Source organism: Pteropus medius, unplaced genomic scaffold (assembly GCF_902729225.1).
Source record: "Pteropus medius unplaced genomic scaffold, Ma_sr-lr_union100, whole genome shotgun sequence".
In the NCBI taxonomy this organism is placed as follows: domain Eukaryota; kingdom Metazoa; phylum Chordata; class Mammalia; order Chiroptera; family Pteropodidae; genus Pteropus; species Pteropus medius.
In genome coordinates, this window is record NW_024344371.1 from 7,407,542 (window position 1) to 7,695,899 (window position 288,358).

Consider the following 288,358-nt stretch of genomic DNA (forward strand, 5'->3'; position numbering starts at 1 on the left):
GAAACTAAACAATGTGTAGCAGCCATTAACTGTGTCACTCAGACCTGCTGCTGCTGGGAGTGTAATTGACTTATGGCCCTAGGAGCGGCCCCTCGGAATTGACCACCACCGTGTCTGTGCCCAGGCTGACTTGCCACACTCTGACAATGAAAAGGAGCAAAATTAGGGTGCTATGGCAAGCTCATTCCAGCAAGCTGGGTGGCTCCCATTACAAGAAACTCCCCCAGAGGTCTGGCCAATCCTTCTGGGAATTGTCCTACAGTCTGAAACTCCTCCTGTTCAATCCTTTTTCCTTCTTTCCTTCTCTCTCTTTTGCAGATATCAGACCTGCACATCTAGTCTATTTTGGTGTCTGCTTCTTAATGGACTGTAGTTAACTTTTGAGGGGTGGGAGATGTAGGAGGTTTGGAGCCAGAATTCTTATTTCGAGCCATGTAAACTTATTATATATTCAAAATTAAATTAAAAATACTCTCTAGCAATGTTTATCAAAGTGTTATTTTAGTATCCCTGCAATAGTCATCTGTCCTGGGCCCTACCCCTGGTCCACTGGAAAAGTATTTCCATAGGGGATCTAGGAATCTGCATTTAAAGGTCTCCAGGTTGACTGAAAACACGCTGAAAGGACTAGAGGGTTAAACTATAAGATGAGCATTAAGTGGACCAAAATTTAAACATGTAAGGTGAACTGAAAGAACAGGAATGGCCATCATACTTACACATCCATTAAATGGTGCAACTCATCGAAACAAAGAACATTTGGATTGGGAAATTTAAAAACTAGAAAGCAGGATTAAGCAGCCAAACGCAGCTTTTCCAAGCTTTTTTCAGGGCAGAGGGAACAGTACTCAAAAGACACTAGGTATTCTGGTCCCAATGATAAATCCAACTCTTCCATAAGAATGGCTCAGGATGTCTTCTTGCTGCCATTAAACATTAAATAACCTCATTCCATTTATTTGATATTCAGCCCACCAAACAACTTTGTAATAATAATTTGGGTTCCCACGTGGTTCACTTTATAGGAAGAGACTGATAATTTCTAAAGAAAAACTATTATATTCTGTAAGAGTATAGAAAACACTATTTAACACATAATTTAATTCATTCAATTTGCCATTCTTTTTACTTACTATCCATTTCTAGAAATGTTTATATTTACTTTATTTTCATTCTCCTTTAATTACCTGACCTGTGATGTTTCAATCAAAAATCAACTCTAGAAAGTCCTTGCTTATAGCTTTATTATCAACCTTATTTTACCAAAATAGTCAATTGAAATCCAGGTCTTTTTTAATTAGAAATGCCAAGGACTTCTATTTCTATTAAAGAATGTAAGCCCACATAGTTAACTGGGGTATTAGAACTATTGTTTCAAAGAGTACATTATTTTCAATTATCTGGTATCATTGCCAGGAGGTCACAAAAAGAATGGTAGGCACTATTTTAAAGAGTCTCTTCTCATGGGATATTTTAAATCAAATGGCTAGTGACATTTTATTATATGGTCTTCATTCAGTGGGCTGCCCTTAGTTAGCTATTGCATCTGCTCACAAATATCCAATTAATGGTCATTTTTCTAGTTGGCTTTCTGGAATAACTAGTACAGTTCAGGTGTCTAGACACCCAGCTTTAACTTGCAATTTCAACTTTTCTCTATAATTTAAAACATTGGTGCTGCAATATATTGCTCTTTGGTGTAACAAAAATAATTATATTAATGATTTCTTGAGCTATTATATCAAATCTTCAGAGGCTTTATATGACCTTGTTTCCTCTAGAAATAAGTTAAAATAAAAATGATAGAGCTTTATTATATAATCAAATTGGGAAAAAGGAAAGGTGAGAGAAGAGAGGGGAAAAGATCTCAATATACTTTAAGTATGCGTTTCATTCTGAATATGTGAAACGAAACTCCTGTGTAGAATAGAATTCCTATGAAAGTACTGTTCTCATTATGTCTTCAGTTTGTATGCAAGCCTCAGCTGTGTTATTTTATTGCCATTTTCAGCAGGAATTCGAGAGAGAATGAAAGGATAGAAACTCAAACAGAATGACTAAACTGCAATACAAAGATAATGAACTCCAATGCAACAGGACAGCAAATTAGAAGGCTGGGAAGTTGTTAGCCAGCAAAAAGAAAAAGAGCTTTATTTCCACACTTTTGAAGCATTCTTTGGAAACCAGAAAAATCTAGCAATGCAGTTAACCCAGTTACTGTCCGTGCAATTCTACTTTCAAAAGAAAGCCAGGCTAACATTTTTAAACAGCAATTACATTTTATGAAAAGAGAAAAAGGGGGAGTGAGGGGAACATCAAAATTCCCAAAAGCATGAAGGGATGACAAACCAACCAATCAGAAAACAGTTTAAGATGTCCATTCACTTCACCTCATCTTTTTGAAATAAGCATTTCCAGGCTTTAGCACCCTCCACTTTATCAGCCTGACAAGGACCTGGGGGGATATCAGCAGTTGCTGCCAAGGGGATTCATATGCTAAAATGAAGTAAACCATGGACCACCCCTGCAGTCAGGAAACAAACGTAGTTTAACTTTCTTTTATGCCTTCTTAGGTGACTCATCAGGACTCAGAGAGGATGGGTCACCTTGAGTTTATCCTAGAAGAGTTTCTCTACAATAAGTTTTAAGATTCCAAGGCATTAAATTAAGACCAAGATTCTTCTGAGTTATGGCTGTCATGACGCACTGGTGATTGATTGTAAGCGGAGCATCCCAAAACAACAACAAATAAACCAAACTCTGGGGTGGCCTTTCAAAGCTGTAAAATCCAAATCAGAGAAGACTGAATATTTCAAATGATTTTTTTGAGTTCCCAAATAATTTTCTTGAAGAAAAAATCTTCAAAATTCACAAGATGATCTTACTATATACTCCAACTAAGATTTTAAATCTGATCAAATACAGTTAATGAAGAAAATTACTTTTTATATTTATTTTCTTATTACCATAAAGGCGTTTTGAGGAAAGTATTTATGAAACCTCTTTTTTTGTTGTCTTTCTAAACCGGCAAGCTAAACATGTTCCATTTATTTTTAAATGAAGTGAAAATTAGCCAGGTGTGTTAGATAAGCTTTCTATACACAGGTCTAAATATTGACAAAGGAAGATGTGTCACTGGAAAAATCATCAGTCTGGCAATTATCACGTTAGCATGTTAAGTGGAAAAAGATGTGAAACTTCCAAATGTGTCAATACAGATTATTTCATTTCCACCAGCAGCTATACTGTGAACATTAGTTCTTTAATGTACATTGAGCGAGCAATTCAGCTAAAGAAATTCTCCTCTGTGCCTGAAAAAAATCACAAGGTCTAGTGCGAAATCACATATGTTCCTGTGGCTTCAGATGACCCAAAGAAGGGAAGAAGGTGTAGATGATGAAAAAGTTCTTCCTCGTATTGTTTGTTTTTAAAAGAACTGTTTCTGCACTCCTCTTTCATTGGATTATGTGAGTGATCCCTGCCATTCTCCCTGATCCCAAACCCACGGCCCTTTCAGAAAGCAACAGCAGCCCTTGCAAAGTCAGATCATATTACCATACTTATAATACTGAGAAAATAGAATCTCTCAGTAATAATCATCTTGTTGCACACTTTAGACTCCTATGAACTGCACTCAAAGATAAGAGAAAGTGCTATTAATGTCTGTATTATTAAGAATCAGGTGTGTATAAGAGTAAATTCTGGCAGTATGAAAATTCCTTCTTTTTATCACGAGGTGATAAAGTAACCAGATAGGACAATAATGTCCCTGCTAGAACATTTCTAAATATATCCCTTTTCCTATTTTTTTTAACCCACATCTTTCTCTTTCCTGTGCACTCAGTGGGATTTCTATTTACTAACCACTGCTCCATTTCTTGCTTTCTATTCATTGGTCTTCACCTTGCTGCTAATCACAGCTCTTCTTTATCTTCACCAAACTCTCAGACATTAGCTTTTCGAACTCCCTTAAAATGTGGAGTTAGTTCTCTCTGTCCAGGAGTAGCATGTTTGAACTCCCATTTAGTTTTCAGCATTGCTTTGGGTTTTTCATAATATTTTTTAATTCTCATTCATTTCAACTCTATATTTGGTTATGAAAACCTAATGGTTTTCACTGTGTAACTATTTACTTACTCTTTAAACTTTTGTAAGTTTGCCTCTGCCCTCCCACTTTGCTGAAATTTCTCTCTTAAAGGTCACCAATTACCTCATCATCACAGAATCAAATGACACTGGAAGTTACTCATCTATTCTACAGGATTGGGTGCTGTTGGCTCTTTGTTGACCTTTTCTCTTCCTTTTCACACTGTAACAAACACTGCATGTTCCTGGCTGCTTGTTTTCTGTTTCTCACACTTCTGGAAGGTAAGAATCTCCACAATTCTGTTCTTGGCTTGGCCCTTCGAGTCTCACTGCAGCCTCCACCACTCCCACAGCTTTAGGCTCACTTCTATGATGATAGTTTCAGAATTTACATTTCTGACCCCAACTTCTCACAGATAAGAAGCCACATTTGCAAATGATGGCTAAGAATCTCTACCCAAGTATCTTTCTAGCATCTCAAAATCAGTATGTACAAAATGAAGTTGTCATCAGCCTACCTGTCCAAATCACCTTCTACAACTACCTCTATTCATAGAACCACCAAACATCCAGGTCTGGATTCTGGCATTTTGGACCACCAACTTTACCCTCCATATCTTATAAATTATGGGGGCATGTGGATCCTGGCACTCTGATATTTTTCCATCCTACTGCCACCATTCTAGTTCAAGCACTTATTTCCTTTGTCGAGACTTGAGAACAATCTGGCCTGGATTATTGCAGATGACTTTTAATTGGCATTCCTATCTCCAGTCTTTCTCATGCCTTCCCTCACATTATTGTTCTAAGAATTGCCTTTCTAAAGAATAATTCTGATCATACCACTTCCTGGATGAAAATATTTGACTCTGCAGTGTCATCAAATAAAAGTCACACTCCTCATCATGATATCTAAAGACTTCCAAGGTCTTAATCAATCCAGGAGATATAATCAAACAGAAATGAATTAAACATACCAAGCACCCATCCTAAGTATATTCTAAAGTCAACTGATGTTTCTCTACTTTTTTTCACATTAGCCATTGTTAGAATGCTCCTACCACCTGCAATTTCTTAATTGTTAAAAAGAACAACAGAGTAAAATAAGTAGGTTGAAGGGACCAAAAACCCACCAAAATTGTATTAAAGTGAAATCATCTGAGCTACAGCAGATGCAAAAGGAAATCTATCCCAATCTCCCTTATCTGACCCCCCCCCAAAAAAAAATGCTTTGTAGAGCTTTACAAGAGTCAGCTACCACACACTGCCTCCCCACCTCCAGAGGGGGGTGTCCTGTCAGGGAGGCAGCTGACCTTGGGCACCAGGCCATCCCCTCATAAATGTGTGTAAACAAGCATCATCAGAACCTCCCATAAGCCCCCCCGCCCCACCCCCCCCATATTAAGCTAGTGTATAAACTTTTAACCCTAACTATTCAAGGAACTACTCAATATAGAGCACTCTTGTATGTGTAATAAACTGTTTCAGTTAATCTGTTGTCAATTAATTTGCAGTCTCCAAGCACTAAGACCTAAATTGGTAGAGGAAGTTTTCCTCCCAACAGAATATTCATCTCATCCACCAATTTTGGTCATGGAGGAGGATTCTTATGAACTCTCAGGCTTGCTAATCTGAGAGCCAAAATCTTCAAAGTGATTTTTTTTAATCCTTGTGAAAAAATTTTAATGCTCATGAGAAGGGTTTTATATCTACTTTGTTACCAGAACTATGTTCACAGAATAAGTTTTAAAAACTGGAGCAAACTTAAAAAAAAAAAAAACTAGGGTGAGACATGCAAACCCTAGTATCCAAGGCAATAGAGACTTCAGAAGTTGCTCTGAATATGCAATAACACAAGTCAGAGAATCAGAGGCACATGCCTCATTGACTCCTCATTCCACTTTCATCTACAAATATTCATCATTGTTCAAAACATGCCAAACCTATCAAAAACACGTAATGGAACTTACAGCTACAGAGGAGTGAAGAAGTCAATAAATCCTCTCCCCCAGAGCAGCTATTAAACTAGACAACATTGTCAGAAACAATCATTTCAGTGTTCTGGAAATTGACCAAAGACAAACAAAAGGGAAGTATATATTCAGGAAAAAAAAAAATGCTGAACTTTGTAAGAACCATGTGAGACAGGAGTGTTCATGCCTGAGGCTTCTTGAATTTCCTCCACCGTCCTTAGCATTGCCAATGAGGTAGCTACACTGGGGAAGGGCTGGTAGAGAAAAAGCCGCTTCACTCTGCCATGGGGAAGGTGGGGGAGGGGGTTGTGAAGGCTGATTTAATTTGAAACAGAGAGGAAAAGCCATTTCCAGTAGCAGATGACAAAAGCCTTCAGCTCTCTTGGCCCTCCGGCTGTTGTCTGGAAGGCTGCATGCATAGGCAGTAGAAATCTGAGAGGGCCCATTGGAAAGTAAAATCTGGGGCAGACTTGATAATAATTCCTTGGACTGTCAATACACTACCCAAACCAAACACAGATCTACAAGCAGAGTGTGGAAGCAGTAATGTTTGAGGACAACCTCTGACCAAATATTAGCTGACAACTAAGTTATGTAGGCATAGAGGCAAACTTAGGAAGCCAAGCTAAAAAATAAAAAGAATTTCTTTTGAAAACAGTAAATATCAGCAGGCATACACCACAAAGATGACAGATTCCACAGATAAAGTCCAGGCAAGTTACTTTTAAAATCAAAACAAAACAGAATGAGATCAACAATAACAAAACTCTCAGAGGACAAATTAAAAAATAAAAAATTCAGAGTTGCTACAATACATATTTCAAGAGTCCAGTTTTAAAAAAATAATATAAAAATGTCAAAAGAAAAAAAAAACAGAAAATGTGACCTATGGGAAAGGAAAGTGGAAAGCAGCTAATGGAAACTCTTTGATTGGACTCAGATGTTAAATTTATCAAAGATTTCAATGAAGCTATTTTAAATATGTTCAAAGAACTGAAGCATACTTTGTTCAAAGATCTCAAGGAAAATATGATGGTAATTACTCAACGAAGAGGGATTATTAATAAAGAAATAAACTGATTAACAAGAACCAAACAAATTCTAAAGTTGAAAAGTACAATAAACAAAATGAAAAATTCCTAGATAGACTCAATAGCAATTATAACAGAAGTAATAATTGGTGAACTTAAAAATAAATCAATATAATATATCCAGTCTGAAAAATAGAGAAAAAATATTAAAGATAGTCAAAGCCTTAGAGGCCTGTGGACAACATCAAGCATACTAAAGCCAAACAATGACATAAAAAAGGAAAACTACAGACTAATATTCCTCGTGAACGCTGATGCAGAAGTCCTTACCAAGATATTAAAATCAAATCCAGCAACATGTAAAAAGGATTATACACCATAACCAAGGGAGATTTATCCCAGGAATGCAAGTTTGGTTCAATATCCAAAAATCAATTAGTGGATGCATAATATTAATGAAGTAAAGAACAAAAAACACACGATTATCTTCAATAAATGCTGGAAGAATATTTGACAACCCAACACCCATTTACAACAAAAACTCTCAACATGTTAAGAATAAAAAGGAATGTTCTCATTTCGACAAAGAGCGTCTATGAGAAACTTACAGCTAACATCCTACTTAATGGTAAAAAACTGAATGGGTTTCCCCCAAGATCAAGAACTAGGCAGGATATTCACTCTCACTACTCCTATTCACATCATACAGTAAGTTATATCCAGTGCAATCAGTCAAGAAAAAGCAATTAGAAAATACAGATTGAAAAGTAAAGAAAGAAGTAAAATTTTCTTTATTCACAGACAACATGATCCCAAGGAATTTTTTTTTTAAAGAAACTATTAAATGAATAAATTTTAAAAGGCTACAGAATATAAGACCAATGTACAAAAATCAATTGTCTTGCTTTTGATTTTCTTCACCAAAAAAAAAAAAAATCCAAAAAGGAAGTTAAGATATCATTTTATTCTCAATAAAATCAATAAAAATAAAATACTTAGGAATAAATTTAACAAAAGAATTGGAAGACTTGTACTCTGAAAACTATTAAACGTTATTGAAAGAAATTAAAGATCTAAATAAATGGAGTCATATTCATGTAAATGGACTGGAAGCCTCTGTCAAAATTGTTAAAATAACGATTTTCCCCCAAATTGATCTTTAGACTTAATAGAATTCCAATCAAGATTCCAGGAGTCATTTTTTTGTAGAAATAATCTGATCCTAAAATTTATATGGAAATGCGAAGGACCTAGAATAGCCAAAACAATTTTTTTAAAGAACAAATTTGGAGAAATTATACTACCCAATTTTACAACTTATCATAAAATTACAATAATGAAGATGTGTGGTAAGTGTAAAGCTACACATATATAAATCAATGGAAAAGAATTCAGAGTATAAAAATAAACCCTTACATTTATATCAATTGATGCAGTGGTTTTTTCAACACGTTGCTGGGACAGTTGGATACACATTTGCAACAAAGTAAATTTAGACCTTACTTTACAATATACATAACAGTTAAAATAGATAGACATAATTGTAAGATCTAAAGTTATAAAACTTTCAGAAGGAACCATAGGAGAAAACTTAGAATTAGGGAAAGATTTCTTAGAGATAATATCAAAAGCATGATACATAAAAGAAAAATAAATGATAATCGGACTTCATCAAAATTTAAAACTTTGGCTTTCAAAAGTCACCAATGTCACCATAAAAAAAAAAAGTCACCAATAAGAAAATGAAAAAACAAATTAGGGACTGGAAGAAAGGTATATTCAAATCATAGGTCTGAAAAAGGGCTTGTTTTCTTGATATACAAAGAACTTTTACAACTCAATAATAAGAAGTAAAATAACCCAATTACAAATAGTCAAAAGATTTGAATCAATATTATACCAAAGAAAATATACAAATGGCAAACAAGAAAATCAAAACACTCTCAGTATTATTAGTCACTAGGGAAATATAAATTATTCCACAGTAAAATACCATACTCACATGTTAAAGTGACTCTAATTGAAAAGAGTGATAGTACTAAAGGTTGACAAGGGTATTGAGAAGTTGGAATCCTCAATAATTGCTGGTAAGATTGTGAAATGGTATAGCCGTTTGGAAAACAGTTTGGCAGTTTCTTAAAATGTTAAGCCTGGAGTTACCATATGACCTAGCAATGCCACTCCTAAGCATGTATCCCCCATATGTCCACACAAAAACTTGTACACAAATATTCATGGCGGCGTTATTCATAATAATCAAGAACTGGAAACAATATAGATGTCCATTAACTGGTAAATAGTAAAATCGAATTTGGCAGATATATTCATACAATGAAATACAATTGAGCAATGAAAAGGAATAAACTTCTGCTAAGTACTACAACTTGGATGAAGCCCCAAAACAGTATGCTAAGTGAAAGAAGCCAAACACAAAGAGTACGTATTACATGGTTCCATTCACATGAAATTTTTAGAAGAGACAATTGTACAGAGAGCAAATAAATGGCTGCCTGAGGCTGGGACAGAGAGCAGGAATTGACTGCAGTGACGCTGAGGAAGCTTTTGGGAGATAAGGAAAATGTTCTAGAACTGAGGCATAGTAATATTTACACCAAATTCTATAAATTTGCTAAGAATTATCGAATTATATAGTTAATCATGGATGAATTTTATGGCATGTAAATTATATCTCACTGAAGCTACTTTTAAAAGAATTATTTTAATAACCCTAAAAAGCACACATGCATGAAATCAGCTGCATAAATTAGGTGCCGTCGGTTCTGTTTGTTCTGTGACAACTTCAAAATCACTGATTTCATCAAGATTGAAAATAATGTGGAGAAAATTAAGAACATTTGTTTATAAATCCACCAATGATGGCGCTTTATTTAATGCCATTGTTATCCAATTACTTTTCTGTTTAATGGCTTATACAAGCTAGTCTATACACATCTATACTTAAGCATCTTTTCATTACTTGGTAGAAAATTTTCTGGCTTTAAATATTTTAGCGATGGTCAATTAAGCTTTCTTTCTTACTAATTATAATTATTTGGAAAGAATATCTAAAAGAAAGTCTTTTTTCTCTTTGATAAACTCCCTAGAGTATTGTCCCATAGCTTCTGTACTATTGTGCATTGCTCTTTGTTCTTTCCTCTGTCCTACTACCTCCTCTCTTACACCCTTCAGAATTTCCGAGACGTATAGGAAGAATCAATAATGTCCCCAAGTTAGGGAAAACAACTGTGCTTTGAGGTTTTTTTCCAGTGTAACATAGCACCAATATGAAGACTAGAGAGTTTTTACCAGATCTAGCAATCAAAAGAGGATTTTGAATTCAGTATAGAAAAGTTACAGGTTTTCTAATTTAAAGGTAGACAAAAAGCACGCTTCTGTGGTGGTCGTGGTTGACTTAGCAAGATAATGTGTTTAAATCAATTATGGTAGCCTATTTCTCATTTTAGTTATTGACTTGGATAGAATAGACATGTGATTTAATCCAGCTGTTAAAATATGACAAAAGTGGGGTGGGGAGCTTCTGGAAAAGCATTTCTCATATCTAAAAAAAAAGTCTCAAGAAAGAAACAGTTCTTCACTTTCCCCTGTCTGGAGAGGAAGCTTGGAATTGTTGAAGCCATCTTGTGAATATAAAGTTGAACTAGTAACAAAGATTCTTTCCTTGACCAAATCTTAATCAGGCTCTTCTGAGCTCTCTGTTGGACTAGGCCCAAACTTGGCCTTCCATCTCCATCCATGTAAAGACCAGTTTCAGCAAGAATTCTGCTTAGTTTATCATGAATCCCCCACCCTACATATCTCATAAGCCTCGATATCTGACCAAATCCTTCATTAGCCTGCCTTAAGCAAAAATCCTATTAGATCAGTTTAGCAAAGAATTACTCTATCCTTTTAGTAATTTTCTACCAACTCCTCCCTCAAACTCTGCCCAATGGCTGCAAATTCCTGTTTTTCTTTATTATATTCCAAATTGATCACAGTTCTATACCGAGGTCTCTTTTCTCCTATTACAATAGTTCCTTATGAAAATCTGCTTTTATTGCGGGATTTCTTTCATACTAGCCTCCTCAAGAAGCCAGTGGTAAGGACAGCAGAGCAGGGAAATAAAAGGGGTGTGAGTCATCAATGACCTTTGTGAGCTGCTGATCATATAATAACCTGTTTGAGTCAGGTGTTGTTGTTTTTTGGGGTTTTGTTGTTGTTGTTTTTGGTTTGGTTTTGGTTTGGTTTTTGTAACTTCCTGCCAGAGTATCTGAACACAATGCTTTTCTGTGATTATTAAAACTGAGTATTCCATCCCAGACTATGATCATTTTCATAAGTTCGATAGAGAAATTATTTTTAAAGAGGGTGGTAAAAGGGAAGTGGAATAGAAAGAGGTAGTTCAGGATGAAGGATGACTTTCTACTTAATCATATGGCATTCTTTCTTCGCCACTTATTTTAAGAATAAGAAATATATCAGCAGATGCTCCGAAATCAAGAGAAATCAAAACGAAGAAATAATAAACTTGCCTATAGCTTTAGGGATCCCAGGCCCCAGTCAAGCCACGTGCAATTTCACATTACCTGGCTAGCATACCCAGTGATCTCTGTTGGAAATTGCCACTGATCTTGGCCCAGCAAGGTGCCCAAGAAGCAACGTGCCCTCCCACCCATTAGTATAGCACAGAGCCCTTGAAGAATATGTTAAATGCCTAGCCTTTGTAGAACATTTTTAACTCGCTACGGTACTTTCAAATCCATTAGCTAATTGCAATCTTCAAAACAGTGCACTAAGGTAGACATTACCCCCATTTGACAAATGACAAGTGCAGAGTGCATGGAAAAGGTGAAAACACGTGCTTAAAATAACCCAACTAACAACAGTATGAATAGTCCATACCCTGAGAGTACTTGCTCAGAAAACCAAATATTCTCTGACCCTATTGTACATAAGCTCTGCTCAGGATTCTTCAAGGGCCAGAAGGGCCACAGTGTCTCTGAGCATACTGAGTATACACTCAATATACACTTAACCTGCCTTTAGCCTCTGCTGCAGCTAGTTTGTATTTCAACCTTATCACTTTCTATTTTTCTATCCTCTATGGCAACCCTAATTTATAGCTGGTCAGTCAGAAGTACATCACTTTCTATTTTTCTATCCTCTATTGATTTTCAGCCACTCACCATGTCCAAACGATGTAGAAATTCTATGTGGGAAACGTTTAACAGACAAGCCAAAAAGTGACTTTCTGGGAAAGGTGAGGAGAAACAGTGGACCACAGAGAACAGCTACAATTGGAGAAAGTGCATCTTTTGCATTGACCAAAACAAAGAGAGTGGTAACTTGACTTGGTTTTTAAATAGAGTTTAAAATAAGAGCAAACATTAAAAACAAGGCAACTGGCCCAAAATGGAGTTGTTTATGCTAAGCCCTATATTATAAAACTGAGACTTAACTTACAGTTTTCGCTCTCCCAAAAGTGGAATATCAAATCAGTCAATCAGGAATCACCTGATTAGCACTAGTTAGGTCATCTGCCTGCTTGATCCCACCATCTCCTGAAGAAAGTAAACTTGTAATAGTGAACTCACTTTTTTGCCTAATAATACTTCCTTGTTCCTGTTCCCTTCTGCCTATAAAAGTCTTTCACTTTGTACAGCAACTTAGAGCTCCTTTCTGTCTGCTAGACTGGATGCTGTCCAATTCATGGATCATTAAATAAAGCCAATAAGATCTTTAAAATTTACTCAGTTGAATTTTTGTTTTTAAGAAAACTCTTATAAAAGGAAAATGCACTGCTTTCTCTTCTACTCTAATCACTTATTCAGTCATAAGTTTGGTTTTCCACACCAAGAGATTCTCCAATTCTCTGTAGACACCAACTAGGTGTCTTACACAGTTCTGACACTATCAACCTGGAGAAATGCAGTTCTGACACTATCAACCTGGAGTCAGCATCAGATCCCACAAGTTAAGGGCTCAGTTTCACAAGACTGCCCCCACTTCAGATGCCAGTCACAAGTCCCAGGTTGTCACCTGTACTTCTGACTGACCAGCTATAAATTAGGGTTGCCATGACATCCTCCATGGGTTTAATAATTCCTAGAATGGCTCACAGAACTCAAGAAAACAGTTTATTTACTAGATTAGCAGTTTATTATAAAAGGATACAACTCCGGAAGAGCCAGATGAAAGAAATACATAAGACAAGGTATGGGAAAAAGAGCATGGAACTTCCATGGCCTTTCCGGGCACACTACCCTTCCAGCACCTCCATGTGTTCACCAGCCAAAAAGTTCCCAAACCTCCATTCTTTAGGGTCTTTTATGAAAGTTTCCTCACGTAGGCACAATCAGTTATAAACTCAGTCTCTAGCTCCTTTTTCCTACCCGGAGAATGGGACATGGAACTGAACATTCCAAGCTTCTAATCAAAGCTTGGTCTTTCTGGTCCTCATCTAGGAGCTATCCAGGAGCCCACCAATGTTAAAACAAAAAACATTCCTATCGTCCTCAAAATTCCACGAGATTTAGGAGCTCTGTGTCAGGAACCAGGGTCAAAGATCAAATATTAGAACAAGAGATGCTCCTGGCACCTTTATTGCACCTTTATTGCTTAGGAAATTACAAAGGCTTTAGGAGCTCTGGCCAGCACCCGGGGATGAAGACCAAAATGTGTATTTTTTATTATAGCACAATATCATACCTTAACATCACACATTTGCAAAGGAACCTATTGTGGCCCTACCAAAATCACCAATGAAAGAAAAAGGAAATTGATCTATACTTTCTAGAAAGTTTTAAAATGAAGACCAAAGGACTAAATAGCCAGTTTCAAAATGTTTGTTGTTAATTTAATCCTTTTAAAGGTAGGATTCAAACTGTTAAGTTCAAATGCTAAAAAAAAAATTGTGATTGCCACTACTCTAAATCCATTCTTTCTTTGATTACCATTATTGCACATACTATTTTATAATACTCTTTTCCCAGAATTTCACTGAGCCAAAAAGAATAAAATTTGCAGATTTTCAGTATAGATTAGAGTGTATTTTCCTCCTTTTTTGTGTAATATAAGCCACAATTAATCTGTTCACTCCTCAGACTTACTTGGAGGCAAGTATTATTATATTTAAAAGTACCTTAACAACGTTTTATTATAATGACTCTTATAAGAAATATTTCTTTTCATATTCAATTATATGAAGACTTATAAATGGTTTGCCCTGACCTTTTCATTAAATATTATATAACATGTTAGAAAGAGAGGTTGGCCAGGGAATTACCTTTGAAAATAAGAAGATAGGGGAAGAATCAGTTAAAATTCTCAGCACACACTTTGAACAGGAAGCTTTAGAAATAGATTTAGGAAATGAAGATTAAAGAAAAAAACTAGATAGTGGGAAGAGAGTGCCAGTTGCAAGTTACAGAAAAGCTTACTAAGCAATTCCTAATGCAGTAGTTTTTCTACTTATATGACTCCTGCCAATGTCCAGATCCTATAAGAATGTATTGTAGAACATAAAAAAGTAAAATGCATAATCACTGCTATTTAGTAAACTTTCTTTATAAAGTTTCTTGAACATATTTCAGTAAAGTATTTTACTGAAGGGAAGGAAATTCTCAAAGATGTAATACAAAAACCTTTTTCAGAACTGAAGAGCATAGATCTCTAGAGAAAAAAAGCCCACATGATAAATGAAGAAACATTCACCAGGGTTCATCAAAGTGAAATTTCAAAACACCAAGATAAAGAAAATGTTCAATAGCAGTAAAATACTAGACCATAGTGTAGCTGTGCCTTCAAAATTCTGAGAGAAAATATTTTCAACTAAAAATTGTATACCTAATCTATCAATCGAATGTGAGATTAAATTAAAGCCAATCAAAAGGAATTTAAACATTTTTGCCTCCTAGTCACTGTTTTCTGGGAAGCTACTAGAGGATATCTTTTAGCAAAATGAGAGAAAAAGAGAAAGTCATTGGTTTAGGAAGGTTAAGAACTCCAACATGAGAGCAATGAAGGAAAATCCAGGTTGACAACTATGCAGCAACCTAGAAAGCAACTGGTCCAGATGTAAGCAAGAGGAACAATGGCTTCAAGAGGGATATCTGAGGGCAGGAGCTTGAACTGTTCTTGCGTTTAGAATTGTGTTTCAACATATATCTTTTAATTGATAAATATATGACCTAAAACAGTGTATGATGAATATATAGAAAATTTAAAAATTATAAAAGAGACAATTGTTAACTCCAGGGAAAATGAAAAGTTGCACAAGAAAGGAGTCTACTTGTTTCTGTGGTCAACAATTCTATAATATCGTGATTTTATAAATTTGATCACAAGTCATAAAAATGAATTAATTAAACAGTATCATAATTATTTGGAGAGTATGAAGAAGAAGAAAGGGGGGCAGAGGCAAGTAAAAAGAGTTAAATATAATTTCTATTACTGTTGTCTGAAATCAATAGATAATACCAAAATTTGAAAAATTAAAATGGGCATGAGATGGGGAAGGTTCAGAAACTGATAATTTTATAATAAAACTTTGAGTTGATTTAGGTGGTACTGATGAGTGGGTTAATGTATTACCTTAATAAAAACATAGTTTTCTAAAAAGTGACTCAACTGTGGAAATACTCTAGTGTGATGGTAGGCAAGAAACAGATCCACCCCAGCCCCACTGACTCCAAAAGACTGTGGCCAAGCTTCTTTACATCATTTCCTTATTTGAGGTTAGGGCTCTAAAAATTTCTCTCAGCTTCACACTTACATACTCAAAGCTTCCCATCTTCAATGAGGCTATTTCTTGTGTCTCCTTACCGTGATTCATTGGCTAATCAGAAAAAAATCCCAAATGAACAGCTTCTTCTCCAGGATCTTAAATAGCCGAAAATAAACATTCTTCTCTGACCTAGAGACTTAACATGCTATAGAACTACAAGAAATAAAGCATTACCAGGTAGTAAAAGGAATGCAGTGCTCTGACAAGATCTTAATTGACTCACTAAGTTATGGAGATTTTAGGCAACAATTTACCCTGTTCCTAAATTTTAAAAGTAGTTACCATAGCAACTCCCAGACACAGCATATGGTATGTCTGGTACCTCCAAGATAACAGTGCAGATTCTTGATGAATTTTCTTTACAATATGTTATGAACTTTTGTACTTTTTAATGTTTCAGGGGGCAGTGTTATAAGGTGATATTATTAACTGATATTATCTATATATTTTAAAGCCTATTTTGAAGCATTATTCATTTGCAAAGAACAAACTTATAATGTTTTCCACATTCCTTAATATTTTTTCTTTGTAAAATAAGAACTGCAAACTAGTAGAAAAATAAGGAAATAAAGATAATCTGAAAAGAATAGTGTAAATAAAGAATAAAAATATGGAAAATGCCCTGTTCATTTGTAGGGAAAGGAAGGAAAATTAAAACTAGATACTGTTTTCCCACTTATCGCATTTGAGGAGTGGGATAAGTTTGAATAAGTACTGCCATTCTGGTAGGTACTTCGGGATTATAAATTCAAAGCCTTTAAGATGTTCCCGCCATTTGACCTGAGAATTTCATTGTTGCAGTTCTATCCTAAGGACTTTTTTTTTTTTTAAATACACAAAGATATATGCAAAAATTTTGGTAGAAGAATTGTTTATAGTACTTAAAAATCAGAAATAATTTTAATACACAATAAGAGGAAATTTAAAATTAAAAGTTCTATAAACATTTTCTTCTTATTGGGCATTTAGGTTTGATGCAATGTTTTTCTATTATAAATTTTACTACTATAGTTATATTTTTATTGTTATAAATTATGGCACTATTATATAGTACATATGTGTATATATGTACTATACATAAAATAAAAAACAGGTTTTGAAAGAATATTGACAAAATGAAAATATCAATTTATATTGTATTTGTAATATACTATATATATATGGAATCATAGAAAAAAACACAGAAGGCTATAACCCCCCAAAATAAAGTGGCTGTGGTGGATACCCTACACTGATCCCCAATAAGTCATGCCCTTGTATAATCCCCTATTCTTGAGTGATGATTTGCTTCTAACCAATAGAATATGGCAAAGGTAATAGATGTGATCTGTCCTATGATTATGTTACACTATAAGGCTCTATTTTAGAAGACTGGAGAGAGAGAGAGATTATCCTACTGGCTTTGTAAATTCAAGCTGCCATGTGGCAAGGAACTATGGTCAACTTTAGGAACTACTGGCAACTATTGGAGCTTTAGGACCTAAAAGGGAATCCTCTAGCCAACAGTCAGAAGCCAGAGCCCTCAGTGAAACAGCTGCACAGAACTGAATTCTGCCAACAACCTGACTGAGCTTGGAAGCAGATTTTTCCCTAGACAAACCTCCAGATGAGAACACAACCCAGCCAACATTTTGATTACAGCCTGGGGAGAGCGTGAGGCAGAGAACCCAGCTATACTCTGCCAGGACTTTTGACCTCAAAAACTGTGAGATAATAAATGTGTGCTGTTTTTTAAGCTGCTAAGTTTGTGGTAATTTATTATTTGACATAGAAAACTAAATCGGTGGCTGTCTCTAGAAAGTAGCATTTTTGGTTTTTACAAATTTTTCCTTACAAATTTCCTGTACAAATTTCCTTTCTTATTTGTACTTTTCTAAATTTTCGAAAATGTTATAATAAGAATTTTACTGCTTTTAAAATCAAAAGATGTTATTTTCAACAAATCATCTGGAGGCAAAAAATAAGTATGCTCTGCAATTTTTTAACTGATTTTGAATTTGGCAAAAGAACATTTTTTAAAGTGTACAATGAAAATATAGCACCAAGATTACCCCAGAATTCTATTTTTTAAATGATCTTAACAGAAGATTTTATTTAAATCATGTTAACATAGACAGTATTTGAAATTTAAGCTTTCTATATTTAATAATCCCTGCTGGGAGGAAAAAAAAGAAATTATACTTTTAAATGTTCTTTTCTAATTTGACCATGATTTAAAATGGAAAAAGTTATGTTGATTGTGGCTAAATGTTCTCATTTTAGAGGCCATTATGCACTTTAAATTCTCTGTTGGCATTTTAATTTCATTTTACAAAATAAATCCCAACTGACAACAGAATAAAGCAAATTCTAAGTCAACTAAGTGAAAAAGTGTCACCGCAAACAGAAAGAACTTTGCAAACTGATGCAACATTTCATATGGCTCCTGAACCTAAATTTCCAAAGTTTCAACAGAAAAAAAAATGTGTGCATGTGTTGAGGGGTAAGTATTGACAAATGAAACCATCTCCACAACTTACTGTCTACAACATGATGTTACTATTCAACTGTGTGCATTAACATAAATTTACTGTTGTAGGAAGTTCTTGCCCAAGATGAAAATTGCAATAACTATAGCTTGCCAAAATTTCTTTTATCCGACCACTTGACTACTCAGTTACTGTTATTAGAATAATACACACTTCTCAAGACAATGGATTGCTTAATTAAGCTCCTCAAATGACTCTTCAAAATTCACGTTGAAACCTCTGCCTTGCTGCATCCGCTAATTTGACACCATGTCATGAATTTTGCCCAATCTTAATAGAAACATTAAAAGATCTATTAAATAAAGCCCATAAAACTTCATAAATATGTCACTGTTACTCTCTCCTCTCAGAGATGTTACTAAGACTCTATCAAAATAGTGATCTTCTATTCTGCAGTAAACAATAAACTTGGTTTTGTTTTATCAACAGACTATTTCATTCGTATTTCAAGGAGCCAGTATTCAACCATCGTGGAGGTTCCATCAAGATAACAATAGAGATCTGCTTGTCGCAGTGACCGGAAGACCTTTCACAAGAAAACTGAGTGCCCCTCACTAGCCCCTAGAGCCTCTTCTTCAGATGTGTCCATGACAATAGTGTTGAGGTAAGCCCATATTGGGTATAAACTTTAATTTCTTGTTTTTTAAATTTCCCCAAATGATGAATTTATTTTGACTCCTTGAAATATGAAGACAGTTCCAGCCTTATAATTTTTCGACTTTATGATGGTGCGACAGCAATGCACATAATAAATTACATGAGATATTCAACACTTCATCACAAAATAAGCTTTATGTTAGATGATTTTTTTCCAACTGTAGGCTAATGTAAGTGTTCTGAGCACATTTGAGGTAGGCTAAGCTAAGCTAAGATGTTCAGTAGGTTAGGTGTATTAAATGCATTTTAACTTATGATATTTTCAAACATGATACATTTATCAAGACAGAACCCCAGTGTAAGTTGAGGAGCATCTGTACTCTGTTGAAGGAGAAAAATCAGGGGTTTAAAACACTAGGAAAAGGAGAAGGAGGACAGATTATGTTTGTTAAACTAATTAAAGATTGTAGAGTCCTTGAATCTGCATATGATTTGTTTTAAAAAAAAAAACTCTTGTTTATTAGTCAGGTGTAGTCATGGGGGAGGGAAGAAGCACTCAATGTTCATGGTACTTTATCAGCTTTAACTGGTTAGAACTAGTTATGATGAAAAATGATAGTCAGCAATGATATTTCTTAGACGACTGTTACATAAAGAGCAGTTTCCTTTACAAAACTTTTTGAGTTCTACTTCTGCCTCTCTTTACCTTACTTGAGAGATTCCTTGCCTCCCTCATCAATGTAGAAATTGAGAACAACAGCTCAGTCTGCCAATGTCAGCAGAAAATATTGGGACAGTGTAAAAACACTTCTGGGAAGATGTTAATGAAAATAGACATGGGATTAAACATTAATTCCTATACCCCATTCCCTCCAGACCCCAATGCTGGGGGAGTCTGGCTTCTTCCTAAGAACATAAGATGCATCCCTAACTAAAAGGAGTTGTCAGATGGTGAAACAGCATCAGAAATGGTCAGTAAGGGTACTATAGTGCTGAGAGATTTCTACCATCAGGTTCAATCACCTTTCTCCTCAAACTCTCCTGAAGGATCGCAGACTGACCCTTCCATAGACAAAGTGGCCCATTCTCCCACAAAGGTACATGAACTCTGTATGAGAGGGAAAATAATTTTCCCTCTACCCTTGGCTCTTGGCTGAGTTCCAACTGTAATAAAAAGACAGATTAACAGGAGAAAAATTATTTTAATGACACATGTCCTTTTGGGAACCCCACAAAGATATGAGACTCAAAGGTAGCCAGGCAATTGAGCCTTATAAACCATCCTGAGCTAAGGAAAGGGATAAGGGTTTGGGGATTCAAAGGGGAGGAAGTTGATTCACAGGAAGGTGAAAAGAGGAAAGGTATGGTAAACAAAAGTTTTCCTGCAGTGCAGATGAGTCTCTCAAATGAAAAGGTGATCTCTGATAATAGCTTTCCTCCTGGTACAGGCCACCTTTCTCTTGTAAATTTTCCTTACATATGAGTAACTTCTACTCTGTTTTCAGAGCTTCTCCAATATATGCAGTTTCTCAAAATAATTACCTCAAAATGATTCATATGTGAAAAAGGCATATTTTGGAGTACTGTATTCAGTTCCCGTTCAGTTCAAAGGCCAGAATACCTAGACATCTAAGGAGGTCAACCACTATAATAAAGTCAACAAAGCAAAAATGTTGGAACATACGTAAGAATATAAAATAAATATACTTAAAGAGAAAAGGTGAAAATAATATAAAACAGAACAAGAAATTATTTTTTAAAAGAGCTGTGCCAGTACCTTAAAAGTTAACATGAGAGATTTACCGAAAATATGACCAACATTAGTTCCTTAGAGATCAATTCCATGTTAGAAGGAATAATAGAAGTAAGCATGTTATTTTACTTCTCATCCAGTTACATTGTGGTGTTATGGATAATCTAGTTGTGAGTTAAAATTTCAAAACTAGAATAATAGGCAACAGAGAGCATTGAAAGATTCTGTTTAAATTTTCCCACCTCCAGTATATCTTAAAAAAAGAAAAGAAAGAAAGAAAAGTCTCAACCAAAAAGCTTTGCTGGCATCTATCCAAAAAAAAATTCTAGAATCAAAACTTTTGTTTTCGATATTTTCTACATTAAAAGCATATTGCTTTAATAAGAAAACAAATTTAATTTTAGAAAAGAATCAGGATTTCTTCTCTTCTCTTGTAAAATGAAAGAGACTACTTAGTTGTAATAGTCCACTGATCACAGATTTTACCTAAACCTGCTGCCAAGACGAATCGATGCTAAGTAAGCAATAGGTGCTGTTTCCCCATGCCCATACTTGATTTCTACAGTTACATTCATCCAAACCAGTATTCACACATTGCAATGCACCAAAGTAATAAATTTGCTTTTTTGTTTTATTTTTTGAACCGAACTCTCAGAATGTACTCCAGTCTGCATAAATGATCCAAAGCAAAATAACACAACACCTTTAAATATAACTTCTTTTAAAATGTGATTTGAAATGACTGTAAGTGTTATCAATGGAAAATTTCAATAAGATTGCCTAAAGAAAATCTAAAGAGATATGTAACAAATCAAGAGTGTTATATGGAAAAAATTGTAAGTCTAATGACTCTGAAATATGATATACATAAAACCCAATTCTATTTAGGATTCTTTCTTTAAAAAGCTTCTGATTCTCACACATAATTTGGATGATGATTGAAGACTTATAAGAACTTTAATATCATAACTTGTGGCCCAAAATTTGGATTTTTGAGCTCTGAAGCTGCTTGCAGAGCATAACTTTAACCCTGCAAGAGCCAGCAGCCTGCCTTGTGCTGATTGTACTATTCGATAATTGTATTCCTTGCATCATTGTTAAGTAGTATTAGCTGTACTCTGATTGTGTGATGGAAGACACCCTTTTTGTTCTACAGGCCTGGGTTGAAACTAGGACTTGATAAATATTTAATCATTTATTATCCATTGTTCTCACCTTGCAACCCCACCTTGCTTGATCACTGAGTCAGCCAAACGTTGAAAGTCCAGTTGCCCCCACCAATAAGAAAACAAATGATGTAAGTTTATGGTCTTGTTTCCCCTAGCAACCCATCTCTTTGATCAACAGCTCCTTACAACTTTTGCCTTTATAAACCCTACCCTGTCCCCACCATTTTGGAATGTAGTCTTGGTTCGTACCAAGGAGTACACTTTCTGGTTTACAAATTGTTACCTGAATAAATTCTCTTTAAATTTTTTAAAAAGTATCTCCAGATTTTTTTGTTTATATGGAAGAAAAAATAGCACTGAACTCCTACTCTTCTCTTTCCACCCTCCAATCCAGGCCCCTTTCAGGGTTTCCTGCCTTAGAGACTGACATCACCATCCCTTCAAGGCTAGAAGTCATCCGTGACTCCACCCCTATATCCAGTCCATTCCCACATCCTGTGGATTTCCATTCTAGATATCTCTCAAATCTGTTTATTACTGTCTATCTCCACTGCCACAATTCCAGATCAAACTGTTACTTTCTCTGGTCTGAACTACTGCAATAATCTAACTTGTCCTCTGAAATCCACTAATTCGTTCTTCAACTCATTCTCCTAATTGCAACTGAGAGGGTTTTTTTCTGATTTGGATCTGATATGACCCATCCATCTCCCCAGATCTTGCTGTCAAAAAATAGGAAACCATTTCAGTTAAAAAATGTAAAGTTAAATATTTCCTAAACATCTGCAAGTAAAGAAATTCACTGGGGGAGGGAGTGGGAATCAGAAGTATTAGAAAGGAAGAATTGATGGTGTTCATACTAAGTAAGCATTGAAAACTAGCATTCAGGATTGGATAAAATGATGCTATAGGTCTTCACATAGTTGGTTAAAACAAGTGAGTCCCATTCATTATTCATTAATCAGAAAAGAGTCTGCAGTTAGATACAGCAAAAGTCCGATATCTTGAGAGGGAGGGATTTTCATTGTCCTTTATCAGCTTCACCTGATTAGAAATGCTGTGGTGAAACACAGCCATCAGTTTTAATATCTCCCAAGCAATTACTGCTATTTGAGGAAAATTTTTCTTTTACATTACTCCTTCAGTCCCACTCCCAATATTTCAGGCTTCCCATAATTCTATGATCTAATCCTTTTCACTTCTCCACCCAATCATGGCCCTCTTTAAGTCCTACCCACATTGGCCTTATCTTGTCCCTTTTCCTTATATACCTTGTACTCCTCTTACTTCACTGGTAAATACTGCTCTCATCATCCCACTACCCCTTTAGCTTAGTTAAATTGGCATTTTTAAGATCTCAGCTCAACTGTCATTCCCATCCAGAAATTTTCCGTGGCCCTCCAGTGCAGTTAAGACTCCTTCATTATACATCTGCCAACAAAATTCTTTTTCCTTCAGGACAATGATCATTTATTCGATTAGTAGGTTTAGTTCATTAATATCTGTTTCTTCTCCTTGACTAAAAGCTACCTGATGACATGGACTGTATTTCCTTTTGCTCACCATTCTATCCACAAGTACCTTCTAATATGCCAAACAGAACAGGAGCTCAAAAATATTTCTCGAATGAATAAATGAGTGAATGAGTTGATAGAGGGATAAATGAATCCATCTTTATTCATCAGAGTTTGTGATTATAAACTAACAGAGGTAAGGCATTTTTTTATAAAATCTTAGCTTGTTCTGTTTTCATAAAGTTTAATTGTAAAGATATGAAGAAATTTGATCTGAGTTCAAATAAAGCATTTGGTAAGATGGGAGAGGAACTAGGGAGGGAAAAAAAAAAGGCAGAATCTTCAATTATTTCCTTAAAGCTACCATCAACTTGGGATTTTGAGAAGTCATTTTTGTACTATCCTGCCACCAACATTACCTTGTGCCACCATTCCAAGTTCCATCCTCAGGCATAAGGTGGTTATAGTTAACTCTAAATTCCCAATTTTATTATTTTTGTAAGTTGATTTCATAACTTTAATGTTAAATGTAGCTGTTTTTGTCCTTGTGCTTTTGTTTCTAGTAGCTTTACCCTTTTTTTTAACCAAAGTAAGCCTATTCCCTAAAAATAGTTTTATGTAAATATGCATTCATTAACTTAGTGATTATCTGATGCAAATGGGCTTAAGAGAGAAAAAGCATCTCTGAAGGCATGTAAGGCATTATGAGCACTAAAACAACTGTAAAATAATTGAAGCTCAAAATACTGTCTGAGTTTATGGAATATTTCTTTACAATAAGAATTATGCTATTATGGGAAAAAATAAGAGTATATACTTCATTAAGCTCTCGTCTTCCCGTACTTAACTGTTGTTCTAGTTAGGCACATTTTAGAAATTGTGTTAGTGTTACATATGACAGATTAAATTCAAGTTTATTCCAACTCCCTCCTCAATGACAGTGTCTTAGTCCATTTGGTCTGCCACAACAAAGTACCACACTGGCTAGCTTCCAAATAATAGAAATTTATTTTTCATAGTTCTGGAGGATGGAAGTTTGAGATCAGCATGCCAAAGTGGTCAATCAAGGATCCTTTTCTGGGTTGCAGACTTTTTGTGTTCTTGCATGGCTGAAGGGGAGCTCTGTGAGGTCTCTTTTATAAGAGCAATAATTTCATGGTCTAAGTACCTCCCAAAGGCCTCATCTCCTAATACCATCACATTGGGCATGAAGGTTTCAACATATGAATTTTAGAGGAACACAAACATTCAGATCATAGCAGACAGTGAGCGAAGACAGCATGTGAAGACAAACAGAGGAACTAGAAAAACATTTGGAAGCAGGAAAGAAAATGGATGATGGTACTGATTTAGCAGGCCAGAAAAAGCATAAAATTTAAGCATGGAGAAGGAAGCTCAAAAGCAGTAAGTTTGTTCTCACTTTCCCCTCAGAACATCTGAAAAGGCTTGGAAATTAGAAGCACCTGGAACTTTGGAAGTGGTTCAGTATAAGGCTAAGCACTGGAGGATTGTTAAGAGATAAATAACAGTAAGATTTCCAGATCCCCTCTCAATGAGCAAGGTGAGTTCCTGTCTCCCACCCTAGCAGAAATTACTCTCTGGAGAAGAGAACACTGGCAGCCACATTTATAACTCCAAGGCAGCCCAAAGAAAACATCTAGAGAAACTGTCACTTGAGGGCCCCTCAAAGAAAGAGTCAGTGCACCCCTACCATCCTACCCACTCAGTAAACACCAGCCTCAAAATTTAGAACATCCTATTGCATTAGAGTGCATCATTCTCTTAAAATGTGGACAACCAAGGATCAAAATTCTCTCTATTTTAAGGCCCTCTCAAATGTCATTTTCTCCATGACGTTTTTTTCCTTAGTTGTCAATTTAATGTTGCATTAACTATAATTTACCTTGTCACATAGTTATTCTCTGTTTTAACACCTGTTAGATGACAGCAGGTACATGTCCATATATCCAGTTACTTCTTAAACAGTCCTTAGTTATCTCTGTTTCCCTCAAACTTAACATGTCCAAAACTGAACTCATCATCCTGCCTTCTAAACCTGTGCTCCCTGTCTCACCAAGTGGCACTTCCATCTACCCATTTAGCCTTACCAGAAATCTAACTTCTCTACTTCTTCATTTGCTATATTTCAACAAATGCTGTTTATTCTACTTTCTATATGTATCTAAAATACATTTCTATCTCTACTAGCCAAAAACACTGCGCTAGCATTCCATATCACTTAGAATGAAATCTGAACTCTTTAAAAAGGCTGATGATACCCTGCAGTCTGACTTCTGCCGTCCTTTCCACCTTTAAAGATCCCACACTCTCTCTAGAGATGGAAGACTTCCCTCTACTTAGAATTCTTTTTCTCCCACTCTTCCTTCTAGCTAACACCTACTCATTTCGTAAACCTCAGAGAGGACCAACGTATATCCAGTGCCCTTAGTTTATCCTTTTGCATGGCACTTTCTATTCCCCTTCACAGCACATGTATTTTGTAGGTAATGTGTATACTACTAGATTATTCGTTTAATATCTGCCTCATCTATCACTCTGTAAACTCCATGAAAGCAGGACCACGGATGTTTTGCTTGCTTTTGTATCCCTAGTACAAAGCATAGTCTAGAATAGGCACTCAAATATTTGTTGAATAAATACGTACAAATTAATGGACTGACTGAGTCATTTTACTGTGTTCACTACTTTACCAACAGCTTTTTTAAGCAAATATATACTCAGTGCATCCTGGGCTTAACTTTTGTAAACATTTGTAATAACTTGTTCAATACTGGTCTTCCCCAACTCAACTGTAAGTTCCATGAAGATAGTATTGCTCTCTCCTTAGGAAAGAAGCCACTAGACTCCTTACAGTGTGGGGACTCTGTGAACAGAGTAGTCAGGAAAGCCAAATGTCAGGTTGCTGAATGGAGAAATGTCCCTTTTCTCCAATGATATTGACGGCAACCACACTAGAGAAATTTCCATTGCACAAGTAGCCAAGCATCATTCCACCAATGCAATGAATAAATGATTTCAAATCACTTAGTTGGCTAGTAGCACATTTGTACTTAAATTTTATGGTTCTCAATCCAATAATTTCTCTCTCTGATGCACAGCTGCAACATGTACTTCTAAACATCTATCTCAATCTGCTCTAATGTGAAACAGACTATCCCACTATTTCAGGTATATTATAAATGTAAATTTGCCAATTTTGAAAATACTTTAAAGATTTTGAGATATCTTTTGATATTTAGAAGCCTAGAGAGGCTTAGACTCTGAAAAATCCATTCAAATAGGGGTCTACTGACATCTTCGTCTTTCTGCACAAAGATTTATATCTTGTCAAGGTCATTAAAACTGGTTCTAAAGTTCAAGTTGTGGATTATTTGATTGCACTATATAGATAATAGCTCAAAGAACTTTCCCAGAAATTCTAAACAACAGACAACAACTTTATGGTTAATATATCTGCTATTTACAGATACTATGACAATACTGTGAGCTTATTTTTAAATAATTTAATTTGGTAGAAACATATCAACATTATCTCCCTTTACCAGTGATTTTGCTCCTTGATTTCATTTAAATTCACCAAAACATGTACCTGAAGCATACAGGCACTTAAATATTTCCTAAAATGAACTAAAACGTACTGTTACGTAATTCTCCATTAAGGGGAGATAAAGGAATATAGATCCCAGCTTTAAACAAAAATCAGAGATTTTTACCATTAATGTTAATATAGTGCTGATCTTCTCATTCTGTTTTACTTTTTGTGAACTATCCTATATTGTGACACCTAAAAATCAATGTTGAAAAAGCTAAATTATATGCTTACATTTATATAAGTTATGTAATTGTTCATATGGTGGATTATTACAGAATATTACTAATTCATTAGTTACAATAAACTTTTCCAAAGAGTTATATAAAACACACAAGGAATTACTTCATTTTTAGTTTTTCCTCCCACAGTATAAATCATTTTTCTCTTCTTAAGATGTCACTATCTCTCCAGCAGGTAATCCCGGGAGGTTTAGCAGCTGCAATTACTACATTTAAATATTCCACATCTCTGTCAAGGCTTAAAAGAATTCTGTGGTGTCAGTTTAAATATAAATATATATAATTTTAGTTAATCATCACTTAAGGCAGTTTTGAAAACCACATTACTTATTGCCTCAAATTTTAATGTTATATTGTCTGTGTTGTGTAGTTTGCTATATTACAACTCTCTCTATTGATTTATTAGTTAAGAAAATGTCCATTCTGATTCTGTGAAGCATAAGTGTTCCCTTTATATAGAAAATACATAGTTTCTCACTGAGGTAAACTTGTCAAGATCATTTCTTCTAATCGTTGAAGAGAAAAGAACACCAGAAAAATCACTTGGTGCTTTACATAGAGCTCAAAGTGGGGTTGGAAATCTCATATAAATATAGTATTTCAAGAAAATCCTAGCAAAACATATTACAAGCTTTTTATTTGTTTCCTCTGGTTCTAAAGGAAACCTTTATATTTACCAGTGACCATACTCATGGTCAATAGCTTTCATTCTTCTTTGCCTTTTAATGTAAGTGCATTTTGTAATTTCACCTTATAAACAGCTTCAATAACGCTGCAATGAAAATCAAACATTTTGGTATAGTAACTACAGCTACATAATTTTACACCGGAATGAGTCATAGGGTTGCTATGTTTACCTTTAAGTTAGATTTGTTCATGTGTCTGTATTTATTTATCCTACTTGAATAGCCCTTACAGTGAAGATAAAAGTGTAATTATTTTTACAACAATGAAAGATTCAGGGTGCCAGAACCTAATATCCTAGTGCCCGGCAACCATAACTAGCACCAATGAATAGCACTTCAAGGCTTTTAATCTCCATGACAACCTACCTTGCGTTCTTCAATAAAATACCACTTTGCATGCGTACAAACATATTCTTTATGCACACAGTCTACTTATTAATAAATATCACCTGCACCGAACACCAAAAAAAACTTCCTTTTAAACAACTCTGAGTTCTCCCTATAAAACTAATTAATTGAACTGAGAAAGAACTTAATTTATATCTTTACATCTGTAGCACACCTACACAATAAGCCACCAAAAGACTCTCTGAAATAGATGTTGAAACTGATACCTTTTTCAATATGAAATGATATAAAGACACTACCCCCCCAAACCCTCTTGGGTGTTGTATCAATAATACTTTCTTGTGGTGAGTAGGTAATTTCACTTTAGGCCTAGTTTTTGCTGATGTTCTACAGGTGCAGGTGAGGGGTGGTTTGAATATGCTGATACAGGCTTAGGATTTTCTGTTTATTTTCTCAATTGTTAAAGACAGTTCTCTAATTTTTAGGGTAAGACTTAGAGGTCTATTGATTATTCTAGTTCTTGTCACCTTTTTTAGGACATAGCTTTTGTTCATTTTGCTCTTTATTAGTTTTTTACAATCAAGAATAGATCAGAAAGAACTGGAATAGAAACCCTGAAACATTCAAGGGGTGGCTTTTCCTGCCCACTTTAATTAAAGGTGCTGGGGTAGAAGATAAAAGCAATATCTAAAGTGAGATTTGAGAGACTCTGTTGATTTGGTTTTCTGTATCTCATTTTTTTGAGAGGAACAGAACTGGTTTATTGCATAGAACTTTACTTTCTTTTTTAATTTTCAGTCTAAGATGGCTTCTGTATAGATTAGAGGGAAAGGTCTTAGAAATCAGAGAACCTGATACAATGTGTAGACCATTGAAAGTTTTGACCAAGGTAGATCACAATTTACTTTTCAGATCATCCTTTGCTTTCTTATGAAAATTATTTCTCTTTTCATATATCCAGTTCCTTTTTAAATAGTTTTTTTACTCTCTTGCCTACTTACTAGACTAAGATGATATTAATTACTGTATGGATTACATAAAAGCTTTAGTAGAATTAGTTGAAAAAATATTTTGACTATATTAACCCCTATCTTAAAAAAACAATTTAAAAAAAAATGACACTATAGTCACATGTTCCCTAAACGAAAATAATGTGGAAGCAAAGCAGAGCCATGACTTCTCCTCTCCAGGTAATTTCGAACAGGTTGTGCTTATCACATCTACAAGCCATTCATTTTGCCTTTACCTGCATAGGATGGCATATCTATTTTGCTGTCTTCTCTACCAGAATAGCAGTATTTTCATGATCCTAAGGTTCACCTTACTCATTTTGTCAAATAGCCAATACAACATCAGAAAAGCAATTTACAAACAATCTAACAAACTCTAACAAATATTTTATTAAAATAAATCAACTCTTTTTTTCTTTGTAATTGTTTTTTATTTTTCAATTACAGTTGACATACAAATTGTGTTAGTTTCAGATGTACACATAATGATTAGACATTTATATAGCTTACAAAGTGATCACCCAATAAGTCTAGTACCCATCTAACACCATATATAGTTATAACGATATTATTGACTATATTCCTTATGCTGTACCTTGGGTTTTTTTTTTTAATTTCAAAACAATGAATTTAAGTAACATTTTTTATCGTATAGTAAAACTGGTATTTTCCCTGAATTGACCGGTTATTATGGCATATAAAAGTATTTAAGTGTAGTAATTATAACATGATAATGTCAGGCAACCAGACAACCTGTTTTTTCAGGGTTCTGAGAGCTTAGGCAAAATAGGCATATTTTATAAAATATCATAAATCTAGTGTTGTTGGGATTTGGTAGGTCTCTAACAATGTTGGCTTTATTATCTACATGACAGCCCTTCCAACTGGTCTTTGATCTCATTGAGAGAAGATGCTATTGTCTTTCTCTAATTTCCCAAACAATGGCCACCACATAAAAAATACCTCACCAATGTCTGTTTAATCTAACCAAATTATATTCCAAGTAAAATAATTTCCAAGCACAACATTCTAACCATTGAGTTCTAGCATTTCTTGCTTGGTATTGAGTTAGAAGTCTTTGTGTTTAGATTTAAAATTGTTCCTCTTAAGCAATTTCTAAACGCTTTGGTTAGTGCATTAAAGCTAAGTATCAACATTTCTATTTTTGTGTCTTTAAATATTGCCATGAACAGTAATAATGCATCCTCAGCAGTAGCCTTTTTTTTCTGACACTGCCATGGTGAGAAAAGCACAATAGTAAGGCCCAATAACTCTCATTGAGAAGAAAATAGCATTTCTTCCATTATTTTTAAGTGAAGATAATTCCTACAAAAATGTGTCCACCAAAATAAGTTTTTTATAGGCACAAATGTCTGAAGGAAATCATGAAAATACTATGTAATTTCCCTTCTGCCTTCAAGAAAAATAAAACCAAAACTCTCCACAACAGCATTTACTGTCTGAAAAGTCACCAAAGAAGACTTTAGTTGACTAATTTTGTCACATGTTCTAGTGATTCACTACACTTATATATAATTCGAATTGCAAACACAACTAAAACATAAACTTACCTTTTCTGATTTAATCCTCAATAAAGCTAGTAGGATTTATTATATAAGGAATAAAATAATTCTCAGGCCTTTTGTTTATGGTGAGCCAAAGAATTGAGAGCTGCAATTCTTCTTTCCATACCAGAATTTGCTATCCAAATAGCCAGTAGTTAAATGTTTTCATTTCCAGTGAGCCACTCACCAAGGTCGCTTGTGGTTGGGTTTTGCCAAAATGAGTAATGTATAAAGGCAGCCCTACCCCAACTCTTGTGTTTCTGTGGACTTTCTAATTGTTTATATAGTTAACTGACTACTCTTTCAGCTCATGTAGAGATACCGGTTGCCTATGGTGTACGGTAAGCAGATTCTAAAACTAAAGCCCTGATTTGTAAAATTGCCAGTTTTCATGGTGTAAATGCTCCCTCACTGTGATTGATTTCAAGCTACCAATGTGAGATCACTGAACAAGAAATTAGGAAGAGCCGCATATAACTGACTCCCTTGAGTAATAAGAGCCAGTTCCAGCATACTGCAACTGGTTGCTGACAATGTTTTCGGGATTTTTTTCTGATAATAAAGATAATTGACATACAAAATTGGAAATGATTAATACTAAAAGGAAATGGAGATATAGCCTAGATTCTAAAAGCCAGAGATAGGCATTGTTAATATGGTGTATGGTACTAGTGCCTACCACAAGTAACCCTTGTGTGGAATTCTAGAATATCTGGGTTTGTTCCAGTGTACTTTTCTGGATATTATAGAAATTTTAATATGTGTTCAATCTAGAGTCAGTCCTAATGGGAATATCAGAAAAAGAAGGATTTGGAACTCAAAAGGAAAATGAAGAAATTGGCTAAGAATTAATTAGTAGAGATTTCAGCAATGAATCTTAGATAGCTAAAGCTGGAAGAAAATAAACTAAGAAATTAAAACCGTATTCCTACATCTGTTAGCTCAAGGGAACTGAGGATGAAGGAGGAGCTGAACGCATGTGTTTAGCAAGATATCATTAAGCCAAATGTAAGGTAACCCTGTATATTGAGGAGGAGGTGTGAAAGATATGAGCCCAGCTAGGCTGAGTTAATTAAATAATGATTGCCCAAAGATTTTTCCATCTCAAACATCCAAATAACTATGTGTCTCTGACACCAAAAACATAACCCTAGAAGTGGGAGTTGACAGTTCTGAGTCATATCACAAAGGCATTAAGTACAGAAAACTGTAATGCTTCTTATTATGCATATTATCTGCAACAGAGCAAAACAAATATACAAGTATTTTGTAAAACGATGTAGAAGAAAGGAGATTATGAAGAGCAAGGATGGTAATAAAAGCATTATTACAAATTCAAGATATACAAAATGGCATTGATACTCTCGCAATTTATGTCCCCTTTTTTAAAAATGAATTTCAAAATTATTTACAAAGGATTCTATAGCATCACCTATAATTAAATTTCACTATCCATAGCTCCAAACTATGGAGTTTTTCAAAAACTTAATTTTTATCATTGAACATTGCCTTTACATTTTTCCCTTAAAATGTACTTTCTTTGCACTGATATGTTTTTATTAAAGAGGTGATTCATTAATTGTGTTCCATCTTTTTAGATTTATATAGCCTGATCCTAGCCCATTTTTGTAAATAAACATTTTTATTGAAGTATAACATACATAGAGAAGAGTACACAAACCATATTTGTCCAGTTCCATTAAACACCACAAAGTAAAAATATTCACATAAGCAGCACCCAGATCAAGAAATAAGAATGTCATTCAGCATTTCAAAGATTTCCTTGTGCCCTCATCCAGCCTCTACTCCAAACCTCCTCCCCAAAGATAATAACCATGCTGACAACAAACACCAGAGATTAGTCTCGCGTTTTTGAACTCCATATGAATAAAACCATTCTTCAATATGTATTTTTTGTATGGCTGGCTTTTCACTCAACATTTTTACCCATATTGTTGCACACACAGTAATTTTTCATTTTCATTTCTGTATAGTATTCCATCAAACTATTTCTATTACTATTTTTAATCCAACATACATTTTATGCTTATTGTTTGCCTGGAACATATTTTTTCCACCCTTTCCTTGCAATTAATTTCTGTATTTTTTTACTTTAAAAAGTGTATCTCTTGTAGACAGCATGTAATTTGGTCTTGCTTCTTTTTAACAAGTTTGACAATCTCTGCTTTTTAACTAGAGTATTTAGCCCAATAATGATGTTTAATGGTAGACCTAAGTCCAACAATATACAGTGTAATTATTCATATGTTTGGATTTAGATTACCATTTTGCTGTTTTACAGCTGTAACTCTTTATGTCTAATGGCTGATCTAGGGATACACATCTTTAACTTAGCACACTCAGAGTCAGTATTGGACTGCTATTTTGTATAAAATATGAGAATCTTGTAAGAATATAGTTCCATTTACCACCTCATCCTTTGTGCTATTGTTGTTATCAAAGGCACAAGTACAAAAAGTAATATTATAATTTTTGCTTTTAACAATATCTTTGTTAAAAAATACCTAGAGCCTTTTATACTTACTCAGATATATATCATTTCTAATGCTCTTCATTTTTTTCCTGTATGTACGAATTACAATTATGTCATTTCCCTTCAACCTAAAGAACTTCCTTTAGCATTTCTCATGGTAGCACATCCTCTCAGTTTTTATTTATCTTCAAGTGTCTTTGTTTTGCCTTCATTTTTGATGGATAGTTTCTCTAGTTTTAGAATTCTTGGCTGAGTTTTTTTTCCTCTCTCTTTTTTAAGTGCTTTTAAGATGTTGTTCCAACTGACCCCAGTTGTTACGGATCTTAAGGTAGTGGAATAATAACACTTGTTGTTGTTTCCTTCAATATAATATATTGTTTTTCTCTGGCTACTCTCAATATTTTTTCTTTACCTTTGGGTTTTATCAGTGTGACTATAATGTGGCTTGGTATGGTTTTCTTTGTGAAAATTTGGCAGGGAGTTTCCTGATCGAGTTTATGTTTTTCTCAATTTTGTAAGTTTTTAAACATTCTGTCTTCAAAGTGTTTTTTTTTCTGCCCCATTTTCTCTCCTCACCTCTGAAACTTTAATTATATATATATTAGTCCTCCTGATATTGTCCCACTTGTCTCTGATACTCTAGAGTGTTTCCTTCCATCTTTATTCCGCTGCCCTTCAAATTAATAATTTCTATTGCTCTATCCTCAAGTTTACCAACTCTTTTTTTCTGCTATTTCTAATCTGCTTTTAATCTTATTTGGTGAATTTTTTCATTTTAATTCATGTTTTTCAGTTCTATAATTTTTTAATTCATGTTTTTTTATTCATGTTTTTCAGTTCTATAATTTTTATGTACATTTTTTAGCTTCTAGTTTACTGCTGACATTTTCTATTTGTTAATTCATTATATTTTCCTTTAAATGTGGACATATTTATAAAAGCAGCTTTAAAATCTTTATTTTTAATTGCAGCATCTGAATCATTATGGAACTAGATTTTAATAACTGCTTTTTCTCATGACTATGGATAACATTTCCCAATATCTCTGTTTTTGTTTTTTTTTATCATATACTGGACATTATAAAAACAATATTGCAGAAACTTTGGATTCAGCTGTATTCCTCTGAAATGTATTAATTTTTGTTTTAGAAAGTAGTTAAATTGGCTAGTCTTAAAATCCAAACCCTATCTCCAATATAGTGGGCAGCAGTTAGAATCTCTGCCCAATTCTTTCATCTTTCAGCTGCTGCTTTTTTACCAGACCCACTGGTGTCTCTCTGGGGCATATACAGTTTAGTGGTCATCAAGAGTCTGAGTAGAATTTACACACAGATTTTGAGCTTCACTCCCTCTGCAGCTTCCTTTCTTCCAGGATTTTCCCCCTGAATTTTCTAGCTTCTCTCCCAGCCTAGAACTCAGTCTTCTTTTACCTCAAATAGTAAAATTATAACTTTTCGTTACCCAGAGCCCACTACAGATTGAGATATACCCTCAGGCAAAAGGGTGCATACTCATAAATCTCATTGGTTATAGTTCTGTCTTTCAAGTGTTAACTCTCTTCGGTATCTGAGTACTTTGTTGTTCTCCAATATTTTCAAATAGTTTTGGGGTTGGGGAAAGGAGTTTAAATATATTTTGCTTATATATTATAATTATAATTATTATCTGCAAGAACGTTATCGTGGCTAAATTACTTTTCTACTTCTAAAAGCCTGAATCTTATATATATTTTCATATTTTTTTTTTCAGTTAATGTTATATTGTATGGTTTTTTCACATGGACACTTACTGTGTGATGTGTTTTATGTGCTCTGATTGATGTATTCACTACATCTGTTGGTTATCTGAATACAGAGCCTTTAATTTGACCCTCATACTTTTTATGTGAAGGTCTCATATCTAGCCTCTCAAGTCCTAACATTGTTCTATGCAGTCAGCTCAGTCTGTAAAACCTGATAAAGCATTATTAAAAGATTTAAAAAATCAGTTATTTTTCTTACGAAGCCAAATTGAGTCTTCTAACAAATTCGACTTCTAATGATATAATTTAATTTAAATGATAGTATGTTTATAGTCACAATCCATACCAAAATTTTTTTATTTAAAATATTTTTTATTCCTCTGATTAAAAAAATAATTTTTGTTCTACTACAAAATTTATGGAGAAGTTGTGTTTTTACTCTACAGTCCTCAGTAAATTTCAGCATAAGAGCATTCAATAGTGTTTTACAGTTTTTGTGGCAAAAAAAGTTCACTTTTCCATAGATTACACTAAAGTTTATTCAAGGATGATTCACCTAACAGTTTCTTTATTCATTTATTCAGCAAATGGCTCATTAGTGTTTATTACATATAAGACACTGTGTGAGACAGAAGGGATACTAGAATAAGTAAGACACCATCCAGATCCTTCAAAGGCTCATAATCTATTAGGAAAGACAGAGAGGTAATTAAAAATGACAAGAAATCAAAATAAGTGCTACTGATGACAGGCACAAGAAGAAATGATAAATTCATAGGAAGGATTTAATTCTGCTTGGAGAGATCTAGAAATTCTACTTAAGGATCAACAGTTATGCATTATCTTGAAAGATGATTGTTTTTGCCAGAGCAAGAACTTGAGGAAAAACATCGCAAATCCAGAGCACCGCAAGTATTTATGTATTATAACAGAATACAGCTATTTTGGAAAAATAGAGAAGATGAGGCTAGAAAAGTAGATAGAGACCCCAAAAATAATGATCTTATGAATTATACTTGGTATATAAGTATCTGGATTTTATTCTGTGAATTATGGGAAGTTGGTGCAAGATTTTAAGGAGTAATGATCAGGCTTAAGTTTTTGAAATATCACTCTGGCTTCAAAGTGGCTAATGGATTTATACCAGAGGTTGGCAAACTTCGTTTATGAAGGGCCAGAGAGTAAATATTTTGAGTTTTTAGGCCATGCAGGCTGTCACAAATACTCAACACAGCCATTGTGGCACAAAAACAACCATAGACAATAGGTAGATGAACGAGCATGTTCTAATAAAATTTTATTTTCAAAAAAATAGGCATCGGGTTGGATTTAGTGACAGGAGAGGAAGCCATGTCATCTCATGATCTATATAGTTTACCAACCCCTGGATTAGGTCATTTGTCCCAAAGCAACAAGATAGTTTAGGAAGCGATTGCTATAGTCCGCATGAGTGATAATAAGAGCTTGAATTGAACCAGTGGACATGAAGTTGCAGAGGAGACAGTTCCAGAAACATTAAGGATATAGAAATGGCAGGACTTAGTGACCAATTGGATCTTATGGCTGAGGGGTAGGAAATTTGAGGACTCCAATGTTTATAGTTTAAGTGACTGGGGAGATCATGTTACCACCTACAAGAACAGGGGATGGGGGAGAGAGTAGGGTGGGAATTGAGTATCAGGAGGCCTGTGATGCAAAGATTTCACCAGGTCATGAATTATAGTTTTTTTCAAGCATCATAATACAGTAAGTACTTTTAATCATAGAGAATACAATGTACATTTTTAGTAGAAAAATTGTATTTTTTCACTTAATCTGTAGAATATGTTTGTTATGAGAAATTAAATCTGCTCACATAAACTGTAAATGAACTAACTCAATTGTATTACTTAGGTTCCCTTGATAAGTAGAAAACTTTAGAGTCTCTTGCTCTGTTAGCCTTTTCCTTGCAGACTGCTCGCAACAAAGAATACTTCTAGCAGTTCCAGATCTACTAAACACAGTGTAAAAACACTCTCTCCCGCACCTTGGATACCTTATTTAAACAAGAGGCAGAATTGATGGGCCATAAATCTCACCCAATGTGGTAATTCCTAAGTTCCTAAATAACACACTTGATCTCTAACACTTTAGCATGAATGCGTATAAGGTCATATGAGAGGGGACCGCATATGGTATAAAAACACGGAGGATGAAACTCAGAAATAAAGCCCCAGAAAATTAATCGTTACGGTATGTCTCCTACCTACGGTGATTATAATTTATGGAAGTCCGTTTTCAGTTAACTATTTGTAAAGCCAGTTGATATTTTATCCACGCTCTTCTCTTGCCTTTCGCTTTTTTTCTGTTCTCTGCTAATTTCTCTCTTTTCTGATTTCTCTTCTGCCTTATCTTTCCTCTCCTTTTCAAATTTCACTATCTCTCTTTTCATTTTTCACTTATTTTCCTTATTTCTAGTCCTATTTTTAGCTTCTCTTCTTAAGCCAATAAAACACATATCTTTTTGAAGGATTATCATTTTTTTTTTTTTTAGGCAGGGCAACCCTTGGTTGACCTCATAGATTGCAGGGAACTTGTCAGCTTACAATCCTCGATTTTTTTTTTTTTAACTTTTATTTTTTATGCCTATGGCACCTGATCTTCCTAGATGGTCTCCCATCCAAGTACTAACCAGGCCCGACCAGCTTAGCCTCCGAGATCAGATGAGATGGGGCTTCTTCAGGGTAGCATAGCCTCACATCTTTTGGCTTCATATGTTTATTTTTTCTTCATATGGCAGTGATTTCACAATATTCTCAGTAGAAAAAATAATGATACTGCTACAAATTTGTGCCCTATAAACAGAAACATGGAATAAGTTCTATCATGCAAATTCTATTTATAAAGAAAAAATGAGTGCTACATTTGTAATTGTCTCTGCTCTATTATCAAATATATTTCTGAGAGGAGAAAAAAAATTTATTTTGATTAGAGTCAGTAGGAACCAAATCCTACAATTTTCCACATACGATGATTGGAAGAATTTTCCACAGATCAGTTCTAGTTCATACATTTCCAGTATATTTCTCTACTGCCCACATATTACTGGTGGTAGCCTGCCATGACAATCCCAAACAGAGGAGGAACACTGCCCACTTAAAGAGAGAAGGCAAGGAAGGACTCTGAATAGTGCTTACTCATCTAATTAACATTTCAGAGAAAATTGATAGCAAGAACTTGTACTGTCCAAATTATTTACTGAGAATAGTTTACCAGGAGTAAAACCATTTTCATTCTGAGGAAGGTTTTGTGTTTTTTTAATGGTCTTTTGATATCATCAAAATTGTAGAAAAACAATCTTTAGTAATTCCAGGTAAATTTTACCAGTTATCCTTTTTTTTTTTTTAATTGTACTATCAGGCAAAAATTAGTGCACATCAAACTCTAAATGACTGAGAAGAGCATTTCTCAGTCTGTTTCTTGGAACACTAATTTCCAGCAATGTTAATACTGCATACTCTCTCTTCTTTAAGAGTCAAGACACATTTGTATGTTAAAGGCTCTGTGAATGTTGCATAAATAAACCTATTTAACATTATTTAACCAAATGTTCCCTAAATTTATATGACTGTGGAATCACACACACACCTTTGTGTGTGTGTGTGTGTGGTGTTGGGTGGGTAGTAGAGCAGCTATAGAACTAGTAGTGTTCTATAGACCATGGGCTTGAAAAAATAACCTCTCCCTCAAAAAAAAACAAAACCAAAGCTAAAAGAATGACACTTGAGGCTTATCAAGACAGTAGGCATTCTCATAGCTGCTAAAATCATATCAATAGACAGTCATTTGTCTGAGTATAAAGACCCTGATCAAGCCTATTGCTGTGTCATTAATTCTAAAATGATATGGTCCAGTAATTGAATCCACCTGATTTCCCAGGTCTTGAGAATATTTGTTTCAGTGTGGCACACAGAAAAGTTATAAGAAATTAAGTCTACTCAGACTGATAGCAGATTGGGCATATTTTGAGCCACAGGCAAAATATTCTAAGTTCAAGTACTTACTGAATTGCACTTGCCAGTTTTCATGGCATATGTGATATTTTTAACTAACTAGTGATAGTCATTAAATCCAACAATAGCATGCATTTTATATGAGAAATGCACCAGTATGTTAACAAAGACTCTTACCAAACCTTGGTCAGGCTCCTCTGAACTCTCTTCTCAAGTAGGCTTCAACCTTTGGGCTTTCCTATTTCTCTTTTTATCACCCAAATTTAGCAAAAACCCTGTTAAATGAGTTTAGCAAGACTCTCTACCTTCAATATCTGATCAAATTCCTTATCCCCCACTCCCCTAGGTGATATGTGATAACCCTAGCCTGCCTTCAGCAAGAATCCAGACGGTTTAGCCAGAATCCCCCATTAGCTCTGATATTTCTTCTTGACAATTTTTCATCCACTGACCCCCATTCTGCTCCTTGGCTATAATACACTTGCTCATGCTGTATTTAGAATTGAGCCCAGTTCTATACTGAGGTCTGTTTTCCTGTATCACAATAGTTCCTGAGTAAAATCTGTTCTTACTCCTTTAAATGCTATCCAGCTCTGGTTTTTCTCTAACAATGTGCAAGCTAACAATAATTAGTTTGTAGCAGTAAATAATAAACACATCAACTTGGGAAGGCCTAATGAAAAGTACTTGAGTATCTTAAGTCTCTTTCTATCCATAAAACATATATGATTGCCACCAGCAATTCTAAGCTCGCTTTATGAGTGAACCTCTATCTGTCCCTCTAGAGAATGAGAAGAGGATTCAGATTGTAGGCCCATTCAATTCTTGGCTCCTCTTCTGAAACCGCCAATTAGAGCATTTTGTGATATGGACATCTGTCCACTGGACTGAGACCAGCTCATTTCACAAAGCAGTTGTCAAATGGTATCAACTTTCTTTGACAACCTCTGTTAGCTTCAAACCCATGCCCTTGGAGGTGACATGGCTTCCTTTCCAATCACTAAATCCTTTAAATGCCCAGAACTTAGGCACACTAATTTTCGAAGCAAACTAATAATAGAATCAGAAGGTCATCCTCATTTCCCCTGATTAATGGAAATTTTACTGATGCTTGCTTTTATTGTAGAAAAATGATCCCCTTAGCACATTTTTATTCTTGGATATCTTGACATTTTTCAAGTCTTTGTGAAAGAAATTTATATATTCAATACTGTTTCAATGAATGCTTTCTTAGTACCTGCTCCCTGTTAGGCAGTGTGAAAATGCTACCAGTTTCCTTTTTCTTATTTTTTTTTTTCTGAACTTGTTTGCTGAATAACTGAGAAATTTTATTTTATCTCTTCACCATAACTAGTTCTCTTTTTTTTTTTTTTTTTTTTTTGACTCAACATAATGCAAGGTAAGAGGAGCAAAAAAGTTTTATAAGGGGAAAGGTAATGTTTGAAGTTACATTAGTTCGAACGCAGTTTAGTTTCTCAACTATATATAATTACTTTGAAGGAAAAAAAATTGTAAGAATAGCTTTATTGTTATATTTTGCCAGTGGGTGTGTGAAGTGATTTAACTTACAGGTAATGATTATGTAATTGTATTGATACAGGGCATACAGCCTACCAAGCTTAGTGAATCATCCAGACTGACAAGAGAAGGTGTAAAAATTCTGCCTGCTGCTTTTCTGTTTCATATCCCTGCCTTTACAAAGAAGACAAATCTTTCCCACAAGTCGGGGAGAGCAGTGGTAAGTGAGGCATCAAAACTCTAAGATCACAGGTATAAATGCAACAAGACAATGTGTCAATTCCTAGTGGTATAATTTAAAAATTAATTGGGTGGTGGTGAAACTACCCTGTCCAAATAATGACTGTGCCATAAGAGATACAATGCAAATGGCAGTCAGAGCTACCTACCATTCAGAAAGGAAGTTCTAAGCTTTACAAAGCTGAACTAAAAAATTAATCTCACTGAACTGTTCCATGTTGTTTGTCCCTGTTTAACCTCTTTAGGATACATTTGTTACATAAACCCAACCATTTACTGCACATATCTTGTATCCCAAGAATATGAAATTTTCTATTTTTGTAACCAATGGCCCCTACAACCACAGCTGAATAAAAGTACAAAAATTTAGATCTGAAGAATGATTGTGCTAAGGACAATGCTTGACCAAATGTAATTAGCTGAATTTAGATAAATTCTCAATCTGCTTTCTTTAACTTGAATAGAAAAATCACACACTTCATTGAACATGAATGGATTTTAAAATGAACATTTGAATTATATGTGAGGATATTTTCCCAAAATAATAGGCCCAAGATATTTCGATGTGCTAAGTAGAAGCTCTTTGTTGACCCAAAGACTATATCAGCCTTCTGTTTTTACGCTCTAATTCTATTTGCTGATTTTTGTTAATATTTATAATAACAGAAATAGTAGGTGAGGGGAAGCAAGAGAATAACAGATCCATTTAAATCTTTACTCTTTGTTTTTTTTTAGTGCTTCTTGTTCTTTTTCTTAGGGATAATTAGAGATAAATGGTATGGTATTATATTCGTTCAGATAGCAATACAAAAATGTCTATTTCCATCATTTTCACTAATAGACTTTCAAGCTATATTTTCCTCAAACTTGGTTCTCATTATTCTAGTAATATTTAAGCTATTAATTTCTCCAGAGAGTGCTTTTTGAAATGGTAAATTATAAGACAAATCCCAAAATTACATTTTCTTTAATTTACAGTATTGTTCAAGCTCTACTGTTAGCATAAATGAATAGTCTGAGCTGCAATCTGAAATAAAGCCTTGAGCATTAAACAGTTGGCTTGGAAACAGAAACATTAAGAATATGATTGAAATTTTTACAGAAGATGAAATAACAGCATGTGCAAAAGCTTATTTATGATAATTCTAACATTTCTGCTAGAGTTATAGAAAAGTAACAACATTTACAAAAAGAAAAGGAAGAAAGAAAGAAAGGTGAAGGGTTTCACTTTCTAACCAATTGCAATAATATCTGCAATGAAAGTGATTTTCACAGTTATATAGATTGCATTTTTTTCTAAGTTGCAAGTTTACCCTTTTGAAGGAACACAAAGGGCTTTTCAAAACAAAAGTCAATTGAAGCAAAAGTTGTCATGTTTGATACTTAAAATGCAGTCATGTTATAAACACACAATAGCAATATAGTCAAATAGCATGGTACCCTGAAACACGTTGAACTCTATACTAGTCTGTAAACGTCAGCACATTTATCTTATCTTATTATAAAAAGACATTAATTATGCTAATGTGCAATGAAATCACATATAATTTCTTCCTGAGTCTAGAGGTAAATTTTAAATCACTTAGCCAGTTTCATTTCACATCAGTCATTTCCGTTTGCATTGTTTTTGTTTTGCCTTTGTTAGGGGTGGGGTTTTAAGAAAGGAAGATAGAAAGTATTTTTCATAAAATTACAAAGAAGACTAGACTTCTGAAAGATACTGATAATCTAATAAATTGTCAATGATAACCGTCTGAGGCCTAAGCAAGCATTTTTAATTCTTCAAACGAAAAGCTTCAAATTCATTCAGAGACTAAGAAAATCACTTCCTCCATCTAGTGGCAATTAATTGTAATTCTTTCAAAATCTAAAATAATATTGAAATTTTTTTCCAACTTTTTAAAAATATCATTTTGTTTTTATATTCATGCTTAGGACAGATAATTGTATTTACATAGGAAATTAAGCTAAATTTTGTTCGTTTTCTGATTTTACTAGTCTAATGAAACATGGCATTATTGTCTAAAATATTTCACCCTTGAGCCAAAATGAATAAAATTAGTCCTTGTTTACAATCTAGTCAGAGATACTTGATATATTTGTATAAAAGGTGAATAGGTTTCTGCAGAGGTATCTGCCTGGGGCAAGTGCGTTTTCTCCTGGATTTCTTCTCTGCGGGTTGGTACTGGAGAGCGAGTGAAGTCACAGACACTTGAGAAACTTGGGAAACTTGGCAGAGTGAGAGACATCCCCAGATCTCTCCCTTTGAAACAACAATGAGCTGAACATCTAAAACTCAACAAAAAACACCAAACTGCACACCAGCATGTCTGAGCTTGGGATCTGTGCATAAGAACTACCACAGGTCAGAACCCTTGGTGTCTGGAGGTGGACTGGGAGAAATAAAGAAGCTCCCTGTCACAGCCGCCGGAGCTCCATGTAGGAGGAAGAGGAGGGGAGAAGGTGCAGTGAGTTCCCTGAAGAGCCCTGCCTGGGAGAGTTGTGAGTTCCACCCAGCCCGGCGGCAAGGCCCAGTCATAAGGACAGATAGCAGAGAAGTGGATAGCAGAGAAACAACAGTTGATTTTTATGACCGCAGTTGCAAAACTGAGGCTGAGTCACAGCCACCAAATCCCAACCCAGAGAGCCCCTCCCCACTTTCCCTCCGAGACCGATCACCACAGAGCCACAGGGGAATCTGAGCGAACACTACCAAAACTGTCTCTAACACTGACAGGGACTGAGACTGAGGGTAGCGAGCATGATTAAATATCTACAAGAAAAAAAGGCCTTATTAAGGCTTTATATAAAGCAGAGATCCAAGAAGCTAAGACGCCACCTACTGGAAACCAAAAAGAAAGCGCATTATTTGCAGCAGGGTAAAGAGAGACCTTTATATAATAAATCTTCTTTCTGGAAAACCAGTAGAATACACTTCCATTAATGCCCAGGACTAATAGTCCATTAAACACCATGAACAACCAAGGTGACAAGCCATCTCAGAAAGGAAGAGAAAAATCTCCAGAAAATAAGCTTACAGACATAGAAATATGCAACTTAAATAACAGAATTCAGGATGGTACTTCTGAAAAATTCAGTGAGTTTCAAAATGAGTCCTAGCAACAATTGTAGGAATTGAAAAAACAACTAGATGAGCAGAATGAGTTCTTTAGCAAGGAGATTGAAACCTTCAAAAAGAACAGATAGATCTTCTGGAGGTAAACACACACACACACACACACACACACACACACTGCAAGAGTTGAAAATGAACAGCAAGCTGGGAAATAGAGTCGACCAAATTGAGGAAAGGATCAGTGATATTGAAGACAGAAATTCATGAAATAAATAAGAAAGAAGAAGAGAAAACCAAAGAATGAAAAATAATGAAAGAGAAATACAAGAACTAGCTGATACCATCAGGGGAGAGGGAAACGCAAGAATAATGGCATTATCGGCAAGGAAAAGGAACAGGGACTAGGAAAGCATTTTCACAATAAATAGTGGGATGAGAATTTCCCAAATCTAAGGAATGAGCTGAGCTTGGAATTCAAGAAGTCAACAGAGCACCCAATTACCTCAACCCAAAAAGGCCTTCACCAAGACACATTATAATAAAGTAATCAAAAATCAACAACGAAGACAGAATTCTCTGGGCAGTCGGGGAGAAGAAAACAGTAACTTATAAAGGAAAACCCATTAGATTATCATTGGACTTCTCAACACAAACTTTACAAGCCAGAAAAGAATGGAATCAAATATTCAAAATATAAATGAAAGGAACTACCAGCCTAGAATAATATATCCAGCTAAGCTCTCCTTTAGATATGAAAGAGAAATAAAGACCTTTCCAGACATACAAAAATTGAGGGAATTCTCCACTACGAGGCCTGCACTACAGGAAATACTGAAAGGGGTCAGCTCACCTAAAACAAAATGACAAAAAAAAAATACATAATTAGAAGTAAGGTGACTATCAGACAAATAGAAGCAGAAGAGTGCAACCCTTACGAAGAACAGGGCATTATAAGCTAAAATAATAATAAGAGAATTGCTACAGCAAGATAATAATGAACATTTAGCACACATAGGGACAACAATGAAATGGGGAAGATTCAAAGATCCCAATTCATGAAGGGGAATGGAGATAAGGCACGTGCAGAAGAAAATGGACGACCGTATATACATGGCTATCCTTTACACGTTCATAATGGTAACCACACACCAAATATTCAGAACTGAAGTGTACAACACAAAAGAAGAAGAACCTGAGGGGAAAACCTACAAAAGCCAACCAAAATAAAGAAAACAGAACACAAAGACAAGGAAGCAATGGAAACACTGAGCTACCAGAAAGCAAAAGATAAAATGACCATAAGAAGACCTCATATTTCAATAATCACCCTAAATGTAAATGGACTGAACTTGCCAATAAAAAGGCACAGAGTTGCAAAACCCAACCACATACTGCCTCCAGGAGACCCAGCTCAGCTTCAAAGACAAGTATAGACTCAAAGTAAAAGGACGGAAAATGATAATTCAAGCAAATGGCATTCAGAGAAAAGCAGAAGTAGCGATACTAATATCAGACGAAATAGGCTCCAGAATAAAAAAGGTAAAGAAAGATACTGAGGCACACTTCATAATGATAATGGAAATCATGCACCAAGAAGACATAACACTTACTAATATCTATGCTTCCAATCAGGGAGCCCCTAAATATGTAAAGCATTTACTAACAGAAATAAAGGGAGATACAGACCAAAACACTATCATAGTAGGGGATCTAAATACCTCACTGTCGGATATGGACAGATCATCCAAACAGAAAATCAATAAGGAAATAACATCCTTAAATGATACATTAGACCAACTGGATATAATTGACATTTACAGAGCCTTCCATCCCAAAACAGCTACTTATATATTCTTCTTTAGTGCACATGGAACATTCTCAACAATTGACCACATACTGGGACACAGAGATAGCCTCAACAAATGTAAGAGGGTTGAAATCATACCAACCATATTCTCTGATCATAATGCTTTCCAAATAGAGATCAACTTCAAAAAGAAAGAAGGAAGAACCACAAATACATGGAGATTAAACAACATGCTACTGAAGAATAACTGGGTCAGAGACTAAATAAAAAGAGAGATCAAGAGATACATAGAAATGAATGATAATGATAGTAAAACACATCAAAACTTTTGGGACACAGCAAAAACAGTCATAAGAGGAAAGTTCATATCATTAAAGGCTATCTCCAAAAACAAGAACGAGCCCAAATTAACAACCACCACCACTGTTATTCAATATAACATCGGAGGTCCTAGCAAGTGCTGTCAGACAAGAGAAAGATATAAAAGGCATCCAAATAGGAAACGAAGAATTCGAACTGTCACTATTTGCAGATGACATGATGATTCTCTATATAGAAAACCCTAAAGTCTCCACAAGAACACTACTAGAAACAATAAGCAAATACAGTAAAGTTTCTGGATACAAAATCAACATTCAAAAATCTATAGTGTTCCTATACTCTAATAATGAAGTGCCAGAAAAAAAAAAAGTGGAAAAAATAATTCCTTTTGCAATTGCAACAAAAAGAATAAAATATCTAGGAATAAATTTAATGAAACATGTGAAGGACCTATATAATGAAAACTACAAGACCTTATTAAAAGAAATCGAAGAAGATACAAAGAAATGAAAGATATTCTGTGTTCTTGGATTGGAAGAATCAACATAGTTAAAATGACCATATTACCTAAAGCATTATACAGATTTAATGCAATCCCCATCAAAATCTCATTGGCATTTTTTAAAGAAATAGAACAAAAAATCATCAGATTTGTATGGAAGCACAAAAGACCCTGAATTGCCAAAGACATCCTGAGAAAAAAGAAAGAGGCTGGAGGCATCACTCTGCCCGACTTCAAATTATACTACAGAGCCACACTAATCAAAACGGCATGATATTGGCAGCAGAACAGACACATGGACCAGTGGAACAGAATCGAGAGTCCAGAAGTAAACCTATATTTATATGGTCAAATAATTTTCAACAAAAAAGCCAAAAACATACAGTGGAGAAAGGAAAGCCTCTTCAATAAATGGTGCTGGGAAAACTGGAAAGCCACCTGCAAAAGAATGAAACTAGACTGTTATCTATCACTACACACCAAAATCAACTCAAAATGGATTAAGGACCGGAATATAAGACCTGAAACAATAAAATGCAAAGAAGAAAACATAGGAACTAAACTCAAAGACTTTGGACTTAAAGAGGATTTTATGAATTTGACTTCAAAAGCAAGGGAAGTCAAAGCTAAAATCAATGAATGAGACCACATCAAACTAAAAAGCTTCTGCTCAGCAAAAGGAATTGTCAACAAGGTAAAGGGACAACCATCCAAATGGGAAACTATATTTGTAAGCAGTGCCTCCAGTAAGGTCCTAATATCCAAAATATGCAAAGAACTCATACAACTCAATAACAACAATAACAACAAACAATCCAATCAGAAAATGGGCAGAGGACCTAAACAGACACTTCTCCCTAATACAAATGGCCAACAAATATATGAAAAGATGCTCAACATCACTAGTTATTAGGGAAATGGAAATCAAAACCGCAATGAGATACCATCAGAGGAAAAGGAACCTTCATATACTGTTGGTGGGGCTACAAATTGGTACAGCCACTATGGAAAACAGTATGGAGGGTCCTCAAAAAACTAAGAATTGATCTACCATATGACCCAGAAATCTCTCTACTGGATTTTTACCCCAAAGGCTTGAAAACCCATATCCGAAAAAATATTTGCACACCGATGTTCATAGCAGCATTATTCACAGTGGCCAGGACATGGAAGCAACTGAAATGTCCTAAGATAGATGATTGGCTAAAGAAGCTGTGGTACATATATACAATGGAAGATTACTCGGCCATAAGAAGAGATGAAATACTGCCATTTGCAACAACATAGATGGACCTCAAGATAATCATGCAAAGCGAAATAAGCCAGACAGAAAAAGTTGAAAATCACATGATATGACCTATATGTGGGATATAAACCCCGAAACAACAAATGAACAGGACAGAGACTCATGTACATGGATTATAGACCAGTGGTTACCAGACAGTAGGAGATGGGGGAGAAGCAGGGAGGTAGACAGGTTAAAGGGGGTCAAATATGTGGTGACAGAAAGAAATCTAACTATGGGAGGTGAACACACAGTGTAAATATATATATGCCTTACTGTTAAAGTGTCCAGCTGAAACTTGGATTTTGTTAACCAATGTCACCATAAAAAATAAATTAATTAAATAAATTTTTTAAAAAGGCGAATAAAGGAAAACATGCATAATTATGAAATGAGTGATAAAGGCAGATACTACAAGAACTCTGAGGAAGGTGTGGTTTTTGATGGTCATCATTGTTTGAAAACGGCTTCAAGGAATATGTGGAATTGAAATGGTCTTTAAAGAGATGGTAGGAATTACATAACCAGAGAAGTATGAGAAAGGTATTCCAGGAGAGAAGAAGAGTTACAAACCAGATTGGGAGACAAGAATCCATCTGGTTCTGGCATTTTTGGAAGACATTGGGTAAAACCTTTCCCCGCAAAAATGAGTCTGTCTGTACGGTCAAGAGGGGTGTGAGTAGGGTAAAAGTAGTGTTATAGATTTGTTGTAGAGGGGCTTGATGTTAAGCTTAAAATGCTGGACTACATCCTATTAGGTTCAATCTCAGGAATTAAGATGGTGACATTCATGGACACGTGGTTTATAATGGGCTTTGGCGTGTCCAAGAATTTTTGAAATAGGGAAGTTCTTCTGTGCATGAACATATATGCCTTTCTTTAGGGAAAATATCTACCATTATCACCAGATTCTCAGTGGGTTTCACTGCTCTGCTAACAGGTAAATATTAAAGATTTGAACAGCAAACTGAGCTGTGGGAAGATTCCGCTAGCCTTTACGTGTTTGCAATAGTTTGATATGGACAGATAACTTATTCATATTTAGGCTGATATATTCCACCAGCGCAAGCAATACTGAGACATTTGCTGTCCTGGTTACATGGTACTTTGTTCCTCCCCTCTCTGGGCACTTAATACTTCCTTATGAGATGTTATAAGTCTGGAGCTCACTCTATGATAATCTATAGACCCATATAAGTGATCCTTTCAAAAAATATCCATAAGCATGCCTAAAATTTAGGTTTAGTGAGTGTGTCTTTCTCAACACTGATGCCTATTCTGACTGCATTTATATTTGGGATTCAGACCTCATAATGATAGTAGTAATCATAAAAATTTCCATTTTTTAATCTGAAAAAAAAACACAAATGAACAAACAAAAAACAAAAACAGACTCATAGAAACAGAGAAAAACTAATATTTGCCAGAGGAGAGTGGGGAGAGGGAATGGGTGAAAAAGGTAAAGGGGAATATGGTCAATAATATTGTGATAATTTTGCACAGTGACATGATTATTAGACTTAATGTGGTGATCACATTGTAAATATGTAAATGTTGAATCATTATATTGTACACTTGAAACTAGTATAATATTTTATACCAACTATACTTAAATTTATAAATTTTTCCATTAGTCGAAGGCTGTGTGCTAGGTACTAAACTAGGTACATTTGTTCAATGAATTGAGTGCTTATTATTTGCCAGATAGGTTATTAGTAATTCTTACAATAACCCGATGAGTTAATTATAGTCCCCCAATTTTATAAATTGAGAAATTGAAGTTTAAAGAGGTTAGGTAACATTCTCATAGTCACCTTGTTAATGTCTATTAGAACTTTGATTTCAACTCAGACCTCTCTGATTTAATAAGATATGTCAAAAGTGGAACTGAAAAAGGATTTGGCCAGGATATAAGATGTCTGAATGCCTGTATCTTGCCCTGCTATAGCCATATCTTTCCTTTTCTTTCTCTTCCCTCCATTCAAACTATCTTTACCCTCCATATCCTCTTTGCAAGATGCCCAAGGGATAGGCACAGAGCCCAAAGCCAGGTAAATGTGCTTTCTTTCTTATTGTGAAGCTTTTGCCCAAAACCCCAGAGTATGGACTAAGTAGGACCCAGTACTCAGGTTCCTTTTCATAGCTTGATATTTCTCAAACTCTTTTCCTAAGAAACTGTTTAAAAGATGTCATTTGGTATGCCATATTAAAGTTTTCCATGACCAAAAATATCAGAGAAATATTGGATTATATATTTCCCCCTTGGCATTTAAAAAGGCACATGAACAGATTAAAAACTGAGAAGTCCTACAGGAAGAGAAAGATTGGGTAAGCCTGCTCAAGACAGTTTTTCTCAAACTTGTTTGACCAAGAACCCTCTTACATAAAACTCCTCCTAATGTACCACAGAAGAGCGTCTCATGTTTGGGAAACACTAGCTATCACCATGGCAAACCTAAAGCAAGCTACACTGCTTAAAAAGGGACTCCCTCCAGTCTTTCACTGGAATAATGTAGCTCCTTCAGCATCTACAAAATTGAGTTTCCCTGATCCCAAGCATTTTATGTGTTTACTTTTTCTAAATGCAGCATGGTACGTAAAGAACATGATTGCAAGCCTCACATTCACAAAAAAATTACAAAGCACAATTAAATTCCAGAATAAATGTGACCACCACTTCAACAATTTACAGTGTAAGCATCAATTATTTGTCAAATATTATATGCCAAACAAAATCAATGCAGTCAAATCAGGAAATAATAAAATCTAGGCCCACATAATTCTCCCCAGCCATAAACTATAGCAAAGAGTCAGAAGAGTGGAAAAGGAAAAAAGCTTCCTGGTTTCACTATCACTGGGGTGCTAGTCAATCCATGAGAGTTATCATGAGTTCCTGTCAGTGAACTTAAATTTCACTTGGGAGAAAGAGCGCATGAGAAGGTTAACTGAGACTCTAGAATTTCATATTCTAAAAGGAAGGAGAGAGCAGTTGGGAAATCTATCTTTCTGCACACTGCCTTATATTTTGAGGGGACTTGAAAGACTCCTGTTTTCTTTCAAATTTTAGAAATTGCGTTTGGGGTGCCTCTACTCACAAAATCTTTTCTGAAGCCCCATTCCCCACCTACCATCTATTCCATATATTTAAAACCTCAAATTTCCTCTTTCCACCTTTCTTTGGCCCCTGCTTTTCTGACACCCAAGTCTGAATTGACAGTGATCACCCTCTGACAAGCAGCTTCTATGCTTTCTTATGAGCAAAGAATGCCTATATTTATGTCAGGCAGCTCACCAAGTCCTAATCTGCACTTCTCTCTGTGTTTCTTCATCCCCAACAGGATGCCAGAATGTCTCTGGCCCGTCCTTCTATCTTCCTAGCAGAAGAAACCCCTTGTTCCTACATTCAGCCCAGATGAAAAGAATGACTCAATGGTTTTCTGAACTGGACCTGCTAGTGGTGATGTGGCTTAAGGGGCGTAATGTTACATAACACCCATGTGCTCATAATACAATCTAAACATGCTGTTTAGCATTGCTGTTTTCAGCTGAAGTCCATAACAGAAGTGTGGACATATCTGGAGAAAGCAGATAACATCCAAAAAAGCAGAAGAGAGAAACAAGAAAAGCTTTATGTTTTCAAGCTTATTTGTCAAATAGCCTGCAGAAACAAACATCTTTGTAATGGGGAAGCAAAAAGGAATTTATAATGAAGAGTATTTTTATCTACCATTATTTGGTAACTTAATGGACAATGCTTTGATTCTTGTTCTGTAGAAAATACAAAAAGAGCTAATGATATTCTTAGCTTTAAAAGACATAGTCTCCCACCTTCCATAATTTATTTTGATACTTATATGTGTCCCTCAGTATTTGCTGCTAACACTACATAATAAGTGGCAAGCTCAAAGTTACAATAAATTATGCATAATTTAGTCTCTTGAAAGGTCTATAAATACAGTGCGAAGTGTTTGGCTTGTTATTTGATACAACATCTGAAATCAGATTGCTTTGGTGTAAATGTTTATTTCAATGTTATAATTGTGACATGAATTCTTCTGAATTTATTTTGTTTTCAAAGAGCATTTTATTAATTAGTTTCACCAGTCTCAAAGATATTAGATTTTTTTAAAGACATAAGCAATAAAACTTGTGCAAATAGAAAATAATTTATTTTTAAAGAAGTTTTTTTTAATTTTATTAGATTTATTGGGGTGACATTGGTTTGATGACAAGTTTTATTTCAAAAATACCATTTGGAGAGCATAAATACTTCTAGAGGGTATATTTTCCAAACATTTCTAAGTGTTGAAGAATTTGCTCATTTTATTATTTATTGCTTCTTATTATCATCCCATGTTCTTTCTTTTGGCAAAATCAGAGTTCAGGGGTCTCATCTTTACGTTCAGTTGTTATAGGCTAAAATATCTAAGAGATTTTACCTTATTTATGATAAAATTGTCCATAATTCTTGCTTTTCTTCCATTCAGATGTATTGTCAAACTATGGATTGTGATGAGTCTTTGTATAGGACTGTGTTGCCTCTATTTGTTTCCACTCAGGGATATGACTTTCATTCTTGAAAGGCATATGGTTCGTGTACTTTGTGAATTTTTTATCGAGAACTCATGCTTATTAGAACTTTACATATAAAATGTATTTGAGGACTGAATTTAAGCTAAGTTTTTTTGGAAAGATTTGGATTTGTATCTAAAAAGTGCTTATGAGAACTACCAACCTAGAACCACTTTTTGAAAAAATTTCTCACCTCAGATTTTGGAGAATTGGGAACATAGTAGATATTACTGCTCCAAACCTACATAAGGACTAATTTGTGGTTAGTAATACCTAGAGTGAGATTTTTCTTAAATATCTTCACTTACAGCCAAAACTGAAGCAAGTTAATGTTCTCATTGTCTCATTATATTGCTGGGGGGGTTTACCTAATTTACACTTTTTTTTAAATGTAGCATCGTTAAGGATCCCAGCTTTATGCAGAAATCCATATTCAACATCTTACCTTGCTCAGGCCCTAGGCTTTGTCTTCCATTCTCCACAAATCTTGCCCAATAAAACAAACCCTTTAGGCCACCAAGGATTGGCATATAGCCCCAGAGGTTTAACAGCTAGGGTGAATTTTTTTATTTATATTTCATTTTTGGCCTTGGAGGGATGCCGCCACTTCTATATAAAGTCATTCATGCATCTAAAGATATGTAATTTATATTTTATCTAATGATTTTGTGTTCTCTACTGTGAACATTCCTCATGTGCCACATTACCAAAACCAAAAGTCAATGGTTTATTTTCTAAAACCCTAGTGCTGGCCAAATATCTACCCACATTTTCAACTTTTCAATGTTCTTTGCCTCAGTTCAATTGTTTTCTATTTGTTCCTTTGATCTGAACTCTACCTCAAGTTATACTAAGTTTCTATATTATGTCTCTCCTTTCCTTTGCTGCCAAACTTCTTAACTTTTTATTTCTTTTTAATACATAGGATTCAGCTCTACCATACTACTGATACTTCTAAAAGAAAAATTGCCTATAATTGTAAAATCTCTAGTTTTTTTTCTGCAGTAACAAATAACCCCAATAATTTTAGTGGCTCAGAACAATGCTCATTTCTTGTTCAAGGTGTGCATTTATCCAGGTAGGCTTCATTTTATCCTTACTAAAAGACTCAGGCTGATGGATTCTCCACTATCTGCAATAACAGGGGTACAGATATGTAGAATCATCCACCATCTCTTAAAGGCTTCTACCAGAAGCAGCATACATCACTTCCTCTCACACATTTCATTGGCCAAAACAATTCATATGTCTACGCCTAACTTCAAGAGGGTAGGCAAGTACATATCATCATACGCCCGGGAGGAGAACAGACATATTGGGAAAAAAACACTAATGACAACCACAAGTTCTTCTCAGTAGTTATTTTTCTTGTCTTCTTGTGGCTTTGTACTTGAAATCTTCATATCCTAACAGATGAAATTTGTAACCCCGCCCTCCCTCATAGATTGACTTCTACCTCTTTGGGCCCTTCTTACTCAGTTTCTTTCTTAGTTTCAGAATAATCCATCTGCTAAACCTTTATATGCATATGTCCCACAGAGTTCCGTCATTGGCCTTGTTTTCATTCTAAGCTTTTTCTTAAAATACTCTCATACCTATTAATAGCTTTGACTTCTCTATCTATAACTAATCTAATTTGGTCTCTCCTGAACACGAGAGTCATATATCTAGCTACTTCCTGAATAGATCCACTTGGATATGGTTATTAACTAAATTTTAACAAAGCCGAATTGTATTTTCTACTCATCAAACCTGCTTCTCCTCCTAAAATGGCACTATTGGCTTCCTAGTTACCAATACAAAAACAAACAAAATCTGGAAAGCATCTCAAATTTTGAGACTTCCTTCATATAACTTCGCTGTCAATTTTTTGAAAAAGTAGACTAGACTCGGCGTTTCTACTTCTCTACTCAAGCTATTGCAGTTCAGCTTCTATTCTCATCACTATACTGATAGCATAGCAGTTAAGACTACCCAGGTTGGAATCACGGAGCAGCTCACTTGTGCCTGTCATGCCTTGAACAATGTTTTTAACCTCCATGTACTCAGTCTCCTTATCTGTAAAGTGGGGATCATAATTTTGCATGCTTGCTGGGATTATTGTGTGGATTTAGTGAGTCAGTATTTGTAAAATACTTGGTACTTACTTGGTAAATAATAAATGTCCAAAAAAAGTTAGAGAATATTATTTCTAAGACATTTAGTGACTGATTTTCAGTTCTTACATTATTTAATCTTGAGATATTTGTCTTCCTTTTACACTTGGATTATATTATCAGCAGAGCTCAAGATGTACAGAATTTATTCTCCTCTTTCATTTCTGTGATACCTCTTGTACCTGATCTTCCTTTCCACTTATCTTATCACTCCTTCTAAGTCTTCTTAGTTGTTTCCTTGATTTCTAATGTCAGTGTTTCCATGGGTACTTTCTTCAGATGTCTTCTCTTTTTATAATATACTTTTTCTCTGGATGATAAGCTTCTATTTTCATGGCTACTACCTATATACTAATGACTTTTAAACTTATTCTTTTAACGCTAGATTCTCTTGAGCACTGGATTCATGTATCAATAGTTCTAATATCTAAGCAATTTTGGGTCTAAATGGGGAAATTCCACAAAAGGGTACCTCCCATTTAAATAGAATTTTTAATTATGAGGTTGAGGAGGAGGCCCAAACTGTCTACAAAAGACCTAAGCTGTTGTGGAGGAAAATTTTCCTCTATAGTCTTATATTCAATACTTTGGGTCTTGCAGATTAAACTGACAAAAGATAAATTAGCAAGAGAAAAGAGATTTTTATTCACATATGTACAGGGAGGGGAATTCACAGAAATGTGACTCAAGTAGGAAGTTAGAATTTGGGGCTTGTGTACCAAATTAATAGGAGATGGGAAAGGCAAAGAGGCACTTCTGAGACAACAAATGAATTCTTAAAAGTGGGGGATAAAGGACAGTTATGAAAAAGAATGATTTTTTTGGAAAGATAAATGAGCCCTTCAGAGAGTAGATGGGAAACATGATAGTTTTGTGACAATATCTGTTTGGGTAAGGTGCCAACTTCTCATCTCAGAGAAGAGAATATGGGAGCTGCTCCACATCCTCTGTGAAGCCTTCTATGACATCCTTATGGTATAGCTCTCCCTCCTTTATGCTCTCTTCATATCTGTATATAATTTTGTGTAACACTTATCACAATAAAATATTCAATTTAGTCAGCATTTATTAAGTGTCTATTATGTTGCATGAACAGTACTAGACTCTGAGGGTACACGAGTGAGACATGGGCCCTTCTTTTGAAGACCTCAGGATTTGTTGGGGGGTTTTTTCATTACACTACGAGCTCCTCAAAGACTTGTATTTTTAGTTTCCTATAACATGATAAGCATTCAGCTGTTCGTTGGGAAAACAATTATCAGGTTTGTTTCTGATACCTTGTTTTAAACCTTATATTTCACATGCTTTTCTTCCAAAACTCTGTGTGCTCTTGAAGCCAAGCAAAGAAATTTTGTCTTTTCAAGGCTTAAAGATGTTACTAAGGCCATCCAGCCTGCCTAGTCAATTTGCTTCAGAGTGGGATTTGACATTCTTTCTGTCAAAAGGTGGCAACTGATTCTCCCCTTCTTAAATATGAGCAGGCCTTACAAACTTACTTCTAATGAATAGAAGGCAGCAGAAAGGATGTTGCCTGTCTTCTGAGGCTAGATCAGAAAAGGCAATATTGCTTCTACGTGGCTAACTCTTGGAACCCAGTCACCATTGGGATGCTGGCTCTTAGAACTAAGCCACATGCTGGCAGGAAACTATGGAGTGACAGGAAAGGTCAGGTGTAAGTGTTCTGACCACAGCCACAGCCAAGGACTCAGCTGACAGACAGCATCAACTGGCAGATGTAAGTAACCCAGGCTTCAGATGATTCCAGCTCTCTAAGCTGATGCCAAGTAGAGCAGAGGAAAACTGAATTGATGAGCCCTGCCAAAGTGACAGATTTTAAGCTGTTAAATTTTGGGGATATTTATTAGGTAGCAATAGATAACCGGAACAACACTGAAATGAATTGCAATCCAAATGCTACAAACAAATCCTCAAAGAAGCTGCCAAATAGACACAAAGGCTGTTTTGTAGAGCTGCTAACCCAGAAAGTTTTAAAGTAGCTTTGGTTCAGTTGCTCCTTAAATTTACACTTAGATTATGTTATCAGCAGAGCTCAAGATGTATAGAGTTGATCTAAAGCTTTTCTGTGTCATGTTATTTATCTTTGTAACAGGTCTCCCTGTTTCTTCTCTTGATTACCATGCATTCTATTCTTGACACAGCAGCCAAAGTTATATGTTTAAATCATTAGTCAGATAATGTCCCTTTCCTGCCCCAAACTCTTCAGTAGATTTCCATCTCACACAGAATAAAATTCAAATTGTTATTATGGCCTAAAGGTCTACCTAGTCTGACCCCCAGCTACCTCATCTCTTCCAGCTCTGTCTCATTCACTCTTTCAGCCAATTGACACCCTTCCTATTCCCAGAACATGCCTAGCACGTTTCTGTCTCAGGGTCTCATTTCTACACCTTATTCATATCTCTGTCTAAATGTCAGATTAGAGAAGACCTCAATGATCTCTCAATTTAAAATGAAACCTCCTTTCTATTATTTTGCTCTGTTGTATTTTTCTTCACAACACTTACTATCATTGGACATATTACATATGTATTTGTTTACTTGTTTATTTTGTGTCTTCTTCCTCTAGAATGTGGGTTCCATGAGAATAAGGACTTTGTTTACTGCTCTGTCCTCAGGGCTTAGTATAGTACCTGGCACTCAATAATTATTGTTGATGAGTGAATGGATATTTCTAAAGAGGAGAGCCAAGACATAAACATTTTAAACCATGCATTATTGGATTTTGTTCAGTCAAGATTCCACTTACGCTAATTCTGACTGTCACCAGGATATTAGTAAATGATATTAGCCATATTACATGTTTCTGTTTACAGAAATGCAAGTACTTGTAAAGTGATTTTAATAGGAAACATTAACAATGAATTATATATATATAAGTGAAAAACATATACTTAAAAGATACAGCTTGAAAAAGCTGAGATGTAGAAAAATTAATTAGCACTATTTTAGAAGATACAATAGGAAATGTTTTTCCATTTACTTTATCTATCATAAATTTGTTCAGAGATATTTAAAACTTTATATTATAGTTAAAGGCTAAGGAGGTGCAAGTAATTGATAATTCCTGGAAATAACATATAATGTGATCATTCTTGACATTGTTTTATCCATTTCTTCATCTCTTTGCATAGATTCAAATTTCAATTTGCTATCACAATCATGATCTTTCTCTCTGAGGCACTTCCTTTAACATTTCTTATAGTGCAGATCTATTGGCAATAAAAGTCTGAAAAATTTTGGAAATATCTTTATTTCACTTTCATTTTTGAAAAATATTTTTATGGAATATATAACTGGTCTAACAGTTGTTGCTTTTTTTCAATTCTTTAAAGATGTTGTTCCATTGACTGCTGATTTGTATAGTTTCTGTAGAGAAGCAAAATGATGGAAATAGCTGTGTCATTCTTACAATAAACAAACAAACAGAAAAGCTATAGTGGCTACGTTAATGAAACATATAGAGTAGACTTAAGAAGGATTATCAGAGATATAGAAGGCCATTTCATAAAGATAAAGGGGCCAATCATAAAGATAACATATATGCACCTAATAATAGAGTTTCAAAATAAATGAAGGAAAAACTGCTAGAACAGCAAAGAGAAATAAAGTCACAATAACAGTAAGAGATTTTATATCCCAGTCTCCATAATTGATAGAAAATGTAGACAGAAAATTAGTAAAGATATGGAAGACTTGAACAATATAATCAACTGACTTCACCTAATTGAATTTATGAAAACATTACCAAAGAACTATAGATACATACTCTTTATAAGTACACATGGAACATTTACCAGATAGACCACATTCTGGGCCATGATACAAGTCTTAATAAATTTTAAATGATTCCAGTAACAATGACATTTAATTAGAAATTAATAATAGAGTTCTAGAAAATCTCCAAATATTTGGAAATTAGATGGCATAATTCTAAATAACCCATGGACCTTAACTAGCATAATTCTAAATAACCAATTCTAAGACAAGAAATTAGAAAATATTTTCAATTGAATGAAAATGGTAATGCAACATATCAAATTTTGTGGGAAGTCATCAAAGCAGTACTCAGGGAGAAGTTTATAAAACTAAATAACTATATTATAAAAGAAGTTATTAATGGCCTCAGTTTCTACCTTAAGAATCTAAAAAAGGAGATTAAAAAAAAAAACACAAAGTAAGCCCAAGGAAGGAAATAATAAAATAATTTAATGAAATAATAAACAGAAAAACAAAAAAAAAAAATCAATAAAACAAAAAAATGGTTCTTTAAGAAGATCGATAAAATTGACAGACTTCTAGCAAAACTGACAAGGAGAAAAAGAAAGAAGACATATTACCAATATCAGGATTATCTTTAGGTAACATCACTGAAGATAATACAGATATGCAAAGAAATAAATGACACTATGAAATAAATTTGACAATTTAGACAAAATGGTCAAATTTCTTGAAAAATATGAACTACCAAAACTCATTCAAGAAGAGATAGATAGCCCCAAATAGCCCTATAGTTATCAAAGAAATTTAATTTGAGGTTGAAAATCTTCTCAGAAACAAAACTCAAAGCCCAATTAGCATCTCTGGTGAATTTTATCAAACATTTATAGAAGAATTAATACCAATTCTTCAAAAACTTTTCCATAAAATTGAAAAGAAGGGACTATTCCAAAATCATCTATAAGAAGCCAACATAACAGACACCAAAATCTAACAGACATTACAAGAAGAAAAAAAACTATAGACCAATAACACTCATTAACATAGATGTAAACATTCAAAATAAAATTTTAGCAAATCAAATTAATATAGAAAAAGAATTCAACATAATTACCAAGTAAAGGTTTTCACAGAAATTCAAGGTTTAACATTCAAAAATTAATCTAATTCAATATATTAATAAATTAAAAAGAAAACCATTCCATCATTTTAAGAGGTCAGGAAAAGGTGTTTGACAAAAATCAAACACCCATTCCTAATCAAAACTCTCAGTAAATTAGAAACAAAGGAGAATTTCTATAACCCGATAAAAAGAATTTACTAAAAGAAATTTCATCTAACATTATATTTAATGGTGAAAGACTAAGTGCTTTCCGCATATATTCAGAAATAGGACACTCACCACTTCTGTTCAATGTGGTACTGGAAGTTTGAGTCAGTGCATTAGGCAATAATAAAGAAATAAAAGGCATCCTCGCTGGAAAGGAGGAATAAAAACTGTCCTTATTCCCAAATAACATAATCATCTATACAGGAGACCTAATAGAATGTATACAAAAAGTTGCTAGAACTAATAAGTGAGTTTAGTAAAGTTGCAAGATGCAAAATTGATAAACAAAAAAAATTATATCTCTGTACACTAGAAATAAACAATTGGAAATTAAAGTGAAAACAAACATTTATAATAACACCAAAAATAGGAAATACTTAGGTGAAAATCTGACAAAAGATGTGCAAAATTTATACACTGAAAACTATAAAACATTTTAAGATATGGTAACAAAAACCTAAATAGATGGAGACATATACTATATTATGTGTTCACAATCAGAAGACCCAGTATTGTTAATATATCTCCTCTCCACATTTTGATCTATATGTTCAATGCAATTTCAACCAAAATTCCAATATTTTTTTGTAGATATTAGCAAGCTTAATATAAAATTCATGTGGAAATGAAAAGATCGAGACTAGTCAAAACAACTTTGTGAAAGAAAAACAAAGTTGGAGGACCAGTTCTACCTGATCTCAAGAGTTGTTATAAAGCTACAGTAATCAAGAGACTGTGATTGACATCAAAATAAACAAACAGATCAGTGGAAGACAATAGAGAGTCCAGAATTAGACTCATCTATGTATTGAAAACTGATTTTGACAAAGGTGCAAAGGCAATTGTAGAGAAAGTCTTTTCAGTAAATAGTACTGGAACAATTGGATATCCACATGCAAAAAGAAAATGAACCTTAGTCCATATTTTTAAGTATATGTAAAAACTAAGTATGGATTTTGGGGAAAAATGTAAAACCTAAAAGTATAAAATTTCTAGAAGAAAATGTTAGTGATCTTGGGTTAGACAAAGATTACTTTTCTACAACACGAAAAGCACAATCTGTTTTAAAAATAAATGAAGTGGACATCATCAAAATTTTAAATTCTGCTTTTCAAAAGAACTGCTAAAATAATTAAAGGACAAACTATAGACTGGGAGAAAATCGTACATCTGATAAATATCTTAAGTTCAGAATATATAAAGAACTCTCAAAACAATGACAAGAAAATAAACGACTCAATAAAAATGAGTGAAAGATTTGAGATTACACTTCATCAGCGAAAGTACATACATAGAAAGATGCTCAACATCATTAGTTATTAGAGAAACGTAATTTAAAACCAAAATGAGATACCACTACGCATCTATTAGAATGACTAAAATTTTTAAAGACCAAAGTAACTAGAACTTTTATTACTATACACCTATTATAGTAGCTACTATTAAAAAGACTGATCATACCAAGTGTTGGCAAGGATATGGGAGAACTAGAACCCTCTTATATTGCTGAAGCAATGTAAAAGGGTACAACCATTTTGGAAAACCTAATACATCTACAATATCCTAGGTATTTATCTTAGAGAAATGAAATCTTATGTCCATAGTTGTGATTTGCACATAAATGTTATAACAGCTATATTTGTGATAGCCCAAAATTGCAAACCATGCAAATGCCTATCAGTAGGGTAAACAAATTATATATCCATATAGTGGAATATGCAAACAAACAAACAAAAAAATAAGAAACTATGAATGCATCTCCAAATGTGCTGAGTGAAAGAAATCATACCTAAAAAGAGTACATGCTCTGATTCCATTCTTATAAAATTCTTGAAGATGTAAACAAATCTATAGTGACAGGAAGTGCATCAGTGGTTGCTTTGTGATAGGGTCGGGTAGTGGAACAGGGAGGAACAGAAGAGAGGAATTACAAAAGAGTATAAGAGACAACTTTTGGGGATGTGGGGATCTTTGTGCTATATGTTAATATCTTGATTGTAGTGAGAGATTTATCAGTATATTTAATATGTGCAGTTTATTATATGTCAATTATATCTCAATAACACTGTTAAATAATAGCTTAGATAATTTAAAAAACTTTTTCCAAGCTTTATTGAACTATAATTGACATGTACTTTTTGAAATTAAAGTAATAAAATGCATTTTATAAAATAAAAAGATATAAATAATGTGTCTTATATTTTATTTATTATAGAATTTGTGACTCATGTACCTTTATTACATTGCCAGCCCATCAACAGAACCCAGTCATGAACATTAATAATTAAATTTTTATCTTTGATAATTTTCTTTCAGTCATATATCAAAGTCATAGTTTACACATTAAAAAAATTTTATTATGACAAAGGTATATTTTTCAAGATAGGAAGTTATAATGTATTTTAACTGTTATCCACAGTTATTAAACCTTTTAGGTGACAATATGCCAGAAATACTTGCTCTGTACGAGGTCAAAGGCCATGACCTATTTCAGTAACATCTTTAAGGTAGAATGAGATGGAGAGATGGCAAGAGTCCAGGCCTTCAAACAGCCCACTCCCATTATGCCACAGTACACTCCCTTGCCAGACTCCCCAGGGATGTATATGCAGAGAGGACAATGCCAGGCAAATGTACACTCTTCGTTACCATGAGGCTTTTTTTCCAAACTCGAAAATCCTCAGTTGAGATAAGCATGACCCACTAAGGTCTTCTTTGCCTACACTAGAAGCAGACTATGTGATATTATGATTTATAATAAGAAATTTATATGTGATATTCATCCCACTTCTGACACATAGCTCCTAAAACCCTTGGAATTTCCTAAGTGAGAGTTATAAATGTGTCCTTTATTATGTTAAGTAGGTGACTTTTAGACTCCGCTTAAGAATGAGGGCTGGTTTCCAGAAGAACCAAGCTTGCAATTGGGGGCTGGAACTTTAAGTCCCATCTCCTGACCTCTCTGGAGGGGAGAGAAGCTAGTGGTTGAATTGCTTGATCAAGCCTACATAATGAAGCCTCCATAGAAACCCAAAAGAATGGGATTCAGAGAGCTTCCAGGTTGATTAACACCTGGAGATTCAGGAAAAATGGTGCACCTGGAAAGGGCATGGAAGCTCCATGACCTTTTTTCATACCTTGCCCTATGCCTCTTTCATTTGGCTGTTCCTGAGTTATATCTTTTTATAATGAACTGGTATCTAGGAAGTAAAAAGGTTTTCTGAGTTCTGTGAGATCCTCTAGCAAATTAATCGAACCAAAGGAGGAGATTATGAGAGCCTCTGATTTATAACCTGTCAGTCATAATTATATACAGTTAACAACCTGGACTTTCAACTGGCATCTAAAGTCGGGGAAAAGGAGGCAGTCTTGTGGAACTGAGCCCTTAATCTGTGGAATCTGATGTTTACCGTGAGTAGATAGTGTCAAATTGAGTTGAATTGTAGGACACCTAGCTGATGTCAGAAAGTTGCTTGGTGGTGTGGGAAACCACACTCCCCCACTCTAACACACACACACTTTAGAATTGGGTCCAGAACCTTTAGGCCATGCTGGATATCCTTTAAGTTTCCTCTTACATCCTCTTGGCTCACTTTTTTGTTCCAGAGCTGTTGTCACAATAGAGTATAGGAAAGTATAGCCTTTAGCACCTTGTCTGAGCTGCAGCAAAGCGCTCTCTCGCTCTCTCGCTCTCTCGCTCTCTCGCTCTCTCGCTCTCTCGCTCTCTCGCTCTCTCGCTCTCTCTCTGCCAGACTTCTTTTTTTGTCACTATGTGGGATGCCTTTAGGAACCCTCTTAGCCATTCTGGCACACCTAAAAGAACCCTTGATAAATGAGAGGACAGGAGTTTGAGAATAAATAACTTCCTCTTCTGTCTCTCCAGCAGGTAATTCTAAGGCACATTCTATACAGTTATTATCTCAACTACCCCATGATGGAGAGAGAGAAAAATCTCCGAAGTTAAAGCTCAAGAAAAACCTAAGTGGAGTAAGGAATGAAGATGAGGGAAAGAAGAGAAGTCTGGCATTCTCTCTAGGCTATGCCACCATTTTATACATCTTCATATCCCTCTAATATTTAACTAAGAATAGCTATTTAATAAATATGTGTTGGGAAAAAGTGAAAATATGGAATAAGTGGGATAAATATAAATATTTTTCTGGCATATATTTGGCTATAAATTTTATAGATGATCTAATGTATTAGCTGTCTAGAAAAAATTGCTTTAAAAAATTTATTTAAAATTATGAGCCTGGAAAACACCATGTGTAGTATTTGGCTTCTAATCAGAACTTTTATTTAAATAAGCCTATTATTTCTTCTACAATGAAAATTTTTATTTATATCCTCTCTCTGAAAACAAAATGTTAGCAAGAGCTAGCAAGGATTGATTGGAGAAGGAGGATCGCAGGAGGGGATTTGAATAATAGCTGGCAAGGACTCCCCTCTTACTGACTTTACTATTTTCAAAAGGCAAATGAGGAAGTATGGAATTTATTTAGTGGAATGTTTTATAGTTTTTAAAGAGCTTAGTTTTTGTGTAAAACCATTGACAAGGGCTATTGACATTAATTCACTTAAATAGATGGAAACATAGTGAAACTTTTATTCCAGAATGTTATAAACAATAAATTTCATGAATGTTTATTGCAAAATCTACCAAATTATAATTCTTTACAGTGTATTTTTCACCTAAAATTTCACTGTCATAAAGTCATAACACAGTCAGAGTCTGGAATGTCTGGTATAAATATTTACGAAATGAATTAGAATCAGAAGAGGTTCCCCCCACTATTCTGACTCCTGATACGACCAGGGCTTTCCCTTCTATTCTGCCACATCCAGAGATATTCTAGGAGATGAAGGACCTCATCCCCCAATAGAGGAAGGAGCTTACTAGTATTCTTTTAAGAGAATAAAGTGTTCATCTTTAATACAATGTATTAAATTGAATTCTCAACAAAGTCTCAGAAGTGTCCTGAGAAGGTGGCAAGGGGCCTTGGGAGGGATCAAGTATGTATCTGCAACTATTTTCACCTCTTATCTTTGTTTTGGCTCTAATTATATGCTTTCTATCCTTTCAGGATCCTAATTTTATTCTTCAGAGACTCAGCTGAAGTCCTAAATATTGTAAAATTTGCATTGATTTCTGCTATAACAATTTTAATTTTCCCCAAGATAATGAAGATAGTGCTCTCAACTAGAGAACAAGTTAGGATGTTCAGGAAAGAAAGAAAAACATAAAGAAAGAATGGGTAAGTCAGAGAATCATAAAATCTTAGTGTTGAAAGATGCTGTAAAGTAGCGTTTCCCAACTACTGGCTGTGGGCCAATGCAAAAGAGTGGAAAAGTTCACTAGGGGAGTATAAAGGGGATTCATTATTTACAAGGTTTCTTTTTGAGGTAATCAAAATATCCTAAAATTGAGTTGTGACTTTTAAGCAAATCTCTCAATACATTAACTACCATTACATTGTACACCTAAGATGGGTGAATTTCATGATATGTGAATTACAGTTATTTTTTAAGTTAAAATCAATAAAAAGAAAGACTAATAAATTCAAGAGTTTGTTCAGCACTGACAAAGTAGGGAAATACATTCTTCTGATGTCTGAAAATAGAGATGGGTGGATATTGAAGAGTTAATTTAGGATCTTAAGAGAAATACTAACAAAGATAGTGCCACCACAAACTTGCACTAGCTACTTCTTATGCTGGAATGCTCTTCTCATTCCTCCACTCATCCTCACCTTCATACTCACAAGGCTGGCTCCTCTTTATCATTCATATCTCTGAATTAATATCATCTTTTCATAAAAGTCTTTGCTGAATGCTTAATCTAGAAGAGCCAGCCATTCACTATCACATACTGTATTTTTAATTTTTGCATTGCAGTTTTAACTATCTGATATGTTAGAAAGATATCTGTTGGTTTTAAAAATTGGAACCATATACGCCATAAGATAGTCTACATAAGTATAACTTTATTATTCTGCTGTTTTCACTAACAACACTTTATTATCCCTCCATCTTCATTGACGTGATCTTTTTTTCAAGAAACTCTTATCCAAAAAGAAAAAAGTCACAATTTTTTAGAAGTAGCTTTATTGAGATATAATTTACATACAATAAAATTCACCCGTTCTAGATGTACAATGTAACGGCAGGCATTCTATTTATAGACTGTACAATGCAAGAGCAGTTATTATATTTATAGACTTCAACAAAAATCACCACAACCTACTTTTAGGATATTTTGATCACTCTGGAAAAGAAACCCTGTGCCAATTAGCAGTCAATCCTCGTCTCCTGTTAGTCCCAGGCAACCACTAATCACTTTCTGTTTTTATAGATTGGACTGTTCCAGACATTACATATAAATGGAATCATGCAATATGTGATCTTATTGTAGCTTATTTCTTTCACTGAATATAATGTTTCTGAGGCTCATCCGTGTTGCAGCATGTGTCAGAACTTTATTCCTTTTAATTACTAAATAGTATTCTTTGTGTGGATATACTAAATTTTGTTTAACCTCCTACCAGTTGATAGACATTTGATCGTACTTTTTGGCTATTATGAACATTTGCTGTGAACATTTATGTACAAGTCTCTATGCAAGCATATAATCTCATTTCTCTTATGGAGATTCCTAGAAGTAGAATTGTCTGGTCATATGTTAAGTCTCTGTTTAACACTGTAAGAAAGTGACAAACTGTTTTCCAAGAGGCTGTGCCATTTTTATATCCCACCAGCAACACATGAAGGTTCTGATTTTTGCTATATCTTTGCCAACGCTTGTTATTTTTCTTTCTTCCTTCCTTCCTTCCTTCCTTCCTTCCTTCCTTCTCTCTCTCTCTCTCTCTCTTTCTCTCTCTCTTTCTTTCTTTCTTTCTTTCTTTCTTTCTTTTTTCTTTATCACTATTCTAATGGTTATATTTCTTCTGGTCTCTTGTGATTTTGATTGGCACTTCCCTAATGCCTAAAGACATAGAGCATTCTTTCATGTGTTTATTGGCTATTTGTGTATTTTCTTTGGAGAACTGTCCATTCATATCTTTTGTCCATTTCTAATTGGGTTATTTGCCTTCTTATTATTGATATATAAGTTCTTAATATAGTCTGGATACAAGTCCTTATCAAATTATATAATTTACAAATGTTTTCTTTCAGCCTATGAGTTTGCTTTTACATTTCTTAATGGTGTTCTTTGAAATGCAATTTTTTAAAATAACGATAAAGTTCAATTTATCAAATTTTTCTTTTATCACTGATTTGGTATTGAATCTAAGAAATCATTACCAAACCCAGGTAATTTTTTTAAATTGCATTTTCAAATAGTTCATTGTTAGTATATAAAAATGAAATTCATTTTTATATATTGATCTTATATCCAAAAATTTTGTTAAATGTATATATTACCTCTAGCTGCTTGTTTGTGGTTGCCTGGGACTCCTTTAGATTTTTACATAGACAGTCATGTCATGTGCAAATAAATTTTTATTTGTTCCTTTCCTATCTAAATGCTTTTTATTTATTTTTCTTTAAAGCCACATTCTTAATATCAGTTTTTGTGCTTTTAGTTACTTGTTCTGAATCCAACACCTGACTGCAATTTCCTCATGAGTTGACTGAAACATACAATCTTACTCACTTTTGAGTTTGTATACGTTTTCCTTTGGGAGACACTAAACTTTCCTTGGCACGAGTTTCTTGTAATGAATCAGCTGGTCTCCTAGGTAACTGGACTCAATCATTAGGTGAATATTTAGATGGTAAATAACATAATAGCCAGATGGCCATAAATCTAAAATTCTCTATCATATCGTCCTATGATAGAAATGGAGTTTTCTATCTTTGCTGAAATAATAATTGAGGTGCTTTTTTAAGAGCTAGCTTTCATAAACAATTGTTTACAGAAATAGAACTTCAAAGAGCTCTAGAGAGCAGATAGTATATATTTGGAGGCTGTCTCACTGCCATGGATTTTACAAATAAGCCACATTAACTCTCTTTTGCTTTAGATCTTGGCATCTCAATACTTCAAACAGCAATGCCTAGAGCCAGCCCATGAGTGATGCCAAAATTTTGCCACACCATTTGACAACTCCTGTGGGTATTTTAAGCAGAAATCAGATCATTAAGTGGCCTTCAATGAGTGTTACTGGATTCGTAGTACAAAAACCTACTGGCTACTACCTAAAATTTGGGCAGGGATAATACTTGGTAAAATGAAGCCAGACTTTTATCGGGTTTTGTTTTAGACAACAATGTCCCTCTTGTAAAAAGAAATTTTTAGATAACTTAATTAAATGATCAAAAAACTGGAGCTTGATTTGAGATCCAATCCCTATCTATTCAAGAAGATTCTGGTCTTCTTGCTTTTCTCCTCAGTCCTCTTGAATGTTTTATAAAAGGCCCAGAAAGTTAGGAGGATTTTACTTACCTTGGGGTAGAGAATAACAGAAGAGTTAGACAATGCCATCTGGTCTATTCAAGTCCTTGCCTAGGAGGTTCATAAAATTGAACAGGCAGGGCTTCAGAATAGAGCCACAAAGATATGATATTGGCCTTTCAAGGTAATACACATGCTGTTTTAAGGGAAGAATATTGTGCTTACGTACCTGCGGATATCTCTGGAATCTTTAGTATTGCTAAAATGATCAAGGAAGCAAGCAAAGAAATCTATGGTATCTTCACATTAGTAATGAGATCTATTCTCTTGGATTAATTTTTACACTCTTGATTTCTTATGAGAAGTGGATTTCAAACTCTGATCATGATCTTTCTCTTAGTATTTAGCTATGGTGTAATGTGCATATGTGTTGTCTCCAGTATGTGTGTTAAATGATGCTGTATAGCCAGTGTGCCATCAAATAATTCAATAAACAATAGAACTAAAACAAAAAAAGAACATCAACAATAACAAGGAACCTGGATATTTACAGAGATTGAACAACCAAAACCACATCTGGAAACCTGATTCCTAACCATGACACCTCAAATAGAGTGGAAGGTGTGGATTGATATGTCCCCAGATGTGAAAGGCCTATCCTTCAGCCAAGACAGTAAATGACCTCAAGGGGGAAATACTGAGAACGGGAAATACCTACGTGCACCAGCTTACTGTCTGCATTAACATGAGCTTATTATTCTGCCATCTTCACTAATATAACTCAACTTTTCCCCTGTCTTCTTCAACTTGGTTTTACAATTTCTGGAATCTGTAATCCAAGAAGATAAATATTGCAAATGACTTTATTTTTGTTTCAGGAACTTACCAGAAAAACCCATTTAAACGAAATCACACTCTTCAAATTTTCAATAGATGGTGTCAAATAACTGCAATCTCTTTGGAACTCCTGCTTCAAAATCTTTGCCTTGCTTTGTCCACTAATCTTAAACTGTTATATTATGACCCTTACCCAATCCTGACCAAGTCTCCCCATCTCTACTGAAAGAGCTTCCTTAACCCAAACTCTAAAAACACTTGATCTCTCTCTTTGAAGATGGAATCAAAACCCAATCAAGGTTTTGCTCTTCCTCACCATAGTAAGAATAAATGCAATTTTGTCTTAACAAGTGGTTTGGCAATATTTGAGGGAAGCCTTTCAACAATTTGACAATACTCTTACTCTTCCTTACTATCTATGCTCCATGAGAGCAGAGGCCTTGCCTTGTCTATTCATTACTGAATCTCTGAATAGGCTCAGGAATGAGGGATGTTCACTACTGCGTACATTATTCATTTATACACTTATATTTCTGTACGAGGGAATTTTTTAGGATAATGTTTACTATGCTCAATCTTAACCTTCTATGCTAAATTTAGAACTTAATTCCATTGCAAAATGTGATTTCACCATATTGAATTTTTCCTAAAAGATAAGCATATTAAAGTACACTCTTCTTAATTAGTTTCTTTCTTTTTTGGTGGTAAAACATCTCTCCTTTTATGAAAGGATACTTCTCATAATGATGGAAGAAGTTTTTTTGGTTTTTTGTTTTTATCTTCTTACTTAAATGGTGTGCCTTCCAAAAAGATATGTTGGAGTCCTAACTCCCCATACCTCAGAATGCGACCATATTTGGAACAAGGATTTTTACAGAGGCAATAAATTAAAATGAGGTCATTTGGGTGGGCTCAAATCCAACATAAAATTTGTTCTTATAAAAGGGGAAAATTTGGGCACAGGCACGCACACAGGGGAAATATCATTTGAAGATGAAGGAACCAAGGCATGCCAAAGATTGCCACAAATCACCAGAAGCTGGGGAGAGTCAGAACAAATTCTTCTTCACAGCCCTCAGAAGAAACCAACATTGCTGACACCTTGATCTCAGACTTCATGCCATTAGAACTGTGAGATGATATATTTCTGTTTCTAAGCCACTCAGTTTTATGAGTTATTTGTGAACTACAGCCCTAGGAAACTGATATATTTGGCAAAATAAAGAGATGTTGGTCTTTAATTTGGGGGGAGGGCTTTCTTCTTCTTCTCCTCCTCCTCCTTCTCCTCCTCCTCCTCCTCCTCCTCCTCCTCTCTTCCTCCTCCTCCTCTCTCCTCCTCTTCTTCTTGCGTTTACTGGCCCTTAAAAATCAAAAACCTAGAAATCATTCTTTAGCTATTACCTAATTCTTCAGTTCTCAAACTTTTTAGATTTCTTTATGCTTTTAAAAACTGAAGGCCCCAAAAGTTTTTGTTTATATGGTTTACATCTATTGACATTTACCTTATTAGAAATTAAAACTAAGAAAAATTTTTAAAAGATATTTAATTCATTTAAAAATAACAATAATGAACCCATACCTGTTAATATAAATATTTTTATTTTCCAAAATAAAAATAATTTACCGAGAAGCATGGCATTGTTTTACATTTATGCAAATCTCTTTAATGTATGTTTAAAAAAAACAACTAGGTTCTCACATCACCTCTGCATTCAGTCTGTTGCAATATCACTCACACCTCCTGTAGCCTCCAGAAAATTTCATTGTACATTTGTGAGAGAATGCAAGTGAAATAACGCAAACAATCAATATTGTTTGTAAATGATTTGACCTCATGGACTACATTTGAAGAACCGCTGAGCTAATTCAACCTCCAACTTAGTACTAAAATCTTCTCTATACTAATATTAATAAAACTTATACCTAAAACTACATGATATCTAAGGTCTTTTGTCAAATTAACATCCTACAGTTCTACAGATGAGTAAACAGATTTCCTATAAAAACCAAACTAAACTATTAGATGATTGTTTTAGGTTAATGTTTGGTTTCCTATAGCTGCTCACCTTTCTCATGGGGTGTGTGAATTAAGATGTGATAGAAAAAGGAAAGGCTTTGTATGCAAGTGAGCTGGAGTTAATGCCATCTAGATCTGTCTACTGTGGCCCTGGGTAAATTACTTAATCTCATTAAATCCTACTTTCATCACCTATTTTATTAGTCAGGATTAAGCAAATAAACTTTTGGATAGTTTTTTAGCATAATATTAGGACTGTAGAAAGTATTGAATAAATGATCGTTCCCATTCTTTTTTCCAATTGTATGCCTTCCATTAGTTAATGTCATTTATAAGAAATCTGGTTTCCCATTACTTCACTGTCCACATACTGACGTTTAATATCTATTACTGTACAAATACCAAAGAAGACGTGAGCCACTTCTGAGATAACAGACTTGCAAACTCAAATTATTGAAGAAAGGAGGAGTGAGAGTTCGATAGCAAATATAACATCTGACCACCCCCAAATTCTCACTATCCATTTTAGTTTGTTAAAGCTAATCCATTAACTCTTTATATTAACATGGATACATTTCTCAGATTAACTGCCAAGGTTGAAAGTAGAGAGCTAGTCCCTGAGGAATTTAACATAGGCTCTGAAGAGAAAAAGAACAAGATGCTATGATTCACCTGAGAAGAGAGTTCTAGGTGACTCTAAGTGGACCACCAGCCCTTGGAACTGGACAATGAGGGGATGTTTACTGTACATTTTGCCCATTTTGCCTAATCATAATTACCATTATAAATGTTCTCTCATTTAAAGTTCATAACGAACCTGTGAGGTAGTTATGATTTATGTTTTATAAATAGTGATGTTCAGAGGGTTGTAAGTAATGGTATTAGTATTTAAATTTCAACCTGCCTGGATCTGAGGTCCAGGCTCTTTATTTTTAATAAGTCACTTACATAAATGAACCAGATGATAGACCTGTTCCTTTTTTTTTCCCCCATCTCCTCACCTTTCTCCCCTTTGGCAACCATCAGCTTGCCCTCTATATCTATGGGTCTGTTTCTGTTTTATTTTGTTTATTCATTTGTTTTTTGGTTTTTTTAGGCTCCACATATAAGTGAAATCATATGGTAGTTGTCTTTATCTGTTCTATCTAGGTCCATCCATGTAAATGGATTTCGTATTTTTTTTATTGCTGAGTAATATTCCATTGTATATAAATATATACCACATCTTCATCCATTTATCTATTGATGAACATCTAGGTTGCTTCCATATGATGGCTATTACTAGTAATGCTTCAATGAACATAGGGGTGCATATATCTTTTCAAATTAGTGTTTTTGTTTTCTTTGGATAAATACCCAGAAGCAGAATTGCTGGGTTGTATGGCAGCTCTATTTTTAATTTTTAAAAGAATCTTCATACATACCATTTTCTATAGTGGCTGCACCAATTTACAATCCCATCAACAATGTATGAGGGTTCTCTTTTCTCCACATCCTTGCCAACACTTGTTATTTGTTGATTTTTTTGATGATACTTGTTCTGACAGGTGAGAGATGATATCTCATTGTGATTTTGATTTGCATTTTCCTGATGATTAATGATGTTGTGCATCTTTTCTTATGTCTGTTGACCATCTCTATATTTTCTTTGGACAAATGTCTATTCAGGTCCTCTCTCCATTTTTTAATTAGATTGTGTTTTAGGTGCAAAGTTATATGAGTTCCTTACGTATTTTTGGATATTGACCTTTTATCAGATGTATCATTGGTGAATATTTTCTCCCATTCAGTAGGGTGTCTTTTTCTTTTGTTGAAGGTTTCCTTCCCTATACAGAAACTTTGTAGTTTGATGTGGTCTCGTTTGTTTATTTTTCCTTTTTTTGCTCTTGCCTGAATAGACATCCAAAAAGATATTGCTAAGACTAGCGTTTTAGAGTTTCATGGTTTCAGGTTTTACATTTAAGTCTGTAATACATTTTGACTTTATTTTTGTATATGATGTAAGAAAGTGGTCCAATTTCTTTCTTCTTTTCTTTTCTTTTTGTTTTTTTTACATACATCTGTCTAGTTTTCCCAACATCTCTTGCCGAAGAGACTATCTTTATCCCATTGTATATCCTTGTCTCCTTTGTCATAAATTGGCCAGATTAGTAGTGAAAATTTATTTCTGGACTCTGTATTTCATTCCATTGATCTATATATCTGTTTTTATGCCAGTACTATGCTGTTTTTAAAGTCCAGACCTTTAACATTGTACTATTTGGTGTCCTTGAAGAATTTACCCTTAAGAACAGCCATAAAGTTCTAAGCTAAGCTTTAAGCAAGTGCTCGCTTTCTAAGTGGTAATTCTGTGACCCAGACATTTGTGAGAATTTAAAGTTTTCTTCCACCCCAACCATCAAAACATGCAGCTGAGAATTGGTTTATTATAAGTGAATTGCTTTATTTATCAACTCACTTAAGAAGTCATTTTCCTCAAGTATTCTGGGAGGGATTTTAAAAAATCAAAGTACACAAAATAAACTGAAAACGGTTTTGATTGCCAGCAATTGTATCAAGAATTTTTAAGATTCAGTTCAAGCATGTTGTTCATTACCTGGTTTATTTTGGATGGCATTACCAATGTGTGTTCCTGCATTTGGAGTTACTCTTAACTGGAAAGAGGCTCTGATTTCTATGTAAACACTTCAGGCCAAGAGATAGCAATTAAGAAGAGCAAACAAGACAACTATTTTTTTTGAAACACCCACCTGGAGAGGAGGAATGTAAACATGTCATACCCCTGACCTATATTAGAACATCATGTCTCACATTGGCTAAAAGCAAACTTTGAGCCCTTCTTGCTAAAATCACACAGTTACCCAGCAGGAACAGTATCATTCCAAATCACTTCTGTTAATAAACCTACTTATTTTCCAAACAACCCTGAAACAAGAGACCTGAAATTACCGTTTTGGGTGGTGCTTCCTGCTGCCAGGAGGTGGTGTGTTTGACTTAAAAATCACTAAACCACAGTTAGATTAAAATTTTAGATCAAAACATTCATGTAACTGAGACTTTGAGAAAAAGAATTCTATTTGGTAGCAAACAACTACTTTTCCTAAAATGTATTTTGATTCTAGTTCAAAAATTAATGTAAAAGGACTGGTCAGGCAAACTAATATAGGGAGCATTTTAGTGTACACAGTGAAAACTCCATTCAGAAATTTATTAGCACTGCTGATAGCATAGCAGATGCTTAACAAATACTTATTGATCAAGGGGGTCTTACACTAATAATGGTCATATATATATATTGAGTGCAGTGTTCTCATTAGACTTGTACACAAGAGGTAACCAATTAAATGGACAATTTGTTTGGAAACATGGAATGAAAACTCCATGTTTCCAAACAAGTTAGTAAAATAGAATTTGGGGAATAGAGTCCTATGGTAGCCTGTATTCTAACTGTGACATATTTTAAACTATGTTGACCAATATGATAGCCACTGGCCACATGTGGCTAAAGAACACTTAAAATGTAACTAGTACAAATTGAGATGTGCTGTTAAGTGTAAAATATATACAAATTTCAAAGACTTAGTACCAAAAAAGTAAGACTTCTCATTAATAATTTATTGATTACATGTTAAAATAATATTTTAGATAGATTAAATAAAATATATTATTTTAATTCATTTCTCCTTTTTCTTTTGATTTTTTTTTTTAATGTGGATACTAGAAAATTTAAAACTATATACATGACTAACATTTGTATTGGCAGTGCTGGTCTAAAGAATTGCTGAAGAGAGATTAAAAGGGACCTATTCAATTCTAGAGTTCCTGAAAGGAGAAGCAGACACCATTCCTATATGTTGTTCTCCTCCACCCCTACCCTTCCACCCCCTGTCTTTTAGTTGTTTTAGCACCATTGTGAGTGGAAAAGAGGAAAAATAGCATACAAGTGATAGTAGTAGTGGGGAGTAGGGGAGTCATTTGTTGCTCCTCTAGCACAATCTCCAAAAGAAGTACCTTTTTTTGTAAGGGAGTAGTTTGATATTATATTAAGCCTATAATGATATAATAAAAGATGTTGAAGAAATTAGTGTGAAAGTAAGACCAGGAAACATAAAAGTGACACTTCCCCATCTACCTAACCCCTCCCTACCCGCCCCCCACACCCATTCTGTTTCTTGGCTAGGTATCCTTTTATAAGAATCTGAGTTGACCTCTGATCAGACTTTTTAATTGTCCCTTCTAGAAGTACATTTCTCATTGTATGACTCTAGGTTTCTAGGTAGCAGGAAAATTAATGTAATAAAAAGTTTTATTCCCAAATCTCAGGGATGGTGACTTGTCAGGGGAGTAGTTAGGTGAGGCGACTGTGGGTACCAGGCAGAATATTGATAAGGATTGATAAGGAGTGCTTTAAGGGCAAAAAGCTAGAAATTTATCTATTGGGGTGTAAGAATGGGAGACCAGAATCTACCAAAAGTATGGGTCAAGTATTTCATTCAAGTTGGATAAGAGATGAGGATCAAGTAATTCTGACTCATATGAAAGGCAGAAAAGGTTACCAAAGATTTAATATGGCTAACCCAGGGGAGGAATGAGCTACTGTAAAGGACAATTTACTCCAACAGTGTACTGATTCTAGGCAAGTGTGAATGTAAGAATGAGTGCCATGTTGCAAGGCCAGGTTTATCAGCATTACTGTATAGCGGAATGTTGTTACTTTTCTAATTAAATAATATCATTCTTCATTGTAATTTGTATGTTCTTGGAGTTTCAATAGCCCTAATTTCAGAGGCAGCAGTTTAAGGGGCAAAGCAACACAGCTTTGTGAAGTCTCCTAATAGTACAGATGTACCCCAATTATCTCTGACTCCCAGAGATAACATTTTACAGTTTATCTACCCGTCCAGAAAAATTGCATGCCATACACGTACATATTCTTTAAAAGGATACTGTATATAGTCCTTCTAAAGCTGATATTTTTTCATTATTTGACTACTTGCTAATTTACTTCATTATTTTTAGTGCCTGCACAGTATCAGTATATCAGATCCTAAAGTCAAAACTTATTTCCTTATTGATAGACGCTCAGGTTATTTTCTATTTTCCACTGTTAAAAACAATACATCAGTTAATAGCTTTGTACCTCTTTGTGTTAGAATATCTGTAAAATAAATTCCCAGAATCTACTGTCTTTCAAATTGCAGTTTTGACAGAGGCTTAAAATGTTCTATCACGGCTTGGTTTGAACTGATTAGTTTAGGTAAATCAATGCTATTAGATATCAGGGTGAACTGGTGACAACATCAAGAGCAGTCGTTTAGTTTTTCTTTTCTTTTTTTTTTTTTAAGCTTAAGAACATATTCAGTCCTTCCTTTCCTTTCTTAAAGTTCCCAAATGTATCCTTTCAGAAGTTTGAGGCGTTTTCGATCAAGAATGTATTGCGTGATAGTTGATAAAGAATCTCACAGAACTACGTTACAATCTTGTAAATGGTCTCTTATCAGAGAGAAAAAAAATTGTCGCTTTCTAACACTTATCCTCAAAACTTTTATTTGGGATCAAGACTGGTCCTACCACGTATTTTCAGTTTGTGGCTGGAATAAGGGTGATTAGTGCACTTGGCTTTTTGTCTTCCTCAAACGCAGGAGGGAAAGAGGTTAAAAGTCCTGTCTCTGCAGGTATAGAACTAAGGAGGCCTAGGGAAACCCTGTACTAAGTATGGGGAGGTTTTCTTTTTGTTCGTTTTCACTTCTTGCTGTTGCTGTTGTTTATGCTATGATAATGAAGAGTAAAACCGTCCGGGCTCTGTTAGTGCTTTTATTCTCTCCACTCCTTGAAGGAAGTCTCTATTTCAGAAACGAGGATCCTTTCAAGAGCCACAGACAGAAACACTGATCCCGCGCCCGGACTGCTCGGGGGACCTAACTAGGAAGCGAGACAAAAGGAACTGAAGTGAGGCGGGCACAGCCGGGACAGCACCACACGGGAGCACAGCCGCGGCGCTCCAGGTCTTTCCCACCTCTGGCATTGCCGCGGGTTCCGCCTCCTAAGGGGCGGGGATGAGCACTTCTTCCGGGTTGCGGACGGAAGTGGTCGAATTTGAATCGTGCAGGCCGTTGGCTGAGGATGCTCGCGGTTGACGCTGCGCGAGAACTGAAGTGACATGGCAGTTCTGGAACTTCTGCTCCGCGCTCCTTGGTGAGTGGATGGGAACGGGAAGAAACGGAGTATTCTAGCGAGAGGAGCGGGACCGTCGCATGGGATAGGGCGTTGGGAGACGGGACAGTATAGCCGGGGCCTCGGACTGCTTTCGGGGGTTTCGGGGGTGGGGGGTGGGGACTCGGAGAAGTCGGGGCGCTGGGGAGCGTTTTCCGGACCAGCGCTCCCGACGGTTGGCGTACCTAAACCAACTCTGAGTATTGAGGAATCCGAGGCCCCACAGCCCCGAGGTTGAGCTTTGTTTAATCTCTGACTTTCTGGTAATCGCAATTTAATATTTCCGCCAGTTCGGCTCGGATGCTGAAGCTTCAGCGGTAGTTAAATCTAACTGCGAAAGTGTTACCACAGGTAAAAGAATCTTCCTTTATTAAAGATGGAAGGTTGAGGACAGGTTTAGAAAGAAGAGATGCACTTCGTGGTTCCGAATTCCTCCTAAGAGGGATACGGGTAGTATTTTACTCGAGACCGCAGGGAAATGACAGTCTTTGAAATTCCTGGTGGGGATTTAAACTGAAATCTGAGTATCCTTTGTATTTAAAACCCGGGTAATTTTCTTTCATGGTTGACATTTTTCATGGACCGCAAAAATCCAAGTTTCTTGCTCACTTAAACTGGCTACTGTAATAGCGGTGATTCACAAAGGTCTTAGTTTGCTAACAATAGGGAAGGATAAGGTTTAGTTCCACACATCTGCCTTTTCACCCCTTCATTCATTGGCCAACTGGGTTATCATGGAGTCATTTTGGAAGTACTGTGCTAATATTTCCGGCATGAGGTTTTCTTTGTTTTGGTTTTTCGGTGTTTTTTTTTTTTCTGTTTTATTTTTAATAATGAGCTACCTAAAATATCAAATTTTAACTCCGTAGCAAAGGCATGCCTTCGGGAATATTTTAAATGTGTACCCTAAATGTAAACTATAAATAAGTACTTTAAAATGTATAGAAATTTTATATCTTGCCCTATCGAAAACTGTACGACTAATTTTGTGTTGCTTTATAGGAACAAATATTTTTATGTCCCTTTTTAAGATTTTAACACCAGGGTACCATACCATACAAATGTATACCTATCTTTTTTAAAGTAAGACTTCGTAATATTCAAAATAGACAAGCTACTCCCACTCTCCCATCCCTGGTAATGAACTTTTGTTTAATTATTAGCCAGGAAAAATAGATTCATTCAGTATTTCTGATTGTTGAAATTTAAACATTTTGTATAAGACTGCATCAGACATTAGCTGTACTTTCCTAAGGATTGCAGACAGCTGTTCTCATTTTATATAAGCTACCAGCAAAGATAATTTAAAAAGAAATTAGTCTATACGTTTTCACCTGTTTTTTTTTTCCTTACTTCAACTCTTTTCATTGAGTTTTTGCTCTATCAACCTAAATCAGTGAGTTTCAACCTTCATTTGCTATGCATTACCTTGGAAGATTTGTTAAGGATTGATTCCTGCACTTTAAATCCAGAGTAGGTCTGGAGGATGGATTGAGGAATCTAAATTTAACTGGGAAGTTAGATTTGGCCAGTTTCAAAAACACCTACTTAATCTTTCCTAGGGAGGCTTTATAATACATAGGTTAAAGACATGGAACTGGAGCCAAACTGCCTGGATTTTGAATTTCACTTCTACCACTTGGTAGCTGTGTGACCTTAAGAATGCCGTTTAATCTTTCCGTGCTTTAGTTCCCTCAGATGTATAATGGGGATAATAACAATAACTACCTTGTAGGATCTTTGTGAGAATCAAATGAGTCAATACATACAAAAATCTTGGAATAGTGTGTGGCACATACTAAATGATACATATATCTCCTGTTATATTGAATTACTAAGCATTGTACGAACCACATTACATATATTATTTCATTAATCTTCACAAATAACAAGCTAAGAGGGATTCAGTAATTTGTTCTCACACAACTAATAAAATATTTTAACTGGGGTCAGAAACTAGATTTAATTAGAAAGTTCATGCTTTATCTTTTTTTAGTGTTTCCTGCCTCTTTCTGCAGTCTCCTTCCAAATGTTGCTCCCTAAAAATCTCTGATTGCTTCCCATTGTCTACCATATATAATTCAAATTTCTTAGTTTTTTTTCCAAAGCCTTCTCAATCAAATTTCAACCTGTTCTCAAGCATCATCATAATATTCCACCACTCTTTTCTATCCTATGATGTTTTATCCATACTATTGCAGTCCTTCAAATCTATTCTTTATTATTTTTTTGCCTACTTAGCCATCGACCTTTTTTATTTCCCTTTAAAATTTTACAGTGGGTTTCAAGTACCTTCCTCTACTTCTCAGGCAGAGTGCTTCTTCCACAGCAGCAATTTAGTTGTAAACATTATAGCACTAGATTGAGAGCTCTTGTCTTTATCTTTATATCTGCAATTCTTGGTACAGAACGGTGAGTGTCCTTATATGTGAAATTGTATGTTCGATTGTTATTTTAACAACAGATCGTGTCTTGTTAATACTAAAAAAATTTTGTTTTAAAAAGCTTTGCTTTTTTAGGAGCTGATAGAATAGAATTCTGTAGTTTAGTAGAGATTTTAATTATATGGTTTGTAAACTTTACAAGTATGCAAAAATAAGTTTTGAAATCACTGGCTCTAAACATTTCAAGTAAAAAAAAAATAAGAGTAATATTTGCTAACATTCACAAAACTCCCATACATTTTCTCACTAACCCTTACAGTCATTTTATTATTATCTTCATATTAAGATGGAGAAACTGAGGAACCAAAAGATTTAGTAACTTTTAAAAGTTGTTTTGCATTTAATTTCCTCCTGGTGCAGTTTCCTTCCTTCCTTCCTTCCGTCCGTCCATCTGTCCGTCTTTCATTAGTTTCAAGTATACAGTACATTGGTTAGACATTTATGTAGTTTATAAAACGATCCTTCTAATTGCTCCTTCTCTCCTCTGGTTTTCCACCTGGCCAATATATTAATGCTAACTGCATTCCCTATGTCATGCTCCCCATCCACTTGACCATATCTATCAACTACTAGTTTGTACTTCTTTAACCCTTCACCCCATTCTCCTAGCCCCCTAACCCCCATCCCCTCTGTCCATCACCAAATTGTCCTCTATATTTGCAGTTTTCTTTTAATTATAAGAATAATATATGTTAAGTGTAATTTAAAAATTAACTTTATAATAGAGAATTAGCTTCCTTTGCACATGAATGCTTATTTCTACATCAATTCTAAATTAAAGTTTTGAGGAATTAAAAAGCATTTTTGCCTTTCCTTTTTAGTTTGAACAGTTAATACTGTTATCTGACCTTATCTTCAAACCTTTTCTTTAAAAACCTGCCCAACAATGTAGGGACATCATTCTAAGGACCAGTGGGTAGGGGTTGGTCTAAGGAGCATATGAGCCTAATATGCTTCCATTCTTCCACACACTTTTCCAGCCAAAGTAGTACCAGGTAGTTGAATCAGAACTGAATATCTCATGCAGGCTAGACCATTCACATTATTTCTTCTTGAATTTGGAGTTGGAATACCAAAAGGCTATTGGGAGCCAAGGTATAGAAAGTTTTATATGTGCTCAGATAACAATGGAATCATGAAGAAACAAAGACAATAGACATAGGGAGCCAATATGCAGAGGAAGAGGGCAGGTAACTTGTTTCCTGAGGACCAGTTATAAAGTAAGTCAATATAAATTTATAATTTATTACTTTTCCTTTTTTTGTTGTTGTTAAGACTTTTCTTTTTTAGAAAAAATAGTGAACTCATCTGGCCCTTGTGCTTTCTCTTTTGGAAGGTTATTAATATCTTTGCTATAGGCCTATTCAGATTGTTTATTCTTGTATGAGTTTTGGCAAATCATGTTTTTCAAGGAATTGGTCCATTTCGTATAGATTATCAAATTTGTGGGCATAGAGTGATTCATAGTATTCCTTTTTATACTTTTAATTTCCATAGGATCTGTAGTAATAGCCCTTCTTTCATTTCCAGTAGTACTAATTTCTGCCCTTTCTCATTTTTTCTTAGCCTGGCTAGAGTCCTACTGATTTTGTTGAGCTTTTCAAAGAACCAACTTCTGGTTTCAGTGATTTTTCTCTATTGATTTTTTTGTTTGTTTTCAATTTTATTGATTTCTACTCTAATTCTTATTAGTTCTTCTGCTTAATTGGATTTAATTTGCTCTTCTTTTTTTAGTTTCCTAAGATAAAAACTTAGGTAATTAATTTTAGATCTTTTCTAATACATGCATTCAATGCTATGAATTTCCCTCTGAGCACTGCTTTCATAGCATTCTCCAAATTTTGATAAGTTGTGTTTTCATTTTCATTTAGTTCAAAACATTTTGTATCTTCTCTTGGGATTTCTTCTTTGACCCTTGTGTTATTTAAAAGTGTGTTGTTTAATCTTCATGTGTTTTAAGATTTTCAGTTATCTTCCTGTTATTGATTTCTAGTTTAATTTCATCGTAGCCTGAGAGTAGACATTGTATGATTTCTGTTCTTTTAAATTTGTTAAGGTCTGTTTTATTGTCCAAAATGTGGTCTTATCTTGGTGAATGTTCCATGTAAGCTTGAGAAGTATGTGTATTCTGCTGTTGTTGGGTGAAGTAGTCCATTATATCCAGTTGATTGATGATGTTGAGTTCATCTATGTCCTTACTGATATTACCTGCTGGATCTATCCATTTCAGATGGAAGGGGTGTCGAAGTCTCCAACTTTGGTAGTGGAATCATCTGTTTCTCTTTGCAATTCTATTAGTTTTTGCCTCACATAGCTCAATGCTCTGTTATTAGGCATATACATGTTAAGTATTGTTATACCCTCTTGGAGAATTGACCCCTCTATCATAATGCCCTTATTTATTTCTGATAAATTTCCTTACTTTGAAGTCTGCTCTGTCTGAAGTTAATATAGCTACTCTTGTTTTCTTTTGATTAGTATTAGCATGGTATATTTTTCTCTACCCATTTACTTTCAATTTATATTTAAAATGGGTTTCTTGTAGACAACATATAGTTAGTTGGGTTTTATTTTTCGATCCACTCTGACAAATCAGTCTTTTAATTGGTACATTTAGACAATTGAAATCCAAGTGATTATTGCTATAATTGGATTAATATCCACCATATTTGTTACTGTTTTCTATTTATTGCCCTTGTTCTTTGTGGGGGTTTTTGGTCTGCACTCTTTTTCTGCCTTTTGTGATTTTAATTGAGCAATTTATGTGATTTTATTTTGTCTCCTTAAGATATAAGTTATAGTTGTTGTTTTTTTAATTTTTTTAGTGGTTGCTGTAGAGTGCAATATATATTTACAACTAATACATAATCAAATACATTGTAACTGTTGTTATTTTGAATGAATAGTTATTTGTTAGAGCAATTAAGAATAAGGAAAATAAAAATTGTTTATTTTTTCACTTATTCCTTATTCGATGGTCTTCTTTTCTTTATGTAGATTCAAATTTCTGATCTATATTATTTTCCTTCTCTCTCAAGAACTACTTTTAACATTTCTTGCAAGGCAGTTCTACTGGCAACAATTTTTCTCAATTTTTGTCTGAGAAAGTTATTTCTCCTTCACTTTTGAAGGATAATTTCACAAGATACAGAAAAATAAGTTGGTGTTTTTTTCTCTTATTACTGTAAATATTTCGCTTCACTCTTTTTGCTTGCATGGTTTCTGAGAAGTTGGATTTAATTCCTACCATTGTTCCTCTATAGGTAAGGTGTTTTTTACCTCTGGCTTTTAGGATTTTTAAATTTATCTTAGATTTTCTGTAGTTTGAAATGATATGCCTAGGTGTTGTTTTGGGGCATTTGTCCTGCTTGTTGGTCTCTGAACTTCCTGGATCTGTGGTTTGGTGTCTGACATTGTCATTGTTTCAAATATTTCTTCTATTCTTTTCTCTTTTTCTTCTTGTATTCCTAAAATATGTATATTATAACTCCTGTAGTTGTCCCAGAGTGCTTGGATATGCTGTTCTGTTTTTGTTGTTGTTGTTTCAGTCTTTGTTCTCTTTGCTTCTTGGTTTTCAAAGTTTCTATTAAGATATCTTCAAACTCTGAGGTTCTCTGTCCCATCAAATGCATTCTTTGTTTGTATTATGGCATTTGATCTCTCTAGCATTTACTTTTAGTGCTTTCTTAGAATTTCTGTGTACTTACATTGCACATCTGTTCTTGTACACTGTCTATCCATTAGAGCTCTTAGCATATTAATCATATTTGTTTCAAATTCCTGGTTTGGTAATTCCAACATCCCTGCCATGTCTGGTTCTGATGCTTGCTCTGTCTTTTCAAATTGTGCTTTTTGTCATTTGGTATACCTTGTAAGTTTTCCTTTATAGCCAGACATGATATACTAGATAAAAGGAATTACTGTAAATTAGTAATGTGGTGAAGTATGAGGGGAGGGGAAATGTGCATTCTATAGCTCTGTGATTAGGTCTCAGTCTTTTCACCACCCTATGCCCCTGGACAGTGAACTTCACAAGTATTTCTCTGTTTTTTATCTCCCATTATGTGGGTCAGGATGGCTAGAGTGTGCTGGAGTATTTCTCTTATCTCTGATAATAACCTCGTAGGCTCTGATTAACTAGTTTTCCTGAGAGTAGGCCGTATTAAGAAGTGCTTTGGCATATTTCTAAATGGTACCTTTTTTCCTCCCCTTGCCAGAATCACAAGGAGATTTTTCTCTGATATTGTAGGATCCTGGTCAAGTTCCTGGTGGTAAATCTCACAATATTGTGAGAAACCCCCATGACTGGGTCCCCCTGGAGTTTTTAACTCTCAAAGTTGTCCATTATGGATTTTTTGCTATTATATAGAAGTAAAAACTGGTTTTTGTGTGTTGATCTTGTATCCTGTAACTTCGCTGAATTTGTTTTTTTACCTCTTAACAGTTTTTTAAATTAAATTTATTGAGGTGACATTGGTTAATAACATTTTCTGAGTTTCAAGTTGTACAATTCTATAATATATCATCTGTATATTACATTGTGTGCTCACCACCCAAAGTTTAGTCTGTCTGTCTGTCTGTCACCATGTATTTGACCCCCTTTGCTCTCTTCATCCTTCCACCACATCCTTTCCCTTCTGGTAACCACTCTTCTGTTGTCTGTGTCTATGAGTTTGTTTTGTTTGTTCCTTTGTTGCTTTCTGTTTTATATCCCACCTATGAGTGAAATGATATGGTTCCTGTTTTTTCTATCTGACTTATTTTGCTTAGCATGATTTTCTCAAGATCCACCTATGTTGTTCCAAATGCCAGTATTTCATCCTTATGGCTGAGTAGTATTCCATTGTAAAAATGTACCACATCGTCTTAATCCAGTCATCCCTTGAGGGACATTTAGATTGTTTCTATGTCTCGGCTACTGTGTATAATGCTGCAATGAACATAGGAGTACATAAATCTTTACGAATAGCTGTTTTTAGATTTTTCATGTAGGTACCCAGAAGATGGATTGCTGGATCATATAGTAGCTCTGTTCTTCATTTTTTGAAAAACCTCCATACTATTTTTCATACTGGCTGTACCAAATTACATTCCTATTGTGTTTGTATGAGCGTTTCTTTTTCTCCACATCCTCTCCAGTGCTTGCTATTTCTTGTCTTATTGATAATAGCCATTCTGACAGATGTGAGAGGTAGTGTATTATTTTGGTTTTGATCTGCATTTCCCTTAAAGCTATTGAAGTTGAGCATCTTTTCATATAATTGTTGGCTATTAGTATGTCTTCCTGGGAAAAATGTCTGTCAGGTCCTCTGCCCATTTTGAATAGGGTTGTCTTTTTGGTGTTAAGTTGTATGAGTTCCTTATGTATTTTGGATATTAACCCCTTATCAGTGTATCATTCAGTAGGTTGTCTTTTTCTTTTATTGATGTTTCCATTGCTGTGCAAAAACTTTTTAGTTTGATGTAGTCCCATTTGTTGATTGTTTTGTTTTGTTTTGTTTCCCTTGCCTTTGGGATCAAGTTCATGAAATTGTTTTACCATCACCATTTATTGAAGAGGCTTTCTTTTCTCCATTGTATGTTTTTCGTCCCTTTGTTGAAAATTCGTTGCCCAAAATCATGTTTATTTTGGAGTTCTCAGCTCTGTTCCATTGATCTGTGAGTCTGTTCTTCTGTCACTACCATACTGTTTTAATTATTATAGTTTTGTAGTATAATTTAAAGTCAGAGAGTATGATACCTCTAGCTTTGTTCTTTTTTTTCTCAGGATTGCTTTGACTATTCAAGGTCTTTTGTGATTTTTGTACAAATTTGATGTCTTTTTTTTATATTTCTTTGAAAAATGACATTGGGATTTTAATGGGGATTGCATTAAATCTATGTGTTGCTTTAGGTAATATGGCCATTTTAACTATGTTGATTCTTCCAATCCATGAACACAGAATATCTTTCCATTTTTTTGTGTGTCTTCTTCAATTTCTTTTAATAGTGTCTTATAGTTTGCAGTATATAGGTTCTTCACTTCCTTTGTTTATTCCTAGGTATTTCATTCTTTTTGTTGCAATTAAATATGGAGTTGTTTTCATTTCCTTTTCTGATATTTCATTGTTAGTATTTAGGAACACAATGGATTTTTGTACATTGATTTTGTATCCTGCAGCTTTGCTATATTTATTGTTTCTAATAGTTTTCTGGTGGATTCTTTTGGATTTTCTATACATAGACTTATATCTGCAAAAAGTGACAATTTTACTTCTTCATTCCCAATTTATTTCTTTGACTGATTGCTCTGGCTAGAACTTCCAGTACTGTTGAATAACAGTGATGAGAATGGGCATCCTTGTCTTATTCCTGATCTTAGAGGAAAAGCTTTCAGTTTTTCACCATTGAATATGCTATTAGCTGAGGGTTTGTTATATATGGCTTTTATATGTTGATGTTCTTGTCTTCAGTACTCACTCTATTGAGTGTTTTGATCATAAATGGATGTTGTATCTTGTCAAATGTTTTTTCTCTATCTATGATATGATCATATGATTTTTATCCTTTATTCTGTTAATGTGGTATAGCACATTGATCTATTTATGTATGTTGACCCATCTTTGTACCCCTGGAATGAACCCCACTTGATTGTGATGTATGATCTTTTTAATGTATTGTTGTATTCAATTTGCTAGAATTTTGTTCAGGATTTTTCATCAATATATTCATCAGTGATATTGGTCTGTAATTTTGTGTGTGTGTGTGTGTGTTGTCCTTGCCAGGTTTTGTTATTAGGGTAATGTTGACCTCAGAAAATGAGTTAGAAAGTAATACCTCTTGTCCAATTTTTGGAAGAGTTTGAGAAGGATAGGTATTAAATCTTTGAATCGTAGGTAGAATTTGCTAGTGAAGTCATCTGGTCCTGGACTTTGACTTTTTTGGGAGGTTTTGATGATCATTTCAATTTTCTTACTGTTGATCAGTCTATTTAGATTTTCCAGTTCTTTGTGATTCAGTCTAGGAAGGTTGCATATTTCTAAGAACTTGTCCATTTCTTCTAGGTTATCAAATTTGGTGGTGTATAGCCTTTCATAGAACTCTTGTATAGTCCTTCGTATTTCTGTGGTATCCGTTGTAACTTCTCTTTTATTTCCGATTTTGTTTATTTGAGTTTTTTATCTTTTTTCCTTAGTCTAGCTAGAGGTTTGTCAATTCTACTAATCTTTTCACCGAACCAACTCTCTTGCATCAATTTTTTTCTATTGTCTTTTTCTGTTTCATTTAATTCTCCTCTAACTTTTATTATTTCCTTTCTCCTACTGACTTTGGGCTTTTGTTCTTTTTCTAGTTCTTTAAGGTGAAATGTTAAATTATTTAGTTGAGATATTTCTTGTTTCTTCAGGTAGGCCTGTAATGATATAAACTTCCCTCTTACTACTTTTGCTGTAACCCCAAAATTTTGATATATTGTATTATAATTCTCATTTGTCTCTATGTATCTTTTGACCTCTTATTTTATTTCTTCTTTAACCCAGTTACTGTTTAGTAGCACATATTTATCTCCACATAATCTCCACATATTTATGTTTTTTCCTGTTTTTTTTTTGTAGTTGATTTCCAATTTCAAAGCGTTGTAGTTGAATATCCTTGGTGTGATTTTAGTATCCTTAAACTTGTTAAGGCTAGTTTTGTGCCCTAGCATATGGTTTATCCTTGAGAATGTTCCCTGTGCAGTAGAGAAGAATATATATTCTGGTGTTGTGGGATGAAAAACTTTGAAAATATCGATTATGTCCATTTGATCTAATGTTTCATTTAAGGCCATTGTTTTCTCATTGATTTTGTTTGGGTAATCTGTAACTGTCAATGAGGTATTTAAGCTCCCTACTATAATTGTGTTTTTGTCAGTTTCTCTCTTTAGTTTTATTAGCAGTTGCTTTATATATTTTGGTGCTCCCAAGCTGGGTGCATATATATTGATAAATCTTATGTCTTCCTAATGTATTATCTCTTTTATCATTATAAAATGTCTGTCTTTGTCTCTTTTACTTTTTTATCTTGAAATCTATTTTGTCAGATATAAGTACAGCTACACCCAACTTTTCTCTGGATGTAATTTCCTTCGGGTGCCATTTTCCACCTCTTCACTTTGAGTCTCTGTTTGTCTTTGCAGCTGAAGTATATCTCCTGAAGGCAGGATATAATTGGTTTTTGTTTTTTAATTCATTCTGCTACTCCGTGCCTTTTCATTGGTGAGTTCAGTCTACTCACACTTAGAGTGATGTTGAGATATGAGAATTTCTTATAGCCATTTTATCTTGTTTTCTTGTAGCTCTGTGTCTTTATTGTTTCCTCTTCCTTGTGTTTCTGTTATTTTAGTTTGGTGGTATTCTATGATTTTTGTCTCTCTGTTTTCTCTTTTTATGTTACATATTTCAGTTCTAGATTTTTGTTTTGTGGTTACTGTTTATGAAAAAAGTTTCATATATGTAATAGTCCTTTTTCTTCTGATTACACCTTATCTCTATTCACCTGTGCAAAATTAGTCCTTTCTCCCCTCCCCTTTTCTGTTTGTGTTGTCACAAATATCCATTTTTATGCTGTGCATTCATTTCCAAACTGCAGTAGCTATTGTCTTCTATTTTCTTTTTAAAGGTTTTTATGTCATTTAACCTTTTTTAAGACCCTATTCTAAACAAGAGTTTCATTTCCCTGCTTCTGCTTGTCTGTTAGTCATCTTATAGTTTTGTATACTTTTGTTGTTTTGTTTCAGGTAGAAGAGTAGCTTGTAGCATTTCTGTTAATGAAAGTCTTGTGGTAAATTCCTTCAGTTTCTGTATGTCTCGAAAAGCCTTTATTTCTCCTACATATCTAAAGGATAAGTGTGCTGGATGTATTATTCTTGGCTGGCGATTTCTCTCTCAATAATTTGAATATTTGATTTCACTCTCTCCTAGTTTATGGGGTTTCTGCTGAAAATCTGCTGATAATTTAATGGGGCTTCCTTTATAAATTACCTCTTCTTTTCCCTGGCTACTTTGAGTCTTTTTTTTTTTTCCCATTAATTTTTGACAATTTTAATATATGTGTCTTGGAGAAAGTCTTTTTGGATTCAGATAATTAAGTGCTATATTAGCTTCTTGGATTCAAGGATCCATTTTTTTCCATAAGTTTGGGAAGTTCTCACCAATTATTTGTTTAAATAGATTCTCTGTTCCCTTATCCTGCTGATCTCTTTCATGTATACGCATTATTCTTAGTATTGCTCTTTCTAATGGAGTCAGGTAGTTCTTGTAGAGCTTTTTCTTTCTTTTCTTTCTTTCACTCTCAATTCTCTCTTCTTCCACCTGAATCATTTCTAGATTTCTATCTTCTCTGTCACTAATTCTTTTCTCTATCAGATCTGCTCTATTTCCTAAGCTCAGTAGTTCATTCTTCATCTCATTTATTTAGAGTTTTTCAGCTCCAGGATTTCTGTATGGTTCTTTTTTATAATATCAATTTCTTTAGTGAAGTAGTGCAAAGAGGTTGAAACTATAAATTTTATTTCTGAGCTCGTTGAATTGGTTCTCTGAGTTTTCTTGTACCTTATTGTGTTTTTTCAGAACTGCAATCTTGAATTCTCTGTCATTTAAATCAGGGGTCTGCAACTCCTGGGCTGTGGACTGGTACCAGCCTTGGCCTGTTAGGAACCAGGCCATACAGCAGGAGGTGAGTGACGGACAAACGAGTGAAGCTTCATCTGTATTTGTAGCCACTTCCCAGCGCCAGCATCACTGCCTCAGCTCCACCTTAGATCATCAGGCATTAGATTCTCATAGGAGCACCAGTCCCTGGTACCAAAGGTTGGGGATCATTGATTTAAATTATAATTTTACATGTCTTAGGTTTGTTTTCTGGAGAATTTTCATTTTCTTTCTGAGCTCTCTTGTTATCATGGTTATTCATTGCATGTTGATTGACTATTTCTCTGCCTGGCCATTCATGGGAATGAAATCTCTTTTTTTTTTTTTTTTTTTCCCAAATATTTGCTTTTCCACTGTTTGGCACATTGATAAATAGAAGTCTTTTGTTTTCCAGCGAGTGGTATTTGAGCGCAAGTTTTTATTTTCTCTTACTTGCGCTACTGGGGCTTTCAGGGACTCTGTGGGTTGGTGCCTCTTGGCCATGAAAAACACCTTCGTATTCCCCGAGGAGGTGGATATCCCCTTTCTAACCTTCAGTTTTGGGGTACCACTTCAGTGGGGGGAAGTGGCAGGCTATGAGTCTCTTGTCCTCTGTTCCCAGCACCATCTTTCTGTAGCCAGAAGCTGTCATCAGAGCCACGCTGAGTTGATTCAGCTGCTTTCTACCAAGCTCTCCTTGATGGGTAGGTAGGGGGAACCAGGTTTATGGGTTTGCAGCTTTCTTCTTTCTAGTGGATGTAGCCACAATGAATACAGACCAGTTAGGCTGGAAATTTTTTTTCTGACTTTTCGCCCTCTGCTAAGTGAGAATTTTACTGCCAGGCAAGCCACAGGAGGATGGGGTTTAGGGTTCCTGTGACTGCAGATTTCTTTGTTCTGGTGATGGCAGGTTGTGGAACGCTGCTACCCTGGCCTCAGCCTCGATATGTGCTAGCCACCCAGGCCCAATTGCTTTCTCTTCCCCTCTGAATTGCCCAGTGCAGGTTGCATCCCAAACCTTCACTGCTGTTGCATTCGCTGGGACAGCGGCAAGTGCTGGACTGCTTAGCTCCCTTCTCTCTCCTTCTCTTGTCCTGTCTCCTGTTTGCTCCATCACACCTAACTTCTGATATCTCAATGCATGGATCTCTCAGATGTGTTTGTCTGTTGATCAGGGAATCTTGTGTTGAATTATAGCTGTCCAACTTGTAACTTCAATGGGAGAGATTTGGAGGTCCTCTCATGCTCCTAACGTCTCAGAAGCGCTAACAATTTTTTGGAAATTTATTAGGATATTTTACATATAAGATCATGTGTTCTGCAAAAAGCTATTCTTGCTTTCAATTTGAATGCCTTTTATTTCATTTCTTGCCCAATTTTTCTGGCTAGAAAAATTAGAACAATGCTGAGTAGAATGGTGAGAGTAGACATCGTTGTTGCTCTAGATCTTGTATGGAAAGCTTTCAGTCTTTCACCACTGAGTATATTAGCTGTGGGTTTTTCATAGATGCCCTTTGTCATACCGCGGAAGTTCCTTTCTTTTTCTAGATTGAGTGTTTTTATCGCGAAAGAGTTAGATTTTGTCAAATGACTTTTTCTGCATTAAGATGAGCATGTGACTTTTTTCTTTTATTTCGTTAATGTGATATATTACATTGATTGATTTTTTTCATATATTGTACTACTCTAGCATTACTTTGATAAATCCCACTTTGTCCTAGAATATAGTTCTCTTAACTGAGATCCACTTTGCTGGTATTTTGTTGAGAATTCGTGCATCTGCGTTCATAATGGGTACCGTTCTGTAGGTTTTCTGTGATGTCTTTAGCTTTGGTATCACGGTAATGCTGGCTTCATAGATTGTATTAGAAAGTGTTTCCTCTTCTATTTTTTGGACAGGTTTGAGAAATATTGGTGTCAGTTCTTTAAATACTTAATAGATTTCTCCAGTGAAGCTTCCTAGGCCTGAACTCCTCTTTAATGAGAGATTCTTGATTACTGATTCAAAGTCTTGATATAGATGTGTGAAATTTTCTATTTTTGCTTGAGTCTGTTTTGTAAGATTAACTTCTTTAACTAGTTAATTATCTAACGTTAGTATGCAGTTGTTCATGTAACCCTTTTTATTTTTGTAGGTTCTGTAGCAATGTCCCCTGTTGTTTCTGATGTTAGCAATTTGAGATTTTTCCCCCCCAGTCATTCTAGCTAAAGGCTTGTCAATTTTGTTGATCTTTTTAAAGAATCAACTCTCGATTTATTCTCTCTATTGTATTTCTATCCTTTATATGAATCTCTAATTTTTATAAATTCCTTCTATCTAGTAGCTTAGGCTCCTTTTGCTCTTTTTCTAGTTCCTTTAGGATCTTTTTAAAAAAATATCTGCATTTATACTACAGATTTCCCTCTGATCACTTTTTGCTGTATGTCATAGGTTTTAGTATTTTATGTTTTCATTTGTTTCTAATTATTTTCTAATTTCCCTTGTGATTTCTTCTTTGACCTTTTGCTTATTTAAGATTGTGTTATTTAATCTCCACATTTTGTGAATTTTTCAGCTTTCCTTCTTTCATTTGCTTGTTGGCCATATTGTATTTCTTTTGAAAAGTATGCTTCAACTCCCAGGTGCATTACATGAGGCCAGCATTACCCCGATACCAAAACCAGATATGGGCACTACTCAATAAAATACTAGCAAACCAAATTCAGCAGCACATTAGAAAGATCATATACCTCGGTCAGGTGGGATTCATCCCTTGATGCAAGGATGATTCAACATATGCAGATCAATAAACGTGACACATCACATTAATAGAATGAGAAATAAAAATCATTCATCTCAATAGATGCAGAAAAAAGGATTTAACAAAAACCAACATCCTTTCATGATAAAAATTCTTAACAAATTGAGTATGGAAGGAACGTAGCTCAACATAATAAAAGCCATACATGACAAGCCCACAGCTAACATCATACTCAGTGGTGAAAGGCTGAAAGCTTTTCCTGTAAGATCAGGAAGAAGACAGGGATGCCCACTTTAACCACTCCTATTCAACATAGTACTGGAAGTCCTAGCCAGAGCATTCGGACAAAAAAAAAGAAACAAGAAAGCATCCAAATCAGAAGGGAAGAAATAAAATTGTTTGTAGATGACATGATCTTACATATTGAAAATCCTAAAGTTCTTACCAAAAAACTGTTAGAAAAGCCACCCAGCTACAATGAGAAGGAATATGGGTTACTGTGTTCTATTAGTTATCTATTACTGTGTAGCAAATCACCCCAAAACTTGGTGACTTAAAACAACATTTATAATCTGACAATTTCTATGGGTCAGAAATTTGGGGGCCGCTTAGCTATGTGGTTCTGGCTTAGGGTCTCCCAGGAGGTTGCTCTCAGACTGTCAGCCAGGCTGTAGTTATATGAGGCTGAAGGATTCACTTCTAAAATGGCTCACTCAGAAGGCAGTAGTTAAATACCTCAGTACTTTGCCAAGTGAGCCTCTTTAAGAAGCATCTTGAAAGTTCTTACGACATGGCAGCTGGCTTCCTCCAGAGCAGGTGACTCATGATAAAGGGCAAAAATGAAGTCACAGTGCCTTTTATGACATAGTCACCCATTGTCATTTCTACAGGGCTTTTTGATGGAAGCAAGTTACTAAGCACAGTCACAATCAAGAAGAGGGAAATCAAGCTCCACCTTTTTAAGAGGGAGGAGAAACCCACTATATCACTAACTGATGAAGTGAAGGTAAGCAGTGGAAAAGACTCAGAATACCTCTTGACAATGGCTTTCTGGACACATCATTAAATTGTTAGTGATTTCTCAGGGAAGCTGGGAAGAGTGATATTTCTAAGACCAAGTCTGTTAAGACTTGTACTGTTACTGAGATTTATTCTTACATAACATTGTTTTCCTCCTCTTATTTAGGACATTTTAAAATTCATGTACTGGAAGGGGAAAAAATGATAAAACCAACTAAGAATATGTGAGTAGTCTTTATTTTTTTTTTTGCTTAAGTTTGTTTTGGAAATGGCTTTTTAAAATAAATCATCAATCAAGATTTAGAAACAAAAGTTTTATTTCAAGTGCTAGGGATTAGGAAGAAGGATAATGTGAATTGGTTAAAAGTATGAATTAAATAATGTCTTTAGAACATCCAATTTGGGAGTAACTTTTAATTTTGATATAATTTTATTTTATTATTATTTTTTTAACTACCGTTGTGGGATGATTTCTTGGATTTCTCCCTGGTTGTATGGCTTGTTCATCTAGATCTCAGACGATTTTTCCTTGCTGCTTGCTTCTTGTTTCTGTCACAACTTTGATTTGGTCACCAGAGGGATGAACAGAGCTTCTATCATCTATGCCATTTTTTTTCCTCTCGATATAATTTTAAACAGAAAAGTTAAAGAGACGAGTATAAGGAACTCCTATATGCCCTTTATCCACATTCACCGATTATTTGTGTTTTGTGACATTTGTCTCATCATTCTCCTATCCTAAAAATACCAAGAATAACTGTAGTGTGATAATTAGGTTTTTTGACTTATTGCAATGAGAGAAATTGCAGACCAGAGGAACCAAACGGTTTCTTACCAAACAAAGGGTAAAATAGATTATTTTAGGATTTTAGAGAAGGGTGATACTTAGGTGGAATTTAAATGAAGTTATGTTTTCATAGCAAAGCCAGGGCTGTGTGTAAAGGAGTCAACATCAGGTCTGGACTATGAAGTGGACCCAGGGTGTTGTTTCCTTGAAAACTATAAAATTAAGAGAGAGGGGGAATGTTGTGTTCCAAAAGCCCTTATCTATAGCTCTGGTATCTCTGTTGGAAATCAGAATTTCTTCTCTGTATTGAAATTGCTTACTTATATTCTCCTAGCAAAAGTAGGATATTTCAGAATGTTTCTTCATGTCCCTTTCCAGTCATTTCCCCACCTGAGAGGTAAGCACTGTTCTGATATTTTTCTTGATGCATTGATTTTGCCTGTCCTAGAACTTCATGTGAATGGAATAATGTGGATGCGAATAGTAGCGTGTAGTTTCTTTCACTCAGCATAACATATTAGAGAAGTCATCTGTTTTGTTGTATCTTGAAGCACTTCTTACTTTTCATTGCTAAGTAATATTGTATTTTATCACTATACTACAATTTGTTTATCCATTTTCTTGCTGATGAATGAACTTGTGGGTTTCCAGTTTTGGAGTATCATGAAGAAGGCTGCTAATGAACATTCTTGTATAAAGTTTCTTGTCTGTATGTTTTTGCATGGGTATATGTTTAACTTTTAAGAAACTGCCAAAACTTTTCGAAATTATTGTTCCATTTTACATTCATAAGAGTTCCCGGTTGCTTCATATCCTTTCCGATGTTTGGTGTTGGTAGTCTTTTTAATCTTAGCCATTATTGTGAGTTGAAGTGGTCTATCAAAATAGTATTAATTTTTCATCCTAATTAACAATGATGTTGGATATCTTTTCATGTGTTTATTGGCCATTCATGTATCTTCCTTTGTGAAGTGTCAGTTTATGACTTTTGCTCATTTTTTAGTCTATTGTTTGCTTTACATTGTTGAGTTGTATGACTTGTTTATGTATTCTGAGTACAAGTCTTTGTCAGAACACATCTTTTACAAATATTTTCTCCAACACTGGCATGCATATTCACTTTATTAATGGCATCTTTTGATAAATGGAAGCTTTTAATTTTGATGAAGTGTAATGTATGACTTTTTCTTTTAAAACTTGTGACCCAGTTGAAATTAACTTTTATTTATGGTGTGAAGTATGAATCTAGGTTTATTTGTTTTCCATATGGATATTCAGTTTTTCCAGCACCATTCGTTGAAAAGACTTCCCCTTCCTCATTGAATTGCTTTAGTACTTTTGTTGAAAATCAAATAACTAGAAAAGTGTTGATCTGTTTCTGGGCTTATTCTGTTGGTCTATGTGGAATAGTATTAATACACTTTGAAAAACTATATAAAGTGCTTGTTAGATATTGGCATACATAGGAAAAACCTTTCCCATTCATGTTTTAATAGCATTGGAGGTCTTTCTTATAAGCTTGTGGCCGATGATATTTGGAGGCTTTTCAGCATGGTCCTCTACATACACCTGTGTTATTCTTTTTGTGTCTTAGGAGATTGATGTTCACTTTTATTCTTTTATATTTGTAAATATGAGAAAGCACTTGTTCAGTATAGTTTTAAGGCTGGTAATTAATAAGAAGCTTCAGATTTTTTTAAAGTAACATAGTTGTCTATACATTTCTTATCAAAATCTAGACAGACTTCATCACACTGTCTACCGAGAGATACCTGGGGTCCTTGCAGTGGGAAGGGGAGGTATAGCAGGTGTTATGATTTCTTTACAGACAAAATTTCGTCTAGAATTTTGTCCCTTCATATTAATATCTGTAGCATAATTACCAGTCACATTCAGCAAATATTTATGAGCACTGTGCTGAATGATATGGGGATTTTGCCCTCAGGGCAACTGAAGAATTAACAAATTTAAACATAATAGAAAGTATTATGTAATTAATGTTTGCATTAATGCCACTGAGAGAGTTTTAAATGTCTTTATTAAAGTTGCCTATACCTCAGTCATTATTCTGAGTTACAATAAATATAAAAGTAAACAATAGATAGTTGCATTTCACCCACAGAGGGGAGAGAGTAAGGAATTGTAAGATGTAGAAGTTTGGATCCATATCTAAATCTGTGTTGTTGGAAATTGATTAAACATCATTTTTGAGTTAAAATTTTTATATTTACTCTAGGTGAAGTACTGTTGTCGTGTGATTTTTCGAACTTTCTGCAATAAATTCTTAGGTATGAGTGGATTTATGATATGCTGAATATTATGAGAGTTCAGTTATAAAGAAGTTCTAATAAAAAAGCCATTTTACCTTCCTATTTATTAAATTCATCAGTTTGATATGGACAGCCCCCTCACTCCCATATACCTCTTAGCATGTTAAAATCGGGCTGTGATCTTTAATCAGTTTTGGCCAAGTAGTGCAGTCTGCAGTCATTGTAGGAATATGTGTAAACATCAAAAGTGTTGTCATATGCCTGTAGAGTATAATCAGTGATTCTAAAAAAGAAAAAAAATCCAAGAAACACTAAAGGAATATTTCTTTAACCCTACCCTATATTCATGGTTATGAGGAGGGAATGGGGAAGGTAGACTTGACCTACTTAATTGCAAAGCCTGCTTAAAGTGAAACTCTTTAGTCGTTTTATGGATTCTTTGAGGAAATACCAATCTTGATGACACAGGTGGTTTTGTAAGGAAGAACCAGAAGATATTGAAAACTTGGAGTCAAAGTGATTCAAAAGACTTGGACTGTGACTTTTTATGAAAGCACAAAAGTGATATATATATATAAAAATCAGTGTTTAAACAAAATAGTTATTACAATCAACATGAAATATAAATTCTAAGTTGTAAGAAAACACTGATGAAATTTAATAGTAAATTTGCACGGGTTTTGTCCTTTGATATTAATATTCTGTATTTTTTATCGTGCTCTTTATTTTCATGTAAAGTGTCAGTCACTCAGTTATAGGCTAGTCTGTTAGAGTTTTGTGACCTTGGACAAGTGTTTAACCTCTCTGAGCATTGGTTTTGCAAATTATAAAATGAGATTACGTGTACCTACTAGCATCATTGTTTTTTCTTTTCCATTTAAATTCCAAGAGCTAATACATACATTATCATACTTGAATCTCATAACAGTTCGAGGGGACAGAATTACAAGACATCCTGCAATTCACAGTTCAAGTAGGCTGTTCATATATCCTTGGTAAAGTGAAACTTTGATATTAAGACGTTTTTCTTCTTCCATTTGATCTTTTGACACTGGAGAACAGTTAGAAAAAATTATATTTCAGTAATGAATATAAGTAATTATATTTATTAACTAGTGGGGAGTGAGGAGACAGAAGCAGATCAGTGTCTTTTCAGTATATAAACGGTTGAGCACTGTACTAGACTGTGATGTGGCAGTCAGATGCTTGCTGCTCTGTATAGAACCCCTGTAAGTGTAATAGACACAAATAAAGCCTGATTGTTCTGCAGGCTACTCAGATATGAATGGCATTGCTATTGATGATGTGATTTTTTCCCCCCTAAACAATGAACAAATCTTGGTATAATTATGAATAAAAATAAAATACAAATTTTCTTGACTTTACATAGGAGTTGTAGTTTGGAAATATTCATTTTGTTCTAAAATAGGAAGAAAAAAATATGCATGATGGAAATAATCATTTTGTCCTAAATTAAAAAATGGAAATAATCATTTTGTCCTAAATAAAAAAAGATTATATGCATAAAATAGGCTTAGGTTCTAGGTTAATGTAATTTTAAATAGGTTTGTTGGGTTTTTTTTTAACCTCCTTGAATATTTAGAAGAAAATTAGAAAGTCTAGACTAGGTTATATAGATTTGTTTGTTGCACTGCAGGATGTTTTGCAATTCTGTTCCCTTTCCAAGGCAAGTAGTCATCTTAATCTTTTGACAACTAGAAACATTCCCTCCCATTTTAACAATGTCTCCAGACTTTACCACCCTATTGGTCTTAGATGTGTAAAAGGTGAGGAAATTATATATTAGAGTAAGAAATGATATGCAGCTTATTTGTAATCAGTACATGGACTAAATTAAAATAGATAATTTGAGACTTTTAAAATTAAGATGGTTATATTATATCTTCTTATTTTTTCTAGTAAAATGAATGAAAATAAACCTGATGGTTCACAGACTCTCGGTAAGAAACTGTATTTAAAATGTTTTCAAATATAATTTAAAATATTAAGATATTTTACTCTTACCTTTTTGTTATAACATCTCTTTAGAATGCTACTCAAACAATAGGAATGAATTCCCTAATCCATGCTACTTTGTATATCCGTATACTGAAGTACAATATTATGTGTATTCATTTCAATAAAATTCTACTATAAGAGGATAATTCGCCAAATTTTATTTGTATTCTCTATATGTATTTATCAGATATAGTTTGTATCTGAATAAAACTATTTATTTAATAAATGTTTTCCGTTTCCTTACAAAAGGAAAAATACAGGTGAGAACAATTTAAACAATACACAAAAGTTTAACATGAAAAAGGAAAGGTAGCTTTAAGTGCTCATTACTGTCTCCTTGCATAGATGCAGACCTTTGCTTTTAGTTGTTTCCTTCATTTATTAGTTATAAAAGTATATATTGACTTGCTACCAAGGAAAGTGAGAAATTTAAATTGTTACTTTATACTCTTCTCCCACTACCTCTCCCTCAGTCTACCCTTTTTAAGATTTACTTTTCGATTCCCTCCCAAATTAAACTATTACACTTAAAACTCTATACATTCCCTATGACTTATAAATTATCTGTTGACTACACATGATTAGATAAGGAAATTTGCATTCTTAAACCTCCCTCCACTTTCCTGATTTTACCTACAGACTTCTATCAACTATACTAATAGTTCTGAAACTTAGTAATTCATGGACTACCTTCATGTATTTGCCAAATGCAAATACTACCTATACTGTTATTTACTTAATATTTTTGCCAAGATGGACTATTTTTTATATATATGAATGTTTATTTCAATATTGTAATACAACCAGTATCATTTGTTATAGTAGAAGGTGATCTTAGGAATAATGAAGTCAGAACAATTTTACTATGTTTTAAACGTTAATGTTAAAAAACAAAGGTAATCTACTTATAAAAACGTATTCCTGGAACCTAGTCTGTTCTGCATTCAGGGTCTTCATACAGGGCAAAGAGGAGGAGGGGGAACAAATGGAAAGCCACAGGCTCACAGTATATAGCAGATGCAGCTCCATCCAAACATGTATCATGAGGACTCCTGTAGTCAGAATTCTTTCTATTCCTCTTTCTCTTGATAGTTGTACATGCACTTATAACTGAAAGTTATAGGCACTGGGGATGGAGGAGTTAAAGTGGGAACTGCTGGTCTAAGATGTCCAATATACAAATGATAATTTGCTGGAATTAATGTGGTCAGTTACTTTGTATGAGGAAGGCAGGTGAGCTTAAATCTTTTAAAAGATGGGGCAAGGGGCTTTCTGTTATGCCTTATTTCATTAAACTAGAGTGAGGAGGGCAAATGTCGAAGGGATGTTTCACAATATTAAGTATTAGCCCATGCTCTTTGTTTCCAGTCCTGGAACCTATTTTGTGAAAAGCCTGTTAATAAACATAAGGTACCTTTTTAATGCCTAATATCCATTCTTTATTACATGTATTAGTTAATAGTTAAGTTAAATAAGACTAGCTGCTATAATAGGTAAACCCTGAAGTCTTAGTGGTTTAACACTTACTCATGTTACAGACCAGCATGGATTGGTTAGGGAGATGGGGCCGATATTTAGAGATTCAAGCTCTCATCTTATATTGATCTGCTGACTTTGTCTTTAGCTAGTGATTTTTTTCATTGTTAGTATGTTATTTGAAAATTTTTCAGTGCTAGTAGATATCATTAGATAGAAAAGATCGACAATTATAATACTAACACTTATTCAGTTCTATGTGCCACACCCCTTTTATTATATTACTATATATTATCTCATTTAATTCTCATTCTAGCATAGTTTGAAGTAAGTTCTATTGTCCTCATATTTAAGATGACAAAACAGAGCCATAAAGTATTTATGTGACTATCTAAGGTTATGCAGTGAGAGTGTAGAACTGAGTCTTAACTCGCATCTCCCTGACTCTACAATTTGCCTTTTTAAGTTGTTGTTGTTGTTGTTATTATTATTATTATTATTATTATTATGGTAAAATGCACATAACATTTATCGTTTTAACTATTTTGAAGTGTACAATTTGATGGTAAGTAGTACATTCACAGTGTTGTGCAACCATCACCACTATCTAGATTCAAAACATTTTCATCACTCCCCAAGGAAATTCTGTACCCATTAGGTAGTCACTTCCCATTTCCCCTGTCCTCAGCCCCTTAAAACCACCAGTCTGCTTTTTGTCTATATTTGTGGATTTACCTATTCTGGATAATGTAATCTGTTATATAAACAGAATCATGTGTATGACTTTTTGTGCTTGGCTTCTTTCACTTAGCATAATGTTTCTAGAGTCATCCATGTTGTTGCATGTATCAGTACTTCGTTTTTTCAATAGCTGAATAATATTTCATTGTATGGATGTACAACATTTTGTTTATCCATCTATTGATGGACATTTAGTTTGTTATGCCTTTTTTTTTTTTTGGCTAATGTGAACAGTGCTGCTATGAACATTAGTATACTAAGTATTTGTTTGAATATCTGTTTTTATTTCTTTGGCGTATATATCCAGGAGTAGAATTGTTGTGTCACATGTTAACTGTTTAACTTTTTGAGGAACTGCCAGACTACGTTCCAAAATAACTGTATCATTTTACATTTCCACTAACTGTGTATAAGGGTTCCTATTTCTCCACAGCCTTGCAAACATTCGTTATCTGTTATTTGTTACTATAAATGTTGATTTATTTTGATTATAGCCATCCTAGTGGGTATGGAGTGGTACCTAATTGTGGTTTTGATTTGCATTTCCCTGATGAGTAATGATATTAAGCATCTTTCAGTGTGCTTGTTGACTATTTATTGACTATTTTTTGGAGAAACGTCTATTTTTTATATTTTTGCTGTTGAGTTGTGAGACATTCTTATACTTTCTGGGCACTAGACCCTTAATAGGCATATGATTTCTAAATATATTCTCCCATTCCGTAGATTGTCTTTTCACTCTCTTGGTAGTGTCTTTTGATGTACAAAAGTCTTAAACTGTGATGAAGTCCAATATCTATTTTTTCTTTTACTACTTTTCCTTTTATCTAAAAACAATTGCCAAATTCAGAAGTTATGAAGATTTTCCCCTATATTTTCTTCTAAGAGTTTTATAGTTTTGGCTCACAGTTAGGTCTTTGATCTCTTTTGAGTTAATTTTTGTATATGGTGTGAGGTAGGGGTTTAATTTTATTATTATCTCACATGGGGCTATCTAGTTGTTCCAGCAACTATTTGTTGAAGAGACTATTCTTTCCTCATTGAATTGTCTTGGCATCCTTGTTCAAAATTAATTGACCTTAGATGTTTGGGTTTATTTCTGGACTCTTCTTTTCCATTAATCTATATGTCTATTCTTATGCCAGTACCGCACTGTTTTGATTTCTGTAGCATTGTCGTAAGTTTTGAGTCTTCTCTTTTTTTTCTAGGTCATGTCTAAAAGTTTGCCTTTTTTCCTAGGACAATCTAAAGTTTTGTTGATCTTTTCAAAGAACCAGCTTTGTTTTATTTTATTTTTTTTTCTATTTTCTATTCTCTATTTCATTTATTTCTGCTCTAATCTTTATTATTTCCTTTCTTCTGCTAGCTCTGGGTTTAGTTTGCCCTTCCCCCCTACTCTAGTTCTTTAAGGTTAAAATTTATTGATTTAGGATCTTTCTTTTTCTATACAGATTTTCATGAGCCTAAAGATCAGCCAGAGGTAAAAGCTTAGGGTTTCTGTGGTCTTTCCTGAACATATATCTAACCCTAAGCATGTGTGTGTTCTTCTAGATTCCCCCTGGTATAGTCAAGAGATGTTCAAAGCCCTTATTTCTCTGTGTATCCCATTTTCTCAGCTTCTCTCCTAGGCTTTTTCGTCTGTTACCTGTTTGCCCTGTCTGTTGTTATTTGCTTTAAAAAGCTGTAGCTAGTTTGTTTGCCTTAAATACTTTTGACAAACGGTCAGGCTTCAGTCCTGAGAAAATTCTGAGGCAGGAAAAGCTAGAGTAAGCTAACAGGGATGTAAAGCACAGCAACAGGGGAATATAGTCAATAATATTGTAATGACTATGTATGGTGCCAGGTAGGGGTACTAGACTTAGCAGGGAGAATCACTTCATAAATTATATAAGTGTCTAACCACTCTGCCGTATCCCTTCAATATAATATAATATTGAATGTAAACTATAATTGAAAAAATTAAAAAAAAAAAGACAAGCATCTGAGCCCAAACCTCAGAGAGCCACTACACAGATAAAACACACAGTCACATTTCTTTGAGAACAAGGTCCATGTGACACCTCCTCCTGGACAATCCTCACCAGCAACATGGGCCACGGTACCTAAGGCCATTGCCCAACTGGAGAGTGGGGGATGGTAGGTGGGTAAGTTAAAATGCCATAGAGATTTCATCAAAATTTAGCAACTTATTTCTTTATTGAGCATTTCTCAATTGGTGCAAGTTTTTAATTTAGATTTTAGAGTTTCTGAAAAATTGGTTCTTAACGTTTTTGGCAGCTTAATCATTGCTTTAATGGCATTTTAGAGTTTCCTAATCCATTATTTTCAGTGATGTTACCCTGCAGGCTGCCATTTTAACTATATACTGGAATTCATCACCAAAGATTAATGAAAAAAGTATAGTTACATTATGTTTTAAAAGTAGGTGTTGGAAATTTTAAGTTACCGATAACAATATAATGTGATTTACTCACTCAGAATTAAACACATCAATTGAGAGACTCGCCAATTTCATGGGGGTTTTTTGAAAAATTAAAAAATATTTTTATATCTATTTACTTTTTTTACTGTTAGCTTGTGTTTTCTGTCGAAAAAATGATGACTGTCCTAATAAATATGGAGAAAAGAAAACTAATGAGAAATGGAATCTCACTGTACATTACTATTGTTTGGTGAGTATAATTTATAATTAAATTCTAGAAGTTTGATGTTCTTATAGAGAATATAATTCGATCCTAATGACGGGTTTCTGAGAATTGGATAAGTCATTTAACCTCTGAATCTCATTTCACCTGTATATAAAAATAACATTTTTCACTTATCTAATACTGAAATTCTGAAATTACTTGGTACTTATAAAGACCTGTCAATATTACCTGTTTATTTTTGTCTAACCTTTTAGGACCTAAGTGAAAAAAGGAAAAAATGGCTTAGTCTCTAAGGAAGAGTTGTTCTTTTTACCCCTTTCTTGTTTTCATTGTGCTAGTGATAAAGCTTAGAAAAGAGTTGTTTGAAGGTTCAGGGAGTAGAAGAAAAACGTATTATTTCACAGAGAACCTGGAAAGAAAAGTTCTGAATAAAGTAATAAATATTTGTAGAAAAGGAAATAGGTTAACTTATGGGTCACTCAGAAGAAAGAAAAAGTGATTTTATACTGAGAATTCGTCTCTCATTTGTTCTCTCTTTTCTCCACCATTTCTTACCTCACTGAATCTGTGTCTGAAGTTCTTACTTCCTGGGTGCCTCCATAGGGGCTGTTTACAGCATTGCATTTGGCTTCTTCCATAGCAGGTGAAAAAGAGAGGTACACCAAGTAGGAATCATATGACCTAGTCTTCACAGTCATATCTCACTGTTACTTTTGCTTTATGCTGTTTGTTGTTAGAAGAGAATCATTAAGTCTAGCCCACACTCAAGGGGTTGAGAATTAGGTCCCACCTCTTGAAGGTGTATCAACAAATTCGTGGACATATTTTTATACTCATCACAGTATCCATGTTAAAACTCATTAAATGCTTCCTTAAGAAAACATCTAACATATTCTTTGGTGGTTCTCTAAGATTACAGTTTTGTGTCTCAGGTACCCTGTGGGTTAAATAGACTTGTTGACTGGTCTAGGAACCTAATTACTTTATACCAAGACTTAAGAGAACATGAAGATGGCATACCAAATCTGCTTATAAGTGGAGTCTATTATGGTTTGCATTACACAAGAAAACTTTTGCATTTTTCTAAGAGTTTATTTTACTTTTTACATATTAGAATTAGGAGAGCTATTAGTGGGTTGTGTTTTTGTAATTAGTTCTCAAATAAAGTGTATCACTTTTGGTTTTCTTTAAGATATAGTGTACTGGTTAAAATAAGCCTCTTTAATCACTAATTTGACATATTTTTGAATTATTTAATATATTTAAGTGGATCATATCAAAATTTTTCTTATATAGTGTGTCTTATTTTCTTAGTGAACTAATTTGAAAACATACTGGCCCTAGGCTCAACACTTACAAGATTCTATTTTGTTGTGAACAGGAAAGTTTGGTAATGTTAACAAATGGCAATGGAATGTTAACGTGAAAAGAGACTTAGAGACAATCTAATCTAGTCCAGTGTTTTTATTTTTGTGTTTAAGATCAGATACATCAAATTACTTGCCTAGGGTTCCAGAAAGTTGGACATGGAACCTGGTTTACAAGCCAGGATTTCTTATTCACAGTCTCATTCTTTTTCTTGATTCATGCTCCCTTAACATATTTAAACTGAAGTTAAAAATCATTTTTAAATGATTTTAAAAAATTCAACCATTTCTATCAACTACATTTCAATAGGTTTCCTCGTAAATATGCCTTCATGATTCAGAATCCAGCTGGATTTAAAGTTAGCCTGAAATATCACTGATAATCTGAATTACTTCCATAGTATTTCCTATTATTACATTTACACATTTCAGTATTTACTTTTTTCCCGTAAAACGTAATCATAGGTGGTTTTTGTTTTCCTTCCTTCTTTTTTCTGTTATTTCCTGGAATACTTTAGAAATCAGTTTGGTTGTATGAACTGTGTCTTCCAAATCAAAGAATATGAGTAACTTCTTCCTTTGACCATGAAAAATATCTATTATAGTTAAGAGGTTCTTGAAATTTGACTTGTTTTATGTCTATTTGGGGGAGGGATATTATAGATATTAATATATTTTATTCCAAACTAGTTTATTAGAGTTTATTTTCTAATTGAGAATATATTCATAGTTGATGTCAAGTGGAATTTGGCAAAGAGGTAAAGAAGAAGAAGGAGTTTATGGTTTTCTAATAGAAGACATCAGGAAAGAAGTGAATAGAGCTTCTAAACTGGTAAGTGAATTATTTTACTCATTACAATAAATACCATAAATAAATAGTCAATCCTCGAGAAGTCTTCTCTATTCGTTTCTCTCCTAAAAATTTGTAAGAAAGACTTTGATTTTATGTTCCAGTGCTTATTTTTGTCAAATATGGTGAATTTTAGAAGAATATTTCTATTTTTGCAAATGAAAGAGCTTAAATCCCCCTCCCCCCATCCCACCCCCGTATAATATATGTGACGATACTGGATTTCATTTCATCTTATTCCAACCTACCCATCATTTCACCCACTCCTACCATCCGAACTATGAACATATTGCCTGTCTGCTATTCTTCAAACTTCAATCTTGAGTCAACCCAACCATTCATTTTTTATTCTTATACCTCAGTTGCTTGAGTTGGAATGATGGGTTTAGGTAGAAATTACACAACTCTGCAGACCTATAATTTATGATCGCCACACCTCTTGTGGTCCTTCTGTGATATGCTGTGCTTGTGTTCAGTGCCTTCTTTTCAGTATTCTAAACTTTAACTCCTCATTCATTCAGTTATAATTTGTGAATCTTCTGTGTAATAGCTAGTAGATTACGTGTAAAGAAAGGACTGTAGGTCTCCATGTAGTCTGAGGAGAAATAATGAAAATGAAAGAATAAAAAAGTTAAATGTGAAGATAGAGTAGCGGTCTACAATCTGCACAGAGAATTAAAATAATGTTCTGTTTGTCCCCCCTTCCTGCCCCTTTCAATATCCCACTCCCACCCCTTGGTCTGGTAATTAAGGAGGATGGGGAAATAAGCAGTTTCATTCAAGAAATTCTATAAGGGAAGCACGTAGAGGCCTTCATTTTAGTTGAGGTAAAGAAATGGAGGCAATTTTTTAAGATGTTGAGGATATAGAGGACTTGATGGTAGAGAAGAGGTTCTAGAGCAGGAGTCCGCAACCCCTGGGCCTCGTCCCCCTGGCCTGTTAGGAACTGGACCTCACAGCAGGAGGTGAGTGGCAGGCCAGCAAGTGAAGCTTCATCTGTATTTGCAGCCGCTCCCCGGCACTAGCATCACCGCCTCAGCTCCACCTCAGATCATCAGGCATTAGATTCTTATAGGAGCATGGGTCTCTGGTGCCAAAAAGATTGGAGATCACTGCTCTAGAGCACAAGGGAAAACCTTGGGAGAGAGGTTACCAGTGGCATTTATCTTAAGGGCCACGTGAGAGTATTAGTATCAAAATTCCTCAGCCTCCTGATGGTAGTGAACTTGTGGTGAAAGATGGCCTCTAATGGTCTCTTTATGGTTTAGAAATACCTATTTTTAAAAAAATCTGAATTCTCTCTTGAGTATACTATATTGTGAATCTTTGAGACTGTCTTAATCTTGAAGAGGTGTCTTCATTTGTGACCTTAGACTAGAATTTTGTACGTCAATTTACTGGGAAACCTCAAGTTGGCAAGTTATTCTCCTATGACCTGGTGGTACCTGAGGAGTCAGCAGTAAAACTCTCTAATCTCTTCATCAGTGACCATTATAATGACCTTCTCAAGGGTTCCAGGATGTTGTTAGGTACTGCTCTGTATTTTAATAATGATCGACCCATCAATAGCCTTTCTGTTTCTATACCACTGTTGTACTTTAGTTAGTGGCCGTGGTATTGTATTTGTTTCCCAGGGCTGTCATAGTAAATTACCACAGGTTGAGTTGCTTAAAACAAATTTATTCTCTCACAATTCTAGATACCAGAAGTTCCAAATCAAGCTATTAGAAGAATGACTCCTTCTGGAAGCTCTTAGGGAAGATCCATTCCATGCTTCTTCTCTTCTACCTTCTGGTGGCTGCTGGCAACCTTTGCAGTACTTCATTTGTGACAGCATAACTTCAGTCTCTCTTCCATCTTCACGTGGCCTTCCTCTCTGTGTGTCTGTGTCTTAAATCTCCCTCTCCTTTCACTTGCAAGGATGCCAGTCATTTGATTTAGGGACCACTCTAAATCCAGGATAATCTCAAGATCTTTTATTTATTTACATCTACAAAGACCCTGTTTCCAAAAAAGGTCACATTCATATAGATACCAGGAATTAGGACTTGAATATATCTTTTTAACCTACTATAGGTATCTAACACTTTTTCATTTGGTTAGGATAGAACGATCCTAGCCAATTTTTTTACAGGTTGGTTTTTAGTATTGTTTCGCTATTCTCCTTGGTCAATATTTCTTAATGTGTTTTCAATTAAAATTTGAATGAGACTTTCATGTATAGCCATTATATTTATAAACTCTTCAGTTTAGAATATTTTAGCAAGTAGGAATGAAATGAAACTTCTCTTTGTTATTCATATGTTAGGTTACAGATGTTTCCTATGTCAGAAATTGTTATAGGAGTGAATCTTTAGTGTCTTTTAGATTGTTTCTGGATAGAACAGTTTTTTCAGGGAATTTCTTTAATATGCCATCCTCACAGCTATAATATGATGAAAATAATTTTCAGACTCCCCTCAAAGAATATTCATTTATACCTAAGTCAAGTTATAGTACTCAAATTTTGTATGTTATAGCCCCTATTCGCATATTTTCTTCTAGAAATGCTGTGTTTGCAAGAAAACTGGTGCTTCAATTGGATGTGTTGCACCTCGATGTAAACGAAGTTATCATTTTCCTTGTGGACTTCAGAGAGAATGTATTTTCCAATTCACTGGCAATTTTGCGTGAGTTAATTAACTGTCGAATGTGAAAGATGACTGTTAAAGAAAAGTAGATAATGGATACGGATATTCCCATCTTCCTTTATGGAGTCATTTTTATATACAAAGTCTTGAGAATTGCTGTGACGAAAATGAACATATTCAACTTCAGCTTTCAGCTCTGGAATATAATAAAGAAGTGTTAATTTATTCATATTCAGTGAAAAATTTTGCCTTACATAATTCTAGATTTTTATATCACTCTTTAGATTTAATTGTATAAATTTCTTTCACGGGGCCGTTTGTATTTCTCATTGACTAAATTGAAGGCATATAAATCAGGTGGAGTGCAAAAAATAAATATTATGCCATGGGATGCCCCTGAAAATATTACTTACTGAGTCCACCTTTAAACATCAACATTTTATGAATTTTGGTATTTATTATATGAGTAAATATTTAAAACTTAAAGTTCCTTTCTTTAATTTTGTACATTGTTGCATACAACAGAAATATATTCTGTTGCTAACAATATTACATAGGATTTTCAGCATAATATTAGTTACTGAAATTCTGTGAGGTAAGTCTTACCACCAAAAGGCTCACATTTTGAAAGGTCAGTTTGCCTTGGTCATAGATTATGAAACTGATTTATAGTGCCAAAGTTCCAGTTTGTTGTAGGTCGGTTATTAGAAAGATATAAACAAATTTTCTATTATAAATGTGAATTATAATGCTAGCCTAGTGGTGATTTGTAATTTATTAAATGTTGGTTTTAAATAATTTACATTTTTAGGTCATTTTGTTGGAACCATCGACCTGTTCAAATAGTTACACCTAATAATTATAGAGACTCCTTACCATGCACCATTTGTTTGGAATTTATTGAGCCTGTTCCAACTTATAGCATATTACGAAGTCCTTGTTGTAAGAATGCTTGGTTTCATAGAGACTGTTTGCAGGTAAGATGTTATATAAGCCTTTCTGGTATAAAATTGGTTGATTGCTGTTTTGAATTTAAAATTGGAAAGAATTAACGTGTGTTTTAGCTCTTATTAATTGTAACTTTTTAAAACAGCTTTATGAAGCATATTTTACATGTAAAATTCACCCTATCAAAGTGTACGATTAATATTTTAATAAATACTTTAGATACTACTTTTTAATGTATGTACACTTGAAAAACTTTGTTTTTACAAGTTTGTAAAAACATTGTGAAATACAAATTCCTTGTTTGTATTTCACAATGAATAAAACGCAGATTTTAATTCCCAAGTTTATTTACATATTTAAGCTTAGAAAACCAAGATATGTGAAATGACCATTTAACTGTAAGCTACAATATTTAAATGTTGAGGCCTTTTTTTTAAACTATGGTCAGTACTTTATCATAACTTCGTGACAGGGAACTGATTACTGTCTAATGAATTAAAAGTATTAGTTCTTTGAGAGCTAGTTTGTATGTCAGACCTAACCACAAGTTCTCAAGTAAATGAAATATCATAAAACATGACATAAATTTAATACTTTTTGAGTCAGAAGATACTTGAAACTTAAATATTATTAGTAATATCAAATATGTAGTATACATATGTGATAGTGCTAATTGATAGTTTTAGTTAATAAAAAGCCAAATAACAAAGGATTTACTTAAGTTTAATACTTTTTGAAAGCTTGGCTTTTATTATCATTTAGTAAAATCAGATGTTATTCCTGATTACAAATTATCTATAAAAGTATTTTTTAAAGTTAAGAGATGTTTTAAATCCTCTTGTATTTCAGTAGCCGTAGAAGTACTAACAGTAGTGAAAGTAGTAAAGCTGGATTGATTATTTTCTCTTTTTTTTGTATGAGCCTTGAACATTTATGTTTAGGATTATTCAGTTTAAAGTGGCAGAATGGAGCTTGTTTTTGTTGGGTAAATATTAGAAATTCTGTTGATTCTTACAAAGAAGTGTTTGTAAAAGGATCCAGAGAGTGCAGTTCATAAACATGAAGTGTTATCTTTACCTATTGAGGAAGAAGTTCACATTATATGAGAATCTTTGAAAAGTAATTTATTTTAATTAAGGGTTTATATTTGAATGAGTGTAATTGCTGTCAAATGTATCATCTTGTTAATTTTATAACAGTATGTTATTTTTCAAGACGAATAAGATTCGCCTCATTTATGTGTTAGTAGTGAATCGGAGAGAGGTTCTCAAACTTGACCTAGTATTCATAGGGTTTTTTTGTGAACACTCTGAAAATAACCAAGTTTCCAATTCTGCCATTAAAAAGTAGAAATAGTATTTCTAACAAAAACGTAGGTCTACTTTATATAAATATAATTTAAAAATACAGCCACATGGATACCTGTCAGTGATATAAATATTAATAAGCAGTTGTTACTTAATTAGAACCAATTCTTGAGCCACGTTCTCTAGAGGAGTTCCAGTGACTTTCCCACTCTGGTACTAGAGTCTTAACTGAAATAATAAGTGGAGTCTACCCTGTTTATATAGCTACAATAATACTTGAATAATTTTTCTAAATTTCTGAACTTTATTAATATAAAAGAGTCAAAGTGAGAACAAACCTATGCAATAGAAAGAGAATTGTATATGGTTAAGTAAATTTCATTATTTTTGACCACTACAAATGCTATATACTCTGGATATGTAGGGAATTGTCACTATTCCTGTTCAGTTTGGATTTCTCAGTCATTGCTCTGGTTTTGTTGGTAACTTCTATTTATCCAATGGTATTTTTTCCCTTCAGACTAGATTCTTAACTTCCTTGTATTATAGCCTATATTTTACTAAGATAGTGACATCTGTGTACAGTTGCTCAAAGACCCTTTAATTTCAGAGATTTCAGTAACTCGTTGCTTTCTTACCGAATGCTCTGTGTATGTATGTATATGCATGCGTGCACACGCACGCCACTTGCTAGTCGTTTGAACCTGTGTATGTATGTATATGCATGCGTGCACACGCACGCCACTTGCTAGTCGTTTGTTCACTTCTTTGTTCACCATCCACAAATCATTCCCCAAGACAATCAAGCCCAATAGATATTTTTGTATGTCCTTTTTTGTTGGTATTCTCTGCTTTCTCTGTGATTTAACTTAATGTACTCAAAAAAAAAAAAAAAAAAAACAACTAGACTTTTACAGGAGCTTACTAACTGGTCTTTCTCTTGCATGCCTTATTTTCTATTATTTCTTCATACTACTGGCTTTGGTTTACCTCTTTAGCCTCATTACTTAGTTAAGTATGGTCAGCATGTAATCCCTAAGTATATTATTAATTTGTTCCCTAATAACATGTGCTTTCTCTTACCAGTGTGACTTGATATATGCTATTTTTAATTTTTGTAATGTCCTCTTTTCTTGGCAGGCCCCTATATCTTCTTCCAAACTTAGCTTTGACCTAACCATCCCTGTGGCATTTTTGTCAGGCTCTTATATAGACTTAGGTACTTCTACCTCTCTTCTGTGCATATATTTAAACAACAACAACAGCAACAACAATAACAGCAACAACAACACTGTATTATAATTATATACTTGTGAACCTACTCACAGGAATTCCTTGAAGTAAAATCCAAGTCATTTTATATTTCTGTTTTTGGTACATAGCAGTGTTTGGCACCTATGTAATCGGGGTTAAATATTTGTTAAATGAATGTGTGCTACTAGATTTTTTTCTGGGGATTGGCTATTCTTTCTAGTAGGCTTATAGTTTTCTGTCTCCTGCATACCCTCTACCTGTTGCTTCTGTATTTTATTTGCTAAAGAGTGAGATACGTTTTATACTTCTCTCCTCTTAGAAGGAAAACTAATAGACTGAATTAGAAACAGAACCAAGGATGCTTTTTATGTAACAGTTATTCAAACATCCTTCCTACATGAAATAACTCAAGATTCTTACTATTTTATTCACAGAGAGTGATGGACAACACAATATTTGGGAACAGAAATAATATTAGATACCAAAGGTTGAGAGGAATATATGGCTAAATATATAGATGTAAAGCAAATAACCGTCAGTTCATTGGCTTAATTTTTTTTAACCATTGGGAAAAAAGATCTCCACATTTTAGCATTGGGATAATTTAGTTTATCAAAGTTTGAGAACCAAAAGCATAGAAAATAAGTTTTCATAATATATTAAGTAAAAATAGCACATGATCTGTTAGCTATAAAGTTCATAACCTAATAACCTGTTAAATTGTTAATAATATATTTCCTATTTTCCACTATAGGTTCAAGCGATAAATGCAGGAGTGTTTTTCTTTAGATGTACAATATGCAATAATAGTGACATATTTCAGAAAGAGATGTTGAGAATGGGAATTCATATTCCTGAAAAGTGAGTAACATGTAGCCTTTGGAAAAAAAAAAAGGTATTTTAAATGTAGGAACACCTCACTCATGTACAATACTAATTGATTTACATATGGATATAATAGGCTTCAAAATGTGTGTATAAATTATCTAAAAGAATCAAGATGTGATTTAAAATGTATGAGAATGATATTCATAGTACTTAAAGATGAGGAATCCATGAATAATACTACTCAACTTGAAATAAAAAAATTGGAAGTGAAATGTTAATAAAAAATGTAGGTTTTATAAAATTTCTGCTGGATTTTTGATTTAGCATTTGAAAATTCACTGTAAGACTAATTAAGTATAGGATAAAATGGCACTAGTGTATTTACATTTTGAATGAATTAATGTTAAAAAAACAAGTTTTATCCTCATTTCTAGTATGAAGTTATTTTTAGGTTCATTACCAATCCTTTTATGTAACATTTTAGGTCAAAGTATATTTTATATCTTCATTTACAGAGATGCATCTTGGGAATTAGAGGAAAATGCTTATCAAGAGCTTCTGCAGCACTATGAGCGTTGTGATGTGCGGAGATGTCGTTGCAAGGAAGGGCGAGACTATAATGCACCTAATAGGTATATCAAGAAGTTCACTTGTGCTTAATTGTGTTCTTATTTAAACCTGCTTGGTAAGCAGGTTTCTAGTTAGTGTGATGTAGTTTGCTATTAGGATGCTTGAAGTTTTAACTCGAGATGAGGTATACTTAATAAATGTGTATTTACATCTGTTTACAGAGAAAGTATTGTACTCAGCATAATTGCAACTTATTTCTGTGGTGTATTTTCATGAGGCTCTATTTTCTAGAGCTACATTGTCCTAAATGGTAGACACTGGGCACACGTGACTATTGAACGCTTGAAATGTGGCTATTTCCAATTGAGAGGTGTTGCAAGTGTAAAGTACATACTGAAGACTTGGTATGTGTCTTAGTTCGCTAGGGCTGCAATAACAAAATACCACAAACTGGATGGCTTAAAAAATATAAATTTGTCATCTCCTAATCCCGGAGGCTAAATGTGCAAGATAAAGGTATTAGCAGGTTTGATTTCTTCTGACGCCTCTCCTTGGTTTGCACATGGCTCCCTTCTAGCTATGTCCTCACGTGATTATCCCTCTGTCTGTGCCCTCATCTCCTTTTATAAAGACACTGGTCATATTGGATTAGGGTCCACCCATAAGCCCTCTTTTGTCTTAATTATCTCTTTAGAGGCCCTGTCTCCAGATACAGTCACATTATGAGGTACTGGGTGTTAGGACTTCAACATAGGAATTTTGGGGAGACATAATTCAGCCCATAACAGCAAGAAAAAAATTTTCTGTGTATACTATACTGTGTTAGATACTAGAAATCAAGAGTAGCTTATTTTTAAGATGTAGAATGAAAAGCAACAAAGCCAGTTTTGTCCAAATTTATGTAGGAAATTTTATTAAATTTTTATCCATGTTGTACAATCTTACTTGAACATGGCAAGGTGAAATTTAAAGTGTAGAGCAGAATACTCAGAGCCTTATTTCTCCTGGAAGGTGATTTGGCTGGCTGAGCTGCTACTTACTTGGGAAGACTCAGCTCTGAGGTCTTGCCAGCTTTGGAAAGTTTCCCCTAAGTAACTCTTACCACTCCTGATTCTCCATTCTGTGCTGGGTTTTTCTGTAGCTTTGCTTATTACAATATAATTGACATTATTTAAATTTGTCATTAGACTAAAAATTCTTTAAGGGCAGAGATCTCATTGAAGATGTCAAATAATGTGCCTTTAGATTACTTGATCTGGTGACTCTGAATATTCATTTGTAAACAATAATAACCCTTTCAAGGTTTCTGCTGAGGCACAGATGAGAAAATGTAAACAGTAAAGCACTTTAGGGTTCTAAGAAGCAATATATTCCTTATTATCCATATATTCTAAATTCATTTTAAGCTATTTTAATTAATATATATATATATTTTTTATATATCACTGGTTATCCAGGCAGTAGCTACCAAACTCCCTTTTTTTCTGGCAGCTACTTGAGATTGCTATCTTTTGCTTTTTCTTCTGGGACCCAGATGCCTTCTATCTAAATGCTTTCTTTTTAATCTCACTTCTCTCATTCTAGTGATAGGAACACAGTTTTGCTGCAAGGCAGCATGGTGTAATGGTTAGGTGTATGAGTCTGAAGCCTCACTCTGAGTTTTAACAGCAGGGTGAACTTGATTGGGCAAGTTATTTACCTCTCTATGTCTTGGTTTCCTCTTCTTTAAAATGGAGGTAACAGCGTTTTTCCTTACCTTCTAAAATTAGGAGGATTAAACTTTTCATGTAAAGAGTGAGAACTGAGCCTGGTATATAACAAGTACTCATGTTAGCTGTCATCACTCTTTCTCTTCATCATCGGTTGGCAGAACTATATTGGGAAGTGTGGAGGAGGAACACACAGTATACACACCTATATCACAGAGAGGGAGATTCACCCATGCCTACCAAAAGACGGGGGTATCCAGTTACCTCTTGTCTACATACTCAGGGAGCGTATCCATTTTTATACAGAAAGGGTGTACTATAACCAAAAAGGAGGCCCTACACAAAAACTCCCACCTGTACCCATACAGAAAATATGAATGCGAACTGGCACACATCACACAATATAGTGAGGTGGGGAGTGGGTGGAGAACAAATGAGAGACAACATAAATATGGGCCAAGTACTGAGTCCAGATTCTTTGAGCTGCATAATACCTGATATGTTTAAGCAAGCTTATTGTAGAAAATAATTCCTCACCTTGGATAGGAAAGATAAAAGTTAGATAATTTACTGAATGCTTCTTCCATATCATACACACTGGTTCAGCAGTCTTCCTATGAGCATAGTCATCTGCAAACATAAAAGAAAAAAAATATTCCCTTCTTCAATCATATTCTGATGTATATATTCTTTGTATATGTGCATGTACATGTTGATATTTAATTTAGATATTTTAAGTAAGAATATTTAGAGGAGGTGGTTATAAACATAAATAATGAAATAGGAAAAATGCTTTAAGAAAAAGTAATGCAGTATCAAAGCAGATAATCTATTTTTCCTCCTTTGGTAAAGGGTTGGTTGTGTGTGTGAGGCATACAGTGAGGCCCATTGTAGTGTTAGTGATTGGAATTTGACTAATATAAAATGTTAACATTTGCTTCTCTTTATGTCCTCAGCAAATGGGAAATAAAGCGCTGTCAGTGTTGTGGTTCTAGTGGAACACATTTAGCCTGTTCCTCACTACGATCATGGGAACAAAATTGGGAGTGTTTGGAATGTAGAGGTATTCTCTACAACTCAGGTAATACTTTGTAATTTTGAATAAAGATGTTCTTTTTTCAAATATACATTATAAAACATTTCTACCTATATTTCTGTTATACTAATATTGGGCTTTAAATCTGCAGGGAGTTTCCAAAAAGCCAAAAAACATACGTTACCCAGCACTAATAATGTAGGAATAAATGATTGTTTGTTGGAAGAGTCTTCACCTAAATTACCCAGACAGTCACCTGGAGCCCAGGGTAGAGATCTGCTGAGGTGTGTATTTTGAATTGGGGAAAAATATAAAACTCTATTTTGAGAAAATTAAACAGGAGGTGGCTACATACATTAGAATATTAGCTGATCTTTACAGTAGTCTTCAAGAGTGTTTTTCAAACAGCAGGACCCAGCATTTGATCTTGAAATCATGCAATCAGCATTTTAAAAAGAAAATGAAATAAGATAGAATAGAATATCAGTTTGCGTTGCACATAGAAAGAATGTATATGAAATATATTTTACTTATTGTATACTGAGTCATAATGTAAAATATATTTTTATTATAGATCATTTTTAAGATATTTTAAAAAACATGGACCTGGAAAATGTACATAAAATGTTATTTGATTATGGAGTAAGACGGAAATTAAAGTAACAAGCACACCATGTTACTTTGTTAAAAGGAAGGAATCATTTGATATAGAAGTCTTATTTTTTCTTTTCGTAATCATTTGTATGTTTGTCAATGTCAGAGGTCTAAATAGCTCTGTAGAAAGTTAATGCATACTTAAAAGTATTATCATATTAATGCCTATTTTCAGAAGATAGCAAAATAAATAACTTTCAAAATCATTCATAACCATTTAAATAAGACTAGAATTACATCTTTATAGTGTGTCATGTAGTTGTTCAGAATTTTTAAGTGTATGTGGTTTTACCAAAAAGTCTATAGAGCCTTGTAGCCAATAGGGAAAAACAGACAACAGTAAAATTAGTAGCTAAGCATGAGGAAGTACTTTCTTGTTAAAAATAATATCAAGTTAAAACTTAGAAGAGCAAGAGAATTTTTGTGAAAATATTCGATAACTAGATTTGCAGTTAGAAGTGGAATACTGTTCAAAAAGTGAAGAATTACTGTTTTAAGATATCGCTTGTATTAACTGAAATTTGTTATATTTTTATAACATTTTTAATATGAAAATAAATATGTACAATAAAATATTGTACATATTTTATTGAAAAAAGATGTTTACATTAGTTTTAAATAATTTTAATATTTAGGTCTCTAAAGATGTTACACCAGGGAAATTTGATTCCTTGCTCCTGCTCTAATGTGCCATCAGGCTCTAGAAGAATAGCTTCTACACTCCCATTTCAGGCAGGAACAAGGAATCAACCTTGCTATGAGAAGGTATATTTTGGAAGGGTTATCTTCCAGAAAATTGTGATTTTCCTTCAACCTGGGTTAATTAATAGGGGATTGTGTGAAGAAAGAAAAAGCAAAGCCTGACCTGCACTGGGGCATTGTAAAGTCTTAGGATGGGAAAAATTTATACATAAAGATGACACATGACATTGCCCCAAACAGGATCATTTTAAGTACATTAATTTCAATTACAGATGGAGAAACTGAGGCAGGGAGCATTGAGTTAATATGTACAGTCGCCCAGATGTCTTATTAAGACACAGATTGCTGGGCCACATGCTCAGAGGTTCTGGTTCTGTTTATCCACTGTGGGGCTCAAAAATTTGCATTTATAACAAGTTTCCAGATGCTGCTGCTGCCGCTGGTCTGGAACCACACTTTTAAAATTACTGGTATAGACTAAAAAGTACTACTTAAAGGGTTGTGAATTCTATTTATAATATTAACTCTACTGTTAATTAACCTTATAATTAAAATACATTGTGTAATCTCTTAAAACTATAGTTATCTCATATAGTAAGCAGAGGTTACCTTTGCTCTATTTTTAAAGGACCTAGTGAGCATGAAATAAGATACAGTTAAGCAAGTATATGTTGTAGCCATTGTCCAGAAAGGTGTTTGAGCTTCTGACTCTTACACCTAAATCCACTGAATTGATCAAGTTTGAGATAATCATCAATCAACATCATCATAAATCTTTATGACATTCGATTTTAATTTGATAGAAGGTTGAGCAGAAGGAATCAAGAATTTAGAATTATAGTTATCAAATGACTATTTTTGGTTCCAGGGCAGCCACTGTCTGCTTTTGGGTGGGAGATGGGGAAGAACTTCCTTTTAATCTTTTTTTCTATTCTTTTTTTATTGGCTGTATAACTGCTGTTCACATAAAGTACTTTAGAGTACTTACCGCTATGTTTAAATTCATGTTTTATAGGCAAGGCAGCAAATTTAGAAGAGACATTTCAACAATAATTATAGAGTTAGGATTTCAAATTATAAAAAAGTCTAAAAGATTATATATCAACAAAGCTGATATCTGGAATAGTGCCTTAGATGGATTCAGAAATCAAAAGTTTAATCCTTCGTACACAATTGAAGTAGCATATGTTAATGAAAATGATAATTTTGGAAGAGAGCATCCTGGATCAAAGCATGAATTCCTAAGTCTTTTAATGCAGCATCTTGAGAACTCAGCATTGTTTGAAGGGTCCTTGTCAAAGAACTTGTCCCTAAATTCTCAAGGTAATTATTCATTATTGTACATATTTTATACCATATATAAAGAAAGAGATAGCTGGTTAAAATTAATATTCAATACCTGTGGTGAAATGTATAATTTACTTTGTTAATAAAATACTGATAGAAACATAGAAAAGAGGATGTGGGAATGATATTTTTAAAAGTAAATTTTTGTAGTGAAAAATTTTCTTTAAGAATATCTTTGATTTTTTATAGTAATATCCTCCTTGAAGTGGTTTCATAATTAACTTTAACCTTAAAATATATTTTGCATTCTAATTTCATTCAAATGGGACGGATGATTGTTTGAGCCCTTCTTGTTCAGATATTTGGAATTTGCAGTTGGCATGTTTCTTCACATCCTAGGATTTTTATAACATTTTCTGGTCCACACGTAACAGATTTTTTAATGTACCTTTGCTTTCAAGAATTTTTCTTATAATTTTGTTTATGATACTTTTCTGTCTTTACTTCTGGTGAGGAGTTAATGTGATTAAAACAGGCATCTCAAAACATTGGTTAATTCTCGCATTCTTTTTTAGGAGCTTTTATACCACTTTTGCTGTAATAGGAAATTCGAAAGAGTGAGAAGACTTATTTCATTCCATTTGAATTTCCTCCTATATGTTCCCTAGAACTTCCTCACCGTTGCCCGAAGCATCACTGAAATAATTGAGAAACTACCAAGGATCATTTATACTCTATACAGTACACACAGTATAATTCTAAACTTCCTTTAAAAAAAAAAAACAAAAACACACTCAAATAATAAGTAATGTTAACTTAAGGCAGTTTTAGTACAGTGGAAAGTACATGAATTTAAGTTACAAAATCTGAATTCAGTCTATACACATCACTTAAAGTAGCTTCATATCCTTAGATTAATTATGTAGCCTCTTTGGATCTCAGTTTCTTCATCTGTAATATGTGACTACTAATACATAGTTTATAAAGTTACTGTTGAGATTTTATTATTAGTTCAAGTATTGTTAATAAGTCGCTTTGAACAATTTTTAGAAAAAATAAAGGAAATTTTACATGGTATCCTTTTGACTTAATCAGATTAGCTAAAACATTTTAAATGGCAATTTAAAAAATGCTGAAAGCTGTGATCTGTAAGATGGTAAATTTGTGCCATTTTGGAACATAATTTAGCACTATCAACAACCTTTGAACCACTAATAAATACTATATCCTAATCTATACTAATCAAATAATCAAACATAAACACAAGTATGTAAGTAGATATTGATTATAATACTGTATCTCATACAGTTGAATAATAATTTTGCATAATATAAAGTTTATATTATAGTAAGTGGAAAAAAGCAGACGTCAAACTATTTATATACATATTTTTATATATATATATATATATATATATATGTATATGTATATATATACATACAGATACGCCAAAGTGTGTACACTGGTTATTGTGGTAAGATTATAGGTGACTTTTTTGGGGGGGTATTTATATTTTTTAAAGAGTATTTACATTTCGTATTTATATATTTTCTACAATAGGTTATTTATATTCAGGAAAATAGTTTTTGTATATTTTAGATGAATTTATTATATACATAATTATAGCTTCTATGAATTAAGTTATTTTACATTTTATCTAATGCTTAGATTTTTTTGGATTTTTAATTTATTATATATGTATTCATTATACATGATGGTTATTTTATAATAATAAAGGAAGTGTATTTAATGTATTCCTATCTGTATTTACAGCTCTGAAAGAGAATCTTTACTATGAAGCTGGCAAAATGCTTGCCATTTCTTTGGTTCATGGTGGTCCCTCACCTGGTTTCTTTTCTAAAACATTGTTTAACTGCCTTGTTTATGGACCAGAAAATACTGAACCAATTTTAGATGATGTTTCAGACTTTGATGTGGCACAAATTATAATCAGGGTAAGAAATGTACATGTTTATTAAATGTACACTACATTCTTAAGTATATTTGCATATAAATGATAGATATACAAAATAGAAAAATAATACTGTGTGCAGTAGTTAAGGAGTGTCAATATTTCTGTTTACCAGCAAAGTTCATAACCAGTTAAGAGATAGATGTAAAAATCAGAGAGCTAGAGATCAAAGTGCCAGGTTTAATGTTGATCAAACCAGTTGGATAATGTGACTTCAATCTGTGGTCAAAATGTCTTGCTTAACATTCCTCAGAACTACATGGATTTATCTACCCTACCAGGACAATATAAGGCAGGTTCCTTGTAATTACTAGACAGCAGATGAAAGTACACTTTACTGCAGGCAGGTGGATCTGAAGAAAACAAGGACTTAGCTTACCAGTCAGGAAACCTACCCTTCTTCCTACGGGGAGATATGAGTGATAGGCGAATGGAAAGACAGGTTGAATTTCTTCAATATAGAAACAGATAAGGAGATTCACTGTTCCCATCTAAACATAGTTACCAGTTATTGAGCCCTGTACTGTACTGGGTGTGTTAGATGTACAAACTCAATTTAGTTATCAGTTATCATAATGCTGTATGAGATAAGTGTCATTGCCTACATGTTACTGACTTGTAAACTAATTGAGACAACAAAAGCCATTCAACTTTTCTTCCCTTAACCTCCTTCTTTCTTAAGCCTGTCCTATCCATTGTCTCAGGCAGTTAGTTTAATGGTTAAAAGCAAATAAATGCTCAGCAGTCAGATTTTTTGATTGAAATAGCTATAAACTATAAATTGTGTCACTTGGGCAATGAAGTTAGGCTTAATCTTGTTAAGCCTAACTTTATCTTCTCCACTTCCTCTTTTCTATAGATTTCTTAACTTCTTATAGTGAGGCTTCTGTTCCTACCACCACTCTCCCAAGTTAGCTAGTTCATAGATAATATCCAGGGATCTAGATCTTCACAAAGGCCTTTTTTCCCTAATTCCTCATCTCTGACTTCTGTGATCACCATTGTCTTCAAATTCCTCTACTGTTTTCTTAAATATTGTACTTCCTCCTACCTTTGACTGCTATTGTCTTTTCTAATATTTCTTCTTCCTACCCCTAAAACTTAAGTATTTTTCAGTGTTGTCTTAACAATCTTCATATTGTTTGGAGAGCTTCTCATTGATAACCTTTCTGAATGATTTCCAGACCTGTATTTTTGAATCCCTAGACTTTTATATGAAGATAAGATCTGAGTCTTGCTAGCACATTGATCCCAACATGTTTAAGACAGAACTAATTTTTTCCCCAAGAATTTTTTTTTGCCCGATTTTCCTTTTCTTCTCAAGAGATTTCTTATTTATAAGACATTCTGGCGAAGGCGTCATTTTCATTCTTCCACACTCCATCAGTACTGTCAAGTCATCCGTCTCTAAGAGTGACTTATCTTTAGACTTTCCCTTCTTATTTCCAATATGCCCACTATACTAAACTCAAATTATGTCTAGGTGTAAACAATTAGGATATTATTCTAATATTATTATTCAAGATGATTTTTTCAAAACTACAGTTTTGACCACACTGCTTTCTTCCTCAGGAATCCTCATGGCTTTGCCTACTGAACAAAATTCAAGCTCTTCATTATGGAACTTAAGACTTCCAACTCTCCTCACGACTTTACCTATTCCTGTTTCTGTACTCCTATCCAATGTTTGTTCATTTAGTCAACGAATACTATGTACTAGTACTGTTTTATCTCTGAAGATACTTGTGAACCAAAGTCCTTGGCTCCTTGAATTTACATTTTAGAAAGAAGACAGAAGATAAATAAATATATAATATATAATATATAATTGACCCTTGAACAACGCTGGGGTTAGGAGTACCTACCCCTGCCCGGTCAAAAATTTACATATAATTTTTGATTCCCCCAAAACAACTGTAGTTGTCTCTTGATATCTGCAGGGATTGGTTCTAGTCCCGCCCCCAACCTCCTATCTCCTTCCACAGATACCAGAATCTGTGGATGCTCAACTTTCTTTTATAAAATGGCATAGAACAGTGCATACAGTTGGCCCTTCGCATCGCTGATGCAAAACCCATGGATGCAGAGGGCCAGCTGTGCTGAAAAAAATCTGCATGTAAGTGGATCTGCACAGTTCAAACTCGTGTTGTTCAAGGGTCAATTGCACTATTATGTAGTAAAATATAAAAATAAAACTATAAGAAAAGAGATAGATATTGCTTCTGGTATAATAAGTTAGAGCTTAGGATAAGTTGCTATAACCAAGAGACCCAAAAAGACCAGGGCTCAAAAAAATGGCAGATATTTATTTCTCTCTAAAATCTGTTGTCTAGATTGTATTGTAGGGATTGGCAAATTATGGCTGTAGATCAAGTCTGGACTGCTGCCTCTTTTTGTAAATTAAAGTTTTACTGGAAGACAACCACATGCATTTGTTACATATCTGTGACTGTTTTCACACTACAATGGCAGAGTTGAGTAGTTGTGACAGACACCATATGGCCCACAAAGTATAAAATGCTATCTGGCTTTTATGGAAATGACTCCTATTTTAGAGATATTGTTGTGATACATCAAGTCATCCAGGGAATTGGATTCCTTCCTCTCATTGTTGTGTAATCACTTAGGATAGTGTCTTCATCTACATGGCTGAAGCTTGCTCTTAAGGGAGAAAGTAGAAATAGAGTGTAGGGAAATTTGGCACATTTTTCACTCAACATCCCATTGGACAGCTCTTAGTCACATATGGCCACATCTATCTGCAAGGAAAGTTTGGCTTTGTGCCCAGCTAAAACTCAGGGTGGTGGGTTTGGAAGGATGAGACAGCACATACCCAACTATTAGTCTCTGACAGAGTGGGAAGTAGATTTCAGCAGAGATCTGAAATGAATGAGGGAATCGTGAATCTCTGGGAGAAGAGTTTTTTGGAAATAGCAAGAAGAAATAGCAAAGAAGTTTTCATTCTATGAACTATTGACTGCTTCCTATCTTTATCTTTCTCCCTCTGTAACTTTGTTCAAGAGCTAACATATGAAAGTGTCTAGCACATAAGTGGCCATGTATTTCTTTGTTTATGCTATTCCAGGAAATACTCTTTTGATTGTATTTATCAAGTCTCAGCTGATACTCTTTATCTTTCATGAAATCTCAGGTCATCTCTCTTGCCTCTGAGTGCTTTGTAACTGTCCTATGTCAATTATTGCCTTTTTTATAAATAATTTCCTATATTAAAGTGACATATTATACTCTAGATTTCTTGAAGGCAGAAATATACAATGTTTATTAAACTGGATTGTCAGATATTTATTCTAGAAAAATAATTCTTGGTATACTTTCACTCCACTCTGGTGTATTCAAGAATTGAGAATAAAGTAATGTGTCATTTGAAATGTAAATATCATTCACAAATGAAAGGGAAACTGAGTATATTTTCTTTGTTACAGATAAATACTGCAACAAATGTAGCTGACTTAAACTCAGTTATGAATGAATACTATAACTACTTCGAACTTATTGGATGTCTAAGGCTTATAACATCATTAAGTGATAAATATATATTGGCAAAAGACATTCTTGTTTACCATGTAATTAAGAGAGTACAAGCACCTTTTGAGAGGTAAGTTATTTATATGTGAAATATTCTCTCAAATTACAGGTTCAAATTGGTTAATTGTCTTATAATGTGAAATATAGTTGATAAAAACAAATGCTATTTTAAAATAATGCTTTAAAACTAACTTGTTAAGGATGATTTCTGTTCTGACCATTCTGTTTAGAATTGCAAAAATGTATGATGCTTAGGTAGGAAAGTAATTATTATCTCAATTTATAATTATTTTTCTAAATACAAATTATTTTAAAAATTCTTACCACATAAGCTAACTATTTCATCTCTATTCATTTAATAACTATATATTGAGCAACTGTCATCCCATGGGTAAAATAGGTACTGGGCATTCTTTGATGAACAGAGTAGATGTGATTCTTGCTCTTTAGTTTGCAGCACTGGTCTTCAAACTTTTTGTTCTAATAACACTTGAAAGAAGTTTGAAAACATATATATGTCCTCATACTCTTCTATTTTTTAATAATGGAAAATATAAAATAAATATGAAAGTAGGCAGAATGGTACATCATGTAATCATCATCCAGATCTAACAATTATTAATCAACCTGTGGCCAGTCTTGTTAATGTATCCTATCCTTGTTATTATTTTCAGGCAATTACCAGACATGATATTATCTCAAAAATGATCTTTTTTAAAAATTTCAGTAGCATTAACTCACAGATTTAAATATAATTGTGTTTACAACTGTTCAGTTATTATCCTTACTGAAGTTCAAATTGTCTCATCTTTGGCCAGTATAAGCCTTTTTATGTTGTTTCTTTGAGTTTTTTTGATGTTGACCCTTAATGGTCATTAATAACAATCTTTCTATATGGTATGACAACATGTTTCAGTCTCTTTTGTCATTCTGGCTTAAAGAACCTTTGTTTCTTTGAATGGGAAATGGTATTTCAAAACTACAACCTGGACACTAGGGATGCTCATTTTTGCCAGGTTGATCATTGTTTCTAGGTCTTTTTAGTGGACCAAAACTAGGAACTACCGGGATTTTTGGTTTGGTTTGTTTTGATATTTTAAGATAAAATATATCATGAGTTTATACTGACACTTTTAATTCACTACCACAAGGTTTTTAACTTTTTCTTTGTACCATGTTGAGAATCTCAGTTCTCAAAGGCACTGGAGAATTAGATTGTGAAATAATTACTCAATTGACTTAGTCCACATTTTATAAACAATAGTTTCAGAATAACAATACCAACATTATCACCAATAACAATATTATTGAAAACAGGTTTAAATTATTATTTTTTTGTTCTAGGGCCATGTAGTCAAATTACATGTGTTTGAAGTTGTGTTTGAAAGTGATTTGTAATAGTTTTTTTCTGGGTTGTTACACTACTAACTGGTTCCACATTTTTTTCATTTTTTAATTTTTAGTATTAGCGATTTTTATTAAAATTTTTTAAAACGTAAAATATTTGCATGGTTCCAAAGTCAAATCTATAATAAAAGTATACTGAAAGAACTCAGCTCTATGCTAAAATTGTATTCAAAGAAGTATAGTTTTCATTCTTATTGCATCTGCCTTCTACTCCTTATGAAGAAATCATTTTAATGGTTTTTATTGTTTATCCTTCCAATGTGTTTTTAAATGATAGATAAATATATGAGTATATTTGTACTCATTTCTCTTATTAGATAAGATACCATACACTCTTTTTTCTACTTATTGTTTATTTAACAATATATTCTGGAGATCACTCCATGGTAGTAAATAAATATAATCAATCTGTTTTAGAGTTCTACAGAACTCCATTGTCTGATATGTCATTTTTTCAACCAGTTTCCTATTGGTGGACATTTGGGATGTCATGACACTCTTACAAATTAAAATATGACACCATAAACTTAGTTTCAGAGGATATAATTTCCAATATATTTTTAATATTGCATTTTAAAATAACTCAATCTTTTAAATGTAGCCAAATGTCCTCCAACTATAAGACTCTTTAATAAAATTTTCTTATGAATAGAATTACCATTTATAATTATGGTTAATACACAGAATACACAGAATAATCCAATTTAGTATAAATTTTGATGTGGTTATTTTTAAATGATTTAAAATGCATCTCTTAACAAGGTATACACAATACTTTTTTTCCTTAAGATGTATCTACAGATGGATTTTTCTTATTGATAAGTCAGAATTCACCATTGTTTATTTCTCTTATGTTTTGTTTTGTGTTTATAGATACGACTATTCTAGATGTCAGGAAAGGCTTCTCTATCTACATAAGTGGTGTTTAAATTAAAATCAAATGATAAATAGGAGTTTGGCAGATAAGATGAAGAGAACAAGAGAAAAGGCTTAATAATCTCTCCTATGTAAAAGATAAAAAATCATACAGCAAAAACAATCTTCTAATTGTATATGAGCTCATAGCAAAAGAGTTCTACATATGTCAGAAATAACAAGGAAACCAAAAGCCAAATTACCATAACTGTCATGAAATCAAAACCCTCAGTTTCCCCAAACTTGGGTTGACATCCTGCATACACCCCAATCTGAAGCAAAGAAATTAACCAAGTAATTGGTTTTAGGATTCATAGCGCTTGTAGAGTACCAGGCAGAAGCAAATACATAGCAGCTGTGTAGAAAAATGTCTACAGCCTGAGACTAATGGGAATGCTAGAGAAGAGAAATTATAGGAAGAGAAAACACACAACCATCCAAAAAAGCAAGTATTGGGAATAGCACTCAAGTATCTAAATAACAAAAATTGAATGAAATAAAATACTACTACAGTGATTTAAAAGAGAAGACAATTGGGGGGGGGGGGACAGAAAATAAATCAAATAATACTTCTCCATTAAAAAATGGTCACAGACTTCAGTTCTGGATAACATGGAATCGACACACTTCTCTCTATTCCTCCTGCTAAATTAGATTAAAAACTCTGGATATTATGTATAAAACAAACATAAGACTGAAAGGTGAAGAGGTAAAAGCAGACTAGCTGGGGATCTCAAGACCCAAGGAGCAACACAGCTGAACAGAAGAAATCTAGACATTCTCATATGAAGCAAAACAAAGAAAATTTGTCACTGGCAGACCTACTACCCTAAAAGAATGCCTATAGGAATCTTTTGAAGCAAAAAGAAATTATTAAGGTTGGAATCTTGGAACATCAGGAAGGAAGAAAAAATTAAAAGAATAAAAGCATGTTTCTTTCGCTTGCATTTTCTAAATTATGTTTTGATATTTGAGGCAAAAATTATAACATTTCATAATGTTCACAATGTATGTAGAAGAAATATTTAGGAAAATACGTTATAAACGGAAAGACAGACTTAAAGGGAAGTAAGGCTTATATAATTTTGACACTAGTCGACTGTTGTATTTTTTTAAAACTACAACGAGATACACTCAACAGCACTATAGATAAAAATAGAATCTGAAGAATTCAAGTAACTCACAAGAGGACAAGAAAAAGGAAACAAAAATCATGGAACTAAAAAAATAGGTAATTGTTAAGTGCTAGGCAGTTGAAAAGAAAACTAGTGATCTGAAAGAGGAATAAGGATATTCATAACAGAAAAAAAGATTGAAAACAAGAGGTGTCATGAAAGATGAAGAGCACACACACATATATTTAACTAAACAAGATGGAGGCAGGGCAATATTATAGAAAATGCTGCTTGAATAGTTCCTCAGGTTCATGGGGCTTGATGAGCCAAAGTAGTGTGCTTTGTGCTAAAACTGCATTCTGAGAAAAAATACGTTGTAAAAATGAAGTGTCAGTTATACTGAAGCAGTGTTTTTAGTAATGTCAACAATGAAAATAGCTATGGTAATAACTTCACAGAACTAGTTACATTATCATTCAAGAGTGAGGAGGAATAAAAGACATTGTGGGATGTTTACTTCTAAAGGTTTAATAAAATATATACTTAAGAAGGAAATTGAATCCAGAAGGGAAAAGTAAAATTCAAGAAGCAGCAGTGCGCACAGAAATGGGAAAAACCTGAATAAATAAAAATAAGCATTGGCCATTAATAAAACAACTAAATTTGGGTAAGAAATGGTTAAAATAATTAAAATGTTAGAGAAAAATTAATGTGTGTTATTGGATTTATTGTTTTAAGGGACTTGCATTTTGAGGTAATACTGGGAAAGCATTAATTAGCTCTAGCTTGTTAAATCAGGTATATATCTTCTAAGAGAAAATTCTAAAATAACAGAATTAGAGTCTGTAATTTCCAATTTGGTAGGGATCAGAGAAGAAATAAAACATTTAATCTTATAATATACAGGAAATAGGCATAAAAGCAAGCATACACATTCAGAGAAAGCACACTATAAAGTAGAAAAATGATCTAAATAGATTGATTATAATAGATGTTAATAGCTTAAACTCTTGTATTAAAAGAAATTGCATTTTAAATAAATGACTTTAAAGGAAAATAAAAAATTAATGAGATTCTAATTCTCTTTTTAAAAATCTTGTCCTTAAATGATCGTAATAATAGTATTAAAAAGAACAGATTCTTTAGGAACATTAAACAGTCTTGAATCTATTTATACCTAACAACATAGCCTCAAAATATGTAAAGCAACAACTGACAGAATAACCCTGAGAAATTGTTAATTATGCTGTAATAGCGAGATATCTTAAACATAGGTCTCTTAGGAGTTAATAGTTTAATCACAAATAATTAGGGTCTAAAATAGCACTGAATAAAAGTATCACTTTTGAAGAGGGTTTATAAAAAGAATTAAGGCAAATACAACATTAAAAATTCTTTAGTGTATCCTGCTAATAGATCAAAGGAGAAAAAATATACAATCATACAATTTTAGATAGAAAAAAAGCATTTGGTACATTTAAACATTTATACATAATTTTAAACTAACAATTTGAAGTGCCATTATAAAGAATATCTTCTAAACATTTAGCAAACATTATCTCTAATGGTGAAATGTTACAGGCATTCCGCTTAAGGCCATGACAAGTCTAGGATACACATAATTACCCCTTTCCATTGCCACAATATGCTGGAGGTCCTAGCAGAGCAACAGAGAGAAATTGGTAAAGACAACTGATTGTATAGGATGGAACTAAAATTTTAGGTAGCATAGGAAGAGTGAGGACTGTTAAGAGCTTTAAGTGCTATAGGTCTTTGTATTCTTCAGGAAGAAGGTAAATACAGTAGTCCCCTCCACCCCATTCACAGTTTTGCTTTCCTCAGTTTCAGTTACTCTTGGTCAACAGCGGTCCGAAAATATTAAATGGAAAAATTCCAGAAATCATAAGTTTTAAATTGCACATAGTTTTGAGTAGAATGATGAAATTTCGCACTGCCTGAGATGTGAATCATCCCTTTGTCCAGTGTAACTACACTATGTATACTACCTACCTGTTAGTAGCCATCTTGGTTTTCAGATGGACTGTCAATAGTATTGCAGTGCTTGTGTTCAGGTAAATAACCCTCACTTTACTTAATGGCCTCAAAGTGCAAGAGTAATGATGCTGGCAATTTTGATATGCGCAGAAGAAGCTATAAAGTGCTTCCTTTAAGTGGAAAAGTGAATGTTCTTGATCTTAATAAGGAATAAACAGAAATCATGGTGAGATTGCTAAGATCTACAGTAAAAATGAATCTTCTGTGAAATTGTGAAGAAGTTTTGCTATCACACTTCAAACTGCAAAAGTTACAGCCATGGTGCATGAAAACTACTTAACTAAGATTAAATTTGTGCGTGGAAGACATGAACAGAAAACGTGTTCTGATTGACGGCAACATGTTACACCACAAAGCATTGAGTCTATACGAAGACTTTAAGCAAGGATCTCCTGAAACAAGTAACACCGAGCCATTTACTGCAAGTAAGGGATGGATACACAGATTCAGGAATAGATTTGGACTGAAAAATATAAAAATTACTGGAGAGGCTGTGTCTGCCTATGAAGAAACTGCTGCCACATTTCCAGCAGAGTTGAAGTTGACTAGTAAGGAGAAAGGTATTTATGTATAGGAAAAAACATAGTATGTATAAGGTTCAATACTATCCACAGTTTCAGGCTTCTGTTGGCGATCTTGGAACATATCCCCAGAGGATAAGGGGGAACTGCTGTACATTGATTCACTTTAGATTTTAAATATGCCTATTAAAATCTTGAGAAGCTACTATTTAAAAAATAATTAGTATAACTTAAAATAGAAGGATATTGGAATTTTAAAAAATAAATACAAAAAGCAGGAAGGAATAAAAAAAAACTTTTTGAAGGCAGTATAGTTGCCCAAAATAAAGTGATAGAAATAGTTTCCAAATATATAAATTACAATAAGTGAAAATAACTCTCAAAGAAGCAAGTTGCAGAAAAATAAATATACAGTATGGTACCAATCATAGAAAGTTTCAAAACAATCACAGCAATTCTAGTTATTTTCTAGGGGTACATATATATAGTGAAACTAAAATGAAATGCAGGCTAAAGTAAAAGTTTCAGGATAGTAGTTAAATAACAATTTCAAATAGTTTTGTTTGTAAAGGGAGAGAAGGAAGAGTGATGGGTGGGTAGGATTTAGTTGAGTAAATATTTCTTAAAAAATAATCTGAGCAAGCATAACAAAACGTTAAGTATCTCTTTAAATCTAGTGACAGTTGTGATTTTGTTATTTCCTGAATTTTTATGTAAGCTTGAAATATTTCATAATTAAAAGTAAAATTTTAAGGATGAACTTAAGTTTGGCTAAAATGTGCTTCAAAGGTAAGCTGAAGGTAAAAGTTAAAGGCAAGAAAGAAAAGCAAGGATGGGATAATGGAGGGCCCTGGAAGCCATGTTAAAGAGTTTGGATTTCGTTTCATGGACAAGAGTGTGTGTCAATTTCCTTTGGCTGCTGTAAAAAAAAATATCACAAACTGAGTGGCTTAAAACAGCAGAAATTTATTCTCCCACAGTTTTGGAGGCTCAAAGTCCAAAATCCAGGTATCGGCAAGGCTATACTCTTTCTGAAAGTTTAGGAGGACAGTCTGTTCTTTGCTTCTTCAGCTTCTGAAAGTTCCTGTCAGTACTTGGCTTGTGGTTGGATAACTCACATTCTCTAAATCTATATCACATGGCCTTTTCCTCTCTGTGTGTCTCTTGTAAAGACACTCGTCATTGGATTTATAGCCGGCCCAGGTAATCTCGATAGGATATCTCAAGATCTTTAATTATATCTGCTTAGGCCATTTTTCTAAATAAGGTAACATTCATAGGTTTTAGAGAATAGGATGTGGACATATCTTTTGGGAGATATCCATTCAGCCTACTTCAGGATGAATGACAGTATTGGGATTTATTTCTGGCACATACCTGTGGCTATAGCATGGAAATTGAACTTTGAAATGAACATATCTGGTACAACAGTTCCTCTGCAAGTAGTTTGTAATACAGTGGTAATGGGTATATGGAGAAATGGGCAGGTATAAGAAATTTCAGAGAGGAGGATTCATAGGACTTGGTAATTGAGAAGGGTTAAAGATGACTTTCAGATTTAACTGTACTAATTTGACAGATAATGGAGGCATTTACTGTCACTTATGGTTCAGATTTTGGTAGTAAGAAATAGCTTTCTTTTGGACGTAATAAGTTTGGGTGCTTGGCGTACATGGTACCGAGTAGTCTGTTGGATATATTTCTGGGCTGGAGATAACATACATCTGCTAAATAAAGCCATGGAGAAATTGGCATTGTTAGAGATTCATGAGGGAAAAAACAGCAATATTTTAGGTAAAGAAATAAGAAGCTTTTTGTAAGAGATTGAAAGATCTGTCTAGAGGAAAAAGGGGAAACCAGGAGACTGGTGCCGTAGAAAAGAATATTCATGAACTTCTTAAGGGCAGTTTTTCCTGATATGTAGACGAGTGGAGGAAAAGTGAATAGGAAATTAAGAAATGGAGACAATGAATGTAGATAAACCATTCAAGTAGATTCTCGCAAAGGAAAACAGATGGAATTGAGTGAATTTTTTTCCTTTTTCAAGGATGGGAAAAACGAGCACATTTACATGCTCTTGAGGAAGAGCCAATAGAAAGGAAGGTGAATCAGTGTGTAGGGTACCTGGAGAGGTGGGTAGGGAGTCCAGAACCACAGGCAGGGCTTAGTCTGATAGGCAAAAATGGTACCTTCCTCCCTTTGCTTACTAGCGAGATAGTGCCTTTAAAAACAATTCATTTGTTATTTGTAATTTGTTAATTATGCATTCATAGTTTGTTCATTTCCTATTGGATTGTTCTTTATAAAAATGATTTGCATTTTTGTACATTACATTAGTTTTCTGCTATGTATATAAAATATATTTTCTCACTGTTTTATCTTTGTTAATTTCTTTTTAGCAATACATAATGTTTAAATTTTTATGTGGCTAGGGTTTATCACTCTTTGCAATCTCTAAGAAACTTCATTTTTATACTAACTAGCTTTGAAATGTAAAATACTTCAGATGTCGTCTTTTTTCCTCTTAATAAAAATTATTGGCTTAATTTTAAAACTAAAGCAAAATGTCACCATATAAAACAGTCTTCATATTAATATATTTGCTTATTACTGATTTGAAAGTATATCATGTATAGTATACCCATATTTTTATCTTTTTCCTCATATCTATGTATATATGGTAGTAAATTAGCTAGAAATGTTAATTCCCTATTGTAATACCAAACACATGTATAAATGTTGGCTCATTACTTTTCTTCTCTTAAGTTTTAAGCAGGGTCTGAAAACTCTTGGTGTTTTGGAGAAAATTGAGACTTATCCGGAAGCGTTTTATGGCATCTTTTGTCATAAACCTGAGAATCTTTCCGCAAAAATCCTTAGTGATCTTTTTACAGTACACACATTACCTGATGCACAAGCTTTGGGGTTTTGGAACAGTTATGTACAGGCCGTTGAGGGTATGTGAATGTTTTGTTTTTAGCTAACTCTGTTAGAATGTTTATTTCAGGATATTAGTTTATTTGAGTTTTGCTTTTTGATAATAAGACTTTTCGACTGTTAATTCCATATTTACAAAACATTTCAAACAAGTTTATATGACTGAGTTGAAAGTGATGAGGAAGCTTTACAGAGTAAAGTTATATTTTGCAATTTGTTTTCCTCTAGATAATTTGAGGTTTTGAAAGGCATCCTTCCTAGGAATTTTAAATATATGAGTGATTAACACTGCATTAAATATCTGAAAGCTAATTGTTTATTTCCTCTCTTTCAAATTTAAGTTAAATTGAATTATTCTTTGTCCATTGGTTAGGGCTATGATAATGATATTCATCATTGAGCATTAGCAATGTAAAATAATTTTGTTTAATAGAGTGAGAAAAATTTAACTTTTAGTTTAATTTTAACTAGGTTGTTTTACACCATTTATTTTTTCTCTGCATTTGTTGAACTAGTTTGTCAAATAGTGATGATCTAGAAGTTCTTTAAAATTGTTTTTAGTATCATATCCCAAAAAGATGGAGTTTCAAAACCTACTGAACCTCTTGGACTCTGTGATAATTTCATATTAGAGAAAGCATTAAAATATACAGTGAGTAGTTCAACTAAATGATCTTGTGAGTCCTACTTTGAGATTCAAATAAATATTTGTTGAGTATACTGTTTTCCTTACATACTACATTTGACTTAGTGATTTAGTTTGCCCAAAATAAATATGAGAGTCTCTGCTTTTCAACACTCCAGGCTAGTTGGAGATGAGTCTATGATAGCAGCAATAGATAATGAATTTATTTTTCTTTTTCTCCTTTTGATAAACTTTTTAGATGGTAAAACTGTAACAACAATGGAAGATATTCTTATTTTTGCAACTGGTTGCAATTCTATTCCACCTGCTGGATTTAAACCTACTCCTTCAATTGAGTGCCTTCATGTGGATTTTCCTGTTGGAAACAAATGTAATAACTGTTTAGCTCTTCCAATCACCAATACATATAAAGAATTTCAAGAAAAAATGGACTTTTCCATAAGAAACACTCTAAGACTAGAAAAAGAAGAAAGTTCTCACATTGAACACTAAGATGTTTTGAACAAAGACATCCTTCTTTAAAAGCTGCTCTTGATACTTTTTGTTTCAGAAATCTGTCCATCATCACTTTTGAACAAACTTGTCAGCTTCTTGGGCCAATAAAATTTATGATGTGAACATAAAAGAATGTTTTGGCCATTTAAGCTAAAAATTTTTTGTTAAGGTGTACCAGTGAAAGTTGATGTTTTTCTATTAATATACATGCTTCATAAACTTCAATATAAATACTTTTAGAATGGCTGTACAGACTTCAAGTATAGTAGCATGGTATATATAAGACAAAACGTATACTCGCTGTTTTTGTAAATCTGGATTAGTATTAGGATGCCACAATTATTTCTCTAGCTTTATGCAATTTCCAAATTATTATTTTAAAGTATTAAATAGAAAAGCTAATTGATAAATCCTGTTATATAAATCAAAGACATATATTCTGGGGTATGGGTTATATGTATCCTTTTCTAGGATGGCATGAAATTCGTTGTTAAAAGTGTTTCTAGATTACTGATTTATATTAAAATAGACGTACACTGCAATTAGATTATGCCTAATGGGAAGTATTACATAAAAATTTATTACATAAATTGCACAAATATTCTACAATCTATGGACATTCCATAGTCTTAAAAACACTTTTGAGGTGGATAAAATATAGTTGAAAATACCTAAAAGTGTCTTCTTTAAAGCCTTGGCTTTAATCATAGGATTTTTTCTTTTCGGTATTAAATCACATTATGTCTGATCCATAATTATTTTAGGTATCTGATATCTATGAGTTGCCATGTGATAGGTTTGGCTATGTGACAGTTATTTATTATTGAGATGGTTGTAAGATAGGTAAGCTGGCACCATTGCATTATATAGTTATCTTCTTTGCTCTTGAAAGGTATCTGTTATGATATAGGCAATGTCGAAACATGTAAGAAAGAAATACAAATAGAATGAAAAACCCACTCTGATTTCACCATGCAGAATTTACTGTGTTTCTGTGTATTTTTCTATAAACTTGTTTCCTTTTTTAACTTTATTAATGTTACTATAAGTTAAAGAATACCTAAAAGTAACAAGAAACCACATAATAACAATTTAAAGGTATATAGTCCCATAGTCACACCCCCAGTTTATACGCTTGCAAAAGAAGAAATGAGAAAAGTCTAATATCCCTAATCTATTAGCAAATATAAATGGGTTTTCTACCAAAGTAAATCATATGAGAAGCTAATTGCTTGGTCATAACCACATTTTTCTTGATACAAATGCAGGTATCAGCTATCATAATCTCATTCTTCCCAAGAAACATCCTTAAGTTATTGATATTTTTAAAGAAAACAACATAATTGATTTGGTACTGGCAATATATCTCAATTTCAAGGGCAAACTAAGACATAATCCTAGTGTTTTCTTTTACTAACAGACTCAGCAAATAAAAGTTTCACTTTCATTTGAAGTTTTTAAGAATATTAAGCAAGGGATTCCTTTGTCTTGTGTTGAATTTAGATTATTGAAAGTAATTAAAGGGCCTGTAATACAAACCTCAAACTTGCCATATACCTTTTATTCCAAATATGTTGATAAATTGGATATTTTATTTCTTAACCTATCTAGTTTTTATAAAATTTAAAAAGCCATTAAACCAATCCAAACCACAAAAGCTAATTTAAGCTATGTTGTGGCTATTTGTAGTTTTTATTAATTTCCTTACAGTGGTTAAATAAAGCTGATGAGCACTCACTCACTTTTTGGGTGGGGAGGGATGGGACGGAGGCGTCATGTTTGGTTTGGCTATAATTAAAAACAGTATTTCAGTTCCTCTTTTCACTTATTTTATGGGTAGACAGGGCCTTAGGGATTAGGTGGTATAAATAATAATTTAAGATATTCATGTTTTAAAGTGAAGCATAAATATTCATATCAAAAAATATTTTCTGGTTTTAATGATGTTGCATTAGTATGATTTTTTGAGATTAATCTGTATTGTCAGGACACATCAGAGAAACCTGTAGGTTATTTATTTTCTGCAGTGTTACTATGTCAAATGGTATTGTGATTGTTCTTTTTCTTTTCATTGTTATAGCCAGTGCACAATTCTTAGTGATGCTTATTTTAAAAAGGAATCATGCTATAAACCTTTATAAATGGGTATATGTATTTCTTAAATATTTCAATCCTCTGAATGCCGTATGTTTCAAGCTTGTTTTTTATTGCTCTCAGTATCAAGAAAAACCTGAAATTTGCCTATCATGCATCTACTGTTAATGGTGTTTAGTTAGTTTTATATTGTTTTTAAGTAGTTTTTAAACTTTTTGGAGTGTGAAGTTCATCTGAAAGCCTATTATAATTCTCTGCTATTCTTATAGTTGGCTGTTTTAATATTTAAGGTAAAGATTCTTAAAATAGCATCAGAAAGTAGCTTATGATTTTATATTTTGTCATATTTAATTTCTATATTATGAATAAGCCATTTTTGTTTGGGTCAAGTAAAAAGCCTTCATTTGATTACTAACCTGAGAAATCACTTTGGTCTCTACTTTATACCAAAACTTTTTATAATTTTTTCCCCTAATTGTATGGAAGCTAGTGGAACTTTTGTACTCAATGCTAAATGCTAAGTAGAGTATCATACATAAGTTTTCTCAGTGACTTCTTTTAGCATTGTCATTATAAGAAAATGATTAGAACAAGATTCTATTTATAAATATGTGATCTTTATATGGTGATTATCACATTTCATTGTTATTTTTATAATAAGCTATTAAACTTGTTTTATGCTTCAAGTAATGCAATATAAAGCATAAGAACACATTGAATGATGGATTACCCAAATGTGTATTACATGTAGTTTAGGAATATTTGGATTGCTTTTAAGAGACCCAGTTTTCAAGTTCTCATTTTGACTTATCTTTTTCAGTTGCCAAACATATTCCAATACCTACTGTATTGTGCTAGGTGATAGTTTATATGTCAGCATATTTCCTCCCTTTTTTAAAGACATCAGATGTAGCCAAAAAAAAATGACACTTATAATGAAGTTTTCTAAATAAATGTTTATGCTACTAAATGCAAAGTGCTTATATAAGTATCCTACAAGTAACTTGTTAGGATTTAAAAGAGTTAAGGTTCTGACAGTATTAAATAGATACAAGATCCTTTCCTCTCTACTTCTGAGAGATCCTATAAACAGCTGTTGGTTAACACCTAGGAACCTCTCTTGAATGAGCTGTTCTCAGGTATTCTGTGTTAAAATTATCTATCCCTCAATGTAAAATAATAGTTTGCCAGAATAAATTATTTAAGCCAAAAATCTGCATATGTAATCAATTAAAAGAGTAGAATAAATTAACTGACACTCTGAAGCCACAGTTTGTTTTGATCATTTTTGATTCTAATAATCAAATATAACAAATACCTTAGTCTCAGCCTTACAGACTGTCTACTGCCACTGTTTTTCTGTGGGGCATATTTCCTATACATTTATTGCCCACACTATGTGCACTCCTTCGTCAGGGCAGTTTTTATTTCATATGTATATACCGTATATATATGTTAATCATTTTCTTAGCATTTTAATATGACTCATATAGTCTTAGGAAGAAGTCTGTTGGAGTTGAAATGTTTAGATGATAGATTTGCATTTGGAAGTAGAAGTATCCAAATAAACAACATTTGGTTCTCAGATGTTGGAAGGTGAGAAAGTATATATTTTATATTCCATGGAGACAAAAATGAAGTTGAATCTTCTCATAGGGCAGGAACTGTCATTTCTGTTTAATTACAACACAGCTAGATCATTGGTGATTCCTTCACAATATTGGTTGGTGAAAGCACTGAGTAAAACAGTATTCCAGTTAATTTCTTAGTGAATAAGCTATAAAAATGAGAGGTAATGCAATTCTTAAAGATTGTAGGTTCATAACCTTTACAACCTCTCCCTACTGCTCCCAGCCCCTGGTAACTTTTCTGTTTCCATGAGTTAAAATTTTTAAGATTCCCCATATAAATCATTGCAGTAAGACTTTCAGCTTTAAGATGAATAAGGGCCGAGGATCTAGTATATAACGTGGTGACTGTAGGTCTGAGGATCTAATATATAACAATTGCATTATATAATTGAAATTTGCTGAGAGAACTTAAATGTTCATATGTGTATGGTGATGGATGTGATAACTAGATGGGGGAATCTTCACAATGTGTATGTGTATATGTATATATATATAATCACAATGTACATTTTAAATATCTTACAATTTTTATGTATATCTTACAAATTTATATAACTTGTCAACTGTACCTCCAGAAAGCTGAAAAATAAAAATTACACAAGAATGTAGATTCACTTCTAGGGTATTTCCTAATGGTGTTAAAAATAAGATCATCTGTCTCGTTTCATAAAAATAAATGACTTTTGTGAAATAGAGAAATTGGTGTTTTACAGAATTGTGGTTTTTGTATAATTGTTAGGATAACTTTTAACTGACTTCTCATAAATTTGAAAGTTGTTTTCAAAGCAGGTTTTGAGGCAAAGGGTCTATATCATTTCAGAATTTGGTGCATCTTCAGAATGTACACACTCAACTGCGAATGCAGTATCATCAGTGAACTCGAACATATGGTAAATGAGTTGTCACTGTGAATCTCTATTATGGACATCCAATAAAAATCTACGGATTAAATTAGGAATCAGTATTGGATACATTTTGTCATCACATGGCTTCAAGTGTACATTAAAGCACCACCCCTACCATTTACCCCCTCTCCCCCAAAGTAATGGTTTCTGTTTTTACAGTTACCAAAGGGACGAAAGTGGAAAAATAAGTTTGTCATTGTGCACCCTTAAACCCCTAAGTATTTTTACCAGTTTAGAGATCTGTAAAGGACCAAACAGTTCAGTATTATGTTAATTCTATACCATGCTCATACCTACCCTAAGAGCTCAGTTTAAAGCAGCTACCATTTGGGACGCTGTGGCTTAATGAAATAGGAAAAAAAGTTGTATTTCGCAGCTGAAACACACTAACCCACAGTAGGTCTCCGAGATCTGTGGGGAGTTAAGGTGGGAGGGTCGCCCTGGAGGAGGCGGGGTCCAGCCTAAAAGAACTTCCTTTGGCCCCGCCCCTCCGTGCTTTGCTTCCGGGGCGGTTGCGGCTGCCACGTCATCTTTGGGCTCTGCCGGCCAGCCGGGCAGTGGACGGTGGGAGCCAAGATGGCGGCGCCTGCAGCAGCTAGTATTCGAGAGAGACAAACAGGTACCGATTTACTTATAACCATCTCCCTACGGTTATGTGCCTGCCGTGGGTACGTCCTTTTCCTATGCTTGTCACCCTCTTTCAGTCGCGGTGCGTACAGCCGAGAGACGGACCTCCAGGAGTTTAATCCAGTTCCTGGAGCATCGAAAGCTCATCCCCCTTTGAGTTTTTAGGGAAGAGATGCCATTGACTTAAGAACTCAGTCCCCTCGTTACTGGTGCAGGAGAAGGGGCTTCGGGTTGCTGTGGTCCTGCCCTTTTCTTTTTACAACTGGGCCTCAAAAAGCCATCACCACAAGATCTGGCAGATGACATTTTTTCCCTCTGTTGCCATCTATGAGGTCTCGGGGCTTGTTTCTGTACATGGTTCAACCCTCTCTCAGTTTAAATGTTAAAAGAGTTTCATTTTCTGGCACTTTCACCGCAGTTACAAAATTTAAGTATTTTCAGAGCAGTGTAACGTTCAACCATTTTTCTCCTTTGGACCAGTATTTTGGGGCTACCTGAAGAGAAATGCCTGGTGATAAAGAAGATTACCTTCTTTAGCCTGCTGGAATAGGATTGAAGAATGTCAAAACAAATGAATTAATTAATAGTTTTCCCATTTTAGCTGTTTGACAAATTAGTGTTTTAAAACTACATATTTCATCTTCAGTAGAGCATAGTTATATAACTTCCATTTAGACAGTGAAATGTAGTAAAAAAAAAAATACATATTTGTTCCCTTGAGCTTTGATATTTTTTCCATCTTAGGTATTTTTAGTTTTGCCTTATTTTTTTGTAAACTTCTGATGACAACTGCATTACACCTGTTAGCTATAAACTAATGATTTACACCTGTTAGCTAATTGTCTTGAAAGTTGGCACGAAGTTCATTCTGAGGAGCTAATAGAAATAAGCCATCAAGAATGTGCATACTTGGAAATTATGTCTCTTGTGATTATGTTCTTTTTGCATATAAATCTTCTAGGAAAATAATTGATTACAATTAATATAAACTACAGAAGGGATTCTGATTGTGCTTTATTCCTTTGGAATTCAAAGAAAAAATGAGCAGATTTCAATCTAATAATGACACAGTATATACTGAGTTGTGTTTTGCTTTTCCCAATAGGTAATTTAGTATATTCTATCAGATGAAGTCAAGCATAACTTACATGAAATATATGAAAGTCCAAATAAGATTTGAGGAATATCTGCCATTCATTTTATCAGTGCAAATAGAAGCCCCACTTGTCTTTGAGGTATGGTTCTCACAGCTTAATGAAGCTCAGTGAATTAGATATTAAAATACTAAAATAAAGAAAATAAGATGTGAAGAAAGACTCTGTACCAGTACAAAGTTGCTTTTTGAAAAATTAAATTTGGTAGTAATTTTTATATGCAGACACTTTGTAGAATTTAAACTTATAGCATAATTTCGATTTCTATGGAAATAAACTTCATTATAGCAAGATTTCACTTTACTAGATAGGTTATGCCAGATTAATCCATCAGCTTAGTACTCTTGTTGAATTCTGTCTTATTTCCAGAGAAAGGTTAACCCCTTTATAATAGCAGAAGTAAACACTTCCTTGATGCCTTTTGAGAATGTTGCTGCTATCATCCAGGTCCAAGCCCAGTATGAATTTCTGCAATAACTGCCTATTTGGTCTCTTTGCTTTTACATCCCTGTTCCCCTTCATTTTTCACAATATTCATATTTGCTCAAAACTTTCCAGCTGCTTCTTGTTTCAATCATTAGAAAAGCCAAAGTGTATTTACAGTGGTCTACAAGGCTCTACATGATCTGATCCCCACTTAACTTTCTGACCTCACTCCCTTCTTTCCTTGAACACACTAGAATATTCCCACCTTAGAGCCTTTTTATTTGCTTCCTTCATCTGGACTATTCTTTCAGAGATATGTGTGGCTCACTCCCTCCCTTCCTCAAATGTTACCTTCTCAGGAGGCCTTTTCCTGGCTATTTAAAATTACACCAAAACTCCCCCTTCTCCCTTCCCTTCCTTTTTTTCTTCATAGCACTTATTGTGATCTCACATACCACATGTTTTTTCTTATTTTGCTATCTCCCCCAACTAGAATGAAAGCTACTTGAGGATAGGTAATTTTTATTCAGTCTGTTTTGTTGAGTGCCAACAGCTAGAACAGTGAGAGCAGTGTCCGACAGATGGTAAATATTCACTAAACATTTGTTGAATGAATAGTAAATGTAGTTGTGTGTATAGAGAATGAGTGAAGAAAACATTCCAGGTAAGGTTGAAACTACATTAACCAAGTTTAAGACTGTAGATAGTATGTTTAGGGCCAATAAAGAAAACTAGTTTGTCATTTCAGTTAAAAGCACTGACTTAAGCCTTTAAGGAGTTACCCTGATGAAAATAAAATTACGTTCTTGTACGTTATTTGAACACAGGCCTTATACTTTATTAACAAATCCACTTTGTCAAAATCCCTATTAAGTCAGCCAAGGGTCAAAGTTGGGGATATTCTACATGGGGCTGTGAAGGCAAATACCTGCTATTACTGGCCTCTTTCATTTGGCTAAGGCCTACCTCTGGAGAACACTGTACACCTGGGGCTCACATGCAGCTCAGGCTGTGGTTCTTCCTACTTGTCTTGTGTCAGAGTGTGAACAGCTGTTCCTAGAAACAAGCTTTTCTTTCTCAGGCCACGAGTTCCAGGGTAGTAGTAGCTGTATCACTTGAAGGTGGGTGGAAGTGCTCTTCTAAAGCACAGGGGGAATATTAATCCTGGAGCACCTATGCCTTCTGTGTTCTTTCAGTTTAAAGTTCCAAAATGTTTTTTGTTTGCGTATTTTTTTTTATATAATACCATAAGACCTGTGAGTTTCTGAAGTAGGTGTAAATATTGGCAATGTATGTTATTGGATAGGCATTAGGGACTAACATTTTACCAAAATATTATGTGTGTACACACACATAAATATACAAATATATCACTGAAGTGCAATTTCTTAACCATTTTACCTGCCTCAAGAAAGAAGCATTTGATAGAAGTTTTTTTTTTTCTGGTTAGTGAATTAATATGCTATAAGTTGATACTGAAGTGATTCAAGTATTATATAGTTCTCTGGTAGGAATTGGGCTTGTAGATTATTCTGTATTACTTATCAAAGCCTAACCAAAATACTTTTTAAAATAACCAAGGAGATTTTAGTATTTCTAGTCTTTTAAAAATTATATTACCTAATGAATACCCTCCTTTGAATATTTGGCCATCTCAACTTCATACAGAAGTATATTGAGATTTTTATTTTCCAAGTATATTGGAGTCTGCTGTAACACATGAACAGATGAGCAATAAAAAATACAAAATACTATGCCATATAGAGCGTAACTGGTGTAATTTTAGAAATTGTATATTTTTTAGTAGGAAGTCTCAGTTATATACCATATTGTATATTTTTAGTAAGAAGTCTCAGTTATCTACCGTATCTATGGGAAATTCTCACTTTTTCCATGGCGCTTATATATTAAGCAATATAACTTTTCATTGAATCTGACAAGATAAATTGGTCCTAAAATGTACTCCAAGATAACTAAAAAATAGAACCGCTATATGAAGATTTTGTATATTAATGAAGTAAATATAGAAAATTTTTGTTTTTAGAAAAACTGATCTTTATGATTTCAGTCATATAATAGATAACAGCATCAGTTATCTATTGAGGCCACTGCAAGTTCATGATGGACAAAATTTCTTTTGCATCTGTATAAAATGTGTGGGATCATTAGGAGAAATGCAAAAGGCTTCTTTCTGAACATTTTCACATTTTCATCGAGGGACAGATAACTATGTATTTTAGAAAATCCCAAACACATGCCAATTAGCTGTTGATGGTATGCTCTTGCAGAGTCTGACCCTGTTTCTACATATCCAGTCATTTGATCGATCAGGTTTAATAGTGTGATTTGTGCATTTTGTTTTGAGGTAGTAAGTAATGTGCGGGAAAAGTGAAATCCTAAAAAAATGGTGGTATTATTATAATGAGACTTTTTATTTCCAGTGGCTTTGAAACGTATGTTGAATTTCAATGAGACTCATGTTAAAAACAGTACTGGAGAACCAGTATGGAAGGTAAGAGAGTTTATTTTAATGGGGAACTATTTCCTTTTTTTCAGTTGTCATTGGTAGTAATTGGACAGTTTCTTGTTAATACTATACAGTAGCACATTTTAGTTGTAATGCATGAATATTTTATTTTTATTTAACACCGGATTCTTAATGTGAATCTTTTTGATGAACACTTTATGGAGTGAGACAGACGATGATAGTAATATTCATCTAGGAAATCTAGCTGACCTCTTAGTCAGACCTCACTGATAGGTCTTCACTCTGGTTGATGTTTTCTGTTCCTTAGCTTTTCAAGTTCAAAATTAGAAAATTGCAAGCTTGTTCAGGGTTAGTCAGACTCAGGGGACTGACTGGTCCATTTTAACCAACTCATGAGAGAGTGATCTGTAAACCAAAATGCTACTTTATTCATTTATGATATATAAAACTATCAGTAAAACTGTTCATTGGACCAGAAAGCAACTTATAATCTTTCTGCTTTGAGAAATGCTGAAAAACCTTTAAAAGTTCCTGTTCTGTGAGCCTCTTCATTCAGAATTTCAAGCTCACTCTCACTCTTTCTTCAGAGATTATAATACAGTTAATTAGGTATAAACTTATTAAAGTTTATAATCACTTTAAACTTCTCTCTTGTTAGGAATTAAATACAAGTCTACTTGATTACAATTTGGGGTGTTTTGAAAACTCATGAGTCCTTATAAGTCCTTTGGGTTAACTCTAAATGTGGTTAAAGTAATCTATATTGAATTCATAGTTTAAGCTTCAGCATGTTCCCTAATTTTTTCTTTTCCTTCCTCTTTATTTGTTGGCATCTTCTTATTGCCCCTTGCATAAACTATACTTGTTTATTGTTTCTAAAGCCTGTACCAAGCTTTTGAATTACATAACTTGAGAATTTCTTGGACATAGATTTGTGTCAAATTCTTTCCTACCATCACTTCTATATTACAAGGTTAATAATACAGATATATTGAGATTTAAAGAGGGAAGGCTTTTGAGGGATGCATCATTCAACCTCATACCTAGAGCATGAAGAGTTTTACCTTTTCTAAAGGAAATGTTGGCATTCAAGAAAACCATGTTTTTATGACAGCATGTTTCATTCTGTCATTAGCAATTTATTGCTCCATAAAGAATTGTTGAGGTAGTTGTGCAAAACACTAGTGAAAGTATCTTATTTGCCTTAACTCTAAAACTCATTTTGAGTCAGAAGTCTTAGTTGGAGTTCTTACTACTCCTCAAAGCTCTTTTAATACTTCTAGAATGTGAGGAAAGGCATATAACAGAATAAAGCAAGCAAGTACTCTTTAGAGTACTTAATTTTAAAAATGAATATCTTATTAACCTGCGAGGTTTAAATTACTAAATTTTCTTTACAGTCTTGAAAATTCTTACACATAAGTTTCTGCTTTGTTTGTTTTATTTTGTTCCTTACATTCTACATATAAGTGAAATCACATGGTATTTGTCTTTACTGATTTATTTCACTTAGCATAATAAGTAATACTGCTTTTAAGAATGGATTGCTATGTGAATAGATATTTTGGTAAAAAATTAAAAATTTTTACTCTTCCCTTTTTAGAAAAGACATGTGAACTGGATAAGGGGGAGTATATGAGTTTACTATATGTTCAGAGTCTTTTATTATAGCTTACGATGAAGATGTTATAGTCTAGAGTATTTTTTAACCTAGAAAAAGTATTTTATAAGAAGATATTTATATAATTACTAATTTGTTTGAGCCTAAGTAATGCTTTTCCCCCATGATCTGAATTTTTTTTATTTATTTATTATTTTTTTTTTTTAATTAAACACATTTATTTTTAGTATATCCACAAAATGAAAGGCACAATCCTACACCCAGGGAAAATAACCTTGAACAAAACAGTGTCTACCTTAAGGGAATTCTTTTATTTATTAATTTTCAATTAGAATTGACTTTTAGTATTATTTTATATTAGTTTCAGGTGTACAGCTTAGTGATTAGGCATTTATATATATAATTTATGAATTGATTCCCCCAATAAGTCTAGTACCCACTTGGCACTATACACAGCTATTACGATATCACTGACTATATCCCCTATGCTGTGCTTTACATCTCCTTAACTATTTCATAACTACCAATTTGTATTTCTTAATCATTTCACCTTTTTCTCCTAGCCCCTCAACCTGCTGCCATCCATCAACCATCAATTCATTCTCTGTATCTATATGTCTGTTTCTGCTTTGTTTTATTTTGTTCCTTACATTCTACGTATAAGTGAAATCACATGGTATTTGTCTTTATCTGATTTATTTCACTTAGCATAATAAGTAATACTGCTTTTAAGAATGGATTGCTATGTGAATAGATATTTTGGTAAAAAATTAAAAATTGAAGTAAGTATAAGAATTCATACATAATTTATTAAAATAAAATGTACTTCAACATTGTCTTAATATGGGTTCTCTATTGACTGTTCACTGATAATGATGTTTAAACACATTTTTTTTAACTAGGTGCTTATTTATGACAGATTTGGCCAAGATATCATCTCTCCTCTGCTATCTGTGAAGGAGCTAAGAGATATGGGAATCACTCTGCATCTGTGAGTTTTAACATATTTCTATAACAGCATTTGTTTTCAAATATATTACTATAGATTTCTTTGGCCACCCTGAAATGAAATTATTAAGGGACAAAATGTTAGGCATGAACAACAGGCCCAGCTCTGTAACCATAGAAACTTCCCTTGAAGACCTTCCTTAAGTACCTCCCAGAAACACCTCCCTTTTAGGGTTATAAATTATCCCAAATCCTAGAACACAAAGGCCATAAAAGCTGCTGGCTAACCCAGCTACAAACACATATGCAGAAAGTAGTGCCCATAGCTTCAACCTCATTATACCATCATTATATCATGACTATGTCTGGAAGTTCATGAATCTAATTATAACAGACTGAATTCTGGGTAAGCACATGTGTGGTAGGCACAGTGTTACATAGCAGTCAACTGTCAGTCAAGGTGACCTTGCATAGGGATCATCTGGGACCTCCAATCACAGTCCAAATATAAACAGACCTTCCCACCTCTGCTTTGTTACAACACTCCTGGCTGGAAACCCACCCTTCCCTTTGGTGCGTACTATCTTATCTCTTCAGCTCCCAAATTCCACAGGGCTGCAGCCTTCCTTAGCACGCCCGTCACCTTCTAAAATGTACTTTTAATAAATCTTACTTTTTCTAAATCTCTCCAACCTGTAATTGTTTGCTTTGTAGGTGGGGAAGAATGGGAGAACAACAAATAACGCCACTATCCTCTTTCGCCTCCCCCACACCTCTTGGGTGACCCCAGATTTCACATCATCCTAGCAGTGACAGCTTTATTATATAGAAAGTAATGTTAAATTACAGTACTTGTATAGAACAACATTTTCCCCCTTTTATTCAACTCTTTACTTAAAAATAATCTTCAGTCTGAGGCTTTCTAGTTTCAGAATTTAAATTTTCTCTCTTCTGTCTCTTCCTATTGACTGATTTACCCTCTTATGTGAAGGAAAAGAAATGGTTGTCTTCAATTCTCTTCCAGCTCTGAAAATTTTCTGTTCCTTTAATTTAAATATCCTTTTTAAAGGAGGAATATCTAATTTACCATTAATAAGAAAAAATTAAGTAACTCTGAAATAATGACTGTTAATCACTGTAGGAGGCTATATTGTCTTCTTAACTACTGAATTTATTTTGTTATATTGCTTCTGATATATTTAAAAAGTTTTAAAAAATTGCTTGTGCCTCTTTCACTCTTTTTTTACTAAAATATTGTATGTAGAAGATTATATACAGAATATTGCTTACAGAAGGATGACTAGAATATTATAGAAATACAGTGTTAGCCATATTTCCTGAGAGAAGCATGGTTAAATCTTAAAATGAAAAATAAAGATTTTGTGATTTGATATTGGATATTGAAATGAATATACTCACTGAATTGTAAAAAGAGAAAACTATCAAGTGATAAAAATTTTTTGAGTTGCTTAGATCTCTTGTACATTCTCTTATGAAGCAATAAGTACAAAAAATAGTCTTAAAGTTTTAAGGAAACATATAACTTTCATTTAAAAAATATATTTGATTTATTTATGGTTAAATTTTTTCATTGCTTCTAAAGACTTTTTCAGCTTTCTCTTTTCTCTCTCTTGGAGAATTTTACTTTCTTTCTACTTACCTTCCCCTGACCATATTTCTATGAAAATGGGAATAAAATGGATTCTGAATGTGCTTTAGTTCTCATTCAAGGAGACTTTCTGACCATAAGAGGTATCAAAAGTAAGGCAAGTGGAGTAGAAGAAATGAAGACTAAGAAGAGATTAGGATGTTACTAATAAGTAGTAACACTGATATAAAGAGAACGCTGTGTTAAATGAATAATTGCAACAAGAGCTTTTAGAGTACCGGTTACTGTTCTTGAACTGTTGAACTCCTAGTGAGAAATAACTGTTTTAAACTATCTTCTTAAGATAAATGGCTTTAAAAAAAAGTGAACTTTACATTCTTTATGTCTTCTAGGCTTTTACACTCTGATCGAGATCCTATTCCAGATGTTCCTGCAGTGTACTTTGTAATGCCAACTGAAGAAAATATTGACAGAATGTGCCAGGTAATGTGAGTTCTTATTTTCCTGACTCTTGAATGTAGAAACAGATTTTTTTCAAAAAAATTCTTAGACATCTAGTGTGAAAAATCAGAAATCCTTTAACCCAATTTCCCACTTTGATTTTTGAGACTGTCTTTGAATTTTAAAATTTTTGGCTGAAGAAGGATTACATTAAGACTGAGTCAGGCTTCAAAAAACAGAAAACCCAACTATATAGCTTTAAAAATAGGGTTTTATTTTTCTAATAGGAAGCCTCAGAGTAGACAGTCCAAGCTGGTACCACAGCTCTATAAGGTAATCAAAGACTCAGGCTCCTTATGTCTTTCTGATCTGCCATCTTTAGTTTGTTGCTTGTCATTGCCTTGCTTGCTGCTTCGTGCATGCAAGGTGGCAGCTGCAGCTGTAGACATTACTTTTATGTTCAAGGCAAGGGGAAGGGAAAAGGGATATGCTGATGCAGACTGTTCATTTTGATCAGGAAAGCTAAGCTTTTCCAGAAACTCCCAGAAGACTTTCATTTATGTCTCACTGGGTAGAATTGGCTTCAAGGGAGACCGCAAAGGTTAATATTTAGATGAGTGTATTGCCACCCCAAACAAAATCTGGGTTCTTTAGCAAAGAAGAGGGGAAAATGGATATTTGATAGGTAGCTAACAGTGTCTACCACAAATCACAAGCATCTTGTTATTGACTGTTGAATCAAGTTACTAATTAAATTATTAATGAAGATCACCTATTTTGTGTCCTATGTAGCTAATGAGGCTTGTCTTTCTCTTACACTGCATAAACCCAACTATGCCATTTTTAAAAGAGGTACAATTAGTCCCTTTTTGCTTTTTTAATAATAGCTCTATTGAATTGTAATTCACATAGCATAAAATTCACTCAAAGTGTGCAGTGGTTTTCAGTTTATTCACAGAATTGTACAACCATCACTATAATCAATTTTAGAAAAATTTCAGCTCCTCAACTAATACACCCTCCCATCCCTGAGCTATTTTTTTATTTCTATATATTTGCATTTTCTGGATATTACATATGAATGGAATCATACATGGTCTGTTGTATCTAGCTTCTTTTTTTTAGCATAATGTTTTCAAGGTTCCTCCATATCGTTACACATGTCAGTACTTCATTCCCTTTTATTGCTGCATAATATTCCATTATTTGACTATACCAAATTTTGTTTATCCATTTATTGATGGGCATTTGGGTTGCTTCTATCTGTTGGCTGTTACGAATAATGCTAATATGAACATTTGTGTACAAGTTTCTATGTTGATGTGTTTTCATTTCTCTTATGTCCATAAACACGTAGGAGCAGAATTGCTGGGTCAAATGATAACTCCATGGTTAACCTTTTGAGGAACTGCCAGACTATTTTCCAGAAGTGGTTGTATCATTTTATATTCCCTCCAGAATTATATGAGAGGTTCAAGTTCTCTAGATCCTTTTTGTTATCTGACATTTTGATTATAGCCATCCTAGTGGGTATGGAGTGATATTTCATTGTGGTTTCAATTTGCATTTCCCTGATGACTAATGATATTAAGCATCTTTTAATGTGCTTATTTGCCATTTGTGTGTCTTTGGAGAAATGTCTTCACATCCCATGTGCAGTTTTTAATTGAGCAGCCCTTTTATTGTGAAGTAGTTAGAGTACTTTATATATTTTGTTTAAAAATATTAATATTTGTTTAAGTTTAAAAATAAAATAAAAATTATATTTGTTTAAGTTTAAAAATAAAATAAAATTAATATTTAAGTTTAAACAAAATAAAAAATAATTTTTTATTTTATTTTTAAGTATGTTATTTGCAAATATTTTCTCCCATTTTCTGGATTTTTTTACTTGATGATGTCCTTTGGAGCACAAAAATTTTTTATTTTATTTTTAAACTTAAGTTTATTTGTTTTTTAGTTGCTTGTACTTTTGGTGTCATATTTAAGAAACCATTGCCAAATCTGTAGATCAATTTGGAGAATATTGCCATCTTAACAATATTAAATTTTCTGATCCATGAACATGTAATAACCTTTGCATTCATTTAGATCTTTTTTCAGTAATGTTTTATAGTGTGTAAATTATAGGTTTTGCACTTCTTTTGTTAGATTTATTCATATTTTTGATGCTATTGTGAATGGAATTATTTTCTTAATTTCATTTTTAGGATTGCTCATTGCAAGTGTACAGATACCCAGCTGACTTTTGTATATTGAGCTTGTATCTTGAAACTTGCTCAACTTTGTGCCCTTTGGCACAATAAAGATGTTCTAGTCTCATCTTTTACTTTTTCTGTCCTGGCTCAGGATTCAGCCATTTGTCTAAGGATCCCTGGGTTTCTGTAGAGAATGGTGTTTAGAAATTAGCATCTGAGTATTAGGTGTAATCATTGCCACTAGAGTGTCACAATTCTTAGGCCCTCTCAATGGACAGAGATAGGAAATATATGTATATACATATACACATACTTTTATATCTATATTTAATTCTATACATCTTCCTACTTATCTCTCTAGACAGATAGATAACCTCCAAAACCATTTCAGTTGAGAAATATAGGATTTATTCTAGCTTTTCCTTTTTTCCTTCAAAAATTTGTAACTTTTTTCTCTGACATTGAGAAACATGGCTCTCAATATCCTCAACCTGTTTACTTGTTTTCTCAGTCCTTTGAATTCTCAGTCCTTTGATAAATCTCCCAATCTTTGTGGAACCCTGCTCAGCCACCTTCCCCACTCAGGCTCCAACTCCATTTTTCACATTTTAACATCTCTGAAATCAGATGCATCTGGTGTGTTACATAGAATTTATTGGCAGCATTAATTCTTAGTATTACATAAAATAATAGTGCCTGTTATAATCGACAATATCTCAGATTTGAAGAAATATAGTTTAGAGGTCTATTGCCTAGAGCTTAAGAAGATAAGTAAATTTGACTTAAGAATTTGTATGATTTTAACACTACCTTTGGATGATTGAGAAGGAATACTTCTGGAATTGGTCATTGGAATTATAACATGTCTGCGCAATGACAAGTAGTTGCATCATCTGATCAGAGCAGTAGAAGGTAGTGTCTTCTGCCAAATATAGTAAGCACTTTACTGTAAGAGAGCCAATTCTGGATATTTCTAAGAAAATGCAGACATGCTATTTCAAAGCAATTTTGTGATATACTGTAATTAATAGGATTTTATTGATAATATAACTAATTATTAAAATAGATATCATTTATATCTGGTAACCAGGTAAACAATACTTCTTAATAACTTTGTTCTCTTGGGATAGTTTTTTTGATTGCCTGTTTTTTAAATGTGTATATTATCCTTCAAAACCTTATTCTAATAGCATCTGGAAGATTTTTATTTGTGATTGTCCGTTATACTAACTATCCTATAAGAATGAAGTATTCATTGTATTTATAGGATCTTCGGAATCAACTCTATGAATCATATTATTTAAATTTTATTTCTGCTATTTCAAGAAGTAAACTGGAAGATATTGCAAATGCAGCATTAGCAGCTAGTGCAGTAACACAAGTAGCCAAGGTAAGAAATTTTGGTTAGCTGATGACATTTTGTTAATGGAAAATTTAGTGATAATTCTGAAACCCGTTAATTGACATAGGTGTTTTATTTTCAAAGGACCGGAACCACCTAAGAAATATTTAGACTTAATAATTTTAGAAAGTTACGATAATGTAAATTATCTTCAACTTGACCTAAGCAAAATAAACCAAACCAAAGAAACCTATTCAGACAGTTGTGCCTCCCTCTTAAAGAAACCTATTCAGTGAATTTGAAATACAAAAATAAAAGGCTGGATCATGGATCACTTTTTGTTTTAGGCTGGGATTTGTATAATCTTTTTAGCTTCACTTTGCAGTAGTTTGACAGTTGTGTTGTCATAAATTATACTCAAAATATGTTGACATTGTTTTATCTATAATCACTGTATTTCACCATACTATCTCTAGATCTTAATAGAGAGGATCCAAGGAACAACGTTGCGTATTATGAAAAAGATGAAATTCATGACAGGCCATCACTTCTACCTCAGAGTGACAGATTCAGCTTAGCTATAAATAAATCTGTAAAATATATTCTTGGTTATATTCTTATTATGCCCTGTGCTTCTTGATTTGGACAAGACATAAATGAAAATTTTGGGGACTGTTATACAGGGCAAATAAAAGACTAACCAACCATGCATTTACTTATTTTTTCCCACCTATAGTCTGCTACTACTTCCAATTAGTTTTTGAGGCTTATGTCTTAATGTTCCTGTCCTTCCAAAGTTTATTAATTTTACATAAAATAATAGGAATGATTTTCGATTTGTTTAACTGAATTTAACATATTTCAAGTAGTTTTTTTTTAATTTGTCTCCTAATTTGCACTTCTGATATAACTTTTCCCCACTTGTCAACATTTATGATAAAAAAGTAGTTGTAGTGACTTTCTTAGGAAGTGTGGTTAAAATGACTATAAAAATTTTAATTGTGCTTTCTCTTCAAAATTGATATCCTTTCCCACAATTAAAAGAACTTTTCATACCTTAAATTTTGTCTTCTAAAAATGTTACTCCTCTTTTTCATAATTTATTATCCAAACGCTATTTTTATTTTTTCTTTATATTAATGCCTCATTCTTGCCCAATTAGGCAAGCAGCTATGTGGTATAAATTTTAGTTATTGAATATAATTTTTGCCATTTTCACCATGGTAGATTAAATCAAACTAAATATGTTTTAAATATTATAAGATTGATTTGTAAACCTTTTGTTTCTAGGTTTTTGATCAATATCTCAATTTTATTACTTTGGAAGATGATATGTTTGTGTTATGTAATCAAAATAAAGAGCTTGTTTCATATCGTGGTAAGTAAAAATGGAAATATTGTAACTCATTGTTAATAAAATGAATGGTGTACTATAAAAAAATGAACATATTCAGTGCATTCCAAAACCAGCTTTGTTTATAGGAGTAGAGCTGTATAAGATTTTTTAAAGCACACAAAAAACACAAGCCTCAGACCGAATTTTGTCACATATAAATAACACTTAATAAAGCACAATGAAGTACCAGTTCTCTGACCTTTTAGGTACTGCACAGCAACTTGCATGAATGGTTCACTCATGGCAAGGAAGACAGCATTTTAGTAAGATTCAGTTAATCTTCTAGTACTTCGACCCTTGAACAAGAACGAGTTACTTTGCTTCTTTGTGCTTTAGTTTCCTTATCTGGAAAATGGGGGTAATAATACTATTTATTTACCACATAGAGTTTCTATGAACATTAAATGGATTAGTGTGTTTAAAAAGCCTCAAAGTTTCTGGCACATGTTAAGCACTCAGAAAAGGGTGACTAATATTGCTATTGAGATCAGACAACATTAACACATTCACACACACACACACGCATACACCAAATTTTGTCTTTTTTTTTTTTTTAAACCCTTAACATGAGATCTACTCTCTTTTAACATTTTAAGTGTACAATAGAGTATTTTTGACTATAGGTACAATGTCGTATAGCAGATCTCTAGAACCTATTTATCTTGCTTAACTGAAATTTTATGCCCATTGATTAGTTATGTCAAATATTTTAATGAAAATTTCAGACTGTGGAAGATATTATTAGCCAGTTTAATGAAATAGTCATTAATTTGCTGCTTAGGGATTGAGATGTTTGGGGATGACTAGAATTTCAGTGATTCTTAAGTGGAGAATATTTCCCCACTTAAGGAAGCATTTGGAAATGTGTAAGGACTTTTTTGATCATCACAATTGGCAAGACTGCTACTAGCATTTAGTGAGCAGGGACTAGGGATACTAGATGTTCTGCAATGTATAAACCATGCTCATACAACAAATGATTCTGCCCCAAATGCCAGTGGTAACCTATTATAAAACACTGGACCAGATAATAATCTACCTGAAAGAAGAAATTAATCTTTTGGTTTCATTCAGCATGCTTGCTTGTTGAAATTAAAGAACATTTCGAAAAGGGTGTTTTTGCAGTGTTGCCCATGTAAAAGATTTTTCATAGTAGTTATTTACAGAAGTCTTTTACAATTGAGTTTTAAATTAATTAGCTACTTAAGTTACATGTTTAAAACCTACTTTCTTGTAAGTCTTTAAGCTAAACTTATAAATTTTGTTATATTTATAAATCAGGTTACATAAAAACAAGCTTTTACTTTTTCTTTGATCAGTTAACTCAGACTAAACAGTAATTCTCATCAGCCCCATTTAACAAGCTAACTCAGCGAGCTTTGTTTGTTAAACTTCCTTGAACAGTTTAAATTGCACATACTAAATTTTCTTTTTTAAGTACTTCACATCCCAGCCAGGCAAATTTATAAATCTAACAAGCAGAACCTGCCCAAATATTTAAATGACTTTAAAAAATAATTGAATTTGTAGTGAGTCCAAGTTCATTAAACATTCTAGTACTTAAAAATTTAATTACACTATTTCTCAACTTTAACAAAATCAAAAATCTGAAATCATTAAAGTATACATTTAATGTATTAATTTTAAAATATAATCACATCTTTAATTGCCCAGATTCTCAATAGTATAGTTAAAACAATAATAGATAGCTTTATAAGCATTTTACAATGTAAGCTTATTCACCCCTTAGTAAAATAAATGGTATTATTATTTCCATAGTCCAAATGAAATTGTCACAGATATTAACTAACTTGATAAAGAAAAGACAAAACCAGGGTACTAAATCCAGGGACTCCCTCCAAAGACAGCTGTCTTAACTATTATGTAATCGTGTGCCAAATCGCTCAAACGTTACAGGGGATTTAACTGATCTAACTCGAAACATCAATCAATATACTAATGCCATGGATCTGATGACCTACTGTCCATGGATTGGGAATTTATCCAATAGAGGATTTATTATCTCAGTGAGACTCAGGCTACTATCTCAGACAAACCAGATTGTTCCCACAAGTGAGTCAAGATTTTTGATGGACACTTTTTTAATTGTTCAGGTCAATTCTCAGATTGTGAGACTAGGGAATAGAACTAAAGTGCTGGATACTTCTATATATATTTACCTGTAGCAGTGATTGACAAAATGAGCTGAGTATCTTGCTGGATTGGTGCCCCTTAATTTGCATAATTCACAGTGCATCCCTATGCCATTTCTGTTATCTGATTTGGATGCGTGGCAGCCTGTACCACCAAGTAGCAGCACATTTTCCCATCCAGATTCTGTATTGCCTGGATGAACTCTGTGTTCTCTGTCCACTGGATCATACTTTCTTTAAATACTTTGATATATCCAATTGGATTCTGCTGTCCTCTCATGCTAATTCAAGTTATATTGAATTTAATATTTATTTTCACAGTCGGGCTGTTGGGAAATTAAAAATATTATGTAGATAATATTTTAATGCAATCTTTTTACAAATAGTTATTGATCATCTACTTGTCAGACACTGGGCCTAGGTATTGTGAGAGCTAGTAAGATGAATAAGGCAAGCTCTTTGATTGTCAAGGACAGCAATGTTTTTTAAAATGTAGCCCTAAGAATCGCCTAAAGTGCTTGTCAAAATTGCACCTCAGATTTCTTAGAATTATCTCAAATGTGTGGAATTGAATCCCTGGGGGAAAGGGCTAAGAATCTCCAATTTTTAAAAGCTTCCATAGAAATTTCTTTCTCTTTCATATTCCTAGAGTGATTCTTATACCCACTAAAGTTTGGGAACCACTTACATACCATCTAGTAGTTCAGAATAGAAATTCATACAACTTATAATACAAAAAAATTATATGTAATGTTGGTCTGGCCATAATTGATTTATTTGCATTGTCCTTTTCTGGCCATAGTTGAAAATCGGTAGTTTCTTGAGGCCATCTAGTGTTTGTGAATAAAATTATGAAATATTATATTTATTTTTCTATTTACTTTGGCAAATATTTTGTGTGGTTGATGTGTGGTTTTTTCCTTCTTACTATTCTGATATTGATACTGCTGATTATTAATATTAAGGTGGTATTTATTAGAGATAATATAATTTTTAATAGATACTTATAAAGTTTAAAGCATAAAAATTTTACTTGTTTGAATGTTAACAGATGTCATTGAAGTGCATATTCATTAAGAGTTTAGTAATAATTTTAAGAGCTTAATAAAGGTAAAGCATAAATTTTGGTCACTTTTTTTTTTTTTTTGCCTGTGTTATTTTAGCTATTAACAGGCCAGATATCACAGACACAGAAATGGAAACTGTTATGGATACTATTGTTGATAGCCTCTTCTGCTTTTTTGTTACACTGGGTAAGTTTTCAAACCTTTCTGTGCAGGCTCCCTGGTGGTTAGGATTTGGCACTCTCAAATCTTTGGGTATTTCTTCAAAGTAAATTAATTATTTGACAACTCATTTTAATCTGTTACACTGTAATATCCCCTTTTATCTATCTGGATCTCTATAGGCTCTCTCTCCATAGGTGGGATAAAATACACATTTTGTACTATATAAAACCATAACTCTTCTAATTTGATGTAGTTAATCTTTTTTGAGTTAGCATATAGCAGATCTATTGAGTTGACTCCATAGATGTCTTTGGTATTGTAACTTTCTAGTGTATTTTTGAATGATTTGATGGTGACTTCACCTACGTGCCTGATAATTTTCTTTCAGTATTTTATTATGAAAAATTTAAATACACTTCCAAGTAGATTGTTATAGCTTGGTAAACTATTAAGGTAAACTCCCAAGGCTCCAAAAAACACTAAATTTACACATAATACTAATCCACTATACACAAAATCTTAAACATTTCTTTAGATACTAAATTTACTTAAAGCTACATTGTGTTTATTATCTGATGCATGACTTTATGCTTTGCTATTATGCTAATGGATCTGTTTAGAAACATCCTAGTTGCAATTTTAATTTTGCAGACACAAAACTTTTCAGTCAAAATAATCCTCACACTAGATTAAAATTTCTGTTTCACAAATGAGAAAATTAAGGAAGAGAGAGCTATCATACATAGTTTAGGATACAGACAAAAGGTTGAGGAGAATTTGTATGCAAATTTGGGAGTTCTCTCTTCTGAGGGTTTTTTCCCCTGTAATTTTCAGCCCTGGATGCCAATCTTTGATTCCTCAGTTCAGTAAATCTTCTATCTTCTGCTTGTGCTCTTTTCTTCTTTGTGTCATACAAACTGGAAAGTACCATCAGGAGGAAAGCTAGTTAAGAATCTATCTCACTTTTTAAGTATATTTTTTCTTTCAAGAGTTTTATCATCCACTTTCTGCCTGCTTTTAATTGTTCTCTACCTTCATATGGGGTTGTTGGTGGGGTTGGTTTTTTTAAAAAAAGAACACACGCATACAACTTTTTGTCATTAAACAGACATAATTAATATTTTCTATTTTACCATCTCACACAGTCTCCAAAATTTGGTGAATGCTAGTTATTATGGACATTAAGGGTAAATTGAAAAGTATAAATGAAAACCACTGAAGTATTATGAAAACCACTGAAGTCACCTTCATTATGTAGAGTATCAGAAAGTGATTTTTTTCAAAGAAGAAATTGAAATTATTTTTTTCTGACATAGATGTCAAAAATAGTTAAATGAAAGCAAATTTAAGAACTGTGTACAATATAATATCCTATTTTTGTGTTTTATACATACCACACACTTACTTACTTAGATTGTATACAGAAAATAACCAGAAAATCCATATCTAATTCTTAATGGGGATTATTTTAGGGTGCTAGAATCAAGAGGGTTAACTTTACACATTGTTAATATTTGAATTTTTATAACATGCATGAATAACTTGCCATCAAAACAAAGTTTAAAAATTTGCTAATAGTCCACATTTTTACTTTTGCAGTAAACTGAGCATGCTTTGTATAGAATCTAAAATGCAACAATTTCAGCATATAAAGATTACAATGTCCTGTTTATTTTATGAGATTTTCAGTGTAATTAGATATTTTTTATTATTTTAGGATTTTAGCCTTTGATAAAACATGAAATAATAGAGAAATAGGTCTATTGAGTTAGTTTGATATTGAATTGAGGACAGCTTTTAGGAGCATTTTAAATGATGTGAAGAATGTGTTTTCTATTATCTTTTAGTATTTTAAAAAGAATGACTACAATCCTTCATTGTCGATTTGTAAAACAAAAAAATATACCAAACTGTTAAATTAGCTAAACTCTTCATTCTTTCAAGTCAAATTAAAGTTAATCCTGTGAGTAGTGAGTAAGCTTACTCTTTGAAACTGCCTGTGAGGAATCAAAATGCTGATTTCCTCAGTCCATTGAAAAAATCTGGTCACATTAATTGGCCAACACTATATTAAGAGTCTTTTTCTCAATCCTTAATGTTTTCTATATAAATGGGAAGGTCCATTTCTTAAACCTTGCATTTACTCTTGAGATTATAAAGTTTTTAGCCTGAAATTCTATACATCTATTACTTGTTATTTTCTGATACTAATGGGTTTTATAAGTATCTATTTTAGTTTTTAAGAGCTTAAAGCATTGCTAACATCTATTAAAACAGGTGCTGTTCCTATAATCAGATGTTCAAGAGGAACAGCAGCAGAAATGGTAGCAGTGGTAAGTTCATGCAGATACCTATTGGGGATAAATAATATTGTGTCAACTGTTTTCCATAAGTACCTCAAGTGTTTTTGTTCATTTTACATATATGATTGTGGTGGGTTATATATTAAGCACTAAAGGCAAATATTTTTATTTTATAACAATGGGATTCCACTAAAAATAAAAAACAATCGTTGTGTACGTCTATATGAGGGAGTAAAATGATTTACTCCAACTTGCTATTCCAGTCCAATTTTTTTGTTACTAAAATATATATTCCTCATTCAGCCTTGTTCAAGTAGTATTTTATACCTATTTGATCTCCTCAGTCACTTAATATTTAACTTTATTTAGCAAATATTTATTAATAACCATTTTTAAAATGGTGAGGTGCATTTTGTTACCCCACTGTATTGGAGTAAAATATTCATTATATCTTGAGCATTCAAAAATTTACTTAAAAGATTAGAGAAATTACAGAATTACTGAAAAGGAAAGAGTAGCACAGAAAGATGAAGGAAGATACACTAACATTTTTGAGTTTTATTGGCCCAAATGAATCGGTGGTGGAGGGCTGTTTTCTTTCACATATATTCCATTTCTATTGTGGAGCTTCTTATAGCCACTACTATATAGACACCTTCCTTGGTATAACAGAATCATGTTTAGGTCATTACTGCAAAGTGGTTTCTGTACTTAAAGTAAAAATAGTCATGGAAAAGTGATTGTTAAATCAGGCCTGGGTCATAGTAGAAAAAGCATTGGTCTTTTCAAGTCCAAGTTGTGATGATATTGAATAGCAAAAAAACTAAAATATTTAGATTTTAGAATTGCTATTTTGTAAAGAAATTCCAAATTTCTTAGTAATGAAACCAAGAATCTATTATGTAGTACCCTGTATAAAGTTTGTGAAACCATTCAAAAGTTAATATAAAATTTGCTTTTTTCAGAAACTAGACAAGAAACTTCGGGAAAATCTAAGAGATGCAAGAAACAGTCTTTTTACGGGTGACACACTTGGAGCTGGCCAGTTCAGGTATTACATGAGTTAGTGAACTTTCTAGGACTTGTAGAGTTTTTAGATTGTTTTTCTTGTCTGATAGAATACCCTAATAATTGAAATTTCTTTCTTTTTAAAAATGAGGTAATCAGAATCTGAGTTTCGACTCAAATTGTTTTTGAAATACTAATAGAATATTTTATTTCATTTACCTTCTTTTGTTACAAATTTTTGTTTTGCATTTTTATCTATTCGAGAACTTTTCTGTTTATATGGCTTTGAATTCTCGTTAAGCTACTTGGTAGTAAAAAAAAGTGAAAAATTTGTGATGCCTCTATCTTTTTCTCTATGTATTAACTAGTTTCCATTTTTACACTGAAATACTTTACTAATAGCTTATTTGCAAATTATTTTTGTCTTTGTTAGCATGTCTAGCATGAGTAGCTAATTCCAAAGTTACTACTGGGTGTTCCATTATTATTGAATAGGAATACTTTTAAAAACTATATGTTGTAGTACTTTTAACATTTGATTATTAAAAACAATGGACATTATGGAGTGAAGAAGCAAAGAAATCTACACAAATGGCTGAGAATTATTTCAGAGGAATAGTATTTTAGAAAATTCTTACCCCACTTTTAGATGAATAAATAAAGCCTGTGAAAATAAATTGATACCAAGTATAACCGCCCTCTAGGAATAATTTTATGGTAACTTTTCATAGACTTCATTCAAATCAATTTTGATGGCTCCTATAGTCTCAAGCACTATTCTTATAATTTGACGTTAACACTAACATCATGTTTCACTTGTTTGTTCAACTCTCTCAGCTCCTACATTATTGTTCTATGTTCTATTAATGTTCTATAATTTCATTGCTGGTCTTAAATATTCTTCATTGTTTCTAAGTGGAACAGAAACATCAGATTCTCACATGATTTTATTTTCAACAGAAGCAACCACTCTGTCACACCTTCCTTAATTCTTTCTCTTTTTATAGTGCCAATATAAAGGCATTGTTTTATTCCGATAATTTTTAAAACTTTATTCACATTATTATAATATAATTGTCTTATTGTTAATTTGTTGGACACCTTTCTAAATTATTTTAATTAGGATCAGCATCCTTGATGGACTGCTGTTAAATACATCTGAATCTAATTGTAGGTTAATGATTCTCAGAGAGAATTTGATATTGTCAGCAGACATGGTTGGTTGTCACAACTGGGTAGATGCTACTGGAATCCATTATTGGATGCTGCTAAACATCCTACAGTGCACAGGACAACTCCCCATAATGAGGAATTATCCAGCTCCGGATGTCAATAGTGCTGAGTTAAGAAATTGTGCCATAGGCCGTCCTCCCTTGTGTTCTACCTAGCTCCAGACTAATAAATGATAGTAGGTGTTAAAGGTGCCCCTCCTAATTTTTATTACTAGTTTTCTGATCAGCGCAGGTGGGAGAGTCCACTGTCTTACACCTATTAGGGTATAATAAATTACTAAAATGGTCAGAGGTTTCTTGCAGAAGAAAGTATGTATAGTTAATAAAATCACATAGCAATGCCTTTTGAAAATGGATATGTACTACTGATATAGTAGTGCCTCTAAAGCAAATCTCTACAACTTTTGGAGACACATGGTAACCAAATGACTTTGTGCTTTAGTTTGCTTTAAGTGTAGTCTCTTTTACATCTAAATTGTAATAATGGAGTGAAACAGTATATGAAGTGTCTGGTAAGTGAATAATTATATAAGTAAGTACCGTTGTGGCATGGTGTTTTAATTTTATATAGTATAATGAGATAGAGTTTTCTGAGGCTCTTCTCTAGAGCCTGTTTTTTTGAATTTGTATTTACAGAAAAAAATATAAAATAATTTATAATTTGTGAAACTCAAGCATATGTGTACATTTATAAGATTTTGCTCTTTGTTTTCTGTGAAGCTGATAATGGCTTTTCCTTTATTTTTTTCAAAAATGTGAAATATAAATATGGTTAGAGACTTACTCTTTGCTAACTATAATACTCTATAAAAGTATTTGAATTTTTTTCTTTAAGAAAAAAAATCTTACGTTCTCTAAGTATGACTTATAATCTAGCATTATATGCAGGCTCTAAGTAATCCAAAGCATTACTTGACTGACTAAACTAGAATAGTTTTTAAAAAGCAAAGTCTTATGGAATGTCAATATTAGTATGCTTTCTGTTAATATCAAAATGACATACTGGAAAGTATTAGAAAAATTTAGATGTATACACGGGTATCAAGATTTATATAATTTTTTAAATATATTTACAGCTTCCAAAGGCCTTTGTTAGTCCTTGTTGACAGAAACATAGATTTGGCAACTCCTTTACACCATACTTGGACATATCAAGCCTTGGTCCATGATGTACTGGTAAGAGGCTACATATACCGCTTTTTTACTGTAATGTAACATTTAGTGGTCCTCGTAATTTGAAATTAGCATCATGGCTACAGAAACACAGATGGAAGGATGGAGCTAAGATATATGAACAAAAAAAGTGATGGGCTTTGGTATTACTGAATGTGGATGCTGGAGAATAGTGAAGCACTGAGATTTAAAGTTCCAAATTTATGATTTTTGATTATAGGATAAATCAGAGATATTTTTGTTAGTAATGGTAAAAAAAAAAAATAAGAGCAAAATGAATGAATACTCTCTCTCTCTCTCTCTCTCTCTCTCTCTCTCTCTCCCCCCTCTCTCTCTCTCTCTCTCTCTCCCTTTCTCTCTTTCTCTCTCTCTCTCTCTTTGAATAAATAATATGTTCTCCCTGGGAAGAAAAGTTATAATTTTTCCCATTTTCTGGGATCAGTTAAGCCTATATCAATGTGTATTATATGTTTTCAGAAGTAATTCCATGTATGAAATTTCATGCTTAAAATAAAAATCTGTATCCTTGCATGTATTGATCTACTAGATATTGCATATAGCATGTGATATACAGAGATAAATAAAACACAACCCCAATTTGCAAAGGCAATGGAATAAAAATATGTACACAAATAATTTCTGTACAAGATACTATGTAATGGGGCCAGAGTAGTTTCCATTTGATAGAAGAATTGAGACACAGACGTTAAGGGATTTGAACCCAAATAATTGGCTCTGCTAAGACTAGCATTCTAATTTACTAACTCCTAGTTTAGGCCTCTGGGAATTATAGTATACAGTAGTATATTATTGCAAAGATTGCCCGAAATGTTGTATGAAAGGGAAATGAAAGACATGCAACAGATGGTTTTGGTTTAATGGCTTATTTCTTTAAAACTCATATTTAGCTTTAAAGTATTTCTTTTAAAAAATCAGATTTCAGGATTACTGATGGAAACTGGCAGTTGCACACTTCTCTATTCTAGAGTCTTGTGTCATACCGGACTCTAAGATGAGTGTCAGTGAAATAGTAGTCAACTCTGATTCAGTACAGAGGTCAAGAAGAATCAAAGGAACTACCAATTTAAACCCTGAGTAAAGGAACATGGAAGCTAATTTTTGGAAGTTCAAGTAAGAACCTGAAGAACAGGAATTTGATTGAACTGTTGGAGTGCCTACTCTCTGACAGAACATTCTAGACCCTGGTTTTATCAGCATATTTTAAAAAATGAAAATAGTCCTTCCTGGAGCTTGCATTGTAGTAGGGGAGACAGACGATAAGTAAAATAAAACATAACATTTCAGGGGTAAAAAATACTCTGGAGGAGACTTAAATAGTGGTGAACAGGATTGCAACTTGAAAATAAGGAAGACCTCACTGCAAGAGACATTTGAAGAAAGATCTAAAGGAGGTAAGATAGTGAATTACATAGCTATATAGGAGAACAGTGTTCCAGGCAGAAGGATGCCCACTATCAAGGCAGTCAAGGTGGCCAGAGCAAAGTAAGGCAAGAGATGTAGTTAAAGAGGACACAGGAAGCACTATAGCATAGGACATTATAGGCCATTGTAAAGATATTGACTTAATTTGAGGGAAATGGGGAGTTACACAGTTGTGAGTAAAGGAATCACCTTATATACATTTTTTAAGAATATCACTGTAGCTGCTTTGTTGAAAGCAGACTCTTTGGAAAAGTCAAGGAGACCAATTAGGAGGCTGTTGCAGTTAACAAGAGATGATGGTAGCTTATACCAGGATGGAAATGGTAAGAGTTGTAATAATCTGTTGAATATAAAGTATAAGATTTGTAGATGAATTGGATGTGAGATCTTTAAATAGAGGAGTCGAAGAACATTCCAAAGTTTTGGCCTTTGCAACGGACAGATATTACTTAAAATGGGAAAGAAAGGAGCAGTTTCAGGTGGAATATCAGAGGTTGAGTTTTGGACATGCTAAATGTGAGATACTTATTAAGATATTCAATTGTAGGTATCAAATAGGTAGTTAATATATGAGTCTGGAGTTAGGAGAAACATCTGATCTAGAGAAATAAATTTAGGAGTAGTCCATGTGTAGAAGCCATTTAAAACCAAGAGATGAGATCACCAAGGAAATAAGTATAAGTAGAAGAGAGAACAGGTCCAAGAACTGAACTGAGGCATTTCAATATTTAGATGTCAGGTGATGAGTAGGAACTAGCAGGAGGAAGCAGCCAGTGAGGTATGAGAACTAGATCTATACCATTTTGAAGGCCAGTGAATTAAATGTTTCAAAGAGAAGGCAGGGATCAGCTTGGACAAATGCTGAGGACTAAGTTACCATTGCATGTGGCAGTGCCAAGCTTGTTAGTGACTTTGCTATGAGCAGCTCCCGTTGTGTAGAGGCGAATCACTGAAGCGGGTTTAAGAAAGATTGGAAGGAAAGGCATAAGAGAGTGAATATAGTCAAACCTTAAAAGAGTTTGCTGTATAGGAGAGCTGAAAAAAGGGGTGATTTTTGGAAGCAAATGTGAGGTCAAAAAGATTTTAAATTACAGCATGGTTATATAACAATGGGAATGATTAAAAGAAAAACGTTGTTGCAGAAGGTAAGCGTATCCTTCAGGTCTACAGGAGACATTAGTGACCAGGATGACTACAGACGAGGATTTCTCAACCTTGGCATTGACATTTTGAACTTGATAATTCCTTGTTGTGGAGTGCTGTCCTCTGTGTTGTAGGATGTTTAGCAGCATCCTTGGTGCCTACCATCTAGATGCCAGTAACACTCCCCCAGTTGACAACCAAAATGTCTTCACACATTGCCAAATATACCCAGGGTGTGGAGAGGGGCAAAATTGCCCCTGATGGAGGGAGTTTCAAAACTGGCGTTGTTTTAGGGAGGAGGACAAGAAAAGAGTCAGAGTACCAAGGAAGACCCTTCACCAATCCTGCGTCCAGTGATATGAGATTTAGGACAAATGAAAAAAAAGTCACTGTCTATGAAGGCTACAGGTGATAGCCAGTTGGAGTTCAGTTAGAACAAGAAAGTACCATGGAAGTTTAGACTAGATGTTCAGAATAGGAGATTTTGCTGATGACCGTGTATGAGTTCCAGAGGGTATGACAGTAGTGTTTCAGAAGTCGGGTAGAAATGAGAGATGGAATCTGAAGGGGGTTAGTATAAAGAGACACACAGGGATTAATGGGCATGGTGAGATAATTTTGGTAGTCTCAGATTTGATTGGCGAGGGCCTGACTATTGGGACAGTGTCTTAGAAAATATATTCGGGAGTCACCACTCCTGTCAATGGTATGTGGAAGCATATACAGTGTTGAGATACTGGGATCCTTTCTGATTCCTGAATTTGAAGAGTTCCAGGAAGAAAGAAACGTACATGATGCTTTGCAAGAAATAAGACATATATACAAGTAATTGCAATAAAATGAATATGCTTTGAGTCCCCATTGTCATAAGAAAAAACTGGGAAGTGTAACTTAGAGCAGAGATTCCCCAAAACCTGGCAAGACTAATATTGGTCCTTGAGGTTTCCACCGTGCCAGAGTTTTTATGCGAAATGAGTTTTTATGACCAACCTTTATAATAATTTTTTTTAGTTATTTACCTTTTATTATCCTTATATCCTTCTGAGATACACTAATTTTTACTTCCTACTCTTTGAAGTTAAAATATCCTTTTAAAAATACAAGATGGTAAAAGTAGATGGTAGGATTTTTTTTGGTTTTGTTCTAAGCTTTTTCACTTCACAGAGTAAAAAGTTGGCAACCTTGTGTCACCAAAGAATTCAATAGGTATTAAGTGTCTACTGTGTATCAGATACTGCGCTAGTCACTGCGATACAAGGAAAAGCAGACATGATCCCTGCTTCCAAGTCGGGTAGAATAGTATATTCCTATGGCATCTGGATTATTGCCCTTTTTATTTATTTTTTGTTATAAATAATAGCACAATGCACATCTCCAGTTAACTTTTTTTGGATAGGTTCTCAGATTTTATATTACCTTTAAGTCTTTTCTCAGCATTATTAGAATATTTAGGTGTTATGAAAATAGTCTTGAGATTGGTTTTAATAGCTACACAACTTATATTAACTTAACCCTGTTCATTAATTTTACTGTGGTTTCTAGATGTGAAAAACCTATCACTGAGATACCATAAATTGTACTGACACCATTTTTTGATGAATGTTAAAACGGCTGCTTTTGAAGTTTCTACTAAGCTTTTAAAATTTTTAATAATTATACCCTTTACCTCCACAAGATGGAGTAGAAGTTCTAGATAGAAACCATTAACTTGAAATTGGAGCTTGCTTTTTATATTAAATGCCTTTACTTAAAAATCTGGAACATTGATAATATTTATACATCAGACCATGGACACAAGTATGAAAATTCTCACAGCTTCATTATGTGCCAGAAAGATGATTGTTGTCATTTAATATAGGAAATACACTCTTCCGGTGAAAAGCTTTGCAGTGTCCTTTCCTTTTATTGAGCTTTAAAAAGCAAAATTAGTAATTAGAAAGTCATGATTCCTTATTATTATATCTTGGTTGCAGGAAGGGTAGATTTGATTGTTCAGCTGCAATGTTATCCTTAGGCAAAGGAATGGATATTATTCCATCTTAGTATCTTGTCCGTTGTTTTTTCAAATCTTAGATTGCCCTTTTTGTACCTTTGGCCCTCTGCTACTGACTCATATTATTTGAAACCTTAAATCAGAATTTATGCTAATGCACATAAGGACTTTAATAAAGTTAATTTTTTTTCTCACCACTCAGGAAAAGAAGTGGTTTCCAAATTTATATACACTTTAAAAAAGTTATTACAAAAGCATTTTAGAAGCACTCATTTTCTTAAAGATGTGTGATTTTAATATAACAGATGCCAAAGTAAGTGTAGTTCAAAGTTTGACACTTTGAAGATTGATGCTTTATTGATCTTCTAGTCTTTTTTAACACAAAACCTCTTGGACAGCATTTTCAGGCATTTGCCTGAAACTAAAAATCTAAGCACAGATTATTCATAACTGAACAAACTTTAGTAGTTTATAGGAAGCTCCTACTAAAGATGTGTAGGCTATGTATAAGCCCAGAAAACATCCTTGATTTCATTCATTGTTTTAAATGGTATTGTATCAGTATATATCCATATTCACCGCTATTTCTGAACTTGGGTTAAAATTTGATTTACTCTAATGGAAAGAAGTGTATTACTATATACTAAGCCAGCTTTAGGTGCTACTTTTTTTTGCCCTTAAATCCTAGTTGCTTAGTACGTAAGATTTTGAGACTTTTTAAAATGTGTTTATGATGGACCATTTTACAAAGATTTCTTTTCAATTAAATGATTCTTACATATATTCGACATTAGATTTTTCTTTCCTTTTTTGTCTTATGCACATTTTAAAAGAAATGCAGTATAAGCTACAGATGTGATTTTAGATTTTCTAGTAGCCACATTAACAAGAAAAACAAATGATGTTTATTTTAATATCTTTTATATTGTCTTTTTATGTAGTAAGTCTTAAAAATTCAGTATATTTTTATACTTACATCACATCTCACATTCCAGGTACTCAATAGCCACATGTGACTAATGGTAACAGTTACATTTCTAAATCATTAAGGCTCAAATTCTTCACTAGTTTAGAGATTGAATAAATTTATTGGGATATAAATTTGTTGAGATTATCACATGAAGACTGGTAGAACATGTTTGCATACTGTCAGCAATACATCTGTGGGGAGTTTTCTTGATTCCTAGAGTTATGAGGAATCCTGCTTTAATAAGAGCGATCAGGGTTGCCAAGTGTACCCGATGTTGTAGAATCTGTATAGAATACCTTAGCCTCTGAATGAGAGTAGGTTAGGTTGTGCTGCTTAATCTAAAACAACCCTCAAACCTCAGTGGATTAATATGACAAATACTTAATTTTTGTTCAAGTATTTTCTTGTTCCTTGTCCAGTGTGTGTGGGCAAGGGGAACTCTGCTCATGATGGTCACTCATGAATTCAGGGTATTGAGGCCCCATCTCAGTATGTCTTTTCACAATAACTGTGGCAAGGAGCAAACAATTATGGGTTGTACTTTAAATCCTGTTTCATTGTTATGAAGAAAACTTTAAGACATTTACTGGGGATATTTCATATAAAACCACAAAGTCGGAGAATACTATAATGAACCTCCTTGTGCATCATTTAGCTTCCCAGATAATACGTGTCCTACACATTTTATCCCAGGCATTACTTGATCTTATGCATAAATACTTCAACTTATATCTTTAAAAAAAGAAGAGTACCATAACTTTATTATCCTACCCAGCAAAATTAACAATTTTTGTTTGGTAATATATAATACCATCTTTGTATTCATTGTTTCCTAATTGTCTTTTCAGTTGGTTGGTTCAAATAGGAATCCAACCTGCATTGTGCTGGTTGATATATCTTTTTAGTTTTTTCATTTACAACATTTCTTCTCTTTCCATTCCTTTTTGTAGGCATTTTTTGGAGTAAAGGAATTGGGTTGTTTTTCTAAAGAATTTTCTGCATTTCTGTATTTGGTTGATTGTATCCTTGTGGGGTACAATTTAACATTTCTCTATTCTGCATATTTTCTGTAAACTGATCTAGCGACTTGAGCAGATTTGGTTCAATTCCTTGCCAAAATAAAAGTTGCTTTTATTTTATTTTGCTTCTTTTCTCATGTGAATATAAATCTTAATTCTGCATAAATGCACCTATGTTATCGAAATGTCATTTTGTTTAATTAGCTCTGTCTGGCTGTACTGGTCTGCTTTAACTTGTGAAATGAAAATAATAAGCCTGCAGAAGACTTATCCATATTTTTAGTTTTTTAGCACTTGCAGATGGAATTTATTTATATCTGGTGATTTGGGACACCATTGTCCAGTCTTTAAAGTCAGGAAAGTGTGAATATCAGTGGAAACAGATTAGATTGTACTGTTAAAACTAATTCTGTTGTCGTTTATTTGTATAAATGTTCAGTTTCTTTAACATGATTGAGTACAGTACAGAATGTTCTAATTTCCCACATTTCAAGACTGAAATTACTTTTTCTTATTTGCCTGGCTATTATGCAGACAATGGGAGTGTGCTTGCCATTATTATGTTATTTCTCAAAATTCTAACATCTTCTATTTATCATTTTCCATTTTAAGTATTTCATCAAAACTTCAGTAATATGCTGTCCTATTTTTAGAGCAGTAATTCTGCTAACAAGTTACATTTATTTTGAATGAGCTGTGTCATCACCATGGAAATAGTACTTCACTAGAAATTCTATTTAAAAAGCTTAACTCTTTGAAAATGTTTTTTAGTATCTTTTGTTAGATAATTTTTTAAAAACAAGTGTTCTTCTCAAATGTAGCTGTTAGTATATACTTATTTTACTTTCTTCCTGTACGGATGATTTGTGTAAAATGAGGTTAAGATATGTGAATGGGAAAGTAAGAGGAATTAAATAAGGATACTGTTATGTTTACACCGTGATAATATGAGGAGTCTGTAAAAAAGACAGTATTAACAGATTGAAATATAATATACTATACTCTTGTTACTTACACAACTATGGCAGTAATCATCTATATTTTGCACTCTTTTTTTTGTGGTTGTCATAGGGAAAATAGCAAGGAAAGAAGTTGTTGTAAAGGATTTATTTGAGAAAGTTGCAGGATCTAGACTCAGTATTGATGACCCTGTTTTATCAAGTGGAGATTAAATTCTATTCAGTACATTGGGTTTGCTAAGACCTAGAGGCTTAATCGTTATGTCTTCAAACTAAAGTGATTATATCTCATTCATACTAATTAGTCCATATAATTTCTTGCTTGCTTGTCATTCATTTACTCACTAATTGATAGCCATGTTTCAACTCTAGCTCACTATTCAGAGTAGAGTTGAACCATAAAAATCTGCCATTACATGAAAGAACCCACATGTCTAATGCAAGAACAAGGGGGAAAGGATAGAAAAGATACTCACATGTGTTTTGTTTTTGTATGTTGGTTTTTTAAGAAATGTCAAAAAATCAGGCCCAACAGGAGTAAAAATAATTCTAGGCAGAAAAATTTAGCATCTACTGGTCTGATCAGCTCTTAGAATTTATGTGAAAGGTAATGCTGTTATTACTGTAGCTTCTGTTGGAATTTTTAAAAAATGCAATTCATCAATCAACAGGTCAAAATGTTAAGATTGTTTGTTAGAGGAAACAGCTAAGCATCAAGAGGCCTGGTTAAATGAGTATATACAGGTAAATATGGGCCACTACATAGACATGATAAAAATGAAGTAGATATACATGTACAGATAAAGAGCTCTAAAACACATTATTAAATGAGAAAAGGTAAAAGTATGTATAATGTAATCCCATTCTTTAAAAGGATATGTGTATGCTGGCATATGAGTAATATTTTTCTGGAAGGATACACAAGAACCTTAACGTGGTTTTTATATTATTTTTTGAAATTTATTTCCATACATCTACTATTTTAATTAAAACACAAACATTTAAAAGTAACAAAACATTGGAATGGAGTCTTTTATCCTTGGGAATATTAGAAAAGGCTACAAGAATGTTATTTTCCTTGTAGGAAATGTTATGGTTCTTATATTCAGAAAACTATTATTTAAAACTGGATTACTTTTTCCTAGGATTTTCACTTAAACAGAGTTAATTTAGAAGAATCTTCAGGAGTGGAAAATTCTCCAGCTGGTGCTAGACCAAAGAGAAAAAACAAGAAGTCTTATGATTTAACTCCAGTTGATAAATTTTGGCAGAAACATAAAGGAAGGTAAGAAAAACATCATTAAAAGATTCACTCCTTAAAAAGAAATGAACATGTCATCTGACTTAATGTATTTGATTTAAAAAAAAAAAATCGAAAAGGTCATGGTAATTCATCTACACAAGGAGTAGGAACTGTAAATAGTCTATAGATAAGTATCTTTATTGCCTGATTTCTTCCTGACTCCTAGGTTTTTGTTGGTTGTTTCGTAAGGGCACTTCTCTTTTCAACAAGCCCATACCATGTGATTTCGTAGATTTTACAGATAGTCTTTCTAGATTTTATTGCTGTCTTCACTGACCTACAAGACCATTCCTGCTTTTTATTAAAATAGGTTTTTGTGATAGGGAAACACTGAAGTATGATTTTCCTTTTTTGTTTCATGTTTACCCAGTTTTATATATCTGCTATGGAGAATACCTAAATCTGAAAACTAGATTTATTTAAAGTACATTCGAAATAATAGGTGAAAAAATTGTGAAAATTTGCCATGTGCCTTGTCATAGGCAGATATACAGATCCCATGCGTTGCTATGTCTCCTTAAAGTTTAGAGTATTTCATGGGCTCATCAACTGTTGTAAAAGTTATTTAGTGGTCATTATGGACAGGGAAATTCTAAACAAACAAAAAAATTATTCTTCTGAAAGAAAAAGAATGTTGTTCATCAGCCATTATGGAAATATGTTATTATTTTGACTATTTAAAGTGTTACTATATCTAATCTGTCTACTGTCTGTCTATATGTAGAGAGAGAGAGGAGAAGGGAAGGAAGGTGGGAGGCGGCGGGGCCTATGTCCTTGATATGGCTGTTCTCTTTAGGCTCTTTTATGTTGAAAGGGAAATAAGGTATAAACTTAGTTCAACATGCTGGAATTTTTTTGTATGTTTTATCTTTTTGTTATTTATAACTTTAACACTGGAAATCATATTGTTATAGCAAAGAATTTGATTTTTCTACAGAGAAAAGCCACTATCTTCCTCTTTCTATGGCAATTTTGGGTACTGTTATAGTATGTTTTAAGTAATTTGTTTCTCTTTAGAATTCCATATCCTATATTTCCTTCCAGAATAGTGAAGTACAAGAAATTACATTTACATAAGACATTTTAAAGTTAACTTTAAAATTTACATTTCCTAATAGGAAAAAGCTTAAGAAAAAAAAAATCTCTTCATTCAAATATGGAAGTTTTAAATATTTTCTTTAGAACATATGTTTAGGAACAATCCAAGAGGTCAGGTGACTTAAGAACTTTAGTTTTTCAAAGACACTGGGAGACAGCATGGAGTTAAACAAGCGACTTAAATCTCTCTGAGCTTCAGTTTCCTCAGCAGTAAAATGTGAGGATAATTCTACCTAATGCTTTATTTCAGAATGATGTTATGAAGATTAAGCTTTCATTTGTTAAACAAGGGATAAAACCCAGTTCTGGCAGATCCAGAGTCCCTGGTCTTAACTGTTAATAGTGTTGACCTCACCAAGACTGATCAGGATTAAATGAGAAAATAGAGACAAATTATTAGTAAAGTGTTTTGCATACAGTAAACACTCAATAAATGTAAGCAGTAATTATTGTTTGTTAGCTCTGAGACCTGAAGATACTAGAGATTTTAAGGATCTTCTAGTTCACCCAGCACATTTTACATGCTCAGTGCTATTTTTGGCCAACATAGACTTGCTGAAGTTGGGCTTAGTGCCTGGTGTTTTCATATAAAACCAGATTATGTTCCTCAAAATCCTTTCGGAACCTCTGTGTTTTCTGTCAGTCCATTGGATAAAATGTGCTGATCATTAGTGAAGTACTATCAAGTGTCAGGGCTGGGGAAAGAGGAAGAGATTTTTGTTTCATTACTGATGAGAAGTGACATTTTCTTTCTTGAAGGAGAAAAAGCTTCTGGCCTCCCCTAAGACTGTAGATGAAAAACATTCATGTTAGCAGCCATTTTGTGGTCAACATATATTCATCAAGAATTGTTCAAGATTAGTACCGAGCAACAGTTATTCTACTAGAACTGCTCAGAGATTGCATATCAATTGTGTCAGAAGTTTATGGAAATTACTGCTAAACTGCACTCACCTGGAAGAAGATATCAGGCATTAGACCAACATAATTGGCCTATATTCTGTTTTTACGAGTAGTGTTCTAGCATATTAAGCTTACAGAATTAAAAGATTTTTTTCACAATTTACTGGCGTGTAGTATGTTTAAATAATGCCTTTGTAGTTGCATGGACCTATGATACTATATGTTAATTTGGGTGATAACATTTAATTGATGCTTGATATACCATGACTTTTGTTTTTCAGTTACTTAGATTATTTTTTTTCTAATAGCTTATAGATGAAAAGAAAATGTGATATAGTTAATGAAAAGAATAGAAATAAAATTTATATTTGTTTAGATGTATAAGTATTATGATACACATTTTAAAGAAATAGTATTTGTTATGTGCAGTTACCCTTGAACAGTGCAGAGATTAGAGGCACTGACCTCCCTGCACAGTCGAAAATCTGTGAATAACTTTCGACTCCCCGAAAACAACTGCAATGGACTCTCTGCATTCGAGGATTCAACCAACTGCTGTTGAGAAAGTGAAAATATTGTTTTTCATCATGGTTGGTTGAACCTGTGGATGTAAAACCTGTAGATACTAAGGGCCAACTGTATTTATTGAAAAAAAATCAACGTATAAGTGGACCTATGCATTTCAAACCTAAATTGTTCAAGGGTCAACTGTACGTAGATATCACAAGAGATATAGTTGTAGTTATGCTAAACGTTGTCTGCGTATGTATATAGAAAACATTCAGATTCAAATAAGTACATTTATAGTAATAAATCCTCATTGTATACATTTCAAAATTTACACAAAAATCAATCTTTTAATATCATACTCATAGTTTCTTCTATGCAATACTGTTTCAGTCCATTCCCAGAAGTTGCAGAATCAGTTCAGCAAGAACTAGAATCTTACAGAGCACAGGAAGATGAAGTTAAACGACTTAAAAGCATTATGGTAAGATTCTGTTTGCTTTCTTGGAATTATAGGGAAGAGCATCCGGAGAGAGAAAGAGGTTAACTTTTTTTTTCTCCTAAAAATTCAGGGCCATTCATTGCTTTAATAACAAAATTTCAATTTATAGATAAAAGATCTTTTTCAAAAAGAAATCAAAATACTGAGGAATAGACCAAAATTTTTTAAAGAGGATGCGCCAGGCCCCGGGTGTGTGCCGCGAGCACGTGGGAGGAGACACCCCACCTTCAGAGATCCAGTTTTTAAGGGAAGATGGCAATGTCCATAGGTCAGGGGTGGAAGTGGGGGAGAATTTAAAAAAAAAAATTTTTTTTTTTTAAGAATAATATGAATTTATGGTTTGAAAAAAATATATAATGTGGCTTAGCTGCTCATTCTATGCTTTGTTCTAACTTCACATTTCAGCTTTATTGTTTATTACTATGACCTGTGGCAAGTTTCTGGGCCAGTTTCTTTTCCTGAAAATTCCAGCTGATCCTTTTTTAGACATCCAACCATTTGTTGGTGGCTAGAACTTTTCTATAACTGTGAAAATGCATACGCTTGCTGCTTAAAGGAGAATTATTTTTCTAGGTTACCTAAACCTTTATCAGTGATCTTAGAAATATGTTGAGTATGCTTGGTCTTGGGATCTTTTAGTTGTTGCTGGGACCTTTTTTTCTTTCCAGGGACTAGAAGGGGAAGATGAAGGAGCCATAAGTATGCTTTCTGATAATACTGCTAAGCTAACATCAGCTGTTAGGTAAGTAAGCATTGTATCCTCTTTGAAGTCTTTCTGTTGATAAGATTCATTTAGGAGGTTAAAAAGTTGATTAATACTTTTTATAATAAGAAATAATAGATAATAGCATATGCCTTTAAGATTAAAGAACTAAATTGTGTTTTTAGCATGTCGAAGCTAATTTGTTCCTTCTTTTATATAGCAAATCATATGCTGCTTTCACTAATAAGAGAATTGTATAATGGAGATAATTTTACCAAGAAGATAGTATTGGTGATAAAGTAATGCGAGTTATTAAATTTATTGTTGCTACTATTAACAGTTAAGCATTTCCTTTTGGACATTTTAAATGCCATCAAGGAGAGAGGAAATGTGTTTTAGAAATATGGGTACAATCATATTTCCATCGATCTAGTTTTATTCTAAACCTCCAAATCTTATAATCAGAAAGTGAAATGGTGAAATAATGATATTCGGGAGGCAGATTATTTTAAACTAAGAAGCATTTCACCTATATTAAAGTGGTAAATACTGTATGTATTCAAGCCTAGAGATTAAATTCAGTTGATAGACAGTTTAACTTTTCTTTACTGTTTTACTATTCTTAGTTTCCTCAGAGGAAACACCCAAGTGTGGTTTTTATTAAGGTCTTTGTCATTTTCTTAGAAAATTTAACGGTTAATTTTTCACTTTTTTGATATTTGTAGTTCTCTGCCAGAACTCCTTGAGAAAAAAAGACTTATTGATCTCCATACAAATGTTGCCACTGCTGTTTTAGAACATATAAAGGTAAATTTAACTTTTATCTCCCTCTTAATATAATTTGTATTTATATAGGGTTTTATATTTGGTAAGATGCTTTCATATTCATTATCTCATTGAGCCCTCACTGTAACATTATGACATATAATTATCAAAGGCAGCATTATTACCTTCATTTTTTGCAAATGAGGAAACTTAAGAATCCAGAAAGACTAATGATTTACCCAAGGTCACGCATTCAGTAAACAGAAGTTAGATTCTGTGATATTTCTATTATGTTGCACTGCCTTAATACTGTCTCTACATATACGACTCTATTAACAATAGACTTGTATCTAACCATCAGTTATACAGATTTAGACATTCTTTTACTATGTAAAATAACCGTTAATAACATTTTTCATGTAACTTGGTTCTGAACTTTTTAATTTTAGATGAGTCTGTTAGCATTAAAGCTTCTTACTTTCTCTCATTGTACTGTAATTTGGAAACAAATATATTAGATTTTCTGTATTTGTTATCATAGTTCTTTTTTGTCATTATTTATAGTTACCCCATATGAGCTTGACTTATTCAGTTTTTTTTCAGTATTCTACAGTTATTTATTCTCTAGACATGGAGCTGAATTCCGATGACAGCTTGATCGTATGCTAGGATGTGGTTATTACTGACTACTGCTTGCCATTTAATATGATACATTTGAAAAAGTAATGTAAAAATAAAGCTGAACATGCTTACTGCCTGTCAAAGATGTTGATAACACCTTGGATTTATAGAAAAGGGACTTAAACCTTTCTTTTTTAATTATTTAAAAAGTTACGGAGCATTAGAAATGAGCTAATATAAATAGATAATGAGCATGGTGCAGCAGGGAATGTAAACCTGCATAATTTCTGTTAAACTGACAACCTCATTTTTTTCTTTGTTCTACATCTTGATATTGATACTTGCTATTTTCTTATACCTACAAGAATAGAAACATAATTGTTCAATCTTTAAATGATTCTACTGATGATATTTTCCATTTTATATGTAGCATCTCCATAAGTGGGAAAAGACTTATGATAGATCTCTTTATCTGAGGTCTTAATCTCCTGAGGAAATAATATATATAAAATATATATGATTTTATATGAAATACAACAGAGAGCTGTATAGAAAATATCCTTCAGGAGAAAGGACTTTACTTACAAGGCAAAGACCATCATCTAATATAAAAAGTTTTTAAATGTATTGCACTAAAACAAATTTTGGTTTCTAGTTTTTTAAACTATAAGTATATAATAATGATCTTATGATCTATTCAACAAACATTTTTTGAGTACTTGCTATATGCCAGGCAGGATGCTAGGTGCTACAAGCAAATAGACAGACAATTAAAAACAAATTCTAAGAAGTTATGACAGTCGTTTTGTTTTGTTTTTTAAGTTTATTGGGGTAACATTGGTTAATACAATCATATAATTTTCAAGTGTACACTATCATTTGACATCTGTATATTCTATCGTGTATTTACCACCCAAAGTCCCGTTTCCTTCAGCTACCATATATTTGATCCCTTTACCCACTTCACCCTTCCCCTTCCCCCCATAATTTACCCCCTTTACCCCCTCCTCCTCCACCCCACTAGTAACCACTACTCTATAGTCTTCTCTTAACCACTAGTCTATAGTCCATGTCCATGTGTCTCTGTTTGTTTGTCCTGCTCATTTGTTGCTTTTAGGTTTATATCCTACATATAAGTGATATCATGTGATTTTCAACTTTTTCTGTCTGGCTTATTTTGCTTAGCATGATTATCTCAAGGTCCATCCATGTTGTTGCAAATGGCAGTATTTAGTTATGACAGTTGTTAATAGTTCTATGTGTGCTTTGAGATTTAAGCTGCTCTGTGGATTTCCTTTGACTCATAGGGTTTTAAAAGTTTATTTTTATATTTTTATATAACTTTCTGACCTCAGTTCTTAAAGCTATAAACCCAGGAAAATGCCAAGCTCATCTCCTACCAAAATAAGTTGCGTAACCCAAAGTAACTAACTATTGTACCTATGGAAAGGGCAGAGTTTCATCCTATTCATAAAACTTTACAAACATTATCTTGCTACAAATGTATATGAATATATCCCAGGTCAGAAACTAGAGCTTATGGTTTGAGAACATTCTGGTTAAAGTAATTTACTTATTCAGTCATGTATATTGAGTGGCTTGTGTATATTGTGCTATGCTCAATTCTGTAGATTCTGTAGTAAACAAGACGTAAGCTCTCTGTTCTCTTGGAGCTAATTGTAGTAACAATGAACAAAGTAAACAAATTAGAAAACAAGATAACTTCAGGCATTTAGGTAATGTGAAAACGACAAAAACAGGATGATATGAGACAATAGAGAATGGCTGAGAGAGCTGCTCTCAGTGGTTAGGAGTAAGTAGGTAGGGAAATCACCTTTGATGAGGTGCTGTTTTGAATTGAGACCCGAATCACAAGAAGGAGCCAGTTTATGAAAATCACAGGGCCAAACATTCTAGGCAGAAGGACTAATAAGTGCAAAGGCCTTACATAGGAACAAGTTGATGTGTTTGAGGACCTAGAAGACTAATGTACTTAGGGTGAGTAGGGAAAGAGTGATAGACTGTGGGGTCAAGAGAAATAGGAATTTCAACATTATTAGAAGTCATTGGAGATAAATGACATGATCTGATTTATGTTTTAAGTGGAGAATGGACAGGAATGTGAGAGTGGTGAATTCTGGAAGTAAATGTGGAAATGAAAGAATAGCTGTTATAGCTGTCTTGGTGAAAAAAAAATGGTGTTTTTTAAGGCAAAGTGTACTTAAATTCTTTATGGTATTTATAATTTTACACTAATGATTGTACGTGTTTTTCCAAATAATTTTGTGCTAATGGAGGCTATCTGTCTGAAATACTTTAATATGCCACCATGCCTGACCCAAACAAATTCTGCTTTAAGACTTGGTCATTTCGCTCTCTTCATAAAAGAAGATGTTTCTTCAAGGGCTAATTGGCAAATATCTTATGCTAAGAAATGAATTTGTCATTCAAGGTGTTAAGTGATTTTATATGAAAGCTACACATTTTGGAAGTTTTTCGTTGTTGTTGTTGTTGTTTTTTTTGCTGTAACTTAAGGAAGACACCCTTTCCTAATAGGTTCTGATTTAAAGAAACTGTGCTATCAAGGACATTCATTTGCAGAAAGAAAATAATGTCAGTATGGAATACACTATTCTTCATTGGGTTGTTCTAAGAAACTCAGTTAATATCAGGTTTTTAAATATCATTGATAAAGCAGCATATACGTATAAATTATAGTTCCATTTAATAAATCACATACTCTGTTATCCTGATGTAAGAAATTCTATTAACAGAGAAAAATTGGAATATTTTCTGTGAAAAGTCCTCTTATAATGTTGACCATCTCTTTTAAGTCGTTCTTCTCCCTTTTCCCTAGCATATAAACTTCATTATTTCTAGTTATAAAATTTCTTCTCATAGTTTTTCATAATTATTAAATTTCTAATTATATAATGTTTACTTTTAAGCGTCATGTTTATACCATTCCTAAGTTCTTCTATCTACCTCTGGTTATAATGTTATTATTAGTTAAAGAAGTATTTTTCTCCATGATCTCTTGCACTCGTCACCAGAATTTAACCATCTGAGCTTCACTTATTTGTAAATGTTTATTCATGTAAGCAGTAAATATTTTTTTTACTTTTATTAGCAAGGATATTACGACTTTTTATACAGAGATCTCAGAACACTTCTCTTGATAATTGTCTATATTGCAGTTTTGCAATACGTCATTTTCTGAAACAGAGTCCTAGAAGAAATTAATTTCTTTAGAAGTCTTGGCAGTTATCCAGCAATTAATATTTTGGTAGAAAGTTAAAAACAGCGCACCAGTTTGCAACATCTTTAGCAAATGTTATCACTTAAGTTTATTTAGGTATTCTGAGTATTTTAGTGGCTTGGGTAGTTAACTTTGGTCTAATAGATTAAAGAGTAAATTGTTGGATTCTCATTTTTATTTGAGTAATCCATACCTTTTAAACCTTTTCCTTAGCAACTTTTTTATTTCTAATACAAATATGACTTTCCTCACTTGCTGGTTGTTGGGGAATGGCTTCTGGGATTACTTAATAATTTGTAGCTAAAATTTTAATTTATTTTAATTATTGTTATTCCACCTGCGTAGTCAAACTGAATTCAGTGCTCTTTAGCATCAGGTACCTAAGAAAAGTAAAAGTCACAGTATGCTAGAGGTAGAAATGGCATTATGTGCTCTTTCATCTCTTGCTCCCACTTGAGAGAGAGTTGTAACATCAGAATGCTCTTTCCTTTTGTAGCCAGCAAAGAACAAGCTGTTAATAAGCTGTTGTGAATCAAGTTTTCATTGATGCTGAATCCTCATTTTTGTTCTGCTACTTCTTGTGGAGAAAGTTAAGAGGTACTGAATTAGATCTAAAGATAACATCTGACTAAGCAAACATGTATAGCCTTAGGTCTACACTCAGCAAGGCTTAGCCCTTGCTAGTAATGCTAGCTTTTAACCACAGTCCCTCCTATGAGTGGGAAAAGAAGATCGTTTCTATAAAACTAAGTTACACAACTCAGAAAGACTCAATAAAGATGGTGATTTAATTGTTTAAATTTGTAGGGAGTAAAAAAAAAAAAACCCTTTCAAAAAAATTCAAAAAATATTAAAATTACTTTGCAAATGTCTTTAAATCTTTTTGTTCTACTTCAAAGCAACTGAAACTGGAAATTATAAGTGATCCCTTATAAAGATATGCTTTATGCAAGAAAGAAAAAAATTTCAGTCAGTGAACCTTGTACCCAAAGAAAAGTTCTTAGACCTTCATCAGGATTGACAGACAGTTGTACATTTTATGTCTTAAGTTAAAAGGCTATGTTTAAAACATACACAACACAGATCCTTTTTTACCATTATTTATATTAACCGACTTTGATTAACTGATCACTATTCTGCTCACAGTAAATTTTTAAAAATTCCTAGTATAGTAAATTTTACTATACTAGGAATCAGAACATTTCTCTGGCTGGATTTTGACTGATCTATTTTAAACAACCTCTTCTCCAGTGTATGAACTAAGAGAATGTTCTTATGACCTTGGTGTCTTCAAAGCAGGGGAAAAATATATTCTGTAGCAGGAAGTCCTCAATAGATAAGCTATCACCATCTCCTACCTCTTCTCATCCCAAATAAGATTAGTCAGTATCAGAATTTGAAAAAGTTTTCCTTACTTCAGGTATGACCAGAGAGAGCTCTCGAGAGTAGTCTTTGGTCATACCTAGAATAAGGAATATCATTCAACTTCCCACACATTGTGAATTTTTGGAGACTGCATCCACTTCCCCCCCCCACCCCCCAAAAGTATGAAATTACCATTCTCTAGCTCTATGTTCTCACTTCTCTGCCATATGCTTTTGTGAAGATGAAATGTTGTCATATAGCAAGACCCATTTAATAGATTCATAAAGGGTAAATTCAAAGAAATAAAGACTTCTCAAAACCCAGTAATAAAATAAACAACTCAGCTTAAAAAATGACCAAAATATTTGAACCAGAGACTTGACTGAAAAAATATACAGAAAATAAATAAGTTAAACATTCATAGTCATTAGAAAAATGCATACTAAACCACAATGAAAAACCACTACCCAGGATAAATGAAAACATATGTTCATTGTACACAAACATTCATAGCAGCATCTTTGTAATAGCCAAAAACTGAAAACAACACCATGTTCATCAACAGGTGAATTGGATAAACAAATCATAATATATCCTTACAACAGAATACTATTCAGCAATAAAAAGGAAAATATTTTTGATACATTATAACAATGTAATGAATCTCAAAATAATTAGAGTAAAAGAAGCCACATTTTTTAAAAAGTACATAATCTATGATTACATAAAATTCGTAAACATGAAGCTAATTTAGTGACAGAAAGTAAGTCAGTGCTTGTCTTAGGACAGGGAAAAGAGTGTTGGAGGGCCAAAAGGGAAGCATTATAACTAGGAAACTTCTGGGTAATGAATGATATGTTCACTCTCTGGATTGTCCTCATGATTTCATAGGTTCATAGATTTGTTAAAATTCTGTATTATATGTCAGTCACTTCAATAAAAGTGAAAACTTCAAATGGTTTAATGTGCATTTATTTTAAATCTTTTATAGATTAAAAGAAAAGATTTTTGTTTGAGTCGTCGAGAAAGCCAAAGATTAATGTCAGTAATTTGAACTTTTGGCTTTAGGTTTAAGGTGACCTAGAATAGCAAGAAACAGAGAATATGATACACAGTTTGTGAATAGGTAAGCCTGGGAGATTTGTACAGATTTTTCCTTTATAGGCTATGCAAAAGGATAAATGCAGGAAGTAGAAGCAAACAGACATGAACAATAAAATGTTTAAAATAAAAGGAGAGGATAGGTGCATTCCTTATTTCTTTAATACATTTCTCAGTTTATACCTTGACTTGTTCTACAGAATTCAAAGTTGCTTACAATGACAGCACGTAGAATAGCCAAATAGAGAATAATGAGATTCAGATATGTAAATTAGAGTAGAAAGTCTAAAATCAAACATAGTCCTTAAAAAATTCCTCTGTTCTTTGGCCTTCATTTTCCAGAGTCCTTCATGAACCTCCCATGGAACTTAGGACTTTTAAGCTAGTAGGAACCTTGGAAGAGTTCTGAGTAGATTCCACACATTAGTAGGTTTCTTTCTTGGTCAGATAAGGTTAAAAATATAATTTACTGTGTTCTCCTCTTGGAGATTCACAATGCAGTGTAATATGTAACATAGTCTGGAAGTCATGTGTTTAAAAAACTTAACCAGTATTTCTCAAATTCTTTTGACTTTGGCATACTTTTAGGTAATAGTTATAACCAACTCTAAGAAGTAGCATTCTGCTGAACATATTTTGTGAAATACTCTTGTTTAATAAATGAAGGAACCAAGACACCCCTCTCTTAGCTCCAAAACAAGTTAAATGTTTCCTAGTTAATGGCAGGGTTGGAACTCAGACTTGGAACTTTCTGTATTTTGTCTTGTTTTTTTTGCCATGCCATTTATCATTGTTATTCAGTTTCAGTCCAAATCAGTTTATCAAGTGAAGCCAAGAACGTCTCATTTAAAGAAATGCCTTAAAGAGCTTCACATTCTTTTACCTGACTCCTTCTGATAATGCCATTGTCCCTTTAATATATAATTATTGATAACCTACAATGTACAGTTCTGTGGCTGGTTCTTTCTTTAATCTTAGTGAAAATATTTACACTGTAATCGTTATGCAAATGCTGGAGCACTTTAAAAATAACATGCCTTTTGAGATGCTATATAAATTAGCTTCACTTTACTACAGTGCCTTATAGAGTGCTTTATACTTCACAAATATTTTACGATCAAACATAGTGTCCACAGATCATAATCCTAGGCTGAAGAATATGAACATGTGGTTTTTTTTCCTTTTCAAGGAAAGAACAAACTTTTTTATGTCAGATAATTTAACATAATAGATAATTTCCTCCGTTCTACAGAGGAAAATGAATCTCAGAGGTATTGAATAATTGACCAACTGCCAGAAATTGAACTTTGGCTTTTGACTTTTAAGTCTCATGCTCTGCCATATTGTAATTCCTTGAAATGTATCCACCAAAAATTTAGTGATAATTATTTTGCTCTTCTGTAATCTCTTTGGAGCAACTGTAGGATCATAAGTAATTTAAACAAAAAAATAGAGGGAAGTACAGACCCCTGATTGTCTTATTAAAATATTTGATCTTTTTTTGTTGTTGTTTCATTCATTTAAAAAATAGTCTTGTGTTTTTTGTTCATGAGTGCTTAAATAGAAAATGAAAATTAAGTAGTCAACTGTAATTAAGTTTCATAAAACACCCACTTTTCAAAATAATGGATTTTTTTTTAAAGGTCAGTTATGTTGAAGTACTGATAATCAAATTTCACACTAGGGTTACATACTGACTGGTAGCAAACACTAATACACACAAACAAATGTATTATATACTCTATTATAAATGTTAGACTGTATATATATATATGTATGTATGTATATATATTTTGAAGCACATGCAAAATAATCTCTAAATTATTTTGAGTCAGTTTATATATACCCATGAAGAAGTAAAAATGGAAGATTGTTATTCAAAGCTACAAAAATTTTCCCAAGATTTTGCAGACGTACTTTATTAAATGCGACCCTTTCTTTTGTTTTCCATTATATACATGCCTTTTTTCGATTTTTTTTAATAGGCTTTATTTTTTAAAGCCATTTTACATCTGAAAAATAGATGAAAAGTACAGAGAATTTCCCTATACTCCCTTAGCTACTCACCTCCAGATTCCCCTATTATTAACATCTTGAATTAGTGTGGTACATTTGTTAAAATTGATAAGCCAATATAAATACCTTATTACTAAAGTTCATAGTTTGCACTAGGATTCACTCTTTGTGTTATACATTCAATGGGTTTTGACAAATGTATAAAGACTCGTTACCATTTTACAGTATTATACAAAATAGTTCACTGCCCTAAAAACCACCTATGTTCCACCTATTCATCCCTTCTTCCTTGCCCCCAAATCCCTGACAACCACTGATCTTTTTACTGTCTCCACAATATTGTCTTCGAGAATATCATAGAGTTGGAATAATATAGTGTGTAGCCTGTTCAGATTGGCTTCTTTCACTTAGTAATATACACTTAAGATCCTTCCATGTTGGTTTCTTCCAAGTTTTTGACAGTTATGAATAAAGGTGCTATAGACATTCATGTGAAGGTTTTGGGTGGATGTAAGTTTTCAACTCTGTTGGCTAAATACCAAAGAGGGTGATTGCTGAATCATATAACAGTATGTTTAGGTTTGTAACAAACTGCTAGCTACCAAACTGTTTTCCAAAGTGGCTATTATCATTGCAATCCCACCAGCAACAAATGAGAGTTCCTGTTGCTCCATGTTCTTGCTGGCATTTGTCAGTATTGGATTTCAGCCATTCTAATAGGTATGTATAGATATCTTGTTGTTTTAATTTGCAGGTCTCTAATGACATATGCTGTGGAGCATCTTTTCATATACTACTTGCCGTCTGTATCTTTGGTGAGGTGTCCGTTCAGGTCTTTGGCCCATTTTTTTAATTGGGTTACTTGTTTTCTTTTTGTTGAGTTTTAAAAGTTCTTTGTATTTTTTGGAAATACAAAAGACATATTTAAATGGATTTAAATCCATTAAAGGATATGTCTTTTACAAATATTTTCTCACAGTCTATAGCTTGTCTTCTCATTCTCTTGACAATGTCTTTCAAAGAACAGAAGCTTTTAATTAAGTCCAGCTCATTGATTATTTTTTTCATGGATTGCGCCTTTGGTGTTGTATCTAAAAAGTCATCAATATGCCCAAGGTCATCTAAATTTTCTCATAAGTTATCCCCCAAGAGTTTTATAGTTTTGCATTTTACATTTAGGTCTGTCGTCTATTTTTAGTTAATACATGTGAAAGTTGTCTGTGTGTAGATTCATTTTTTTGCATGTAGATAGATGTCCAGCTGTTCTAGCACAATTTTTTGAAAAGACTGTCTTTTTCCATTGAATTGCATTTGCTTTTCTGTCAGAGATCTTTTGACTTTGTGTGCGTCTATTTCTCCACTCTTTTCTGTTCCGTTGATATATTTGTCTACTTTTTGGCGAGTACACAATCTTAATTACTGTAGCTTTATTGTAAGTCTTAAAAATCAGGTATTGTCTAGTCCTCCATTTTTTTTTTCCTCTTTGAACAGGGATCCCTAAACCCCTATTAGGAAACAAGCCACACAGCAGGAGGTAAGCAGCAGGCTAGCAAGCAAAGTTTCATGTGTATTTGCAGCCACTCCCCAGTGCTAGCATCGTGGTCTCAGATCATCAGGCGTTAGATTCTCATAGAAGCACTGGTCCCTGGTGCCAAAAGGGTTGGGGACCCTTGTCCTTGAATATTACATTGGCTCTTTTGGGTGTTACAAGTTTTCATATAAACCTTAGAGTTAATTCGTCAGTATCTACAAAATGACTTGCTGGAATTTTGATTGGGATTGAATCTGTAGATCAAATTGAGAACGGACATCTTGACAATTTTGAGTCTTACTATTCATAAACATGGAATATCTCTCTATTTATTTAGTTATTCTTTGATTTCTTTCATCAGCATTCTATAGTTTTTCTCATATAGATCTTGTATATATTTCATTAGATTTATAACTATTGCACTTATTTATGTTTTGAATACTAATAGAAATAGTATTGCTCTTTTAATTTCAAATTTTAATTGTTCATAGGTATTGGAAAGCAATTGACTTTTATATATTAACCTTGCATCCTGCAACCTTGCTGTAATTAGTTATTAGTTTTTCGTAGTTTGTTTGGGGTTTTCCATATAGACATGTCATCTGTGAACAAAGACAGTATTATTTTTTTCCCATGCTGTATTCCGTTTGTTTTCTTGTCTTACTGCATTTGTTAAGGCCTCCACTATGATGTTGACAAGGAGTGTGAAGAGACATCGTTGCCTTTTTCCTCATGTAGGCTTTGACTTTTGTGTATTAATCTTGTATCTTGAAACCTTGCTACAGTCGCTTATTCCAGAAATTTTGTGTTGTTTCTTTAGCATTTCCTACATTGACAGTCATGTCATCTGCAAACAAAGACAGTTTTATTTCTTCCTTCCCAATGCATATCCTTTTATTTTATGTTTATTGTATTAGGGCTTCCAGTATAATGTTGAATAGGAGTGTGAGAGGGGGCATCCTTGCCTTGTTTCCAGAATTAACAGGTGAGCATCTAGTTTTTCATTTGCATTCTGTTTTCTGGAAGACATAGAGAATTAGTATAATTCCATCCTTAAATGTTTGATAGAATTCACTAGTGAACCCATCTAGACCTGATGCTTTCTGTTTGGGAAGGTTATTAATTATTGGTCAATTTCTTTAATAGATATAGGCCAACTTAATTATGTTTCTCCTTTAGTGAGTTTAGGTAGATTGTGTCTTTCAAGGAATTGGTTTATGTCATGGACTCAGTTGATGGCCCCTCTTTCATTTCTGATGTTAGTTGTTTGTGTTCCCTCTCCCTTTTTCTGAGTTAACCTGGCTAGAGATTTGTCAGTTTTATCGATCTTTTCCAAGATCAGCTTTTGGTTCCAGTGATTTTTCTCTATTTCTTGTTTTTAATTTCATTGATTTCTGCTTATTTCATTGATTTCTGCTCTGATTTTTATTCTTCTGCTTACTTTGAATTTAATTTTCTCTTTTCCTTGGCGTATCTTTTTAAGAGTTCAACATATTGGTAGTATAAATTAAAACTAAATGTCCTAGTAAAATAAAACTTATAATTGTTTACAAGTGTCATGTAAATCTCTATTTTTTTCAGAAATATACAGATAAAGCAGTTTTTTGGTATTTCATTATAATAAAGTTGCTAATGTTTGTATTTTTAACACTTGTCATCTATAAAGACCACTTCGTGTACATTTTTATTACATAGATCATTGTAGTCAGAATTTAAGTATTTTTAGTAGGAGTCAATAGATATGATAAATTTATAAATTAGAGTTGTTTCCTTATTCTAAAATAGATTTAAGGCAGCTTTCAATAAATAGCACATATGACAAAAATAATGAAAAAGAAACAGAATAGTTGCTATATAGTTATAATGGCAATTCTCAAATTTGGCTTGGAAATTTCTGAAAACCAAGATAAAAAGTAAGAGGCAATTAAGTTTAAAAATAAACTTCTTATCAAAAAGGAGAATTTCAGTTTTTTACTCTAAGCAAAGTGTTCCTTAGCATTGCCTATGTCAGGCATTATCTAGAGTAAAATGAGTGATGTGATGATGCAGTATTTTAATATCAGTTACAATCATGGATTTGGTATGGCAACTTTAATGAAAGCCAAAATATAATAATAATGAAGAAATGTAATTAAATGAAGTTATCAGGGTAGAAAGATCTAAGTTTATAGCCTTTTAGTATCTAGAATTAAAGAATTGCACATTCTTTAATATATTACCACTTTTTTAAAACTGGGCTTTTGATAAGGAATTAGATAACAGAGAAGTTGAAGTTACGCATTCTGATTCTGTTCTGATATGGTGATTCAAAGCGATGCCAGAATTTCACTGGTTTTGGTTGAGAGAAAAATGCATATGTTTAGAAATAAGATATCCAAGTAGTGAGGTTGATGCCTTTGGTAGAAATTGAAGATCTTAACCAGGTTCCATACCAGTACACTGTCCCACCTCTGTACAGAAGTAGGAAGAGGTATAAGAATGAACTTTATTCAGGATTTCTAAGTCATGCCGACATATGGGCAAGTGCCCCAAAGTAAATATTTCCAGCCACCTGTGTTATAGAGCACCTCCAAATATAATTTCATGGATCATCTGGTTTTTTTGCAACATAATTTTTCATGTTGGCACACCCATTCAAACCCATCAGTTTGAAATGCAACAAAATATACATCAAAATAACTGAAAATATATTAACGTGCTATTTCATTTATTAATAAAAAGCACCTGAATTTTTGAGAATTCCATTCATCTTGCAAGGCACAAGGCATACAATAATGAAAAAGTAGTTACAAATTTATTCTCTAGTGACATATACACAGACTATTATGATACAGCATACAGGTGCTGTGCACCTGGAGGATGTAATATCCATATAGAGCCCTGACAAATGATAAGTAAACATAAGAAGAAATGACAAGAAACGCTAGGGTGTAAATGATCTTCAACTAGGTATGGGGTATATCTTAAAGGTATAATTCTAAGTTCATTTTAGCTTAGGATCTACTTTCCTGTAGATATTATGTGATAGGTCTCCTACAAACTATTTAAATTCATAATATGGAATATTCCTAATGTTATGTTGCAACAGAAGGGTTTACCATCATCCCCTTCTTCCTGTGAGAAGTAGGGGGAGAGGATATTTGGATTATTAACAGTAAAAGGAAGTATAGCTCTCTTTTTTTTTTTACTTTCACCGCTGACTAGTGCGTTGGGTAAAAATCGGGGCTTAGAAAAGAGGGAAGGCCAAGGAACACCAATATAGACTTTGTCATCAACCAGTCATTGAAGTGAGAAATGAGAATTTTAGTTAGCAGTGAGTCCCAGAATGGTGGCGTCTGTAGCTAGAATGGAAAGAGGAACAGTAAAGAGGAAGAAGACATACCTCTCAGTTGTTGGAAGGAAAAGGGAATTCGTTTCATCTCCAGTATGGGCCACATGACAGATGTTTTAGATGATTTTCAAAAGGCAAATTATGTGTACTACAGTTGACCCTTGAACAACACGAGGGTTAGGGGCGCCATCCACCCCCAACTCAAAATTGCAAATACCGTTTTCAATCTGGTTGGTTGAATCCACAGACAGAAAACCCCAGGGATATGGGGGCCAACTGTATATTTATTAAAATACTCTGCATATAGGTGGACTCACACGGTTTAAACCCCTGTTCAAAGGTCAGCTGTACTTATAGATCCCAGATGACTCTTAAGAGTTTTTCATTATTGTAAGGGAAGGGACAAGCTGGTTATTAAGAGCACCCTTTCTATTCTTTCCAAACCCAGTAGGCTGTCACCGGTCAAAAAAGGCTGTGTACGTGTGCGCGCGTGTGTGTGTGAGATGTTAATTTAACAAATGTTGAGTCAGTGTACTGAAAAGTGAAAAAACATCAGCCTGATTGTCCACTGATAACTCTGAAATTTGGAGAAAAACACTAGACTTTTTAAAAAAATTAGATTCCTCTCTTAGCCCTTCTAAAGGAATTTTGAGAAATTCCTTCATGACTCTCAGAATTTATGTTCACTAGGTATAATTTCTGTTCCATGTATAGTCCTTTGGTTTTCTATAAAATTCCCTTCTTACTCATTTATTCTTAATATTTATTGAAGCTACCAAAAATCTGTTTATCTTGACCTTGTTATTTTGTTTTATATTTTTAATTTGTCTGTTTTCCATATAACTCTTGTTATCCAAATTGTTTTCTTCTTTGAATTCATATTGTATTAAAATAATCTTTGTGATTATAGAAATTGCTTCTGAGTATTATCCCTTATTTCAAGAAATTGAGAAAGGACCTATAGATATTATACCTCTAGCCAAATAACCTTTTGCCACATATACATAAATTATGTGTATTACCAACAAAAACCAAATATGTACTAATTGACAAATATACTTTCTTTCATAAAGCATATACGAAGGAAGCAATAAATTGTACTTGAGGAAAATATAATTTTCCCTGCTCTTTATCTGTGGTGTGCATTGGAGTCTGACTTGGATTTGAGTCTCAACTCTCTACTACTTCCTCTCTGGTAACCTTGAATAATAATATTTTTCTCTGTGTCTGTTTCTTCATCTTTAAAATGTGACTAATAATTTTTGGCTCATAGTGTTATTTGGAAAATTAAAATGAGATAATATCTAAATTAGTAGTTTTTAAACACTGTTCTCTGGTACCCTAGAGCTCTGTAGAGACATTTAATGGGTCACTTGTATCTATTTTATGTTTAGGGTTCTGCAGAAGATTTGGTTTGAGAATGAGGGTCCTCTGTTTTAAACAGGTTCTCTGTTTAAAAACATTCGAAAGCCATAGCTTTAAGTAAAGTTCCTTGTCCATAATAGACACTGAGCAGATACTAATTCTCTTAGGCAGGTTAGAAAATCTCTACTCCTTTCCTTCCTTCATGGGACTCCCTCCCAATCAATATATTGAAACGCTAAATTACTTTTACTTAACTGCTTTATTGAAGTATAATTCACATACCATATAATCACTTATTTAAAATGCACAATTCATTGTTTTTTAATATATTCACAAGAGTTGTGCAACCACAACCATAATGTAATTTTATTACATTTTCACCATTTCCAAAAGAAACACTCTGCCCATTAGCGATCAAACTAAGTTGCTTTTGGATTTTGTTTCCATTGCTTCTTAGAAGTTAAAGTGTAAGTAAATACATCAAGAAGAACAAAATGAATCTATGTTTATAGCTACATAGATAAGTGAACCATGTTTCTTCACTGATTTATGTAGGTACAGACATTAGATTCCATTATGGCAGTGTACTTTATTAAATCACTAAAGACTTGTTTTTTTAAATTTTTTTACTTCTAGAAGTTCATTAATCTACTCCCATGACTTTCAAAGATGACTACTTGATCTGTATATGTCCTGCTCTTAGCTTAGAAATTAAACAAATATTTTCTCAAGTACCTGTTGTGAGCCAGGTGCTACATTAATTAGACTCTTAGAGTTAAACATTTCATTAGACACCCTCTAAGGAGTTTATACTTTTAGAAGGGTAGCATAGAAACAAAAGAGAGGAATATAGTATGATCATAGTTATTATGGAGAGGTGTGTAAAGTGCTGTTGGTACACATTTAAGAGAGTAATAAGTTCAGCCAAGGATAAGAAGAGGGAGTGGGCAAGAAGGGGAAAGAACAGAGATTGAAGAAAGAGTTGCAAAGAAACTAGTCCTTGAAAATGAGTAGGATTCACTGGGCAGGTGATGGAGGAGGAATATATCGTAAAAAAGCTAAGAATCCTGAAGCCTAAGCGTAGCGGGTTAAAAGAATACACACATTTAACATAAAGTCATTACATAATGCGTTATTTGATGTGACTAAAGGGAATTGATCCTAGTGTATTGTGGTAAAACAGAAAAAGTTGGCTGGAACAGATTGTGAGGGCCTGAAAGTCAGTGTCTTATTTTATCACATCCTCCTCCCCAAACCACCCCATCCATTTCTGGCTTCAATCTACGGATAATTAGCCTTTCTGAATCTAATATTCACACCAACGTAGTTCAGTACTGCCAGCTTCCTAGCTCCCCAGGAGTTATCTTTGACTTTACTACTTTGCTTTCCATATCTATTCTCATGTTAATTATTAAATATTTGTCTCTTCTTTTCCATTCCCACAGCCACTACCCGGGTCTCCTAACTAGGATCTCTCTTCTCTTTCTTTCATCCATTTTTAATATTATATTTTTTCATTCCTCGGACTTTACCTCATCTGTTTTGGTATTCAGTAGCTGAAACAGCTCCTATAATGGAGTCCAAAGAAGATGAAGGGCCAAAGAGTTTATAAAAAGGAAAACTCTTGTAAAGTTAATTTAATCTTATCAAGAGCTCATTGATAAGGAAATTCTTCATGTACTACTGTAGAATATATCATTGAGTGAAGGCAAGGGACAGAAGAATAGAGTATATTATCTTTTGTGTCAGAAAATGGAGGAATATTAGAAAATAGACTTTATTTGCTTAAAGAAACTGAAAAACTGTGGAAGGAATAAAGTAAACACCCATAAGAATAGATGGAAATGAGGTGGAAACCAACAGGGATGAGGACAGGTCTCAATGTATACCTTTTTATGTTTGGATTTTTCAACTGAATATTTTATCTATTTAAAACTGTGGTCTTGTGTGCCTCTTGAGGTGGTTGGGATTGAGCACCTCTGACTGATTTCTTTTTGTCTCACATATGAAATCACCCCTTGGCCTACCATCCAGATTTATGCAGTCCAGTTATGTCTTGTTAAGATCCCTTTAACTGACATGAACTCTCCATGTTGCCAAATCACTTTCAGAGCTCGACTCAAAATTCATCAGTCCTCCTCTACAATTGATGAACTATTTCATTCTGTCACCTTAGCTTAATATATTTATTTATGTTCTATATTTATACTTTGGTTCTTTATTGGTATCTCTGAGTATTGTAATTTATTTCATAAATGGTTTCTATTCTCTCTTAGGTTAATACCTTCAATAGAAAGCATATTCTTTTCTCTCTTTTGTATTATCTGAAGTACAATGCAATAGATATTTGGTAATGACAATTTTTAATTACTTTGGAGGATCCTAATGTGTTAATTTCATTTGGATAATTTTAATCAACAAATTTTAAATTAGAAAAGGTATACAGAAAAGCTATTTGACTACTTTTCCATTATCTAAAACTTCAAAGTATTAAGCGAGAATATTAATGAGGAAAAAGTTTTATTTAAAAACCATTGCTAATAATTTAATTAGGATAACTTTCTGTCCAATTAATGTGAAAATATGTAGATTTGTACCCTAAAAAAAATAACCATAACATGACCATTAATTTGCATGAACTAGAATACTATTTGTGGACTAGAATACTATTTGTGGGCTAGTTACTAATTCATATAGTAATTGAGATTTGTATGATTTTTATCTTTACTAATATAAATATGACATATAGAATTGATTTTGAGTTTTAAGTCAAATATGGTAAACAAAATAGTCTATTTTTTACATTAAGTGCATGATCTAAATAAGAAACTTTAAATTCTGTTAGAAAATGAACCTTTGTTTTTTAAATCGATCATAGAAAATAGAAACTTGTAAGTTGAGAGGCCCTATAGTTTTTATTGATTGAAGTATTTAATATTTATTTTGATACAGGCAAGAAAACTAGATGTGTATTTTGAATATGAAGAAAAAATAATGAGCAAAACTACTCTGGATAAATCTCTTCTAGATATAATATCAGATCCTGATGGTATGTATCATGAATTTGAAGTTAATGTAAGTTTCACATCTGATGAATCCAGCATTTTCAATTTGAGTGAAATCTGAATAGAATTGTTGTTTTTCTGGCAATCTGTGCTAATAATGAGATAATTACATGAACTATTTTCTGTTGAGAAGTTTGTAGCATAGTAGTTTATAAAGTGAGAAAATGATTTGTATTTTATTTCACTGAACTTTGATGATGTTTAAGCACTTTTTATATTCATTAATTTAAAGTGATACATCTGAAGCTCAATTTCTGCTGGTTCCAGGAAGATTTGAAGGTATAACATTCAAAGCAGGTGTCTCTAAATGATACTCTTTCTAATTATTTTGGTTTAACCCTAAAGAATTTCCTAAAAAGATGTATCTAAAACTAAATTCTATTTTAAATATTTAGAGAATTAACTTTTGAAGAAACTTTCTTTGGTCGATTCCTTTATATTTTACATTTATCTAAATATTTGTATGTTAGATTTTCTTAAAACTATTTGTACTTGGAAAGTGTAATCTAATTACTGTTTTCAATTATAATGATTGTGAGACCTAAATAGAATTTTAGCCTCTAAAAATCTCTAAACTTGAGAGATTTATTGATCGTTTCAAAGTAGTTTTCAATTCCAATCTCACCTCTTTGCCAAAATGAATATAAAGCATATAAGCTCTATTCATCTTATATTTTTCACACAAGCTATTCAGCTGAATGATGATGGTTTGTGAGTCTGAGCTCTGGTATGAGTTTTAGACTTTATTTCAAATTGGCAAGTAATAAAAAATGTCCAGTTTGTAATTAAAGGTTCTATTCATAAAACCTTCTAAGAAGCCATAAGTATTGCTCACGCTTTTAAAAAGTTAGGCTTGTAGTGAGAATATAACATTTCGAAGGTATTTGCACTTTACAGTGCAGAATATATATAAGTCCGTTACTTCGGAGCTATTCCTTGTTATTTACAATAACTTTTGAGTAATGTTAAAGCAAATACGTGCGTTGATAAAAAGGCAAACAATCTTTTTTTCTTCCTTTCTCTTTACTTTCTCAAACTATTTTTAAAGATGTTAAGTAATGCAGAGCAAAGTAGGCATTTATGCAAAATGGAAGTCTGGCGTCACTTTAGCCCAGAACAAGATGTTGGAACCTGAGAAGAATGAGAAGGGCATCTACACATGGAGTAGTAGGAGGGTTAGTGATCTAGCATGAGGTGTTTGAAGTCTAAGTGAAGTGAACAGTGTCCACATGTGGAAGCAATCCAGCAGAGTGTAAGAGCTCTAACGGGTTGCTGCATAGGAGCAACCTAGCATCAGCTCAGATGGGGTAAGAACTATGGCCAGGCATATGGGTGGGTCCATTGCAGGGAATCACAACCCAAATGGAGTGAGGAAGCTTCCATGCAGTCAAGGAGATGGCAGCAGAAATAGGATATTTGTTCCATACAGAGGACTGGTTAAATTAGTAAATAGATCAGATAATATAAAGGGATCCAGGTTTCCCATTGTCAGAGAAGGAAGTTATAAATATGGAAAGGGAGAAAACTAGAATGATCCCAGTAATGTTGGATTGGAATTGGAGGTACTGGGTTGGACTTAGTGTTTCACTCTATATTTGTCAGAGAAGTAAATATAGATATGCATGTGTGTGTGTGTGTGTGTACATCTGGGAGCAACAATACCCTAATAGTAAAGATTTTAGCTTATAAATAACATTTTACATTAGGATTCATTGGAGAAGTGGGCGATTCTAGGGCTGAGGTAGGGAGAGAAAGTATAAAAGATGCCTGGAAACTCTGACTTTAAAAGAGAGAGCAGTTATAGTAGAAACTTAGGTGTTACAAGAGAACCCAGGCTATATCTGCAGGCTCTAGAGTACTGGCAGTTGTAAAGGATACATTTTTACAATTTCCATTTGGTTCCCCTGTGGTTGCTGTCATTGTAAGCATGAGGGTATTCTATAAGCCTTGCCATCATATGACTCTTTAAATCCTTAGCAGAGGTTTGGGGCATTTATCAACACTATAGCAACTATAAAATATGTTTCTCCTTGAAGAAAGGTGAGAACTGTTCCTTCTCTAAGCAGAATAAGTGCCTAGTATTAGAAAAGGCTATGCTAGATGCCAAGGATATTAAAAGCAACAGCAGAGACCCACAAGCCCCTTAAACTCTGAGGAAGGAGAACCTCTCCTGTCTTAGGAGCCATGGTCCCAAGAGGCTGGAGCAAGCCCCTTTCTCTTTTTCTTCTAGCTGCTTAGCCAGAGTTGCAGGAAATGCACAATGGAGCAGAGTAACTAAAGCCAAAGCATTTTGGCTGGAGAACCAAAAAGGGGAGGGCTAAGGGAACTGGAAGTGTCAGGGAGATTGCAGAGAGGAAGGAGCTCAGGAAAGCAACCCCATACAGTTGTTTATGAATTCCTGGGCTCACTCCTGAACTGCACATATGTGAATGTGATCCTAAACAACATTCCAAAGACTGAAAAGTAAAGAGCTAGATGACCTCCCAGTTCCCATATTGGCCACCGGGTAGCAAGATAGATCCTAGTAGCACTGCAAAAGTTTTGAAAATAGAATCTGTAATGGAACCACAACACACAGGAAAGATGCTAGGAACTTTAGCCTGAACCCAACCAGCCTAATTACCTGCAAAAAACAAAAATATTAGCTTTCTCTTAGGATTTAAACAAGACCTTGAATCTCATAACCTAATATTCAGAATGTCCAAGATACGATATTTATTTGCAAACATGAGAACTTTGGAAAACTGATTATTGATCTTTGTCATATATAGAGAGTAAGGATAATTTGAGAATGAGTGTCTGGATTCTAAGCCATATTTAAAAAATCAGTGGTTCATCAGTCATGTTTTTTTGAAAAACTAGTTTTTATTCTATAATAAAGTATAACAATTCAAGTTCTTGAGTATTAGGACACACTTGAAGTGAGAGTGCATATTATTTGTTGAGTAGTGAAACTGTGTTAACTTATGACCAATTACCTATAACCTTTATCACTGTGCACCAGATATGCCCACTAGCAGAGGGAAGAATAAATGAGTTTCTCTGGACAGTTTTGGGCTTTGGGTAATAGGAGTAGTAGCTTGAAGCACCCACTGCAAGCAAGAAATTTCTTTGAAATCTTATGTTTTATCTTAAAATTTCAGGCAAATATATTTTTGCATAGTACAGCAATGTTTATTTTAATATGAATGTATTGTTTTTCCAGACCTTATGTAAGTAATATAATACCCTTCAGAAAGAGGAAACATGTTTATCTAGTGACTCCAATTTGTGAAGTTTGACCTTAGGCTCAGTTAGGTGATTTTAGCCAGAAAGGTTTCATACCCTAATCCCTGGGGTAACCATGCAGCCAATTTCCCAGGACAGTCCCATTTTGATACCAGTTGTGCTTACATAATTATTACTACTAACATCTCCTTCCCACCTCAATAGTATCCTGTTTTAGAATTGTATGATCACCTACCTATACCTTTCTTCCTTTTTGAGTTTATATCTAAAAGGTAAATCTAAACATTATATACAGTTTGGAAGAGAGAATGGAGATACTTCCATATCCCATCCTTTTCATCCCAGAGCAGTTCATCTTTTCATATCTATGTTTTACATGGTTATAATGATAGTGCCTGTAACCTTAAATCAGCTAAATCAAGGACCATATTTTGTCTACTCACATTTATATATGCCTTGAATTTTTGTATACTTGTGTTGATTAAATTCTACCAGAATTTTGAAGAGTATTTTTTTTTTAATACTCTGTTTTCCCCTACGTAGCAGGAACTCCAGAAGATAAAATGAGGCTGTTTCTTATCTATTACATAAGCGCACAGCAAGCACCTTCTGAGGTATGTCCTCTGTATTCAGTTGTTGAGAAGAAGTAGAAACAACTGTTTGTTTCTAAAATGAAGTAAACATCACTATGGCCAAATAACTACTTCATTCCTTTCTTTAAAAGGAAAACAATTTGACGTCCATTACAGAATATAGAGGAGTCACTTGAGAGAAAATATCCAATGTTGCAGAAAGTTCTGTAAATATTGTAATTTAGTAAGATTAAAGTTTAGATTGTCATAAGATTCATATAAAAATGAAGTTGAGATATTTCGTATTGCAACAAAATAACCACTTTTATATCAATACATTTCTAAAAATGATTGGAAAATGACCAATTTTCCTGCTAGATTATTTTTTCTCACTAAAAGCATGGATTGTGGGTAATTCTGTTTTTTATAATGAGCCATCATTTGCTTTTGAGGAAAAAAAATTTTAATGTATAGGTAATTAACTTACTGTTAAGGAAACAGTGATATTGGTGTCAGTCTTGTTGCTAGGTTAGAGACCTGTTAACTCAGTATGATTTTACTGGATAAGCAATAATCATAAGAATTTTGGAGATGACATCTGGAATGATATGACTCTTGTAAACTCTTCCTTTGCTGGTAGCATTTATTTTTTTAATATCCATTATAATCGGCATTTCTTTTGGTCAAAAATTTTTGGTGTGTTAACGAAGCAAACTAAACCCATGTTTACTTTAGGCTAATTTGGCTTTATCCTAGGAATACATCTTTTAGCCTTTATTTTAATTCAGTAAGAAAGTATAGTTTTCTTTTTTGAAATATCTCTGTCATTAATGGGGATATACCTGTATTTTAGGGGATTCTAATAGCCTATTTACTGAAGAATGTATGATTTTAAAACTTAATTCAGAATTTTTTAAAGTTAACCACATTATTTTATTTTTATTTATTTTGGGTAAGGATTATGTCTTTTCATAAGTTTAAGTGATTGTTAAGAGGCTTGAAGCAAATTATGACTACTGATGTCAGATTAATAGCCTCTAAAAATGCAAAGTAGTAAACATTTCTAGTTGGAGTTTAGCTTAAAAGTTTCTCTTATAAAATTTTATAATGGACTACTATGATAGGCTCTTATAAATTACACAATTTCAACTAGACTTGCTCATCAGGGAATAAAAAGAACAAGAAAGAGAAAACAACTATTTAAAAAGTGTAAGACACCTCCTTCTCAGTTAATGAATTTGGACCTCTAGAATGAATATGTGACGGGAAACCTGAATCTGCAGTTCCCGTCAGTCAGTGTCATTCCCTTTGGGTTTATTGTTTTGAAATACTCTTGGTCAAGCCGGATCATTCATCTAAGGCTTATCCCAAGGAAAGGCAGTCTGTTTCAAAAGTAGAGAAAAAACTGACTCTGTTCGACTTACTGATGAATGACAAAATACTGTGCTTTATAGGTGATTTGGGAGCCTATCAAAGGTAATTTTTATTATATGTGATTTTTGTCTCAGGTGCTCACTTGGATACTTACTTAAGATACAACTCTACTTGAGTGCCTCAAATTTAAACTCATGCCTTTGGTCTAACTTTTCAAATAATCATATGACAACAAAACAGTCTTCTCTTTAATGAAAGTAAAACTTTGTGTCATGTCATTGTTTGTTTATTTCAGGCCGATTTGGAGCAATACAAAAAAGCTTTAACTGATGCAGGATGCGACCTTAATCCTTTACAATATATCAAACAGTGGAAGTAAGTTTTATTTTTTTTGTGTTATTTTTATCATTTAAGAGAGTGCAATGGAAGTTGAGTTTCCAAGAAAATGGGAATGTTACTAAGAAAACTGAACAGTGCCTTGGTATTTTTCTTTATTTAATGATATAAATATTCTTATCTGGCCCATCCTATCCACGACTTAAAATTACATAAAATAGTGATGACTTTCTTTCCTAGACATGTTTATATTTTCTTCTGATAAGTTGAGAAAGTCAAAGAGTGAAGTTTTGGTTCAAAAGTCTCAAAAACATTAAAAGAAAATTTCAGTTTCAATAATCAGAGAAATGAAGATTAACATAATGCAAAGATTTAGAAAATATGGTGCCACGGTTACAAGCAAATTAATTGGTGCATTTATACTCCGCTATTAGAATTATAAATTGCTGCAAGTTTGCTAGATGGTATAAAAAGTTGCTTCTTTTTTTAGTAAAATGCCTATGACCTAGCACTTCTAAGGATTCATCCCAAAGAAGTAATTGAAGTTGTAAAATCTTAGAAGCAATTGTAATAATGAAATTTTGAGAACCAACGTAAATTTCCAACAATAGGATTGGTAAATGAATTATGACATTTCCGTAAGATAGGATACAATTGAATTATTTAAAATATTGTAGAAGACTTATTTAATGACATCGGGAAATGTTCATATTATAAAGTGAAAGGTAGTTTACTACACTGTTCCTTGAATTGTTTGATAAATATTTCCTTTGTCTCTGCCGAGGGACTTTACTGTTCTAGACATCGAGAATATCATAGTAAACATGCTATGGAAGGCCCCTACTCTCATTGAATTTCCATTCATGTTGTGGGAACAGTAAAACAGCAGATAAGCTAACAAATGAGCAGAATGATGTTAAACTGTATTAACTGATATAAAGCAAATAAAACTAAGTGATAATGTCTTAACTTGGAGTTGGTAGTTAAATTTGTTGAGATAAGGAAAGTCTATGGATAGGTGATATTCGAGCCAAAACTTAGATGACATTTTTTACACTATGATCCCTCTTATCTCTTCATCTGTGTGTGTAAATGCTGTACACCTAAATGTTAACAGTGACTAACTTTGATAGAATTTTTCTTTTTGAATACTTACCTTTATTTTCCAAATTTTCTACAAATATTACCTTCAAAATAGTTCTTAAAATAATTGTTTTAAGACTACAAGATTGAATATGCTATTTCAAAAACTAGGCATAGCTAGAGAAATATGCCAAGTTGTTAACAGTGGTTATCTCTGAGTTGTGAGTTTATGTGTGGTTTTTTTATTATCTTTACTTTTGTTTTTATCAAATTTTCTTTTATTTGACAGTGTTCTTATCATTAAAAAAAAAATTCCACAAACCTTTAAAAAGAGAAACTGAAAACTGTCTTTTCTAATTTTTTTAATATATACACGTCCACATTTGACTGGGTGGCATATGTCACAGTGTTTTAATTACGATTTAATTAATAATCAAACATTTGGTGTTATAAGCGGAAAGACAGTCTTGGGCATCATTTTCTATGGTTACAAAATTTTTAATTTCTAATTTGTAATTTTTTTTCCAATTATGAGTTATAGCAGTTTATTGAAGAAAAATTTAGAAAACTCAAGTATAAAGTAAAAAAAATGTTACGTTCAACATTTCTTGTAATACTGGTTTGGTGATAATGAACTCTTTTAACTTGTTCTTGTCTGGAAAACTCTATCTCACCCTCAGTTCTAAATAATAGCCTTATTGGGTAGCGTAATCTTGGTTGTAGATCCTTGCTGTTCATCACTTTGAATATTTGTGCCAATCCCTTCTGGCCTGCAAAGTTCCTGTTGAAAATTTGGCTGACAGTCTTATGGGAGCTCCCTTGTAGATACTAAGTGCTTTTCTCTTGCTGCTTTTAAGCTTCTCTCTTTGTCTTTAACCTTTGGCATTTTAATTATGATGTGTCTTGGTGTGAACTTCTTTGGGTTCATCTTGTTTGAGACTGTGCTTCCTGGACGTCTATGTCTATTTCCTTCATCTGCTTAAAGAAGTTTTCAATCTTTATTTCTTCCCTTGCTCTCTCTTCTCCTTCTGGTAAGCCTATAATGCGAATGTTGTTATGCTCGATGTCCCAGAGGTCCCTTAAACTATCCTCATTTTTTTAATTCTTTTTTTCTTTTTTTCTGTTCTGATTGGGTGTTTTCTGCTACCTTGTCTTCCATGGTCACTGATTTGAACCTCTGCTTCACCTAGTCTGCTGTTAATTCCCTCTAATGTATTATTCCTTTCAGTCATTGTATTCTTCGTTTCTGACGTTCTTTTTTATGGTTCTGTCTCTTTGTGTATGTTCTCATCTATTCTTCCCCTAAGTTCATTGAGTGTCTTTATAACGAGTGTTTTGAACTCTTTATTTTATAGATTGCTTGCCTCCATTTTCTTTAGTTCCTTTTCTGGAGTTTTGTCCCGTTCTTTCATGTAGGACGTGTTTTCTTTATTTCCTCATTTTGGCTGCCTCCCTATGTTTGTTTCTTTGTATTAGTTCAAACTACTGTGTCTCACAATCTTGGCAGGGTGGCCTTAATTAGTAGGTGTCCTGTGGGGCCCAGTGGCACACAGTCTTTCTGTTCACCTGAGTCAGATGCTCCAGGTGTGTCCTTTATGTAGGTCGTGTGTACCCTCCTATTGTAACTGAGCCTTGATTACCATTGGCACTTCCCTGAGTGGGATTGACCCTCAGGCTGACTGGCTGTGAGGACCCTCATGGCCATGACAACAGAAGATGGGTTGTTGTGTGGGGGCTGACTCCATGGAGCAGTATTCACCATAGTGGGGCTCTGGTGCCTGCCGAGTCCACCCTTTGGGTGTGTCATTTGTAGAGCTAATTGGGTGGTGCTCTGGTGTGGTCTGAAGCTGGCCACCAGGTGTGTTGGTTCTGGGGCTTGTTGGGATAGGCTCCAGTGCAGGCCCAGGTTAGCTGCTACCAGGGGCCACCTGCTAGGAACTACAAAGTGATCTGCGGTTGGTAGCCATCTATGCAGTGTTTGGAGGCTCCTAGAAGTGGCTATGAGGTGAACTGAGGCCTGCTGCCACTAGTGCCTCAGGCCACTTAGCAAGAAGTACAGGGTATACCTCTCCTTGTTTGCAGTTTGTGGACCTTTCAGAGATTTTAGGAAAGTCTGCAGCATGGGCCAAGGCTGGCAGCTATGTGGAACAGCCGCTGAAAGAGGTTCAGGCTGATACTCAATTTGGGTGGGGCTTGTTCTCAGGGAACCACCAGAGTGGGGCAAGCAGGTATAACCAAGTTGGTGGAGACTCAGATATGGTGCCTGCCTGCGCCTGTCAGCTGTGGCTGTGTCAGGGGAGGGCTCAACAAAGGAACAATGGCTCCTGCCAGCACTTCTCTCTGGGAGAGAGCTGCCCCTCTAGCCCTCGCTCTGAAACCAGACAATTCAATTCCTCCTCATATGTCCCCAGCGCTTTTTAAGCTACTCTCTCTTCTCTGGAGTTTAGGGTGAATATGAGCAAGTGAGTCTGTGCTTGATCTCTTTTAGAGTCTACAGCAGCCCTTTATCTTACCTGGACGGAATCCCCACTGATTTTCACAGCCAGATGTTGTGGAGACTTCTCCTCCTGGCACTGGTGTTCTAGGCTGGGGAGCCCAGTGCAGGGTTGCGACCCTCGCTCCTCAGGGAATTCTCGGCCAATATCCCTCCCAATTCTCATGTGGGTGTAAGACCCCTTTTTGCATCTCTGCCCTTCCTACCAATCTTGATGTGGTTTCTTCTTTATATCCTTAGTTATAGCAGTTCTGTTCCGCTAGTCTTCAGATGGTTCTCAGTGATGATTCTGTAATTTAGTTTTAATTTTGATGTCATGGGAGGAGTGAGCACAGTGTTTACCTACTCGCTGTCTTGATATAGTTCTTTGTGTATTCTAGTTTTCCAATAACTTTCATTGTACTGGTTTTCATTGTGTTAAATAGTCTTCAATGGTAGTATTTAGTGTTTGCATAATATTCAGCCATATAAATGTGCTATTTAATTATCCCTTCTTGTTATTTAGATACAGTCATTTCTAGTGAAATAGAAATTTTTGGTAAAGGCAGAAATTCTAGTCTACTGCTGAAAACAATTGATTTTACATCCTTTCTGAACAAAATTGTGATTTTTGTGTTTGGAATTTCTCTAATGGTACCAGTAGATTTTTGCCAGATTGAAATGGAATGTTTTTAGCATTTCAGCTACCACATCTTAGTCCCTTTTTTTTGATTCTCATAAGATTTTCTTGTTTTTAAGTAGACTTTTTACTTACAAAAGTATTTGAAATAAGAATCATTATTTAAAAAGTAATGATTCACATAAAAAATGTTTATGGTATGCTACTAAAATATGTTATAGAAAAGTATGTACAATATTTTAATTTTGTTTTAAAAGTATATCTGTGTTATATATGCATATGACCAAAGATGAAAATATACACAAAAATCAGTCATTATCTCAAAGCAGAGTTCTTCTGGAAGCATTCTGTTTTCTGGATTCTCTAGTGAATGTATTCCCAGAAGGAAAATTTTTTTAAAGAACATCGAAATGCCATCTTTTTCTCCATTCTTCAAAAATTTTGTAGTTAAAAGAGATTCTGGACATTTAGAAAAGCTTGAAAATAAATGACCATATGCATTTAAGTATAAAAGTGTATGGTGTAGGATATAGCTAAAAGGAAAAAACATTGGGTAGTAGAATTGGAATACTGTTAATGAATAGTTTTAGTCTTAACAGAAAGTGTACGATTTCTGTTGGAGAAGAGGTAATAAGTTTATACCTCCCAAAGGACAGCATGAACAAAGGCATGTCTCTGGGAATGAAAGAATAGGGAATATGGGGAACAGTAAAGAGTCTAAACTTAATCAGTACATGATTACGGCTGCAAGTCTGTTTCATGTTAATGATTGGATAGAAACAAAGGAAAAGAAGAAAAATCATGAAGTTTAGAGAATTAATGCATTGCTTTTTAAAGAATCGCAGTGTTTCAGTACTGTAAGTATACTGTATTTGGGCATTATTCTACATGGTTACAAGTTATATAATCTAGGTTTATATAATTGTTTCTGTGCTAATTGTACTAAAACATTGTATTATATGAGTTGAAAATTCATTTCTTTTCAGAAAATATCTGCCTAGTAAATATTAAAGTTAGTTAATAGATAATTTAATACCATGATACTGAATAACCAGCTTTTAAATATAATTTCCTTATTTCATAGAGCTTTTGCCAAGATGGCCTCAGCTCCTGCCAGCTATGGCAACACTACCACTAAACCAATGGGGTAAGTATTTTCAAATAATTCTGATTGGGTAAGTCTGGTACTCCAGACGATAATTAGATTTTCATGCCTTAAAAACACACTGACACTTTGAGTGCTGAATATTTTCATTGTGATACAGAATAAATGTCAACATGCCTTTGGCTTCCTTAGTTTAAATTCTCATTTTAAAATATAAGTTAATATTTTTTAGATGTATGAACTATTGGCTTCTTTTGCTTCCTCGTTCTTAAAACATTACAGTTTTCATTTGCAGAAAATATATGAAGGTTAAAGCTATTTTTACATCAGTTTTTACAACTCATATAGACTTAAAGCTAAGTAAGCACTCAGGCCCTAGCCTCAAGATAGACCCAGGCATATACCACTAAATAATAGGGAAGAAGTCCCCAGGATTGGTATGACTTCTGACTCCAGAGAATCCTATAAGTATGCATGATTTTCAAATTAAAATCAAAGGTAATTCTAACTACTCTTTTCCATACCATACTAGTTTCACATTCCTAGATTATTTTTTACAGTTTAGAACAAAAACATAGCCCAAAGGAAAATAAGTTTATCCTAGCCCCACCCTGAGCTACCAGTTTTAATGAAAGAATTTCCAAAAACAAAAGCACTTGGCCTAAGGCAGGACCTTGTAAGTGCCTGGCAAAATGAGTCCAGCTGGTCTCACCTTCAGTCTGTGCTCTGCAGGTTAACATACTCCCTCAGAGTTGCCTGGTGCCAGGGAATTGCCTGAGAACCATCTATTCCAGCAAAGATTATCTTCTGTTGTGTGTTAAAGAAAGGATTTCCATCTTGTCCATTTCCTCATTTCAGAGGGGAGTAGGGACAAGGTATGGAAAAGGAAAATATATTTAGAAAATTACTCTTCTGCATGTAATAAATAGACTGTCCAATTTTGTGTCTTAAACTCTTAATATTAAAAGCCTTTTAGATTTCTAATGGATTTTATAATTGATTATGATTAAATGTGTTACAAGAAAATTTTGGATGGTTCAAAAGATATCTCTAGCCTTCTGATATAATACAGGATTACTAGTCTGTCTCACAAAGCATCTTTTGATCCCAATTGAAAGACTATTTGAGCTACAAATATAGACCTAATATGGCAAGTCATTTGTGTTATTTTTGATGTTAAAAATTTAGACTAAATTTACTGTGTGTGTTGTGCTTCACATTTTTTATGATTGATTTTATGTATAGTGGGGGAGACAGTATACAGGGCAAGAGCAGATCTAGCAGCTATGATAAAGAGCATATGGTAACTTTTGACCTACTCATCAAACTTACAAGCATATATATTTTCAATGTTAGTGTGTTTTGAATTCCTAAAGCAACTTATATTAATTTACTATCTTTAATTTTATCGTTACAGAATTAAGGCAATCAGGAAAGCAGGCAATTCTCTTCAAATTATAATTTGCCTAAAAACTATAGCTAAGGATAAGCAATTAAAATATTTAGAGGGCAGCTCTTTATTTTTATATTTCATTAATAATTATAGACTAGTCAGAATATTTTATATTTTTTTATTGTTTAAAATTGCAGCAGCGATATTCTTGGAAGTGGAGATTCTCAGGTCACTTCTGTTTTAGTGAAAACAAACATGTTATATACAGAGAGTATCAGCATGTGGTGCATAATCAGGCAAATATATTATCTATAACATACTGGAGAGATGATTTATACTTCGTGTGATCCTGTTTTCCCTCTAGTCTCTTATCACGAGTCATGAATACAGGATCACAGTTTGTGATGGAAGGAGTGAAGAACCTGGTATTGAAACAGCAAGTAAGTACACTTGTTAGAAAACGTACTGGTAACTTTTAAGCATAAATGTTGACAGGTTGCTCAGCTAGAGCAACTTCTAGATATATTCAAGTTATAAATATTAGGAATAAAATAAAATCAGGGGTCTTTTTTGGTGTATTCAAGAATATATGGATATTTCTACATGTGTAGTTCAGAGCTCTGTCATTGCTAATTTTTTTTTAATTTGCTCATTTAGACTTTACCGACACATTTTCCTTTGACTACTGTCAGGTTTGTGAAAGTACATTAATTGAAAAAAATGAACTGAACCTAAACTACATAATGCATCCAATTTAAGTTTTAACATACATTAAGAGACTAAGCTAATGAATGTAATAGTCTCAAGGCCTGTGTAAATTAGAATAAATAAAATATTTAAAGTAAAATTTATTATTTGGGATAATGAAATAACTTGATTTCACACTTGCTTAGTTTTACACATAGGACATTTTTTAATGGTTTTTGTATTTCTCTTGTTTTTCTGTTATTCCAATGTATAAATATTCTGCTTCAGAGAGTCATCATTAATTGATTTGGTTCTTTTCAAACTGAATTTGTTTTTTACTTTCTATTATGGAAAGTTTCAAATATACAGTAGTGTATCAAACTCTCCTGAACCTTTCACCAAACTTTAACTCAAGATCTTATCATTCTTGTTTTATCTTCTCTACTATATTTTGTTATTTTTACTGAGATACTTTAAGGCAAACCTGAGACATAATATTTCACAAATATTCCAGTTTTTAATGAGAAGTATTTTAAAGGCCAAATTAAGAAAAGAGATGAAGTTAATTATCAGTTATTCGGATGTGAATATTAAGTCTTCACTTACTTGTTTTCAGAAAAAAAATAGATCTTATCTTTCTCTGAACTTCCATCATACTTTTGTCTTTATAATGTTTATATGTGATATTTTGTATTGACATTTTCATTTTGCTTTTTTTTCCCCAGTTTTATTGACATATAATGTTTTCCTTCTTGATACATTCCTTGAGGCAAGGAATTTTTTCCCCATTTTTGAATTTTCTATAGCATTTTGCATAATGTAGGTATTCTTTATTTGAATAAGCAAATAACTTTTTTTTTTATAAAAACCATGCAGTATTAATACACAACAGTGAAAAATCATAAATTGCTTTATCGGAAGATTGATTACTTCTCAAACTTTCTTTCAGATACATTCCAGACTGCATTATTTCCTAAGTAGTTGGGAATACTTTTAGCTTAATTGTCCTTCTTAGGAATTATTTTCACTCCCTTCCATTCGCCCTGTCTCTTGGCAAGGAGCTACTACTAAATACTCACTGCACTTTTACTGGTTCACAGTACTTTCTTGTCCATTTATCTTTGCTCTCTTGAGCTGAAAAAGGTGAAAAGGCACAAAAATAGGAAGCTGGGCACATTAGAGACCAACATACTGTTTATAGTTAAACCATTTACAGTTTATGTAACACCTCTTAAAAAATTACTCATGAAACTATTAAAGAACAGTAAGGCCGACTTTATTCAGGGAGACCATTGCAAAAGGTGTTGGGACCACTGCAGTGGGGTTTTGCAGTTGGAGAGAGATACTGGGCTCAACTCCAAATACATCAAGGAAAAGTGAGAATTTATAGCCAAGGAACAGGGTTGGGTCAGTGGATGGAAGAAAAGTAAACATCTGGGATAAAGGGGGATTCTGGCTAAATCAACCTCACAGGATTCTTGCTGAAGGCAGACCACTGTGGTCAGACATCACCTGAGGGATGGTAGAGAATGAGGAACCTGATCAGATATCAAGATTGAAGGATGATTAGATATCAAAAATTGGAGGGTGGGGGAATTTTAGCTAAACTGACTTAGCAGGATTCTTTCTAAGGTTGGAAAATGTAAAGACAGACACAGAAGTCCAAAAGTTGAGGCCTAGTTGAAAGAGAGCTCACATGAGCCTGAGCAGAATTTTGTCAAGGAGAGAATCTTTGTCACACCACTCTATTTATCATCAGCTATGGACAGGATGATTTTGTTGCATGAGACATAAGATAATGTCTGCCTTTTGCTAGATAGACTGGCTGTTGTGTAACCACATGTAGTTAAATTTATTTTTATGGAGAATTTCATATGTTTCTTAAGATGTCACTTTTAGAAGGGAATCCCAATAGTAAGAGTCCCTGAACAAAGTATTTCTTATTACAAATAAGTCATAACATTGAGAAATTACAGCCTTAAATCTTTGGAATGATCATATTTATTTTTTTAAGTTAGTATCTTATAGTCATGTATGTCCCCAAATGATGCTAGTAAGCATTCAACTTAAATATTTTATTGTGCTAACACAAAATTTTAAGTTCTTACAGAAATGAATTATCTTCTGTGACCTCAAATTGTTTTGCTTTTCTTAATATTAAATATAACAAAACTGCTTTGATATAGGCAGTTTTTCACTTATAAAAGTAAAACTTGAAATGATTGGTGGTTATCTCTATATAACATTTATGCCACCACTACTAGAAGATCCATGCCATTTTTAGGTGGATGTTAATAAGACTTTTTTAGGTTCAAATTAGAGGAAATATTTATTGATTTGGGGGTAGAGGTTACATCGTGAAGTAAAAATAAGTCATAAAACAGCAAGTCCGAGATGATCTTTTATTGTTTCAAAAAACAAGAAAAAAACAGATACTGAAAGATATGCACCTAAGTTTTAACTTTTTTTTTCTGGGTGAGTATGCATCTCAGCGTACTTCCATATGATAAACTCTTAGAATTGGATTATGGAATCACAAGGCTAAACATTTCTAATTATTCGTAATAAATATTGCCAAATTGCCCTCCAGAAAAGTTGTATCAATTTGCAGCGACTTATAGTTCCTGTTTCTCTACATCCTTCTCAAACCTCAATGCATGTGTTTGTAGTCTTTGTCAGTTCAATACTTTAAAGAGTCTCTTGTTCTAGAAATATTTAAACTAATAGAAATCCATTTTAATAGTTACATTGTCCCGGTGTTCTAAAACATAGAGGTACTGTGCGATTGGAGATCTGGGACAGTTTGAGAACTAAGAGGAAAGAGATGTCACAGAAGAGACTGCTAGAGATTAATTCTATCCGTTTCACGCAAAAGTCTGAGTAATTTATGCCTCTTAAATCTCTAAATATTGTTTTGGATTATTTTATCTGAATAAACGTTTGAAGCTATAAATAAAATAGAATAGGATGTCTCATGTTTCTTGGGCAGCTTAAGTTTTATGCATCATAAGTATGAGCTATCACATAAAACCATTTGAATGATATTCACAGATTTGGAATATATTTGTGAGGATAATTGTACAAGAATGTGATGATGAATAATGTAGCACAAAGTTGCATAATTTAAAAGTCTTCAGTTTCACTTTCCATTGCAAGTAGTGAAATTTCAGTAGATTAAAGACTTAAAAGATCTATTATGACCGTTATTATTATGATTTAAACAAGAAAACTTAAAAATAACTAGATGCAACAGGAAAATTTTGACATTGACCTGTATTAAGAAATTAGTGTTATTTTAGGTGTGGCAATAGTGTCTTTTTTTTTTTTTTTTAAGATCACTTACATTTTGGAGCTATGTACTGAAATATTTAGAGCTAAACTGATTTAATATTGGGAGCTTGTTTTAAAACAACTGAAGTGAGGAGTAGTAGGTGAGAGTATAGATGATATAAGATTTGCCATGAGTTGATAATTATTGAAGCCAGGTGATAAAGGAGTGAATATCTTTTATTGGGTTGATGTAATTCTGTTTCCTTGATTTTGCCATTAATATGCTATGATTTTGGAAAAAATGCCATTTTGTATATTTTTTATTTACTCATCTATGGATGCTGGATTCACCTATAAATTCATTACTCTCTTCACTGACAACTTTCCACACATCTATCATTAATACATCCCTCATTCTCAGTATATTTCCAGTGTCTGCGCACTTCATCTTATTCTTTATTTGGCTAATACAGTCTTCAAGATAAGCATTCTCTTCAAGGAATCAACATGCTGCTTTTTATTCCCTAGGGCTTTGATAATTAAGACAGCAGCAACCCTCATCCCAACCTCATTTCTGACTTCAGCATCAGTGTATCATCCCAGGGCTGCAGGGGAGTTAGAAATAGTCACCAGAGACCAGATCACAGTATAGGACAACAGGTGGCTAATTCTAAGAGAACTAGAAGAGGAAATAATTTTTAACTGTTTTGGGTAAAGGGTTGTCTTACTTTTCTAAGATTGTCTTTTTTTAATTTCTGTGTATATTTTAATTTTGTTTTTGAGCAATTAAACCATCCAAGATAAAATTAACATTGTTTTAAACTATTCCAGTGACTAAAATTACAAGACTATGGTCATAAAACCAGTAAGGGTTTTTAGAAATGGATTTCTCACTATATTTTTTCCTCCAGGTAAAATTCTAGTTCATGTATTGGAAATTTGAAAATTTTAGAAATAGTCGTTCTTAATTTAGGATATTCGTTATATGTAAAAGTTTAGTTACTGAGCTCTATACATTAATGTTTTTTATTTTACTTCTAAAACATCAGTTTCCAAAAACAGTGAAATATATGCCTGGGGATTTTTTCAACAATGGGTTTTTCATTTATGCCTCTTTTATTGAGGTACACAAATTTTTTGTGTTTCTAAAGATGAGTAAGGTCTATTTTTTGAAGAAAATTATATGTTTTTTTTTCTGATGTTTTCTCTCTCCTGGTGTGTTAGCTGCCACAGTTTAGTTCTTCAATCAATAAAAGTTGATTACTCTTATACATAAATTATTATTAATATAAAATTGACTTTTAGATGATTAACTCAATTCAAGCCTTCATTTAGGCCGAGAATACAAACTAGGTAGAGCATTAGTTGGTGACAGAGTGATCTTAGAGTTGTTTTCTGAAGTACTCTTTCTTCTACCTTTAAAGACATGTGTTTCCTTTACCATTCTCTACATTTGAAGTTTTCCTTAATCTGTGACAGTGTATGAATAATGTATGGGACAGCAGTGATAGATGATTCTTTCGGTGTTATCTGGTTGTAAAGACCAGACAACAACAAAGAACTGTCTCTGGGTTCATGAACTTTTGAACTATTCTGCTAGAAAGAAATTTTTCTTAGGTTATTTAATGACCTATTCAGTGTCAGGCTTGTCTTTAGATGTAGCTGAGCCATAAAGTACAATGTAAAATTTAATTGTATCTTTTAGCAAAATCTTATTTATATACTAAATGAAGATTTACAATGAGACATTGGTATAGTTAAATTTCTCATTTTCACAAATATAAAAAATATGGTTTGTGGCTTTATCATTATAAAATCTTTTCTGAATTTTTCTCCATTGCACAGATCTAATAGTACAATTCATGTTTAACTGTATATAAATAGAGAAATGGCTATGAAATTATTTTTAGTAATATTTAGTAAATTTAATAAAATTTAGTAATATTTAGTAAATTTAGTAGTTTATATTATAATATCTTATAATGTTCTCTTGATCCAGGTGGTTTTTTTTTCTCGTTATGCAAAATACTTCATCTTCTGTTAATGTTGCTTGGAACAAATATATAACTATTAAAAACTATAAGTTTTAACTATTATAAGTTTTTTATTTTGGAGAAAACATCTTTATTGATTTAAATCTGCACCATTATTCTTCAGAGAAAGTCATGGGTTAGACTTAGTCTTACATGAACAGACTCAATTGTATTTGAAACAAAACTGAAAAGGTAAAATCTTGTGCTATCTTTTTTTTTTTTTTTTTTTAATTTTAAATAGTAGAATTCAAGAAGTACATTCAGTCAGCTTGAACATTTGGTCCTTGTGCTTACATTAAAAAGTTCCTGGCCAACACAGGTATCAGAGAATAATGAAATAGCTTTAATTTTACTTGTCTAAGATCATCTTAAAAGGCTTTAACTTGCCAATCCAGAGAAAGAAAAAGAAAAAATGCATATTTTCTGTCTGCAGCATTTTACTTCATGATAGTCCATTTTAATAACAACAAAAAAAAATATTTATGATCTAAGGAAAGTAAATCTTGCAAAATAGGAATGCATTATCTATAGTTATTTAAATAATCAGATTTATTGCCTTTGTTGTATGAAGGCTCCAAGATCCAAAATTAATTTTTCCAGACATCCTGTGCACAAAGGAAATATCATTTCAAAGTGAGCAGAATGCCATCCCAGTAGGAATGCACTTTGAATAGGAATCATAGTCATGTAGTAAATTTTCTGTATTTCATGTGTTATTTTCGAAATAATGATAAAAATCATCAGACTGAAATATAATAGCAATATTTCTTATCCCAAGGCGTGCATGTAAGCATGTCAAAAGGCAATCTTCTGTCAATACCAGTGTTACACATTTTATGTTCGAAGTGAAATTTGTTCTGTAAGAAGACAGTACAGTATGTCTGAAAATTTGGAATTTATCCCAGGCAAAATTAAAATGATCAGTAAATTTGTATGTATTCATTTTTTAAAGAGCACAAGTATCTTTTTGGCTTAGAAGAATATATATTAGAAATTGAAGAACTCTGTTAGGTCATTTAATCTCATACATTTTCACAAACTTTAAGTTACTCTGTTTTTAAAGAATTCGCAGAAAGGAAGTGAAGTAAACAATTGGAATCTAATGTGATCAAAACAAAAGCTTGCAATTACTAGTATTTAAAAGCGAACATCCAACAAAGTAAAAAGCTCTAACATGTATTTGTGCTAAAATCTGAATACACCTACACATTAAAAGGACTTTTTGATTTAGAATTATATTTTCTTTGGAAATTTGAGTAGCGCCAAGGGCATTTGCACCTAAGACACCATTCACAGAATACTTAATCTTAGAATGTGTTTAACTGAAAGGTAAGCATACTTAACTGTACAATAATTAGGTTGTTTTGATAATAGAGAACTTTAGTTTGTTGTTATTTTGATATTTAACAAAATACTAATCTCTTCCACAGAATCTACCTGTTACTCGTATTTTAGACAATCTCATGGAGATGAAGTCAAACCCTGTGAGTAGCTTATAACATTATACTTGTAAATTCTGAAATGTATCAAACTGACTAAATGAAAGGCGATGAAATCCGAGTTTATTGTGGGCTTAATCACAGCAGACTACATGAGGGAAAGGAAAGAGCCCTTGTCCTCAGAGCCATTTTTAGCCATTATCACAGATAATGGGAATTGGTTTTCTCAGCTGCTACAACCATTCTAGCCAGTGTTCATCCAAATTAAATGTAGATTATATTCTATATGTATAATTAAATGAAAAATATGTTCTAAGGAGCAAGTTTCTGTAAATGAAAAAGACTAGTAAGCATCAGCTGGTATAATATAAAGAGTACCAGACTAATTTAATTTTCTGAAAATTAAATTAGAAAAGGACTACGTAGTGAAATTTTTAAGTGCACGCGTTCAGGTGGTACTAAATTCTTTTGGTCTGAAAAGTAAATTGAGAGAGATAAATTTTGGATGAACAGACAAATGAGTAAATATTGTTAGCATTTACTTCAAGAATGGGTTTTCAAGCTATCTGTTTACAATTCAAGAAAAGAATGTAAAAATTACCACAATCTGTTTCATAAAACAGCCCAGCTTGTTACTGTGGCAACTAGAGAGTGGTTATCATCACAACAGTCTGGAATTGAGAAAGGCAGCATGATCCTATTCCCAATAAAACCCTAGTCTGGGTTTATATAGATCATTATAGACTTGGCAGCACGGCTTAGGATCCTAGGCTAAGAAAGAGAGCGAGAACAGAATCTTCAGATTAATGTGTGATTTTTTTGTAATTGTTAAAAATGATTATAATAGTATTAAAGGAAATTAACAAACAATTTTAAACTCTGACCACATGAAAACGGATATAGTATAATAAATCATCCTCAAATGTGGCAATTATAGTTACAAAAGAAATGAGAATTGACAATCTAAAAAGAATTAAATTCTTTTATCTGGCAATTGATATAGAGAAAGTAGTATACAGTGTAGATAATAGACTTTATTACTATATCCTAGAATATATGAAGAAGGAACTCTCTTGAAAAGCCTGTGAAAAGTATACATTTATGACTAATTATTTTAGAGAATACTACTTCACAATAGGCAGTAAATATCTGGAAGATGGTATCCCAAACAATAATAAAGAATAAAAGTATAAATAAATGCAAATTTTTAGACAAATGCCACATCTACAAGAGCTTAAGGAAGTTTAGTATATTTTGTTACTATCCCTGACCTTGAAGTTGTGATGAATAATGACAGTAATAATAATAATACTAACATTTATTGCATACTTAGGTGCCAGGAACCATTCAAAACATTTATATATTATTTAATCCTTATTAGAGGCTTCCAAGAAAAATACTGTTTGATTATTCTCATTTTATAGATGAGAGAACTGTGGTATAATGAGGTCAATTAATTTGCTCAAGGACCCACAGCTAATAAATGGCAGAACTTGGCAAGCCACATTTTTTGCCACTATGTTGTATTGATTAAGAACCATAACATTCATGGAATCATAGAACTTTAGAGTTTAAGGAAACATTAGAAGTAATTTTAACAATGGGAGAGAGGAAACCAAGAAATGTTAAGTGACTTGTCCCAAGTCCACTATTTTAACACAAATCATATTGTATTATTGGAACTCAAAACCTACTATTTCTATATACCCGCCTGCTGCTCATAGACATGACTTCCACAAAAGTTTTCTCTGTAACAGACACTTGGGTCACTAAATTATAGGTCTCATTCAGATGTTTCTCCAAGTTGTTTAAATTCATTTATCAATTCTATTGACTTTCAATGTATAACTGAAAAAATATTACTACAGACATTTTTTATTTAGAAAAAGTAAGTTTTTTCTGCTTTGAAAGTATTTTCTTTCATCTACTAGATGAGGAAACTTAGACTTTCTCTGACCCCTTTTCTGTTTGTAGATAGATAAATTGATTTAGAGGCATTGAAGAGATTTGCAAAGTGTACTAAATTAGACCTGGCTAGTAATCTTGAATGTAATGTATCTCATCTCAAAGGCTTTAAAATGTTATAAGCTAATTCTAGGTTCATTCTTATCACTTACATTTGTTAATTGTTCTCCTTTGATTTATCTCCGAATAAATTGAAAGAAAGGGACTAACACAATATCAGATAGGTTTTGTCTTGCCTTGTAAATCTAACTGGTAGTGGTTTCCTAGAGCAAATGTTAAGGGATTCTGACACTACATTTGGGTTTCCTGAGAGTTCTGTGATTGGTTAGCACTGTCCACCGTTGAGTACAGGACTAGGTAGTGGCAAGACATGTAGTTTGCCATCGGTCCAGGTTTTGGTAGGGCCATCCACACTCCAGAAAAGGAGGAGTTCCTTTGGCTGATTGGGCTATGGAAGGAGAGGGAGGCATAGTTTAGGAAATGATTACATCATAAGCAGTAAAGCAGTACTTTCCAACTCCTTTAACATCAAGCAGCTGGTTTCCAGTTTAGAATAGAGGTCCCTTATCCACTGCTTCTAAAATCCAAAAAGGTCTGAAAACTAAAAGATTTTTGTATAACTCATTTGGTGGCAAAACCTAACCTTCAGTTGAGGTGCTTTACAGCTTTTATTTATCCCACTTCATGTTAATATTCATACATTTAGCTGCAGAAATATTAACATGTTAGACGATGGAGTACTGCCCACTGGGAGTGGTACATTATATATAGTTTATGCATGATATTACCTAAATTTTTTAATTCAAAATTCATCTAACTGCATATGTTTCTGTTAAGAGCGATTGTATTAGGTATTCTGTATATTCAATAAAATCATATACATATAAAGATAATAAAATTCAGAAAACAAAAATACTTAAGTACATTAGCTTATAAAACATATATTTTCAAAAAGCAGTATAGCATAGTGGTTAACTAGACTACCTGGGCTCAAATCCTGGAGTTAACATACTTACTAGTCATGTAAAGTTATATATCCTCTGTCTACCCTAGCTTGACCATCTGAAAAATAGGGATAACTACCTCATAGATGTTCCAGGAATTTAGTAATTTCATCTGAAGCACATAGAGTAATGCTTAACATGTAGAGAGTGCTCAGTAAATGGTGGCATTCTACCAAATCAGTATTTATTAAAATAAGCCAAACTGTAACTTTCTAAAGAGAAATGCCATAGTCGTGGTAAAATTCTTTTTTTTTTTTTGATAGGAAACAGATGACTATAGATATTTCGATCCCAAAATGCTACGGGGCAGTGACAGGTAAACAGTTTTTGTCTTGTTAATTTGTTGTTTCCCCACCCCTGCCAAGAATGGAAATAACTTAATTTTTATAAATTAATAACTGATTATTACTACAAATTCCAATTATATAGAAAACTGGTAAGTAAACAGTATGTATAATTTCATTACCTCAATATAACCAGTGGTAATTCTACTTAACATTTTGGTGCTTTTCCTTCCAAGTATATACACACAAAAACATAACTTTTAGGTGTTTTTTGTTTTTAGTGAAATGATGGCAGTATTACAAACTATCTGAGAGGAGAATTTGGATCTTATTGGATCAAATGAAAAGATGGGAGCTTTATGTTAGATACCAGTTTTGTTGGTTTTGTTTTTTATTTAAGTGGTCCATATAATTCAAGCTGCTATGGACTGCTGTAAATTCTTTATGGCAATGAAACATTCTACAAATAATTTCAATATTTTATGACAAAAATGTTGTGGTATTTACTTTATTATGGATATTAGTTTTCAAGATTTAATTCATGATGGTTTGAAAAATAGTCCGCAAGATACAGAGAAAGAATAAGTAGAATTAGAAGGGAAAAAGAAAACCTTGTAATGATTGGGTAAAGCTGGTTTCTTGCCTGTACCTTTGTTTGGGACCTTTAGGACTTTGTCTTTGCTTTACCCAGGCTTTCACATCTTTGTAGGTAGTCGGGATAGATAGATCTGAACACTAGATAATTGATAATAGATTGTTTTGGGTAATTTAAAAGGTTTTTTCTCTTCTGAACTTACTGGAAATACTACCAGAGTTGCATAAGAAGCCGTTGATAGCAGCTGCAACTGGCGAGAGAGAATTTGACAAAGAATAAATTATAGAAGGGAGAGAGAGAAGAGTGACAACTAATGGGTATTAGACACTGGTGATGGTTTTACAAATTATATATATATATAAAACCACTAGGTGTACACTTTAAAACAGTGGATTTTACAGCTTTTTTCCATCTTGATATTCTCCAGCTTAACATTTTTTCCTACCTTGCATTTGCATATAGCTAACAAGTAAATATATTTTGCTTCTTAAAAACTTAATGAGGAACTCTTAAACCTACTTGTAGTTTATGTGTGATAATGAGGAGGAATATTAGCATTGATAAGACAGAGGAGGTCAGAGTCATTTTTAATAGACTCATCCTTCTCCTGAGCTATCTCATTGCAATTAGATCTTGGTTATTAATAACTAGTAATACTGTGCTATTTAAGTCTTACCTCTCTTCATTCCATGTCTACTCTTAGAGGAACTTAAAGCACTCTGGAAGGAAGTTAAATCCTGACGAGATGTTCCAATCAGGAGGGCTTCTGGTCTCTTATGGACTACTCAGGCCATAGAAATAAGGAAAACATGCTAGAACAGTAGAATTGGCCTCTGAAAGATTAAGGAAGGTTAGAGTAGCTCTCTTCTCTTGGTTGAGATTTTCAAAAATCGCTTCTGAGGGAAAACCCAAGCTGTCTTTGTACAACCTATTTTAATACTCATATATATATATATGTGTGTGTGTATATCTATATCTATATCTATCTATCTATCTATCTATCTATCTATCTATATATATATATATATGACTCACAAAAGGTTTGAAAAATGTCTTTATTAAAAGACCTTTTCGACACCAAGGAAGTATTTTTAAAATATAAAGATATAAATAAATGTGTGATTTATATATGTAATATATATAAAGAAATAAGCTACAGCAAAATGCAGGTCCCTCCTTTCATCCCCTTTTTTTCCTAAATTGTGGTTATCCTTCTCATACATGTGTTCAGTTTTTTGTGTAGATACTCAAAAGCTATAATATCGAGTATGATGAAAATTTTACATCATTCACCACTAAAATATATACTTTTATCAACTCACCTTCTGCCCCAATTTTCACTCCTTATAGCCTGCTGCTCAGACTTTCCTTCTCCCTCTCAGTCTTCTCTTAGAATTTTATTTTAAAGTCAACAGATTGTCTCATTTCCTTTTAGACATGTACCTCTTCTGTCTTCTTCCGCTTCATCCCAGTTCATTAGCTGGCTACACAAAACTAAAGTACCCACCATCCAAGAAAGTGAAGGAGGAAGAATATTACATATATATCTAATAGCGTGTGTGTGCTTTTCCCATGCCTATTTTATCCACCAGAGAAGCCTTGGTGAAATTTTCAGTATGGTTTTTCTTTGTTACAGCTCAGTTCCAAGGAACAAAAATCCGTTCCAAGAGGTAAGTTTCATATAAAAATTCTCCGCTCCTGAAAAAGATGAAAAGGTGACCAAGTAGTCAATACCTTTGTCCTAAACATGGCTTTGTTATGATTTCGTTGTGGCAATCTTTGTTTTAAAAAATAATTCTTATCAACTATATTTTTTTGATTTATAAAGCTGCTTGTACTCAGAATTGCTGAAGCTTAAAATAACTGACATAAAATTAAGTAATTCACAGAAAAAGAAGTCTAAAATTGCAGTGAAAGTTTTCTGTGTGTAAAACTTCTAAAATTGGATTCCATACTTTTGTGAAGATATGACTATTTTCATTTGCAATACAAAGGAGTTTCACAATAAGAATACAGTAAAGAACATATTGGAAATTATATAAATGCTAGTTTTCTGGGTTTTTTTTTTTCTGCCTACAGTAAATAACTTCAAATTCAAAAATGCCTTTTGGAGAAAGCCCTTTGGATTTATTTGCAATTATTTATATGAATAATGAGGTTTATTTTCCTCTAAATGGTTGCTGAAAAATCTCTACCTCATTTACCACTAAGTGATTTACCATACACATTTACCTGAGTAATAGACATTAGGCATTACTCAATAGACAGTAGACACTTATAAATTATAAAGTAGCAATTTCACTTAGGTAAAAAAAAACTAGCTAGCAAAAGGTCATATCCTAAGTTGTGGAGTATGCTCCAGCCTAAAAACCATGATGCTTGCAAGTTAAAACAGTTTCAGCTATTTATTTTAACTTACCTATTTTGTCTGTTTGTATTTAGGCAATTGTTTTTGTGGTGGGAGGAGGCAACTACATTGAATATCAAAATCTTGTTGACTACATAAAGGTACATGCTGTCCTTTTTATTTTACCATTTGTTGTTTCTGTTGTTTTGTCTTTAAAATACTAGACTCTCCTGGTTCTTATGTAACCGTTTTTCTAGAGGTAGTTTAAAAATTCTGCTTACGGGGAAAATGCCCGTATGTTCATGTTCATTGTTTTTTTATTCCTGTCACATTCACTTCTGGCCTAAAATTGTACTTGATCTGGGAAATAATGTATCTTATTGATGTACTTTGCAGCTATTTACCCTAAATCGACTTTAAATGTTTAGAAACCTCAAGTAAGCTCCTCTTCCAAAAGAGTCTCCCTCGGTTAAATGGTTTACCAAACACATTTACCTGAGTAATAAGCACTTCTCTCCCACCCTGTTGACTAAATCAGCAACATACTTCTAACAAATTTAGAATGTCTGCTTTTTCAGCAAAACAAGAGCTTTAGAGGTATAGCAAATTAGCAGTGCAGTACTATTCAAAGCTGACAGCAGCAGAGAGTAACAGACAACTAAGCAGAAGGGTATGAAGGAAAGAGTGTAACTTGAAGAACAAAAACACCGTTTAAAATGCAGGGGCACCAGAATTAGTGATTGTTAAAATGATACTTCGTAATCTTCATTTATTCACTTAACATTAAATAATGATCATTCTTTACATTCTATATTATGTGAGGCTTTAATAAAAGTAGAGGTTTGGATACAGCAAGAAGGAAAAAACAAACCTAGGCAGATGCCACGTAGCTTCGAACTACCAGGCACAACTCCCGGGATCCAATCTCAGTTGCACAGGACATGCTTCATCTTCAGAATGTAAACCACCTAGATCTATGCAAGATACTTTGGTCTTAGAGGAATATCCGTCTTATATAAGGAGGGGTCTTTTATAGCCCTCTCTGGTCACATAGCCAGAACCAGGCTGTATGTCCAGGTTCAAAGGCAGAATCCAAGAGAACATAACAGAAACCTGGTACAAACGTCAATCTGTACAATTTTTGTAACAATGCTGACAAGCTAGTGCAGGTTGTCGCCTGGTCTATCCATGACCCTTGCACAGGACTATATTAATCACCAGTTGGTCTGTTTTATCCAGGTTTGACCGAGGGTCAACATGACCAGTTCCCAGAGGTTGCCACAGACCGGCTGAAATTAATCCTGTCCACACGCCCTCCTTTGTTAACCTTAGTTACACTTGTCAGCATTCTTCTTTCTACATCTTTTTTTTATATTTATAGAACAGAAAAGTATATTAATCATTTTTGTAGTGTAGTGACTGAAGTACAGGTATAATAAGTTTAAAGAAACACTGTAATTTACCAAACATTCCACTGTACACTATGACCAGTCAGTCCTGCTGCAGATATTTTAATGTCCCTGTAATCTGGCATCTAACAAATCACCACTTACATTAATAGTTACACAGAGGTCTTTGACTCTTGTTGAGCAAATTCTTTTGTATGCTTTTGGGCGGCAACAGTATCCTAATTTTGCCTCCCAAAAGGGATCCTTTAGGATATATAAAACCTGTAAAAGAAAAACATTGGAATTATTCTAAGTGTTTATCACTTAGATATTATTAGCATCGTCTAGATATCTCACATGAGTAACTGCAGAATAAATTGTCTTACACCTCCTGGGACTTATCTTGGCCCTCCAGTTTCAAACAAAGGCTGCAAATATGAGGGCATCTGTAAATATAGCTAAGAGGAGTATTCTCTTGTCAGCCTCTTACAAGTTACCAAGATCATGTTAGCATTCCCTTTTCATATTATTCACTTAGTGGCTCCCTTTCATAGAGTCAAGACTTCTCCTTTTCATTTATCATTAATTTTTACCCAGAATGTGGCCCCTGGTTTAGAAGACCATCAGATTTAGCAAGAATCTGCTGTGTCCTCTAATAGTGTTAAAGGTATTTGCTTCAGTCAGTCACCAGGTGTACAAATTCCTATCCAAAATGAGTGTCTATTCTATGTAAAACCTGTTCCTGACCACCTGGAACCATAGGTAAATTCTGTGCAAACATTTTCATTTCTCTTAGGAATATATACCTATGAATGGAATTGCTAGATCATCATAATTGTTTATTTAACCTGTGTGGAACTGTCAGACTGTTTTGTAAAATGACTGCACCATTTTACATTTCTACCAGCAATGTATGACGATTCTGATTTCTCCACGTCATCATAACACTTATTATCTGACTTTTTGATTCTGGCTATCCTAGTGGGTATGAAGTGGTGTCTCATTGTGGTTTTGATTTGCATTTCCCTAATGACTTAGATGTCAAGCATCTTTTCATGTTCTTATTGACCTTAGTATATCTTCTTTGGAGAAATGTTTATTCAGATTCTTTGCTCATTATTTTGGTTATTTTACCTTTTTATTGAGTTGCAGGTGTTCTTTACAGAACACTTATCAGATATTTTCCTATGTTTCTTCTAATGATTTTATAGTTTTTGCTCTTACATTTAAATTCTTGATCCATTTTGAATATTTGTATATGATATGATGTAAGATTCATTCTTTTACATATGGCTATATGCAAAAAAAAAACCCAGTTAAAAAGTTGGCAGAAGATCTGAATAGACATTTTTCCAAAGAAGACATACAGATGGCTAACACGAAAGGATGCTCGACATAATTAATCATCAGGGAAATGCATATCAAAACCACAGTGAGATGTCACCTCACACCTGTTAGAATGGTCGTTACCAAAAAGACAAATAACAAGTGTTAGCAAGGATGTGGAGGAAAGAACTCTTGTACACTGTTGATGGGAGTATAAATTGGTACCACCACTATGGAAAACAGTATGGAGGTTCTGCAAAAAATTAGAACTAGATGAACCAGTAATTCCACGTCTGTGTATTTATTTGAAGAAAATTAAAACACTAACTTGAAAAGACATACACATTCCCATGTTCTTTGCAGCATTGATTACAGTAGCCAAGATATGGAAACAACCTAATTGCCCATCAGTGGATGAATGGATGAAGAAATTTGTCCAACCCTGAATGAAATGTACTAACTGGTGATTAATTTTGTCCTGTGCTAGTGTCCAAGATAGGCTACGGGGCAACTTGCACTAGCTTGTCAGCATTGTTGAGTAGAAAACGTAAAGATTTACGGTTTGTACCTGGTTTATGTCATGTTTTTTTGTTTCTGCTATTGAGCCTGGTCGTGATTTTGGCTATGTGATCAGAGAGATATAAAATACCCTCTTTGAACAACACTGGATAACAAAACTCTAAGAATGTTTTCTTCAGGTAGTACAATCTTATGTTGCAAGAATGTTGGCCTAAGATTTTATAGATAATTGTTGATTCTGTAAAAAATGGCAGTCATCAAATTTCTTATATTTTCAGTATAAAAGCACCAGCAGTGTATTATAATATGTATGTTTTTAAATATGCCACTTCACCACTTTATTCCATGCAATTTTAAGATAGGTGTACCATAAAATCCTTATCACCACCACCCCCAAAATAAAAAGCCTTTAAGAATAACAAGAAGTCTTAAGGATAATGAAAATATGACCTGTTACTTGTATCTGAGTTCTTTCTCTGATTTTTACAGGGGAAACAAGGCAAACACATTTTATATGGCTGCAGTGAACTTTTTAACGCTACACAGTTCATAAAACAGGTAAAGTGGACCTTTTTAGTTTCTATACTTTTCAAAAGAGAGCAAGAGAATCTTTATATTCACCTGAATATAATTCAGCTGAAACCATAGGCTATAAGAATGTAAAGGTTTGCCATGGACAACTATAAAGAAACTGATAAGTAACAGTATTTCCAGTATCCCAAATCTATGAAAAGATAAGTTCAGAAAATATAAAATTGGAGTCGTCTACTCAGAATTCAGTTCGGCACTGCCTCACACACTGTCCACATTTCTGACTTTGCCAAGCATGTCACAAATCGGGCTGAGAAATCAAGTAACTTTCTTAGGCGGTTACTGCCAAACGTGCTCAGCCAATGCGATGGAATTTACATTCACCTTAAAAGTTAACAACAGCAGTTGCTGAGGCATACAGAGTCAATACATTTTTTTAGTATTCTTTCTCCCAATGTCCTCAATTATTATATTAACTGGAGCTCTTTTAAAAAGGTTTGAACTACCTGGGATGCTCAGCAGGTTGACCAATAATATTCATTCACCTTTGCCTTAGTTGCCACAAAAATTTTAACTGTACCCCGTACTCATTTTTAGCGACTATTCCTAGTATCATTTTCCAGCACAACTTTTTTTACCCCCATTATGTGGTTCGGGTATTTTTAACCTCAATGTAGTGGCCCAGTGGTATTATAAGACTTTCAAATATATAGAAAAGTTAGAGAATTTGCAGTAAACACATGTATGTTCCCCATTAACATTTTAAGATACCCATTTATCTATTCATTCTTTTTATCACTCCAACTTAATACTTTAACTTTAAAGTAAATTGTAGATATCAGTACACTTCTTTAATACTTTAATGTCAGTACCATTACTTAGTTCATTGTTTAGATTTTAATCTTTTAGAGGTAAAATTTACAACAGTGAAATACACAGATCTTAAGTGTACATTCCTCAGTTTTGTCAGATGTGTTCACCTGAGTAACCCAAACACCTAACAAGGTATAGAACCAGCACCTAACAAAGTTCCTTTATGGCCTTTCCCAGTCAGTCCTTGCCCCAAAACAGTATCTCAGTATCCTTCTACTGTATATTAGTTTTGCTTACCCTAGACTATTTGCATGATGGAATCTTTTTCTTGGTTAACTACAGAATTCTCAATTTTGTTAATCTTTTTTTAATGGACCAGATGTTGTTTATGCTTTCTCTATTGTTTGTTTTCTATTCATTGGTTTCTACTATTTATTTCCTTTGTTTTGAGTACTATAGGTTTACTTTTTCTTTTGCTAGCTTATGTAGTGGGAATATTAAAGCAATAAATTTATAGCTTTTCTTTTCTAAAATAAGCATTGAAAGCTATACAATTAAAACTCTTACTAAACACTGCTTTAGTTGCATTCTACAAATGTTATATTTTTGTAATTGTTTGAAATATTTTTAATTTACCTGGTAGTTTATTCATTAACCCATGTATAATTTAGAGATCTATTGCTGTTTTCAACTATTTGCAGATTTTCTAGTTATCTTATTTTACTGATTTCTAATTTAATTCCCTGTGGTCAGGGAATATTCTCCACATGATTTCATTGTTTCAAAATTTAATTTCCTTTTATGGCCCATCATTTGGTTTGGTTTGCTTTGCTAAGCACTCCATATGATAAAGAATGTGCATTATGCAGAAGTTGAGGAAGGGTTCTATAAATATCAGTTTGGTCAATCAGGTACTGAAAGAATGGTATTAAAATCTCCAACCATGATTGTAGAATTGTTTCTTTCTCTTAAGCTCTGACCCTAGGTGCATACAGATTTATGATTGTTTTATCTCCCTCTGAAAGAATCCTTTTGTTGTTGTGCAGTATTCCTCTACATATCTAATATTAATATAGCTACTCTAGCCTTATGCTTACAGTTTGCTGTTATATACTTTAAATAAAATTCATAGACAAGCTAAAAGTAAATGGAAAAGTTATATCTTGTAGGTAGTATATATTTGGATCTTTTAGTATTTTTTTAAACCATTTTGACACTGCCTTTTAATCGGAGTCTGTTAGTCGGTTAACATCTAACGTAATTATTGGTATGATTGGATTTAGGTCTGCCATTGTACTATTTGCTGTTAGTTTGGCATTTCTCCTTTCCTGCCTTACTGTTATTATTTGAACACTTTTTAGAATTCCATTTTAATTCACCCACAGATTTTTTTAGCTATATCTCTGCATTATTAATTTAGTGATTGCTGTAGAGATCACAATATATATACTTGTTTAACTGTTCACTGACTAGAATTAATGTGTGCCACTTGAAATAAATGCAGGAACCATGCAACCTTATAGACCTATTCCTTCAGCACTTACACTGTAATTGTCATATATTTTACATTTACATACATCATTAACCTAAGACAGTAGAAAGTTATTCGTACTTGAAATAAATCTTTTGCATTTACAGATAATGGTTTCTAGTACTCTTCATCCCTCCTTAGAGTAGATTCTAATTATCTGTTGACTGAAAAACCTTTTTTAGCACTCAGTATAGCTCAGGTATGTTAGCAACGAGGTCTCTTAATTTTATATGAAATGTCCTTGTTTCACCTTTGTTCTTAAATGATATTTTTACTGGATAAAGAATTCTGAATTGACAGTTTTTCAACATTCTAAAGATTATTCTGTAATCTTCTGCCTCCATTTCTGATAGGAAGTCAGCAGTCATTCAGATGTGATTTTATATGTAATTTCTCTGACTGCTCTCAAGATTTTGTCATTACCTTTGGTTTTCAGCAGTTTGTCTTATGTGACTTTCTATGTATTTATCTCATTTGGGGATCACTGCATTTTCAGAAGGTACAAGTTTATTTTCAGCTATTGTTTTTATGTATTTTTATGCCCAATTTTCTGTCTTCTCCTTTTGGGACTCCATTTACATATATGTTCAATTGTTTATATTGTCCCACAGATCTCTGAGGATTCTGTTCATTAAAGTGTACAATTTTAAGTTGCTCTGTCCTTATATTCACTAAGTCTTTAAACTGTTATCCCCATTTTCCTGTTTGCATATTTACCAGTTATGAAATATTCATTTTGTTTTTTTAATACAGTTGGTATTTCTACTTAGATTTATTTTCATTGCAAGCATATTTTCCATTATTTCATAGAGGATAGTTGTGACAGCTGCATATAAAACCTTGTCTGTTATAACACATGGATCATCTCACTGTCAGTCACCAGTGTTTTTCTCCCTAGAGAATCAGTCACATTTTCTTATTCATATATTGACTAATTTTAGACTGTACCATTATTGTGACTGTTGTTTTAGAGAATTCTGTTTCCTCTGAAGACTGTTCATATGTGGTTTTAGCAAGCAGTTAACTTGGTTAGACTCATTTTCAAACTCTGTGTCTTAGACAATAGCTCAGATCTCATTTAAGCTCTGTAGTTCACAAGTGGCTCAGGATTTCACTGTAGATTTAGAAAAAGTCTATACACAGAGTTTAGGAGTCTCTTGCTCTGGCTTTCTCCTTTCCAGGATTTCCCCCTCACTCCACTGGTACTTAAGGCCAGAAAGACTGCAGACTTTCAGAGTTTTAGCCGCCAATATAGCACTATGGCTTTCCTTCAGGCTAAGACCAGGGAACTCAGCCTGCGCTGTTCTCTCCTTCTAAATGTTGACTGTCTTCCAGAGCCCACCTGCTTTCAGTTGCTCTCCATCACCTTCGTGGTTTTGTATGTTGTTTAAAGTTTATAATTGCTATTTCTGGAGAACTGGTCCAACAGTTTACCCAGCCTTCAAAATTGAAAAGTTATTCCTTTTAATGACCTTTTAGAAATATAAATATCTGGAGAAGTGAATTGTCAGCAGTGAAGTCCCCATGTTTTTTTTTTTTACATTTTCATACTGAGTTAATATTACTTTCTTCATTCTCAGGGTTTTTTGTTTTAGTTGAATTTATACCTATAATGTTTTATCCATTTTTTGCCATGATAGTGTTTGCTATTCAATTTAAAAATAACTTCAAATCTTGAACATTTGAGTTAGTGGTGAACATGAGGGAAATTTTATTCTAGAAATGCAGTGAATGAAAGAGGAAGCCTAAATTCTACCATGATGAAAGTGTGCATTTTTTAAGGTGTTTACAAATGTGTTTGAATGCATATGTTTCTTTTGTGGTTAATTTACATTTATAATTTTGTATTGTTTTAGCTGTCACAACTTGGACAGAAATAACACAGAAGAACCTTAACCTGAGAATTTATTGGAACTTAGATAAATGTAAAAAGAAAAGTCAAAAGAGCCAGATGTTTCTCTGTATCAATGTCCCGTCAGTAAAACTTAGTTATTTGTTAATTTTTAAGGAAATTCTATACTTAATATAATGTGTACTGATTAAAATAAAGTATTTCAGAAATAAATTTTTAACACTGTACATTCTGTCTCCTGTTATGTTTGTTTGACAAATCAGAAGTACTTTGGGAAAGAAAACTCTCTGAATTAATTTTGAAATATTAATGACTGATATATTACTGAAGCTAGTGAAAGTTTGAAAATGTAATATACAACTGTTACTTGATTGGTTCATAAATTTCCTACTTGAATGCATTTTGATTGTAAAATCACCTGCGCATGGTTTTCCATGTTGCCTTTACACGTTAAGTGGAGATTTTAAAGCCACTTTAAGGTAAGGTCATTTCTGCCCCTAGCACACCTATGTATATTTTATCACAAAATCCCTCCTTTGTATAATGGCCAGAGTCAAATACTAATAACATCTAGAACGGACATATACAATACACTTAGCCCATGAAGTTCTAAATGATATGTAAAAGTGTTAGACTTGGTTCCAACTTTCCTGGTATGCAGCACCAAGGAGGAATACTGATCAATCATATAACCTAAGGTGGCCATAAGATTAAAAAAAAAAGCAAGCCAGTGGCTCCAGAGAAAAAATGTTCCTATTATAAAAGCCAGAGAGCTTTTCCTCATTAGCCTTGTCAAGAGGCATCTGTAATTGTCATGTTACAGACAACATCCTGATAACAGATACAATTCCAAGATTCACAGAACTGTTTCTGCACTCCCAACTTCCATGAGTCAGTGCCATGATACCAAAGCAACAGTCAAGGAAAATGATTCGTTGGGTTGTGGCCTGCTAATCTGAGTCCTGGGATATAACTTAAAAGTATGTTTGGGTTGCCATAACAAGTTACCATAGACTGGGTGGCTTAAACAACAAACAGATTTCTCACAGTTCTGGAGCCTGGGAAGTCCCAAGATCAAGGTGCCAGCAGATCCAGTGTCTGGGGAGGATCCTCTTCCTGGTTTGCAGACAGCCATCTTCTTGTATCTTCGCATGGTAGAGAGAGAGCACTTTAGTCCCTTTATCCCCTTCTAAGGGCACTAATCTCTTCGTGGGGCCTCTACCCTCATGACCTCATCCAAACCCGATTACATCCCAAAGCAGCCACCTCCAAATACAATTACATTGGGGTTTGGGGCTTCAACGTATGAATCTAGAGGGAGGACACCGAGTCAGTCCATTACCACCACCACATCTGTTAAAGTGGTTCATGCTCAGGGCTAAAGGAGAGAATGTTATGCAGAGACAAGGTTAATCAAGGTGATAAGCTACAGAGGAGATAAAGCAATGTTCCTGTTTCCTCAATTACAAGAAGTCAGACTAATGTTCAGAAATTTTTTATTAGGTTTAAACTGCATGAAAGACAAAGGAAATGGTCTATTGTCATGTTGTCTTTGCATTTAAAAATAATACTCTCAGACTACCAATCAAGATGGCAGAGAAGGTAAAAGCTATACTCACCTCCTCTCACAATCACATCAGAATTAAAACTAAATTATACAACAACCATCATTGACAACCACCTGAACACCAGCTGAACAGAAGTCCTGCAGCTAAAGAAATAGAGAAGCCATGTCAGACTGGTAAGAGGGGTAGGGATGCAGAATGAGCAGGTCCCACATCCACAGTGTGGCCATTAAGAATCAGGAGGAATATCTCGGCTGCAGAGGTCCCACCTGAAGAGTGAGGGGTCCCAACCCAACACCAGGTTCCCCAGCCCAGGACACCAATGCCAGGAATAAAAGTCCCCAAAACATCCGGGTATGAAATCCAGAGGGTATTATGATACGGGGGGCTGTTTTAGACCTACAGCTCACACACAGACTCACAAACAACCTGCTCTGGGCTCCAGAACAGAGGCAGCAGCTCAGAAAGTGCCAGGGACGTATGAGGAGGAACAAAACTGACTACCTTCGGGACAAGAACTGGAGGAGCAGGGTTCAGGACAGGCCTCTCCAGGATGGATGTGCTGGTAGGCACCACTATTCCTTTGTTGAGCCCTACCCCCCACACAGCCAGCCCAGTGCAGGCAGGTGCCAAATCTGAGCTCTCCATTAACCTGGCTAGCACTGTTCACCCCACCTTGTTCATTCCCTGATATCTCATCCCACCCTACTCACATGCCTGACCAAATCTCTTCCAGTGGCTCCTCCATACAGGCAGCCTGCCTCAGCTCATGCTGCAGACTTTCATAAAATCTCTCCAAGGTCTACAAATCACAAGTAGCAGCTGGCCTCAGTGTGCCCTATACCTCTTGCTAAGCTACCCCAAGCCCAGCAAAACAGCAACCAGTCTCAACTTTCATTGTAACTCCTATCAGGTAGCCCTAAGCCAGGCACAAGCAGGAACCAGTCTTGGCTTGGAAAGGAGCCTCAACTAAGCAGCCACAAACCCAACACTAGTGGTAGCCAGGCTCAGTTCATAGAATAGCCTCTTCCAAGTCACTCCAAACCCAGCACAACTGGCAACTAACTACAGATCACTTTGTAGCTCCTACCAGATAGCCCCACGCTGGGCACAAACAGTGGCTGACCTTGACATGCACCAGAGCCCCTCCCAAGAGGCTCCAGAATCAACACATCTGGGAGCCGGTTTCAGAACACATCAGAGCACCACCCAACCAGCTCCACAAATGACATGCCTAAAGGACAAACTCGGCTGCACTAAAGTCCCCTAAAGTGACTCCCACATAACAGGTCATCTGCTATAGTCACAGCAAGCCCTCAGTCATTCAGTCTGAGGGGCATTCCCACCCAATGACATACAACGGCAACCAAGGCTCAACTACAACAGGAAGGCGCACACAACCCACAAAGGGACATCCCTGGAGCACATAGCTCAGGTAACCAGGGAGACTGTACCACTGGGCCCTACATAATACCTGCTACACAAGGCCAATCTGGAAGCATAGCAGATCTAACACAGGGAAATGAACATAAGGAGGCAGCCAAAATGAGGAAACAAACATCCCAAATGAACAGGACAAAACTCCAGAAAAAGAACTAAACAAAATGGAGGTAAGCGATCTACCAAATGCAGAATTCAAAACACTGGTTATAAGAATGCTCAATGAACTTAGGGGAAGAACAGATGAACTCAGAACTTCAATAAAGACAGGAAATATAAAAACGGAGATAGCAAACAAAAAAGGAAACAAATGAAAAAAAATACAATAACTGAAATGAAAACAGAAGGAATAACAGCAAATTAAGTGAAGCAGAGGATTGAATCAGCGATGTGAGAGACAAGTTAGCAGAAAATATCCAATCAGAACAGCAAAAAGAAAAAATAATTTAAAAAAATAAGGACAGTTTAAAGGCCTCTGGGACATCAAGTGTACCAACATTTGCATCATAGGGATACCAGAAAGAGAAGAGAGACAGCAAGGGATTTAAAACCTGTTTGAAGAAATAATGACTAAAAACTTCCCTATCCTAGTGAAAGAAATCAACATACTAGCCCAGAAAGCATAGTCTCAAACAAAAAGAACCGTAAAAGGCCAACGCCAAGACACATCATAACTAAAATGCCAAAGGTTAAAGACAATCTTAAAAATAGAAAGGGAAAAGAAGTTAGTTACCTACAAAAGGAGCTCTCATAAGATCTTCGGCTGCATTCTCAACAGAAACTTCCAGAAGGGAATGGCATGAAATATTCAAAGTGATGAAAGGCAAAGACCTGCAACCAAATTTACCCTACCCAGCAAGGCTGTCCTTTAAAATTGAAGGTGAGATAAAGAGTTTCCCAGACAAGAAAAAGCTGAAAGGAGTTTATCACCACTAAACCAGTGTTATGAAAAATCTTAAAGGGAATTCTTTAAGAAGAAGAAAAATACATACACACATATAAATAAAATGCGAATAAGAAAATATAAAATTCTCACTATCAAAGGCAAACAGTAAAAACAGTGGGTCAACCACTATAAAGCTAGTACAAAGGTAAAAAAACAAAAGTAGGAAGATCATGTGTAATTACAACAAGGGATACACACAAATGCAAAATAAATTTAAAATAATAAAACGTGGAGGGGTGAGTAAAAACTGTAGTAATTTTAAAATGTGTTCAAACTTAAGTAACCATTAACTTAAAATAGATTGCTATAAACATAGCTTGGTATATATGAAGCACATGGTAATCACAAACCAAAAATCTATAAGAGGTACACAGGAATAAAGAGAAAGGAATCCAACCATAACACTGCAGAAAGTCATCAACATAAGACACAGAAAAGGACTGCAAAAACAACCAGAAAACAATAAAATGGCAATAACTACATACCTATCAATAATTACTTTAAATGTAAATGGACTAAATGCTCCAATCAAAAGACATAGGATGGCTGAATGGATAAAAAAAAGAAAAGCAAAACCTGTACATATGCTTCCTACAAGGGACCTACTTCAGATCAAAGACACACAGACTGAAAGTAAAAGAGGAAAGTATCTCATGAGAATAGAACAGCAAAAAAGCTGTGGTAGCAATACTTAGACAAAATAGACTTGAAAACAAAAACTAACAAGATACAAGGGCATTTCATAATAATAAAAGGATCAATCCAACAAGAGGATATAACTCTTGTAAACATCTACGCATCCAACATAGGAACACCTAAATATATATAAAGCAAATATTGGTGAACATAAAGGGAGAAACTGAGAGTAATAACATCCCACTGACATCAAAGCATAGATCATCCAGACAGAAAATCAATACAGCAACAGTGGCCATAAATGACATATTAAACCAGATTGATTTAATTGATATTTTTAAAACATTTCACCCAAAAGCAGAATATACAAGCTTTTCAAGTGTGCAAGGAACATTTTCTAGGACAGACCACATGTTATGCCACAAAGCAAGTCTGAATAAATTTAAGAAGAATGAAGTCATACCATGTATCTTCTCTGATCACAATGTATATATAAAACTAGAAATCAATTACAAGAAGAAAACTAAAAAGCATACAAACACATAAAAGCCAATAACCTGCTACTAAACATTGAGTTAACAATGAGTTCAAGGAAGAAATCAAAAGCTACCTTAAGACAAATGAAAATGAAACACAATGACACAAAAATCTATGAGACACAGCCAATGCAGTTGTAAGAGGGAAATTCATAGCAATACAGGCCTACCTCAAGAAACAAAAAAATTTTAAACTATCAAACCTTACATCAAAAGAAACTAGAAAAAGAACAACAATCAAAGTCCAAAGTGAGTAGAAGGAAATAACAAAGACTAGAGGGGGAATAAATGAAAGAGTCTAAAAACACACACACGCACGCGCACACAAGATCAATGAACCAAGATCTGGTTCTTTGAAAAAATAAACACAATTGATAAAACTTAAAGATAAACACCTTATGATTTCATTTATATGTGGAATCTAAGGAACAAAATAAAATGAAAACACTTATAGATACAGAGAACTGGTGATTGCCAGATGGGAGAGAGGTTTTGTGAGGCTAGGTAAAAAAGGTGAAGAGATTAAGAAGCACAAATTGGTAGTTATGGTATAGTCACTGGGATATAAAATACAACATAGGTAATATAATCAACAATATTGTAATAATTATGCATAGTGCCAGGTGGTAGTAGCCTAATTAAGGGATCACTTCATAAATTATATAAATGTCTAACCACTATGCTGTACACCTGAAACAAATATTAATATTGAATATCAACACTAATTGAAAAATAAAAATTTAAAAAATAGAAATTTTGAATAAAGCATAGACTTTAGTTAGTGAAGAAAAAAAAATTTGATAAAACTTTAGCCAGACTCATAAAGAAGAGAATCCAAATAAATAAAATCGGAAATGAAAGGGTAGAAGTGACAACTGACACCACAGAAATACAAAGGATTATAAGAAAATACTATGAATCATTATATGCCAACAAATTGAATAACCTGGAAGAAATGGATAAAGTTCTAGAGACATATTTGTCCAAGATTGAATCAGGAAGAAACAGAAAATCTGAACAGACCAATAATTACTAATGAAAATAATACAGTAATCAAAAAACTCCCAACAAACAAGTCCTGGAACAGATGCCCTCACAGGTGAAATTTACCAAGCATTCAAAGAAATATCTATTTTTCTCAAACTATTTCAAAAAATGAAGAGGAGGAAAGGCTCCCAAACTCATTTTACAAGGCAAGCATTACCCTCACCCCAAAACCAGACAAAGACACTACAAAAAAAAAAAAAAAAGTAAATTATGACTCAATATTCCTGATGAACAGGGATGCAAAAATCCTTAACAAAATATCAGCAAACCGAATTCAGCAATACATTTAAAAGATCATACACCATGAAAATCCAGCATCTATTTATAATAAAAACTCAGCAAAGTGGGAATAGAGGGAACATACCTCAACATAATAAAGGCCATATATGACCAACCTACAGCTAACAACATACTCAATGGGGAAAGGCTAAAAGCATTTTCCTTAAGATCAGGAACCAGACAAGGATGCCCATTTTCACCACTCCTCTTCAACATTGTATTGGAAGTCTTAGCCACAGCAATAAGACAAGAGAGAGAAATAAAAGGCATCCAAATTGGAAAGGAAGAAGCAAAACTCTCGTTATTTGCCAATGACATGATACTATAGAGAGAGAACCATAAAGAGTCTACCAAAAAACTGTTAGAACTGATCAATGAATTCAGTAAAGTAACAGGGTACAAAATAAATATCAAGTGGCATTTTTATATACCAATGATGAACTTTAAGAAAAATTAAGAAAATAATCCCATTTACAATTGCGTCGAAAACTATAAAATACCTGGAAATCAAATTAACCAAGAAGGTAAAAGACCTGTTTTTAGAAAATTATAAGTCATTGAAAAAAGAAATTGAAGAAGATACAAATAAATGGAAGCATAGACCGTGTTCATGGGTAGGAAGAATCAACATCATTAAATTGGCCATACTACCCAAAGCAATTTATAGATTCAATGGAATCCCTATCAAAATACCAATGGCATTTTTCAGAGAACTAGAACAAATAATCCTAAAATTTATATAGAGCCATAAAAAAACCCTGAATAGACACAGCAATCTTGAGAAAGAAGAACAAAGTTGGAAGTATCACACTATCTGATATCAAACTATACTACAAGTCTACAGTAATCAAAATGGCATGTTACTGGCATAAAAACAGCTACATAGATCAATGGAACAGAACAGAGAGCCCAGAAATAAATCCACGCCTATACGCTCACTTAATATATGACAAAGGAGGTAAGAATATACAATGGAGTAAAGACAGTCTCTTCAATAAATGGTGTTGGGAAAATTGGATAGATACATGCAAATAAAAGAAGCTGTACCACCTTCTTACATCATATACAAGAATAGACTCAAAATGGATTAAAGACTTAAATGTAAGACCTGAAACCATAAAACTTCTAGAAGAAAACATAGGCAGTAAACTCTCTGATATTACTAACAGGAATTTCTTTTCAGATATATCTCCTCGGGCAAGGGAAACAAAAGAAAAAATAAGCAAATGGGACTACATAAAACTAAAACGTTTTGTACAGCAAAGGAAACCATCAACAAAACAAAAAGACAACCAACTGGGAGAAGATATTCGCTAATGATACATCTGATAAGGGGTTAATATCCAAAATATATAAAGAACTTATACAACTCAACAACAAAAAAACAAACAATCCAATTAAAAAATAGGCAGAAGATATTTCTCCAAAGAGAAAATACAGAGGGCTAATAGACATATGAAAAGATGCTCAAGGTCGCTAATCAGAGAAATGCAAATTAAAACCACAATGAGATATCACCTCACACCTGTCAGAATGGCTATCCCAATAAATCAAAAAACAACAAGTGTTGGTGAGGATGCAGAGAAAAGGGAATCCTCATATATTGTTGGTGGGATTGTAAATTGGTACAGCCGCTATGGAAAACAGTATGGAGGTTTCTCAAAAAATTAAAAATGGATATACCTTTTGACCCAGCAAAAGCACTTCTGGATATTTATCCAAAGAAAAACAAAACAATAATTTGTAAAGATCTATGTGCCTCAATATTCATGGCAGCACAATTTACAATAGCCAAGATATGGCAGTGACCTAAATGCTCATCAACAGGCAATTGGATAAAGAAGTTATGGTTCATATATACAATGGAATATTACTCAGCCATTAAAAAAATGAAATCCTTCCATTTGCAATGACATGGATGGACCTAGAGGTTATTATGCTGGGTGAAATAAGTCAGAGAAACATAAATACCATATCATTTCATTTATATATGGAATCTAAGGAACGCAAAGAACAAATTAATAAACAGACTCACAAATATAGTGGACAATTAGGCAACAGATAGAAGGGAGGATTGGGGGCCTGGGAGAATGGGGTGAAGGGTTAAAGAAATACAAATTAGTACCTGATGGATGGTCACAGGGATGGGGAGCATAGCATAGGGAATGCAATTAGTATTAATGTAATGGCTAGAGAGCCAGAGGAGAGAAAAAGTAATTAGGGAGATCGTTTTATGAACTATATAGATGTCTAATCAATATACTGTATATGTGAAACTAATTTAAATAATTTTTTACAAAAAGATCGTCCACCACAAATAAGATTTATTCCTTCGATGCAAGATTGGTTCAATATCCACAAATCAATCGATGTGATAAACCACATAAACAAAATATACAGTAAAAATCGTGATCATGTCGATGCAGAAAAACATTTGACATTTCACATTTATAGCATCCTTTTATTTAAAAAAAAAATTTCTCAGCAAAGTGGGAATTGAGGGAACATAATAAAGGCCATATATGACAAACCCACAGCTAACATCATACTCAATGGTAAAAATTTAAAAGCATTTTCCTTAAGATCAGAAACAAGACAAGATGTCCGTCTACTTTCTCCACTTTTGTTCAAAAGTTTTGGAAATCCCAGCCATAGCAATCAGACAAGAAATAAGAGACATCCAAATTGGAAAAGAAGAAGTAAAACTGATGTTATCTGCAGGTGACTCAATACTTTATATAGAGAACCCTAAAGATTACACCAAAAAACTATTAGAATAAATGAATTCAGTAAAGTAACAGGATACAAAACTAATATTCGTAAATCAGTTGCATTTTTATACACCAATAATGAACTATCAGAAAGAGATATTAAGTCTCATTTATGATTGCTTCAAAAAAAAAATACCTAAGGATAAATTAAACCAAGGAGGTAAAAGACCTCTATACTCAGAGAACTATAAGACGTTGAAGATAGATATTGGACATACAAATAAATAGAAGCATATACCGTGCTCACAGGTGAGAAGACTCAACATCATTAAAATGTCCATACTACCCAAAGCAATCTACAGATTCAATGCAATTTCTATTAAAATCTCAATGGCATTTTTCTCAGAACTAGAATAATCCTAAAAATTATATGGAACCAAAAAAGACTCAAAATAGCCAAAGCAATCTTGAGAAAGAAGAGCAAAGGAGGTATCACATTACCTGATATCAAGGCTATAATAATCGCTTGCCTGATATACTACAAGGCTATAGTAATCAAAACAGCATAGTACTGGCATAAAAGCAGACACATAGATGAATGTAACAGAATAGAGAGCCAGAAATATGGTCAATTAATCTATGACAAAGGAGGCAAGAATAATCAATGGGGTAAAGATAGACTCTTCAATAACTGGCATTGGAAAAACTGGACACACACACACACACACACAAATGAAACTAAACTACTTTATTACACCATGTACAAGAATAAACAAAACGGATTAAACTGAAATACAAGACCCCAAATCATATAACTCCAAGAAGAAAACATAAGCAGTAAACCCTGTAACATCACTCCTAGCGATACTTTTTGGATATGTCCCTTTGGGCAAGGAAAACAAAAGAAAAAACAAGCAAATGGGACTGCATCAAAGTAAAAAGTTTCTTCACAGTAAACCATCAACAAAACAAAAATACAATCTACTGAATGGGAGAAGATATTCACCAATGATACATCCAGTAAGGGGGTTAATATTCAAATTATATGAGGAACTCATATAACTTAACACCAAAAAACAAACAATCCAATTAAAAATGGGCAAAAGACCTGAATAGACATTTTACAAAACACAGACATACCAATGCCCAAAAGACATATGAAAAGATGCCTAACATCACTAATCATCAGGAAAATGTGAATTAAAACCACAATGAGATATCATCTCACACCTGTCAGAATCACCATTATTAACAAATCAAAAAACAAGTGCTGATGAGGATGTGGAGAAAAGGGACCCCTCATGTGATGTTGGTAGAATTGTAAGTTGGTGCAGTCACTATGGAAACAGTATGGAGGTTCCTCGAAAAATTAAAACTAGAACTACCTTATGACTCAGTAATTCTACTTCTGGGTATTTATCTGAAGAAATCCAAAACACTAATTTAAAAAGATGCATGCTCCCCTATGTTCACTGCAGCATTATTTATAATAGCCCAGATATGGAAGCAACCTAAGTGTCCATCGATAGACAAATGGATAAGGAAGAGGTGGTACATATATTCAGTAGAATATTATTTGGCTATAAAAAAGAATGAAATCTTGCCATTTGCCACAACATAGATGAACCTAAAGGGCATTATGTAAATGATATAAGTTGGACAGAGAATGACAAAAACCATATGATTTCACTTATATGTGGCATCTAAAAAAAATGAACAAACAAAAACAAACTCATAGATACAGAGAATAAATTGATGGTTGCCAGATGGAAGGGGGTTTGGGGATGGTTGAAAAGGTAAAGGAATTAAGAACAAACTGGCAACTACAAAACAGTCATGAGGTTGTAAAGTACAGCATTGGGAATATAGTCAATAATATTGTAATAACTATGATGGTGTCAGATCAGTACTAGACTTATCAGGGTAATCACTTCGTAGTTATATAAGTGTCTAATCACTATGTCGTACATCTGAAACTAATAAAAGGTTGTATGTCAACTGTAACTGAAAAAAAAATTATTACTTTCAAGTATACAGTACATTGGTTAGACACTTATACAGTTTATGAAACGATACCCCTGATTACTCTGTCTTCCCTCTGGCTCTACACATAGCCATTACCTTACTGCTGACTGCATTCCCTATGCAGCGCTCCCCATCCCCGTGACCTTCTATCAACTACTAATTTGTATTTCTTTAAATCTTCACTGCTTTCTCTCAGCCCCTCCCCCAAATTTATATGCATTCTTTGATGAGAGTATTTCTTCTCATCGATGAATGTTTATAAATTTTTTAAAAGCTTGCCTTAAGTTCACATAAAAGAAGGACATTGCCAAGGTTCTGAGAAATTTTTCTGTGGGACCTATAAAGATTTGAGGCCTTTAAAAAAATCTCTGGGAAACCTTACTCTTTGTCAAACTGTCCACAGCTCAGCCCTGTCTGCTCTGGTGCGGGTTACTCAGCAGACCATCCACAACATCGCCAGGAGCATGGTTGCTTGTGCCTCGGACTGGGCAGCTCGGCAAGCCTGTACCAGCAAGCCCAAGCTTGGCTGATTCAGAAACTAATTTTGTCTGTCTCCCCAAGGGTGATTCTCCTCGAAGAATTAATTACTTTCCAGGGAAAGCTCAAATCAGGGGCAGAGTTCAATAGAAAAAGGGACTGCTCTGCCAGGTTATTTACAAGAGTTATGTTGATTAATCCTCACAACAGCACTGATAGGTAATACAGCTCCAATTTTATAGATAGAAACAAAGCTCAGAGGATTAAAGACCCTGCTCAAAGTCATATCTGGTGTATGCTGGAGCCCAAAACCGAATGAGAATGCACACCTGTCTGCAACACATCTGTCCTCTTTCCACTGCTTGAAATTGCTAGTTGAGGAAGCAAGCAGGAGGCTTGGAGTCTTGCCAAGCCACTCCTCACAGATCAACCTGAGTCAGTCATTTTACCTCTATTTTTCTGCTGTGTGTGATGAGTTGTACAGAGTAGGGGCATCTATCTGGGGTCTTCAAGGCATTGCAGGTCACCTGGATCAGCCAGCTCAGGATGTTCGACAAAACAAACACCTTACCAGTGAGCTCACACACAAGAACTTAGCCACCCGTCTGAGAGAATTTGAGTAGTTTGGCATAAATATGGGAAAGGCCCATTCCCTTGGCATAGATGAGTCTCTACAATGAAAGGAAAGGCAAAATAAAAAAGAACTGAGAGGAAATTCAAGTCAAAAAAGTTTGCCCTGAAATGGAAGCTTCTACTTCATTGCCCATCAGGTAATTTTGTACCATGACAAATTACAGGACTGACTCACATCCTAGTGTGATCAAAATTGTGAATTTTCAACTCATGCCCTTAAAATTTATAATTTTTAATATTAAAAAGAAGCTAAAGCTGGGTGTGAACATTTTAATTCATTTAAATATACCCAGGTCAGACTGTGGACATTTGGAGAAACTTTTTCATGATTTTTTTAAATTGCCAGACTCAGAGCAACCTGACTCCATGGCTTACGAGACTGTAGTGACGTGAATAAAGAAAACTGAAACTGAATTTCTGGTTTGTTGTAGTGACCATATCAAAATAGATAGACTCAGCAGAGAGAAGTGGAAACTAACTCACCTTCACTTTGTTGAATTGCCTTGGGTTCAACAGAATCACGAGATTTCAAAAATTGATATCCAAAGAGATTCCTGATTGTTGATGAGTATGTACAAGGCTTTAAATATTTGTAGCTGCTTTTACAATGGAACCTCAGGATGATTCTAACTTATTAAGCATCAGCCCCATCAATACGGCTCAATTTCAAGGGAAACAGCTGATGATGCTAAAAGCGAGTTCTATGTAGCAAGATGATATGGTGTCCTAAGAATCCAGAGACAGCCACGTCTCCAAGAAGGATTCGGCTAAGCGACTGTAGTAATGTATGTTGATTTGCCTGCTAGTATCATCTTCCCCGCTTTTTGTCACCCTGATCTTCCTCTTCTTTCACCCATATGTCTCAGGTAGAGCTGATGCTATTCCCCATAGCAAGAGTAACTGATTAAGGGATAGAGTAACCAAACCCAGCCAATGAGAAGCCATTAGACTCCTGCTGAGGTCATTGCTTGAGAGGCACATGAGGGCCACTCTCTGTTCTGCTGGATTTCACCTGGAGGTCCTTAAACATGAAGCTGTAGGTATCACCACAAGACTCCCGAGAAGGAAGCCAGTGCAGAGCCAAAAGATGTGCTAATCACATCACTTGAACCACTGGGTCCATCCTTAGTATAATCTGAGTGTTGCAGCCAGAGGCAGACATAGCCTTGGGAGAGATATAAAATCCAATGGATGATTTTAACACCCTAAGAGAGCCAAAGAAATGAAAGACAGACAAAATATAAAAAGCAATGATTTTAAGACATTAGACCTCAGAAAGCACAGGACAGTGATCCCAAGGAGAAGGGAAACAAAGTAAGCCCTACCATTGCCCCAGCTTACTTCCTGGAGAAATTTTTTTTCAGACTAAAACAGAAGTAGTTCTAGCCAAGAGGCGTCCCTAAATTGCAGACAGAGTTGGGCCTCTGAGGAAGTCAAAGCAGCAGAATAATGGAGAGGAGAGAGCAATATAGGAAGAGAGTTCTAGAGACCTACAGAGAGTCAGATGAATACTGAGCAGTGCATATGTGTGAGAAGACTGCCCTAGGCTAGGGGAAGAACGAACTAAAACGATTATAAGGAGCAGGAACAAGCCAGAAATAGTCTGTTCCCATCAATCACCTCACAATTCACAGAGTACTCAAAGGGTTTTGCCTCAGTAATGGGGGAAAATTAACCCTAAATGCTATTCTGGTCTTGCCTGATAAACCTTAAAAGCAAGATCCAAAAGGATCAAATAACTTAACCATGTGCAAGAAAGCTCAAGAATAGCAGAAAAGTTGGTGCCTTCAATTCAATCAAAACTTACCAGTTAAGACAGAACAATAAAGCTCATGATGAAGAGAAAAATTCTCAATAGAAGTAGACCCAGAAATGCCACAGATGATAGAATAGACGAAGACATTAAAACAAGTATTATAACTATATTCCATATATTTGAAAATGGAGAAGTTGGAACATTTTTAAGATATAGAAAATATTTTTAAAGGCCCACACTGAACTTCCAGAAATGAAGAAATTCAATGTCTGAACTGAAAAATGTGCTAGATATATTTGTAGAATAATATTTATAAATTGAACTTAAACCATAAGAACTATATTTTTCAGCTTACATTTAATGAACCAAAAGTCAACTTTTTACTTTTTGCTTTTAAGTAACATGTTTAATTATAAAAATAATGAATGTTCACAGAATATACAGAAAAGTATGAACAATGAAAAAAAAGTAACTTAAAATTCTAGACTATCTAGAAATAGCTACTGTTCATGTTTTAGTATATTTTCTTCTATGAGTCTAATGGTTTCTAAAATAGTTTTCATTGACAAGGCTTATTTTTGACTAATTCTTGAATTTAATGAATGTTCCCAATATTTTTGTCACAGCCAATAGATTTTAAGCAAAATTATTAGGGAGACACTAAGATAATTTTTGGCAATTGAACATTTAAAATTTGGGATTTTGGCCACTGAATCTTCTGAAATTTCAGATAATATTTATAGTATAAATTTGTTTTTTTATTTTTAGGGGTTTTTAAATTTTTCAGTTGCAGTTGAAATTCAATATTATATTAATTTCAGCTATACGACATAGTGGTTAGACATTTATATAATTAATGGCGTGATCCCCTCAATTAGTCTAGTACCTACCTGGCACTATAGTTATTGTATTGACTATATTCTCTATGCTGTACATCTCCTTGATTATTTCATAACTACCAATTTGTATTTCTTAATCAGTTCACCTTTTCCACCTAACCCCTCAAAACCCTTCCCATCCAGCAACCATCAGTTTGTATCTATGAGTCTGCTCTGTTTGTTCATTTATTTTGTTTAGATTCCATGTATGAGATCATATGATATTGGTCTTTCTCTGTTTGACAAAAATCAACTTTTAAACAAAAAAACTCCTAAATATTTTTTAGGACCAAAATCTTATGATAGACTAATAGGATCAAGACAAACCTGAAGCTCTTTTACCCCAATTACTTAAGTCAGTAAGTTCACTTTTAGGTTTAAGACAGTTTGAGAGGACTTTGTCATTTGCAAAAAAAAAAAATTTATATCATAAAATAGTTACCAAAGTCTGGACAACATATCAGTCTAACCGGTTCTGAGAAAACACATTCTCTTTCAGAGAACTGCTAAAACTTTTTCTGACATGAACATAGATTCAGAATTATGATGTGCCCACAGAATACAAGCCATAATTCAAGAATTCCCTAGTCTGTTAACAGAATTCTCACAGAATTTTTATTATATTTGACCAATTACTTATGCTAGGCCTACAACTATGAACTTCTGAGAATAAAATTGATTAAACTGTTTTGGACTACTTTTTCTGTTGTTAAAATATGTTTTGAATTGTTAATTCTGTGTAATTTTTAAAATTTTGAAGTTCACACACAAATTTCTAATCACGTATCCTCTACTTAAAAATTCTTCTCAGATTCTAAGATTACAGCCAAACTCACAGAAAACCGATTTATAAACCTCTATTCCGATTTATTTATAAGTTAACATATGCTAAGAATCGGCAATGATCAATTGCATGGGCCACACCTTATGAGAGGCAGAACAGCAAAGAAGAGAAAATGAACAATAGATACTTCTGTTTTCTGACAAGGATGATAGATGCTCGAAATGTTAGTTCATTTAACCCTAAAGAAATCCTTAAGAAAACGGGTATTACAATTCCTGCTTTACAATATAGGGTCAGAGTTCAGCCACTATCCAAAGTCATTCAGTAAGTGGCGGATTTTGAACTGGTTGAATCTGAGTACAGAACCTTTTCCAGTGGAAATGAGGAATTAGAGGACATTAGGGATATTAGGAATTAGAAGATAGAAAACTAAAAGATATTTAGATACTCTGGAGATGCTAGAGTTACAAACATGAAAAGACAGATTTATAACTTTCCTCATTTCCCAAAAGATTGAAGATAGTATCTTGGCTGCTTCTAGCTAATGTATAAGGAGGCACACCATTTGCAGAAATGGAGTTTCTAAATCCTAATGCAGGGTGGTAGGTTGTAAGAACACCCCTCAGAAGCAAGCAAGTTCTTGTTGCATTTAATTAGACCTAGTACAGGTATCACTTAACACATGAATGGTCCTCAGCTCTACTTGCTCCAGATAGCTGGCGACCCTCCTGTCCTGGAAAGAGGAAGCCCTGTCCAGCCAGTATCCTTTCCCAGATGCTGGTGCTTTTTTAAGAGTCGGCTGGAAACATGTCTTTATTAAATAAATTAGAATACATTCATACCATGGAATCCTGTTCACGTGCAAAAGTAATGAGGAAACTTGCTGAACTGTTATGGGATGGTCTACAAGATTACAGATAAATTGTTAACGACAACAACAAAAAAGGTGTAGAATACGGCATATAGTATGATAATCAGTGTGAAAAAAAGAAAAGTGTATATACATTTATTTATTGTATGGATATAAATATCTGAAGAAGGATATACAATAAATTAGTAATATTGTTTGTTTCCTGAAGAGAGATCTGGGTGCCTGGAGTACAGGAATGGGAGGGAGACCTAGAGCCTTTTCATTGACTATCTCATATTTTGAATTTAGTACCATGTATATATGATCTACTTCATTAAAACTGAAAGAGGAAAAAAAGACTTCTTTTGGTATGTAAGGAGACAGTCGATAGTTTAGCTCACAAAATCTAACCCCAGGTCTGTGGAATCTTTTAAGTTCCCATCTCACTTTCTCGCTCTGCAGCATTTAACATTATTGTCTACTCCCTTCTTGCAATTCTCCTTCTTTGGCTTCCTTGATTTAAAAGTACCAAATTAGAGTCATTTGTTTTGCGGTCTGTCCCTGTCATTCCAAAATGCAGACATCCTGGATAAGAATCAAGGGGTAAAAGTGTCATTGGATTTGTCATAGAATACATTGTATGTAAACAGCTAGTTTCGCTATATATCTTGCCATTAGTGAAAAATTAAGAACAGCTATTCAATACTACAAAGATTGTTACTAATGTTTATATTAAAAATGTCAAATCCACCACCTAGCATCTGGAACCAGACTTCCTGAATTCAATTCTCATCTCTTAACAGCTGTGTGGCCCTGGGTAGGCTACTTAATCTTTATAAGTTTCGATGTCCTCATCGCTAAGAAGCGGGAAATAATGGTACAACCTCATGAGGTTGCTGGGCAGGTTAAGTGACATAATCTAAGAAAGTGCTAGTTACAAGGTCTGAAGCTCAGTGCATGTCAGCTACAACTAGGTACAAGACTCTGCCATCCACTCAGGGGGCCATAACTAGTCTCACCAGAGACCTTTATAGCCACAAGGTGCTATGGGTCCTTTTGGAGTGGTTCTCACAGACAAGAACCCAGGAACTGGCCTGTCAACACCGCAATCTTTGGGCTCTATGTGGCTACATCAAGATGTGTCTGAGACCTTTCTAAAGACTTATGTTACTCTTGTTCAAGAAGCTTGCTACAGCCACGGCACAAGCTCTAGGACATAGGCATAAGGTTCTGTAGATAACAAAGCAAGATTCTGTGCCCCATTCTGCACTTCTCCCAGCTGCTAAAAATTAGGGTCAAAGGCGTGACTCTTATGTGTTCATAATCATATTCATCCAGTGAGGAAGGCAAGTCTCCCTCACTAGCCTGTGTAGGCAGCAGTTCAAATATCTCCTCTTGGAATATCACAAAATGTCCCAACTTGTCCCCAAGCTGTAGTAACAGGAAGGGAGGGAAATAAGTCAACCAATTTTCTCATTCCACAGGTGTCATCTCTGATTTGCTCTGCCTCTCTCCTGGCATAGCATCTGATGTGACTCCCCCGCCTGCCACTCCCATGGCCTGCATATGGGTAATGAGTGCCAGCTGCCACCTCTCTCTTGGCTGCCCATGTGGCCAAATCTGCCAGTGTCTATACCTCATGTATCCGCCTTGGCATGGACTCTGAATCCTGACATGGCATCAAGAGCCTGCTGTAGCATTCCAACAAAGGCTGAGATTCAGCCTTACGAGCCCTGGCATTCAAGCTCCCTAAATTCAGAGAAATGTTTGGTGGCCAACAGCCCGGATGCTGACATCAGAGCAGATCCAGCCCCGGAGACAATCTTTTGGCTCCAGAGTGCTGGATGCTCAGGTTTCTAATAAACGGCTTATGTTTATTAAGGGGAGCGATCCAAAGGCAAGAGCGAAGAAGACCACTTTGAATCTGAAGCTGGTAAAAATAAGACTAGTTTTCAAAAAGTAGAAATAAGCTCCCACATCAAAGGGAGTCTTCTTTAGGTGATTTGTCCCTTGTCTTCTTTAGGTGATTGCCCTTCTCATCTGGTGTTTTCTTTCCCTCCTCCAATTCCTCACATACCCACCTTCATATCAACAGAGAACTCCACAGGTTGATAGATTTATCCAATATATCCAGGTAATAGATGCCCAGGGATGAGCAAAATTAAAGCTTTTCCCATCTGTTTTTAAATATTCCAATTTAATTTACCTTCTAATCTGGGTGTCCCCATGCATTCTCATTAAGGAGCTACAGCATTGCATCGTATGACTTTGGGCTACGTCCTCATTTCTACATGTCCGAACTGTAGGCCATGTTTTCAGAAATTATAATGAAATTTTTCATTTTAAATAAGAGAGGGTGGTGATAAGTGAATAGAGAGCATCAGGTGTGGGAGCCACTGTCTTAATATTCTCTTAGATAAAAGCATATGAAACTATAGGACTGGAAAAGCTCAGGATTGAAGGAGCCCAATGATCCAGTCGAATTGCTCAAATCCTTTCTATTACGCCTCCAGCAACCCAACCCCTACTTGGGCCAGCAGTCCTTCAAGGTCAGGGTTTTACTTTCCTCGTGAGGCAACCAGAGCCTTCCTTGTATAGCTGAGTCAAACCACAAGAAAGCTCAGGAAATTCCTTCCATAGATATGCACAAGCAAGTCAAACTTCTGACACCACGCTTCATTTCATCACTAGTCAGGTTTGACTGATTCTTATCAGTCATCAGAGAGCAAGTAATTCTAGAACTGCTGGTGCACATTACAAAAGCAGAAGTCTTCTTGCAAAGAGAAGCCTAACTCTCCAAGTCTTTATTTTCACAGAGCCATTGTGGACCCTGGCACCATGTTGATGAGCTCCACTTACTGAAAAGCATCTCCTCTGTAGAGTGACATGGGTACTAGTGAATAAGATCCACAAACATATTCACATAAAAAATAAGTCTGCTGGCATCCTCCCAGCTGAAAGGCCACTAGGGGGAAACGCTAGGAATGTGGTCACCACAGGAAAATTCAGGCACCAGACTGTAGCCAACCTTCCCTTTGCTTGTTTTGTGTTTTCTCTGGTGCCCCACGTACCTGAAGAAATGGCCCTGTGGTCATCACAGGGTGCAAAGACCACAAAGGGGTCAGCATTTCATTCAAGTCTTTACGTTTCCATGGAGATGTGCAGTTGTATACAAAGGAGACCAGAAAGAGAAATCTGAATGCTCTGCAAAACTTCTGCCTACTCGGAACCACAAGGGACAAGGTTCTGTCAGAAGAAATTGTACCAGCTACATATGCATACACACACTCACACACACACAAAATAATTGATGAACATCTTTCACTTCCTTCCTCCTTAAGAAACACTGGCCTCATATAAGAATTGCTAGAGCAATAAAAGCTTAACATGGACCACCTAAAAAGCTCTCAAAATACCAAGTATGAAAAGCAACCAGTAGGAGGCAGTTATTTCAAAGAGGAATTGATTTTGTGTGTGTGTGCAAATGTATGTGTGATATAGTGTGTGGAGGGAGGAGGGGAGAGAGAGAGAAAAGGAGGGAGGGAGGGAACGAGGACAAACATATAAAATTCTGGATATATAGATATGTCTATATATATATTGAGATACACATACCAGATAGTGTGCTAGTTAATTTTGTGTTGGCTTGACTGTGACGCAAAGCGTACAGATTAAACATTACTTCTGGATGCTTCTTGAGAGTGTTTCCTGATGAGATTAGCATTTGAATTGGTGATTTTCAGTAAAGGAGACTGCCTTCCCTAATGTGGGTGGGTATTACCTAAACCACTAAAGGCCTGAATTGGACAAAAGACTAACGATGGGGAAATTTGCCCCTTTTTCTTCCTGCCTGCCTGATTTAGCTGGGACTTTGGTCTTCTGTCCTTGAACTGAGATTTACACCATCAGCAACCCTGGTTCTCAGGCCTCCAGACTCAGACTAGAACTGGCTTTCCAGAATCTCCAGTTTGCTGACTTCTTGGCCCCCGTATTCATGTGAGTCTATTCCTCATAACAAATCTCCCTCTCCCTCTATATATGAATGTATCACATACAAATATATACATGGATACATACACACACACACACACACACACACACACACACACATTCTCCTAATGATTTGTTTCCTGTTTTTCTGGGGACCCCTGACTAATACACACAAATGTTAGATAGATGTATCGATAGATGATAGATAGATAGATAGATAGATAGATAGATAGATAGATAGATAGATAGATAGATAGAATGAGAGAGCAATAATTTCAAAGCAAGCCTGGGCGAGACTGAAAATAATGGTTGTAACAACCATTGCCTGTCTCCCATATGTGGGGAACTGGCCAAGTACTCCACATATGAGCCCTGGGGCTGCATCTGGGCAGGACAGGGGATGTGAAGGCACTGCCTATGCAGCTAAGCAGCACCTTCGAGAGTCTTCTGGGTGCACAGCACGGCCAAAGACTCCTTGCCTGTATGGAACACCTCCTAGGTCTTCCCTGAGTCACAGGAGAGAAAATCGAATCCCTGTCCGTAACTTGTTCTCTGACATGGGTAATGAACAAAGGGTGAGAGCCAAGAGAAGATGACCATTAAATGGGGAAGAAATACAGGAAAACCAGCCCTCTAGGGACTATCTGGAGGTCCTGAAAAGGAAGGGTTCTGGGGCAAAAGTAAAAATAAACTGTGCCACTAAAACCCAACCCATGCAGCTGGATGTGCCCTGTTCCAAGTTGAGGTGGGTAATGAAAGCTCCCACTGCTCACCTCCCAACTAAAACTGGATGTAAGGGGACAAAGGGATTTTCCTTCTGGTTGGAGAGAAAAAGTTTAGTGGGAAGATGGCCTCGTGGCTGGGAGAAAGAGACCAAAATAACTGTCATGTAAAAAAAAAAAAATGACGGATTAACAGGAAGGAGCCAAGATGAGGTGGATGTCAACTTCAAACCCTACCAGGGGACTCCAGAATGGCCACAAGAACAGAGAGGCTTGAAGGCCTGCCAGGTGACATTAGATGAGGTATTAAGCAGCAGATCATACATTTTATACTATGCTGGTCGAGTCTGGAACATAAAAGACACATACTTTCCTCTGGCCTATGATTTCATGAGCTAGGTACTCATATACCCATTTTACAGGTAAGGAAAACTGAGGCATAGAGAGTGTTGTTGGTTTCCTCCCCCGCCAACATCACAGTATAGAAAGGCAAATCACAGTTCTGGAATTAGAAGCCAAGACTGTTTTCAAGGACTTTCTTCTTCACCTTGCTTTGCTGCCCATCCACTTATCAGCATTTGGATTATCGTGACTAAGGCCCAAATGTGCAAGGAGACAGGTGATGTGTTAGAGTGGCGTCTGTGCTATCAGCTTATTTACAAATAGCAGGATGGAGTCTGACATCATGACCATTCTTTAGCCTCTATATGTGATAAACTTTATTGCACCCTGGGCATGAGATTGTGGCTAGCTGTCTTCCAGTCCCAATGAAACTGCTCTGGCAAGAACCTCCAGGACCCACCTCTTGTTTAGCCCTTCCTGAGAGAGACTGCTGTATTTCCTGGCCCTGCTACTTTGGCCATCAGTGATTAGGTTGGAGTGGCACCTCAATCTCTAAACTGGCATGGGGCAATTTCAGCCCAAGGACATCCCAATTGCATGGTGGCTGAACCATAAGATCCATTTTCGTAAAAAGTTTGCAGAAAGAAAGAGCAGTTAGCAATAAGTGGCAATCAAAACAGAAAACTCCGTGTCTAAGTACAGGTGACAGCAGAGAACTAGAGTTGATTTAGTGAAGTCCTGATACTGCAGAGAGAAGTAAAGACTCTGCCACTAGAGCCACAAGGCATCCTGGTTGACCTTTTGGAGACTGAATTAATTTCCAGATTCCTGAGGCCTGGCTGCAGGACTGTTCCTGGGTCCCCACGGGCCTGGCAATGTGACTGCAATCTGGGTACATGTGAAGCCACCCATCTCTGAGTTAGTCTGAGTCTCTGGGCAGTTAGCAGCCATCGAAAGAATTACTTTGTTAAACCAACAACCGATGGGGTCAGTTTCTATTTCAATAAAAATATTTTGGGAATAGTTACTTCTTCCAATACAACCTTGAAACTCAGCAGTGGCAGAGACAGAAGCAGATAGTAGCTGCAGGCAGCATAGTTTATGGAGAACACGTCTGGCTTGGCTTTTCCGCGCTGTTGCTGCCTTGTTAATATTCCTGGTGCTCATCCCAAATCTCATGAGCACTTCTCTTTAGCCTTCATATCTTCATCAACTTATCCACACTCATGACTTTGTTTTCTATCTGACAATGAGATTCTGACACTCCTGGAAGCTGGGGAGCAAAAAGCACTAATAAAAACTAGTACATTAGCTGGAGCCTTCTACTGCCACCTCTTTCTTGAGAACACTGTCATTTGTTGGCTTTTGTCCTCTTCCCTGGGCCAATCAATGACTGAACAAAGGCAATGGTAGCCTGGCCTCCTTTCCAGAAGCTACAGAACAACCCATACTAGTAAAAGTTTGCCACATTCTGATTGTCAGCAAACATCACTGCTCTCCCACCTCCAAGGCATGTTGCTGGCCTTAACTAAGAAAAATCGTTTCATGCATGTCTCGCACCTGGGACTTTGGATGGCTATAGGGCTAGGAAAACCTCAGTGACCACTTAGCCTGGACTCTGATTTGTTGCTGTTTTTAGGAAGGCCGGAAAAGTTGCTGCCTGATTAGAGACTCACTCAGACCAACTTAAAGATTTTGAAGAAAATGTTTCTCCAGCTGTGAGACTATTTATGTGTTATTCCTAAAAGTCTCTCTCTCCCATACCAGATCTTGACAATGCCTGTGTATTAATCTAAGTCATAAAGCTTTGCAATATACAAACCTGCCTACTCATTAAACCATAAAGTGTTAACTAAACTGTGAGCCCTTCTAGTATAGTGTCAAAGTTTTATTCGTCTCAGTCTCTCTATCATTTAAGATATGCCTGATTCATGAAAAAGGCTCAGAAATGATGGGATGAAAGAGGGCAGAAGAAAGGGAATTGGAGAGAGGGTTAAATGAAGAAATCTTAGGACTATACATCAAAACCGAGAATTTCATATTATGAAATCTCCTGAACACACCCACCACCAAGTGAGAAGGAGATGAAGCAAAAAATTGCCTATTTTAGTCCTGACTTTTCCTGATCGCCAGTCTTCTTTCAGGTCAAATTATCCTTTGAACGTATAAATTTTGTGATGTATAAAATAGACTCAATCATCAAAGTCCTCAGTCCTCACGCAGGGCCAGAACTGATCTGTTTGTGTCTGTAACAATGTAGCTATTCTCTCCATGTTTTTAAGGAAATGTTTGGAGAATTCACTGGCTTGTGTGGTCTTACTGGGTGTCTTCTTAAATGCCCCTTACTGGGAGTTATTCTAGAACCGAGCTACCCTGGCTATAATAAGCATATGAATTACTTTTAAGCTAAAAATTAAATGTTAAATTATGTAGCTGAAACTTCTAAAATAAATGACTCTTACTAGCCAAACAAACTCTATTTTAAGAATTGGCAACATCATTATCTATTTTTTCCAATGTGGTCGAAACTTTGTACAAACTGCACTTTCAACTATTTCATTGAAGTTCAAAATCAACATTATTAATGTGCAAAATAAAAGCGACTTCTTATTGCAAAGATTTCTACAGAAGTCAAATGTCTCTGAACTTGGTTTCCAGCAGAAATAACCTTGATGAGGTGTATTTGGAGAACCTTATGCCTGATGGCTAATAGCAGGATGACATTATGTAGGTAAAGTCATCTCTAAGTTGACAGGAGGCCAATACAGTTTACACTGAGAAGGATACCAATTCCTCACAAGCGAAGGACAAGGAGATCACCCTCATGGAGTTTATATTATAGAGAGAGGACACAGAAAATAAAGTACGAATTTGAAAATTTATCTATTGTGTTAAAAGTTTATAAATTCTTTTGGAAACAGAAAAATCACTGCAAGGTCAGGGGTGGGGAGTGTATTAGGAAGAGGAGTATTAAGGAGCCCAGGGCCGGCTTTGTTGAAAAGGCCACAGTTGAGCAAAGACTTGAAGGAGAGGAAGCATTGCAGAAATGCTGTGCGATTTCTTCTTAAGAGGAGTCTTGTCACCATGATCTGGGCTTACAGGATAAAGAGGCTCTCAGGATTCCAGTAGCAATACTGGTGGTAACGACAAGAAGAAAGGCAAACAATCCTCGCATGGCTCTGGCTCCTCGTCAGGTTAAGATGCTGGCCCTGATTTTGCATCAGCTATTTTGCAATGTTCCCAATCATGCCCTTCAGAATTGTCAGTGAGCTGGGATGCAAGCAGATGTTCTAATGACAAAGTTCCCTTGTTTTGCTCTGCCCCAAGCTGCCTCTCTAGTATTTCGGGGTCCCTAGCATCATCCTCCATGACAATTATAAAGGAAGCTTTATAGCAGATTCACTCTTATTAAATAAATTCTGTATCCATACTTGAGGAAATTGATACCAGGACGTGTTTCCATATTCACAAAACTGATCTTTGATCCCATTGAACAGACTTAAACCATACCTGCAATTGATAATGGTAAGTAGATTGAGTGATCATCCTACATTATATGTCTTAGTTGATTTGAGCTGCTATAACAAATTACCACAGACTGGTGTCTTAAACAACAAACACTTATTTCTCACAGTTCTGGAGTCTGGGAAGTCTGAGATCAAAGAGCCAGCAGATTTGGTGTCTCATGAGGGCCCACTTCTTGGTTTGGAGGTGGCCATCTTCTCCTTGTATCCTCACATGGTAGAGAGAGAAAGCAAGCTCTCACTAATCTCTCCTAATAAGGGCACTAATCTCTTTCATGAGGGACCCACCCTGATGAACTAATCACTTTCCCTAGGAGGTTAGGATTTCAATATATTAAGCGGGGGGAGAGGGATTGGACACAAACATTCAGTCCATTAAACTATAAAAAATTATATTTAACCATATTGTAAACCTAGATTGACAGTATGTCTATAAATGTCTATATACTTTGGGTTTCATTATATTACACATCATTTGGACACTGCTTGCACTTTCAAATTTTAAAAACCCTCTGTAATGTTCTCCTTTCTCTTTGGCTGCCCATCAGAGCTGCCGGATCTGGGTAACTCTGGCCCAAACCCCAGTGCCATTGGCTGAAAGAGTCAAAGCCTTCCAATTCTCTCTAGGTGTTCTTGCTGCTTGCTTCCTCTCACTGATTCCACATTCCCCTGTCGGCCCTGGCTGCCCTCTTCAATCCATGTGCATTCAGAGCCCAGTCCCCACATTGTGTGTGTGTGTGTAGTAAAATACACAACATAAAACCTACCATTTTAATTTGTACAATTCAGTGACACTAAGTACATTCATAATGTTGTGAAAATGTCACCACTATCTAGTTCCAGAACTTTTTCATCACACCAAACACAAACCTCACTGCCATTAAGCAGTCACCGTGCATTACACACTAGCGACTACCAATGTGCTTTTATCTCTATGGGTTTGCCTATTCTGGATATTTCATATAAATGGAATGATACAAAAATGTGATCTTTTATGTCTGACTTCTTTCACTTAACGTAGTGTTTTAATAATGGTTCATCCATATTGTAACATGTAAGGGCACTTCATTCCTTTCAACGGCGAAATAATATCTCATTGCATAGATGTACCATATTTTATTCTTCCGTTCATTCATTTATGGATATTTGGGTTATTTCACTTTTTGGTTACACTAATTTTTTTCTCTTTTAAAACCACGCATTCCAAGCATGATGTGAAGTTGGTAAGCTTACTGAATGTGGGGAGATCTTAAGGAGATGTGGAGAGAGGTCACATTACAAAGTAAGCAGCCTTCCGTATTCTCTGTGGCTCCAGAGCCTCGGTCCCCTGCAGGGGTTACAGACAAATATCCCATATTTTCACTCATATTTGTTCTCTTCCCAATGAGGTCCCTTGAGGTCCTGGTTGTTTTTGTTTTTTTGTTTTTTTTTTTTACCTCAAGAAAGTTTGTCAAAGAAATTCTTCTAAACAAAACTTCCCTCTTGCTGAAAGGAGTTCTGCTGACTATAATTTTCTTCATCTCGTTACATAAAGACCTTTGCAGAATTGGCATGGGACAATAAAGTGATAAACTCAAGAAGCCAGAAAGCACACACCAACATGGGTTTCCTATGATGAGGGAAAAGATACTGGCAGCACAGGTATCTAATTTCTGCCTCTCGAGAAACTCATCAGTTAACTGGGTACTAACAGTCAAAGAAATTAGGATCTAAATTTTTTTTAAAAAATGTATCAATGAGCATAATGACACCCGCAACAACAAAAAAGTATCTTTAAGGAATCTGACATAAATAGAAAGTGATAGAATATAACGCTCCCAAACAAAACAAAGCAGTGGGATATTCTAGTTGTTTGATTAAGGCCCCAAGTTCTCAACATATTTACATATTAACATCTATACTGTCCTTGTCTTTTCCTACAGAACCAAGAGATAGGACAAGATCATCAGAAAATCTAGAATCTAGCTAGATTCAAAATGGACGAGTTACGCAGCTTGACACAGCTACTGAAATAGAAATGTTCCAATAATTGAACATTCAACTACAGATAATCTGAACAATGGCTGCAGAAGCAAGAAAAAGGGCAGAATGACTTTCCTGTTGAGTTTAATACAATAAACTTGTTGATACCTACTATATGCCGAACACTGTATGATGCACCAAGAATACACTAATGAATCAGACTGGGTCCATCTCTCAAAGGATCCTCGTTTAGTAGAGAGAGATATTCAAACCAGTGATGATAAGGTTATGTGATACAAGACTGAACAGACATTAACAGAGAAGGTAGAGAAGTACAGGCATGATGGAAGAACAAGCACGTGATTACCACAGGACACTGTTGATTATGCATAAATCTTTTTGAGTCCATCTCTTCCAACACCTTTGCTCTATCCCTACTCCAATCCCTCTTATCTCGTCTGAATTTATTTACTAATTGGCCTTCCAGCCTCTTAGGTTCTCCTTCCTATGGGCTACCCTGGTGACAAGCTTAGTCACATAAAATTTAAATCTGATAATAATGACCACTCACTGAGTATTTTCCATGGGTAAGAAATTGTGTTAAGCATTTTACATACACAATTTCATTCAATCCTTACCTTATGAATGAGGAAAATAAATTATAGAGTTAAATAAATTGTTCAGGGTCTCCTAGCTAGTAAAGTTAGTGATATGGTAAGTGGTAGAGTTGGGATTCAAAACCAATTGTGTCTGAACTCTGTTCTGTTTTCCCTTAACTACTACCATTCATCACCTTCTCCATCAGCCGAAATTCTTACTTGTGTAGAACTGATTTAAAAAGACAAGGAGTTTATTAAAAGAATATTAAGTGTAGTTCTGCTTCCACTTAAGGTGTAGAAAACCACAAGACATCCTAACAATATAGAAAACTGAATAATTTAGAGTACAAAATTTTAACTTTTGTTGAGCCTATCAGATCAGGTAGAGGACATACATTGAAAAAAGTCCTCCAGAATCTTGGGCCATTCATTAAGCATAACAACAGCCCACCAACAGAGGAATTTGAAGTCTGGTGCACTGTAGGTAACTGTAGAAACGACAAACCTCAAACTCATCTAAACTACTGACTAGATTAACTTTTCTCTCCATAGTAATGACCTGACAATCAAAAGTGTGCCCATTTCTGATTTATCTCATCCTCTACTGTTCTATACACAGTGTTCAACATCCACTAAAAAAAAATTACAAATATTACAAAAAGAAAACACAACCCATTTTCTAGATACAAAGCAGTAAACAGAACCAGATCCATAAATGAAGATGTTAAAACTATCAGAAAAGAATTTTAAAATAGCTATAATTATTGAAACCTTCATAATTTTATTAACCAATGTCACCCCAATAAATTTAATGAAATAAAAATAAAATTTAAAAAAAGATCTAGTGGAAAAGGTGAACAACATGCATAAACAGATGGAGATTTTCACCAGAGATGGACATTAATTTTAAAAGTTAAATGAAAATTCTAGAAATAAAAACATGATACCAGAGATGAAATATTCCTTTAATGGGTTTATCAGCAGACTAAACACCGCAGAGAAAAGAATTAGTGAACTAATTAGAATTAGTGAACTAATTAGAGAAAAAAAAAAAGATCATTCAAGATATCATGGAATAATATCTAATAAGAGTGATTAAGATGCAAAAGGAGAATAATGGATAAGAAATATTTGAAGAGATAACAGTCACGCAGTTTCCAAAATTAATGAACCACAGAACCAAAGAGCTCATAGACCCCCAAACAGAATTTAATACACACACACACACACACACACACACACACACACACACATTGACACATTAAAGTCAAATTGCTGGGAACCAGTGTTAAAGAGAAAAACTAGACAGCAGCCAGAGAAATAAGAAACAAAGAAAAGATATACTGAAAACTTTCTGTCAGGAAATATAAAAACCAGAAGATAACAGAAATCACATTGTTTATGCACTGAAAGCCAATAGAAAAAGTCAGCTCATAATGTAACACTCAGAAATCTTTCAAAAATGACGATTAAATAGAGACTTTTTGGACTTACAAAAACAGAAACAGAGAACTTATTGCCAGCTCTGATGCAGTATGAATGCTAAAGGATGTTCTCTAGGCAGAAAGGCTAAAACCAGATGGAAATTTGAATTTATACAAAGAATTGAAGAGTCCTAAAGATGGTTAAAAAAAAAGTGGAAATAAACTTTTTAAAGTTTTTCCCTTACTCTTAATCTTTTTAAAAGATTGTCAAATCATAAATAATAATTAGGTATTATGAAGTTAATAACATATGCAGAAGCAAAAAGTAAAATAGCACAAAGTGTAGAAGGAGAAAAAATCCAAGTATACTGTTTAAGATATTTTATTTGAAGGTTAAGTGTAAAAAGGTAAAGATACATATTGTGAACTCAAGAGCAAAACCTTTTTAAAAAATGCATGTAACTTATGAGTGGATACAAATGGAAATTCACATTAACAGATATTAAAAATACTCGACAAATTTGAAAGAACATAGGAAACAAGAATAAAAGCAAAGAGGAGATGGAACAAGTGGAAAACAACTAGCAAGATGGTAGATGTAAAAGTAACCATATCAATGATTACATAAAATATAAATAGTCTAATACAATTAAAAGGTAGAGATTGTCAGACTTAAAGAAAAAGCAATCTATAAGGATGCCACTTTAAAGACAAATGTCTTAGAAGTAAAATAACGGGAAAGATGTTATAATATGTGAACCTACTCAAAAGAAGTTTTATTAATGTCAAATAAGATAGACTTCAGAACAAATATTCCCAGAGGAAAAGAGAAGCATTCATTACCTATTGATAAATGGATCGATTCATCAAGAAGACATGACATTCCTAAATATCTTCATACCTAATAACAGAACGTTCAAAATACATAAGGGATAACTGACAGACTAAAAGGAATAATAGACAAATCCACAACTATATATGGAGACTTCAACACACTCTTCTCTTAGTATTTGATAGAACAAGTACAAAAAAAAAAAAAAAAACAATGATGGAGATGATTTGAACAGCTTCATCAACTAACTTGACCTAATTAATATTAATACTACACACAGAAGTAGCAGAATAAAAATGTTTTCAAGTGAACATGAAACATTCATCAGGATAGACTACGTTTTCTGCACAGATTAAAATTAAGTGAGAAATCAATAACAGAAAGATATCTGGAAGATCCCCCAAAGATTGAGAAACTAAACAATCCACTCCAAGATAAACTTTGAGTCAAAGAAGAAAAAAAAAAAACACAAGACAAATTAAACATTTTGAATGGAATGAAAATGCAACATATCAAAATTTGCTGATTGCAACCAAAGCAGTGCTTGGAGAGAAATTTATAGCATTGGATGACTGTATTAGAAAAGAAGAAGAGTCTTAAATCGATTATCCAAGATTTTACATTAAAAAAAACTAGAAAAAGAGCAGATTATATAAAAGATAAGCAGAAAGAAACAAAAGATAAAAAGTAGAAACAAATGAAATAGAAAAGAAAATTAATACAGAAAAATCATGAAACTAAAAGCTAGTTCTTTGAAAAGTTCAATAAGATGTATAAACCTTTAGCCAGACTAATCTAGCAAAAAGGAATATTAAGCATGAAAGAAGACATGTCACTACAGATCTTAAAGATATTAAAAACAATAATAAGAAAAAATTAGAAATAACTTAAGGCCAATAAATTTGATAACTTAGATAAAATGGATGATTTGTTTGAAAACAAACTACCAAAGCTCATTAAAAAAAGAAAAGATAACCTGAGTAAGCCTATATTTATTAAAGAAATTGGAGCCCTAGTTTTTAAATTTCCACAAAGAAAACTTCATGCTCAGATGATTTATGAATTCTACCAAACATTTAAGGAAGAAATAATACCACTTCTACACAATCTCTTTCCAGTTCATTATGAGGCCAGCATTACCTTGATACCAAAACCAGACAAAGACATTACAGGAAAAGAAAACTAAATATGAAAAATCCTCAACAAAAAATATTAGCAAATTGCATCCAGCAATATAAATAATAATAATACATTATGATCAAGTAGTGTCAATGCAAACTTAGCTGAACATTTACAAATCAATGTAATTCACATTAACGGAAAGCAACAAAAATCCCATAATTATCTCAATAGAAGCAGAAAAAAAACACTTGGCAACATTCAACATTCATTAATGATAAAAACTCTCAGGAAACTAGTATAAATGGCATGCTCAAAACTGGTAAAGGACACATATGAAAACCTACAGTTAGCATCATACATGGTGGGGGGAGACTAAATGCTTTCCCTTTAAAATTAAGTCTGTTCTCACTGCTTCCATTCAACCACCATCAAGTAAAACAATAAGATAAAGAAATAAAAAGCATCAGATTATAAAGGAGTAAATATAACTATCTTTATTCACAGATGACAAATTATCTGCATAGGGAATCCCAAAGAATGTATCAAAAAGAGCTACAAAAATTGCTAGGTAAGTTTGCGAGGTTGCAAGATACAGGGTCAATACACAAAAAGCAATTGTATATACTAGCCACAAACCAATGGAAACTAAAATTTTAAAACACTGTCATTTACAAACTCGTTATAAAATGTGAAAAATTAAAACTACCATAAGACACCACTACATACTTACTCAAATGACTAAATTTAATGTAACTGGCAATGCCAAGTATTGTCAAGGATGCAGACGGAGCACCTGGAACTTCAGTACAACCGAAGTTGCATATTTTGCTCTTGCATCAGCATTTTGGAAAACAGTGCGGCAGTTTCTTATAAAGTTTAACAAGTATTTACCATGTGACTGAGTGATCTTATTACTAGATATTTACCTAAGAAAAATAAAAATGCATGCCCACACAGGACTTGTACATGAATGTTCACAGTGGCTTGATACATAACAACCAAAAACTGGAAAGAAAGCAAATATTCAACTGGTAAACAGATAAACAAATTGAGATATAACTGAATATTATTTTAATAGTATTCAACAAAAAAAGGAATGAACTGATGCACACAACACGGATGAGTCTCAAAAACATTATGCTAAGTGGAGGAAAAAAAGTCAGACACAAAGCTGCATATTGTATGATCCATTTATATGAGTTTGGAAAAGGCAAAACTCTAAAGACAAAAAGATGAGATCAGGGCTGGGAATAGGGAGGGGAGATTGACTACAAAGGGGGCACAAGAGAACCTTTGGGGGTGATGGAAACAGTCTATCTCATGGTATTGGTTACACAACTGCATCCACTGGAAAAAACTCATTGAACTATAAACTTTAATAACGTGCATCTTACTATCCATTAAGTTATGCTTCAATGGAGGGAGTGGGAAGGAGACAGGAGGAGGAACGGAAGGAAGGATCCAGTGAGGAAGAGAAGAGGGAGGGACCCTAGACAGCTCACAGTATCTCTTGGAGAGTTGAGAACCAAGTTTGTAGGCTATGCAGTGAGCAGCAATGCTCAAAATTATGCTGAGGGGACAGCGAGGTAAAGACTCAGTGTTTCTGATGGGCAGAGACACCACAGAACCACTGGACACTTGGCGCTGACCCTCAGGGGCTTGCCCCTGCTGCCTCTGTCTCCAGAAATAGACCTTGCTTGAGGTCCCAGCTTCTTCCTGTCACTATTTAATGTCTGGAGTGGGAACATTTGAAGGGCAGAGCCTAGGTCATGTTCCCATTACTTAACTGCAAGTGAAACTGGGAGAGAGAGTGCGTAACATTTCTGCTTCCACAACAGAGCAGGCTCTGCATCATAAGGTTGGGAATCTCTCTCACGCAGGTCTTTTACCATTTCTCCAGCATAACGCTTTGCTGGGTAGCCAAGAAGATTTAAAAATGTCCACTACGCCTCCCATATCATGACTCTGATTAAGAATTTTAGAAGAATTTTAGTGCTTATAGGATAAAATCTGAACACCCTACTTACGTTCAAAACCTGACCTTGGTCTGTAGTCCTAACCTCAATGCCTCCTCTAGCCCCACCACCTGATTGGCTCTACTCACTCAGGAGGTGTCACTGTACCTCTCAAATCTTTCATTTGCAAGGCTTTGGGACTCTGCTATGTTTGAAATGTCCTCCCCCCATCTCCACCTGAAGAGTTCCCTACTTCAGGGAAACCTGGCCCAAATCTGTGGCAACACGAACCAGGTCCTCTCTACACTCTGCTCTACAATAGTATTTAGTAGATACTAAATATTTGGTGGATGAGAACTGTCCTCCAAAATCAAAGAAAAGAAATACGAACTTTAAGAATAAATAAAATTTAAAACTCTACTCATAGTCAAATGCAACAAAATTTTTGATGTTTCCAGAAATTCTGAACCAACAGATGACCATTGGCCAATATCCTTCTTCCTGTGTCCTGAAGATTCTCTCTGAACAAATGAATAAAGACACGTCTGAAAATTCTAAGCCAAGAAACACAGAGAAATGAAACCCTCAGCTCCCAAAGGGGCCCAAGACAAGGTCTAGCTAAGCCTGGAGCTTAGATGGGAACAAGGCATGTAGTGGATATGTTGTGCAATGCTTCTTACTGATAACTAGCAAAGTCAACAATTAGACTGGAGACTCTAAATTACTCCCTGCAGAACAAACAAAATACAGATAATAGATACAGCTGAGCTGAAACTGAAAAAACTGCCTTGGTCATATTTCTGTACACACTGACTGACCCAGGCAACTACGTGGGATGTGAAGAGGGGGACTTCCAGGGCAGAACATTCTGGAGCTGGTGCCCACTGGGTGCCCATGAATCCCTGGCATGGAGGATGGATCCCACTGCCCCCTACATTTCACACTTCCATTCTCTGTCACTGGTACTTGTGTTAGGTGAGAGTTCACTGACTGATCAACTCCATTTCACCTGGACCTCAAGTCAGCCTTGTATTCATCTTTGTATTTGAATATTCTTCCCTCTACCAAGATCCCTTCAAAAAAATTTATTCTGCCTTCCTTGTTTAAGATGGCAGTGTGCCCTTTGCTCTCTTTCATCTTTGCTTTTCCTTCTACAGAAGCCTTCTGAGAACATAAGGTTTTTGAATCTCTTCTTTGTGGATTTTTAAATTTTCAAGGCTTCTCAGAGTCTGTAATGAAGCCCCTCACTCTCCCAACACATATTGTATGCTGCCCTCCTTCCAGGCCTCGGTAATGCTGATTTCAAATAACTGATAGGCTACTACTGAAAGCTGATGGCCAAGCAGAAGAAAATCTGAAAGAGAAATGTGTTCAGCCCAGGTTAAACGAGTCACAATGGGCATCCAGAGAGGCCAGAAGCACCGGATTAGGAACTGCAGGAGCTGCGGCAACTTCTTTGCCATATCTTGACCCACCTTCGACAAAGAGGCTGGGTGGCACCTCGCTAGACCACCTTGCCCATCCAACTCAAGGGAACTGAGAACAGTTCTTAGGCACCAGAGAGATGATCCAGCTTACCCAGCTCCCAATGACCATTCATAAGAACATTAGAGCAGAATGTCTCCACAAGGGAGAAAGGCTGAAGTCATTAGCAAAGGAAAATCGCAAGAGATATCATTGCTTTCCCAAACAACCTCTCTAGGCCTGGGAACATGCATCATACTCATTTTGTACCCAGAGAGAAAACTTTTTATAACCTTACAAAAAAGTTTCATAAACAACACTATCCCCTTTGTTGGTTTCTTTTTTTTTAAGGATTGTTTTGAAAATAGATAATTTTACTGATCCAGGAGCCAAGAATTCTTGCTCTGTCTTGAAGAGCTGTTGGATGCCCCTTCTAGAAGGATTGTTTGTTTGACTAAGATTATGCATGCTTGTTTGGGGACATAAAAATGAGCTCCTCCAAGAGCTGGGGATTGGACAGAGCTGCACCTGTGTGGGGCTTGTGGGCCCCAGCTCTCAAGGAGCTTGCTCTCTCACCCCTTACCCCACTCAGGATATCCTCAAATCAAAGTGCTCCCTTATTAAAGGTGCAAAGACAGATGGGAGTGGAAGGTTGAGAATGTCTTTTCAGGCAAGATGACCAAAATGATACACAGCGGGGAAAGAAGAAAGAAAAGGTAAACTGTCAGGTAAAGCACACCAAGACATCTAATTCTCTTGAGGCTATTATATCCAGTAAAATGACATACCAGAAAAAAGAAGAAAACTCCAAAAGAACAATGCTCTCACACAGGTACACTCCACAGGAACCTGCTTAAGTCCACTTCTGCCTTCCCGAGCAGTCTCAAAGGAAATGTTTCAGATTAACCTGAGGAAATAGCTACAGATCAATGCTGTTCTGAGGATAGTTACTCTTATGCAAAATAACAGCATACAACCTAGCAGGAAAGGGCCTTGAAGCTTTGCTTTGTGTTTGTAAATCTGCTTGACATGTAAGTAAAGAAATTCGACCAATGTATTCTCCTCAATCCAAAAACACAAAACAAGCAACTCAGAGAGAGGACCAAAGCTAAACTTCCTTCAAATAAGAATTCATTCCACGAATATTCTCTGTGAGGCAGATATCTAAAAAAAATTCTCCAGCTACAATCGCACGTCTCTGTGGTTTAAGTTTTTTCTCTTTAATCGTGACCACCCAGAATAGTAATTTTGATATTAAATGTTCTTCCCCAACAAAAAGATAAGCAAATCTTTGAGAAATAACATATACTGTATAATGCCACAGAATATTTTTAAACCCACACTTTCAGTGTTCTATTTTCTACATAATAGCACCTCAGAAATAACCAAGTTCTTCTTTTAAATACTGAAGCTTTTCAAGGGGTTAAAGACTCGTTCGTTGCTCTGACCCCAGTAACCACAGAGCCTGGCTCATAGTGGTGTTCAATAAATGTTGGTCGAGTTATCATCAATACGAACAAGCATACATAAAGTTACAACTATCCACTTCCACTTTCTGAACAATGACCTTCCTGCAAACACTGGCAGCAGAGTAATTTTCTTAGCAAAGGAGAATGTTTTTAAATTGGCCCATCAACATTTAAAGAATGAGCTGAGGTTCTGTGCTTGTTGCTTTACAAAACCACATCGATTTTACTTGTTTTGAGCTGAGAATCAGCTTGGGAACATGAGAGGAGACAGAAATGTGGGCATGAGGATTCTTTCGAGACCCTGCCAGTCAGCAACTCCTGTACCTCAAAACAAGTGCATTTTTTGCTATTTTTCTTGGAAAACTATGAGAGTGTGCAATGAGTATGTCTTATCAGCTTCCAGGCAGCCACTTCAAACAGGGAGACAGGATGGGGAGGGACACCCTGAGTAATGGGACCCAGGATGTGCCTGCTGGGTGAGAGCCTTTCAGCTACAATCCCCAGATTCTTAAAATGTCACCTGGGCTTCCCACTGCTTCCCTTGATTTTTTAAAAGAACCTTAGTAATACACATAAGGAAGGGTTTTGTTTACCCTTATAGAGGAAATAACTAAAAACAAACAAACAAAAAACAGGCTATAATACTTCTCACTCTATCAAGCCTATGTTAACCCTCGGTGATCACATCGATTGAAACTACAACAACACAGAAGGAAAAAAAATCGTTCCTCAGTCTAAAGCAGATGTACCCTCTATGAGGATTTTATACTTACACAGTGTTTAAAAGGCTATTTTACACTGATCTGAAATCATCCACCTCTTTAATGTTCATGATTTACATTTTCTTCCCGTGTCCTGTCACATGCAGTAAATTGACTGGGGAAGCAAGGCACGTTTCTGACTCTTCCCTGTCCTCTCATATTTGTTTTGGTCCTTATGTCTTCTATCACTGTCACTGATGCATTGGCTTCCCCTAGGGACTGCTCTTCTGAATAAGTATTATTTTTCTGACACCTTTAAGTGGCTGTGCCCTTTCACGTTGAGAGAAAACTGTGCCCTTCTCACCAACAGCTTCAAAATCTGTGGCAACCTTCTGAAAATATTTTCCTTAATAAGTCAATAGAGTAGAATCTAGCAGCGGTTCACAGATGAACTGAATCTTGAGCTGATGATTTCCATGTGTGTTGCTGCCGGATTGTACTCTCTTGAGTTCTCAGAGCTACTTTGCTATTTTCTGCAGTGTTGAGATGTGTAGCCCTCTTTCAATGCCAGTTACATTCTCAGAAGGCACTGGAAATCATGCTCCTTTCCTCTCTAAAGTCTCAGGAAAATGTCTCTTTGATTAGTTTCTCAATATCAGTGGTTGAGAAACATTCTACAGCTTCAGACTACAAAATCTTTGCTGCATAACCCGTAAAATTGCAAGGAACCATGGCAAGACTTTATGAAAATTTTTAACACAATTTGCAGAACTAGATTTTGAGAGCTACTAATTAAATTTGTTTGTTCATTTGCTCACACATCTATTCACACATATTTTGGGTGCATATTCATTGTTATACTTTGTGTTAGAGGCTTAGGGAACAGTTTCTATGATTCACTGCCAGCATAAGAATCTTTCCCGGCATTGTCAGAGTGCATGGGTGAAATTTACAGTGCTCTAACTTCATCAATACAACACTGTGATATAATAGATTTAATAAATGTTACTCCCTTGGAAGTACATTTCCAGACACCTTTCTCCTTAAGTTACTGAGATTGTCAAGACACTCTGAATCTGCCCTCTTTTGTTGACTATATACAGACTAGAATAGAAACAACTGATCTAGACCCATTTGGTCAGTCAGCGTGGTAACAAGGACAGAAGTCTAAGGCCAATATGGTCACGTAGCACCCAGCTCACGTAAGGACTCAGCCAGTATGCTTTCTGGTAACACAGCTAAACGGTGCCACTAAACTCTGCTACACAGGCATTAGTGTTCAAAACACATGGGTCATCCAAAAACTATGAAGCCAAATTAAGAAGGCCAGAATCCCCTTTGAAAGGCCAGCAGACAGCATGGCACCAGCATGACATCAAGCTCCAGACCAACATCAACTTTTATAAATCAGTGGTCATCTAACCTCTTCTGGTGCAGGGTAAAACTTGGACCCACCACAGATGCCACATCTGACTTCTTTGGCATTTCCGCTAATGTCACCTTTCAGCACTCCTGAATATTAAACTACCAAGACAGACCCAAAGTCACTTAAGTCCTGGGATGTAATTGTCTATCAAAATTGAAGCCACATTTATTACAGTGTAAGCCCACCGACTGGACAGCCACAACACCCAATCATGCCAGCAGTAACCTTTGAGGGGGTTACTGGCTAGGAGAGGGCAGGAGAAAGCCTTCTAAGTGGTGGTTACAGAAGTGATACACACATACGTGCAATGTCTAACCGAGCATTGCTTTCCACATTGTTTCTTAGAACTATGAAGTTCGGGTGGGGTTTCTTGGTAGATTGCGGGGGGCAGGCAGTGGACAAATCCTAATATTTTACTCTACTGAATACCATTATTCTACGAAATACCCACCCCCATCCTCCTCCTCTACACCTCTCTGAAACCACTGATGAGTCAAAGCAAATCCTGAGCCAAACCAATAACAGTATGATCAAATCATGTGGACAAGAGCTTAAGAGCATATCTCAGCTATATGATGTTTTTTTCCCTGAGGTAACCGGGAAATAGTCACACACTTACTGTAACGGAGTGAGAACTCCTTCCAACTTTCCAGGTCTTCACCCAAAGGCTCTTCTGCTATATAAAGGTGAAAGAGATGTAAAACTAAGCCAGGCTGAACTACTTTACTGATGAGGCATTCTCAGTAAAGCCTGCAGCCTATAACGTTTAATTGCAAACTGAAAAATTAAGGACTTTCAGCTCAGTGTTGGGAGTCGGGGAGAAGGCACATACTCACTAATTAAGACATAATGCCCAATTATATTCAGGTGCTCTATTTAGGAATCACAGTCCTTAATAAAAAAAAGGGGGGGCCGGGTAAAAGGGGGGTTATTTTTTTTTAAATCATTCCAACAGAGTGAAGTTCCATACAGAAAAGAGTTGGGAAAGTGGAAAACCAAGTTCACAAGTTTGGTGCTTTCAATCTATACTGAAGTCATATTTTTTTTTAGAAAAAAATGTGTGATATTCATTACATAAACCCCCAAAATAACAATGTTAATACATAAGTTCACAATAAAAAAAAAAGTCCAAAGGTGATGGTGAGCTGTAAATTCCATTAGAGTTCACCCCAACTTTATAGATGAAAAAATAGAAGTCATATCTGCGAGTGTAAACCACAGGCAACGTAGAGCTGCTCTCAAACACAGCAACCCTACTGCTGCCCCAAGCACCGAGATCTCTGAGACACCCTCCCCACTCCACTGGCTTTACTATCTTTCCAAAACTACATCTGGTTTGTCGAAGACTTCTCTTCCAGAGAAGAAAACAAAAAGTTCCTGGAAGAATGGAAAGAGGGGCCTCAAACGAAGATGAGAAACAAATGGAAAAAGAGCAAAGAATCCTGTAGATGATGAGGTTACTGGATAATGGTTTCTCTGACATCGCCATAGGGTGAAGATATTGGCTCTCATGCAAGTAAGGAATTTTGTAATCACCTTAACAGTTTTTAAGCGTACACTTCAAAACACTTAAATACTTCAGTGCCATTGAGTACATTCACATTGCTGTGCTGCCATCACTACCATCCAACTACAGAACTCTTTTCATCTTGCAAAATTAAAACTGTATCCATTAAATAATAACTCCCATTACCAGGGCATTGGCAACTACCATTCTACTCTCTATCCTATGAGTGACTACGTGTAAGTACCTCACGTAAGTGGAATCACACAGTATCCTATGAGTGACTACGTGTAGGTACCTCACGTAAGTGGAATCACACAGTATTTGTCCTTTTGTGACTGGTTTATTTCACTTAGCAAAATGTCTTCAAGCTAAGGATTATGGCCGTACCTCTGAAACATTGCAGGTTTGTTTCCAGACCACCGCAATGAAGCGACTTGTGATCTCTTTGCTAGTGGAGGCTCTTGCCTTTAATTTGTAAGAAACACAACATGTGTGAAGTGCAATAAAGCAAAGCACAATAAAGCAGAGATATGCCTCTATTTTTTAAGAAGGAATTTAACAAGTATTAGCTGAGGATGGAGACCAGCTGTTTTTCCATCTTCATAAGAACAGAGAAACAAGGGAAAATGAGTTTAAATGGCAAGGGTAGAAAACACTGTCAGATGCTGGAATACAAACTCTTAAAGAAAAAACTATGCCTTTAGCACTTACAGAAGTGCTATAAACAACATGTTAATACATATAGTTGACTTATTTCCTTATGATAAGATCTCTTAAAATTATGAAATCAATTCAAGAAGCTTTAATCAAGCCTCTGATTATAATGACATAGGGACTACTAAAGAAATAGAACATATTGTGTTTTTCCTTGAAAAATACAATTTCCTCTAGGAAACAATATAACTTTCTTCAAGTTCTTACAGTACTTAACCATTTTCACCATAAACCAGGGATGGCAAATAGCTTTCAACTCAAACAGCAATTCTTATAAACTGTTAAAGACCGCCTAAAGCCCAGCTGCGAATTCTGAGTCCAAGACTGGGCACAGAACAGACACTGTGGTTAGTTATTGTTGTTTGTCATGGGCCCAGGAGGGACAAGCAAGTTAAGAGTGTCATATTCAGGCTATTCCTGTCAAAACTCTTGTACTTTGTTATGCATTATTGATTGCTTAGCATTGATCAATATTCATTTCACGTTTTTCTCTCCAGCTAAAATTGGCTTCACGATAGTCATCACTACTTCTATTTTTTAGCATTCCTGCAAAATAGCACAGTATTAGGAACTGTATATACCCACAATAATGTGACAGGAAACAGGGAGAAGGCTTCTCGGAAGATGAGAGAGTAGGGAGCACCGGGAATGCCTCCACAACTAGACAACTCCACTGGGCAGAATCAGTCTGATGTAACTAGTTTGGGACTCTAGAGTCTATTGAAAGCTTGCAACTTGCAAGGGGAAGACTTAGATGGTAAATCGTGGTTAATTTCAGTCCTTTCCAGCTCTTACCATAGAAACGACTACCCGTCCTCTACCCTCAGCAATGTACCAGTCAGGTGTGCATTCCTGGAGCAGCCTGCACACAGCTTTCAGGAGTTAGGGTGGGCAAAAATATTAGGAATCTGTGTTCTGATTGCTGACTGCTGTTTTTGATCACAGAGGTGCAGATGGAAAGGCAGGAAGCCATTGTTTTGGTACCTTCCCCCAACTGTTGCAAGCCCCTTTCTTTTTCTTAAATTTTATTAAATTTATTGGGGTGATATTGGTTAATAAAATTATATAGGTTTCAAATATACAATTCTATAATACATCATCTGTATATTGCATTGTGTGTTCACCACCTAAAGTCAAGTCTCCTTCTGTCACCATATATTTGACCCCTTTACCCTTTTCTACCTCTTCCCCATCCCCCTTTCCCTCTGGTAACCACCATATTACTGTCTGTCTACAAGCTGTTGTTTGTTTGTCTTGTTTGTTCATATTGCTTTCAGTTTTATATGCCGCATATGAGTGAAATCATATAGTTATTGACTTTTTCCATCTGACTTATCTGCAGCAGGTGATTCCCAGAGGGACTTAAAGGGTTGGTGCCCTTCCCTTATCTCCAACATCTTTCTCTTTTAACCCTTTGGGAGTCAAACATTGCAAACTAGAATATTCAAAAACAATTGCATATATAGGAAATATTAGAAAGTGACTACATGTGCCCAGAAACAGGCTCAGAAAAGACCTGAAAAGACCTTGAGAGAATGAGAGAATATTCGAACATATATTTGCTGAGAACTCCCCAAATTTGTTGAGATACATGAATATAAACATCTAAGAAACTCAATGAACTACAAGTAAAATGAACCCATACCAAGACCCATTATAATCAAATTTTGAAAGGCAAAAAGAAAATCTTGAAAGCGGCAAGAGAGAAGCACTCATCACATTCAAGAAATTCTCATTAAGATTAGAAGCAGATATCTCATCAGAAACATTAGAAGCCAGAAGACAGTGGGCCCATATATTCAAAATGCTAAAAGCAAAAACTCGACCAAGAATCCTATATCTAGCATAACTGTCCTTCAAAACTGAGGAAGAAATTAAGACATTCCCAGATAAACAAAAGCTGGGGGAGTCCATTACCACTAGGGTGTCCTGTAGAGTGAAATGAAATAACAGTAGGCATAACTCGAAGTCATATGAAAAAATGAAGATTTCAATAAAGGTAAATACAAGGGTAATTATAAAAACTAGCATTATTGTAACAATGTCTGTAACTCTACTTTTTCTTTCCTACATGATTTAAGAGACTAATACATTTTTTAAAATTATTTGTCTAAAAGCCAGTATTATTGTAACTCGATTTGTACCTCTATGTCTGTTTTCTACATGTTTTAAGAGACTAATGCATTTAAAATAATTATTAGTTTATGTTTTGGGGCACGTAATGTATAAAGATGTAATTCTGTGAGATCAACAACTGAAAGGGGTGGGGATGGAGCTGTGCAGGAGCAGCCTTTTTGTGCATTATTGAAGTGAAGCTGGTGTAAATTCAAATTAGAATGTTATAATTTTAGAATATTAAATGTAACCCTCATGGAAACCACAAAGAAAATAACTATAACATATACACAAAAGTAAATGAGAATGGAATTTAAATAATTCATTAACAAAAAAATCAGCTAAACACAAAAGGAAATAAGGGACAAAAAAGCTCTAGGCATATAGGAAACAAATAGCAAAATGACAAAAGTCAGTCCTTTCTTACTAGGAATTACTTTAAAAGAGTTAAGCTCGCCAGTCAAAAGACAGAGATTATCAGAATAGACGAAAACACATGGATGAAAACCATATGCTGTCTATAAGAAACTCAGTTGACATCCAAAGATACAAATAGATTGAAAATGAAAGAATGGAAAAAAGATATTCCATGTAAATAGTAACCAAAAGAGAACAGGAGTAATTGTACTAATATCAGACAAAATAGACTTTAAATCTAAAAATAGTTAACAAAGGACATTATATATACTAATAAAAGGTTCAATACAGCAAGAAGCTATAACAACTAGAAACATTTATACGCAAACCATTTTCGACAAAGGTGCCAGAATCATTCAATGGGGAAAGGTCATTCTTTTCAACAAATACTGTTAGTAAAACTTGGTATCCACATACAAAAAAATACTTTGGATGTTTTATTTAACACTATACATGGAAATTAACTCAAAATGGATCAAGACCTACCCAAGACCTAAAATTATAAAACTCTTAGAAGAAAACAGAGCAAAACTTCATGACATTGAATTTGGCAATGATTTCTTAGATATGACATTGAAGGCACAGGCAACAAAAGAAAAAATTGGCAACTTTGACTTCATGAAAATTTCTAAATGTTGTACATTGAGAGACACTACCAACAGAATAAAAAAGCAACCCACTGAATGGGAGAAACTATTTTCAAGTCATATATCTGCTATGGGATTAAGATGCAGAATTATCATTTATTAATTGAGAACATTCTCAATTAATATTAATTCTCAATTAATATTAATATTCATAATATCAATAATATTAACATTCATAATTTTCACAATTATTATGAACTCCTAAAACTAAACAACAACAAAACCCAATTCAAAAACACTTGAATAGACATTTCTCCAAAGAATATATATAAATGGCCAATAAGTACATGAAAAGATACCAATCATTAGGGAAATATAAATCAAAACTACCATGAGATATTACCTCACACCCATTAAGATGGCTATACTATCAGAACAACAAAAAATGACAAGTGTTGACAAGTTTTATAACACTCGCGCACTATTGATGGGAATAGAAAATAGTACAGCCACTGTGGAAAATGGTATGGTGGTTCCTTAAAATATTAAAAATAGAATTACCATATGACCCAGCAAGTCCACTTCTGGGCATATACCCAAAAGAGTTGAAAGTAGGATCTTAAAGAGATATCTGTACTCCCATGTCCATAGCAGCATTATTCATAGTAGCTAAAATGTGCAAGTAATCCAAGTGTCCACAAAGCAAAATATGGTATATATGTACATTAAAATATTATTCACCTTTAGAAAGTGAGGGAATTCTAACATATTTTACAACATAGATGAACCTTGAGGACATTATGCTAAGTACAACAAGCCAATAACAAAAAGACAAATACTGCAATGATTCCGTTTATGTGAAATAAAGTAGTCAAAATCATAAAGGTAGAAAATAGAATGATGGCTGCCAGGGCCTGGGAGGAGAGAGGGATGGGGAGTTATTGTTTAATGGATAGAGTTTCTGTTTCACAAGATAAAAGAATTATGTAAATGGTGGTACTGACATTGTACAGCATTATGAATGTATTTAATACCACTGAACTGCACATTTAAAAATGATTATGATGGTACATTTTATGTTACATGTATTTTATGTCAATTTTAAAAAATGGGGGGAAAAAAAGAAAGAGGTACCAAGGCAATTAGCTCATCCATTACTCATTCATTTACCTGTTCTCTGGATCGCATTCTCCACTCTATCCTTTTGGTCCTTACTCCATCAGTATTCCTTCTCTTTCCTTTATCTTCACCTGTTTCTTGTTCAGTGACTTTCTCCAAAGCACACGTTTTGTCTCTTCCATAAGTAAAAAACAGCCACCATTCCTAGGCCTGTGTGATCCCAACTTCAAGGCTATTTTTTCTTCTCTTGTCCTTCATAGTTAAACATGGAGAAAGAGTGGTCTAAAATGGCTACCTTTGGGCCTCATCTCCCACTCCCGTTTGGAGGGCTGCAGTCTGGGCTTTTCCTTCATGCAGCCTCTTGAAACTGTTTTTGCACTGATCACCAGTTATCCATTACTGGCCAAATCCAATGAACTCTTTCAGTTCCTATAGAGGTTGCCCTCTCTGGAATATCAGACTCCCTTAACCTCTCCATCTTTCTTAGAATTATTTCACCCTTTGATTTTGTTTATTACACCTCCTGATTATTTCTCTTTCTTCTCTTGCTGTTCATTCTGACCACAATTTAAATGGCTATGTCCCCAGGGATTAGTACCTCTTCTTTCCTCAACATACAAACTCTTTCTGAGCACTCTCTTCAACAACCATAATTTATATCTGATGATACAACTGCCTCCTGCATGATCCAACTGAATAACCCCAGTGCACCTCTATCTCAACATATCCGAAATTAAGCTAATCGTCTTTCTTCCCATTGTCCTCCCTCCCCACATCCATCCCTCCACAAACACATACCTTATTTCATACATTGATCAGTACCTTCGCCCATACAGCTGCCCAAGCCAGAAACCTGGGAATCATCCAGGTTTCTTCTTTCTCTTATTCTCCATATCTAGTCACTCTTTGTCACTGTTAATTCTTCCTCTTTGATATCTTTCATGTATTTTCCCTTCTCTCCATTCTCCATCATCTCTCACCAGACAACTGCAACTGACCTAGAATTGTTGATCTTGCCTCCATTCTAATTCCTTTATGCCAGCATTAAAACAAATGTCCTGGCCCACAAATCTTCTCATATTGCTCCTTTGTCCAAAAATTCTTTAATGGCTCCTCATTGTCTACAAGATAAAATCTAAACACCATAGAAGGGACTGTGAGACACTTTATGATTTGATATATCCAGCATCATCTCCTACCTCTATCCCTATCCACTTTAGTCTCCAGCAATAATAAAGTCCTTGCCATTCCCAGAATACACAATTTTCACATATCCTTCCATTCTCTATACCTTGCACCTGCTCATTCCTCTGCCTGGGCTCTGGTCTCTCCTTGTTCACCTAGTATACAGCCATTATTCTTCACATTTCAATGCCAATATGAGGTCCTCCGTATTAACTAAGACTCATTAAACTGCAAATGCTGGAAATGCAGCTACACTAGCTTAAACCCAAGGAGAATTTACTGGGTTATGTAGGAAAGATTCTAGGGAAGATGACAGATGTGGCTCAGCATTTTTCAAACCCATGTCCCAGCCTAGCCTCTCAACCCAAAGGTTATTCACTCCATGCTTCTGCTTTTCTCTACATTTTGATTCAGTTAAAGCTTCTTAAAGAGTATTTTTAAAGATATCTGTGGTGATTTAGACATAGAAATAAAGTATAAAAGTTGTTCCCTAGTTAGCTGTCCTATTATGTCTGTCCATAACTAGTATAATTTTATGGGCTCTTTCACTATAATAGAAATAAGAGAAGCACGTGAAAGAGTTTAAACTGATCAAAAATAACTGATAAAATTAATGGAATAATAAAATAAATATTTCTTTGACTTCAGGCTTAAAAAAAAACCAGTTATTAGTCAATAATGAAAATAAGTTGTTCCTAAAGATGACTGAAATTCTCTCTGATTTAGTTTTCAATGCCTCAAAGATGTTTTCCTATGAATAAAAAAAGGAAAAGAAAAGAAAATTCTAAAGAGAAAGAGACAAACAACCTCTGAAAAATCTATCAGATGATCTACCCAGAGTAAGAAGCCAAGCCTAATTGTAAAACATCCATGCAGGAAAAAAATTTTTTAAAAAGCATCCTCACTTACACACTTTCAAAGTTACTATAAAAACAAATATTCCTAAGAATCTCTCCCTTTCTTCTACATCAGAGATCTGTGAACTAGAGCCTATGGGCCAAATTCGGCTCAATGCCTATTTTGGTAAATAAAGTTTTATTAGAATGCAACCACACCTCATCCTTGGGCCTTGTCCTCAGGCCTCCAAAAATCCCCACCCAATATCCAATCACCTTTGTTATCGGATCAAATTCTTCATCTCCCACCATCCCTTATGGGATTTCTGGTCTCGCTGGTCAGCTTTCAGCAAGAATCCTGTTAGTTTAGTTTAGTAAGAAATTCTCCTACCCTTGATGTTTCCTATTAGGAACTGTCCATCTATCAATTCCATCCCACCCCCTGCCCCCCAACCACCACGACCTGCTCCTTAGCTATAAATCTCCACTTGTCCATGCTATATGCAGAATTAAACCCAGTTATACGCTGAGGCCTCTTTTCCCTTATTGCAACAGTTCCTGAATAAAGGATGTTTTTACCACTCTAACTACTGTCTGTCTCTGGTTTTAAGAGAAACCAGTCATGAAAAAATCACATATTATATGATTCCGCTTATATAAAATATCTAAAATAGGCAAATCTATAGAGACAGAAAATAGATTAGTTATTGTCTAGGAATGGGGGGAGGGAGGGAGTCAGGGGATAATGGGAGTCTGCTAATGGATACAGAGTTTCTTTTGGGGGCGACAAATATGTTCTAAAATTGATTGTGGTGATGGTTGCACAACTCTTTATATTAAAAACCACTGAATTGTACACTTTAAAATGGGTGAATTATGTGGTACGTAAATCATATCTTACTAAAGCTGTTAATAAAAGAGCATTGGTTATGTTCTTTGGATGATAGGAAAGGAGGGAAATTCAAGTACTTATATCTGACCAAGATTTTTAAAAATTAAAATAGGACCATATACGATAGTGCATTATAGTTCCAAAAAATACTAGGTAGTACTAATAATGTCTTCTATAGAGTGTAACAGTTTGCAAAACATTGTCTAATCTTACGACATCCATTTCTGAGTATGTACTATAAACCAGACAATATGTAGGGTGCTTTGCATACATTATCTTTTACCAAAACCCTGTCCCCCAAAATTAGTAATGAGTATTCCTACTTTACAAATGAGGTATCAGGTATAAAAGCTAGTGGCTTGCCCATCACTAATAACTTGTAGAACCCAAACTTAAAAACAACTTCCCATCTCTAAATTCTATGCTATACTCTCTGTATTAATATTTTTAGAGGTACAGGGGAATGTGTTGATTCCAACATTCAAGAAAAATATCTCATCTCCATCTATTTACTGAAACTAGAAATGAGAGCATACTTAGTTTAGGGCCTGACATAAAATAAGCATTCGGTAAATGTCAGTCATCAGTTATTATTATTGTTGTTATTATTCAAATTTAGTGACTTTTTAGCCTCATTCACCCTTTCTGAAACTTTTGCAGGATTTGGTACTAGTGATTATTCTTCTTCTTCCTAAAACTTTATCTCCACTGGGGTTCCATGATACAATGTCTTCCTGGTTATCTTGAATATCAATTCAATAACAAAATAAACCACCCAATTAACAAACGGGCAAATGATCCGAAATGACACTTCAACAGAGAAGATGCATGAACAGCTAAATGTATGAAAAGATACTCAAAATCATTTGTCTTTAGGAAAGTGCAAATTAAAACCACAATTCACCAGACACAAAAGACTACATATTTCATTCATGTAATTCCATTTATATAAAATTTCCAGAAAAGGCAAAAACAGAGACAGAAGGCAGGTGAGTTTGCCTGGGGCTTGAGGTAGGAGTGGGGATTGACTACAAATGAGCATGAGGGCACTTTTTGAGATGATGGAAGTGTCCACTGGCTTTTGTTGATGGTTTCGCAGCTCCACAAATGTACTAAAAATCATCAAACTCTGTATGTACAGCAGATGGATTTTGTGGCATGTTAATTATACCTCAACAACACTGTTAAAGAATTTTTTTAAAGATGTTAGAATTTTTTATTTTCATATGGGTATTTTAATTACTGAACCAGCTGAAGGACTAAAGTGACCGGAGGACTTTTCATTACCTGAAAATGACTAGAAAACATAAGGAATTAATTACCTGCGATTTTATTTAAGGGGCATGGAAGAACCAGCCTTACGGAAAGTATCTTTATAGTTCAGAATGAGGGGAAAGAGAGAATGGAACAGAAGAATATTTGGAGGGATAACGGCTGAGACTTTTCCAAAACTAACAGAAGATTCAGGATGTGCAACCAACCACAAAATACATCTTTGTAAAATTTCTGACGACCAAAGACAAAAAGAAAATCCTCGTAAAAGCAGCCAGAAATACAAATTCAACAAGAGAGAAAACTAAACTATATTTTTAGGGATACATACATAGGTGGTATAACTTTTTAAAAAGCGAGTAATTATTTTAAAATTTAAGATATCTGTTATCTCGAGAGAGGATGAGGAGGATGTGATCAGGAAGTGTGACACAGGAACTTCTCTGTGCCAGCAATGTTCAATTTCTTCATCTCAGTGGTGGTTATCTGAGTGGTTGCCTTAATATTATTCATTAAACTGTACAAACATGTCGTGGGCACTTTTCTGTATATACTTTATGTTGCACAATAAAAGGAAAAAATATTAAGCAGTGCCTTTGTAAATATGTTTTATAAGTAATGTTGTTGGTTTTTTCCTTGGAGACTGTTTGATGACAAAGAGTACTTTCTGGGGACATGTTTTTCATGTTGGTGGTTTCATTAGCATCATCAAGTGTTATTTTGACCTGTAGAAGCTTTTTTTCCCGGAACTGATAGATCACACTAATGATGAAATTTGACAAGAGACAGTATTATCAAAAGAGAACAGTTGGTGAAAAAAAATTGACTACCAAATATAATTGCAGAACCAATTATGCTGTATGCTATATATAGCAACATATGCTATAGATAAGGGATTATATTTTGTGGTGAGTGGGTGGGCAATTTTTATCTTTTCTGGCACTGAAATCTGTTAATTTCAGTGTCTGCCTAAGAGCTATTTATTTTTAAAAATCAAAACAGATTTTAATGCATAATACATTTTTTGTTATTATTTGAGCTTGCATAATTAGTCTCTTTTCCTTTCTTAAGCCAGCAGAAAACTGTTTTTGTATAATAAACCTTTGGTTTCCATATGTAAACATCCCATTTGAGCCTATGCTGCAGTGGATCACAGCGTAGTTAGTGCCTTTTTATTTTATTTTCTGAATCTGATCTAGCTCCACACTAGCCTCAGTCCTTGCGGACTGCTCAGTTTTGAGTTTGTCCAGTTCATACAGCTTTGCTAATGAAGTCAAGCTTCATATAATCAGTTTTGGTTGGGGCAAGCAGACAGAAGGTAGAAAATTATAATACTTCAGGATCTACTTCACAGAATCAGGGTTGTTTTTACATCACAACAAGGAAAAGTGGACCTGGAGAATTATTAGACTTCTGGATTCCTTTTGGGAACTTTGAAATGGCAAGGAATAAATAATTCATGATTTTCCTACTAGCCATGTATGAAAATTTAACTATAATTTCATGGAGAAAAATTATTATTACTTCTACAATCTCACTCTCTCCTCAACACAGGAATTCCCAACATTCCCTCAACTCTAGAAAGAATATTCCCAAGCATCCCCACGACTTGCTTTTTTAATCTGCCTCCATTATGTGTATAAAGATCTACTCAGCTTCCTGAAACCTCTTTAGTGCTCTGAGAAAAGATGTTTCATAAACAAAATTTGGTTTTAAAAACCATTTAACACACCAGATTTACTGGGAGTGTGAGCTGGAGGAGATACTACATATACTGTTCCAGTGGTTACCAAGTGCAAGTTCACAGATCTGCTCCAGTCAGGAACTGACTTTGCACCGGTTCACATCACAAGGGCTGTCCTTAAGACAAATCATCCTATATCCTATGGTTATAGCCTTCTAAATTTATGTTTAAGGGTTTTTCCTTTTTATGAAAGTGAGGTTGGTAAGAGATTGCAGTGTTTTGAATGGTCTTTTAAAAAAAATATTTAGTTCCCTTAAATGTTTTTTTGAAATATTTCTGGTCCATGAAACCTAAAAGTCTGTGAACCATACTTCCTAGATCTTTTTAATCTTATGGCTTTTTCATTGAATCACAGAATATTACAACCACCCAGTGCCAACTGTCAGCCTCTTTAACCAACACTATTTTATTCGATATATTCAACCACCCGCATCTTCCTAAAACTCCCCTTAATAAGTAGGCGTCAGTGGCACACACACACACGTTAAAAAAAACCAACAAGAAGTTTTTCTCTTCTATGTGACTGCTCCTTTATTGTTTTCCTTGTTGGTACTTCTATTTTACCAAGTGAAAAGTCTTAAGACTGGCCATTCCAAAAACACTTCGCATGCTCGTGCGTGCTCACTCACGTTGTTTTCTCTCTTTCTCTCTCTCTCTTCCTCTCTCTTCTCTTACTCGTTCCCTCTCTGTTGTTCTGTCCCTTCTGCTCCACTTCCCACACACCAATTACACACCATTATATTGTGGTGAAAATGCTTAACATGAAATCTACCCTCTTAACATATTTTTAAGTGGCACAATGTCTGCTTATCTCTTTATTTTTACCCATTCTTACGGGAACTACTGTCTTAAGACTTTAATTACCACGTCTGTGCTGATGACTTTCAACACTTTAGATCTGAGAGCTTCGAACAGTCTGCCGGAGTTCTAGCAGTCTAGAAACCATCTGCACTGGGGTGGCCCACCAGCAGCTCAAACTTTCCTTCTTCCACATTGGATTCATTTTGTTTTCCACTAAACTAGCTTACTCTCACAAATTTCCAGTTTCCACCAAGCACTCACTGGCAACCAAAACCTCATTGTTCTTTTATCCTTTCTTCTTTTTCATCTTCTAAATCCAATTACGCCTTAAATCATTTTGATCTGTTTTTCAAAATTTCAACACAAACTTTGGAGTAAAAAAGACTTAGATTTAATTGTAGATTCTGGTACTTAACAGCTATGAGAATGTTAGACAAAGTACTGCAATAGACAAAAATGTTTGTGTCATCCCGGCCCCCAAAAATTCATATGTTGAAGCCCTAATGTTACGGTATTTGGAGATGAGGCCTTTGGGAGGTAATTAAGGTTAGATGAGGTCACAAGGGCAAGGTCCTCACAGTGGGATTAGTGCCCTTATAAGAAGACACTCTAGAGAGCTTGCTTGCTTTCTCCCTCCATGTGCCCATAAAGAAAAGGTCATGTGAGCACACAGTGAGATGATGGTTGCCCACAAGCCAAGAGAAGAGGCCTCAGAATGAAACTCACCCAGCCATCACCTTGGTCATGGATTTCCCAGCCTCCAGAACAGTGAGAAATAATTTCCTGTTGTTTAAGCCGTCCAGTCTATGGCATTTTTTTTATGGTAGCCCAAGCATACCTACATTGTACCTTTGTAAAATGTGACCAGTAATATCTACTCTGCTGGAAAATATTATTTCTCTCTTTTCTCCATCTCCATTACTACCAACTCACCTGAGGCCCTCATCTACTGCTAGACTGTTGAAACAACCTCCTAGCTGAGTTCTCTATGTCTACTCTTCCCTATTCCCGTGTATCCTGCAAAATCAGAGACAGATTATTATGCAAAGAAATCAAATCAACCATGTCACTCTAATTCCTCAGAGTTGTCAAGGGTTCCTCACTTAACTAATGAATAAGGTTTAAATTCTTAGACATGGCATTAAAGTATCTCAGAGTACACTTAATACCATCTATTCAAAACCTCTTCACGTGTACAGGATAGTATTTACTAATCTCTTTCAAACCTAGGTATACGACGCTTCTACAGGCTGGAAGGTACTTAACCTTCCTTGAGTCTAGCCAGATTTGCTCTTCATCTTCCCCCTCCTCCAGTAGGTCTTCTCTAGCTGCTCTAGGAACTCTTATTTCCAACTTCTGCTACTCAGTTTTATACACAATTATGTGTTACCTCCCACAGCTTAACTGCTTCATGTAAAGATGTAGTATTATTTCAACTAAGAAAGCAGACTGCTGGGAGGCAAGACCCATCCATGTCTTTCATGACTTCTCTATAATCCTCACACCTAGCATGACACACATACAGTCGATTCTCAGGAAATACTATTGAATGAATGTGGCATGAGCTTACATTCTTCTTGGTTTTTTAATTATAAAATGTTTCAAATACTGTATAGCAAACTCTGGGGGATATCAACAAATACCCTGATTTTTAAAATGTTACTACATTGTCATGGTGACTTCCAAATTTTCTAAGGAAATAAAACTTTGCAGATGGTGTTGAAGTCTCTCTTGATCCCATTTCCTCTTTGATCCCACTTCCCATCCTGTTGCCCTAGAGTTATCCATTTAGATATGTGTCCTCCCCATCCATGTTTTAATACTTTAACCACTCATATATGTGGCCGTAGATGCTACTTTTTGTGCTTTTAAAAGCTACATAAATGTTTATACCATATTTATCCACCGAGAAGTTGCTCTTTTCAACTCATTATTAGATTTTGAAAGCTATTCATACTGATAAATTAAGATCTAGTTTAGCTGTTTTACTGTTCCACCATGTTTCACTGTATGACTGCACCATAATGTATTCATCTATTCTGATATTAATGAACATTTAAGTTGTTTACAATTGTTTGCAATGAAAAATCTCGGGCACGTGAGGCAGCCTACTTCCAAAGCAACTAAACCCACACATAAAGTCTCTAATTCCTCAACAATGGTTCACATGTGTTCTCTAATTTTTAAATTCTCAAATATTCTATTCAGGGCTAGACTGGTTCTTGGTATTCCACAGCTGACAGAATATCATGACCAGGACCCAGTCTCCCAGTCTCGATAGAGTTGCTTACGTCCACCCATCTCTAAATATTAGTAATTACTGTATCCCTCACTCAACGCACCACAGCTATGTCTACCAACAATGTAAAAGTGAGTACACTATGTCTAGGTAAAACATTTCTTGTCCCAGCCCAAAGCTTTTTAACATCTGATCAGCCATCATTGAATAAATATGTATTAAACTCAGTAGTGCCAGGCAATGTTCTAAGCATTGAGAATGAAATGGTGAAGCAGAACCTGCTCCGATGGAGGGAGAAAAAACAAACGAATAAGTGAACATAAAATATATCAGACAACGAAAAGTATTGTAAAAAAAATATAAATGGTGGTATGGCAGAATATAATTAGAAAGGTAATCTTGCCTGTTCTCACCGCAAAAAAACAAATGGTAATTATGTGACATGATGGAGGTGTTACATAACACTATGTGGTAATTATTTTACAATATGTAAGAGTATCAAATCAACACCTTGTACATCTTAAAAAAACACTTTCACAATGTTATGTGTCAATTATATCTCAATAAAGCTGGAAAATAAATTATTAAATTTTGCAAAAAAATTAATTAAAAAAAAAAGGTGTAGGGGAGAGTGGGCTATTCTAGAACACTGGTGCACAACAGAACTTCCTGCCATGATGGAACAGGTCTATAGCTGCACCATCCAATATAATAACCACTAGCCATACTTCAAATGTGGCTAGTCCCACTGAGGAACTTAATTTTTTATCTTATTTAATTTTAATTGATATAAATTTAAACGTAAATAGCCACATGTGGCTACTGTATTAGACAGGATAGCTTGCCCAGGGTCACAATACTAGTAAGTGACAGAGATGAAATTCAAACCCAAGAAGTCTAGCATCAGAGTCTATTCATAAACATTATATCGGATTGCCTCTATTAGCTGAAAGGAAAGATCCGAAGAAGTTAAGCTTATTTTTTAGTTTGATAATAGAGCCTGTTTTTATGCTGATGGAAATTCATTAGTGGAAAGTAAAAAACTGATGATGTAAAGGAAAGAGAATACAAGAGGAGACATCTTGAAAACATAAGAGGAGATGAGATCCGGAACACAAAGAAGGAGTTGGCCTTAGATAGGCACAGTGAGTTTGATTCTTAGTAACACCAGGGAGGGCAGAAACTGGAACTGATGTGTAGGAAGACTTGGAGATAGGATAATAAGGGAGTTGCGGCTTACTTCTCTACTTTCTCGGTGAAGTGTGAAATAAGATTATCAGCTGAGAGTGTAAAAAGGAGAGAGGAATAGAGGCTTGAGAAAAAGAGGGAAAAGTATGAGAGAGATAATTTTGGAAAAGTATGATAGAGGTAAGTATAATAGAATGTTAGACAGTTTTGTGTGCCTATTGGAGATTTGTGGTTATGAATTTTTAAACAAACCACTCAGTGTAGTTATTTGTTTTTTCTCTGGCAATTTTAGCTGATTAGGCACAGGCACAGAACAAGCAATTATGTGGTAAACGTATAAAGATGAGACAGAGAACAGAGTTAAGGGTATTTGCAAGGAAGTGATTATATACAGAATCCAAACTGGGTTAGGAAGGAAATGAGGACATGGAAGTGAGTGACAGTGAAATGCAGTAAAGTCTGTAATTCCAATCAAAATACAAATGAGGGGTTGTTTGTTTTGTTTTGTTCCATTTTTATGGAACCTGCCAGGCTGATTCTAAAATTTGTATGAAAGCACAACGGGTCAAGAAGATTTAGTCAGGGCGGTCCTGAAGAACCAGGCTGGCAGACTTGCCATAGCAGATGTCAGGATTTATTTTCAAGATATCGCAATTAAAGCAACATGGTATTGATCACAGAGGCCAATGTAATATTGGTCACAGAGAGCTAACAGAATAGAGACTCAGAAAGAGACCCATGATTATATAGAAACCTGACAAGGCAGAGCTGACATTGCACCTAGTGTTGAAAGGACACAGTAAATGAGGCTGGTAAATTAGATTATCCATAATAAACAAATGAAAATTGATCCTTAACTAATTCCATACTTATGGATTCATGACTTCAATATGAAAATCAAAACTACAAAACTTTTCAAAGAAAATAATGTATTTATGATTTCAGGGTAAAGAATAATTTCTTTGAAATGAAACAAGAAGCACAATCAGAAAAGAAGAAATTGATAAATTTGAATGCATTAAACTTAGTAATCTGTGTTCAAACAACATCATAAAAGATAAGTCACAAAGTAGGAAAGGGCATTTTCAACACATATCACTTAAAAAGGATTATTATCCATCACATACAAAGAACTTCTATAAATCCACTGGAATCAATTCAATAAAGAAAAATAAGCAAGAAAAAAACACATAAATTAGCATTTCACAGAACAAGAAATGTGAATGACCCAGAAACATAAAAAAGATACACAAATTCATTAGTATTTATGGTAATCAGAGAAATGCAAAATAAAATTACAATGAAATATCATTTCGTAGCCTTTGATTGGCAATATTTTCAAAGTTTAACCATATAAAGGACTGATGAAGATATGGAACATTGAAACTATCACGCATTGGTGGTAGAATAGTAAAAGAAATTCACAGAAGACTGTCTGTCATATAATTCCATTTATACTACACACAAATGCGAAAAAAAAGTATTTGGATCCCCAAACTTCTATGGGGATTCAGGCTTAGAAAAATGTGAGACATTTCTTATAGAGAGGAAGGATGACTCGGAGTTCAGAGCCAAGAACTATAGCGAATCATTCCCAGGGAGCAGAACTGGGCCCATTTAAAGGAACAGGTGGCATGTGCTTCAGCTGGACTTCAGAATTAGACCAGTGACTGTGCAACCCACATCCCTTGTGTACAGGAGTGTTAATTGCAGTTATCTTGTCCTTGTTTCATCATAGTATCTCAGGTGTGCAGAGGACAGATACATTTGTCTCTTTAGCTCAAGGTCTTTAACAGAAACCATACTCAAGGTGTACCCAAACAACTGTACCTGTACCTGATTAGATCACAAGACCCTGAAATTGGACCCACTGCTGAAATATAAGTAGGCTTTGGGGATCTTGGGAGAGAACGAATGTAATTTTTGCACATAAGAAAAAATTTGAATTGTGGCAAGAGGGCAGGCAATGGAAAAAAGTCACAGATGGCACCATCAGTCCCTTCCCTGCTTGCACCTGCATGGTATTCCTCCAATCAAAAGCTGGAGTCTAATTCCCCTCTCCTTTGAATCTGTGCTGGCTTTAATAACTTGCCTTAACCAAAAGAATACGTGAAAATGAAGTTCCAGGACATCCACGGATAGGTTATAAAAAGGCTTGCAGCTTCTGCCTTGGAACATGTGCTGTTGGCACAGCTCTTAGAGCCCTGAACCATCACGCATTGGTAGTAGAATAGTAAAAGAAACCATCAGGGCTCTAAGAGCTGTGCCAACTCTTCTGAAAAAGAGGTGTGTGGAGGGAGCACTGAGGTACCAGGCATTGACAATCCAGCAGTCAAGCCTTCAGGTGACTCCAGTCCAAGCCACTACCTGACACAACTGCATGAGAACCCCAAGAGAGAACTGCCCAGCTGAGCACAGACAATGCTCCGAATCACGGAGAAAATAATAAGTTGTTGTTTTAAGTCACTACCTTTTAGGATTTTTGTTACATAGCAATAGATAACCAGACAACATGATTTTGAGTTCCCATGCCATCCTCTTCATTTTATTCTATTCACATTCTAATTTTTTTTCACCTAACTTAACGCTATTATAAAAATATTTTTTCATTATAATCCTGCCTGCTTTCCAAAGAGAGTGAATCCTGTTACTCTGACAAGTGCCTGGATGAATTTGGATATATAAACTTGGAGGTAGAAACTGGAAGTAGAAAGTAGGCTCAAGTTGCACTGCTCTTCTTTATAAAGGAATTGAAATGCCTGGGGAAAACTGAGGAAAGAAGAGAAACAGGAGCCAGAAATGCTGAGTAAAGAACCAGAAAAAAGTAAAGAGAACTCTCTGTGGTGTCATAGCAGCAATAAAACTTAGAAAAGTCCGAGGGAAGGAATAAGATGTTAACTTTGGAGTATGTGGTATAAAACCTCTCCCCTAACTTATAAAATCTTCAGTAAAATCTACATTGCTCACCTTCTGATGTGAGTGGATTTTTTAGTAAAATTTCAAGAGGTAATACATCATCATACAAGCATGATGGAATGGAAGAATGATGGGCAGCCAATATCTGGATTACATTTTAGAAAAATCTTGACTAGAACAGGTATTTAATCCTGTAACCTGATATTAAAGAATCCCCTGAAACTAAAATTGATTCCTTAATAAGAATTTTGGAATAAAGTTGTTCAATAATTCTTAGTCATTATACTTATCTAGCCTATTTCTCTCCATGTTATCTCAGAGAATATCACAGGAAACAAATATTTTTTATGACATCCAGATGCTGTATATAAATGCCGCACCTCTTAACTGCAATTTTAACACCCTTGTCAAAAAAAGTAGATTCATCTTATATCGCATATTCTTAGACTCATGCAGGTTCTCTGTGTTCAAAAAACCCATCCTTTTAATTAATCACTCTACAATTGTCACAAGAATTGGCATTAAGCCCACCAACACTTGCCTTTTAGACACAGTTCATTGGTGCCTGAAACCTGGAGTGCTTGTTAACCCAGCCATGTTTGGGAGAGAATGTTGGCAGAATTAGTGTTGCTGGGCCTTCTCTGATGACTCTGCTATACCACTGTGTCATTGCACCACAGGTCACATGTACAGATATGTGGCTTGAGTTTGCTCCTTAGAGGTGTTGCATCCCTCCAACTTATTGACTACCTCTAAAGCTCCTAAATCCTAGTTCTATATGAATAAGGCAGTATCCTAAGAAAAGATGTCCCCAGAAATGTCTAACGCTGAAGTCTCTAATTGTCAAAGACTAGCTACCCACTAATAGCTTAGCCTTGCAAGGTTTTAAGAAAATCAGAGAAAATCAATTTTTGTTTAAGAACAGAGAAGTGAAAAAGCTAATGAGGCAAGGACTGGGAGTTTGTTAGTAGAGCAGTAGAGTACAAATTCAGATGTGCATTAGAGAAAGAAGGGATGCTGACTAAAGCTGCTTCCAATTACATTATCATGGAAAAGTTACCTAAGAAAAAAGATTTGACTCTGAAATAAAGTTGGAAAAGTGGAATTGGGGCAAGTATATTTCTTAGTATAAGAATAGATGTCTGGACATGACGGCAGATTTAGAAATTCAAAGGAAAAGTAAGTAAAGGGATAAAAAAAAAAGGCTGGCATTAAGGCTAGGAATGCCCCTGCATGTCTGGGACTTCCTTCCTGTTAATACGCAGACCTTGGTGATCCTTTTCCTTACATCTCTTATTACTTTCTGAAGATTAAACTATTTCAAACAGTTTGGCTCTGTAAATGGTAAAATGAATAAACATGCCTTTCAGCTTTAACAAAAGTATAAAGACTGTGAGAAGTGAATCACCACTTTAAAAAATGAATATAATCCCATATATACATAATAATGTGCTCTCAAAAGGGTGCTCTATAACCATACAATGCCTAAATTTGTTTTAAGTGCTAGTGTGAACCTTTATGAAAGAAGGTGTATCAGATGCCACAGGATAGCTCACCTATGTCCATTCCCAGCTTCCCTCACTCTTCACCTACCTCTTCTAAGGAGGACGATGTTTAGGTCAAATAATCTCTTTCCAACTCTCCCTTGCAACAAGTTTGTGTGCGTGTGTGTGTGTGTGTGTGTGTGTGTGTGTGTGTGTGTACACACATGCAAGTGCACATGCACTGTAAACTAAAAACTGGAACATTCTTCAATATTTAAGTTGTTGGACAAAGCACAAGAGAGGAATTAAATTAAATTCTTATTGTTCACTCTGTGATGCTTTCAACCAGCACTCGTTAAACTCTTTTTAAAACATGACTACATGGTAGATGGTGGAGCTAGAATGATGAGCAAGACAAAGTTTCAGCCCCAAGGAACTCACAGTTTATTCTGAAAAACAGAGTTGTGAATGTTCAGATAAAGGCTATACAAGAGGTGTCTTACAGAGCTCTGCGCTGGGAAGGAAGAAGGAAAGCTTCACAAAGATGGTGACAGCTAAGCTGACTCTTAAGAAAGGAGTTAAAGTTCACTAGATGGTATGACTTTTGGAAACACCATAGTCAAGCTGAATTTGCTCAAGGAGTGAAATAATTTTCAGTTTTTGCTACTTACTTTCACAGACCACACTAATATACCAAAGACGTTCGTCACTGGATCATTTCTTTCCTGCAGTGCTGCTATAGTTACTCTTATCTAAAGAAATTTGCATTTGTCTCTTGCACCAAAGACAATGTGGTTTGGCCTTCGTATATCAAGACAAACTTTGGGATGGTTGTCATTGACCTCAGGTTCCTTGCTTAAATTAAGCATGGTAAAAGTTACTGACAGAAAAATCATTGGCTGATGAAGAAATGTGGAAGTATTTTATCATTCCTTTCTCATTCCCTTGGCTCTGAAAATTTTTATGACCAGCCTGGAGCTATGTGTAGACAATCACAGAGCATCCTACACCGAACAGCTAGAATCCCAATTGATCTAAATGGCATTTTCCTAAAATAGATATAAAATGCAAACGGGCTTAGTACCCAAAAATTTGGTTTAGTAAATTATGGTACATCAACATAAAGGAATTATTCAGCCTCTAAAAATGATAATTAAAATGATTATGTATTATAGGTAGGAAAAGAAAATGTAAATTAAATTATGAATATGATTGCTGTAAAATGTATCTACTTGTGAAATATTACTTGGAAATAACATGAAAAAAATTTAAAATCAGTAACAGCTGTGGGAAAATTTCCGGCATATTTTCTTTTCAAAATTTTCTATAATGCTACTAATAGGTGATCTTTTAATTTTTAAACCTTTAGTGTTTCTAAAAAGTGCTCCAAGTGTGGTATGGCTAGTTACTGAACTCAGGAAGTCCATCATCCTCCTTTTACTTCATAACCTATTACAATTAATGTAACCCAAGACTACAAGAGCTGTCACATGTTACTCCCATTGAGCTCAGTGACAATAACAAAAATATCTTATACTTTGTGATCTAAAAATAATTTAATACAGAAACTTTCCTTTAACTCTATTACATTTTTCTTTGCTATAATAGGGCTATCATTTCTATATGTTGGCATATTTTTGGCTACCAGAGGAAGAATAATGTAATAATTAAGAGCATGGCCAGTCTTTTTCCTTCCAATTACATTATCATAGAAAAGTTACTTAGCTTCTCTGTATTTCACTTTCTTGTCAGTAAAACGAGATGATAATAATTGTGATAATATTCACAACTGAATATGGAATTATAATTGTGGTAATAATTTACAGGGTGTCATAAAATCCAATGAGACGATCCATGTAAAGTTTGACCTATGTGCCCAACTAATGGTAGCTATTTATTGTCCTTACACATTCACAAGAGGCCTTACACTTGACACATGGTGGGATGCAACTGTTTCTGACAACATTTATACAGTTTTGTGCCACCCTCTAACCATTTCTCTTGGCTTATGTCCTTCTTTTCATCTTTTATTCATAGCCTTTTAAAATGTGAGCTGTCAGAGAAACGATATCTTCTCTAGAAACGATATCTTCCTCTTTTCCTCTTTTTTCAATTGGATTATTTGTGACTAAAAAGTCAGAATTATACTGTGTAAAGAGTCCTGTCCTACTTGAACCACATTTTCTTTGAAAAGTCTCACGTCACAGAATCATGCCTATCAAAACTATATTACTACACGCTGAGGTTCAGATGGAACTATGCCAGCCTCTATCTCACTGGCTATCTTAACTGAAGCGAAGCTATATCTTTTTTTCTTCTAAATTAGGAAAAACAAAACAAAAAACCATGATATAAAAAATAATATAAAAATAAAAAGTAAATCTCCGCCCTCTCCTCCCAGAGGCGAACATTAGGTGTTTTGTGTATCCTTTGGAAATACTCTATGCATTTTCAAGAAAATTTATATTTGCATACATATACCTATACATATCACATTTTTAACCCAAATTGGACCAGACCATACACACTGTCCTACAAGGTGCTTTTTACTTAGCAATAAACCTTGGAGATTGTTTCATATCAGCACAATTAACACTTAATTTTTTTTGGTTCACAGCTGTATAATTTTCCATTGTACCAATTAATCCTAATTTTTACCAGTCCCATATTGATGTTCCTATGAGATATTTCTATTCTTATGTTATTACAAACATGCTGCCATAAATGTCCTTCACCTCATACTTATTTTATATAGTACAAGTAACCATAACATAAATAATTTAGTGTTCTCCCTTTTCCACATATACATTTTGAAAGTTTTAGAAACATATTTTCAGCGTTGCT

General features: G+C 34.4%; 2 protein-coding genes across 9 annotated transcripts; both read left to right on the plus strand.

The window, feature by feature from the left end:
- The first annotated feature begins 76,957 nt into the window (after window positions 1-76,957).
- On the plus strand, window positions 76,958-138,095 carry G2E3 (G2/M-phase specific E3 ubiquitin protein ligase). 6 transcript variants are annotated; one of them, XM_039870454.1, is made up of 18 exons: window positions 76,958-77,113; window positions 92,854-92,969; window positions 93,150-93,207; window positions 96,007-96,058; window positions 97,961-98,001; window positions 102,851-102,948; window positions 105,022-105,123; window positions 107,686-107,810; window positions 108,583-108,748; window positions 112,035-112,141; window positions 112,624-112,740; window positions 115,344-115,468; window positions 115,575-115,707; window positions 117,795-118,102; window positions 119,840-120,021; window positions 123,482-123,654; window positions 132,364-132,554; window positions 133,419-138,095. In XM_039870454.1, the coding sequence occupies exons 5-18, from the start codon at window positions 97,965-97,967 to the stop codon at window positions 133,670-133,672; spliced, it is 2,118 nt and encodes a 705-aa protein (XP_039726388.1). In that variant the 5' UTR covers window positions 76,958-77,113; window positions 92,854-92,969; window positions 93,150-93,207; window positions 96,007-96,058; window positions 97,961-97,964; the 3' UTR covers window positions 133,673-138,095. The 6 variants fall into 6 exon arrangements, with proteins under 6 accessions (XP_039726388.1, XP_039726390.1, XP_039726387.1 ...); XM_039870456.1 differs by lacking the exon at window positions 102,851-102,948; XM_039870453.1 differs by lacking the exon at window positions 96,007-96,058.
- Window positions 138,096-138,793: 698 nt separating this feature from the next.
- On the plus strand, window positions 138,794-226,630 carry SCFD1 (sec1 family domain containing 1). 3 transcript variants are annotated; one of them, XM_039870459.1, is made up of 26 exons: window positions 138,851-138,924; window positions 140,038-140,167; window positions 142,954-143,024; window positions 145,524-145,612; window positions 147,571-147,661; window positions 151,085-151,207; window positions 152,450-152,537; window positions 155,872-155,961; window positions 158,215-158,270; window positions 159,206-159,291; window positions 161,557-161,656; window positions 170,326-170,465; window positions 173,385-173,475; window positions 174,162-174,235; window positions 174,922-175,003; window positions 192,503-192,599; window positions 196,387-196,457; window positions 198,085-198,164; window positions 203,406-203,468; window positions 205,184-205,259; window positions 212,240-212,293; window positions 215,481-215,533; window positions 217,733-217,766; window positions 218,539-218,604; window positions 222,166-222,234; window positions 226,408-226,630. In XM_039870459.1, the coding sequence occupies exons 3-26, from the start codon at window positions 142,968-142,970 to the stop codon at window positions 226,429-226,431; spliced, it is 1,854 nt and encodes a 617-aa protein (XP_039726393.1). In that variant the 5' UTR covers window positions 138,851-138,924; window positions 140,038-140,167; window positions 142,954-142,967; the 3' UTR covers window positions 226,432-226,630. The 3 variants fall into 3 exon arrangements, with proteins under 3 accessions (XP_039726392.1, XP_039726393.1, XP_039726394.1); XM_039870458.1 differs by lacking the exon at window positions 140,038-140,167 and having other exon boundaries at window positions 138,794-138,924; XM_039870460.1 differs by lacking the exon at window positions 140,038-140,167 and having other exon boundaries at window positions 138,900-138,924; window positions 145,541-145,612.
- The last annotated feature ends 61,728 nt before the right edge of the window (window positions 226,631-288,358 follow it).

Bases quoted from the DNA above. Each gene is read 5' to 3' on its own strand.
- G2E3 (XM_039870452.1), top strand. From the start codon at position 77,079: ATGGCAGTTCTGGAACTTCTGCTCCGCGCTCCTTG. The intron at 108,749-112,034 runs GTAAGATGTTAT...TTTCCACTATAG, and splicing joins TTCATAGAGACTGTTTGCAG to GTTCAAGCGATAAATGCAGG. The intron at 112,142-112,623 runs GTGAGTAACATG...CTTCATTTACAG, and splicing joins GGAATTCATATTCCTGAAAA to AGATGCATCTTGGGAATTAG.
- SCFD1 (XM_039870458.1), top strand. From the start codon at position 138,882: ATGGCGGCGCCTGCAGCAGCTAGTATTCGAGAGAGACAAACAG. The intron at 159,292-161,556 runs GTATTACATGAG...ATATATTTACAG, and splicing joins CTTGGAGCTGGCCAGTTCAG to CTTCCAAAGGCCTTTGTTAG. The intron at 222,235-226,407 runs GTAAAGTGGACC...GTATTGTTTTAG, and splicing joins CTACACAGTTCATAAAACAG to CTGTCACAACTTGGACAGAA.